General features: G+C 33.1%; 17 protein-coding genes, 4 long non-coding RNA genes and 2 pseudogenes across 44 annotated transcripts; 14 read left to right on the top strand and 9 right to left on the bottom strand.

The window, feature by feature from the left end:
* Nucleotides 1-22,299: 22,299 nt before the first annotated feature.
* Nucleotides 22,300-26,529, bottom strand: LOC123909176 (zinc finger protein SHOOT GRAVITROPISM 5-like). Its single transcript, XM_045959954.1, has 3 exons — nucleotides 25,877-26,529; nucleotides 25,126-25,525; nucleotides 22,300-23,493 (listed from the first exon to the last, which is right to left on the bottom strand). The coding sequence occupies exons 1-3, from the start codon at nucleotides 25,989-25,991 to the stop codon at nucleotides 22,584-22,586; spliced, it is 1,425 nt and encodes a 474-aa protein (XP_045815910.1). The 5' UTR covers nucleotides 25,992-26,529; the 3' UTR covers nucleotides 22,300-22,583.
* Nucleotides 26,530-93,556: 67,027 nt separating this feature from the next.
* Nucleotides 93,557-94,069, bottom strand: LOC123905116 (pentatricopeptide repeat-containing protein At3g22470, mitochondrial-like). The gene has a single exon (XM_045954753.1). It carries the CDS (start codon nucleotides 94,067-94,069, stop codon nucleotides 93,557-93,559), a length of 513 nt encoding a protein of 170 aa, XP_045810709.1.
* Nucleotides 94,070-100,585: 6,516 nt separating this feature from the next.
* LOC123909535 (DNA ligase 1-like) lies at nucleotides 100,586-106,409 on the top strand. 5 transcript variants are annotated; one of them, XM_045960378.1, is made up of 11 exons: nucleotides 100,586-100,740; nucleotides 101,537-101,662; nucleotides 101,736-101,870; nucleotides 102,128-102,262; nucleotides 102,546-102,680; nucleotides 102,823-102,951; nucleotides 103,045-103,137; nucleotides 103,240-103,371; nucleotides 103,853-103,950; nucleotides 104,962-105,172; nucleotides 106,052-106,409. In XM_045960378.1, exons 2-11 carry the CDS (start codon nucleotides 101,551-101,553, stop codon nucleotides 106,135-106,137), a joined length of 1,266 nt encoding a protein of 421 aa, XP_045816334.1. In that variant the 5' UTR covers nucleotides 100,586-100,740; nucleotides 101,537-101,550; the 3' UTR covers nucleotides 106,138-106,409. The 5 variants fall into 5 exon arrangements, with proteins under 5 accessions (XP_045816334.1, XP_045816332.1, XP_045816333.1 ...); XM_045960376.1 differs by having other exon boundaries at nucleotides 100,606-100,740; nucleotides 101,736-101,873; nucleotides 102,122-102,262; XM_045960377.1 differs by having other exon boundaries at nucleotides 100,612-100,730; nucleotides 101,535-101,662; nucleotides 101,736-101,873; nucleotides 102,122-102,262.
* Nucleotides 106,410-107,351: 942 nt separating this feature from the next.
* Nucleotides 107,352-116,937, top strand: LOC123905306 (methylecgonone reductase-like). Of its 2 annotated transcripts, none has more exons than XM_045954916.1 (5): nucleotides 107,352-107,502; nucleotides 114,673-115,027; nucleotides 115,281-115,521; nucleotides 115,828-116,007; nucleotides 116,589-116,937. In XM_045954916.1, exons 2-5 carry the CDS (start codon nucleotides 114,711-114,713, stop codon nucleotides 116,811-116,813), a joined length of 963 nt encoding a protein of 320 aa, XP_045810872.1. In that variant the 5' UTR covers nucleotides 107,352-107,502; nucleotides 114,673-114,710; the 3' UTR covers nucleotides 116,814-116,937. The 2 variants fall into 2 exon arrangements, with proteins under 2 accessions (XP_045810872.1, XP_045810873.1); XM_045954917.1 differs by having other exon boundaries at nucleotides 107,363-107,502; nucleotides 114,682-115,027.
* On the bottom strand, nucleotides 114,872-122,495 carry LOC123905310. Of its 2 annotated transcripts, XR_006808358.1 has the most exons (5): nucleotides 122,315-122,495; nucleotides 120,236-120,376; nucleotides 119,960-120,112; nucleotides 117,302-117,750; nucleotides 114,872-115,005 (listed from the first exon to the last, which is right to left on the bottom strand). It is a non-coding gene; the product is annotated as an uncharacterized LOC123905310 (long non-coding RNA). The 2 variants fall into 2 exon arrangements; XR_006808359.1 differs by lacking the exons at nucleotides 114,872-115,005; nucleotides 117,302-117,750 and adding an exon at nucleotides 118,455-118,586.
* LOC123905313 lies at nucleotides 117,631-118,115 on the top strand. Its single transcript, XR_006808365.1, has 2 exons — nucleotides 117,631-117,768; nucleotides 117,861-118,115. It is a non-coding gene; the product is annotated as an uncharacterized LOC123905313 (long non-coding RNA).
* A 1,912-nt stretch (nucleotides 122,496-124,407) lies between the features above and the next one.
* LOC123905308 (methylecgonone reductase-like) lies at nucleotides 124,408-132,295 on the bottom strand. The gene is made up of 4 exons (XM_045954919.1): nucleotides 131,979-132,295; nucleotides 131,425-131,668; nucleotides 130,673-130,852; nucleotides 124,408-124,669 (listed from the first exon to the last, which is right to left on the bottom strand). Exons 1-4 carry the CDS (start codon nucleotides 132,293-132,295, stop codon nucleotides 124,454-124,456), a joined length of 957 nt encoding a protein of 318 aa, XP_045810875.1. The 3' UTR covers nucleotides 124,408-124,453.
* Nucleotides 132,296-133,585: 1,290 nt separating this feature from the next.
* Nucleotides 133,586-136,029, top strand: LOC123905309. Of its 4 annotated transcripts, XM_045954921.1 has the most exons (5): nucleotides 133,610-133,680; nucleotides 133,783-134,013; nucleotides 134,789-134,836; nucleotides 135,588-135,675; nucleotides 135,795-136,029. In XM_045954921.1, the coding sequence occupies exons 2-5, from the start codon at nucleotides 133,996-133,998 to the stop codon at nucleotides 135,974-135,976; spliced, it is 336 nt and encodes a 111-aa protein (XP_045810877.1). In that variant the 5' UTR covers nucleotides 133,610-133,680; nucleotides 133,783-133,995; the 3' UTR covers nucleotides 135,977-136,029. The 4 variants fall into 4 exon arrangements, 3 of the variants coding, with proteins under 3 accessions (XP_045810877.1, XP_045810878.1, XP_045810876.1); XR_006808357.1 differs by having other exon boundaries at nucleotides 133,586-134,013; nucleotides 134,789-134,946; XM_045954922.1 differs by having other exon boundaries at nucleotides 133,655-133,998.
* A 2,206-nt stretch (nucleotides 136,030-138,235) lies between these two features.
* LOC123905312 lies at nucleotides 138,236-139,650 on the bottom strand. 2 transcript variants are annotated; one of them, XR_006808363.1, is made up of 3 exons: nucleotides 139,563-139,650; nucleotides 139,012-139,423; nucleotides 138,236-138,472 (listed from the first exon to the last, which is right to left on the bottom strand). It is a non-coding gene; the product is annotated as an uncharacterized LOC123905312 (long non-coding RNA). The 2 variants fall into 2 exon arrangements; XR_006808364.1 differs by lacking the exon at nucleotides 138,236-138,472 and having other exon boundaries at nucleotides 138,725-139,423.
* A 3,475-nt stretch (nucleotides 139,651-143,125) lies between these two features.
* LOC123905307 (methylecgonone reductase-like) lies at nucleotides 143,126-145,398 on the top strand. Its single transcript, XM_045954918.1, has 4 exons — nucleotides 143,126-143,442; nucleotides 143,761-144,004; nucleotides 144,577-144,756; nucleotides 145,137-145,398. The coding sequence occupies exons 1-4, from the start codon at nucleotides 143,126-143,128 to the stop codon at nucleotides 145,350-145,352; spliced, it is 957 nt and encodes a 318-aa protein (XP_045810874.1). The 3' UTR covers nucleotides 145,353-145,398.
* Nucleotides 145,399-153,792: 8,394 nt separating this feature from the next.
* Nucleotides 153,793-157,526, top strand: LOC123905115. Its single transcript, XM_045954752.1, has 5 exons — nucleotides 153,793-153,914; nucleotides 154,053-155,410; nucleotides 155,489-155,559; nucleotides 155,634-155,729; nucleotides 155,799-157,526. Exons 1-5 carry the CDS (start codon nucleotides 153,793-153,795, stop codon nucleotides 157,524-157,526), a joined length of 3,375 nt encoding a protein of 1,124 aa, XP_045810708.1.
* Nucleotides 157,527-167,947: 10,421 nt separating this feature from the next.
* LOC123905311 lies at nucleotides 167,948-174,985 on the top strand. 3 transcript variants are annotated; one of them, XR_006808362.1, is made up of 4 exons: nucleotides 167,948-168,150; nucleotides 170,153-170,293; nucleotides 170,420-170,563; nucleotides 171,593-174,985. It is a non-coding gene; the product is annotated as an uncharacterized LOC123905311 (long non-coding RNA). The 3 variants fall into 3 exon arrangements; XR_006808361.1 differs by having other exon boundaries at nucleotides 167,976-168,150; nucleotides 171,583-174,985; XR_006808360.1 differs by having other exon boundaries at nucleotides 167,976-168,150; nucleotides 170,417-170,563; nucleotides 171,593-174,407.
* Nucleotides 174,986-182,245: 7,260 nt separating this feature from the next.
* On the top strand, nucleotides 182,246-185,373 carry LOC123905304 (protein REDOX 2-like). The gene is made up of 4 exons (XM_045954914.1): nucleotides 182,246-182,622; nucleotides 183,410-183,656; nucleotides 184,434-184,613; nucleotides 184,918-185,373. The coding sequence occupies exons 1-4, from the start codon at nucleotides 182,306-182,308 to the stop codon at nucleotides 185,140-185,142; spliced, it is 969 nt and encodes a 322-aa protein (XP_045810870.1). The 5' UTR covers nucleotides 182,246-182,305; the 3' UTR covers nucleotides 185,143-185,373.
* Nucleotides 185,374-185,436: 63 nt separating this feature from the next.
* On the top strand, nucleotides 185,437-188,123 carry LOC123905305 (methylecgonone reductase-like). The gene is made up of 4 exons (XM_045954915.1): nucleotides 185,437-186,065; nucleotides 186,151-186,394; nucleotides 186,614-186,793; nucleotides 187,866-188,123. The coding sequence occupies exons 1-4, from the start codon at nucleotides 185,749-185,751 to the stop codon at nucleotides 188,088-188,090; spliced, it is 966 nt and encodes a 321-aa protein (XP_045810871.1). The 5' UTR covers nucleotides 185,437-185,748; the 3' UTR covers nucleotides 188,091-188,123.
* Nucleotides 188,124-194,527: 6,404 nt separating this feature from the next.
* On the top strand, nucleotides 194,528-197,172 carry LOC123908912 (anthranilate N-methyltransferase-like). 2 transcript variants are annotated; one of them, XM_045959641.1, is made up of 4 exons: nucleotides 194,528-195,004; nucleotides 195,146-195,456; nucleotides 196,652-196,716; nucleotides 196,889-197,172. In XM_045959641.1, the coding sequence occupies exons 1-4, from the start codon at nucleotides 194,571-194,573 to the stop codon at nucleotides 197,135-197,137; spliced, it is 1,059 nt and encodes a 352-aa protein (XP_045815597.1). In that variant the 5' UTR covers nucleotides 194,528-194,570; the 3' UTR covers nucleotides 197,138-197,172. The 2 variants fall into 2 exon arrangements, with proteins under 2 accessions (XP_045815597.1, XP_045815596.1); XM_045959640.1 differs by having other exon boundaries at nucleotides 196,841-197,172.
* LOC123911911 lies at nucleotides 195,707-195,806 on the bottom strand (annotated as a pseudogene).
* Nucleotides 197,173-201,087: 3,915 nt separating the features above from the next.
* On the top strand, nucleotides 201,088-213,424 carry LOC123909021 (anthranilate N-methyltransferase-like). 3 transcript variants are annotated; one of them, XM_045959792.1, is made up of 5 exons: nucleotides 201,088-201,239; nucleotides 201,273-201,663; nucleotides 205,679-205,989; nucleotides 207,024-207,088; nucleotides 213,025-213,424. In XM_045959792.1, exons 1-5 carry the CDS (start codon nucleotides 201,206-201,208, stop codon nucleotides 213,316-213,318), a joined length of 1,095 nt encoding a protein of 364 aa, XP_045815748.1. In that variant the 5' UTR covers nucleotides 201,088-201,205; the 3' UTR covers nucleotides 213,319-213,424. The 3 variants fall into 3 exon arrangements, with proteins under 3 accessions (XP_045815748.1, XP_045815746.1, XP_045815747.1); XM_045959791.1 differs by having other exon boundaries at nucleotides 201,091-201,225; nucleotides 201,259-201,663; XM_045959790.1 differs by having other exon boundaries at nucleotides 201,090-201,663.
* Nucleotides 213,425-216,963: 3,539 nt separating this feature from the next.
* LOC123909020 (caffeic acid 3-O-methyltransferase-like) lies at nucleotides 216,964-221,981 on the top strand. Of its 3 annotated transcripts, none has more exons than XM_045959789.1 (5): nucleotides 216,964-217,114; nucleotides 217,148-217,538; nucleotides 219,035-219,345; nucleotides 221,338-221,402; nucleotides 221,512-221,981. In XM_045959789.1, exons 1-5 carry the CDS (start codon nucleotides 217,081-217,083, stop codon nucleotides 221,806-221,808), a joined length of 1,098 nt encoding a protein of 365 aa, XP_045815745.1. In that variant the 5' UTR covers nucleotides 216,964-217,080; the 3' UTR covers nucleotides 221,809-221,981. The 3 variants fall into 3 exon arrangements, with proteins under 3 accessions (XP_045815745.1, XP_045815744.1, XP_045815742.1); XM_045959788.1 differs by having other exon boundaries at nucleotides 216,970-217,100; nucleotides 217,134-217,538; XM_045959786.1 differs by having other exon boundaries at nucleotides 216,973-217,538.
* Nucleotides 221,982-222,180: 199 nt separating this feature from the next.
* LOC123905448 (TMV resistance protein N-like) lies at nucleotides 222,181-226,463 on the bottom strand. Of its 3 annotated transcripts, none has more exons than XM_045955043.1 (6): nucleotides 225,906-226,463; nucleotides 224,576-225,701; nucleotides 224,177-224,395; nucleotides 223,288-224,070; nucleotides 222,595-223,190; nucleotides 222,181-222,478 (listed from the first exon to the last, which is right to left on the bottom strand). In XM_045955043.1, the coding sequence occupies exons 1-5, from the start codon at nucleotides 226,409-226,411 to the stop codon at nucleotides 222,597-222,599; spliced, it is 3,228 nt and encodes a 1,075-aa protein (XP_045810999.1). In that variant the 5' UTR covers nucleotides 226,412-226,463; the 3' UTR covers nucleotides 222,181-222,478; nucleotides 222,595-222,596. The 3 variants fall into 3 exon arrangements, with proteins under 3 accessions (XP_045810999.1, XP_045811001.1, XP_045811000.1); XM_045955045.1 differs by having other exon boundaries at nucleotides 222,963-223,190; XM_045955044.1 differs by lacking the exon at nucleotides 222,181-222,478 and having other exon boundaries at nucleotides 222,516-223,190.
* A 4,317-nt stretch (nucleotides 226,464-230,780) lies between these two features.
* LOC123905447 (nuclear exosome regulator NRDE2) lies at nucleotides 230,781-240,672 on the bottom strand. 4 transcript variants are annotated; one of them, XM_045955040.1, is made up of 10 exons: nucleotides 240,051-240,672; nucleotides 238,212-238,983; nucleotides 237,054-237,675; nucleotides 236,710-236,881; nucleotides 236,170-236,521; nucleotides 235,238-235,348; nucleotides 234,433-234,784; nucleotides 233,407-233,632; nucleotides 232,649-232,870; nucleotides 230,783-231,656 (listed from the first exon to the last, which is right to left on the bottom strand). In XM_045955040.1, the coding sequence occupies exons 1-10, from the start codon at nucleotides 240,575-240,577 to the stop codon at nucleotides 231,512-231,514; spliced, it is 3,501 nt and encodes a 1,166-aa protein (XP_045810996.1). In that variant the 5' UTR covers nucleotides 240,578-240,672; the 3' UTR covers nucleotides 230,783-231,511. The 4 variants fall into 4 exon arrangements, with proteins under 4 accessions (XP_045810997.1, XP_045810998.1, XP_045810996.1 ...); XM_045955039.1 differs by having other exon boundaries at nucleotides 237,054-237,678; nucleotides 240,051-240,666; XM_045955041.1 differs by lacking the exon at nucleotides 232,649-232,870 and having other exon boundaries at nucleotides 230,781-231,656; nucleotides 237,054-237,678; nucleotides 240,051-240,666.
* Nucleotides 240,673-242,095: 1,423 nt separating this feature from the next.
* On the bottom strand, nucleotides 242,096-251,787 carry LOC123909918. Of its 2 annotated transcripts, XM_045960851.1 has the most exons (9): nucleotides 251,607-251,787; nucleotides 250,980-251,050; nucleotides 249,409-250,615; nucleotides 247,094-248,450; nucleotides 245,954-246,233; nucleotides 245,333-245,440; nucleotides 244,955-245,233; nucleotides 243,661-243,804; nucleotides 242,096-243,197 (listed from the first exon to the last, which is right to left on the bottom strand). In XM_045960851.1, the coding sequence occupies exons 3-9, from the start codon at nucleotides 250,595-250,597 to the stop codon at nucleotides 243,009-243,011; spliced, it is 3,546 nt and encodes a 1,181-aa protein (XP_045816807.1). In that variant the 5' UTR covers nucleotides 250,598-250,615; nucleotides 250,980-251,050; nucleotides 251,607-251,787; the 3' UTR covers nucleotides 242,096-243,008. The 2 variants fall into 2 exon arrangements, with proteins under 2 accessions (XP_045816807.1, XP_045816808.1); XM_045960852.1 differs by lacking the exon at nucleotides 250,980-251,050 and having other exon boundaries at nucleotides 251,607-251,773.
* Nucleotides 251,788-263,774: 11,987 nt separating this feature from the next.
* LOC123905114 lies at nucleotides 263,775-265,071 on the top strand (annotated as a pseudogene).
* A 17,956-nt stretch (nucleotides 265,072-283,027) lies between these two features.
* On the top strand, nucleotides 283,028-287,820 carry LOC123906019 (transmembrane 9 superfamily member 3-like). The gene is made up of 7 exons (XM_045955846.1): nucleotides 283,028-283,509; nucleotides 283,721-283,761; nucleotides 284,685-285,267; nucleotides 285,400-285,537; nucleotides 285,654-285,810; nucleotides 285,895-286,379; nucleotides 287,325-287,820. The coding sequence occupies exons 1-7, from the start codon at nucleotides 283,361-283,363 to the stop codon at nucleotides 287,542-287,544; spliced, it is 1,773 nt and encodes a 590-aa protein (XP_045811802.1). The 5' UTR covers nucleotides 283,028-283,360; the 3' UTR covers nucleotides 287,545-287,820.
* Nucleotides 287,821-288,358: the final 538 nt, after the last annotated feature.

Raw genomic sequence — 288,358 nt, 5'->3', positions numbered from 1 at the left:
GTTATTCCTAACTCTTTAGGAATTCTTGCCTAAGTGTTTCATCAAGAGTTATTTTCTTAGTCATGTCTCACATGTATAAGAAAAATGTCTTGATGATTAATATGATATCAGATATTATCACTCCCACTAAAACTTTGTATGCACAAGATTTATATTTGTCCTTCATTTGTTTTCCACAAAACTTTCAAAAGGAACAAATATTCAAATTTATTCGATCTAATCAAAGTTAGATAGGTTTGTCCTTGTTAATTTGTTTTCATAAAACTTCATAAAAGGAACAAACAATAATTTAATTTTCTGAGAACTCTATCTAATCAAAATTAGATAGCTACAAGTTATATACCTTTCTAGCATCATTTGGATCAACAAAACCCTTACGTATATGTCCAACGCATATATATGAGGTCATTCCAATTAAGGAATGCAACTTTGTTATCCATCTACCAAAACATGTAGTACAACATTTAGCAGAAGCAATCAAATATTATAAGGTATTCTTAATACCATCCATATCAGTGTTCAAAAAGAATACTCACTTTCATCGTATGAGTCTTACTCATCTTGAAGACATAACCATTATCTACATAAGGTTAGTGTATATGGATTCTGTATGAGATTTCATGGCATTTAGCCACTTCTCATAATCTAGATCGTCTTACGACCTTTTAGAAAGTCAAAGACTCATCTTCCATGAGAATCATATCACATTGCTGAGTCATGATAAAACCATACCTTGTAGCCATATGTGATATGTTAGACTTATCTTGGATTTGTGCAACTTTAAAACAATGGTTCTTCAACAACCTTGAGGAACCGGTTTGCATTCCCTTTTAAATAAATATGTTTTGTGGTACTTGAATTTATTCAAGTTCTATATCACTCCCACTGTCTCTTTTAGAGACACACTCCCACTAGAGGAATGTTTCAAACCTAGCAACAACCTTTTGTCCTTAAGAGTGATATAGGACCAATATCCCTTTCTTTAGGATATTTCCACTTATTCATTCATTCATTTGGAATTAGATTTATCTAATAAATTTTAATCCAAAATTCTCATAAAGACAAACTTGGTACTCTTACCTCCATATCGCATATGGTGTCTTTATGATCATTTTAAAAGGGAACTAATTGTGGGTGAAGATTGATTATAAGTAAAGAGATTTATAGAAAGAGTCAATATATAATTAAACTATCCTTAAATCATGTCAAACATGATGTGATAAAATAGTTATTATAGTCTTTTAATTAAGTATTTACTGATATGACTCATTCATATAACTTAAATACTTTTGTCGAGTTCTATTTTCTTCATTGTTGAATTTCTTTGACAAATTCAAAGATTTCTAATTGGTGTCATACACCTACCAACATCTAATGATTTTAATCATCAATGTTAATGAAGTAAAATAAACTCAATATACAAAATATGTTTAGTGGTCGACATACATCTCATGTATATTGTTCAAATAGGTCATGCGTTATTTTATTGACACATCGAATATTTGTACTAAACAACAATGCTCTTGATATATTTAAGGTCCAAATCATATTTGGCTCTTATCACGATTGTTATAGATATCCCTATTAAGACCATGGAACCCTAGTCCATTACTTGACTTGGAGTAATAGTATAGAAAACTTTGCTTAAATGATAGGACCATTACTTGTCTTATCATTTAAGGCTACAATTCATATATTGTCAATACAAGATATACAATTGCTACTTCTATTACTAGATGGAATTCAATAACAATTATTGTGTTCCATTTCAAACTCGATTTTAAGTCATTGCATAAGCTCTCATTATCAATGAAACAATTTTCATTCTAGATATGGGTTGACTTAAAATTATAGCCAATGTTCTAATTCTTTAAGCATCTCTATTTTCGAAAAATTGAGATTCAACATCTTGTATCATATACTTTTGATGTAGAAATAGAAATTTTGACTTTCTATAACAATATGTGCATTATTGAAGTCTCACTTCATACTTTTGGTTTGACTCTTCCAAGAACTATTTACGTCATTTTTATTTAATGGTCTAACCATAGCCGTTCTACTTTGACAACCATTTTGTACTATTCAAATAAGAGGAATATAAATCTTATTTATATTATATCTCAAATCTTTGATAGTGCAAATTAATTCTCATTCAACTCAACAAATTCCGGTAGATATTCAAAACAATTTTGTCTATATCTATTCCATTATAATTTGTTAGATTGATCCTATGACCAACTTTTGATCCATTGAGAAATTTATCATACTCTAAAGTTCTTTCAAAAGGATCTTACTTGAGATTAAATGATCACATCATTTATTATATATTCTATATCTAGACGTCAACTTGATGCTTCTAACAAGTATCCCTTTTCAATCAAGTTATGGTAGGTTGTTCACAGTTTATAGTTCAAGACTTATAGTTTTCTCGCATTTGAGAACAATTCTCAATTTGTACCAATACAGAAACTCCTTTCTGAAAATCTTGTCCTTCATAAGGACAACTTAATATGTATTGTATTTCGAAATTCTAATTACAAAGATATGTAAGATATTATGACTAAATCATATTTAATTTGGTCTTTAATTAAATACGCTCTCTCACTATTTTACTCAAAACAAATGACCCTCGACATTTGATTCGGAAAATCCCGTTGGAAGATTTTCTAGTGAGAATGAGATCCATATTTCACTTCGTTTTAAGTCAGCGTTGGGCTGATTACACAAAACTTAGTTATTTAGGTAGGAAACTCCTTTCCAATTGTATCTCATACAACTCTCATATCCTTTCTATTGGGTGAATAACACTTATTCTAATCCATCACATGGAATGACCCAATACTTGCTTCTAAAGTCATATAATCTTATTATATTTTCTTTAGTTAAGTTAGACCCATTAAATAGCGATCGGATAAATAAATTACCTCACCGCAACTTATCAATATTGACAATGCACTTCGCGTTGGCAAAACCTACATTGATCGATATTGATCTTGAAGGGCGCTATTCGTTGGAAAGCAATAAAACTTAATATTAATTCCTTTGAGGGCTTTTATAATTAATTTGATCTCACCTTACCACGGCTTACATACAATGACGTCACTCCATTCATAACATGCATCAACATACATAATATAATAAAATGAAACAGTTATGGCCCATAGCGCATTTGTTCTCCCAAGCCAATGAGAGAACCTAATCTAACCTAAAACGATCTATACTTCTCCAAGCATGATCTCCAAGGTTGACCTCCATTGTTCTTCTTCTTCATAATATTACATAATAATATAAAAGAATACTCGTTTTACATACGAGGGAGTGGATGAGAAGAGAATATAGAGAATAGAGATAAGGCACGACACGCAGGCCGTATTTAAAAACCAAATGCAATAAAATAAATAAACTAAGGCCATAACCGATCATCAAATATAATAATAACAAACAAACTTTATTATTATTAAAGTCTCATAATTAATTAAATCCGGCGATTGATCAAATCAGGTAAGTTTGATTCAAATATTTAATTCACAATTAAATATTTCGAATCAAAATTTGCTAAAATAAATAACATTATTTTAAAGTAGAATTAAATCTTTTGACAATTCTCCAAATATGGAAAATTATTTAATCAAAACCTTTTTGAATAAAATATTTCCAAAATTGGTAATATTATCTTTTAAAACAATTTTAAAAGATATTTCTAGAGATTTGAAACGATTTCATAATTAAATATATTTGTCAAATATGGAAAATTATTTAATCAAAACCCTTTTGAATAAAATATTTCCAAAATTGATAATATTATCTTTTAAAACAATTTTAAAAGATATTTCTAGAATTTTGAAACGATTTCAAAATTAAATATATTTATCATCTACTTTTCGCATCAACACTTGATACGTTTTGCAAATCCTAATTTTAATGACACAACATTTGTGCAACCCTTTCATGCCGTCAAAATTCCTTATGACCAAATTCAATCCAATTGATCAACATGTCATTGTTTCACCATACAAATGTCGGATTCCGAAACAAATGAACACGGCTCGCTTTAATTGAATAACTTTCATAATAATTTTAACGAAATTACTAACGGTATATCACATACACCATTTTGTATTACGGTTACTTATATCATATATAAGTTTATGGCCGTTCTTGATTGTGTAACCTTAGGACAATTAACATATCGCATGCTTCACCATACAAGTGTCGGATTCCGAAGCCGTTTCAATGTTAATTACCCAATTCATACACAAAACTTACATCACATGTAAGTATTGACCGTTCTTGTTCGTGTAACCTTAGGACAATCAACATATCGCATGCTCCACCATACAAGTGTCGGATTCCGGAGCCGTTTCAATGTTAATCATCCAATTTATACACAAACAACCGTCAAATTTTAATTACTCGATTTTAATCTTTTATTAACTGTTTTAATCATATTAAAACTGAATTCATGAATTTAAACAAACATCAATTCATGGTTTCGTAACCAGGCTCTGATACCACTGAAGGAAAATTGATACGATAAAAGCAGCGGAATTTTAAAATTTTCCTTTTGTGATCCTTACGAATGGTCATGAATTGTGTTTAGAGTTTTACCTTTTGGTTCGAAAACTCCCTTTAAATCACGAACGGCTATCGAACACTTCGAATCACGAACAAGAACCTCGAACCGTCACGAACAAGGTCACCACCAAGTCACCAACGAATTTGATCACAAGCGTTAAAGGTATAACGCCTCTAGCCAGTCCACACGAACAACAACCTTCAATGGAGTGCTAGCTCCAATGGTTTGAAGGGTTAGGAGAAAGGAGGCACAAAATAAGGATTAGGGTTTTTCACAAAAACTCTAGAAAGGTGATTAGGGTTTCTCAAGAGAGGAGAGAACAAAGGCTCATGAGAATGAGTAACAAAAGTGTGTAACTATTTCTCCTTACCACAAGGGTTCTATTTATAGAACCACTTGCCATGGCAAAATTACACTAAAGCCCTTTTAACTAAATGGGCTATAGTGGGCGCCATTCTCATGTAAATATGTCTAGTACATATTTGCACCCCCTTCTTGCTACATCATACCATATGATGTAATGCTCATTTTAATTACCATAATACCCTTATCATATTTCCTTATTTCTCCAAGGTGCACCGTACCTTACGGTGTTCCAATCTCACTAGATTGTTCTTATGTGTGTGACCCTGTAGGTTTCCGTAACATTGACAATTATAATAAATCACTATTTATTACAATAAACAGTGAGCGGTATCTAGCAACACATCACTGCTACTCAAGTTACGAGAAATTAACATGTGATCTAAACATAACCTTTTGTGATAATATCAGTGTGTATAATTACCCCTTTGCCCTTTATGTCTATATTGAACACAAAACATACTTGGTGTCATCTTTGTCCAGTTCAATATTGGGCCCATGACATTTATCCTGTTATGCAGGATTGGCAAATTCCATCTAGGTCACTACTGTCCCTCAGCATGCTTTGTGAAGTACCCATCAACTGCCTTTATGGTTATCCTGTTACGGATAACGTTAGATCAGCAACAAAGTACTTGACTCCACATCTAGGGTACAAAGTGGTTTCAGGTCTAAGGGCGGTTTACACCATTATCACCATGAGAGTAACTTATGACACTTTGCATAACTTTGCATGTAGTACTCTCATAGCGGGTCAATCCAGTATAAATATTACTCCTAATATTTATACCTACGTCAAGACTTGATAACTCCTTATCCCATGATCCATGAGATGTGATCATCAGTCTATCTTCATAATAGTCTTTATGCTTTTAAGGTTATCCCCTTTACCTTAAAGCTCGACTACGGATACTTTAAGAATAGTGTCCTTATGTTTAATATTATCTCATGATTAAGTCACACTTAATTATTAAACGAACTTTCTATTCTAGGGACTTCATTATTTTGCAACCTTACAAATATAATAAAGAAATGCCATATTTATATTCAAACTCCTAAAGCAAATACTATGAAAATAGATTGGCTCTTAGGGCTTACTCCAACATTTTGGTCCCCTTAAACATATGACCAGAGTTCGATTCTTGACTCATGCGTATGGAGAAAATTCATCTGGGAGGGGAGAACCCACCTTATGTTCCCTACAGATTTCACGACGGAGATTAGTCATTTCTAACGATGACGAAAACTTCGTACAAATATCATGATAACAAAAAAAATTCTGTCTTATGCATATGAAAAATTATTCATTTGGTTAAATTAATCTTAATCATCTTAAAAAAAGGTAATCTTCATAGTTGCGTGTAGAAAATATTTTAATTTATCCAAAACAAAATTAGAGTAGACCAAAAAAAAAAAAAATTTAAAATAGAGGGTTTCACAAAGTTAATTTATACCGTCGTGTTCTGCTTTGTTTTTTTTTTAATCATCAATCTACTTTCATCACATTGGGGTTATCAACTCTCTATTAAAATAAAACCCTGATTAATAATTTTTGTTGGTAAAAACTTATTTCAAACATTTTTACAACATTTGAATTTTTTTTTATAAGCAAACAATATATTATAAAGGAGTACAAAGGGGTACTCAATCTCTCACAATATAAAGCAAATTATAGTATGCTTTGAAGACATACAATAGGATCTAAACACCATTCAGAAAAAGAGAAAGAGGACTTACGGCCAAAACGACCCCTAAACCAAAACCAAGAAAAAGTTTTAATATCATCTACAAGTTTGGAAGCATCCGGTAAGGCTCCATTAAAAACAACATTATTTCTAAGCTTCCATAAGCACCATGTAGTGGCCAGCCAAATCAAATGACGAATCCGATTACCTTTTTTTGATTTAACCAAAGAACCAAAGGATAAAAAGTGATTCCAACCTTCCAAGCCTGCCGGTAAACTCTGTCCTAACCATCTATATATAGTTTCCCACACACCTTTAACAAAAGAGCAATTGAAGAATAGATGGGAATAGTCTTCCATATGCATATACCAAAAAATACAAGAAATATCATGCGGATTATTCAATATACCTCTATGATGAAGGGCTGCCCGCGTAGGTAGCTTCTCTAGAAGCAATCTCCAACCAAAAATATTAACTTTAGATGGAACATCGTTTTTCCAAAGCTTTTGGATAGCATCCAAAACATTTGACTCCAAAACAACCATGTTAGAATATTGAAGCAACAAACTATAACACGATTTAACCGTAAAGAGACCAACCGAATCCGGCACCCACCGCCATCTATCCGACCTCCTTGATCAAAAGGACAATCAAGTAAAAGTTGCTTAAGAGCTCGAAGATGATGTGCGTCATTGTCAGAAAGTTCTTCACACCACTGCCAATGCCACTCGGTATCTGTTCCATTTCGACTCAACCTATCTGAGATCAAAACATCCTTAAAAGCTTCTTTTGCATACAGATTAGGATATAATTCACCAAAACTGTTATTTCCAAACCACTTGAATTTCCAAAATCTGATATCATTACCATCACCAACGCAACAACCCACATTCGATTTGAAGCATTCCTCATCAGCCGTTCTGCCTATGCTCAAAATATCCCTCCACCAAATAGAATCCTTAGCCCCGACCTGAGGTGTTGTTCCAGTCAAAATTTTAGCTAAACCCAAAAATGAGACCAACTTTATATATTTATATATATATATATATATATATATATATATATATATATATATATATATATATATATATATATATATATATATATATATATGATAATACAACCACAAACTAAATTCAAAATCAATTCAAGTTAGGGTAGTTACCAGATTGCAAAACCCCGTCCCATTCAAAATCAACAATTCCTCATTTGAAAAATTCCCATCTAATTATTCAACAATTTAAAAATACAAGATTAAACAACTACACATTTATGGTAAAAGTGAACTACAATATTCCCTCTATTCTCAACGGATTCTTTTAGAGTTTTGTACATAGATTAAGAAATAATAAACATTGATAAGTTAATTTTTTTACCCTAACTTTATTTAATGAATGAATACTTTAATTTCTGTAAAGCCACAAATGATAAAACATCATAAACTATACTTTGGTTTCTTAAAGAACCAAATGAAGGATTTTAAATTAGCCTTAGATCATAGATACATGATTATAACATATCTACTTTAATTAACTAGATCAAAGAAAGGAATTGTGTACCTTGAATGACAACGGATGAATCCACCCTTGATTGAAACTGAGGAAAGGTTGAGAAGGTGCTTCTACCTCTCACTGATGAGAGATTATGCGTATTATGTTTTCCAATGTATCTAGCTTAATGGGATGACTAGAATATATACTCATCAGTGGAGGTAGGGACCTCTCAATAGGCTGACTAGAAAGAACGGCCCAACCCATCACGGCCCGTCCAACATTAAGCCTTATATTAAACATGACAAGTAATTGTATTTGATATTATGCACTTTTAATTATATTTTAAATAAATAATTAAAGTAAATCCAAAATATTCAACAATCTCCCACTTGGATTACTTTAATTAGTCTTTAAAATATAACATAAGAATAGTGATAGAAGTATATCAAATATTAATAATAAAACTTGTCTTTAAAATAGTATAAGAAACATAAGATTTAAACATTGCAGAAATTGAATCCGATAGGGCAAACAAAATCATACATGCTAAACCTTAAATTTCACATAGAGTGGTTGATGACGAATCGTCACACTCTCTAATCCATGCCTATTTTAGCAACATTAGATACATTTTAGTAGGTTTTTAGCAATAAATATGAGAGAAATCTAACCATTAGCTTGATTACTTGTTTTGCAAGAAAACAGGAAAAACTGCAGGAAATGAATGATTTTCACTACGCTGGGGGCGTAGCCCATCACGCGCCGCGTGATGGAGCTCACAGGGAGCCAGGATTTTCACTCTGCTCACGCGCGGCGTGATACCTGACCACGCGCGGCGTGAAGCTTTGTTCAGGAACTGGGTTGCTCTCTGACTTGACCACGCGCGGCGTAGCTTTGACCACGCGCGGCGTGAAGCCTTGATTGAAGAAGAAGATTGTTCTCTGACTTGATCACGCGCCGCGTGATTCTGTTACCACGCGCGGCGTAGTTGATGGAATTGCAACCACGCGCGGCGTGATAGATCTGGCGCGCGGCGTGGTTGCCTTCTGTATATATATTTTCTGCATAATTCTGTTTTCGGGTTGGAAAATTCTGCAACTTTTCACTACATTCTGGTTTAGGAACTTGAAGATCGGGATTCAACACTCCAGCGGAGAGCTCCAAGTACATCGAGAGCATGGATTCACAAGCCATGGCGATGAAGCGAGGAAGCGAACGAAGAACGATGAGGAGCTAAACTCCTTTGGAGGTAGGATCTAGGGTAGTTTAGAATGTAGTTCAGCTGAATGTAACCTGCAATTGTTGTAAGATCGTACTCTCTTTATAGTGTTCATTCAATACAATCTGATTTTAATGCTTTATAATCCTGCATTAGTGTTATAATGATTTTGAGTTGAGTCACGTGCGAGAGTATTGATTTAATGTCTGAACTGAATTGTATTGAGCACTCGAGTGTCTCCGGTCGAGAGATTGAGGCATAGAGTGTAGCGAACGAATGACGCGCGTTAATATCATTCGTTGTAGGTAGCTTCCGCCCGAGAGATCGGGGGAGTATCGACAACGAATAGAGTGGATTTTGACAAGAGATTGCGATTCACTAATTTGTCGATCTAGTTGTGAACACTTGAGTAGTTCTTATGACATTGTAGGTTGCATGCGGTTAGCTATAGACTAGATGATTCCGATGATTCTACCTCATTTTTCCATTATTCTCTAAGCATTCGTTTTCTACCAATTGATCACTCAACATACCCCCAATTTATGTGTATTTTCGGTATAATGTCTATGAACACGATTCGACTAGTTTGATCACACAATCCCTGTGGATCGATATTTTTATTACTACGTGGTAATTCGTTCACTTGCGAAATAATCCATCAAGTTTTTGGCGCCGTTGCCGGGGATTGTGATTGATTCAACAAGGCGATAGTGTTCATATTTTCTGTGTTTTCTTTACTTTTCTGTTTTATATTTTTTTTTCTCCCGGAGCGTTCTACTTGTGTGTTTCATTGTGCATGCGGAGAACAGGTCCTCAAGAGCTGCAAATTGATCCGGAGATTGAAAAGACAGCTCGCACAATTCGAAAGGCAACAAGGGAAGCTCAAGCTTCAAGGGGAACAGCGTTACTAAGGGATACACCGGACTGTCAAGGACGGACTGCAGCAACAATGGAAGAAGAACAGGTTCCACCGGTTCCTCAACCGCCAAGGCGTACCCTTGGTGATTATGGGAGGAGAGACAATGACGCGTTGGCAAACCAAGGCTTTCAGCCGGCGAATCCTGTCTCATTCGACATCAAGAACACGGTCCTTTCCGCCCTAAAAGAGAATCCTTATTCAGGTTCGGAAGCTCAATGCCCGAATTTACACTTGTCTCACTTCTATGAAGCCTGCGACTATACCGATCCACCGGGGGTGAGCGAATCGGACAAAAGACTTAGGTTATTCAAGCATTCTCTCACCGGCCGTGCTAAAGATTGGTTAGACACGATACCCGCCGGAACTATTGAGACTTGGAGGCAGCTGGAGCGGAAGTTCTTAGATCGTTACTTCCCTATTCATAAGTTCCTAGAAAGAAGGGCTGAAATTAGCAACTTCGAACAAGCGGATGGTGAAACGTTGTATGATGCTTGGGAGAGGTTCAAAGTTTGTCTTAAAAGGTGTCCGAATCACGGTTTCGATGGCCATAATCAGATGCAAATGTTTACCCAAGGTTTGAGGGCTCAAACGCGAATGATACTTGACGCATCAGCCGGTGGTTCGTTGAAGAACCGTGACGAAACTGAAGCAAGAGAATTGGTGGAAAGCATGGCTCAAAACGAGTATAGAGCTACTAATGATAGAGGAGCCAAAAAGAAAGGCGGAGTGTTGGAATTGGATACTCAAACAGCACTATTGGCACAGCAAAAGCTCATGACTAGCCAAATGGAAGCAATGATGAAGCTGCTGTCCAATCCGCAAGTTCAATCTTCTCCAATAGGTAAAATTGACAATGTGCGCTGTGATTTTTGTTTGCAGGATCACCCAAATGGCGGATGCTTCCCGGAGGGTTCAGAGGAGGCTCGCTACCTAGCCAATTTCCGGAAGCCGTACAACAACAATAACAACGGTTCCGGGTGGGGGAACGGTATGCAAAGTCAAGGTGCACCGCAACAGCAGCAAAGGCCTCCATCAAGGATGGAAGAGACTCTAAATCAGTTCATGCTCATGACCCAAAGCAACTTTGAAGCGATGAAATCGAGTCAAGCAACCTCTAACAAGAATCATGAAGCTTCTATAAAGAATCTTGAGGTGCAAATGGGTCAACTGTCAAGACAGTTTTCTATGTTGCAAAACCAAGGAGGTTTCGGTGGAAACACTCATGATAATCCGAAAAATGAAACTTGCAATGGAATCACTTTGAGGAGTAGAGAGATACCGGAAAGGCCAGCTGTGGAGAAGCCCTTGAAAAAGAAAGTCAATGAGGGAGAAGTTGAAAATAAGCAAGAAGTTGTAATTGAAAATGAGAGACATGAGGGAGAAGTAGAAAATGAAAATCTGTCTAAGGAAGTTGAGATTAGTGAGGATGAAGTAGAAGAAGTTGAAAAACAGAGGGAGATAAAAGAAAAAGAGAGTAAGAAGGTTGAGAAAGGTAAGGGAGTTGATGAATCGCCGTATGCTAGGATGCCTTTTCCTAGGAGAAAGAAAGTTAAGAATCTTGAACGAGAGAAGGAGTTCAAGAAGTTCATGAAGGTGTTGAACAAGCTTGAGATGGCCATACCTTTGGTTGAGGCATTGGAGCAAATGCCGAGTTATGCAAAGTTTTTGAAGGAGCTGCTCACAAAGAAAAGAAAACCATTAGATGATGAAATGGTTAGCATGACGGAAGAATGCAGCGCCCTCATTCAACGGAAGCTACCTCAGAAAAAGAAAGATCCGGGGAGCTTTACAATTACTTGCTCTATTGGAAATCTCATTATTGAAAAGGCGTTGTGTGATTTGGGTGCGAGCATTAATCTGATGCCGTTATCAATGATGAAGAAGATACCGGGAGCGGTAGCAAAACCGACAAAGATGAGTCTCTCTTTGGCGGATAGATCAATAGTGCATCCGGAAGGTATCCTCCATGACGTATTGGTTAGAGTGGGTGAATTTGTGTTTCCCGCAGACTTTGTGGTCCTAGACATAGAAGAAACTAGGGAGTGGGAACCGTTGCTACTTGGTAGACCCTTCCTAGCAACTAGCCGTGCCCTAATCGATGTAGAGATGGGGGAACTCATGCTAAGGACCGATGATCAGCAGGTTACATTCAATGTCTTTGACAAGATGACATGGGATGACGGAGACCCACAGTGTTTTAGAATTCAGGTTTATGATCACACGGTTCAGAATGCTTTTAAGATACCTTGGAATGCACACTACTTGCCACATGGTGGCACTTCTTTTCCTTAACCCTTAAGGGTATGGAACGTCAAGCATCGGGACGTTAAACAAGCGCTGGTTGGGAGGCAACCCAACGGTTTCTAATGTTTTAGTATGTTTGTTTTTGAAGTATGTAGGTAGGTGTGTAGCAGAAGCAAGGACAGGAAGCAAAACAGGGCACAACAGAGTTCTACTACGCCGGGGGCGTGGTACAATCACGCGCGGCGTGACCCTTCAACACAGAGGAAGGAGTTTTCAGAATGTATCACGCGCGGCGTGGGGGATGCATCACGCGCGGCGTGAAGCCTGGAGAAATATGGAGTCTCTGACTAAGTGATTACGCGCCGCGGGATGGTGATTACGCGCGGCGTGGCCTGTTTGAAAGAAGTTCTTGACCGTTACAATTGGTGCTACGCGCGGCGTAGCAAGGATCACGCGCGGCGTGGTTACACAGGAAAGCGTGTCAAATTTGAATTTCTTCATCTGTTCAACCACTCCATCCATCCCATCATCAATTCACACGGTTTCCCACACGAAAAACTCCATTGATAACCCATTTTCACTTTTCAAAACTCTCCAATTTCACTTCTAAGCACCTTTAATCACCCATTTCCTTCACATTGATATACCACCCATATCACCCACTCCTAATTCCACTCCAAATCCCTCATTTCATCACATTTCACCACCTTCCCAAATTAACCCATTTCAATCTTTACATTATCAAGATGTTGACACGGCTAACCGGAAAGGGAAAGAAGAAGAGTGATGCTAATCCAACACAAGAGCCACCCAAGAAACCAAGGACGAAGATGAGTGCAAGTAAGGGCCAATCTTCTCGGTCTGCTCAAGCATCTCCTCCTCGCCGGAGCAATGTGACTCAACCACAGGTCCATCCCCACTTCATCAGTGCAGTTCATGAAAAAAGGTACACAAAAATCCAAACCTTTACTATTAATCAAGAAAAAGGTTTTGGAGAGGACTTGTTGAAGGGTGTGGCTGAGTTAGGAAATGAGGTCAAGTCTAGAAAATGGGGGAAGTTTAATAAGTTGATGATTAAAGATGAAGCTAATCCGGGAAATCAGATGTGGGTAAGGGAGTTTCTCGCGAACGCTTATTTGCCTGATCAGTCATCGGTTTCGGAGTATTATTCGACAGTTAGGGGAATTAGAGTGCACTATTCCGCAGCTCACATTAATACACTGTTGGGTTGTCGTGTGAGAGGTGCTTGTGAGTTGGTATCCGAGAAAGAAAGGATCGCTAATGGTGGCCTTGCGGTGAGAGAGGAGTTAAAGGCGATTGTTTGTAGGCCTGGAGCTAGATGGCTATCACACTCAGCCTCATCCCTTCCTACTAGGTTGAGTTTGACGAGTTTTAACCCTATTCACCGTGCTTGGGGTGAATTTTGGCTTAAGAATGTGAGAGTGGTTGGTAATAACTCTGAAATCCAGATTGACAATGTGGCCGCTGTTCGATTATTAGCTGATGGTCGTTATATCGACCTTGGTCTTTGGTTACAAAGGGATTTACATGAAATGGCAAATAATAATAATCCGACTTTTACTTTGGGGCATTGCAACTTAATTGCTGCTTTGTGTAGAGCAAGCAATGTACCTATGTGTGTGCAAGAAGGTGACTTACATCCCGTCCGTCCACTATCTTTATCATACTTTGAGAAGAGATTTGAGAGAGGTCCTATTGTGCCCCGCGGTGAGGGGAATGCTGCAAGAGAAGAAGTTTTGAGGGAGGAGGAAGAAATTAATCGGTTTGAAGAGGGTAATCATCCGGATCAACAGGGGGATCCGGTACATGAGTATCACGATATACCAGCTCAAGACCCTCCTCGTTACTCTCATGATATTAATCAGCTTGCTTCAATGTTGCATCAAATGGAAATTTCTCAATATTCGGGGCTGCCGAATCTCTACTTTGATACCGCCTCTTCCATGTACACCGAGGCGATGTCTTACCGGTCTACCTTCCCTCCTCCTACTTTTGGGACTTTGTATCCCGTCGATGCTGATTGGGAGGCGCATCAGGCAAGGGAACTGACATCATTCCAGGATAGACAAACTTACAATTCTGGTTTGAGAGCTTCTGAGTTGGCCGAGATCGAGAGGCGACGCCGGGTTGAGCAGGATGAGGCTGCTGCTATGGAGAGGGAAATGCTGGATGTGGATGGGCTGAATTTGAATTTGAATAGCCCGTTCACAAACTACTTCACTGGCCAGCCGGATGACGCGGTTTGACGTTGTTGGTGATGATGTTCTGCTGCTGCTGCTGCTACTTTCCTACTCTACTACTCTATCTTTACTTAATTGTCTTTTACTTTCGTTAGTTTGTAATAATATTTGATGTTGCTTGGATATTGGCTGGATGTTTAATTGTGTACTCTGAATTTGAATCTGCTCTTGTTTAATGGTGGAATGGTTTTTACTTTTAGAGTTTGTTTCAATATTTTGGCATGTTCTTTCTAATTACTTGAGTATCAATTACTTGATTTTCTCCGTGTGTGATTTGTGAAACTTGCAGTGCAATAGCTTGTTGCACTCATGTGATCAAGAGGCAAAGGACGGGAACGCACACTTTTTGACCGGCTCTTTGATTCGACCCAACCGTGAGGTATTGAGCCAAACACTTCTCATCCTTTCCATGTGTGATATCCACTCGTGTATTGTCTCTCGATTTTGCTTGTCGTCTCTTTATTTGATTGGTAATTTTGTCGCACACACGAGGCATGTTGTTTTGGTACCCTTGAGCCTTTCTATCCACCCTTACATATATATCATTTGCTTAACCATTTTGAGCTGAAAGAAAATATGTTATTTTTGCAAAACCTTAAGAAATTTTTGAAGAAAAAAAGGAATGACTTTCTTGGAGGTTAGGCACCTAATTAGTGGTTGACGCGCAATGCTCACCACTAAGTTTGGGGTTGCTCTTTGGAATTAGCAAAAAAATGAAGTTTGGGGTGAGGGTACTAGAGAACTTACAAAAAGTTTTTGGTTGAAAAAATTGATAATTTTTTTCAAAGATTCAAGGCCTTAGAGAAAGATATGTTGAAAAGAAATGAAAAAATGAAAAAAGAGATGCATTTGAAAAAAAAATAGAAAAGAAGTCCGAAAAGAAGTGATAGCCTTGATTTCAAAAAGAATTGCAAAACTTTGTTTGATGTTGTGAAAAAGTTCTCTAGTCCACTATAGTTCAAAAGAAAGGGTTGGTTTATGAATTTTTGACCATAGGGGGATCTAACTCCAAGTTTTTCTACTACTTATCCAAATATGTCACCATCCACCCTAGCCAAGCCACGTTATAACCCTAAAAGACCTCTAATGTGTGTGCACAAAGTGAACCGAATGAATTCTTAGACTACTTGCAAAATTATTGTTGACTTGCATTGATGTGTTGATTTGAGTGATTTGCCAAAACTGAAGAGTGCATGTGAGTAGTGTGATGAAATCATAAGAGCCTTGGTCGGAAAGTGTGAACTACTTGAAAATGTCTTGCGAGAACGGTTGTGCAATTGAGCATTGTTTGCAGGTGGATCATTGATCATCAGGTGAGTCTCACGTATGTATGATTCGAGTGAATTTAAGGAAAATGCCAAGGTCTTGACACAAAAGCTTGAGGTAAAAGTTGTTTCCTTGAGGACAAGGAAAGGTTCAAGTTTGGGGTTGTGATGACGAATCGTCACACTCTCTAATCCATGCCTATTTTAGCAACATTAGATACATTTTAGTAGGTTTTTAGCAATAAATATGAGAGAAATCTAACCATTAGCTTGATTACTTGTTTTGCAAGAAAACAGGAAAAACTGCAGGAAATGAATGATTTTCACTACGCTGGGGGCGTAGCCCATCACGCGCCGCGTGATGGAGCTCACAGGGAGCCAGGATTTTCACTCTGCTCACGCGCGGCGTGATACCTGACCACGCGCGGCGTGAAGCTTTGTTCAGGAACTGGGTTGCTCTCTGACTTGACCACGCGCGGCGTAGCTTTGACCACGCGCGGCGTGAAGCCTTGATTGAAGAAGAAGATTGTTCTCTGACTTGATCACGCGCCGCGTGATTCTGTTACCACGCGCGGCGTAGTTGATGGAATTGCAACCACGCGCGGCGTGATAGATCTGGCGCGCGGCGTGGTTGCCTTCTGTATATATATTTTCTGCATAATTCTGTTTTCGGGTTGGAAAATTCTGCAACTTTTCACTACATTCTGGTTTAGGAACTTGAAGATCGGGATTCAACACTCCAGCGGAGAGCTCCAAGTACATCGAGAGCATGGATTCACAAGCCATGGCGATGAAGCGAGGAAGCGAACGAAGAACGATGAGGAGCTAAACTCCTTTGGAGGTAGGATCTAGGGTAGTTTAGAATGTAGTTCAGCTGAATGTAACCTGCAATTGTTGTAAGATCGTACTCTCTTTATAGTGTTCATTCAATACAATCTGATTTTAATGCTTTATAATCCTGCATTAGTGTTATAATGATTTTGAGTTGAGTCACGTGCGAGAGTATTGATTTAATGTCTGAACTGAATTGTATTGAGCACTCGAGTGTCTCCGGTCGAGAGATTGAGGCATAGAGTGTAGCGAACGATTGACGCGCGTTAATATCATTCGTTGTAGGTAGCTTCCGCCCGAGAGATCGGGGGAGTATCGACAACGAATAGAGTGGATTTTGACAAGAGATTGCGATTCACTAATTTGTCGATCTAGTTGTGAACACTTGAGTAGTTCTTATGACATTGTAGGTTGCATGCGGTTAGCTATAGACTAGATGATTCCGATGATTCTACCTCATTTTTCCATTATTCTCTAAGCATTCATTTTCTACCAATTGATCACTCAACATACCCCCAATTTATGTGTATTTTCGGTATAATGTCTATGAACACGATTCGACTAGTTTGATCACACAATCCCTGTGGATCGATATTTTTATTACTACGTGGTAATTCGTTCACTTGCGAAATAATCCATCAGTGGTAAATATGGATTAACATTATAACATTATGAATTTGTAATCCAATAATGGTCCATGCATCTAAAATGCTACAACAAACTCCCACTAACCCAAAATATAGAAGACTTAATCAAATATATATAAGTCTGTCGTTAGTGGTTCTGCCAATGAGTTTTTTGATTTTATAAAAGTCATAGAATATCCACATAGGTCAAGTAATTACTAGCTTATAGGGATAGCCTATTAAGAGAATAATTACTTTTAGTCGAAATCAATAAATGTTCTACAATGTTTGACATTCAATTAATCCAAATTTTAGCAAAAAAATGTGACTATGAAAATCCATAAAGAAATAGGAGACCAGAGAATCTCCAATTGGATTAACACAAACACTTAGTTTAAAGAAAAATAGGATATGGATTAATGTGGCCACAAGAATGTCAATAATGAGCAAATTATGATTATGAAATTCATAAGTACTTTAAGAACACAATATCATACTCGATAGGAGTATTGATATTATACGTAGTACTTACTATTTATGACCTTATAGAATGTGTAATGTTGGTAAAAGAGAAGCACAATATATTTGCATGCTAAGAGATAATTGTGCATTTTCCAACAAATTGACTTAAGCATCTAATTATAATGCTTACCGAGATTAAAGAGTTGATATATATCTCAGTATAGTAGAATGAGACTGAAATTTAAAGTCTCTTAAGCTATGCCATATTTTATTTAGCGCACAAAAGTATATGGCAAGAGTGAGATTATAACTTTAAGTTTTGTGTTTATATCATTGTGTACATATTTTCATTGATCTCACATATATGAACAAGAGTGAAATTTCTTATTTGAGCTCACAGTATATAATATTATGTACACACTCCCACTGATTCCACATATATAAACAAGAATGAGTGGAATTTTCTTTAGTGTTTTCATTAGTGATCACTGATATACAAATATTATGATATGTAATATTTAACAGTGGGATACTTATTTGCTAGTGCAAAATTTTCTATATATATGTGGTTATATAATTTTATTTTATTTCAATACTAGAGTGTCACAAACTCAACCACATTTTTGCACATGAATATAGCAGAATTACTAACACAAGTGGTAACTCAATAATAATATAAAATCCAATATATACAAAACTTTTCAATGACAGAATTTTATAAGTGTTGGATTTCATGGTTAACCACATATTCTGCATTTAGAATTAAGGAGATTGTTAATTTTCACTTAACAATTTATAATATAAATCTCCCTATAACAAATAAAATTCTCAAAAGAATTTTTATATATAAAGTAGCTATCATATAAAGAGTATGATGATCATATATAAAAGGTTTATCATCATATGAGTGATATTAAGTCTCTAGTATTATAAAATAGGATATGAGACTGTATATATAAAAAGTTTTAATAACTCACTCAAAAAACTCAAATGCTACAATTATAGACACACACATTTGAGAAATAGTTTGGTTACACGCAGCGGAAATACATGAGACTTACATTTTATTATTATTGAGGATATATGAGAAAATAGTCATTAACTTCCATAAGTGTTGAAAAGAACAACGATATGAAATATGTCAAATATAGTGAAAAATTGAAAAAAAAATAAAATTGAATATCTCAAATGTACAATTTAAAACCATTTAAAATAATGACATAAAATAAATAGAATTTTTGTTGATAGAGTTGTTAAGCATTTGAGATTTTGACATATTGCGTTTACAAAATGAGTTTGCAAAAATATATAATGATATGGAAGTATATAATAATTTATGAGAGAAGACTATAATTAATATCCTCAATATAAGTCTCTACGGTAGTTTTATGTCTAGAATTATGAAACAAATATATATGTTTCTTAGCTATAGTTAATTTGCATGTAGAATTTTCCTCACTTGACAAAGAATGATAGTTAAAACTGAGGAAATGTTGAGAAGGTGCTTCTACCTCTCACTGATGAGAGATTATGCGTGTTATGTTTTCCAATGTATCTAGCTTAATGGGATGGCTAGAATATATACTCATCAGTGGAGGCAGGGACCTCTCAATAGGCTGACTAGAAAGAACGGCCCAACCCATCACGGTCCGTTCAACATTAAGCCTTATATTAAACATGACAAGTAATTGTATTTGATATTATACACTTTTAATTATATTTTAAATAAATAATTAAAGTAAATCCAAAATATTCAACACCAAAGTCTTTGGGAGGAAAATAAATAGCTAATAAGGGACCAAAGATTAGGTGATGAGGAAATTACCTAACAAGACCTTAATGAAGCAATCCAAAGTTTGGGAGGTCCAATAACAAGGGCACGAGCTAAGAAGGCTAAGGAAGGTTTAATCAACTTAATAACCAACTTGATGGGAGCAAAAGATCAAAAGGACGAAATAGAGCCAAAGATTGTCAATTTGATCACTTTAAGTGAAGATGACATTGGAATAGGGCATGCTGCCCAAATTTAAAGTTTTTCTTAAATTTTATTTCGTGTGGTAAAAAAGTGTGAGGTCCAAATTATTTATATTAGACCAAAAATACTTAGAATATTTTTAGTTTATATTTTTGCCAATTATAAGCTTTTAAAGCTTTAATTAGGCATCTGGTGTGTTTATTTTCATGCAAATAAAGAGCTGAGCAAGGGAGAGGATAAGGTGTGACTCATTTCTTCCATAATCAGCCACCAAGTGAATCAATAGGCTGATCAATGCTAATTATCAGCACTAATGAGAGAGATTTGGATCAGTTTTTCTGAGTTTTGTAACTAGAAAGCTTTTGTAACTTTCTCTATTTATGGGGGGGGGGGGGGGGGGGGCGAAAATGAATGAAAATCAAAGTATTTTTACAGAATTTTACACTTTGTGTGAATTGAGAGTATTGTCTCTTTTGGTTCTGAATTGGACCAAGCTTTTGATCTTATCAAGAAACCAAGTTTCTTGTGGTGATCCTCATTTTGGCTTATCATCCTTTCTAATCAATAGAAAGAGTGTTGCGCCCCATTTCTAATCTTTTCCACCATTCTTCATTCCATTTCTATGTTTGCATTCTGCCATAAACTAGAATTTTGCAAGTAATTTTCGTGCTCCATTATACCCTTTATAAATCTAAGCTTAAACTTCATCAAAAATTGTGAAAATGGTTAAATTTGCATTTAGTTAACCATCATTAGCTATAGAGGGACTATTAACAAGGACACTTTTGTACAAATAATTCTCACTCTTTTTTTTTGTATATTTTTCTTAATCAATGTAAAATGTGTTGTGGGTCATCATGAGAGGTTAGGCAGTGGATCATCTATATTGGTTCAAGATCAACTATATAAGTGAGTCAACATCACATTTTAATCCAAAACCTTAAGACATTGAGTTTATGAGTTCTATCACTTATAGAGTGTCCAACCTCCATTTTTCTAAGCAATGTGGAACTTAACTCAGACTTACCACAAAAAATTGGTCACCGAGGTCAGCTATTTTAGTAGGAAATGAGTTTTTGATTTTGTTTTTACAAGTTTGTCCTTAAAGAGATGCTTAAGATGTATTAAAAATGAAAATACATTCTGAAAATAATGTGACATCGAATTGCACTTCAGGAACTAAAATGGTTGTTTGTACATTGAATAAACTATTTAACTATAAATTCAAACATTTTGTTTAATTTGATTTTGTTACTAATTAAGTAGTGAGTATATGTATAATGTATGTATATTTAGAACACAAGAGAGGAAATAGGTAGGTTTGAATGGTCTATACATATTAGGAAAGATGCTAGTGTGTATGTTTCTTTTTACTGTCATAATTCTGGGTCCTGTTCTATTGCGCCCACTTCTGCCATGGCCCTGATTCTGATGCAAAAGAAAAAGACCAACGTGAAGGTGTGTGTGTGAAATTTATCATCATCATCATCATAGATTTGTTTGTGTCTGTAAGTAATAAGCCTTTGAAAGTGACGACTGATCTGTCTGCAGTGACAACAGTGGCACTGAAAAACATGCAATTTAATGAATCAATTTGCTTTTTATAAGTCGCCAGATCAATAGCACCCTAAAAGGAACAATTTAATTATTTCTAATATTTATTATTATTTTCAAATTTTATCTTAGTCTTTATTTTTTTTGTCAGTTGTACACTTCTTTAATTAATGCGAATGAAATAGTCCAAACATAAAATCCAAAACAACCATAACTTTAAGGTAGAAAAATTTCAGTGTTTTCCTGTTCACCCATATTCATTGCAATTTTGCATAAAAACCATTATCATGACACATAATCTATATATCTATATACACTAGTAATTTTTTTTAAGTCAAACAAAAAGTATAAAAACAATAATTGAAATTTCAACAATGTTACATCTCAACATTACAATAATCATTTGTCAAAAAAAACTTTCCAATAATCATATTGTCAAAAAAAAAAAAAAAAACACAATAATTTATTTTTAAGTAAAAAAATTATTTTTTTAAGTTACCAAATACATTCAGTTTCTTTGACTCATATTTGTTTATATTTTGGGATGGAGGGAATATATGTACACTCACTTCGTTCCAAAATATAAGCAAAAGTTGATCAACAAAAAGTTCAATGTATTTGGTCCATATTTTGAGCCAAATAGATCATGTTTTTTTCACTCATTTTTACTTATATCTTGGGACGGATGGAATATATATATATATATATATATATATATACATATACATACATGTCATCAAATTATTATTATATTTTTTTTTACAAAGAATCAGCATATATATGAGTATATGACCATAAACATATAATAAAAACCATAAGTGAAACCTTTTAATTTATGATCATAGTTTGCATTTATACCAAATTAAATTAACAAATAACATCTCACAAAGTGCTGCAAGTTACATGAATTAATACACTCTTTTTTCCACCCCCAGCTATTAATTAATCCCAAGTTACATAATCAACATAACTCTTACTTCACCATGGTATACCAATTCACAATGATATTAATTAGCCTTAAAAAAAAAGTGGACATGGAAAAATATAAAGAAGACCATAGATCAAGATAATATAATATGATGAAAATGATGATATCTAAGACTCTAACATTTAGTTAGTTGTTTTGCCTTTTCCATCATCATTTTCTACTTCGCCACCTTCAGTTGTTATAGCTGAAGAAACATAGCTCAACACCAATGAGTTATCTTCATGTTGAAATTGTTGCTTGCATGCTTGACAAGTAATTTGAAGCATAGTTGAATTGATTTGCTTGATTGCATGTTGTTTCAATCCATAAGCTTTATCAAGTTCACCTTGTGCTTGTTGTCTAATTCTCTTTGCATTGTTGAATTCTTGTTCAGCCATTTCAATTTGTTTCTTTGCTTGTTTCCTTGCTTCTTCAGCATAAGCTTTTTCAGCCATAGCTATCCTTAATTGTTCCTTTGCTTGTTCTTGAACCCTCACCAAAGCCATGTTGTTTGTTGTTGTTGATTGAACTTTCTCATTGCTATTGCTACTCTCTTTAGGTGATGAGTTTGACTTGTTTCTATTGTTTGATTCATTTTTCTCACTCATATTTGATGAACCAATTGAGAGATTCAACTGAGTTGACCGATTAACCTTCTGAATAGCCTCTGCAGCACTGATACTTCTTATCGAAGGTGTGTCTGGTGCCAGAGACATGTTGGTGATGTTGGTATTGGTGTTGTTTATGGTTGAGAGTTGAAGTTCCAAGTTTGGATGTAGAAGTTTATTATTCTTGGATGAGGTTTGAGAAGGAGGTGTAATAGTAGTAAGAGGAGTAATAGGGTTCATGAAAATTGTTGATTCATTTGTTGATTTTTGCATGACTTGAAGTCTTGTTTGCCATGGATATGTGGTGAAGTTTGTTTCACTTGATGGACTTGGACTTGAAGCTGTTCTTGATAAGCATGCAGTTGGTGTTTGTAGTGGATGAGATTCTGAATTATGGATCCTTCCCATGTTACAAGCATCTTGGTGCTCAATAAAACTCTCAACCCTACAAAAAAAAAATATTAAATAGAAGAAAAATTAAAAAGCTGAAGAAAAAAAAACCTACAAATTATCCATAACATGCATGATTTTATCAACAGTCTACTCATAATATTTCTTTTTCAAAGAAAAATATATAATATTATTATTTATGGAATATATACGGTATAAGAGATAATTGAACCCTGATACATAAACTTAAATTGCCAAATAACTCGTATATTATTATCATATTATAATCCCTAATTAACTACAAATATTTTAGAACAGTGTTTCATACATTAAACTCCCTTTCGATCTTTAATTTTTTATTTTTTTTTATTTTTTAAATTCATGAATAATAGATGTATTTGATAAAAAAGCAAATTTTTTTTTTGATATATGGAACTAGGGAGTATATAATAATAATAATACACACACTCCTTTTAAAAAAAATAAATAATAATACACACACAAGGATGAAGAAGATGAGGAAGTGTTAGTATTAGTAATTAAGTACTACTACTAGTATTGAGATTTGAAACAAAACATAAAAAAAGGTTTGATTATATATAAAAGGTTAGAGAAAAATGTACAAAGGAAGAAAGGTAGAAAGGAAGAGAGACAATAGAAAAAGTGGATATAAAAGGTGTTTGGAAAAGGTATCTATCCACTGGATTTTTCAAATGGTGGGGTGGTAAGAAGAGGTTCCAGTTTCCACTATAATAAAAAGGACAAAACAAAGTCAAGAACTCTCATGAGTAATGACCATTTTTATGAGTTTCAATGTAGTAGTAGTTGTGATTGAAGAAGAGAATTAAAATGTCAATGAAATATGAGTAATAATAATTATGATAATAATAATTATAATAATGATCTTACACACACACATAAAAAAATGTTTAAGGTATTGTTGTTGGTGTAGAAATTAAGAATGGAATAGAAGAATGATTTTTGAGGAAAACATAAAACGGTTATAAGACCAACGGAAAACGGAGCATTGGAAACTGTGTTCTTCAACTGTCAATGAACAGTGTGATCTTGTTAAAAAAAATAAAAGAATTTTAATTTTATTTTTTTTTATTAAGGTTCCATCAGTCAAATATTTTTCAATATTTTTCTTCTAATCTATTTTTTTCCAATCCTATTTTCTTTACTTTTATATTCCCTTCCAAAAAACATATCTCCCTGTCTTAAAGTCAAATCCAAAGTAAAACAACTGAGCTTCCAAGTTTTCCTCAATTTAAGTACTATAATCATATGACAATGTTAAAAAATGTCTCATGTTTTTCAAAAATAAATTTCAAAAAAAATAAAAAAAATACTTTAATCCCTTCCTATGAAGTATAAAAAGATCAAAAAAAGAAAATTCTCAAATCAAAATTCTATATTTAGCTAGATCTATTTTCTCAAAACCATTTTGTCAATATTCATGAATTAATCATAATTTTTTTTTTCATTATATATATTTTAAATAAAAAACAACTAATACATCGATTCCTTGATTTCCAGATAGCCCAGATGACTCGAAATAATTATTTTTTTATTTACTTTTTGAATGAGAGAATGATATAATATAAGAAGAGAAGAGTTATTATATATTTAGAGAAATATATATGATATTATGAATTAAATAAAAAAAAATGAATTAATTAAATACCTTGAGAAAACACGACCACAATCACAAGAATGACCTCTAGTACCACAAGTTTTGAGATGAGCTTTATAATCAGATTGCACTGCATAACCTTTAGAGCATCTTTCACAAACCCATTGTTTATGATTACTATGTTTCCTTCTAAAATGTTTTTTGATACCAACAAGATCACCTAAAGCATGACAAGGATCATGGTGCAAACAAGTTGGTTCAGGACAAACAAAAACTCTTTTTCTCACAACTGGTGTTTCTCTCTTCAATAACTTCCATGGTACCTTATGCCTTCTTCTATGCATCTGTAAATTTTGGTCCCTTTGGAATCCTTGGTTGCAGATCTCACATACATAACGATCTGATTCCAATAATGTTTTTGGTGAGAGAGACACCACTTCTGCATCTGGATCTATTCCAACCAAAAAATTATCAATTTATTAATTAGCATAAAATCTTCTTTTTTGACTCATTAGCATCAAATCAAACAATTATAAAAAATTAGACATATTTAATTAAATAAATAATATATTACCATTCATACATATAAAAAATCAAAATAATGAAAAAAACATGCTATTAGAAAAATATTTTTTATTTCAGACCAAACTTCAGGATTACGAAGATACTCAACTCAATACAACAAAGAAATAGAATTGCGAATTTTTTATTTTTTTTTGGAGAAAGTATTAGAGTTCCGGAGTATAAAGGATACTCCAACCCAATATAACAGAGAAACAAGATTATGGAGAAGAAGATGGACCTGGTGTTCCGGCGGGTCTTCTTTTCCTTTTATTAGTGGAAGAAGTGCCATTTTCATTGCAAGAAAAAGGTTCAGAAGATGGAAGTGAAGATGGAGATAAGCTATTAGCTAACATGGTAACTAACTCAATATAGCAAAAAATTAAGCAAATTATTTTGATATATAAAGTATATGATGTTGTAGAATAGCCTAAGTATAGTAGCTATGTTTTGAGGCTATAATAGAATTAACTGAAAGAAGAGATTATTGAAAGAGAGAAGAAAAGAAAGAGGAGAAGAAGAAGAAGAAAGAAAAACAAAAGTTCTTTCTTTCTATGTTCCTTTCGGTATCCTCTCAGCTTTCTTTTAACTTGCTTTTAAACTTTCAACTTTATTATTATTTATTTATTTTTTAAAAAAAATCAGCTTTTTATTTTTATTTAATTTTTGTGACACTTTATTTTTTCTCTCTCTCTGGGTGGCTATGTATGTATGTATGATTCCAACTTTCATATTCAGAAGGGATTGTCTGTAATAGCCCTCAGTGATGAAGTTTCAAAAAGAGTGTGTGACCCAATCACAAAGCTTGAAACTTTGATCCCACACAAATGGGCTCCATGAAGAAAAAAGGAAATATCCCCACAAGGAAACAAAAAACTTTCATTATTTCTTTACACAGTAATTTTTTTACTTTGCATGCATAAATACTGGCCAAGCCCCCCCAATACACACGTAAGCTTACTATTCTCTTTCTCTCTCCAATATATTACACTCACTATATATATCATTTTTTTTTCTCCTCAAATAGGTTATAAATTATAATGCACAAATTTTAATCCCGAGGAAATAAAAAATTTGAAATTTTAAACTTTCAATCACTCTAAATCAATGTCCTGTTTTTACCGACTCTAAATGAATCTCCTTAATAGTTATAAACTACAAATTGAGAGTTTAATGTAAGGAGGAAGTACAAATACAAATGAATAGTATGATCAAGTGGTTACTATTCACTTTAAGTTGCATTTTCGGTGTTTAGTCGTTCCACAACTAATGAGGTGATATTTTCTGTATAGGAAGAAAGACCGCTTTTAAAGATGTGGAAAACTTGGGTCCTGTAAAAGTGGCGGTCTTTTCTTGGCAACTTTTGTAAGTTAGGTTGCCGACTCGTAAAAATCTCTTGCATTGAGGCGTATTGGAGATGCAAGTGCTTCTATGTTTGTATTAAGTGGATTAGGGTTGAATATTCAGCTGATCACTTATTCGGTTCTTGCAACGAAATCTCACCAGTTTGGTATATTATTCTTAGATGGTGTGGAGCTGATGACTTCTCGTGGTGTTTTAGAGTTTTTTGAGACATTCTTGGGTCTGACATTAGGTACAAAAGATAGATTGTGGTGATTGTTAATTTGACATACTATTATGTGGACTATTTGGAAATCCCGAAATGACGTATTCTTTTCGGAATGGGCCTTTTCTGTCGAGTGTCTAGCTAGTAGATACGGCGAAACTTTTATCTTAGAAGTGATTCTTAGGTAAAAACTCGATCCGACTCACCTTGTTTCTTTTATTGGCGGGGTATAAACCTAACCAACTTTATCCTGGAACCGATAGAGTTTGATGGGGGTGTCATGTTGGGTCTCGATGGGTTAGGGGGATTGGAGGCCCTCTTATTGCTTTAGTCCTACATGTGGTTGATCTTTATCTCTCTCTTCCTGAGGGATATATTTCTTCTTGTGGTGTATGCCGCAATAATTGTTTCATTGTAGTTTTATTTGTGTGTTTGTTTTTTCATCTTACCTTAAAGATTGTTAGGTTTTGGTGGAATGTATTTCTGGTACCTTCTTATTTTTCTGAACTTTCTCTTGTATTGTTTCACTTTTATATTTATATATAATATATTTGGCATTTTAAAAAAAATGATAGTATTTAGGCACACATATGAATATTCACATTACTTAATGTATTACTAAAAATATAGTTATTATTTCTTTTTATTCAATTATGTGTGTGCTTAGTCTTAGAATTGAGTATTAGGCCTAACTCATCCTTACAAAACCGGCTTATAAGGTGAGGACTGCCACTAGTATATAAACACTTATTCATGCCATCTCGCAACCGATGTGGGACTTCTTAATACACCCCCTCACGCCGCATTACTGGGCTGGTGCGTGGATATAAATGGTGGGTGACCCGATTCCTGAAACCTGATAACAGGTGGTCCAACGGATCATGGAGTAGGCTCTGATACCATCTTAGAATTGAGTATTGGACCAAACTCATCCTTACAAAACCGGCTTATAAGGTGAGGACTGCCTCTAGTATATAAACACTTAGAGGAGTGGCATTATTCAAACAGAGGAGTGCTAGCAACACACTCTTTCACAAACACACTCTAACACACTCTTTTCTATTGGTTAAAATTTATATGGGTCACACAATAGTTATATGGGTCCACATTTTTTTATGGGACCCATGTAAATTTCAACCAATAAAAGAGAGTGTGTTGAAGTGTGTTTGTTAAAGAGTGTGTTGCTAGCATTATTCAAACACTTATTCACTTCATGTCATCTCGCAACTGATGTGGGACTCCTTAACACTTAGACATTATTCATTTGAATTTATAAATTTTGAGTTTAGTGCTGTAGTCTAAGTTGAACATGTTACCAACAATAATTAGTGCAAAAAAATAAAATATGTATGTTTTTAATTATTTTTCATATAATTTAGTAAAGAATCAGATATAGATATACAATTGTTGTAGGAATTTCTCTATATAATATTATTTGTCGATTAAAATAAAAGTTACCTTTTCTTCTTTAATTTTCTCTTGTTAATTTAAATTTTTCAAATAGATTTTTTTTTTTAAAATTAAAGTTTAGCCCTTTAAAAATTTAATACATTAATGAATTACAATAAGGGTACGTTTATTTTATCTTTTTTTTTTTAAAATAAAAATATTTGTAGTGTATTGTTTTTGCATTAAAATATTTTTACAAATTTCTACCAAAAAAATAAATAAATATTTTAACAAATAACTTTTTTATAAAAAGCTTCCAATGAAAATTGGTTTTTAGCTTCTTTAAAAATGTCGTTTTAAGTATTAAATCATTTTTGTTACAAATTTTTTGGATTATAAAATTCCAAAAGACTCTAAAAAAGAAGCTATTTTAAATAGTTTTTCATAAAAATTATTTTTAAAAAATGTTGATTTTTATTAACTTAAAATCTCTAACAAGAATATTTAAGTTATTGAATGTCAAAATTACTCTTTAAATTTATAAAAAGATAAATTTGAAATAAATTTTACTATTTTAATTAACTTATCATAAAATACATTTTTAACAAAACAAAGAAAAATCACTTTAATTTATTTAAAGCTAAAACAAACACAACCCAAGTTGGAATTTTTTTAATCCTATGTCTTTTTTTTAAGATTTTATTTTTATAATGACAATGATACTATGGACTCCTAAAAATTGTCTAAATTATTACCATTTTTAACAAAATAATAAATTTTATTAAAATATATTAATATAGTTTGACATATATATATATATATGTAGCCGTGTATATGAGAAAGAAAGCTAGTCTAATATAGATATGGAATTCCAAACACTCAATACTTGAAACAACATATTGGTTACAAAGATCCTATGCAACATTATGTGAATAAACGAAAAATGGTATTCTAAAAATATATGTATAAATTTCTTCAAAAAATAATATATATATATATATATATATATATATATATATATATATATATATATATATAATACAATTTTTCGTTTATTCACATAATGTTGCATAGGATCTTTGTAACCAATATGTTGTTTCAAGTGTTGAGTGTTTGGAATTCCATATGTATATTAGACTAGCTTTTTTTCTCATATACACGGCTACAAAATTCTAAGTTCAAACTTAAATCAAGATGTCTAGTCTAATAATATTTACATTTTTCAGTTGAGATGTAACTTGTGTGCACCCTTTATCTAAGTGTATAATGTGAATTTTAATAGATAAAAATTTAACATGAATATAAATTTTTTTATAAAGTAAATTCTTAACAGTGCCAACTCATTCTCAATGAAATTATGACTATTTAATATTTTCATAGATGTGTTTTTAAATAGACCATAGTACCCATACTTGTGACTGTGCAGGAACTAATAAATTTCACTTGAAGCAGCTTTTTTATAAAGGTGATAATGAGGATGTAAAGTCACCCTCAAGGGCATTGTAGTCAATGAGGGTCATAATTTTCTTCTGCCAAAGATGCTTTGCTTTTTGGTAAGCTAGTAACATCACACGCTAACAGTTGCGGGTTAAAATTGGTAAAATTGTCTTTACTAGGTGAAGTTCTTATTCACACTATTTACCTTTTATTTTACCATGAGTTCAATAGGAATATTATTAGGCAAGAAAAAGGTGGGAAAAACACATGGTATGGCATGATCGATGTCCCTTAACTTTATTAATTGACAATATATTGTGGTATAAAGTAAAACATTTTTATAATATAGTCATATATAATATCATGCATGGAGTGTTAGCTCGAAGGAAACCGAAAATAAATTTTTAATCATAGCCTATGAACCAAATTCTATAAAAAAAAATTCTATAAAAAAAAAATATTTTTTTTTTTGGATAATTGAATTTGAACTTCAGAGTTTGGAGGTGAATTTGATTTTGCCATATTTGCCTAGTGCTCAAAGTTCATGCAATCAAATTGTTTATAAGCTAGTCAAAATTGAGTCTTTTGAATCATCTTATTTTAAATTTTGAAAATTAAATTTTTACATATAAAAATCAGAACAAAAAAAAAAAAAAAAAACTATGCGACCTGACCATTTTAAGTGGTGGCACCTCTACTTAAAATGATTCAAAAGTGGAGGCACCTCCGAAAGAGCAAGAACAAGACGTCACAAAAGTTACAAACAAATGGTACACTATCTCTTGGTAGCTACTGCAAAACACACAAGTCGATCCGCGAACCTCCTGAATAACCTATATATATGTCGGAAGAGATTTGTTTTGGTTTACAATGAGCTGAGAATCGAACTCAGCACCTATACCCTAACTCCTCACCACTAGACTAAACCTAGTGGCTTATGTCGGAAGAGATTTTGGTGATGAAGAATCTTGCTCTTCCAAATTTGGGAAGCATCATTAACTGATCTCGAGAAAGATCTACCCTAGGAGAACCAGCATAACTTCATAAGTCGAGTTAACAAATAGGTGACTAGTTGAGTTATGCGCAGCCATGACCATCACATACTCCCCAAAAATTTCTATAGATTGATTTCATTTTTTTGTCTCCAATTCTTTTACCATTGAAATTTTCATATTAATTGCAACAATATTAGTTGAATCGTTTATAGATCAACTGTTTTTATTAGAAAACTTGGACAATTTTGAAACGAATTTTAACTATTGCATTCTCCTTTTGTTCGTTGTCTTTCTAAATAATTTTGTTTTCGAGCAAGTTCACACGCAAGTTTCATGTATATGTACAATAGCTTACCAAAAAAATGTACATATACACATATATGTACAATAGTACTCTATACTTCATTCTTTTAATACACTCATCTTTCCACTAGGCATCATTCATCGTATATTCATCCAAATTTTCTCCATCATTTTAAACATTATACAAATGAAGCCAATACATACATTTTGAGAAACTTTTGAAGGTGAACTTTGATTTTACGCCAACGACACATTGGTTAATCGTAATTGACTAGTGTTATTATATTGTATTTATACTTGGTTTGGATATTGTATATAATACTTTTTTTTTATAACAAGTAACTTTAGTATGTTTAGTTGAAATTATACGTTGAGCTTTTGTCAAATACAAAGCAATACCATAAATCGTATATAAGTCGAAACACCAAGCAATGCCATTAGAGATTATATTACCTGAGTAGCCATGTGTATTTGATAAGAAAATATTCAAAATGGAGTTATCTATTTTGTTTTATAGGAGAAAATTCGTTTACATCCCGTATCTCTTTTTTGTCCATTTTCCATTCTTTAACAGCATTAATCTATCTTTTTTTTTTTTTGACAAAGAGCAGCATTAATCTATCTATACTATATATAAAGGGTAAACTTAGTTTTGATGTAGCCTTTCTTTTTAACTAGTTTAAAGATACGTGCATTCGCACGGATTATTGATTTTTATTCGATATTTAAGTTTGTCATTATATTATGGTAGAAAATTTATTATAAAAAATATTTAAATTTTTTTATATAATATTGTTAAAATATAAGTGTGTGCTATTTTTTGTAAAATTTATTAAACGAATAAATTTGATTATAATTATCAATATTAAATCATCCAATATTTATGTATCCGTCACAAATAATAGTCTCATGTATCTTTTTTAATAAAAAATTAGGAATTTGATTAGAAATATTTACGATAATTTAGTAAATTTTATAATAATTAACTTTATTGTATTATTATTATTATATTATTATTATTAGTTAATAGTATACTGTTTATTTATTTTTTGATGAAAAATATTGCTTATTGTAGTTCTTATGAGTTGGCTGCATTATAAAGCTAAAACAACTTGTGCAAGAACAAGATGTGCAGGTGCAATATGTTGAACAAGATGTGTCAGACATCTTATTAAGGGGTAGAATACATGTACGAGCAACATGTTAAACAAGATGTCCCAAACAATGGTGTAGGACATCTTGCCCTAGTACATCAGGCTGAAGAACGTAAAAGATTATTCAAACCGCGATTCTCTCCAAAGTTTGTTACATGCGCGAATTTACGATAGTTAGCTGTTTAATGGTAAGATAATAAAGGTTGTTATCAAGCCTATGTGTTAGATATAATTGAGGATCATAACTAACTTTGATAAAGGATAAGATTAAATCTTTTATCTTATGAATTAAGTTTTGAAACAAAAGTTTGTTTTAAAACAGAATCATATGAGCTTGCATCTCGCGATCTCTAAAATCAAGAGGAGATGCAGAAAGATTGACTCGAATCTTTTATCTTATGAAGCAAGTTTAAATCAAATGTTTGTTTTTAAACTAAAATGGCTATTAGCGTGCAAATCAAGAAATCTATAATCAAGAGGAGAAGCATGGCTATAAATAGAGACTCAAGCATACGTTTTCAAGCACGAGCAATAACTGAAGGTTGTGAGTCCAAGACCTTTTGCCCACTGTACAATGTATACAACCGGTGATTAAGGCTTAAAGGCGTTAGGTACTTAGTTGCTAGGTTGTTGTTGTCGTTGAATGTTTATTCAACTTTATTTGTAAACGACGAAGAAGAAGTTACTATAGTGGTGAGAGGAAGGTGAGTAGTAACTTGTATCTAGGAGAGTAAGCTCTTAGGTAGAAAAACACTAGGATTAAGAAAAGGCATACTGATGACAGTCAATTATATGATGTTTTTAGTAGTAATTTAGGGTAGTTTTAATAGCAATTGAAGCCCAAAAGCAAGCAAATACCTGGAAGAATGAAGTTACTTGGTCCAGAAGCAAGAAAAGTGGAAAAAGCATAAAAAAAGGGCAAAAATGTAATAAATAGCACACATCATCGTACCTGCGATGAGATCCAGCGTGGCGCGATGAGAAGGCAGTTTAAATTGAAGAAAATCTGCAACAAATCTTTCCATCATACCACGATGACATACCAGCATGACACGATGAAAGCAGTTGAAGAAAAACAGAAAATCCTGATAAAATCTTCCATCGTACCACGATATCATCCATCATGGCCACAATGAGGCAAAATTACTCGCCATCGTGGCCACAATGGATACGATGGGTGCGCAGAAAAAGCCTAAATCCAGCTGAAAAACTATAAAAAATATTTAGAGTTATTCAATATTCACTCTAGAGTTTGGAGAACTCTAAGGAGGAGGCAAGGAGGGCCAAGGAACTCCAAGGCCAATAAGGTTCTTTTTTATTTATTGTCTTTGTAATTTATTTTTCCTTGGTTAGGTCGAATAGATGAACTCCCTTATGAATGCTTAAGATATGTAACCCTGGTTCGATAAAGTTTATGTTCAATTGTTATTACGTTATTTTCTATATTTGTCTTAGCTTTAATTATTCATTCTTAATATTGATCACATTAATTGAATGAACCTAGACGGAAATTAACTGATCCCGTGACAATAGAATTAATAGGCTAGACTAAAAAGACATTTCATCCTACCAATATGAGACCATTAAATTCAGTATCTGACGGTATGGGGGCAGGATTAAGAATCGCACGTGTTAAATTCTGCAATGATCTTAGGAAATCGAGTTAGCATAGAGAACTTGTTAAATTTTGAACTTCTAAAGGTTAGGACGCACTCTTTAGAGGTTGAAACCGTTAAAGGTAATGATACGAAATAATGAAGGCTAAACCTATCCACGCTTAATTAGTTCGACCTAAGTCAGATTGCAATAGAAATAAGTATAGTAATACTAGGCTTATTTTAATAGAAATTAATCCGGTAGCTTATAACTAATAAGGAGGTATAGTATAACGCCATTTACCAAGCAAGAGTAAGAGAGGAATTTGAAACACTTAACCACCCCGTGCATCTACTCGCACACCTTTTTATTTATTGCTCTTTACTTTCTTGTTCTTTATTTAATTGTTATTTATTTTATTAAATGCAAAACTCTCTCAAACAAACAATGCGAATGCAAACATATTTACTTTCTAAGTTCCTAAGTGAAATTAGTAATTTTAGCACAATCCTTGTGGAGAACGATAACTTATCACTTGATTAATTGGTTGTGATTCTGTGCACTTGCAGAGCCACCATCACATACATATCAATAGGTTTCGGTATGCGTTGAAAGACTAAGTATTAATTCGTAGTAGTGGGTTTCCTTTCCTGGATTGGTATCTCCTAGAGTAGGTGTGATTTGCACTAAACTGATTTAACAATTGCTTGTGTCGTTTATTCAATCTTTTCAGTATTTACTTCGGTATTATTAAGTTGATCCTGCGATCCAGTTGTCTGAGATATCTGACAATTTACACAGTTGTCGCAGACATTATGTAAGATATCTGTCCTGCCGAGAACATAATTTCACTTATGTTTCTATTTCTATATTCTTGATTTTACGCATATTGTTCTTATTTTTTCTATAATTTTTTTATTGACTATTTTACTTTTTTTTCTTCTTTTAATAGATTATTGAGTTGCTATTTTTATGAGTATACATTTTTCTGTTTTATTCCAATCTATAATCTGTTTTGTTTCTATTTTTAAGCATATCATTATTTTTTTTTTGGTGTATTTTTCTTATATTCTTTCTATATATTTTTTTAGCGAAATTACACCGAAAGATATAAAACTAGCAACTTGGTTAAAGTAATAAGGATAAATTAGTAAGTTTGTGGTGATCGATTTTAATATATTAGTAATAGATTCCCACAATACCTTTAACACTTTTTTTTTAAACTCAATTAAACTTCTACATTTCTTTCGCACTATTCTTAACTTCTATTTTAATAACTTCGTCCATCAAACAAAAAATAACTTCTATATTTTTTTTTTTGTCATCAAACCATTCACATTTTTTAACATATTTTTATTTTCATAAAATCGGATCACAAAGACTGGAGTTTCCGGTTTCGGAGGCTTGATTTGGAACTCGGATGGTGCGTGGGAACAAGGATTTGCTGGTAATATAGGATTCTCGAATATCCTTCACTCGGAATTATTGGCAATTTATCACTGTTTAGCTTTGGCTTGGGAGCTGGACATCAAAGAGCTTTGGTGTTATTCTGATTCTAAGATCGTTATCAAGTTGTTAGTAGACCTTGTTAATGATTGGCACCACTATGCAGCTATTATTTATAATATCAAGGATCTCCTTGCTAAGGACTGGAGGGTTAAAGTTGTTCACACCCTTCGAGAGGGCAACGCCTGTGCGGACTATTTAGCCAAACTTGGAGCACGAAACCCTGAAGTTTATTCTCCTATAGCTATTCCACCTAATGGAATGAGTCTCCTCCTGCTAGCTGATGCTTGTGGGACTTTATTTTCTAGATAATTTATTTGTTGTTTGTTTTCCCTTTTCTTTCCCTCTTGTACCAAAAAAAACAATTGGATATATATATATATATACACGAAATAAAACAAGATAAGTTTTAAATATAAATGGATATGATAAATACACACAACTAGATACCCACCACCTGAATAAAAGGTGAAAACAAAATAAATGAGAGGAAAAAAAACCACCACACCAAAACTCCTCCAACAAAAGCAAACCAGGTAAAACGACGCCAAAATAAAAAGAGCACTGATATGCTCGTAAGTGCATAAGTATATCGTCGTAACAAAAAGAGTATTGAATCCACAAGAACTAATGAGTAATAGAGTATAATTTGATTCAAGGAAATTTATATTGATTTTTATAGAAATGGTAATGATTATGATTGATTGATTTTGAGCACCGATTCATTTTGATTTCTTATGTTATTTGAGACTGATGACATAAATTTATATGATGTTTTTAGTATTATTTTAGATTAGTTTTTAATAGTTTTAGTAGTTATTGAAGATCAAATGCAAGCAAAAACCTGAAGATATGAAGTTGTTTGACAAAGAAGCATGAATAATGGAAAATGCACAAAAAAGAGAAAAACTTTTTGAAATTCATTTATATTTATATTTAATTTTGAAATTTCACGTCATCTATTAATTTTTTTTTATTTTGGTTGGCAAAGAAAACCTAATCCCTTTGCTTTAAATAGAAGAGAGTTAGAAAAGAAATTAGGATTTCAACAAAATTGAAGAAAAAAGAAGTAGAAGTGTGTTTTAATATGAGTTAGGTGGATGGGAGGTTTTTCCTTTACTTTCCTCTTCTTTTTTATTTTTGCAATTAAGCTGTGTTTTGAGTATGTGTGAAGGTTCAAGAAACACAAAAAAGGGGTTTTTTAATTGGGTTTCTAAAAAAATTTAAACTTTTTTTCAAAACTCAAGACATGCTAATCAAAGACAATAATAACAACAACAAAACAAAAAAGTAGTTTTTAATTGGGTTTCTTACGTTGTGAAGAACTAAATAAAGTTCCTCAGGTATCACATCTTAATTGAGACAACCTCTTTACAACCAAAAGTGTGTGCGACTTATAATTTGACTAAAAAAAATTTCAATATTGTTTCTACATAATTGTTTTTTTAAATATAATATATGTTAGGGTTTTTTTTTTATAAATTGTAGATTGTAATTGTAATTAAAAAAGTAGCTTAGCATTAATCCATTATGGAAGAAAAAAAACCCATAAAAAATATAAGACATATAACTAACTTAATTTTATACAACAATCACATTCTCATTTTATTTCCTACTGTTGGAAAAATGTTACACATAGAATTATTTCAATAATAATAAATCAAAGAAATATTAGAACAAATAAATATGACTAATAATAAATTAAATTATAGAAGAAGAAAAGCTTATCGATTTTGACTGAGGCGTGCAAATTGCACTGGGCTTAAGAGTATTTCGCCGCCACAGGTAAGTTACCCGGTGCAGTTGGCCTCATAGCTAATACCCTCCAGGATACAACAGTCACATCTTGCTAGCACTGCACGTGAATTAGCAAGGTCTCAACGAACTCCTTTTGGATGCTCATGGAAACTTATTATTATATTTACTTGTTAATTTTTCACCCTTACTCCGTTTTTCTTTCGTTTATGCATTACAATTTTTCTTATATAGAGGAAGAAGTTGTAGCTCAAGCAACCAACATTAAAATTATTAATGTTGCAATTACCTTTCTATAAAAACAAAACCGAAAGTCCATAATTAAGATAGTTCAATGTACCAAATAAAGTGAACGGCTATATTGACTTGGTAAGAACATAAAACGGTGCCACATAATAAATAATAATAATACTTTAAAATAAATTATTATAATAAAAATTATAACAATCCCCCACAATTTATTTTAAAGTTTTAGTTTTAAAAATGTTCCCAAGAGCGTGAAAAATCAACGCATAAGCACTAGTGTCTTTTGGACTATGAACTAGCACATAGAGCAAATGAAATTTGATCCACTAGAATGTCGGTGAGATTATAACCTCTATGAACCTCATTCCGTATGTGAAACAGTGACTTCATCACTCACATTGATCTCTCATCCAAAGTTGTTCAACGCGGTGTGGTGCATTTTGGCCTTGCACCTATTCCTGGATTTCATGAGTGGCTCTAGAAAGTCTGCCCAAACTTTCATAGAGGCGGCCTCACCTCAACACTCATATAGGTGAATCTATCAAGTGTACACCACAGTCAAGCACACTACTCATTCATGAGCTATAGATTCATTAAGAGAAAAACTCAACCTCCATCGCTGTAGTATACACTATCCTACACCATAGGGATGAACTCAAATAGAAATTGGATAGTGTCCCCTCAAATTGACAAGTGACTTGTTCTTACCCATATGAACATAGCCTTGCGAATTTTCACAATCTATGTTGGGTTACCATCACTCTCAATTTTTGTATTGGACATAAATTCATCCCCCTCGATGTATATATCATCCACTAGTTTCTTGCTCAGTGAGATTATCTCAGGATCCTTTATTTATATCAATCAACAGCTGTTTCACAAATTTAATTTATACATTGACTAAGACGTCTCTTAATCAATATTTCATCATTTATTTTCAAATGTACATCTATGATTTATTATCATAGGCTTACTTAGATAAATTCTAAGCAACAACATCTCCACTAAAAGAGAAATTAAATCTATATTTGATTTATTGGTACAGGTCTACTTGAAGATTTTCAAGTGACAACACCCCCACATTTGGTAGAACTAAGTTTCCAAATAAATTATTTATCCAAGTCTACTTGAAAAAATTCCAAGCGACAAACCCCCACATTGGAAAAACTAATCCACACAAATATTTATTTTCTTATCGAAAGTTTTATTAATCATCATTGTATTATTCTAATACAATGGATAATCCACAATATATCATATTATAGTTTATGGTATCTCTCAAATATTTCATGAATCACAATCATGTACAGGTCTACTTAAAATATTATATTTTTAAGCGACAACATTTTTATCACATAGCATATAGGTATCTCTACGAATACCTCAATGTCATGAAATTTGTCAATAAGATATCTCCTCAATTTGCTTTCAACTTTACAAGTTTTCATGCTTCGGTGACAACAAATATCACTGCATCACTTGAATAATAGTTAGCGGACAATATAAACAATGAACCACCAATTACCATAAAGATTAAAGATATACAAAACTTTTATATAAAAAACCATTTTGCTCAAATTAAAGTGCATATATCAATAAATTTTATACCCACAAATTATTATTTTTCCAGTTATACAAGTCGTAGATCAATTTTACATAATTAATAATTAACTCAATTAATCAAGTTATATTGAGACTAGATAATATTACAAATTCCTACACATGCACTTCTGCTGAGATTCTAAGTCATGGACACCAAAACTCTTTCATTATCATGATCGAATAACAAATAAATTTGAGAACACTATATATTAACATGATATATAAATGTCTCTATATCAATTAGAACAAATGGTAATAAAATAATCTAATAATAATTTTACAAGTGCTAAATAATTTTACATCAATTTCAAAAACTCATCTATATCATCAAAACATATTGAGACTATATATGTATTTCAAATTAACATAATTAAAAAAGTAGCACGCAAACTCAAACAACATTCAAGCCTCAACAAGGTAAAAATTGTTATCAAAATAATGCTCAAAATTACTAGTTCCTCAAAACAATTTTGATAAACGCAATTTTCCCGTATATCTAAGAGAAATATTAAGGTTATAATTTTCATTTAAACTATAAAATCACTACTACATTTTTAGGCTTAACAAATTTAACACAATCACAAACTCAACATAAAATTCAGAACTTACAAAGCTTAAAGGTTTGAATATGTACCTGATCCCTTAAAGACGATTTCAAGGGGATAATGTAAAACTTACAAAGAATTCGATCACCATGCTCCGGTCTCTTTAGTTGGTTGGAAAACCCCCACAACTTTATAATGAACAACATTTTAGAACTATACTCAAACCATATCTCGCTTCAAATTTGCTTTCTATCAGTATCAATCTGGACTTCATTTCATAAATTAAAATTTCTCCTTCTCATCAACAAATAATTCAATTACCAAATCAAAATTAGTAATAACTCTATGCCAAAGAAGTACTCTTAAGATTGTTGGAAAAATGTTACACATAGAATTATTTCAATAATAATAAATCAAAGAAATATTAGAACAAATAAATATGACTAATAATAAATTAAATTATAGAAGAAGAAAAGCTTATCGATTTTGACTGAGGCGTGCAAATTGCACTGGGCTTAAGAGTATTTCGCCGCCACAGGTAAGTTACCCGGTGCAGTTGGCCTCATAGCTAATACCCTCCAGGATACAACAGTCACATCTTGCTAGCACTGCACGTGAATTAGCAAGGTCTCAACGAACTCCTTTTGGATGCTCATGGAAACTTATTATTATATTTACTTGTTAATTTTTCACCCTTACTCCGTTTTTCTTTCGTTTATGCATTACAATTTTTCTTATATAGAGGAAGAAGTTGTAGCTCAAGCAACCAACATTAAAATTATTAATGTTGCAATTACCTTTCTATAAAAACAAAACCGAAAGTCCATAATTAAGATAGTTCAATGTACCAAATAAAGTGAACGGCTATATTGACTTGGTAAGAACATAAAACGGTGCCACATAATAAATAATAATAATACTTTAAAATAAATTATTATAATAAAAATTATAACACCTACTACTTATCATAATCTTAATAATATGCACTAATCATTCATCTTAATCCGAACCATTAGAAGTTATATAGGCTGAGCTACATTGTTTATTGGAATTATTTGTTTTGTTATCTTAATATGTACCGATCGCTCATCCTAATCTAATTATTTGTTTTTTTTTTTGTTTGACAATGCATTGAATAAATAGTAAAAAAATTCAATGTAATCCTATTTGTAATTCAAATTCAAGGCAATCCTAATATCTATATTTTTTTAACAATAGATTCAATAAATGTTAAAAAAAAGGAAAGACAAAAAAGAAAAATTAAGTCAAATTAAAATATTTTGTTGTTAGTGGGAATCGAATATGTACTTTTAGGTTGTAAACAAAGACACATAGATAAATAGATATAGATATAGATTTGGGTGTGACCAAATAGGATGATCAATTTGTTAATTTTTTAAAATTCAAGGATAAATAAATGTTTGTAACTGATGACATGCAGCCAATTATATGACGTTTTTAGTAGTAGATTAAAGTAGTTTTTATAGTAAATAAAGACCAAAAGCAAGCTAATATCGGGAAAAGTCTACACAAGGACCAGAAGCAAGAAAAGTGGAAAAAGCAGCAAAAATGGGCAAAAATGGAATAAAGTAGCACACCATCGTACCCACGATGAGGTTCAACGTGGCATGATGAGAATACAGTGGCTTGAAAATCTTTACCATCGTGGCAAGATGACTTGTCATCGTGGCACGATGATGACTTGAAAAATAAACAGAAAATCCTGAGCAAATCTTCCATCGCACCACGATAGGATCCATCGTGGCCACGATGATGCGAAATTACACGTCATCGTGGCCACGATGGGTGCAATGGATGCGCAGAAAAAGCCAAACTCAGTTGTAAAACTATAAATATAGTCTTCCTCATTCACTATTATTCATTCAGAAATATTGAGAACAATTCAATATTCACAAGAGAGTTAGGAGAACTCTAAGGAGGAGGCAAGAAGGCCAATGAACTCCAAGGCCAACAAAATACTTTTTTTTTTTCTTTGTAATTTATTTTTCCTAGGTTAGGTGGAGTAGAGAATCACAAGTGTACTTTTTACTTTTGAGCAAGACAAATATATATAGTACAGATATATATATAGAGATTTGGAAAAAGATAGATTTTGATAAGTTTGGAAGAAATAAAATGAGAAATTATTTTTGAATCTGATTATTTTTTTATCTTAAAATCAATTCAAACTGCATAACAAATACTCCCAAGTAATTTACCAATAATGAATAAAATTAGTTTGATAAAAATACTTTGAAAATTTTATTCTATTTCATAATATACAATTTTTTTTTACAACATTCATTATAATGGAGAAGTATAAACATACGGATACAATTATACTGTGATAGTTTCCAAGCAATTTCCTAGAGTAGAATTTAGTGTTCATCATTGTCAGTGTCAAGTCAACGTGTATAGAAATAACAAAACCCCTGGCGATTTTGCTATTTCACTTATTAAAAGACATTTATTTGGTAGGTATAATATGCCGTATTTGTAGTATTCCGTATTTATATTTCCGCAAATATATTGATGAAAAAAAAAAGTAAAACGCAAAAAACGTTTAAACTTTTTTAGTAACTAGTTTGGAGTCGCACGGATCCATTAACATTTATCGTTATTTTTTTTATGGCAAATATATAAATATAAAAATGAAAAGAAAGTTTAGGAAAATAAAGAGGTACCAGAGTTAAACTTCACCGGAACATAACAATCTCTAAAGTAAAATACACAAACAAAAAAGGTAAATAAAATTACAAAGAAACAAGGGGGCACACCACGACCAAACTAGAGCCTCTTAAAGGCACCACCACGAGAACAAGAATACTCCTTAGAAAGAGAGAGATGTAACGACCCAATTTTCGTATTATTATTTTTATGTGTTAAAATATTTTATTTAACGTGGCATTTTAATTAAGTTAATAACTTGAGTTATTTATCGAGTACTTTAGTTATTAAGCGAGAGAGAGAGTTAACGTGTTATTGGGCCAAGCCAATTGGGCTTGAGGCCCAATGGGCCTTGTGTGTGTGAGGGGGCGCCATATGGCCATGAAGGAAGGGAGAAACATTTCATTTCTCATGGTTCTTGTGTTCTTGAGAGGAGAAAAGGAGAGCTTGGGAGCTAGAGCAAGGGGAGAGCTAGGGATTCGAGATCTTCGTCGTGTTTTCTTCGAATCCAGGTAAGAGAGTAGATTTCATATTCGTGGGTGACCCGAGGAAGGGGAGAATGTCGATTTCTCCTCACCCGAACTTCCTCCACCCCATTTTCGTTTTAGCTTAGAACGGATTTTCTTGATGGAAATCGTTCATAAGGTTCTTAATATGTTTAACATGCTTTTAACATGATTAATGAACGGATTTAATGATTAAAAAACGAGTTTATGAAAGATTAAACTCAAGAACTTTGTGTTCTTGAGTGTTTTGAGTAAAAGTGATAAATTCTTACTTTTTCGTAGTAAAAATGGTAGATCGGTGAAATGAACCGTCCTTTTGTGTTTAGATATGTTTGTTATGCTTGAATACAAACTCTTTTGGGATTTATAACATGAAAAATGGGATTTTTGGGCGTTTTTGTGTAGAAAACGCAAGTTTTTCCGCCCCAGGCACAATAATTTCCGCCTGAAACGGCAGAACAGTGAGCAGCCAGCCTTTCAGATGTTTTTCCGCCTCAGGCGTAAAAATTTCCGCCTCAAACGTAAACTTCCGCCTCAAACGTAAATATTTCCGCCCCAGGCGGAAATGCTGCAGATTTCACCAATTTTTCATCTGCTATCTTCCTTTGCATGTATTTTCAATCAGTGTCTTATTCTTACATGATTGTTGATGTTTGTTGATGCTTGTTGATGCTTGTTGATGCTTATAATGATTGTTAATCATGTATGAAGTATAAATGAAGTATATTAAGGTGTTAATCAACTTAATAAAGAAGTATATCGAATTATGTTATTCGATAAAGAAGGATATTAAGGTATAGTGTTATCTTAATAAAGAAGTAATGTTGGATAGTGTTCCACATTAGTAAATGAAGAGCTTAATGCTAATTAAAATGATTGTGAGTGAATTCATGAAAAACATATACATGCATTCATGAATATATGTGATATTGGATATTCCAATAAAGAAGGATATCGGATTATATTTATCCGATAAAGAAGGATATTAGAGGTGAGATACTCTAATAAAGAAGATGGTACCACATGCATTAGAGGTGTCTAGAGGACATAGCATGAATGTGAAGCATTAGATTGCATTAGGGATTATGTGTGCATTTTATAATAAATGGTGCTTGACACATACTTGGTAAATGTTGATTGTTAATCCGTATGTGAGGAGCAGAGTCCGTCATGACTATAAAATGAACAACGCAGGGTCCGTCATGACCATAATCTGAACAATGTATTTGTTGATGTTTTGGTATTGTCCGAGACGACGTGAAACTATATGTTTGGTGTATTTTGTGGATGTTTGATTAGGTGATAAATGAAGTATATGCATGATATATGAATATGCATGAATGATGGTGATGTATATGTATAATGTATGATTATGCATGTTTTTATGAAGAAGTGTTTAAGTACAATTTACTTACACTTGTATATTTTGAGTATGTTATCTAACTCTCTTTTATGTGTTATGTGCTGGACCGTTGGGGGTCCAGATTTACAGGTTTTGTGGTATTCGATGTCGAGTCGTCGGTGAAGCTCTGCTCTGATTGTGACACGGGAAAAGGGGTTTTATATGTATATAGAATCTCCTTATCTAGGTTGTTTTGTATAATCAATAAATACATTATTTGATTCAAAGAATTGTATAAACACTGTTTTTACTAATTAATTACATTAGTATTATTTTGATAGAGGAGTGTAATACTCGAACCGATATTCAATAAATTAAATGTGATTTTCCGTTGCGTATTTTGAAAAAGATTTTACTAAAGGTAGAAATATATAAATAATGGGTTTGGGTGTTACAAGAGACAAGGATCAACCATAGGTAGGCAAAAACAACAAGAGGACCTCCCAATCCTCCTGACCCAACGTAACCCAATATGACACCCAACAAACTCTATCGGTTTCAGCATAAAGTAGGGTGAATACCCCACTCATAAAAGGAATAGGAGGAGTCAAAATTTTTACCTAGAAACCACTTCCAAGATAAAAGTTTCACCCTATCTACCAGACACTCGACAGAAAATGTCTCTTCCGAAAAGAAGACATAATTTTGAGATTTCCAAATAGTCCACACAATATTATGTAAAATTAAGAACCATCCCATTCTATCTTTTCTACTCATGCCCAAAAAAACCTCAAAGAACCTAAAACACCACGACTTTTATCGATCTTTAAGTTTATTATTATATTAAGTTAACAAATAAAATATTTAAAATATTGTTAAAACATGAATAAATTTTTTTTCTTGTAAAATTACCAAATCAATAAATTTATTTTTTAATGATTAAACGAATAAATTTGTTTTAGTAAAACTACTGTCTCGTGTATATTTTTAAATAAGTATAATTAATTTGTTCTAATTAATTCAATATTTTTTATTTTTAATTGAATAATTTATTTGATGTTATCATATTTGGTAGATTAGTAGTAGATGTTAAAATCTAATATTTCATCAAAAAAAAAAAAAGATGTTAAATTTCGAAGATGTTCCTATTTTTATGCTTATTAATATTTATTTTATTTATTTTATATTCTTTCTACATATTTTGTATTTATCTTATATTCTTTCAGTTTTTTTTTTTTAAATTTTTATATATTATTTTAGTGAAATTAGTATTAAGGATACAAAACTTTGAATGTGGTTAATCCTACTAAGAATAAATTAGTAAATTTTGTAGTAATCAATTTTGTTATATTAGAAGTAAATTACTCTGAACAAATTAAATTACATATACGAAAAATATTTTATTTTATGCAGTGAGTTATAAACTTAACCTATTTTTTTAGTGATGAGTATTTTCAAAATATCAAGTTTTTATAATTTTTACTAATATAGAATTAAAGATATTAGCGATCAAAATTTTGTGTTGGCATACGTGCATTAATCAAATTAGCTCTTATAGAATGGGACGGAGGAAATATGTAATAATACAAAGCACTTAGCTACGGTTATTTCAACCGTCGGTAAAGAATTCCATTTAATTGCCACAATTTAACCGTGACTAAATTATAATGACTATAAGAAAAGAACCCATTGTGACACACTTTTAGTGATGCCTTAATATTTGTCACTAGATATTACTTGTACCTACGGTTGTATTCAACACACTTTTTCATTTTAGAAAAAAAAAAAAAAAACATGAATAGTTTTTTACTCTTTCCACTAACAAAAAAAAAAAAACAACTTTACTCTTCAAAATTTGGAGAAGAATTGCGTTCCTCTTCAAATCGCTTCCCTCTCCAAACCACTGATAATCATTTCCCATTGATAATCGCTTCCATCTTCAATCACCAAAAATTACTCCCTTCTTCATATATAAGACTTCCCTTATAAGGTGGTTTTTGACTAAAATCACCCCTCAGCATCATTTTTTTGCTTTATTTTAATTTAAATAAGTGATTTTCACATAGATTGAGTTTTTTAATTGCTTTCTTTTGTTGTGATTTTTTCATCTGAGTGCAGCGTTGATTTGTTTGTCGTCTAAGTCTGGCGTTGTGTTGGTCGTCTTGGTACGACGTTTTTTTTATTTCCCGTCTTGTTGAGGTGTTCATTTAGTTCATATTAAAATATCAACTTCAATCAATTTCAGATTCAATCAATGATTTGGGAGTCAACGTTCCAGATCCGGAAGCGTGGACATTCCGGTCACTTTGATTTTATCATATTATTTGTAGGCATGTTGTCGTTATATGGTATTATTCTATTAACAAGAATGATGTGAGTTTGTTTGCAAATTCATCATTTTCATTTTTAGCGAAGTTGAATTTGTATTTACATATGATGTACTCTCTTCATTATTGGAATGAACGAATATCATTATTTTTGGTAAAAAAATATGTATCGACCGTAATGCAAAACAAGTTACACATGTATTAGAGTTTTTGGTATTTTCTCTGTCTCATATATCATTTGCCATTTTAGATTACTAGCAAAGTATTAGTCCCTTAAATTTTTATTTTTTTATTTTATGGCTCGTTTGGTGCGCAGGATATGATGAAGATAGAATAGCATAAGAAGCTGGATAAGGATAGGATATGATAGTGACAGGATAAACACATATTTTGTCATGTGTTTGGTGTACATATAAGATAATAAAGATGTGGACCAGACAGTGGATTAGATGACCAAATAGGTTAGGCCCAATAAGTCCAAAAGTAACAAAGCTCAATCAAAGTGATCCAGGAAGGCGAGATGCTGAGCCTACATGACGTGGCAGGACGAAATGATGTGGCACCAAATATCTTTGTCGTGCCCAAAATATCTTCTTATTCTAGAAGGTCAATTACCTAGCTTCGCAGGAAAGAAATCATCATCCTCTATCTCCTCCATGCTTGGGGACGAAGGAAGGAATAACCACCCCTATCCTTGCGCCGGTTCGCCGGAGAAGGCGGTGGAGGCCGAAACTCCAGGAGATCAATCTTGGGGGAAATTGTAACCTATAAATAGCTCTGTATTTTCATTGTAAAGTATCATGGTATTTTTTATCAGTCCATATTTAACCAGTTCATGTAATATCATTCATATATTATCAATAATATAACCTCCTTTGAGTGTTCACCGGAACAAGATGATATCATTATTTTATCATATCCTGTGTTTGGTGAACACTTGATATTGACATGATATGATTAAATGAAAAAATTATTATCGTAAAACAAATATATTTTTTATTAAAAAAAATATATTTTTAATTAACATAAAATAAAATAAATTAAAAAAAAATTGCAGAAATTGAAATTGTATCAAATTAAAATTGTCATTGTCAAACACATGGAATACAAATGTTATACAAACGTTATACAATTTAGTTCTATAAATTTTTTCGCTTAACTTTTGTCCCTTAAATTATGAATCACTGCAAGAAAACTGCCCTATACCCACGGCCAAATTTAAAAATAGAGAATATATTTAGCTACAGATGTCTAATAACCTACGAAACACCGACACTTCTCAGATTAAGCGTGTCCGTGTCGGACACGTGTTATGATTACACTAAATTATGTCATTTTTTCAAATTATTATCGGGGTCGACGTGTCAGTGTCCGTGTCGTGTTCAGTGTCCGTGTCCGTGCTTCATACTGAAAGTTAAGTTTTACTAAAACAACACAGTCTCACCTCACTGTTCACGTTCTCTCTCACTCTTCCTTCTCCTTCTCTTCACTCAATCTTCTTCATGTTTCACTCTCTAGCTATTGATTGCACACTCATTCATCTTGTAAATCGTTCACTCTGAGAGATATTGGTTTACAAGTTTGGAGATTTGTTTGGCGTAGGGGGCTGTTCGAATGGGAACAAGCCTTGCTCAATGAGTTGATGGAGTCTATTAACATGGTGAGCTTATCGAAAGCTGATGACCGGTGGGGCAATAGGCCTGAAAAAGGAGCTGTTTTTACGGTAAAATCAACTTACCGCAGTGTGTATAGTCTTTCTGCAGCGGTTTTTGAGGTTGAACCATGGCATGCTTCAATTTTTAATGCTATTTGGAAATGCCTGGCACCGTCAAAAGTGAGTGGTTTTGTTTGGCAACTGCTGCATAGTAGAGTTCCAACTAGGAATAATCTTGCTACGAGAAGAATTCTAGATGTCGGCGGAGACAGTTCATGCGCATTTTGCGGCGAAGAGATGGAAACAGAGTTACACTTGTTCGGTTGTTCCTATACTGTGAAACAGAGTTACATTTGTAGAGTTTTGCTGCATTTTTAGTGCTCTTGATGTTTTGTTTGGCTGTTATTTTATCTTGTCTAGGTGCTGCGACTGTTTTGTGAACACTTCTTTTTTCTTGGTGTTCTTTCCATTGTAATCTGTTCTCAGTGGTGTTGCTTAGCATTCCTTATGCCTCACCCTTTCTTATAATAAAATTTGGCAGTATTCAAAAAAAAAATCGTTCACTTTGAATCCTTCATCTTTCAATTTTTCAAATCGTTCACTATTAATCGATCGAATCTCTACACAATTGTTCAAATCCCTAAAATTTTCAAATCTTACAAATCGCTCGGATCTGCTCTCAATTGTTCGGAATAGCTCTGAATCGTCCCAAATCACTATCTAGTTTGTGTTAATTGAATTATATATCTATCATATTATTTTCATGATTGTATTTTTATGTGTAGAGATAGTTGAACTTTATGTTTCTAGGGTTCTAATTGAATTATATCATTTGAAAATGACGATTGATAGGTACCATATATTTTCTCCGTCTCAAAATATAAGCAAAAAATGGTCAACAAAAGTTGATGTATTTGGTTAAAAATTTAGTCCAAATACATCCACTTTGTTTGACCACTTTTTGCTTATATTTTGGGACGGATGGAGTATATTTGCCGAGCTAATATTGTTGACGAAATGAAGCAGCTTATGGATGATGGTGGTGATATGGCTGAAATGTACTTTACAGAGAATTAGGTACTTTACATGAGTGAAGTAGTGAGTGGTAAGTTTGTAACTGGTAAGTTATAGCATATTATTATATTATGGTTTTGGACCCTCTGTTGTGTGATATATGATCATATTATGGAAATGTTGGTCAACCTGAAATTTTTGATAAAAAAAAAACTGAAATTTTTAAGACAATTATATAGAACGATTATATAGTGTTTCAAGTCAAAGTTTATATAGTACTAATCTAGTAAATTCATATTCAGACAAGGTAGAAAGACACTAATTTTCTATAAGACAAGGTCTTTGTATTTGCTTCTTTCAATTTTATAGGATATATATTCCTTGTTGTAATTGTTACATTTTCTTGCATCTTTATCAATTGCTGGTAATAACAACATAAAAGTTTGATGTATGCAGGTCTTCTTCTTTGGAACTAAATGAGGCACCATTGGGTTGGAAAAAAAAGGTCCGAGCGCTCTCGGATGAATGTTTATCAACACATAATCAATCATGGCTTTCTAAATGGTTACATTCGTTGGATCTTTCATGGTGAGAAAGTTATCCCTTCTAAATCTCAAAGTACATCTGAAGTAGAACATGAGATTTATCATGGATGAATTGATTCAGAATTTCCCGAATATCCACATGGATTCTTGCATGAATTTTGGCTTTTACTTCATGACGGTATTCTTTGTTTTTTTCAATTATGAATTATGTGGCTTATTAGAATTCTTTGAATATCCACATGGATTCTTGCATGAATTTTGGCTTTTACTTCATGATGACATGTGTAATCCTATGCTACAGGAGAAGCCACCCTCTAATCAGGTGATTAATGGTTTTTATCACTTTTATTTCTTATCATTAATTTTTTGTGGAATTTGCATGATGTTAAAGGAGGGAGAGTTTTTTAACAGAGAATCTAAACAATTTGTTTTTTTAAATTTAAGTACAATAAAGAGTTGGTGTTATTCAATGTTGTGTAATTAATTATATAGAGTTTCTTAATTGTTATCATCTTTTATTGTAGTATGTGAAGTCCCGATACTCCAAAAATGGTGAAGTATCGTGTCCAATACATACTTGATATCGATACTCGTTCGATACTCTCCGATACACGTATCGAACAAGTATCGGAAATTAATATTATTTTTTTAAAAAAAATATAACTGATACGTGTCGGATACTTCTCCGATACGCGTATGAAAGGAGACTGATAAAGTATTGAATGTTAAAGTATGATGTTACCAACTATGTCTTTTTTTTGTATAGTACGTATTTTTTTTAGAAGTATATTGTTAGTATATTATATTGTTACGTTAGTTTTTCTCACTTGAACCCTGGATCTCCAACTCCTTAACCCTTAGTTCAACTAGCTTAACCAGTTGAGTTACTCATCTCACTCCCCTTTTTGGGTAGTACATAACTTAAGATATGTAATTGTCAATTGTTTGCTCAATTTGAGTAATTTGAATGTTAATTTTTTATCATTATCGATTTTAGTTATGTTTATATATATATATTTAATTTTAAATTTAATTTTTAAATAACGTATCGCGGCCGTATCGTATCGAGAATTTTAAAAAATTTCCTGTATCGCCGTATCGGTGTCATATCGTATGGTATCGTGTCACGTCTTAGCGAGGATGATTTGGTCTTATTGTATAGTGAATGTTGGATACAAAAGTGGATAGGGATTAAAAGCTAACAAGCTTTCCAGATTTACTCATAAAAATTATGGTACTTATAGTGACAGCAAAAACTTTGGGCAGATTTATTTTTTCTTAAACTGTTTTATGGGTTGTACCTACGGATACTACTGTAGCTAATGGTCAAAATTCTTCATTTTGCCAAAACTCCATTGCTAATGGACACGCATAATGAACGGAATCAATGGCCTTAGGTCAAAGTCAGGGCGCGTCTACGACTATATATGTTGCACGGGTACTCCATTTTAGACAGAGTATTAGTACCGGGTATGTATCGGGTACCGGTACGTGTATGGTACTCCCATGATACGTACCCTCAAAGTACCGAGTTTTTTTGTTTGTTTTTTCATGTGGGTACACGCGTGGTACTTCCGGGGTACGCGCGTGGTACTCTCAGGGTACACACGTGGTACATATTTCATCAAAAACTTTTTTTTTTTTTTTGCAACACTTTCCAATCTCATTCTTCTTTTATTTGTTTATTTTTAAATAAAGATTCACTTTAGTTTAAAATTAGAATCAATTCAGTCTCCTTTCCTTTTTATTTATTTTTAAAAGTAGAGCCGCATAGTCTTACTACTACTCCTAATTTCCTAAACGTGTAAACCACAATATAACTACTTTTAAAGTTTGCTATTTTTTATGTTTAATTATTTTTTTAAGAATATAATTTTATTATTTAAAGTATATAACTATATTAAAAAAAATTATACGAGCGTACCCGTAACTTAATTTTTCTAAAAATATCGTACCACGTACCGGTACCGTATCCGCACCCATGCAACATCTATGGATTTTGACATTTGGTGACAGTTTTTGTCCGTATGTACAAGTCAAATTTCTTGTGGTGATGATAGTGACTTTGATTATTTAAGTTATAAACTTTAGTCAATTTAGTCATCTATTAAAGACCAAAATATCGTAATATTTTTAATTCAGAAAACTAATGTGTTCAACATTCATAACTTACATGAAATGAATAGACCTTAAGTGACCAAGTGTATCTATGATTTATAATTTAAATGGCCAAAATGAAACCAAACAATAGTTAAATGAATTATGGCTTACAAATATGGCTTTTTCTAACATGCATGAAACACTTGATCAAGTGGTACACGGTGTATCACTTGTCTATAACTCTATAACAAAGACAAATTTTATAAAATTGATTGTTAGATTGAAAGTTTATATCATTTAGATCATCCATATAAATTTATAAAAAAAATTTAAAATTATTTGATATGTCATTGAGACCCATTAAGATTAACGGTTTATGAATTTTTATTGAATAGTGAATACCGTTAATCTTGGTGGGTCTCAATAACACATCAATTGATTTTCAATTTTTTTAAGAATTTGTATGGATGATCTATATATAAGTTTTCAATCCAACGGTGAATTTTATAAAATTAGTATTCGTTATAGGATTATTGATAAGTGGTGCACCATGCAATTTTGACCCCCTAACATTAGCCCCTTTCGCAAAAGGATGACTCTCAACTGATTTTGACCAAGTCAACGCACAAGTGGCAAGTGACTCAAATATCATGTTTGCATGTCTTGCCACAAGCATGAGAAAGTTAAGGGGCCAAATTGAAATTTTGCCAATTAAATATAAATTTTTTATTAAATGGAGAATGTTCAAGATAAAAGTAACGAAAATTATTATCTAGAAATCAAATTTTGAACTTGTTTTTTATGGAGAAACTTTTTATGATGTTCCAAAGATATTTGTAAAAATATAATTAAAAAATAAACGTTAACTTATCATTAGAGACCAAGACTAAGTCACTACAAAAAAAATAGTCTATTTAGCGGGGGGTTTTTAAGCCTTTTAGTGGAATTTTCAACCTCCGCGGATTGTTTTGCGGGAGTTTCGAAAACTGCCGCTTAATCGATTCCCATAGTATAGCTGCGGGGGTTTTGAGCTACTGCTGGTTTTCGGCTAAAACCCCGCTAATTGCGGCAGTTGTATACAGGAGGTTAAAAAACCCCGCAAAATCGAAAAAATTTATAAAAAAAATTAAATCAAAATACTAAACTTTGATTAAAATATAGTAATATAAGGGAAAATTTATAATAACTAAAATTAAATCTCATTAAATAAATGCAACTAAACTCTTAAAGTAGGGTGAGCTGGAACTTAGTCAAACTAACAATATGCTCACTCTTTAATCATCATAATAAACTAATAATAAAAATCACAACACTATGCCTCTCTTTCTAAAGGAAATAATACACCTAAAACAAATTATATGTTAATGAATTGAGGCCACATTGAACTCATCTAAACTTGACAAATTATGAATCCACTAATTACTCTCTTTACTTCTCACTTCCCCTTGTTCTTGGTTTCACACACTGTTCCAACCCAAAATGCAGAAAAGCAATGTTTATTAGAATTTCTATAAAGTTAATTTTTCACACAATTTTTCGAGGGTTACAATAAACCTCCCTAAACAACCGCCGCTCTTTGGCGCGTTTTTTTGTAGTAGTGTAGAATAATTTTTCATGGACTATAAATATAATAAAATTAAATAAAGACAAAAGTTAGAAGGTCGTCATTTTGTAGGGACAAAAAACATATTTAACCCAGTAAAAAATTATACAACAAAAATGATAACTAAATTCAAAATAATAAAACTTTTAGTGATAGATCAAATAATCAAAATCATCATATATACAAGTTAATAATAAATGTAACATTGATGTTATTTTTAGGCAAAAATTCTATCTTATTTATTTATAACACTTCAGTTTTTTATCTTTTATTTATAACATATACGTCATTTATTTTATTTATTTGTAATATTTTAGTTTTTTATCGTCTTTTTTCCTATATAGGTCCTTATCTTTTATAACTCGCTCATATAACCCATTGTCTTAATTTTTTTTTTAATTAAAAAAATGCTGATATTTATTTTTTAATCCCCAAATTTGTTACAATCCCTAGAAATATGTCTGAGTACAATCTTCAATGAAATTGGAATACTGCATGCCCCAAATACAACTGTTTCATGTAACCATGATTTAAACCAACCCCTTTATACCTTCAGACCTGGAAAAACAACACTACTGCAACATGCATGAAACAGACATGAATCAGGCGAAGATGAGTCCTTCTTCGACTTAGAATTCACCATGAACGATTTCAACAACAAAGAAAACAACACTGGATTTAGATATCTTCTGGTTTTTATGATTTTTGGTTTTTGAGATTTTAGGTTTGAGTTTTGTCGGTAGAAGATGAATATTATTTAGGTTTTTATTTCTTTTATTTTAAAAAATAAATATCAGCATTTTTTTTAATTAAAAAAAAAAATGAGAGAAGGGTTTATATTGAGCGAGTTATTTATACTATATATAAAAGAGAATACATGAGGTTTGATGTGGATTTTTCATAATACTAACAATATCCTTATATTTTTTTTACTAGCAACAAAAATGTTCTATTAACAAACTTACCATAACATAAGATATTTTTTTTTGACATAAGTTAGACACAGGCAGGTGCGGAACGCACTGGCCTGCCCCGCTAGTAAAAGATAAAGGACTTAACTTATCTCTACAAACTATCTTGTAAAGTGAAGATTGCGCACAATTAGAAACATACATTCTGATTATCTCGCAATCGATTTGAGACTCTAAAAGTATAATCAAAATAAATAATCATTTTTAAATTCATTGAAAAAGTAATGTATCCAGTTTATATTATTGACCAGATACATTACTTTTTCAATTAATCTAAAAAAATATTTTGTTTGCTTATAATTGTGTCCGGAGGGACTATATGTGAGTGGTTTTTATGGAAAAAATTAAAAGAGATGAATGTGAATACACGGCTATCATTGGTAAGTGCACACAATATGTTCTGTGTTGTAGCAGCACAGTATAACTGTCTCAGACTATGAAAGAACAAATAAATAAATAATGTCAATAAAGAAGATTGAGAAACCAAAAAATGAGGGTTTCTGTTTGTTTGGTGGCTGCCGGGGACAAAAGTAGTGGGATCCATCTCACATATATATCTTCCATAATTTTCTAAGCTCGTCTCATCCTTATCTTTTTCATTTCTATTTTTTTAATCAGAATTTTTTGTTGAAATTTAAATTAAATACAAAAATAACAACATTTTGTATTTTTCTTTTTAAATAAGTTAAGAGTAGAAAATAAATAATCATTCCAACTATGGCACTCTCAAACATTTCCTTTTTTTATTTTATAAATTAAACATTTATTTTATAGACTTTACTCCAAAAAAACCAACAAAATATAAAAATGAAACAAAAAAAAAACTCTAATCAAAGCAGTAACTAAGAAGATCAAACTTGTCACCTAAGAAAGCGTTCCAAAGGAAATAAGACATATATTAATTCTCACCACGAAGTCCACCACATTGAGTATTTGTAACAAAATATAAAGATGTTAGTTAAAATGAATTTTAAGGCCCTTGCCGATATATATGAAAAAATAATTTTTTGTTTAAAGAGATAAAAATAAATAAATTAGTTTCTATGGTTGTGCTCAGCGACGGAGCCACTTGGTGGCTTGTGTGGGCATGTGCCTTCACGAAATTTTGAAAAATATTTTCTGGATATATATATATATATATATATATATATATATATATATATTTGTTACCTAAAAAATTTAAAGGATATAACTGCTACAAATGCAAAATTTAAAGGACCTCTGGATACATTAAGCCTATGATATATTTTGTTGAGTTTGTATATGTGTTAATAATAGTGGAAAGAGAGAAATATTTTTATCAACGATGAGAATATTATCAACGTTTGAGAATATAGAACATCGTAGAAAATAATTTATGATATATAAACAACGCTTAAAATTTGAAATGTTATTTACATATTTAGTGTGACAAATTTATATAGTTTCTCCACTACTCAAAAGTTTCAGCTCCGTCCCTGGTTGTGCTACCTTGGTTTACCAAAAATAAATAAATTTCACAACTATACTGGGAAGAAAATACTCCCATATTTAAGGTACCAAATGGCAGTTTTAAATGTGGTCTTTTGATGCTGGAAAAATATTACAGGTAGCAAAAACAAAACAAAAAATAAAAAACCCAGGATTCCACATCGGTTTTCATACAAAACCGATATGAAACATAAGGTTTTCACATCGGGGTATTCACATAACTGAAGTGGAATCCCCATTTGTTTTTAATAAAAAAAAAGGGTCATGTTAACATGTACATAAAATGCACATGTTAAGGTTCTAAATATAGAAAATTGCATATATTGTTAGAAAAAAATTTAATACTTAAGAAGTTAAATGCACATATTTCAATATATTATTTCTACTTTTGCTTCCTTAACATGTGCCTTTGGTGCACATGTTAACATTTTCCTAAAAAAAATTATATTTGACATCAGTGGATATGCGATAGCGACATGGAATCCCCATTTTTCACATCAGTTAAAGAATTGATGTGAAATGTGTTCAGGATACTAGATCACATGTGTTTACGTCGTTTACAGAACCAAAGTTAAATCGTCTTTAGGAAAGTTTTCTCATCTTTTAATTGTTAATTCTTAGTAGGCGGCATAACTTAAACCCATTAAAGTTTTTTTCTCTACAAAGTATTTCTTCCCTTCAGCATCTTCCTTCCTAATCTAAACCCTTTCTCTTAAGATGTAGATTTCAGGCTAGGTGATGGTGCAGATTTATCCTCAGCTGCACCACCCTCATTTACCTAGATGTGGTATGAAACAAAAAAACGGCCATTAGCGTCGGTCAAGCCGACGCTATATTATGATGTTGACTTTAAGAAGTTGACTTTAGAGTCGGATAGACCGGAGCTATAGCATTTGGTTGAATTTTCACATGTAAAGCATCGGCCCAAAATAGAATCAGATTTAGACTCGACTTCAGTCGGATGGCTTATATCCGACGCTACTGTTTAGCCTAGAGCATTTGACTCAGCCTGACATCGACGCTAAATGATTGTTAATAAGGAGTAGTAGCGGGTACCTAACTCCAATGCAGCCTAATTATCATTGAGCTAATCCCCGGTAATGGTAACTTTTTAATAAGGAGTAGTAGCGGGTACGTACCTAACTCCAATTTAGCCTACTTTTTTCAAAATTATCCCACCATTTACCCAAGCCAAATTATAACCCTTAAGACCTCAAAAATGTGTGTGATGTATTTATTTTGATTGACGTTAAGAATTTTTTTCAAGCTTATGGTAAAATAGCATTTGTATATTGATAAAGTGAATACCTTGTCAAAAATTGAGTGAATTGGTGAGGAGACATAAGGTTGAACTTTGAACATCGCGTGGAATGGTCATTGGACCAAATTTGATTCAAGTCTTGGAAGCCAAAATGTTGATTGAGCAGGATCACTGAAATTAAGACCGGAGGAAGAGAAAAAATTTATGAGATTTTTATCATTCAAATTAATTTGTTAATTCCCTGACTATTTTGTTTTGACAAACATATCACTTGAGGACAAGTAATAATTCAAGTTTGAGGTTGTGATGACATCCAGTCATATATGTTTTTAGAGTCACTTTAGTGTCAATTCTCAATAGTATCGAGTTATATTAAGTTTTAATTTAATTCCTAGTTATGGGATAATTCATTCTAAAATATGATAATTCGGTATCTATTTCGTGTCGTTCTACCGAAAGGAGTATCCTAACTAATCGAAGTGTCTTTTTCACCCCAAAAAAATAATTAACCAAAGTGTCATAAAATAAAGTCAAATTACCAAAACAAGCATACTCAATAGTTCATGTGTAGCATGATCTAATGAGTGGGAAATTCAAAGGAAACAATTAGTATATAAATGAACTGCACCCTTAATATATTAAAGAAAAAAAATAAGCAAAAGAAAAAGAAAAGATGCTTATTGGAAGATATGAATCTACTTTAGAGGGATGAGGGAGATCTTGTTTTGTTGGTCCTTGTTTTGTTGGTCTAGTGTATTTAATTTGCATTATTATATATATACTACTAGTCTACTAAGCTAAGTAATTATATAAGTATTATGTGATAGAGTACAAATAACTAATGAGTGTTATAATAAATTAGATTAGAAGAAAGTATGCTTGGATTCGGGATCGTGAACACTTGGGAAAGATGATTGCAAAGTACATGCTCTTAAGTAAGTTGCATGTGTTTGAGAATCCTAATCCCATCATGTTGCATACCAAAATCAACTTTAGTAGCTTTGCTTTTTTGTATATTTTTATCATTATTCTATGGACATCATGAACAAGCTGCGCAGACTTATTCTACCTTTCATACGTATGAGTATATGACACTAATTAACCTTCTAAAGGTGTTGATATTATTTTTTTGGTACAAGGTATTGGAATTATTCGACCATGTAAAAAAAATAATCTATTGTGGCATATACATATATATGCTAGATTTTTGTTTTATAAAAAAAAAATCCTAGATTTTTGTTGAATAAGATATAAATTTAAATTTATATTAAAATTACTGTATTATATTCAAAAATTGACATGAAATTAAATACTTGGATTCTTAAATCATATATCATATATATCTAACAAAATTTTAAGATATCTGAGTGTTTGATCATGAGGAGAGTCGGAACATAATTTAGGTCAAAAACAAATATATACATAAGGGAATTGGATATAAAATTTTATACAAAACTTTAAATCATTGAATTTACTAATCTCAATTGTATTGATGCTTCCCTAGTTTCAATCTCATACTTTGCAACATAATAAATCTTCTCTTGATATGTGAGTTCATTCTACATACAGTGGTTGATGCTTCCCCTCAAGAAAAAGTTATTCCTTCCATATACACTTGCACCGACAATTTATTGTATTAATCAACGAGACACGCTGTTAATCAAAAATACTTTTTACACACAAGGAGTTGGTCGAACCATCTCTCTCAAGTGATACTACTAGAGAAGCTGAGGTATAATCTACATTAGGTCAAAAACAATGATACAAGTGAATTAAACACTATTTTTAATCAAAATTTTAACAAATTATATATTTATAAGTCATCTTATTTATATGGTGCTAAAACTTTATTTTTTTTAAATAATGTATATTTAAATAATGTAGAACTTTCAATTACCTCACAGTTGCTCCACAAAACCAAACACACCTAAGAGTTGCAAAGAAATAAAGTGTCGATAATTTGAGAAAATGGTGAGATGGGGTCATGAACTTAAAAGCCTCATTAATTTATCCTGCTGACCAGCCTTAAATGTATTAAATAATTCAAGCTCCGTAATAAAGCTAGGGACTATTTTATGTGAGAAACTTAATTAAAAGGAAAAGACCCACCAAAGCTTTCTTTTTGTTTCAATTATATTCCATATAGTCTTTCTTGTCAAAACATTACTTTTCAATGTTTTATTTATAATAATTGTGAAAGAAGAAACAAATATGGTTCAAGATATTAAATTGACCTCCGAAAGTTGTTTTGTGCTTTGCAGTGACCATTAATATACTATCATGTTGAGCACATTTAGATATGAAATTATTATAATGCATTAATTAAAAATGCAATTTATTGAAGAAACTTAATTAATAGATTTAATTTAATGACCCGCCTATGTCTTGTTTTGTGTTTGAGATTAATAAACTTGTCTACACTCTTCTTTACAACGCTTCTTCATTTTTCAATTGTAGAAATAAGAAAAGGAAAGATAAGTGAAATAATCAAGACAATAAATTGATACTACATGGATTTTGTTTTAGGGTGAGGAGGTTGTGTCTCAATTTTAAGATATTGAATATCTTGAAGCACAAAAAACACTTAGAGGTTCGAATCTGAAAATTTTTAAATTTAAAATTGTCCTTCTACTATTAGACTTAATTCTTGGAGTTTGTTTTGGTATAGTGGTGAGAAATTTGAATTTCATATATAAAGTGGTGGGTTCAATCATCTGCTCTATTGTAAAAAAAAATGTATATTATTTGTAGTTATGTTACTATGGGCTAAGTTATTCTTTTTTTCTTTTAAAGGAGGATATCTTTTTCTTTGGATTTTACTTTCATTTGTTCCACCTTTAGCTCTTTTTTGATGTCCATATTAGACTCCCGCTTTTGTTTTGTTTGTAAAATACAAAGAACTCGTTTGGAATAGCTTATTTTTGTGCTATGTAAAATAGTTTATGTAAAGAAATAAATTTTTATGTATTATCATATGTTTGTCAATGTAATTTATGAAAAAATAAATTTATAAAAATAGAGTTTCTGTTAATGGAAACTTATATATTAGCATAAAAACTTATTTATTTGTATAAGTTGTTTTGTATAAGTTCAAAAATAAGCTATTCCAAACGGACCCTTGGTCTTTGTAGGCAAAATTTTTAAGTGCATATAATCATTAATATGAACCTCCAATAAAATGTTTAACCGTGGAGTCTTCTCGTTTTTAATATATTTTAATCAAATAAATATTTTTTTAAAGAATTAAATAATATATTAAAATATTTTAAGGATAAAGTGTGTTTTAAAAAAAAATACAAGTCACTATAAAAATCAAAAAGTAAAGAATTAAGATAAGTCTAAAGTAGAAGATGAATTTATTACCAAAGATTTTTATTTTTTTTTAAATTAAAACAAAATAGACTCAACCAGCACAACAAACTCAACAATTGCAGTTGGACCACCATGCCATCGGCGGACTCCAAACAAACGAGCTCCTCGTTAACATTATGAACCTTCTTCGGTAACAGACAACGGGACTGAAAAACATATAGCGGAACCGAGAGACTATTCCACATCAAATAGCCACTCAAATCCAACTAAGTCAACACACAACCATTCTTGATGATAACCTCTCCCAGCCATTTCAGGAAGAGCAGAGTCGTCCTCCCCCAAGGGGGAACGATAACAATGGAGGCAATGGCGAACGTGGCACCTACAACGGAGGAAATGGATGTAGATCCCCCTCACATAACTCCGGCAACAACAATAGAAGAAAAACTTCGCCAAGAGGAGGAAGAAGAGGGAGCACGCCACATGGTAACAAGAAAAGGGATCGTCCTCATCGCCATAATGGTTTGTTCTCTAGTAGAATCCCCAGATCTTTGGAGAAGGCCCTAAAGCTGTAAACTTATGACGGAACTGCATATCCCAATGAATATGTGGAATACATTGAGGCCATCCTAGACTATCAGGCGAGATGGGTAGCAATTAAATGCAATCTATTTTTCCTCACCCTCAAGGGATCTACCATGACATTGTTTAAAGTCCTACCAGAAGGGTCCATCATATCTTGGGGCCAATTGTGCGACGAGTTCACATCGCATTTTTTTACTACCAGGAAACGTCAGCCAAAAACTCTTGCTTCTCTTAGTGTCATTGTCCAAGGGAAAGATGAATCCCTTGGTGACTACATTGAACGATTCACCAAATAGGTAGTGGAAGTTAAAGGTGCAGACTAAAATGCTTCATTTTTGTAACAAAGAACCGGAGAGCAATGAGGAGGAAAACGATAGGAAAAGGGACTTTGTGGCATTAGTAAACTGAGGATTCTTCAGGAAAGTTATCTAATCGGCTTAGGAGGACGAAGAATCTAAGAACGAGACCATGAAGATGGGAAAAACTTTAAATGGTCAGTATCTTCCATGATTGGAGGATTACTGATGTGGATGGATTGCTTCCACATACTATGAAGGATCTCACCAAGTGATTCTTCAAAGAAAGAAGCAAATGAAAAGAGAAAAGAAACAAAGAAACTTGGATTTGGGGAAGGATGTGGTAGAAGCAGGCGGAACAATCATGAAGATTGATAAGCGAAGAGGATTCGCCACAATGGTAAGAATGACATTGTTAAGAATCAATTAGGATTCTAGTCCAAGAACCAAAAAGGAGTAAAACATACTTATAATCTCACTAAGAGATATTTCTAGTTCATTTCAAAGTTGTTTAAATGAGGTTACAAATGCCTAGTTATAGCAAAATTTAACCTAAATCTATATGAGCCATAAGTGCACCATTTTAGTCCGTAAGAGACATACATCATATTTACCTTCCTTCACTTACAAATGACATCAACTAAAACTAAATTAAAACTATATATATTACAATCCCAAATTAAAATAAACTTGGAATTATTACATACCAAAGTAAAACAAAGTTCATCCTAATTTATTAAAATGTGCATTCTCTTCATGCTCTTCATTTGTCCTCATCAACGGATCCCATATTCTCATTCATAACGGATCCTCTACATGATGTATCATCTCTGGTATGGATTCAAGGCACAATGGATCCCCATTTCAACGAATCTCAAGTTAACACCAATCAATGTCTGCAAGTAATGACATCCAAAAAGAACAAACCATACATTTCCATGGATCTGACCTACAATGAAGTTCAAACCCTTAATATATTCATAGCAAGGTTTGGAGGACAACTGTTCCGGACTAGACTAAAGCCCACATTACTCAAAGGCCCAATAAATATTGTGGTCCAATATGACTCATTCATATCCGATTAAAGACTCACCATCTCTTATGTTGCACCACTCTTAATTGATAAATAACTCATTGCATGGGATGTATGTGAAGAATATGTTCATCATCTATCTAAAGCCCACATTACTCAAAGGCCCAATAAATATTGTGGTCCAATATGACTCATTAATATCCAATTAAAGACTCACCATCTCTTATGTTGCGCCACTCTTAGCTGATAAATGACCCATTGCGTGGGATGTACTACCCTCAAATATTCCACTAACGTATAACACCTACAACGTTGTTGTGCACATCTTCATGCATTCTCATGCCTAATGTGCCGGTCTTAGTTAGCCAAAAAAAAAGTTTTAAACATAAAGAAATCAACTTAAGAAATATAGGTGATATTACCTACTTATATATGTTACCACTTACCGAAGTAGTTGTTGGAAGGAATGCATGTTTTGAGGAGGCGATGTGTGGATAGAGAAAATAAAAAATGTCGCGAAGTAGGAAATGTCAAGCCAAATGTGGGACAACACATATCCTAGTAATCAGTTTTTTTTTTTCTTTCTATAATCAAGGTTAGTTGTCAGTATTACAATGTTATGTTGGTTTTTTCTCCTTCGCCAGGACTTGAACCCTTAACCTCCTGCTCCTTAACTCTTAGCTCAACTAGTTTAACCAGTTGAGCTACACATCCCACATAATCAGTGTAATCACGTACGACACACGTAATTAACCAAAGTCATGCTATTTATGCATTTTTATTCTTTTATTTTCTATTTTATTACATTTATGCAACTCTTTCTTCGGTAGCTAAAAAACACCAAACTAAAGGTAAGAGTTCCTTTCATCAGCGCAATTGCTTAAAGCAAAGGAAATTCACAGTTATATGATATTTTGACTAATTTTCAAATTTGCCAACACAGATATTAACAAATATATGTATAAATTAAAGAGAAAGAATTAGACTTATATTAAATTACCCTTATCACATGCATTGATGCATTTAGTTTTACCATAATGTAAAGAATAAGTTATTGAATTTGGAGTGATACAATTACTATAAATTATATAACTAGTATTCTCAATTACGATCTGTTATGTTTATATGGGAAATAAATTATAAATATATTTTATGGCAATATATGTTATAAATATATTTTATGGGAATATTGTGATATGATTGTGTATAAATAATAAATATTGTATCAGATATTGGGATATGGAGAGGGTATGAATGTTGGGTGAATAATGGTATCTTTGTCTAGTTAATAATTTCGTCATGGGTACGCAGAGTTGTTGGGTGCCCTTTATCCTTTACCATACCATTCACTATTCCAAGATGCTCTTTTGTCCTTTATGTATTTGTTTGTATTTATATCTGTATCTGTATTTGTCCTTTATATACACTTAAAAACAAAAAAACACACACTGTTTTGTTGCAAATATCAGATGCAATTATTTGGTTACACTCAATTTAAGTGTTTATATAATAATTTTTTTTTTCTTCTCAGCAATTCAACTCGTATTCTTTCAAAAGATTTATCTTTAGAGGAGTTTATTAACAATAATAATTTTCCTTTTGCAATAGTGTACATACTATTAGCGAATTTTGGTGTGTAAGTTGATGTCAATATAATATAGGAAATTATAGGGGTGGTTAACGAGTGTTTCCGGGATATTTTTTAATAAGTATTTTATTTAAAGAAATTTTTTATTCAAAAAATTAAACGTTACAATTTTTAATGTGTTGGCTTTATGTATTCCCATAAAATATTTATAAAAACTTACTATTTAAGATCTTAAAACGTGCTCCGGGAACACTAGTTAACATTTGCCTATATTATATTGTTCATTTTTCTGGAGTCCTTGAATTGTTTAAAAAAAATTAAATTGCTCTCAAAGCCAATAATATAAAGTATAAATGTGTTCATCTTGTCAATAATTTATAAGTATGCAAAATTATTTTACTCCTCTTAATAAAATTTTCTTCCTATACACAAAAGCCATATTAAATCTATGACCATTTAATTATAAAATTTAAGTTATTTACCACTTAAACAAATTTGTATCATGTTGGATCTCGATTGGTCAGGAGGATTGGAAGCCCTCTTGTTGCTTTGTCCTACATGTGGTTGATCCTTATCTCTCATCGTGACGGATATTTTTCTTCTCACGGTGGTGCATTCGAAAATTTCTAATATATTTGCCGTTAAAAAATAATAATATTTACACCTCTATATTGCAGACATGATATTAATTGAGTTTGTTCAACTGTAATAATCAGGTTAATTATGAATGCATGTAGTCAATATAACATCCATGCAAGTATGCAAGATGACATGCATGCAAATGCAAGCTTGCATAATAGTATTAGACAAGCCAAAATTAAGGGCCGTGTCTGTAGGCTCTGCTTATAGAGTCACTGACAACGATTTTGACATGAACTAGTGTCACCATAGATTTGATAAAGATAGTTCAAAGGTTGCATCATTTTACTTTTAATTTTTAGGAAAACTAATTAATTGTTTTAAATAATAAAATATAATAAGTTAATGATAAATTTTTACTCTCCGGTCCTTATTACAAGAAAAGTTTGACTCTCTAGATTCATTATAAAACTAATGTATTTAGACTATAATATTGTTCAGATACATTAATTTTACAATGAATCTAAAAAGGAAAACTTCTCTTATAATAAGAATCAGAGGGAGTAATTGCTCACTGCCCAACAACATTTGGAATGATAGTATTTGAAAAAGGGTCCAGTCTAACATGCACAAGCTATTTATGATCATAATTAAATTTATATGTTACTTTAATTAATGAACCAAAATTCATACAGTATCCACTAATTAAATTTTTTTTTGTTTACAACGAGCTGTGAAACGAACCCATGACCTATATATATATATATATATGAGAATATTAGGGTTTTATAATATAGTGGTATCCCTCATGTGCAGAGGATCACCCACATATAACACTTGGATTTGTCCTTTGCAAGGGAGCACGTTAGGACGTGGTGGGTGTTTGGCCTCTGTCTGTGCCTGTTGCTTCGGATCCGTGGTCGATGCTTCGGCTCCGTGGTCGTTGTGCCACGTGATCAGCTTTATCCCATTTTGACGGGCATTCGTGTATGTTGGGATTTAGCCGATTCATAACACAAATAATTATATATATATATATATATATATATATATATATATATATATATATATATATATATTGAAATCTTTTTATTGGTGAAGTGTTTTGTTATTATTTTATTACATTTTTCTTATGGTGAGTATGATTCAATTTGGATAAGAAAATTGACCCCTTACAATTTTAGGTACTCAAGGAAATAACCATGATTGATGCCTTTGTTTGATGGGTGCACGGGGATTAGAGCTGTCAAAATGGGCCGGCCCGCCAAACCCGGTTTTTTCTCGGGCTTGAGCCTTGAAAATCCTAGCCCGAATTGTTTCTGGGCTTTTTAGCCCGGTCCAATAAAGCCCGTTTAAAATATGGGCTAGCCCGAGTAAATTATAATAATTTTTTCCAAAATAAATACTATAAGTAACTTTTTTTGGATGATTTGAACTTAGATTGTATTATAAGAGTTTCTTTTGCCGTTCTACGAGTGTCACAAATATCATCCGCTACTTAAGTAGCGGACGGTGTTTTTTCCTCAAATTTCTCATTTTTACTACTTTAAGTAGAAGATGAGAAAAAATAGGGCGGGCCAGAAATTCGTACGTAGTGGTTGAGTAAAAATAGAGCGAGCAAGAAACTCGTAAGTAGCGGATTAGTAAAAATAGGACGCACGAGAAACTCATAAATAGTGGATGAATAAAAATAGAGCGTGTGAGAAATCATAGGTAGCAGATGAATAAAAATAGGGCGGGGGAGAAACTCGTAATTATCGGGTGAGTTAAAATAGGGCGCACGAGAAACTTGTACGTAGCGGATGAGTAAAAATAGCGCGCGCGAGAATATTTAATCCTACATAGTATATGTATAATATAAGAGTAATGATTAACATAGTGTAGTAATTTATTTGAATGTCCAATTTTGATATGCACAACACAACGTAATAGTTTTTAGTTATTTATAATGTTGAGTTTGAGCACTAAAAAAAATAAAAAAAAATAAGAAAATCGGGCCGGCCTGAAAGCCCGAAAATCCATACCGGGCTCAGGCGCTAATTTTTATGGCCCGTTTTTATCCGGACTTTTTAGCTCAGCCCGACAAAATCCGAAGTCCGACAGGATCGGTTCGAAACGGGCCACCCGTTTTGACAGCTCTAACAGGGATAAACAAATATAGGTTTCTATTAAAAAAATTTAAAAAAATTAAAAATCATTTGATATGTTATTGAGAATCATCAAGATTTACGGTATTTAATAAACCGTTAATTTTGATGGCCTCAATTACATGTCAAATGAATTTCAATTGTTCTAAATTAATTTTATGGATGATCTGTTTGGTATAAACTTTCAATTCACCGATAAATTTTGTAAAATTCGTATTCGTTATAATGTTATTCATGACTGATCCACCATGAACCACTTAGAATTTGTCGTGTTATCACACATAATTGGTATATGCTGAAGCTTTATGTCGTAGTCCAGAAGTTATTGTTTAAGCCACAAGATTTATGAAACTCTATACAACCTGTAGACTCTATTTTAATCCTAAAGTAGAAAAGAATAATGTTTGTATTCTTATCACACTAATGAGTAAAACTATATATATTTTTCTTCTTCTTCAAAGTCATCAAACAATACTCTTCTTTTGAGTTTTCAAACGAGTGTTCTTCATCGATAGAGTCATGATTTACCTACAAGATAAAAATGCATATCAACTCACTAGTAACCTACAGAATATCTTCTACTCTTTAGCCTAAGATTCCAAAGGCAAAATCTTTCCTATCGCTTGAAAAGCATATATTGAAACACGTATTCTTGCATTGGATATTCATCTCACATATTATAATTTTTAAAAATATTAATTATTGTATTTGTAAATTTAAATAATTTTAATCTAATATACCGTACGAACAAATTTATTTAAAGTCTAATCCGACCAACACTGAATCTTTATGCTACTAAGGTATGCATTTCAAATTCACATTATAGTAATTTTTTTGGTGTTAACTCTGACTCTAGAAGAAGGATGTCCGATAATTGAACTCGAATTCTATATAGTAATTTGAAATACACTTGTGCTATCAATGTCCTCTTTTTGGACCAGTTTTATTGTTTTCTTTTATTTGTCTTATACAGTATAAGAAAGATACGAGTGTACATAGTATGCCAAATTAATGGTACCCATGTGTTGCTATCAAAACTATAACGAATTGAAAAAGATAGAATTCGGTATCGGCTGCAGTATATTATGAGATATACCCTATCAAATGAATGAAATCTATAATTTTTCTATTTTTGACAATAAGGACATGTAAATTTAGAGACGGAATATATAAATTTATATATTTTTGACTAATATATACAAATTTATAATTACACAAATTAAATGTTGTTCTGGACTGGGCCAAGAGCTGAGCCAATTACCTTCCTGCCCGGAAGTTGGGGTACAGCCCAACAAGGGGAGGCCTCCCCGGCCACGTCAGCACATGACGTGGCCTCCACGACATAACAGCTTCACAGCACGATAAGCACGTGCTCAGTTATCCAACCACCTTTTCAGTCAAGGAGCTTATCCATTACCCACATATAGTGGAACGACTCCAACCAAGATACGGGCAGATAATTGCCTCCCCTACGATACAGGGATTATCTTGGCAGTTGAGTCAATTGCCTCCCCAGCGAGAGTACGACACCAATCTGTCACCGGCGCATGACAACAACAAGCCAACGATTCCAGAAACCGATCCTCGCGACGGGCAAGAAGTCTTCGTCTCATCCGAGGAAGACGGCGTTCCAGTACTGACTGAGCGCCAATTGGGCAAGCTTCCCCAATCCACGCAGGAAATATCGGTGGACACCGCCTAGAGGGTCACCACGGTGGCCAACACAAATCTCGCAGCCATAATTGCTGCTTTAAAACAAACTACTGAGGCAATGAAGGCCCAAGGTTGTCGTCACGACGAACAGAATCTCAAGCTCGACGCGTTGCAGAAGAGTCAGCGCCGTAAAAGGACCAACTCTCCCCCACGGAGACATCATGCTACTTCATCCCCTCCTCGTCAAGGGGCTGTCAAACAACGACGCCCTGACCTGGAGAGGGTCGACCAACCGACCAGAAAACGAGAGCGCACTCCTCCGCTATGTGAGGGTAGACTCTCCCCAGGCAAGAGAGGAAAGGCTGTCGACCAGCGTCGTCATTCACCTCAAGGTCTGGCGATGATGGCTAAGCAGGGCACGTCGGGCAGCCATGCCCATCGCGCCAACCACAGGTCTTGCAGCCCTACACCTCTACGTGATGATTATCCTCCCCGGTCTCCTGATGACAATTCTCCAAACGGGAGTGACGAGGGCGATCCCTGGTGCCCTCTTTCCAGAAACATCTTGAGGGCACCTATCCCTAAGGGCTTTGAGAGACCTCCATCACTTCCCGCATATGACGGGCTGACTGATCCCGACGATCACATCGCTAATGTCAACGCTAATCTTGATTTCCGAATGATTAGCGGGGTCATTAGGTGCAGACTTTTCATAACCACGCTGAGGAAGAGAGCGATGGCCTGGTACCAAAGCTTGCCTCCCCAATCTATTTCCTCCTGAAAGGACCTGACAGACCAGTTCTGTAGACACTTTACCACTTCCCGCAAGCATCTCAAGACTGTGCTCGCCTTGGAGGCTATTTACTAGGGAGATGACGAACCTCTTATGAATTTCATCGAGAGGTTCAATAAAGAGGTCGTGCAGGTTGACACGACCGACGACATAAAGAAGTACCTACTGTAGCGGGCCCTTCGCCCAAACAGTGATTTTGCCAAAGCAGTTGAGATTGAGAAGACACGCACTTGGGACGACCTCCTCATCAAGGCTCAAGTGTACATACATTACGAGAAGGTCCAGGCAGCAGACGTTACCCGCCTTGACCGTCCAGGTAGCAGCCATCCTGCTCGGGAGCCATCTCATAAGGGTGGGGACAGAAGGAGGGACGAGAAACCACGAGAGCCTCGTGGTCCCCCGAGCACTTTTAGCAATTACACCCCGCTCACCAAGTCACGCGAGGCAATTTTGGCTGAATGTCATTCTTCTGAATTCTCCAATGCAAGAGTAAAGTGGCCAAAGCAAACCCCCCTTAAATCGGGCCAAGACAAAAGCAAGTATTGTAGGTACCATAAAAGTTATGGTCATTTGACCGACGACTGCATCCAGCTGAAGGATGCTATTGAAATTTTGATCAAAGACGGACAACTTAAGGAGTTCGTCAAAAGAAACAACAACCCTCGACCAGAAGCCGCAGAGACTAGCACGGTCGAGGAGACACTTCCCCCACCAACTGGGCAGAATAACACAAAGAAGATCGCCATGTGCGTATCCCGACCTGAAGACTTGACCATCCCAGTCACTTCGGGGACTCATATACTGCTCCTACACTTAGTGTGTGGGAAACTTTTCAAGAATCATTCGTTATATCCAGTGGTCGAATTGACAAGCACACCATCAGATCAATAAAAAGAAAGTTCGAGGAGCTCATTGATATATCCCCGAACATGAATGCAACACTAGACAAGGCAAAAGGGCGCTTAATGCCCTTATCTTTTTATCTCGAAGAGCTGACCGGCGGGACGGCCAACTTTCAGATCCCTTAGCTCGTCCGAGCAGACAAGGCCAACATGGACGTTCGCCGGGTCCTCATTGATCCGGGGAGCTCTTGTGACATCATGTACGCCAGTCTATTTCAGACCCTGCAGACCAACGAGACCCATTTGACTCCTTACATGGGTTCGGACCTCACAGGGTTCAACGGGGCAACCACAAGGCCATGGGGGTACGTCGACCTCATTGTCACCTTTGGCTCCAAAGAAACTGCTAAGTTCCTGGTCGTAGACTACTCGTCCCTCTATCAGTGCATCTTCAGTAGGACGACCATAGCAGACCTGATCGGTGTCTCTTCCATTGCCCACCTGAAAATGAAATACTACACTCATAAAGGGCAGATTGCTACTTTGTAAGGGGACGTTGAAGCTGCGAGGAGGTGCTTTGACAAGGGGAGGCCTCCACGACATAACAGCTTCACAGCACGATATGCACGTGCTCAGTTATCCAACCACCTTTTCAGTCAAGGAGCTTATCCATTACCCACATATAGTGGAACGACTCCAACCAAGATACGGGCAGATAATTGCCTCCCCTACGATACAGGGATTATCTTGGCAGTTGAGTCAATTGCCTCCCCAGCGAGAGTACGACACCAATCTGTCACCGGCGCATGACAACAACAAGCCAACGATTCCAGAAACTGATCCTCGCGACGGGCAAGAAGTCTTCGTCTCATCCGAGGAAGACGGCGTTCCAGTACTGACTGAGCGCCAATTGGGCAAGCTTCCCCAATCCACGCAGGAAATATCGGTGGACACCGCCTAGAGGGTCACCACGGTGGCCAACACAAATCTCGCAGCCATAATCGCTGCTTTAAAACAAACTACTGAGGCAATGAAGGCCCAAGGTTGTCGTCACGATGAACAGAATCTCAAGCTCGACGCGTTGCAGAAGAGTCAGCGCCGTAAAAGGACCAACTCTCCCCCACGGAGACATCATGCTACTTCATCCCCTCCTCGTCAAGGGGCTGTCAAACAACGACGCCCTGACCTGGAGAGGGTCGACCAACCGACCAGAAAACGAGAGCGCACTCCTCCGCTATGTGAGGGTAGACTCTCCCCAGGCAAGAGAGGAAAGGCTGTCGACCAGCGTCGTCATTCACCTCAAGGTCTGGCGATGATGGCTAAGCAGGGCACGTCGGGCAGCCATGCCCATCGCGCCAACCACAGGTCTTGCAGCCGTACACCTCTACGTGATGATTATCCTCCCCGGTCTCCTGATGACAATTCTCCAAACGGGAGTGACGAGGGCGATCCCTGGTGCCCTCTTTCCAGAAACATCTTGAGGGCACCTATCCCTAAGGGCTTTGAGAGACCTCCATCACTTCCCGCATATGACGGGCTGACTGATCCCGACGATCACATCGCTAATGTCAACGCTAATCTTGATTTCCGAATGATTAGCGGGGTCATTAGGTGCAGACTTTTCATAACCACGCTGAGGAAGAGAGCGATGGCCTGGTACCAAAGCTTGCCTCCCCAATCTATTTCCTCCTGAAAGGACCTGACAGACCAGTTCTGTAGACACTTTACCACTTCCCGCAAGCATCTCAAGACTGTGCTCGCCTTGGAGGCTATTTACTAGGGCGATGACGAACCTCTTATGAATTTCATCGAGAGGTTCAATAAAGAGGTCGTGCAGGTTGACACGATCGACGACATAAAGAAGTACCTACTGTAGCGGGCCCTTCGCCCAAACAGTGATTTTGCCAAAGCAGTTGAGATTGAGAAGACACGCACTTGGGACGACCTCCTCATCAAGGCTCAAGTGTACATACATTACGAGAAGGTCCAGGCAGCAGACGTTACCTGCCTTGACCGTCCAGGTAGCAGCCATCCTGCTCGGGAGCCATCTCATAAGGGTGGGGACAGAAGGAGGGACGAGAAACCACGAGAGCCTCGTGGTCCCCCGAGCACTTTTAGCAATTACACCCCGCTCACCAAGTCACGCGAGGCAATTTTGGCTGAATGTCATTCTTCTGAATTCTCCAATGCAAGAGTAAAGTGGTCAAAGCAAACCCCCCTTAAATCGGGCCAAGACAAAAGCAAGTATTGTAGGTACCATAAAAGTTATGGTCATTTGACCGACGACTGCATCCAGCTGAAGGATGCTATTGAAATTTTGATCAAAGACGGACAACTTAAGGAGTTCGTCAAAAGAAACAACAACCCTCGACCAGAAGCCGCAGAGAATAGCGCGGTCGAGGAGACACTTCCCCCACCAGCCGGGCAGAATAACACAAAGAAGATCGCCATGTGCGTATCCCGGCCTGAAGACTTGACCATCCCAGTCACTTCGGGGACTCATATACTGCTCCTACACTTAGTGTGTGGGAAACTTTTCAAGAATCATTCGTTATATCCAGTGGTCGAATTGACAAGCACACCATCAGATCAATAAAAAGAAAGTTCGAGGAGCTCATTGATATATCCCCGAACATGAATGCAACACTAGACAAGGCAAAAGGGCGCTCAATGCCCTTATCTTTTTATCTCGAAGAGCTGACCGGCGGGACGACCAACTTTCAGATCCCTTAGCTCGTCCGAGCAGACAAGGCCAACATGGACGTTCGCCGGGTCCTCATTGATCCGGGGAGCTCTTGTGACATCATGTACGCCAGTCTATTTCAGACCCTGCAGACCAACGAGACCCATTTGACTCCTTACATGGGTTCGGACCTCACAGGGTTCAACGGGGCAACCACAAGGCCATGGGGGTACGTCGACCTCATTGTCACCTTTGGCTCCAAAGAAACTGCTAAGTTCCTGGTCGTAGACTACTCGTCCCTCTATCAGTGCATCATCAGTAGGACGACCATAGCAGACCTGATCGGTGTCTCTTCCATTGCCCACCTGAAAATGAAATACTACACTCATAAAGGGCAGATTGCTACTTTGTAAGGGGACGTTGAAGCTGCGAGGAGGTGCTTTGACGCAGCGTCCAACAAGAACAATTTTATTGGCAAAGCTCCTGATTCGAAGAAGCCAAAGCCTTCGTTAGAGACACCACCAAAGCTGCCCGCACCTGATGTGAGCTTAGTTGACCTCGACAGCCGCTTCTCCAAGAAAGAAAATAAAGAGGAGAGAAAGTTGCGCAAAGAAAACAAGGAGTCTGATGAGGCGAGCAAAGAGCATTACCTCCCCATTCCTGATGGAGAGTTCAAGCTAGTCCAGTTCGGCGACGATCCGAGCAGAGGAGTGAAAATTGGTACAGTGCTCCCCGACTTGGCTAGGAAGCATCTGAAAGCCTTCCTGAAGGAAAATGTTGATCTGTTTGCCTAGCACGCTACTGAGATGCCCGGACTGGACCCAAACATTGCTTGTCTTCAACTTACTATTGACCCACTTGCTAGTGCTGTAATACAACGTATGCGTAAGCAGTCTCCCGAGAATGCGGAGGCTGCAAAAAAAGCTGTAAAAGACCTCTTAGAGACAAATTTTATTTCTGAGGCTAGATATACTACCTGGTTGTCTAACGTTGTATTGGTTAAAAAATCTAATGGAAAATGGCGCATGTGTGTTGACTATACTGATCTCAATAGGGCTTGCCCTAAAGATTCTTATCCTTTACCTTGCATAGATAAATTAGTTGATAATTCGTCTGACTTTAAATTATTATCTTTTATGGATGCATATTCAGGATATAATCAAATTCCAATGGTCATGGCCGACAGGGAGAAAACAGCTTTCATGACTGAGTCGGACAACTACTACTATAACGTAATGCCCTTCGGTCTGAAGAACGATGGTGCTACATACCAGCGAATGATGAACAAGGTATTCCGAGGAGAAATTGGTGACATGCTCGAAGTCTACGTGGACGACATGATTGTTAAATCCCACGAGGAGATTTATCATACCGCCCACCTACGAAAGGTCTTCGAGCAGGCCAGAAAGCACAACATGAGATTCAACCTAGAGAAGTGCACCTTCGGGGTCCGAGCAGGAAAGTTCCTCGGATACTACTTAACAGAACGAGGAATTGAAGCCAACCCTGATAAGTGTCATGCTTTTACTGAGCTCCCAACTCCGAGCAATAAAAAATCAATACAAACTCTGAACGGAATGCTGACGTCATTATCTCCCTTTGTAGCAAAGTCTGCTCAACATGCACTGCCCCTTTTTCAAATTACTAAGGAAGGAAGTTGTGTTCGAATGGACTGACAAATGCGAGCAAGCCCTCCAACATCTGAAGAAGGCTCTGTCCGAGCCTCCAGTCCTCTCACGCCCGGATGTCGAGGAGGTATTGTATATTTATCTCTCCGTTGCAACTGAAGCCGTCAGTGTAGCCCTCGTCCTCAAAACCACAGAAGGAAAAAAACCAGTGTACTTCACTAGCAAGGCTCTTCAGGGTCCCGAGCTCAGATACCAACAAATTGAAAAAGTGGCCCTTGCCCTAATCAACGCAGCAAGGAGACTACGACACTATTTCCTAGCACACACCGTAGTCCGAACCGACCAACCCATCAAATCACTGCTTGGCCGACCAGACATGGCAGGCAGGGTGCTTAAATGGTCCCTTGAGCTTTCTGAATTCGACATCCACTACGAAAGTAGAAAAGCACTGAAAGCCCAAGTCCTAGCAGACTTTGTGGCAGAAATGATAAGCCCGTCCCCCACGACAAGCGGGGCAGACAAATGGACAATCTTCGTCGACGGAGCTTCAAGCGCCATGGGAGCAGGGGCAGGAATCATCATCGAAAATTAGAACGGTATCATAATTGAGGTGTCCTTGGCATTATCCTTCCGGACATCAAATAACAAGGCAGAATATGAAGCATTCCTTGCAGGACTACAGTTGGCCGAGGACATGCAAGCAAAGGAGATAAAAATTTACACAGATTCACAACTCGTTGCTTCGCAAGTGTTGGGAGAATATCAAGCCAAAAATGATAATCTCTCTTAATATTTAACTTTAGTAAAAGATAAAATTACTAAGATAAAATTACTAAGTTTTCAATTTGGGCAAAAACAAGTTTTGCGTTACCCCCTACAAAAAAAAATATTAAAAAAAGTAATTTCCACGTGTATTACTGAGTTGGCATTTAAAAATAAAAAAATAAAATTATTTCCATGTGTCATGCCACATCAAGATTATGTCCATGTCATATGTCTAGTTGTGTAGTCAGGGGTAATGCAAGGAATCTTCACATTACAGGGGTGAAATCTAAAAACGATAAAAATTGCAGGGGTAATGCAAAACTCGCATATTTTGCTAGGTATAACGTTATTTACCCTATATATATATATATATATATATATATATATATATATATATATATATATATATATATATATATATATATATATAAAATAAGTAAAGAGGCTGAGAATTAATGCTACTAAAAGTGTCAACTTGATTGGAATGTTTATATAATCATTTTCATGTTATGTTTTAATGTTCTTAATTAAAAATAAATAATAAATAAAATAGAGCGTTTATTGGGCTTTGTTTTATTTCAAGTTTAACGTTAAGTGGATTGTCCAAAAAAATTCTAATCAATTAAGCTCTCGAGTCTTCTATGCTTATAAGCACTTCTATTTGTCATTATTTGGCTTTATAGTTCTACGACATATACTCCATATCATAGTAAAATCGAATTGAGAATAAATGTGGGCCTATATCAATTACATGTAGGGAAAAGCTATTTGACTTTGTTTGTGAGGCAAGTCACTATTTCAGGTACATAGTATAACATGCTATTACATATATATTGACATGAAAATTTGTGATTAATTAGTACTAATGTCATCGATTAGAAAAAAAATATATAAAGGGGGAGACAGGGACAATTGAATTTCTTTATATTAACATTTTGATTTATTTATTTATTTTGATTATATGTATCATTATTATTATTTTCTTTTTAGGTGATCTATCAAAATGAGAAATAAGGGTGCAGTGGGGTTCTCAATGAATTTGAGTGCGATGAAATCTTTTCATCAATATGTCTTATGCCTGTACGTTTTTTTATGGTTTTTGTTATAGTTTTTTCTAATTTATCTCGTAATTATTTTGGATATTTACTCATCAATAATAAAAACAAGTAATATGTATGTAAAATAAAAGTTGACTACAAGTTAGCTATGGGTACCACATGCAAATCTAATTACGTGGCTTCTTTTAATTGGTTGTTGGACAAATATCCCAAATTATTAAATGGTAATTGACAAACAAAATAGTCTTTTGAAGAGTTATATTCAGTTTTGTTCATCACAACAACTCTAGTCTTTTGGGTGTATTAATTGGGGATTGGGTTGTGAGCATTGAGAGAAGGATTTGAAATTTTTCCATGCAAAAATTGTAGTGAAGAGGGTTTGCAATTGTGTGAATTTGACAGGTTGCAATTCGCCTTGTAAAAGTTGCATACTTATAGAAATAAATAATTGTAGATTTGGTAGTAAAATATTATTAGATACTTGATTTTGTTTAGTTTTATTTATTATGTGAAGATTCTGCTTATTTTTATTTATCGTATGGAAATTTTTCTGATTGTTTTCCCAACAAGTGGTATGTGAGCAAAGGTCCCAAACAAGAGACAAAGAGAATGCATTTCTCATTATTTGTGTTTTTCTTAAATAGTGAATTTCTCACTATGGCAATGAACAATCCAAGATTATGTAGTCTAACAAGGTCTTGATTGCGCTCTAGAAAAAAGGTGACAATACAATTCGTTTGACACTTGCTTCACAGATTAAGGTAAAAATATTGAAAGAAACTTGTCCAAAAAAATTGTGGGATTTATTGGAATCAAAATTTGCATCAACAACATTAACCATATCATTCTCCGTCCCACCCCTAAATTTGTTCCCTGTCCTCGTTTCTCACCACAAGGAGATTTTTTCCTCATCCCCATTCCAACGGATTTCAACTTAATTCCGAGGAGATCCACAAACATTAGAAAATAACAAAATTATATATTTTTTGATAAAAGATGTACCACTAGTATTTTGATATTAATTCTATTTTGATAAAAGATGTAACTTTCCAATTCTCGATGATCGCACCAATCGTTAGAGATAAAGTCCGAGAGAAAAGCTGTTGTCAATTCGTACCGGAAATCACACAAATAATACTTAGTGTGTGGGACAAATAGATTGAAGCAACCAAATCAAAAATGGATGAGCAATAATTATAAAAGCTAAAACAATAAAGAGCGATAAAGAGACACAAAATTGTTTACCTAGTTCGGTTAAAACCAACCTACTTTAGGGGAGAGAGACTCTCCAATCCACTATCAAACTTTCTTCTTGATTACAAAGATTCAATAAAAAGAGTTACAAGATTTAGAGTTTTCCTAAATCTACCATTTTCCCAAATCTCTTCCTGTGACCAAGAGATTTCAATGATAAGTGATTACAATGTGTTAGAAATAATTCCCCAACCCTAGAATATACCCAAAAGAAACTCATTTTGATCCTAGATTGATGTTGGATGAAGAACCCTAAAAAACCTCACATTTTCTCTCTCTTACGGCTACAAAACGCAGCAATATGAATATATAGCAGGACACCTACGCCTGGCGCAGGCCAGGCTGCCCCCAACTGAGAAGCTGAATTGCGTCATGCGCAATACTCCTGCGCCATGGCACAGGTTTATACCAAAAACTTCCAATCTTGCTTGCACAACACTCCAACTTCAATTTGACCTTTTATCCACCGATTGTGATCAAGTTTCTTACATTATTACCTAGATTTCGCCTTAAATTACTTAAATAACATGTACAAATGAGGATTCATCGGGTCCTCTATTTTTAATTCTGAAGTTTTGGTCTTTCCATATTTTTGAACTAAAAAATGAATGTTGTGATATGTTTTAATGATGTGGTACTACTATATGATATGATATGATTAGAAAAACATCGATACCAATTAAATAATGACCGAATATTTGACGAAAGAATAAAAACTGTTAAATTTTAAAATAGCAACATCAATTTCGTAAAATAGTAAAAATGAAGAGATCAAAACTACAATTATTTCTCTCAAACAATTGCATAATATTATATTTGTTAAATTGTCTTTGTCTCAATAAGGGGAATGGGGCTGTGATAGTTATTATCCATTATACACTTATAATAACTCTGCCATGTGTATTATATCATTGTTTCTTCTTGTAAGGATGTCCTGATTTGAAGCCACTTGTCTTTTCATGTTTCCAAGTTGACAATAATCACAAAGTGCCCATTGCTATCTCTATTTTTTGTTTTATTTTCTTGTTTGTAATAAATGGACAAATATATGACACTTCTCTGAAATCCATATAATGATCTTGGATGTTCTAATCACTCTTGCACAAGACAAACATATGTTGTTGATCATAGTATCATGAATAACATGACAATGTTGTGAAAGGAGGCGTGAGATGTTGGGTACATAGTCATTTAGTTGTTGTCTATGTCTCAATAATGATGATACTAGCCTACTAGTTGTGAATGTGGCATGATATTTGCATTTTCATTGTATATACAGGGAACATAATTAAGCTTTTTGATTGAAACTACACAGTTAAATTTAATCAATCTATTGATAGATGCAACTTAATTAACAGGATGTTAATTTAACCCACAAAACACTCTAATTAGGTAGGCATAAGATAATGCCGGTTCTCTTTTCAAGAAGTATTCCATGATGGGGTCCAGAGAATCTCAATGGTTGAGTATCTGCCTCAATACCAGACATATAAATAATATAAAAATATTCTTAAAAACAACTTTATCTTTTTGTATTAATCCCAATTTTCAGGAAAATAGAGTTATGATTATTTATGGTTCGTTTAGTTGAGTGAAAAGAAAAAGAGAGTAAAAAAAAAGTACGGAAATCAGTTAATAAATTTGGACTTATTTTAGTTCAAGTTTATTCATTAGTTTTCGTAATTTTTTTTTTCTCTCTCTTTATTTCCACTCAACCAAATAGACACTTAAAGTTTGATTATGAAATAAATAAAACTAAATAAAAATTACTTTTTGATCAATTTTAGTCCCTTAAAAACACTGCAAAATCTAACATGGCTTTGAAAAAAATAAAAACATTTTAATTAATTCCCTGAAAGAGATAAACAAGAACACCTAAGTTCATACCTAAACCATCGTTAGAAAACAAACTTTGTTAATAATGACATAATTCTAAAGACATCAATTCAAAAGATACAATTAAATTATGGGTCTTGCTAACGAGTGCCCCCGGGGCACTCTTTAAGCATTCCATTAAAAGAAGCTTTTTATTCAAAAAATTAAACACTCCAATTTCCAATGCGTTGACTTTACGCGTTTCCATAAAAATTCTATAAAAAAACTTACTATTTAAGGGCTTAAAGAGTGCCCCGGGGGCACTATTTAGCATTTGCCTTAAATTATTACCAATAATTAAAAATAGTTGATTAAAGTTCTGTACGGTAAAATTAACTTATACAAACTAATAACAAATAACTTATAGCTGATACTTTATAGTTTACAATTGATAACTTCTGACAGATAGCTAATAATTAATTGCAGTGTTTCCTAAAATTAGTGGTTTAACATACTGACTTATGTAAAATGACATTCTTAATTTAAAATACTAAATATTAGTAATATAAATTTATTAATTTAATATATCTGTTATATATTATATTAAATTATTTATTATTTTAAGAAAACATAACAATTTTGAAGTTAAAAATGGTATTAATTTCTTCAAAAAAAGATCATGGTATTAATTTTCCATCTTCATAAAATTTATATCAAAATAAAAATTAGAGCAAGGCGTAATGTAAAAAGTGAAGATATATGCCTATTAGTTGGTAGTCGAGTCCGTTTACTTGTGTGGATATTTACTATAGCTCTATTTTTGTGATATTTCTCCGTTTGACGTTTTGTAAACTCTTGTAATCTTTTAGCACACCTTGTGCTAAAGTGATTGGTTAATATTTATCTCATTTTTGCTTTTCCAAAAATAAAAGATTTATGCCTATTATTGAAAAAAAAAAAGGTAAAGATATTTGTACAACCAAAATTAAAAATACTTTTATTTTTTTTAGAGACTAAATTGAATCTCTGTTTTTTTCGTGTAGTGATATTTGTACAATCAATAACGGGACAACTTTTTTTTCTTCTTCTTTTAGGATAAAAACAAGAAAGAGAATGAAAGGAGAATAGAGAATAAGAATATCATGAGAATATGAGAGAGAAAGTTTTTCAAAAGTTCTCTAAAATTGGTTGTACAAATATCATTTTTCTTTGCCAATTAACTTTCAATTCCTGGCGTGATGATATATGGTATTAGAGTTTCGACTGAGTTGTGGCTTTAGCACTGACTGATGAGGAAGTTGCAACGGAGCTGTCATTATTATTAGCATATATCAATCCTAAGAAAGACTATGGGGATCATCGTAAATGGCTCACGAACCATGCCAGTTTGTTCACGAAAAATTAAGCATACTATTTTTTGCAAAATCATAACATAAATTTGTCTAATAATAGTAATGTGGATGTGTTGCAAGCCTTATGGGTGAATGATGTTCCCTCTAAAGTAAGCATATTTGGATGGAGATTATTATTATCAAGACTTCTGACCAATATGGCTTTGGTGAGAAGAACGAGACATCGATCAGATCATTAACTAAGTGCTTAGAAGAGAATGTTGTGATGGTAAAGGTAAATCCGTCAGATATGTGTGTGATGATGATTGGTATGATTTCTTGTTATTTGTGGGGAAACGTACCTGTTATGATGTTAGCACTCCAACGCTCAAGTCAGTATATGAATAAGGTGAGAAAAGGTGCTAAATTGGGGTAAGAATAGGCATGCCTTAGGAGTAAGTGCATGAATGCTTATATATATATATAGAGGAATATTAGGGTTTATCCATATAGTGAGGTCCTTCATATGCATGGAATCAGCCATAAATATATCTTGGAGTGTGATGACTCTCAATTATATGATGTTTTAGTAGTAATTTAGGGTAGTTTTAATAGTAATTGAAGCCTAAAAGTAAACAAATACCTGGAAAAGTGAAGTTACTTGGCCCAAGCAAGAAAAGTGGAAAAAGCAGTAAAAAAGGGCAAAAACGTAATAAACACCGCAAGTTATTGTACCCACGATGAGATCCAGTGTGGCGTGATGAGAAGGTGGTTTAAATTGAAGAAAATCTGCAACAAATCTTTACCATCGTACCACGATGACTTGTCATCGTGGCATGATGAAAGGCGTTTGAAGAAAGCAGAAAATCTGGAGAAGATCTTCCATCGTACCACGATATGATCCATCGTGGCCACGATGAGGCAAAATTACACGCCATCATAGCCACGATGGGTGCGATGGACGCGCAGAAAATGCCCAAACCCAGCTGAAAAACTATAAATAGAGTCTTCCTCCTTCACTATTATTCATTCACGTATAAGCAGAGTAAGGTAACCTAAACTAGGCTTTGACCAGTTTGTAATAGAAATAGGCAAAGAGTGCTCCTGAACCTATTTTATAAGACTAATCCTAATAGAGGGGAACAAAGGAAATTAACCACCAGGCAAGAGTAAGGGAGAGATTCGAAAACACTTACCACCCCACGTGGACACACACGCACCATTTTACTTTTACAGTCATTTATTCTTCTGCTATTTATTTTTATCAGCACAACTATTTCTAAACAACAAAGCAAATGCAAAACTATCTAAATTCCTAAGCGAAATTAGTAATTTTGGCACAATCCCTATGGAGAACGATAACTTATCACTTTATTACTTGGTTGCGATTCTGTGCACTTGCAGAGCCACCATCAGAGTGTCATTTATCCTATGTGCTTCAATGGGTAATTGGAGAAGTAGACCTTCAATCTGTGCTCGCTTATTGGTTCAATGGTCATTTTGTATTACGTGTTATTCTTATCCAATGTGTTGGATCTTTAAGTATATTGGACTTTAGCCGGCCCAAAACAGATCATTTATTTTTAATTGCTTCGTCTCAATTCAAGTTTGGAAGAAAGTTTATAATTGGTTGAGATCCACCTTGAGGAAGGGTGGAAGCATTTCATTTCTTTTGGTGATTTGACGAATAGCAAGAGATTTGCTAAAGCTCGTCATGTCATTTGGCTAGCTACTACTTGGAATATATGACGCACTCGTAAGTCGTAACAATAATATAATGTTCCGTGGAGATGTGTTTAACTTGGTTTCTTTAGTAGATAAAATCATCTTAATTTCTTGCTTTTGGTTTATAAGTCGAATAGGAGTTAATTCCTCTTTTGTATTTTCCGATTGATATAACGATTCATTAGCTTGTATTCAAATAATCTAATAACTTTCGTTTGAATTATATGGGTTGAGTACTCCTTATAATTCAATCTTTACTTATAAAAAAAAAAAAAAAATCACTTTTTTTCTTTCTCAAGTAGTAAAATGGAACTTCAGTTCTTGTTTTACATTCCCTGTGCAAATTAAGCGCTTATGTACTCATTCTTTTTTTGTGCAAATTTTGCTAGTTAAATGATTTTTTTGTGCTCCTTCTTCCCAATGAAAATAGCAAAATAAAATATAAAATTAACTTTTTCACTAAATAAAATAATAATTTAGTCAAAAAAAATAAATAATAAATATAACTTTCTAAATATGTAAAATCTTTTGAGATCTTAAAAGATTGGGCCTTAGACAATTGTCTCACACTTACATAAAGAATCTCACAAGCCACATAGGAAATGGAATTATTATGCACCTTTGTGCCAGCCAACATTGGTGAGGGCCGGTTTGTAAGTAGCCATAGATGATAATAACTACACATACACACAAAGAGGGATTGCAAATAGATAAGCATAGGAATAATTTCTCATCCTTAATGGAGATATGTCAAATAGAAAGAGACATATATGCATATCAATAGAATTCCAGTGAATTCCCTTGGAAATATTAATTTGTCAGTTATGTTAACAAAAAGTTAGTTCTACTTGGATTTTTCCTACTATAGTTGGTTTTGGTCTACTTGGTTCCTTTATGCCCTTACATTAATCTCAAGACCCATTTCCATTACCTTTATTTATTTTTTCCTCTCTCTTTCACAATCTATGTCTCTATAACACATACCGGTACACCCAACTAAGGGACATGTAGAGTTTGATACTTTTATTCTTTCCAACAAGGAAAACTAAATGGAATAATTTTGATGCTTTCTCGCGGACAATTTTTTACACTGTCAACTAATCATAAATTCATTTTTCTACTAATTTATAAGTTAGATATCATGAAAAACGAAACATTAATTTTAATGATCGAACGATTATACTTGATTAATTATATAGTGTAAATTGAAAAGTACACATTAATTAAATTCCAAACAAAGTAAATAAGATATTTGATTGATAGTGATCATGAAGAATAGCAATATCAAGTAGGACAGAGGAGAGTGGGTTGTTTTACCATTTTTTTTCTTTTTAATTTATTTAAAAAATTTGTCTTCTTTTTATCCCTTTTTAACTTTATCTTTTTGGTTGTAATGTGTATTATCTTTTGTGGGAAGATGACCTTTTAGTCTCCATGTGCCTCTCTATCACCTTCAACCATGATGGTGGTTGGATCATCTCACATGAAAGACAAAAGCCCTAAAAGTATGGGTTTATGATCACACCATGGATTCATCAAAAACAAATAAGGGTCATTTTACATGAATCATGACATGGCAAACCAAGTGCATGGAGTTTCCATGCTTTCTTGGGGTATGAAAGTATTTTGAGAATGTAAAACAAACAAAAAGTAACCAAAAAGAAGTTATAAGTGGTAACATGTCACTCACAATGGAAAGAATAAAGATAACAAAGATGTTATTTACAACACAAAAGCTTCCGTATGAATTGACATATGCTTTGCAAGGAAGGATCTAAAGGTTCCATGAATTTATTGAGTTGTATAGGGTTTCATAAATTTTTATTTAAATTAATCAATCAAATTTTTTATTAAAAGATAACAAAATTGAAAAGTTGTTACTCCTTTGTTATAGAATTTTTATAAAAAAAAATAAGAATTTAAAAAACCAATCTAAAAAGATAATTACACATGAATAAAAATACTTCAATTGAAAAATTGTTTAGAGTAGTGTTTGTCAATAAATCAATTTTGGTAATTCATTTTTTTTAAAGAAATATACATTCTTTTTTCTTTGGACTAAATATATTCTTTTTTTTTTTAAGAAAAATAAATCTCTAAAATTTTACTTTTAAGTGTTGATTAATTTTGTATAATTGTATTGATATGGTAAAGTTTTCTTTATCATAAGAAAAATGTATGGTAAAGTTTTGTAATCAATGAAGGAAAAGGTTAGCCAACAAACCCTAATCATCAATTTTGGTGTTGGGGGACCCTCCTTAATATTTAGCATCACTTTTTTTGATCCACAACACCCTCCTAAGAATTTTCTCAATAGCAAGTTGAATAGTGATAACTCATGAAACAAACCATGTGAGTGGGGATACCTATCTTTAAATCCAAAAAGAGAGTTTGCTTGTGCTATAGTCCAAAAGTCAAAGCATCAAATCTAACAGATCAAAAAAAGTTACATACTTTTATAAAAGAAAACAATGTTCAAATTATGCATTGCAGCCTTTGTTTTTGTGTTACTAAAATAAATAAGATGAAACTCCACTTTCATGGACAAGTATATCTTTGCAGATAAATACACATCAACTATCATCATTTGGTTTAGTTATTCCTCTGCTGAGTTTGTCCCGTGTAATATTAAATAACTACATAAATAGTAAAGTATGCATATATCATATTCAGAATGGAAATGGAGAATTATGTATGATATCAGTATGTTTCAAGTTGAATAATAATTTAGGAAATGTTATAGAAAGAGGAAGGTGTTAAAAAAATTATAAAAAAAAAATGGTACAAAGAGGAAAGTAATTAATGTATGGTAGAGGATGATAAATTTTTGGAGATGTCAACACATTTAAGATGTTTGAAGATTTTTGATGTTCTCTATTCCTTAATTTATCCAAAAAATTGTGTATGTAAATTATAAATGTATGTTTATAATTTTTTATGATATATATATATATATATATACTTATATTTCAATTTATTTTTAAAAGAGGACCAAAGTTCAGTAATGAGGATCCTACAACTTAATCACATAGGGAGTATACACTCTTATAAAATCAGCTAACCACACTCTTTGGTATATGTTGCTAATTTATAACTTGTGTTTATAAAGATTTTTTTTCTTTCATATATTGCATATTCTCTTAACGCACAACATAGACTAATTTTCTGAGCCTTGTGGAACCTAAATTAGTGTCATAGCTATGAGTTTCTCGTGCGTCCTATTTTTACTCATCCACTACATAAGTAACGGATGTTATGAAATGAAACATTTGAAAAAAATCAACATCCGCCTTAGGTAACAAATGGTGTTTGAGAAATTCATTGGACAAAAAAAATTCCATAATTTTTTTTTAAAAAAATCAGCTCAATCTACACACTTAAAGTGTGTGCTGTACATATGGGCCTATGCTGAAAATATCGAATAGTGTCATAGACCAATGCATAGTATTCTTAACTAAATAGAGCATTTCTCTAAAAAAAGGACAAGGGAGTAATTCTCTCCATCTCCATATATCTATAAAAAAAAAAAAAGAAATAAAAAAAAAAAAAAAGAAGTCAAACATATTCTGGGAAGTGTATTCATAACAATTTTTTTTAACGACACAAAATTCTCATATGTGCGCACATATCAGAGCCATCTAGGGGTGTGAAAAGTTTCGCCCTGAGAAAAAAAAAAGAAGAAACTATGCGTTATGATATGGGCCTGCAACTAAAGAGTAGAAGAAGCCCAACGGTTAAATACATCCCACTAAAAACTAACTGCCCCCCCCCCCCCCCCCCCCCCCCCCCCCCCCCCACACTTTCCTAATTTATCAACTCGCTACTTAGGATATGAATTTGTAAAATGACGAAAAATTGAAAACCACCGTTCGCATCCCATGCAGTCAACACTACAATACAAAGTTGCTGCAAAATGTGTTTTTCCCAGCAAAAAAAATATCGTTGCATGTCGTTGGCATAGGTGCCGTTGCGGAAAGTTTTGCAAGGACAATTAATGTCGCTGGCGTAACTTGTGTTTTTCCAACAACAAAGATTGTTGTCTTATGATAACTATTGTCGCTGCAAAATGTATTTTTGTCAACAACTAAAATCACAGTAAAAATGTATTTTTCTCGTTCAAAAAAAAAAAAAGTAAAAATGTATTTTTCTCAACAACTAAAGTAGCTGCAATAAGTTTTTTTATACAGTATCTTTTATACCTCAACAACAAAATTAGATATTTTTGTTATTTTTTATAAAGAAATTAGCATCATTCACTTAATTTTTAGAAATTTTTTTTATATTATTTATAAGTTATGTTTTTCGTTCAATTTTTTTAATCAACCAATTTCATTTATAAAAAAAATAAAATACAAATATAAACAATCAGAATACAAATCATAAGTATTTTAAATCGTAACAAAATCAAGTACTTACAAAAAAAAAATCAAATGGTCATCCGCGTAATATCAAAGCAGTAAATTAAAAACTAGGCCAACAACAAGAAGCTAGAAAATACAAAAGAGTAGTATTACTTTGAATATCTATGACTTAATCCTATAAGAACACCACAAAAATTACTAAGACACTAATGACTTGATCTCTTTCCCCACTCTCTTTTTCTTCATTATTCATCATCTTCTTTCATAGTATTGACACTTTTCTTCAATTGCGTTAGTATTTATCAAATACTTTCTAATATTAGTTGTCGTCTCGTCGTAGTTTTTTTCTTTTTTTTATTGAAGTTCTACTCAACTTTTAATGAGGTTATATATGTGTGGAATAAAGTGAGATAATATAATCTTTTTCAAACCAAAGTACATGTTTTCAAACCAAATTTCTGCATTGTGGTACGATACACATCCACCGTGACACAGTGTCTCTCATGCTTGTATCGTAGCACGATGTCATCTATCGTGGCACGATATAACTCATCGTGACACTATACTTTTGATCTGATTTTCTTCAATTTTAGCTCGTTTTTGTGTAATTCCTTCCACTCGTTACTTCTTGGACAAGTAACTTCATTTCTAAGGTATTTTGCATGCTTTTGGTCTTGAAAACTTACTAAAATTAACCTAAAAATTATCTAAAAACATCACATAAATTCCAAGTACAATAGATGTTCACTCAACACTTGGCTCAAGAGACGTCGATAATAACAAGTACAATGGATGTTCACGAGAGTGCACGATTCAATTTCTCTCTCTCTCTCTCTCTCTCTCTCTCTCTCTCTCTCACTCTCACTCTCACTCTCACACACACACATACACACACAATTCCGCTCAATATTCAAAGGGTGTTCTCTCAATCAACATGTAACATCCATGTTATTTTACCATAGGCTTAAAAGAATTTAAGCGACTGGTCAAAGTTAAAACAAACACGCATTTTTTGAAATCTTTTAGGGTTAAAACGTGACTTAGGTAAAGGTGGAATATATTTGAAAAAGTCGGCTAAAAATTTGAGTTAGTTATTCGCTACTGAAGTTTGAAATCCTTTTACCCGAGTACCTTTGATAACAAATGATACAAGAGATTTTCCTTCACATTGGTGAAGGAATCAAATATAGATTTTGTGTGGTCTTTTGTCTATCACAAAGTTTTGCTCTTCTCCTCTTTCTATTTTTTTTTAATAGAAATTTGGAATTTTTTGATGAATTTCGTCTCTTTACTTCTTCTTTTTTTCTCTCTCTTTGATTTTGTGATAATTCTCTTGAATATCACCCCAAAGTTAGATGTTGCTAGTCCCATGAACAACCCACAACTTATAATGTTGCCAAGACAAGAGAACCAAAGTTTCCACCTAACTCCAAGGAGGGTAAACAGATTTATTTTTCACGTCTATAGGCTTATAATATAGTTTATCACCGAAAGATAAGAGATATATATTTTTTACGGCTCAAAGTGACTAAGCAAAGGAAAATAATTATAAAGGATGGCTTAAAAAAGACTCTAGGTACCAATAAAATTGTCTCAATGCGAGGAAGTTAAAACCAGTCAGTCAATAGAGAATTAATGCAAGTTCTAGAAAATAAACACATTCACGGATACTCTCATAAGATATAGAAAGAAAATGGTAATATAATAAAAATATTTGGCTCAAATCCTTATTGGCGTCGGTATCTGAAAGTTGAATCATTTATCTCGCAAAACATTATCTTCCTTACTCGTCTCTTTGCCTCTCGAACTTTCGCGTTTCTTTGTATTAAGGCGTGGAATTCAGATCATAGAAATCTAATTGTTACCTACTCACTGGAACTTTGACGAACATAATAATATGTACTCAATAATAAACGAAACAAACGATTAATTAAACGTTCAATGGAGGAGGTTCTCAGGAGATGACATTTATTACATCAAAATAAAATAAAAAAGTACATAAATGAAAATATAAAAAATAAAAGTAAACTACTAAGATAGGATGGGAAGGGAACAGCAGGAATGCTCCATGAATTAGTATCCGTCTTGGGATCCAGATCCGAATGTTCCGGTTGTGAAAATGCTGAATAGACTTCCTATGATGACGTGGATATTTTAATAACATTTCCATTTAAATTTTCATTTTTAAATTAAATTTTCTTTTTTCATAAAAACAAAATTAATTAAAAAATAGTATTAGAGTATATTATTACGCATACACCATATGCTCCATGCCGTCGCCAACCAAATTAGAGACATTATACGTAATATGCAGAGATCGGAATTCGAATCATGGCACTCTCACTAATTCATTAAAAAGTGAAATTTTAATCACTAGATAATTTGACAAAAAACAACATCTAAACAATATGAGGTTAATCATGATAGACTCTTTTTTTTTATAATGAAAATTTATAGCGAGGAGATAGTGTTCCGGATTAAGGCAGGAAATACCTTAGAGCTTTTAAAGCACTTATAAAAGTAATTACATTTATGTCATTCCAAGAACACTAATCAAACTTAAAACCTTTCGTATCTAAGACCTGTCTTTTTATTAATAGACTAGACACAAAGTTCATGATGGAGACTCTTTAGTGAAGGAAACAAATATTTTCTTTGATAAATTTTTTTTTTCAATTAGTCTAGTGGCTAAAAAATTCACCTTAAAGATGAATAAGTGGAGTGTCCCGAGTTCGAACCCGGATTTCTGTACATATAATGTGATGATGTCCCTACCAACTGAGTTAAGCTCCCATAGACTTCTTTGATAGAATCTTATTTTGTTAAAATACAAACTTTCCTAGATAACCGGTAACAAACAATGAAAATGTGCCAAAAAAATTCTTTGTGATTTTCGTCCGAAAATGTCATTCTATGGTAACTAACAATATATATATATTTTACGAAAACTAACAATATATCTTGATCTGTACGTTGAAATGGTCAACAGAGACGAGTAAAGATTTGATTTTAATACATTGACAGCAGGGCACTTGTTTCTTCAATTTATTAAATCCCCCAGATTCCCAGTCAAGAATCTATGTACGTATATGTGGGTTAACTATGCAAGTTAAAAGCTAAACATTGTTAAAACTCAAAAAAAAAAAAAGTCCTACAAGTTAAATCCAAATTGAAGGCATTTAATGACTTAGGCCTCTTGGACCAGCACTGAAAAATGATGATTAGCTGAACATTATATTAACATCGGTATTATAGCTAGCTTAATATTCATCAACAGCCTCATGAGGAATATAAACAACGCGGTTTGTAAATTATAAGACAAAGGCCATTGGAGCTAACGTTGGAGGACAGAGAATAAAACAGAATTTGATTTCTTAATTTTGTCTATAAAAAGGTTTATTTTGGTCACAAGTAATTAACAAGAGACTTAATTAGTGGTAAAAAAATAATCTTTGAAGTAAAAATGGTGTCCAAAGCTGTGATCAACTCAATGCTTGTGTTGAGGATTGTTACACTTGCAGCCTCAATAGCAACGGTAGCTTTGATTGTTACTAATATTGCCAAATTTGATGATGGTACAAAGATGAAGTTTCAAGATTTCATGTCATTCAGGTAAAAAAATTCAAGCTAGTATTGATAATAACCATATTCAATCATTAATAAAAGTTGAATTGTTTGACTAAAATTAGAGATACAAACATAATATATATCTGATGTCACTACCAACTGAGTTAAACTTACAGGGATAAGGGGACGCAGAAGTTATTATGCCTATAAACTATTGGTTGCTACAATAATTTTATGACTTGATGTAAAATCTGCAGGTATGTGGTCGCTGTTGCATCAATTGCTGGTGCATATTGTATAGTGCAGCTACCATTTTCCATATACTATGCTGCACAACAGAAGAGACTGATACGCAATGGATTCTTGCCAGAATTTGACTTCTATGGAGACAAGGTCCTCACTTTTTATATCATTTATCAACTACCTTAAAATGCTTGTGCTTATTTATGCAAAAAAGGTTAATACTATGGGAACACCAAAAGTATAAAGATCGTTAGCATCGCATTAAGATCGTTAATATGTTAATTATTATAAATGAGTGGTCTAGTAGCCAATCACACACGAAAAAGAGAAAGAGTAAACCTGAGATCGAACCTAGGCATCCTCATAAAACGTCTCCATAGTCAACTACTAAGTTGTAGCAAAAAAAACATGAATAATGAGAGGTGTTTGCAATTGCAGGTAATTAGTGGAATTCTGGCCACTGGTATTGGTGCTGGTTTTGCAGTGTCCATCGAATTCAAGAGGTTCTTTGACCAAATATTTGATGCCGCGGGTGTTTCAAAGGAAGATCCTACGAGGAGCACAAATAACAAATTTTATGTCCGTGGAATTGTTGCTTCTGGTGTTCTTTCTGTGGCCTTCATTGCTATCTTTGTGGTCTCAGTCCTTTCCTCCATCAATCGTAGTAAATCCAAAGGCATTTTTGGGTGATGATGCTATTTTTTCAACAATAAATCAATTGAAGTAGAGTTATTAATAAATACTTGTTAGATGAACTTTTTATGTATTTTCTTTGATCTTCACTTTGATTTTTATTTGTTTATTTTTGGCCATATGAATATTAGTATTTTTTTCAATTGTAACCATATCCAATAATATTTTTCCCGATTTAGGTGCTATTTTTTTTGGTACAAGATTTAGCTGCTTTTTATTATCGAAATTCAAGTATTGCATGTCATAATATAGTCAATGATATTTGGAATAAGATTCTAGAAATGGAGACTAACTATTTGCTTATCTCTCAACAAACTCCAAAACAAAGTTTATTAATCGAGTGTTTTAAAAATTGACCCAGTAATCAATTCAGTAAAGGTATTGGGTCATTGGTCGAACCATTAAATTGCCTGAAAGGAAAAATGATCTTGGTGGCAAAATTAAAATTTGTTTAAAAGATTTCCCATTTAATATTTTAAAGCTCATTCAGTGTTCTTACGCGAAACCCTAAACACATTCTAAGTTTTCAATTCCCATTCTTTTTTCCTTTCGATTTATGGATATTTTATTTAAGGTTTCTAAAACTCTGTTCTAAAGTTTATGGATATTTGATTTATGGATATTTTATTTAGCATTAGTCCTTTTGTCAATTTCTTATGGATATGACCTTGTGCATTCTGATTGGGTCTATTTTACCATTCACTAATATTAAAATTCTGATGATATTTTAGAGTAAATTTTAAGCTTAAGAAAAAGTTTAAATCAAAATGACATGAAATTGGTATGTTAAAAAGACTTCACACACTGCTTTTAGCCTTCCTAGTGTGTGGGATCAGTATCATAGGCTTTGGCCATTGTATTTTTTGGGTTGTTCTTGTTAGGTGGTTGGTGTGTGTTCCTGCTAATATTTTGAAGGTCACTTTTTAATGTTCAATTTTCAGTTTGAATTAGGCTTCCTAATGATGTCAGGTCCTAGTGCAACAGATTCGAGAAAAGGAACTACAATAGTAATAATAATAATAATGAATCTTCTATCAAGTATCATGTTCCTCGTGGTCCATCTCTAACAAAGTTCTTATAAACTTTCAATTTTAATACAACTTAGATTATCCAACATGGTGAGAGATTCTCCCTCCCTTTATGAGTTCCCTTCTATTTTCCAACTCTTTCTTTCATTTTCTCACTTGCTCAAACTCAAAATTAGCCAATCGCCTAAAAATTGTTTATAACAGAATATCATCACGCTTGCATTTGCATATATAAAGTTAGAAGTTAGAATTAGAACATGCTTAATCTGGTTCGGGGGTCAGTTCTTCAGAACCAGCACAATTTACATTCAACTCACATCCTACATTCAATGAAATTCAAACCAGAATTAAGACAATAACAGAAATTCAATTAAGACAAATTCGAACGGGAACTAGTATTATCTCATCCCTTTGAGCGTGTAACAAAGGAAGAGTTAGTAAACCAGTCTTAATAACATACCAAAATATGCATACGAGGAGAACCTGAGCTCCCATAATATAACGGCTTTGTGATTACAGATCCTTGAGAAACTTTGCAGTCAGCTAAATAGCACAGAGTTAGGTCCAAAACAATTCAAGCATCATAGAAGACCAAAATACATCATGTCGTAAAGCTATAACAGTCTACTCTACCCCATTTCTTTTTCCCTGCTTAGGTTACACAGAATTTCCACAACCTTATAAACCAGATATTATTGGTCAAGAGTAAAATCAAATCTAATGACAGGTACAAACCAAATTTACAATACAACAAATGTAAGGAAGATAAATTAATTTATTTTCGAAATAAAGAGTCAATGTAGTAACTAATCAAGCCAACAGCAGACTAATATCACAAAAAATAGCATGCCCTGTTGAGAGCAAATTAGTATTTCAAATGAAAAACACAAGATGAAAGATCAATAAGGTAGCAATATCCTCAGCTAACATAACAGTATAAAAAAACTTGTAAGACAGTTATGGTTTTTCTAAAAGAGACTATTATTTAGGAAAAATAAAATAAACAATAAGAGATAAACAATTAAACACATTAGTTATAGCTTGGTTTGTGATTTATAAATGAATAGTAAAGATTGGATCATTGTCATTGAAATTCAAAATAACTTAATAAGTAACAATAAATCGTCTTAATGAATACTTTTCTTACAGTAGACCTCTAGCAACCATTTCAAGTAGAAGTTTCTTTGCCTTATCGTTCTCATCTTCTTTGAAGAAAGCATAGACAATTGTTTCATAAGTTACCGCATCAGGAATGCAACCATTGTCTCCATTTTAAAAAGAAGTGCCTTGGCTTCATCAAATAAGCCCTCTAAACAAAGACCGTTGATCATAATATTATATGTCTGCACTGTTACATTTTAGCCTTTAACCAAAAGATCCTGAAAAATCACTTGTGCTTCCTTAAGTCTTCCTTGTTTGCAAAGTCCATCCATAAGTGTATTGTATGTGACACATCTGGTCGAATGCCTTGGTCTTTAATTTTCTTGACCAATGCAATTGCCTCACCAACATGATGGTTTTTACATGAAGCATGCAATAAGGAATTGTAAGTGATTACATTGGCAAGTTGACCTCTATCATGCATCTGATCAAGAAGCTCCCAAGCATGTGAGATTTTCTCTGATTTGCACAAACCATCAATAAGAGAGTTGTAAGTTACTGTACTAGGAATAAGCTTCGTACTCTGCATTTCTTCAAAGAGGTCCATGGCTTCATCCATCATTTTAATCTTACAAAACCCATTAATCACGACATTATAGCAATGGACATCGGGTATCACTCCTCTTTGGGCCTTGGTGTTGAATATAACATTGGCGTTGTTCACTTCATTAACTAGGCAATATTCATCCATTAATGAAGTATAAGTAACAACATTTAGTTTGATACCTTGTTTGACCATCATAGCTAAAATTTTTAGCTTCTAGCACCTTTCCTTCCTTGCATAAAGCATCAACCAATGTATTAAAAGTATAATCATTTGGGTTAATTTTTCTCGATACCATTTCATTTTAAGAATGCAGTTGTGTCTTTTAATTGACCAACTATGCAAAAGCCATAGATTAGAGCAGTGTATTGTTAACTGTCATATTCTGTATTGTATATTGATTAGGTATATTAATTAGGTGATTTATTGTACCTTTGACCAAGCTATTGTAGGCATAGTTTAAGGAGATAAACTAGGCAATTGTTTAGGAATTCTGATATGAAACAGAAGTTGTACCGTGTACATATTGAGCATTCTGCTACATGAACTAAACACATAATTCTTCTATAATTTATTATGGCATCAAAGCTAGGTTCTGATGGTAAAGGTTCTGATGGAAAAATATCTACGGAAAGAACATAGGTGGTAAGAAAGACATCATCTCTGTATGATCTGAATTCGAATGACAACCCAGGCAGCATAATCACCCAAGTCCAACTTCAGGGTGCAAATTATGACGAATGGGCAAAGGCTATGAGGACCTCGTTACGTGCACGACGTAAATGGGGGTTCGTCGATGGAACCATAAAGAAGCCAAAAGAAGATTCATCAAAAATAGAGGATTGGTGGACAGTCCAATCGATGGTGGTGTCTTGGATCTTAAACACCATTGAAGCTTCTCTTCGTTCTACTATTTCCTATATGGAAAACGCAAAGGAACTTTGGGACAACATTAAAGAGCGATTATCTATTGCAAACGGGCCAAGGATTTAACAACTGAAATCAGAACTTGCTGAATGTAAACAAGAAGGAATGTCCATGGTGAACTACTATGGAAAACTCAAGGCTGTGGGATGAATTGGGAAATTACCAACAGATACCAACATGCACATGTGAAGGGTGCAAATGTTATCAAGGAAAAGTTAGAGAAACAAAGGGAAGAAGAGAAAGTACATCAATTCTTGATGGGACTAGATGATGTATTGTATGGTACGACTCACTCTAGCCTTCTTGCAACGGATCCGCTACCACCGTTGAATCGAGTATATGCCACTTTGGTACAAGAAGAACGCGTAAAGGCCGCTTTAAAATGTTACAAGGTATTGTATGGCTCACTTGTTAGTGAGGATTATAAGAAACTCCTTTAAAGATTTAATTTTCATGAGACATATAATTCAAACTATTGTATGAGTTTGTTATATATAATTGATATTTATGATGATAATATAAATTTGATCAAAATTCCTGAAGAGCTTCTGAAATTTGTTGATTAATGAAAAGTTTGAAATGTTATATGTTGGAGGGTCAAAGTTTGTTTGCAGTTGCAAACTTAATATTTTAACGAGGTTTCAAGAAACTAAAACAATTTGATATGAACAAATATAATAAGGTAAATTTTAATATGGACCACTTCATCAAGTGGTTCATGGTGGACCAGTCACGAATAACATTATAACGAATACAAATTTTACAAAATCTATCGTTGGATTGAAAGTTTAGATCATATAGATCATCCATAGAAAAATTTAGAAAAATTGAAAATCATTTGATATGTTATTGAGACACATCAAAATTAACGGTTTATTAAATAACGTAAATCTTGATGGGTCTCAATAACACATCAAATGATTTTCAAAAAAATTTAAAAAATTTATGGATGATGTATACGATATAAACTTTCAATCCAATAGTAAATTTTGTAAAATTCATATTCGGTAGATCACTTGTCCACGATGGACCACTTGTGAATGTGGTCCACCGTAGCATTAACCATAATATGTAGTATATGTAGTGTATTAGAATGCCACTTGATGGAGCAAAGATAATTACATACCTCAAGAAAATAATGAGTTTTTGAATTGGTCTTGAAGTACAATATATTAGTTCAGTTGAGAACATTATTGCATTTTAATAATTATATATGTTATAGTATTTTATTATTTACAATATCAATAAAATCAAAGATATTGGAACGAAGTCAAGCATGTACTTCATTACTTTAAGAGGTAAAATGAATATGATTTTATTTATTTAAAAGTACCAAAATTAGAATTACACATGTTGTGTAGATGCGGGTTATTTGTCGGATCCTCACAATAATAGATCACAAACAGGTTACATGTTTTCACGTGGAAGGTACAACTATTTCGTGGAGATATGTGAAACAACCATAATAGCAATGTCATCAAATCATGTAGAACTCTTAGCATTACATGAGACGAGTCAAGAATATGTTTGATTGATGTCACTAATTCAACACATACAAGAGAATTATGGTTTATCTGCGAAGAATGATGATATCACTAGTGCAAAAATAAGAATATAATTAGAGATATTACACTTGTTTTATTGAAAATGAGTGTAAAAGAGTTATGTTGTAATATTACACACCACATTTAAAGAAAACAGGTGTAATAGTAAAAGATTAGTCACCTAAAATTTATAATATAATTGTTATATAAAAAAGGTGAGAAAAACTAGATGTAAAAGAGTTATGTTGTAATATTAGACACCATGTTTAAAAAAACAGGTATAATAGTGTGGAAGACAATTTACCTAAAATTTATAATACATTTGTTATATAAAAAAAAGTGAGATAAACTAGACTTTTTTTTTATTGTAGAAGATAAACTAGACTTATATTTAATAATAACTTGCTTAAAAAGAAATTTAATAGTAAGTTACACATTATTCCTTAAAAATAGAAACAAACTTCGTTATATTTGGAATATATCTAACAAACTTCTTTATTTTCATTGAAAAAAAAAAACGAAACAAATTATCTCTCTACCAACCCCTTCTATCTCACTCAAATTATAAACCCTCTCTTCCACCACCACACCCCCACCGACATCGCCAACTCTCTCCGTCTTCCCTCATCCATCCACATCCCCTCTTATCTCTTTGTTTGTTACTCTAATATAAAGGTAAACCTTTTTCTTAATCTCTATCATTATCTTTTCATCCTTGTATCTACATAAGAAGGGTTCTTACCCTAAGATTTCTCTGTGCATTCTTTCTTGTAACAATTGTGTTGTTTTTTTTTTTTTTTTCTTTTTTTCATTGAAGGATTTTGTGTTTGTGTTATGGATTTTGGCATTCTCGACTAATTCTTTTAGGTAATCGAAAAAAGGTAGTAAATTAAAGTTGTATCTATAGTTATTATAAACTATGTGATAAAGTAGTGAATGAAAATTGTATCTGTATTTTGTAAATTTCATAGCTTTGACATTATTTATAAACTAGATAACTCAATTTTTTTCAGGATTTTTAGATGTTGAAGATTCCCACGAATAAAAATTATGAATATCATTATATTGTTGACATTTAAGTTATTTCTTTTAGTGATTCAAAAATGCTATCATGACTTTATCTAATTATGATTGTCGGATTATTTTTTTTTTGTATCTTTAGATTGTCGGATTATTTGTTTTGTTGTCATTGATGTAAGTCAATAAATATTTCTTTTGTTGGTAAAAAGTCAATTAATTATTTATACTAGGTAGTTTCTTAATTTATATTATGTGTTTCAATGTGTAGATATTCAATTGACAAAACTCAACAACTCATGGCTCAATTTGTTTGCACATGGTTAAAGAGTAAAAAACAACAAGAGTGTCAAATACAAGTGGTTGAAAGTTAAAGCAACAAAATCATAAAAAAAAACGAAGAAAAGACGACAATATGAATGGAATTGAAAACAAAATATAAACATAACTTATGTGTAATGTATAATTTTTTTGGTACAAATTATTTAAGAATTTGATTTTTTTTTATTATTTTTTTTTTAAGAATGATTTGTTTAATGAATATCTAGAATTTATATATATAAATAAAGAAAGTATATATTTCAATCAGTTATCTTAAAAAAATAGTGTAAAGTATCGAAATTCAATGTAAATGATACACATTTTACATTCATTCTACATAAATTAGGTGTAAAATCATTAAAAAAAATAGTGTAACCAACACACAATTTACAACTATTATAATTAAAAATAGGTGTAAAATTCTTGTAATTAAGTGTAAATAATACGCATTTTACACCTCTTTTAATTAAAAATCAGTATAATATAACCCTTTTAACACCTTTTTATAACGGGCATAAATTTTTTGCACATATCTCACTAGCTGAGTTCACATCGGACCAAAACCGGTGTAATATCTCCAAAAAAAAGGTGTGAAATCCTCTTTCTACACTAGTGTATAAGCATTCAACAAATTTTTTCCTATGAAAATTTGGTAGCTTTTCACAAAGTCACTCCCAAGTAGAATTTTTGAAACTATTGGTCTTCGTCGTCTTAGAGATGATTGTATGGTTGAGGGGGATAAATTAATACAGATATCATGTAAAATATGTTGTACTCTTTTTCTTTCACTAGATTTTTTCCCACCAGCATTGCTATATATCGCGAAACTAAATTCACGAATATATCACGAGCGTGCTTTTACCGATCAGTTTATCACTACCTCAAATACTAATTACTACTAAGTCATGTTTTATTAGATAATTCACTTGTTCAATTTGATTACTTAAAGCAACTATTTAGTTTTATAATTTTAGTTTTTATTTTAAAATAAAAGATGATGACAATTAACGATTGCCAATTGCCACCACACCACTTGCATGCCATTAAACGTGTCCTCGTGCATGTCTCATATGCTTCCACTTCCAGCCTCACACTAAAAATAAATATTTTTACTACCAAAATTTGGTTTTGAATGTTAATAATTTAATAGAAAATTGGTCTAAGTTAGGGGTGTAGTAGTTTTCAATGTTTATAAGTGATAATTTGGTACATATTTAGTATGTGTTTGGTTTTGCGGTGAACAGAATTGATTTTGACAGAATTGAGTTTGACATAATTGATTTTAATAGAATTGAGTTTGATAGAATTGATTTATGTTTGGATATATTCATACAAAAGTGAGTTGAACAAAGAATTTGAGTGTAAAAATCAATTCTAGAATGAGAAGCTACAATTTCTAGCTTCAAGTAGAATCCATTCTGGAGGCAGAATCAATTCTACTTTTGAGGAACCAAACAAGTCAGAATTCATTCTACATGTCCAGAATCAATTCTACATGTCCAGATATCTAATTTTAATTAATATTTTTTTGTCAAGTAACTTAGTAATTGGATTGTACCAAAAAAAAAACTTAGTAGTTAGAAATTTAACTCATGAGGTGAATAAGTGGGGTGTCCGAAATTTTAACCATAACCCCTGCATATATAATATAATATCCCTACTCAGGACCAGTTCTGACTATTTGAAGGTCATATTTAAATACTAAAAATGGACCCAGTATAAAAACACAAAATTTTAGAGATTAATTTAGGACAAAACTGAAATTTTAAGGGGTGTTAATATAAGAGATCCGTGTATTTCCATGTCATCTTGATTATAATATTAATACTTTCATCATGAAAGAGACTATTTTTATAATTAATCAAGTTATATTGAAGGTATTATGTACTTTATGAGTTGTAGTGGTGATTCAAAAGCATGTTGATCAGTTTATTTCAAGCGCCGCCTTTTTTCGTGAGGCTTTCGTGAAATTTTTTTCGCTATAATAACATTTTCCTTTTTTCACTGTGTTTTTTCTAGTAAAGTTTTAATAAGGCACATTCTCGATGGACATACAATGAGGAGTGTTATGAATAATTAAGTTATAGTGGATGTCCATTCTTGGTCTTCCATGTTCCTAAACTCCCATTAATGGATGACTTGTTAAGTGGCCTTTGATCTTTCACTTGCTCACTTGTATCCTATAAATAAGACTCATGTTATAGTGTAAAAACATACATGCGAAGAGAATAATACAAAGCTTTCATCTTCTCTATTTCTACTCTCTAACTACCTTAGTTTTTTTGTAACAAACAACTATTTTTATAAACTAAAAAATAAGTTAAATCCAAACCGACATTGATTTTATGTATCGTTTGACCTGATTTTTTTTCCTCTTATTTAGAGCTTATGCAAACAACTTATGTATTTTTTATATATTATTATAAGTTTGTCTAAGTAGTTTATTATAAAATTATATAAGTTATTTGCATAAGTTCAAAAAAAGCTAGGCCAAACGGACTTTTGGCTTATTTCCTTTTTTTTTTGTTTAATTTTTTTTTTTTGGCTTATGCAAAACCTCCAACACCCATACCAAACCTCAAAACGACAGTAAATCGGATCCGGATCTCTCCTCCGACGAAGCCGCATTAAACGGATCTACAGAACCGCCATGTAGAAAAGCTGATGAAGACGAAGAGAACGTGTTTCCTTTTCTTGTTTGTTTTTTCTTTTATTAAACAAAAAAATATTGATTATTCAGTTTTAAATCTCAGCCTTTAAAATTTGTTTTGCCACATGTCATCAATCCATAAAGAACGTTAAAAAAAAATCAATCCATAAAGAGAAAATAGTTTGTTTTTTTTTTGAAAAAATAGTTTGAATCAAGGTTATGCACAAAATTACTAAAATATCCCCAACTTTTAGGTTTTTCCACTTACCATTACCACACTTCTTCTGTCACACTCGGTCACTCTTCTTTCCCTGCTTGTTTCATTGAACTCGACCAATCTCTCCCCTGCTTGCAACTCTTCCTTTATCCTTGACCACACTACTCACATCACATTCGCATCCTTTCAGGTTTGTAATTTGTTTGTACTTTACGGTTTAATTAAATATTGTCAATTCAATTTTGGTTAAAAACTATTCGATGTTCCTTGCTTAAAAATTAAGGGGAAATTGAACCCTAGAAAACTAAAATTAGGGGAAACTTGTATTATACGGTGAAAATCAAGAGCTAAATTAGGGAAACTTGAACCCTAGGTTTTGTTTTTCTGTCGTGGTAGCAGTCTGCAACGTTTTGCAGGTTTGGTTTTGGAATAATTGATGTTTTTGGTGCTGTAATAAGTGTGTTAGTCTCATCACTTATAAAGAGGGAGATATTTGAGGATTGAATTACAGCAAGCCATTGGCCAATTTGTGTTTTGGTCATATTCTATGTCATTAGTTTGGTGTTTTACGTTATTAGTAATTGATGTTTATATTGTGCAATTTATAGGAGTGTTTTGTTGCGTGCAAAACCTGCATAATTTTTGCAGAGGCCGATCAGATTATGGTGCTTTATTGATTAAGTGTTTTTGGTCGTGTTGTTTTTGCGGCTCGGTCTTGTATTGACTCTTTGTAATTCTTTCTTATCTAATATTATTTTGTAGTAATATTATTTGCATTTTGAAAACCAAAAAATACTTAGTATTTGTCGTTCCCCCCAATGTTTTGGGCAAGATCCGCCACTGGTTTGAATTTAGTGGATTTGTTGTTATAGATAAGCGCTTATATGATAAACGCTTCTGGCTTATGTTATAAGCACTTAATTAGATTGTTTATCTAAACAAAGCTTGTGTGTATGCAATCTATATTGATATGTTTTGATTCACAGGTTGATTTTTTATCATGCCGAAAGTAAGTAAGGGGAAAAAAGGCATACAAACTGGGGAAATGAAGAAAAACCGTAATATGGAACAAAATGCTGATGTTGAGACACATGTTACAGTAAACAATGATGGTATGTAAATATGTTATGTTTTTGTATGGCTCAACATTGTTGAACTTTTACTGAAATAAATTGGTTGTTTCAGTGGATCATGGAATGCAGCTTGTTAAGGGGAAAAAGGTGAAAGTTGCTACTAGCCGAAAACGGAAGAACAAGGACAAAAATCTTGTTGGAATACAAAAACCAGAAGATGTTGAAGTTGATTTAGAAGAGCAAAATGGTGAGTTGATGATAGTTGTGTGGCTTTTATCAGTATTGCTCTGTCACAAATTATTATTAAGTACATCACGAAGTCGACAAGTGTGTTGAAAAGTCAAACCAATTACATTAAGACATTTGGGTTTCGTGATATTTAGCATGTTTCGGTTTCTCTATTGTGAACAAGATATTTTACATTCTATAAGTATAAGTATATAAATGTGTTATGTTTCTGTACTGCTCACACTTTGTTGGACTTTTTCTAAAATAAATTTTCAGTGGATCATGAAATGCAGTTTACAAAGGGGGAAAAGGTGAAAGTTTCAACCAGCCGAAAAAGGAAGAACAACGACAAAAATCTTGTTGGAAGACAAAGACCAGAAGATGTTGAAGTTGATTTAGAAGAGCAAAATGGTGAGTTGATGATAGTGGCGTGGCTTCTATCGGTGTTATTTTTGTCACAAATTTATTATTCACTACATCACGAAGTCGACGTGTGAGTTGAAAAAGTTAAACCAATTACATTAAGACATTTGGCTTTCGTGAGTTTCGCGATAACAATGTTTTCATGACATATAGCATGTTTTGTTTTCTATATTGTGGAAAAGATATATTACATTCTATAAGTATATAAATATGTTATGTTTCTGTACTGCTCGCACTTTGAACTTTTAATAAAATAAATTGGTTGTTTCAGTGGATCATGGAATGCAGGTTACAGAGGCGAAAAAGGTGAAAGTTTCAACCAGCCGAAAAAGGAAGAATAAGGACAGAAATCTAGTTGGAAAACAAAGACCAGTAGATGTTGAGGTTGATTTAGAAGAGCAAAATGGTGAGTTGATGGTTACTGTATGGGATTTGTACTGTGTTCAAGATAATTTACTGTCTATAAGAGTATAACTATATAAATGTCTTATGTTTTTGTACGGCTTGCATATTGATGAACTTTCACTGAAATAAATTGGTTGTTTCAGTGGATCATGGAATGCAGCTTATAAAGGGAAAAAAGTTGAAAGTTACTCCTAACCGAAAAAGGAAGAACAAGGACAAAAATCTTGTACAAAGAGCAGAAAATGAAGAGGTTGGTTTAGAAGAGCAAAATGGTGAGTTGATGTTTATGGTGTGGCTTCTATACAGTGAACAAAATATTTTGAACTACTCGTGTTGATCTTACCTTGTTTCCTCAATGATATCAGATGGAGTGGTGGAACATTGTGATTCTAAAGAAGAGGATATCAAAGACTCCAAGAAGCTTGGAGATTCTAATATTGAAGCAGCTATCAAACCTTGTAATAAAAAGCACTTTCTGGTTGATTCCATTGCTGTATTGTGAAATATCATGCCTGAAGTCAGACATTCATTTTGCTCTCGGAATTCATTCTGTTTTGTAGGTAGGTCAAAGGAAGCTAAGAAGAAAAGGAGAAAGGAGGTTACAAAATCACCAGAAAATAAAGAACAAAATGACGAAGATGACATTCATATTATTTCCTCTGGAGATGATGACTGCTCAAATGGAATGAAAAGTATGAATTGCTTTTTTTCTTTGGAGAATTACATTTTCTTAAAACTACAAATATCATGCACAAATTGGAAGATGGGCATATATTTTTGTAATGTCAACATAGTTACATATTGTGAGGGTATTTTTACATGTACTTTGGAACAATTTACGGTAGTAGTTGCCATACATATACATACGATACTTGATAAACAGTTCAACATTCTCTATGTTAACTTTCATGTGCACATGTCTTTCAATCTTTTGCCAACATCCACCTTACTGCCTAAGAATGAGCATGTAGTGTAGAGTGTAGACATATCATTTACCATTATTCTTTCAACCTGTTGACTATTGGATTTTGGTGCACCCATGTACTTTCTGCATATTTGTATGCATTGTCTATTTATTGGTATACATAGTATAGTTTCTGCATATTTGTATGCTATTCTCTTTATATTGTCATACATTATATAGTTTCTGACTGGGGAATACTCAAACTACAGAATGGATCATGGAATACCATCGAAGTAGACCAGGGTTGGAGGTGTTGCAAAATCAAATTGATGAATTTATAACTACTTACGAGGAAAAATTGGAAGAGGTAGATGTTTTGAAAAACTTTCTTAAAACAAAACTGAGTTTGCTAGTTTATGTAGATTTCTTCCTTAATTATAGTCGGATAGCCCTTTTACTAGTGGGGTTAATAATCATGCCATCAATTTTATTGCATTGAAATTAAATTGATGTTAGAAAATATTTTATTTTGAGTTTCTTTTGTATACCTAGTAATTCTATGGCCTTGAAAAATAACTTGTAACCCTTTCATTCATAAAGGAGGGCATTAAGTATGAATTATGAGTCCAAGTTATAAGTGCATAAGGTTTAATGTTGCTTTTCCTCCATATACTTATTACTTGATGATGTCTGCTTTTGATAGAGCTTTTCTGTTTTGGGGGTATGGTAGTCAGTTGGGGCTAAATTTGGCATTAGGATGTGGAGGAAAATTCAGTTTGTATTCATAGACTATCGAGATGAATTGGTATATATCTTGCATCTGTACAGATGAGAGCCAATAATAGCCTCTAGACCTAGGGTCCACAGATCTTCAATGCTCATAACAATAGCTAGCTGAATAGTTTTCCAGTGGCATCTATTTTGCCATTGATGTCTCTAAAGAATTATACAAATTTTCTGTGTTTTTCTCTCGGCCCGGCCGTATTTGCAGTCACAGTGGCATATGTTTCAGGAAGAGGAAGAGTGGATTCATTGTAACTGAAATGACATCCAAAATAGGTACCTTAATGAGCCATGGAACAAATATGAAGTGAAACGGCCTAATAGAGATACTGTCTTGTTCCCAAAATTCTTCTCTTCATTAAATTGGGGTTCACTTTTCAAAATTAATTTCCCCCAGTATCCTAGCAGGAAAAAAGGCCTAGTACTCTCCCAAGACAATGCCCTTTACAATCTCTCATCTCACACCACTAACTGACTTACTAACTCACTTTGTGATCCTCAAAGTGTTTAATCTTCCATGTTCAATCTTCAGTCATGAATGATCCTATATTTGTTATTTATTTTGGTTCATGCATTTATTTTTTGGTCAATGCAGGAAAGAAAAGCAAAAGAAGCCCTTGCTGCAGAAGGGGGATGGACAGTAGTTGTGCAGAAGAAGGGTAGGAAGAAAACTACTGACTCTGAAAGTGGGATTGCTGTGGGCTCGGTTGCTCAAGCTGCTGCTGAGAATAATTTGGCCAAAAAGAAACCTAAAGAAGTTGGCCTTGATTTCTACCGCTTTCAAAAAAGAGAAGCTCAGAGAAATGGTATGATGTTTTCAAAATGTTTTGCCATACTTTTATACAATCCTAGATAATATTGAACAATTTTTTTATGTCATAAAAATTTGTTTATTTCTTCTTTCTCTCTTCTTCTCTCTCGAACCGAGTGACCTCTCGGGAAACAGGCAAAACTTGTTTATTTCTGTTACAACAAATAGTCGATAATTAAATATAAACCAACTTTGTTTTTTTAAAATAAAGGAAAATCATAATGTTAATTAGAGGGTTCCATCAAACTTTGCACGAACATGGAAAAGATCTTCTAGCTGATGTTATTTGTGTTCTTTTTAGTTAAGAAATATTAGAGTTAGTCTTGTGTTAGTTGTATACAACAAAATGCTAGGTCTAGTTAATGGTAAAAATATCCTTTAAACAAAAACATTGAGCTCAAGTGGTTAATGGGCTCCCCCTAGGACGAATCGTTCGGAAGGACCCGAGTTTGATTCCTGGTGGGAACAATTTCTGGCCAAGCTTTACTTACTTCGCGGCTGAACTCTGGATTATCGGGTCCCTCTTTCCTTGGGAACGAGAGGGTTAATACAAAAAAAAATAGGTTCTTTATTTTAGGGTATTCCATATCTGTGGTATTTTTCACTTCCCTTTCTAGTCTTATACACTGTTATCTTTTTTGCCAGTAAATTACGATTTTGTGCACAAAAACACTAGCAAATAATGTTTTTGGATGTTCATGAAATGAATGTTATCTTGTTGGTTGGAACACCATAAAATTTTTATTAAGGCACGTGCTTTACCTCATTTTGTCTCAACCATACATGCTGTCTTAGATTAATATACTTGGTAAAATTTAAAATCAATTTTGATTGATGATCAATCTGAGATCAACCATTCATCTTTTACTTGCAGAGCTAATGGAATTGCAGAGCAAATTTCAGGAGGATAAGAAACGGCTGCAACAGTTGAGAGCTGCCAGGAAATTTAGACCTTATTAAATGATGTTGATAGTAGCCAAGCTCCGCCGATCTTTTCTTGGGGGGAGAGGATTATATTTATGAATTCCTGAAGTTGAATTATCCTACAGTCCTCTAAAATTTGGTTCATTTACCTTTCCAATTTTGTCGAAAATGTTTATAAATGTAGTAGAGGAAGTAGTTATTTTCATTTGAGTTATATGATTTTGCAGGGACGGAGATACTGCACATTTATCCTCTATAATTGTGATTGTATAATTATGCTGTTAATCTTCAGCTATACAATTTTGACATGCATGACTTGTAATTTTTTTTTCTTTCTATTATCTGTTATTTATCAATATCCAAATAGTAGCGACCTTCCTCCCTTCACCGATAAATTCATGGTAGGGTTATTGCCAGAATAATCTTACATGATTTCAAGAGAGACTACCGCGAAATGGTAGTTTCTAACAAGATCACCGATTTAGGTGGTTTTTTTATACACCATGAATGTTATCAGTTAAAGTTATCTCATCCTCACTTATAATGTTACTCTTTAATGATGGAGCACTTGAGGTGGTGAAGTGAGATGTGAGATTGGTGGGATTATTGTTACTTGCGGCAGCGGCAACACAGTTAAAGTGAAAGGTAGGTTGGCTCATTTGCCGTTTGAACAGGCTGGAGCTCTATTGTGAACCACTGGGGACTGTTGTGTGCTGCCATGGTAGTTGCAGGTGTCCACTGTGGACCACTGATTGTCCCGCTATTTTATAGATATTTATTTAACAAACCGACTAACTAATGGAAACTCTAACTAATCATCATTATTCTTAACATTTTCTAATCTCAAATCTCAATTGTATGATTTTGTCTCTAGTTTCTCAATTGTATAATTTAGAATCTCCTGATTTTAATTGAGTCAATTTTGCCCCCTTTGTTTACCTCTCCTTTCTAATTTGGCCTATATAAAAATTGCAGGTAGGTCGTCGGTGGTAGTTATATTGTATAGTTATGACATCATGTAAAAATGGACGGAGGGATTAATAAGGAATCAAAGTAGTAATAAATCCATCTACAATTTTGCAAGATCTTATACTTTAGAGTTTAGAGGCAATTATTACGGAGTATTTTTATTTTTTTTTATAGAAGGACTTAAAAAACAGGACTTTATAAAAAAAACAGTGAGAAAATATTAAACAATAAAATAGGAAAACGATCTGCAATTGTACGAGGACTACTTAATAATAAAAGACAGAAACAAAAGACAGAAACAGACTTGTAGACGCTCTCAAATAGTTTGAATAAATTGTCAAGTTGGTTCATAAGTCAGACATTAATTTGAAGTCTTTTGGTGGGGTAAACTTGAGCTCACTCTCTCTTTATCTCTATCATCGATCACAACTGGTATCGTTATCCTATCTTTCTCATTTTTGCTTTTGCCTCAATTTTTCTTCTAAATTTCATTTCTTTTTCTTCAAATCAGAGTAAACATCTCTTGAGGGTAGTTATATAGTTGTGTAGTTATATAGTTTATGGATTATTGGTGTTTTTTTTTGGATATACATATTGTATTAGTAGTAATTTTATATATTGTTTGTTGTTTAACTGAATTATTGGGATGATAATGAATTTTTTATAGTAATGCTAAAAAATTTAGCCACACTAATAATTCATGGCTAGGTCCGCCCCTGGTTAATTACAAGTTAGTTAGGTTGTTGTACATTAATTTAATGATGTATAAGCACATCTTGTATCAGATTTATTTGTGTTTTCAATATGAATTTTTATTATGTGACTTATTTGAGCTTATGTAAGTTTATCTACGTGCATAACCACTTCTAGGCAATTTGAAAGATCTTATGAAAAATAACATATGACATGTTTATAAGTTATTTTTAAGTTTATTTCTGTAAGCACTAGAGGATAACTTATGAAAACAACTTATTTAAAAATTGTTTGATTTTATTTTATCTTTTATTATAGAAATAACTTAATGTTAAGTTTTTTATGGTAGAAGTGCTTATTCATGTTTTTTTTATCCAAACGAGGCCTAGGAATCTAAGAGTGTGTTTGAATGAGGGATTCTAGAAATCCAAGGGATTTTAAATACTAGGCAATTCAATTGATTCAATTGAATTTCCTTGATTTTCAAATTTCAGTATTTGGATAAAGTGTTGAAATTCCATGAATTCTAAAATTCTTTGTTTGGGTAATATAATCGAATTTCCTTCATTTAATTTTATTTATTTTAATAAAATTGACCTTAAACCCAAAAAATTGGCCGAAAAACCCAAAAATCGGTCGAAAAACCCAAAATCGGCGGAAAAAATCCAAAATCGGTCAAAAACCATAAATCGGCTGAAAAACCTAAAATCGACTATAAACCATAAAATCGGCCGAAAAACCTAAAATCAGTCAAAAATCATAAAATTAGTCGGAAAACCGAAAAAATCGGTCGAAAAACCCTAAAATCGACTGTAAACACAAAATCGGCTGAAAACCCTAAAATCGACTATAAACTCTAAAATCGGCCGAAAACCCAAAAAATCAATCGAAAAACCAAAAATCGACCCTAAACCTAAAAAATCGGGTGAAAAACCTAAAATCGGTCAAAACCCCAAAAATTGACTGTAAACCCAAAAATCGACTATAAATCCAAAAATTGACCGAAAAACAAAAAATCATCCGAAAAACTCAAAAATCGACTATAAACCCTAATATCAGCCGAAAAATGGGTTTATATTCTATTTTTGGGTTTTCGGTGGGTTTTAGGTTTTTCGGTCGATTTTGGGGTTTATAGCCGATTTCAGGATTTTGGGTGATTTTAGGTTTTCAGCCGAGTTTTTTGGGTTTAGGGACGATTTTATATTTTTCGGCCGATTTTTTTTGTTTTCAGCCGATTTTAGGGTTTATAGTCAATTTTAGGGTTTTTGGACGATTGTAAGTTTTTCGGTCGATTTTTTGAGTTTTCTGTCGATTTTAGGTTTTTCGGCTGATTTTAGGGTTTATAGTTGATTTTTGGAATTTTGGCCGATTTTAGGTTTTTCTGCCGATTTTTTGGGTTTTCGGTCGATTTTATCGTTTATAGTCGACTTTTGGGCTTTTGGCCGATTTTAGGGTTTTTTTGGCGATTTTTTGGATTTTCGGCCGATTTAGCGTTTATCGTCAATTTTAGATTTTTCGGCTAATTTTAGGTTTTATGATCAATTAGTAATTTTTATAAGTTTACAGAGAAGAAGGAATTTCAAATTCTTTGGTTTTAGGTGTCATTTTGAAATTCTCTAAATTTAACTTGAACAAAATACTTCATAAATTTCCATCATTTTGAAAATTCTTCAAATTTTCATCCAAACAATGAAATTGACCTCAAATCATTTGAATTCCCTCAAAAAATTACTTTACCTCTAAAAATTCCCCCATCCAAACACACTATAAGATATCTTTCCCGGTACTTTCCAACTAACAAAATGCAAATTCTAAGACTACAAGGTATGAAGTGCCGACACAAATGCATACACCACACATGATATTGACACAAAGCGCCGACACAAATGCATACACCACACATGATATTGACACAATTACATACATAAGTAATAATATGAGAAAATAGTATAATTGAATCTAACTATATGTGTTGGTTGGTGTTGCATTGTGCCGGATATCAGACACTGTTGGTGGTATTCTAGAGGTGGTATATATTATAAACTATATTGTTGCATAATTTAGAGTAGGATAGTATTTTTGGGGCTGAATATTCATGTATTTTTCTTATTTCAAATGCATCTCATACACATGAATATATATAGCATGAGTAGTGATGATTACAACTATCAAAAAGTCACCACTACTAGGTGCTTAATCAATGATTAAACACTCCACTAAGCACTAAGTGCTTCCACTAATAACAATGATAATTCACTCATGTAACTCTTCACTTACATTAGATAATTTCCACTACTTTATCATATTCCACTAACATAAAATCAAATCAGCACATTAACTAACATACTCCCCCTTAATGTGCTGCTCTTTAACTGCCATTGCTTCTCTAAGTTGCTGAAATCTTCCTCTTGGTAGTGCTTTAGTAAAGATGTCTGCAAGCTGCTCTTGTGAACTGCAGAAAATCAACTGCACATCTCCTTCTTCAATCACACTTCGAATGAAGTGATGCTTTATGTTAATGTGTCTGGTCCGGCTATGAAAAACAGGATTCTTTGCCATGGCAATAGCTGATTTGTTGTCACAATGAAGCTGGAGACTTCCCTCTTGCTTCTCTCCAATATCTTCCAATATTCTTCTCAACCAAAGTGATTGTTGTGTAGCCAAACCAGCTGCTAAATACTCAGCTTCAGCTGAAGATTGCGCCACAGTATCTTGCTTCTTCGAGCACCAAGAGATCACACCTGAACCAAGGTTGAATACATAACCTGAAGTGCTCTTCATATCATCAACACTTCCAGCCCAATCACTATCACAGTAGCCTTTAGCTTCAAATTTAGAATTCTTCTCAAATCTGATTCCATACTCCATGGTTCCCATGACATACCTTAGAACTCTTTTTGCTGCACCAAGATGTAAATGACTTGGTTTGCTCATGAATCTTGAGAGTAAACTAGCAGCAAACATTAAATCAGGCCTTGAAGCTGTAAGATAAAACAAGCTTCCAACCAAACTTCTATACATGCTTGCATCTATTAATCTTCCACCATCTTCCTTCTTTAATTTTTCATTCACCACTAAAGGAATATCAACAGGTTTGCAGCCATACATGCCAAACTTTTTCAAAATATTTTCAGCATACCTCTTTTGACAAATAAAAACTCCATACTCATCTTGGTAAACCTCAATGCCAAGAAAATGATGCAGCAAGCCAAGATCACTCATCTCATATTTTTTCATCATCTCTATTTTAAAATTTTCAACCATTTTCTTGTTGTTACCAGTATACATCAAATCATCAACATAAAGGGCAACAAGAAGGATATCATCTTTACCTTGATGTTTCACATACAAGGTAGGTTCACTTTGACTTCTTTGAAATCCTTGCTGAACGAAGTAGCTGTCAATTTCACTATACCACGCTCTAGGGGCTTGTTTCAACCCATAGAGTGCTTTCTTCAACCTGTAAACTTTTTTCTCTTGGCCTTTAGACACAAAGCCTTGAGGTTGCTGCACATACACCTCTTCCTTTAATTCTCCATTCAAGAAAGCTGACTTCACATCAAGTTGGTACAAATTCCAACCTTTTTGAGCTGCTAACGTAATGATTGTTCTTACAGTGTCCAATCGTGCAACCGGAGCAAAAGTCTCACTATAATCAATTCCAGGTTGTTGTGCATAGCCTTTGACTACTAATCTAGCCTTGGCTCTTTGGATTGAACCATCAGGATTATGTTTCAATTTGTACACCCACTTTACTCCAATAGCTTCTTTGTCATTTGGCTTTTCAACTAGCTGCCATGTTTTGTTCTTCTCAATTGCATCTATTTCTTCTTGCATCGCATTCCTCCAAACATCTTCTTTGATTGCTTCATCAAAATTTTCTGGTTCCACAACACAATAGTTGCACCTTGCATAAATATCACTCAAGTCTTTCAATTTTATTGGAGTTGAGCTCGGAGATGATGAACTTGAAATTGGTGAACTTGGACATGATGAAGAACTTGGTGTACATGGGGCTGGTTGCTCATTTTCAGCAGCTGAATTTTGTTGTAATAAAATTGCAGGGACTGTTTTCTCCTCCGTTTTGTCTTCTTCCCAATTCCAAGAAGCATTCTCATCAAATACAACATCCCGGCTAATGATCACTTTGTTTGTCTTCATGTTGTAAAGTCTATAGCCCTTTGACATGGAACTATAGCCAATAAAGACACATTTTTCACTTGTTTCTTCCAGCTTTGTCCTCTTTTGTTTAGGAATTTGAGCATAGCAAACACACCCAAAAACTTTAAGGTGGTTCACTGAAGGTGTTCTTCCACTCCAAGCTTCAAATGGAGTCTTATTCCATACAGCCTTTGTTGGACATCTATTCAGCAAATACACAGCAGTATTAACAGCCTCGGGCCAAAAGGTTTTAGGTAAACCTTTCTCAAACAGCATAGACTTCGCCATCTCCATCACGGTTTGATTCTTTCTTTCAGATACACCATTTTGCTGAGGTGTATAGCCAACGGTGAGATGTCTTTCAACACCTTCATCTTCACAAAATTTGTGAAATTCATTTGAGGTGTACTCCTTCCCCCTGTCACTTCTCAACACTTTTACAAACCTACCACTTTGTTTCTCAACAAAAGCTTTAAACTTCTTAAAAATTTCAAAAAATCAGATTTTTGTCTCATAAAATATACCCATGTCATGCGGGTAAAATCATCAATAAACAAGATAAAGTACCTATTTTTGGCATGAGACAAAGTATTCATAGGGCCACACACATCTGTGTGTACAAGTTCCAACACTTGTTTAGCTCTCCATGCTCCTCCCTTTGGAAATGGTTGGCGGTGGTGCTTGCCAAGCATACAGCCTTCACACACACCAGATTTTTCTTCAATTATTGGCAGCCCATACACCATCTTCTTTTGATAAAGCAACTTGAGACTATTGTAGTTCAAGTGCCCAAGTCTTTTGTGCCACAAACAAGAGTCATTATCTTCTCTAGCCATCATGCTGAAATTTTTCTCGTAATTAAGAGAAAGTGAAAAACTTCTATTGCTGGTCATTTTTACAACAGCAACATTTCTTCTCTTTGAATCAAAAATTCTGCACTCTAGATTCTCAAAATTTAGAGAATAGCCATGCTCCAAAAGCTGTCCAATGCTTAGCAAGTTCTCATCTAACTCCGGCACATAAAGAGTGTCATGAATGACTTTGCTTCCTTGCTTTGTTGTAACTCCAATGCTGCCTTTGCCTTTTACTTCAACATGTTCTCCATTGCCCAATTTAACTTTTGAGCCAAATGAAGAATCAATGTTGATAAAAGCTTCTTTCTTTCCGGTCATATGATTGCTACAACCGCTGTCCAAATACCACACATTTTTATCTTCTTGAAATGCCTTTTGACAAGCAAAGAATAAATTACCTTCATCATTTTCTCCTTCTGCAAATGAAGCATGCTGCTGATTGCCAAAACGACAATCTTTTTGAATGTGCCCGAATCTCTTGCAATTGTAACATTGTGATTTGCCCTTGTTCCAACAACCCTTCTCTGCATGAGTGTTACTTTTACAAATATTGCACCATTTATTTGATGCTCCTTCATGCCATCTTCCATCATTCGCACCTCTTCCTCTACCTCGTGAGTTTCTGCCTCTACCTCGGCCTCTTCCAAATCTGCCACATCTAGAAGACTCACCTCTATTTTGTGTTGGAGGCTTATTTTCACCATTGTTGGGCTGAATGTTGAGTTTAGATTGAAAGGCACTCTCAACTGATTTTTCAGAACGTCGTAACAACCTTTGCTCATAAGATCTCAAAGACCCCATCAACCCTTGAACTGACATAGTTGATAGGTCCTTAGTTTCTTCTATAACAGCCACCATAGGATCAAATTTTTCTGTCAAACTAATCAGAATTTTATCAACAATTCTGCGATCATCTATTGTATCTCCATGTGACTTCATTTGATTCACCAATTCAGAGAGTCTGTTGAAGTATTCATTCAAACTCTCATTCTCCTTCATTCTTTCATTTTCATAGTCTCTCTTAAGAGATTGAAGTTTCACAGTTCTCACCTTTGAGTCTCCTTCAAACTCTTGTTGTAGAATAGTCCATGCATCCTTTGATGTTTTTGCTCTCATAATCCTTGGGAAAATGGATAGAGAGACTCCTCTTTGAATCATCCCGAGAACTCCAGCATCTGTGATCTTCTTCTTCTTCAATTCTTCAAGTCGGGTGCTTGATTCTTCATCCTTTTCATTTGCTTTAGGTGCTGGTTCTTCATACCCCTTTTGGATGAACTCCAAGACATCCAAAGAGGTGAATAGAGTCTCCATTTTAACAGCCCAAAAATCATAATTCTCTCCTTCAAACAAAGGAACTTTTAACATTGCTATAAACTGCGGAAGGGTTGGTTGTGGAAGCCATATTTTTTGTTGTTTTTGCTGCAGCTGCAAGGATCTGCAGCTCTGATACCACTCTGTTGGTGGTATTCTAGAGGTGGTATATATTATAAACTATATTGTTGCATAATTTAGAGTAGGATAGTATTTTTGGGGCTGAATATTCATGTATTTTTCTTATTTCAAATGCATCTCATACACATGAATATATATAGCATGAGTAGTGATGGTTACAACTATCAAAGAGTCACCACTACTAGGTGCTTAATCAATGATTAAACACTCCACTAAGCACTAAGTGCTTCCACTAATAACAATGACAATTCACTCATGTAACTCTTCACTTACATTAGATAATTTCCACTACTTTATCATATTCCACTAACATAAAATCAAATCAGCACATTAACTAACAGACACGCCTTCAATATGAAGTGTCAGTGTTACATAACTAACAATTACCAACATAACCTCAAGGGTTTCTTCATCCAATTTTGATAATGTTGTTTCATGGTAGCATATATAGGATAAGAGGAGGATACAAACAATACATTGATGGAGCAAAAGGCAATTCCAGAAGTGATGCTAAACTCTGGCCACACAATGCCTATGTTTGCCTTTGGAACTACAGCACTGCTTCTCCCACCAAATGATGAACTCATTCCAATCATCATTGATGCCATCCAAGCTGGCTACCGCCATTTTGACACTGCAGCTATGTATGGTTCTGAGGAAGCCCTTGGCCTAGCTATAGTACAAGCACAAAACCAAGGTCTTATCAAGAACCGTGGCGATATTTTCATCACCACTAAGCTTTGGTGTACTGATGCACATCCTGACCTTGTCCTTCCTGCACTCAAAAACTCACTGCAGTAATTATATACTATTCATTTTTCTTCGTATGTTTTTCATCAACATTCGACTTTTTCTTATGGATCTATTTCAAATATATTGCTAGTATAATTATTATACCGTCAATCAATTATAATTATAACTGTCAGATCATTAAAAACATTTGTAACATTTGTGGACGAGGTTAATATTTTTAAACTGACACAGTATTAAAATTAGACTCATGTTTTATTACCTTACATTTTGTTAACTTGCTTTTTATCATTTTATAAGGAGGTTGGGACTTGAATATGTGGATCTTTACCTAATCCACTTTCCTGTGAGATTGAGACCAAATGAAGGGATTTTCCCCAAAGGAGAAGGTGTGCTTCCTTTTGACATGAAAGGGACCTGGGAAGCCATGGAAGAGTGCTCTAAATTAGGCTTAACCAAGTCTATTGGTGTCAGCAATTTCGGAGCAAAAAAGCTTTCTGAGCTTCTACAAAATGCTACTATTCCACCAGCTGTTAATCAGGTAAAAATCTTTCGAAATTATTTTCTGTCTCTAAATACAAGATTCGTTGAACAAAATCACGAAAATTACAAAATTCTGATAGCAGCATTAAATTTGTTAAGAATCAACATTATTTTTAGAAGTTTATCCTTCAAGAGAGAGACAAAGAGGGACATGAGTTTTTTCAAGAGGTCTTATATTTAGAGACAGTGGCAGTATGCGATAGTGAGTTTCATCAATTTGCAATAACAACGTCAAATTTGACAAGATTTTGTATTTTTACTCTAATGATGATGATATTGGAGATTTGTTCTTGAAAATTTTCAGGTTGAAATGAATGTAGCATGGCAGCAAGGAAATCTGAGAAAATTTTGCCAAAACAAAGGGATTCACATGAGTGCATGGTCTCCTTTGGGAGCTAATGGTGCTATATGGGGTAGTCTTGCCGTAATGGAAAGTCCAATCCTAAAGGACATTGCAATCACACCAGGCAAGAGTGTGCCACAGGTGAGTTTCTTAGATCATTCTTAAATAGTTTATCTAAACTGCTAAGGGTGGGATGGGTAGCTCAACTGCTGGAGTTTGAGGTTCAAGGTTCAAATTCTGGCAACGAGAAAAACTGTTGAGATCAAGAGGTTAATGAGATCCAGTAAAAATCAAATTTGGTTATTAATCTAGAAAACGTTAATGAGATCCAGTAAGAAAACGTTAATGTGTGTAAATATAGACTAGATACATCTACTATTATTAATCTAATTTTTTCTTATATTTAGGTCTGAATGTAGTATCATACAATGTGACTCTTTCTTAAAATTTGGATTAGGCCTAGTTCAACCCTTACAAAATCAGCTCTAAGATAAGTACTACGCTCACTTATAAACTCATGTTCAGGCTTTATATCACCTAATATGAGACTCCCAACACTCCTCAAGTCCTATACTAATTAATCTAATTTTTGTGTAGTTTTAACATTTTCATGTTTTGTCACATTATGACAACTATATAAAGAAGTCCAAGTTCTGACAAAAAAGGAAAAAAGTCCATGTCCTTGTGATATTGACTCTAATGTGGTTGGTATGGTATTGTAGATTGCATTGAGATGGGTGTTAGAGCAAGGTGTTACTCCAGTGGTGAAGAGCTTCAACAAGATAAGAATGAGAGAAAATCTTCACATATTTAATTGGGAGCTTAGTGCGGATGATTTGGCGAAGATTAAGCAAATTCCACAACGTCGAGCTGGCTTAGTAAGAGAATTTGTATCTGAAAATGGACCTTACAAAACCTTGGAAGATCTTTGGGATGGCGAGCTTTGATTTCCAACTACATTTTGTCTAAATTTCAAGTACTCTGAATTTGATTGAAATAACATTAGTATTGTGTTGTGTTACCACTTAATTTGATCACTATTTTTATAAATGGAAGATTTTTTTTCACTAATCATCATATATATATATATTCACGACACACAAACAAAAGGTGTAGATGGGCAACTAGCTGTGCTGTTAAACCTTAATGTGTAACAAAATTAACACAGCAGTAAAGGAATTAGGCGGGAAGAAAGAGGAAACAGAGATGACCACCACCAGTCATGAGGATAATCCCCACAGAAGCATCTGCGCCAAAGAAGAACCTACAACTCGATAAGAATCCCATTCTCATAACTTTAATGTTAATTAAGTAGTTTAAATTCTTATCTTCCAAGGCAAATTGTTATGCCAACCATAGTACCATTATTCTTCTGTTAGACTCAGTTATATATATCATGTTCCACAAATCCATCATTAATATATGAGATGTTTACCTCAACTTTATTAAATGTGTGAAGCAGGGACATATGAATGAAAATCCAAAGTTAATGCTACACCCAACCAAACCAAGGGAAGGCTAACACCCACTGGCATAGACAATAAAATTAAACTATGACCAGCGTCGGTAACGCGCATAGACAAGTTAGCAAAGCCACTAAACCCTGCACAGACAACGGAAACACACAAGTTAGCAAAGTCACTGTCTGATGTAACGTGCACATCAACGCGATAGACCCCCCCGACTAGCCATTGAGGTGAGGCGCAGTCCAATCGTCCATGGAATCTGCCTCAAACCAATCAACGCTTGGAGGCAGGAATGGGGGGCACCTTTGGCTGGGTAGCCTCCCAGGATATCCAATCAATCATCCTCCAATCCGGGAACAACTTCAACAAACGTAACACTCCTCTACTAAAGAGTGAAGCACAAAACGTTCTGAGTAACCTGAAAAGAGACAACAAGGTATCATAGCAAATACTTTCGAATATCATGCATATAAATTTCAAGAAAGAAAATCGCAAAAGGATAGTTTCTAACATAGATCGCTGTTTTAGGTGATTTTTTTACACCGTGAATGTTAGCAGTTAAAGTTATCTCATCCTCACTTATAATGTTACTCTTTAATGATGGAGCACTTGAGGTGGTGAAGTGAGATGTGAGATTGGTGGGATTATTGTTACTTGCGCGGCAGTGGCAGCACGGTTAAAGGGGAAGGCAGGTTGGCTCATTTGCAGTTTGAAGAGGCATGGAGAATCATTTAATGTGGTGTATCATGGCTCACCTAATTTGGAGTTGAGATAGTCACGTAGGTTGCTTCCCACTACTAGATAAAGAGTCAGGCGCTGGCTAGCATTTCATGAATAAATAAAAAAGGAGTCCTTGAGCTTTGGATTCTCTCCATCATACTTTTCACATTTTTCTTAACATTGTTGCGAACAGTATAGTGCTTATGGGTCCATATAATAAGAAAGGGAAGAAACAGTTCATACTTCTTCAATGCAATTAGATAGAAGTGAGACCGTTGATATAGATGCTGGGAATCCAATTGGATTGTACGATCCTGGCTGTCCATATTGATTCACAGATGATATGAAATCTTTGTAGACAGCGAAAGGTCCATTGAAAACAGAAGCTTCAATAACCCAAGCATTGATGGAAGAACCGAATTTGGACACAATAATTTCAGATAGTTTCTGTAAATCTGATAGCTTCTCAATTACTGGATTACCAGTCCTTTCAACTCGATCACCACAGAAAAAGATGGCATTTGCTATAGGCACCTGTAATAGATCAGAAGAATCTCGTGTAAATATTGCTTGGTAACTAAGTCAATTACGGTAACTATGCTTTCTAGATATAAGTAATTCAAATAGCTTATACTCAATCCACAACATGGATAAATACTCAAAGCTCCAAATCCCACTAATCAAATCAAGTTTTTGATAAATACGAGACATTTTAAAGTGAAATGAAATTGTTATGCAGACAGTAAGCTTTGGAATTCAATTTCAAGGAACAAAAGCTTACACTCAAATTTTTGGTTTCAGAAGAATGGCAAAGAGATGCACCAACTCTATGAAATGTGCCGCTGTTAGAATGTAGCGGTACTCTCAAAACTCCACTCCAACGCTCCATTTTAAAATCTACAGAGAACTTTTGGTGTCAAACATATCGAATGTTGAAAGTTGAGTGTATTGCTATTGCATGAGGGGGCATCAAATGTCCAATATAGACCACAATTGATGTCAATCACGAATTACAGAAAATAGATGTATGTCCAAATTTCACTAGACTACTGTGGTATAGCGCCACAATATTAGACAATACTTAGTAGAAAATAACGTATTGTAGAATAATAGTGATTTGTTCAAATTCTTCTATGCTATAGTGATATAGCACTGCTGCTATACCCTCTATTTGACAACTCTTAGTACTAAATAACGTGTCAAAGAGCAATATCAATTTGTTCAAACTTCGCTACGTTACAATGATATAGCTTAGATAGCTGTTATTTGACCACACTTAGTACTAAATAACGTACTGCATAAAAGTATCGATTTGTTCAAATTCTACTGCACTACATTAACTGATACAGTGCTTCTATTTTACAATACTTGGTACTAAATAGCTTATTGTAAACCAACAAACAGTTAGAACTACATGCGTAGTTAGAAACAGACGTAGCCTAACAGACATTTTTCGGATTAGACATGTTTTGACATTTTTCGGATTAAACAACTATTTTTGCATTGTTTACATTGTTTGTCATTAAGTTTTATCTTTCAAAATATTGGTACCAAACAGGGTCTTAGAACAAAACACCTTTTGCCCAATTAGTAAGGTTATTTTGTTTTAATCAAGCAGAAGATTGAATGTTGTTGAGTTATCAAGAATTAGAATGAGTAACTGAGCATGCATCAATGGAAATATGTGGAATGAAAATAAAAAAATTACCATAGCAAACAAAGTTTATCTTTCAGCAGAGAGCATATATATCAGTTTCTTTTGAAAGTTCTTGAAAAAATTATGTTTAATTTATCTAATAAATTGAAACTCAAACAATTATTATGAAGAAAAAAATATATAAAATAGGAAAATTGATACATCCACTCATGAAATCAAAACATAAGAAACTGAGATAAGAATCATATACCTCTTGATATGACTTTTCATTTTCAAAAGATTGCATGAAGCCGCATCTGAATCAACCTTCCCTCCAAGAACAGTTCCATGAGGTTTTGGTTTCCAAATCACCGTTGAACATTGGGAGTTAACCACCTTATTAGCATGCTGAATCTGAACACTCCTATGCTCAAGCAACAAAAGGTTTGGTATTTATTAAGCAGAAGATTGAATCTTATTGAATGATCAAGAATAATAAAAATGGGTAAGGTTCTACCTTTTTTCAGTTAGTAAATTCAAGACTTACATTAATAATTATCAACACAAATCTAGTGCTATCTGACTGATGCTTAATTATGCCAACACCCACTGAATGTTATCAGATACAACCTCATTATGGTTTCCTCCATTGATCACATTGCAAGCATCCTTATATCTCATAGGTTGTCTGCATAATGTCATACATAACAGATAGATATTATAAGAAATAGTTTATACTCCAAAGAGTTGGTTTCTTTGTACTTTGTTCTTGAGAATTCCTTTGAAACCTTTATCAGTAGGCTAATCAAACACAAGGAAGTACTTCCTTTTGCATTTGAAAAATCACTTCATGTTGTAGTTGGAAAATTGCATCTAGGGACTAGGGTCATCAAAGCACAATAGATATTACTCATGCCTTATATTATGAATCAAATTTTATATTAAAATTGCATTTAATGCAACAACTAGCTTTCACAATATAGCATCATCCAACATTTTTGGGCCACCAAGACAATCCCTTAAAAAAATCATGGAACAAATTATATCCATCATATCGTCGAATTTGGAGTTAGCAATTACCACAATTAGGGTCATCAAAAGACAATAGAGGTCCACGATTTGAATAAAATTTCATATTAAAAAAATTTTCCTTTGAAAGCCACCATCCAACTTTTCCATTATGAATAAAGAATTCATAATGCATTTTTCTCAAAGGTCATTGAGGCATCCATCCCTTACAAAACTTATGAAACATTTGGCACAAGGGTCATTATGTTCATAATGCAAAATCACTTGTAATTGCAGTTGCATAATTGAATTTAGGGACTAAGGGTCATCAAAGCAGACTATATACCCATTCATGCAAAATTCATCATAATTTTTTTAATAGAAAAGCGCACACCGATAGAGAAAATTGCTTGAGTAGCAATTAAGGCAACAACTAGCTTTCACATCAGAACACATTTTGAACAATTAAGTTCTTTTTATTTTTCTCATCAGAAGATTGAATTTTCTTAAATGATCAAGAACCAGAAAATTGGGTAAAGTTGTACCTCTTTTTCAAGCAGAAGATTGAATGTTCTTGACAAAATGAAAAAAATGAAAAAATGGGTTTCTCAACATATATGATTCATGAATGCAAATATATTGAAATGAATGTTCCAAAATTTACCGGACCAAACGAATAAGTTAATCTTTCAAAAATTGGTGTCAAACAAACAAAAGGGTCACGGGACAAAAAGAACGCCTTTGCTCAATTAAGGTTCTTTTGTTTTGTTTTTATGAAGCAGAAGATTGAATGTTGTTCATAATGCAATCACTTTTAATTGTAGTTGCAGAATCAAATTTTAGGGACTAAGAGTCGTCAAAGCTGAATATATACCCATTCATGCATTATGAATAAAAATTCATAATTTTTTTTAATAGAAAAGCGGACACCGATAGTGATAATTGATTGAGTAGCAATTAAGGCAACAACTAGATTTCACATTCAGGGACTAGGGTCATTGAGGCATCTATGATCCATCCGTTACAAAATTTATATAACAAAGTATATATATTCATCAATTCCAATGGTCAAATAGGCAACAACTAGATTTCACATTCAGGGACTAGGGTCATTGATGCATCTATGATCCATTCATTACAAAATTTATATAACAAAGTATATATATTGTCAAATAGGCAACAACTAGATTTCACATTCAGGGACTAGGGTCATTGGGGCATCTATGATCCATCTGTTACAAAATTTACATAACAAAGTATATTCATCGATGACGGTCAAATTTAGGGTTACTAGGGCAATATACTCCACCCCTTTTCATATAAGGAAAAAACAGATTCCTTCGCACAATGAAAATTTAGGGTTAAATGAAACCCACCATTGTTCCCAACAAGTATCAATTATAAAATAAATAGGGCAAATATGTTAGAATGAAAATTCCAAACACGAGTGAAACGAAACTCCTTTATCGTGACAAACAAAAAAAAAACTGTCTTTTAAGGTTTTTTTGGGACAGAACAGAACACCTTTTACACAATTAAAGTTCGTTTGTTTTTCTCAAGCAGAAGATTTAATTTTCTTGAATGATAAAAAATGAGAAAAAAATGGGTAAAGTTGTACCTTTTTTCAAGCAGAAAACTGAATGTTGTTTGTTGATGTTGCAAATAATAAAGATGATTGAGCGAACCACTGAACATCCACACATAGATGTTTTTGTTTCATTCGATTCTTGAAGAACAAAGAATGGATGTGTCGCTCGCACTCCACAATGTGTTCGTTTTTGTTTCATTCGTTTCTTGAATTGAAGAAAGAAAGAAAGAAAGGATGGGTTTTTATATTAGTTTCATTTTCACATATTCAATCCCTTTGCTTAATGGGCCGTTTGATATTTTTTTTTTAAATTGTTTTTTTTTCCACCAATGCTGTTTTTTTTTTAAAAAATTCTTATAGTTAAATTTTTTTTTTTTCCTTATAATTAACAAATTTTATTTTGTGTCTATAAAACCGGATCGGACAAAGGGTGCGGAAATAGCAATAATTAAATGAATAGGCTTATGTTAAGTTCCTATTATTAAGTTAATTATGTGTATTTTTAAATAATTATTTTGGAGTTTTTTTTTTTTGACTTTCACCATCAGTTGAATCTGGTTCGGAGGTCAGTTCTAGCATCAAATGGTTCCAGCCTCCTCCCGATCGCAGTTGCGGGAGATCGAACTGTGGTCCTCCCTACCAAGTTGGGCGCCAATCACCACTGAACCAACTAGCGATTGGTATTTTGGAGATATTTTTATAACATTGTAAAACGTTTTTCGAAAAAAACGAAACTCAATTTATTTTTATGTCGAGATTTTTGTTACATTTATCTTTATCTTTTGAAATTTTAAAATTCATATATAATTCTTCACATTTTAAAAAATTCATATCTTTTGAAAGCTATTTTGCTTTATGCGCAACGCACTCTTTCTTAGCCAATTTTTTTTAAGGTTTTTAGCGGACCAATTATTTATGTCTATTTCTTTTTTGGATTTTGGTCTACTCCTCCATAAAGTACCTGGAATCTTTTTTGAAACATAGACTAGAATCTCATTTTTATTCTATTTTTTTCTTAAACCGTACATATATAAAATAAAAGTCGTTTTTACTTTTTACATTTTTTTTACTTATAGCATTTTGCTTTTTACATTCTTTTTCCCTTTAAAATGTTTGTTCACTATTGTAATTTTTAACAATGTTTTGGGAAGTCTATAAAAAACAGTTGCTCATGTAAGTATATGTGTATCTTTAACACTAATATTTTCTAACTTTAATTATTTTTTAATTTCTTTAATCCTATTGTGATATATGACTTTTTTTTTATTTGACTTGAGAGAAGAGAATAGAAGACTTCTATTCTCACTTTTGTTGTATCCTTACTTATGAAAAATGATTGGTCGTATAAATATTGCCGTCTTTTTGGTTCGGGTAGCTAGGAGAATGTTCCTCTAAAGGCTAATATAAAAATAAAAATTCATGTGAATTCTTATCGTATTGTCTTTTATATATATATGACTTAGGAGAAGAGGATAAACGCTTCTATTTTCACTTTTGTTACATCCTTACTTATGAAAAATGGTAGCTCATTTAAGTATATTTTGTCATCTTTTTAAGTGATTTTAAGATTATTTTATACAAACTTTTGAATATATTATTTTGAGAGATTCATATAAAGATAATGTGAAGTATTTTCATTTTTATTGTGAGCCGCAATTTTATATCTATTTTACTTTAGTAGTTTTCTTTTATTTGGAAATTGGTTTTTAACACTTTAGTTTATCATTTCTTTATGAAGGAATTTTAATGATTTGGTGGATAAGCCGGTGCACATGCCATGTAAAGAAAGGTAAAATTATTTATAAAATTGTTACTATTGTATTTTCCACGTTATAATATAAAACAACGCATCACACTCGTGCATCGCACGGGTAAGGGTCTAGTATAGTACTAGTAGTGAATAATAATATAAGAATTTTTTTTTTTACTCAAAACAAACCCAATTAAACAACAATTTAATATAAACAAGTCGCACTAACAATATAAATTCTACGGCTTACTAATATATAAATTATTTTGTCTTCAAAAAATATATATAAATTATTTAATTATTAAATCTAATCTCATGCTCTCTCAGCATTTCAACATAGACAAGGTACATAATGTTCCCATTTAATTTATTGATGAATGAAATATAAAGAAGGTATTCTTGATCAATTTCATATCTTTTCAATCCCAAAGTTCTTCAGCAGTTTTGTAAGGTCCATTTTCTGAGATAAAACGTTCTCCTTTAAAAGCACGATATTGTGGTATTTGCTTAATCTTCTCCAAATCAATCTCATTTAACTTCCAATCGAAGATTTCAAGATTTGCTTTCATTCTCTCCTTGTTGAAGCTCTTCACAATTGGAGTCGAACCATGCTCTATTAACCATCTCAACGCAATCTGTAATATAATAGTAGTAGAGTAAGTATATGAGGGTGTTTTTACAAGATTTTTCTTAAAAGGTCACGTGGTCAAATAAATTGCATTTCATCACACTCATAAAAATTATTATATCATTTAATAATTTAAAAAATAAATGTTATTTTAATTATATTTTTAAATATTTATTTTATTTTTTATGAGTGTGATCAAATTAGTCACGTGACCATCTAAGAATATATATCGTTTTTACATTTAGCTCCACTCTCTCTCCAAATATTATAGTGCAATAAAACTCTCAGGTGATTTTGTTTTTTTGTTTACAAAAAATTTAGGGTGAGAATATGGTGTTCCAATCCAAGATCGAAGATCTTAGAGTTCAAAGAGTATTTACAAAGTAATCATTAGCTCCACCAAATACACTAGTGGCCACTAGAGCTAGAATTCAGAAACTTTCAAGAATTGTTTTTTTATTTCTAAAAATAACATTTTCACATGATTTGACTCTACTAAAGTGAATGATTTAATCTAAATGTATAGTTTGATCATTTTATCACACTTGTTCTAAATTTGATTAGTAAGAAAATGGCTTAATTAGTAAGATGGTCCCTTAAAGATATTTTTGGTTTTACATTGGTCCCTTAAAGAAAAAAAGGACCGAATAGGTCCCTTAAAGAAAAAAAAGTCTGAATAGGTCCCTTAAAGATATCTCCGTTAATCAGTTTGGTCCTCGACAAAATGGATGGAAAGAACCAAACTGATTAACGGAAATGTCTTTAAGGGACCTATTCGAACCTTTTTTTCTTTAAGGGACTTATTCGAACATTTTTTTCTTTAAGGGACCAATATAAAACCAAAAATATCTTTAAGAGACTATTTTACTAATTAAGCATAAGAAAATTTACCTGTGCCACAGTCTTTCCTGATGCAATTGCAATATCTTTTAGTATTGGATTGTCCATAACAGCAAGTGAACCCCACACAGCTCCATTAGCTCCCAAAGGGGACCATGCACTCACATGAATCCCTTTCTCTTTGCAGAATTTTTTCAGATTTTCTTGATGCCATGCTGCATTCATTTCCACCTGGCAAGGAAATTATGCATATTACTATTAGATTATTGTTTTTTAGAAATTATGCATAACAATTTTTTTGTCATAGCTCTTTGAATTTTGATGAAAGGGGTTTTATTAATTCGGATTTCGATCATGAAGTACAAAACTATGTATAGATGTTAATGTGACAACCAAATTTTGCAACTACTTGTAGTTTTGACTATGTACAATTCAGATAAAGACATTGCTTAGGTATTCTTTTCTTTAATTCTATTTTATGCTTGGAACTTTTAGGATCATTTTATGATTAAATAAAAGGTATCTCTATGCATACATATCTCTCAAAATAATTGAGACTTATTTAAAGAGTTTATAATATAAATGCATTTTACCTGGACAAGAGCAGGAGAAATAGATGCATATTCTAGAATTTTGTGAATTCATATTTCCTTCATATTCATACCTGCATCTGCATGGTGCATCCACTAACCTTAGCAAGGTGAATTTTAATCTTTGTTCTCATAACCTTCTAAGTCCTTCAAAATCCTACAACACCACAAATATTTATTTATTAATAAAGGTAAAAGAAGTAAATATTGAAAAAGAAGGGATGTACCAAATTTAGGAAGAAAAATTAATTAAAGAGGCTACTCTTACCTGCAAGACATGTTCCTTAATTAGATGATTCAAAAGAAAAAAAAAATATTTGAACACAAAGATGAGAAGGGTAAATATTCATGTGGGAGTGTGAATGGTTTTTTTCCCTACATATAATACAAATATATATTACTATATACTATTGAAATACTATTGAATGACAATACAAGTGTTTGATTCAAATAATGATAGAAGTATTGTAATTTGTAAATACAAGTGTGTTATAGATAGTGAAAGTGGAAGACTAGTGTTTGATTAAAATAAATGATTGTATAGTGGTGTGTGAGTTTGATTCCCAATGTCGAGAGGGGTGAAAAAAATAAGCTAAATATACACTTTGTTTGGTTAGAAAGATAGGGGAAAGAAGGATAATAAACAGAAAGAAAGGGTGAATAAATTCAGTTGTTTAAACAAAGGGATGACAATGTTATTTGAACAATGTTTTTAGCCAACTTTGGATTAACTTTTTTTTTCTTTTTTTTTATTGGACAAAAATAATAGAAAGAAAAAAAAAGGAGAGAATAAAAATATAATGTGGGTATGACAGAGAAATTTGTCCAAAAAAGTTGTTCCAATAATATTTCTTTTAATTTATAATATTAGAATTGTGTCTGTGTGAGAACTTTACCATTTCTCATGCATGACAATTTGAACTCTTTTCAGAAAGTTCATAGTCTATTTGATTGTTAAGCATGTTTTCTCATATTTGATCATTTTGTTTGGGACAACTTTGAGGGTTGCCCGTACCACAGTAAAATCTCGAAGCTCCGGTCCCACAAGTGGGACAATTCCAGTCAAGTCTACACATCAAATTTCCCTCTTACCCATCCACATCCATACACTAGAACAGAGTGTAGATCTCATTTCTTATTGGATCAATCAAAAATTTTACCGGCACCTCTTTCTTCATAGAAATTTTCGCACGCATAAATTAAAATTATAAAAATAACACATCCCTAACTGAATCATACTAGAATTTGAAGCCCGAAAATTCTCACACATTAATTATTAAAAATATATCTGTTTATTGTCCCTTTTAGATCATTTATTTTTAAAACATGCACAATATTTTTCATTCAAAAATATAAAATTACAAACCCAAATATTATTAGATTGTGTTCTATTTTATATGTTATATATACATATCTATCTATATATATAATTCCTAGATAGTTCTCCTACTATCCATCTTAACCCTAATCCACATCATCCACTTACATCCAATTAAATCACACAATAATGCCACATCACTTCCTTATATTATATCATTCTCATCTCTATTTTTTTTTATATTATATCAATCTCATAATAAATAATAAAGAATTATGCTTCTCCAATTATCCAAAAATTGATGTAACAAGATGTTACAATTTTCTACATTATTATTGAATTATACCTCTCAAATTATCCAAAAATTGATGTCACAAGATGTTACACTTTTCTACATTATTATAACATTCCTTAGTGACAATGAAGATGAGCATAGTTAGATTCTCTTTCAACATTTATCCCATTTAAATGTCAACCGTTTTCATAGAAACAACAAAGAGTTTATAATTTAGTCACACAAAAAAATACGAAGAGTGTATACATTATTGACTTAATTACATTATAATTGTAGAGAAGAGTGAAGGTTATGCAAAAAGTTAGGTTATGAGATTGAAATATATAACCATTATCATTATCATATTTCATTCAATTTTGATGGTCCCTACTCATTCTCTATACATATAGGTATATATAATTAGTATAACAGTTACTTCTTTATCCATGCATACATTTCTATTGAGTTTAGTTTTTAGTTAAAAAAAATCACTCTTTCAAACCATAGCAGCTCCTATCTACCCTCATGTGTTTGCTATAGTAGCTAGAAAAACAAATCTAAAGTTGAAAGTTCGAATTGTTCATGTGTGGAATGTAACAAACAAATACAAACCAAACTGAGGTTACGTCTATGAATATGTTGTTTGTTGATGAAAAGGTGATGTACTATCTTGATATACTTCTCACATTTTCACAAAATCTCTATTGATATTTTTTTTTTATTATTGACTTTTTCCCTTTTTTTACTTTGATCATCCAGTGTGATAAGATTCTTGCTACTTTGGGAAAAAGTTTGGTTTCAAAGATAAAAAAATTGGTTGAAGAAGGATCAACATATAAAGTTGAAAATATATTGGTTGAAGGAAGTGATAAGTACATCACTTTTATTAATATTATTATTATTATTATTATTATTATTATTATTATTATTATTATTATTATTTTCATTTTCACAACACTTATTGTTACAATTTATACGAATAATTTTTCAACATTATAATATAAAATACCACATAACACCTGTGCATCGCACGGGTGTGGGACTAGTATATATAATTCCTAAATAGTTATCCTAATGTTTATGTAAACCCTAATTCACTTAAACCAATCAAATGTTTTCATTTAGCCATGTCATCCAATACATCCAATTAAATCACTTTATCATGCCACATCACTTCCTATTTCTCTCTAAAACTCAATTTATTAGTTAATTTAATTCTTGCTCCTCTTCCAATGCCCACCAATCAATATGTATCCGTTTTATTTTTCTTTTCATATGCAACATTTACTTTGAAGAAATTATATGCCTAATAATATATTCACCATTTATATGCATTATCTTTTCATATGCTCTTTTCAAGTTTTTTTCCCCTTAAATGTGCATATCCATTACCCCCTATATATATATTACCTTCATTCATGCAACTTTATGCTTCTCTTCATTTCCAAATTATGTGTTGTTACCATTGTTTTGTAATATTTCCTTTTTGCAAATGGGTGACCATCATTCTTCTTCTTCTTAATTTTTGTTTTAATCTCTTTCTTTTAGTGGTTTTGGTATTTTTGTGATGATTACATCCAATTTTTTTTTCAAAACTAAATACTTCGCATTAATCTGTGTCATTTCTTTGTTCATATGATTCATCCTCTTTTACGAATTAGTAGGTCTTTTGTGTGGAGTAATTCAAATTAGCATTCCTATGGTAATTTCAAACCAACATAAATCTATTATCTATGTATCATTTAAATGTGTCATTTTAATTTTCATTTTTTTGTCAATTAACTGATCTTCTATACTAACTTCCAAATAATCCAAGGTGTGATTCAGATGATTGGTCCTATTGTTGTTCCGTTAGCCGATGATTTAATGCAAACACAAAGAATGACTATTGAGAAGTTGTTCGAATCCCCTATTTATAGATTTATAAAACTAGATGCTCTAATTAATTATAAATTTGATATTTTTATTTGTGGACTAATTAAGCGAAAACACTTCAACCATGCTATGATTGGAGTTTGAATCTCGGATTCTCTATTTTATTATTTTAAAAATATTTATTGTTTCAATTTCTCCGATTATAATATAAAACAACGCATCACATCCGTGCATCGCACAGGTAAGGGTCTAGTATAGTACTAGTAGTGAATAATAATATAAGAATTTTCTTTTACTCAAAACAAACCCAATTAAACAACAATTTAATATAAACAAGTCGCACTAACAATATAAATTCTACGGCTTACTAATATATAAATTATTTTGTCTTCAAAATTATTAAATCTAATCTCATGCTCTCTCAGCATTTCAAAATAGACAAGGTACATAATGTTCCCATTTAATTTATTGATGAATGAAATATAAAGAAGGTATTCTTGATCAATTTCATATCTTTTCAATCCCAAAGTTCTTCAGCAGTTTTGTAAGGTTCATTTTCTGAGATAAAACGTTCTCCTTTAAAAGCACGATATTGTGGTATTTGCTTAATCTTCTCCAAATCAATATCATTTAACTTCCAATCGAAGATTTCAAGATTTGCTTTCATTCTCTCCTTGTTGAAGCTCTTCACAATTGGAGTCGAACCTTGCTCTATTAACCATCTCAACGCAATCTGTAATATAATAGTAGTAGAGTAAGTATATGAGGGTGTTTTTACAAGATTTTTCTTAAAAGGTCACGTGGTCAAATAAATTGCATTTGATCACACTCATAAAAATTATTATATCCTTTAATAATTTAAAAAGTAAATGTTATTTTAATTATATTTTAAATATTTATTTTACTTTTGATGATTGTGATCAAACTGGTCACGTGACCATCTAAGAATATTATAGTACAATAAAACTTGTTTTAATTCAAGACTTGTTTTTTTATTACCAAAAATAACATTTCCACATGATTTGACTCTACTAAAGTGAATGATTTAATCTAAATGTATAGTTTGATCATTTTATCACACTTGTTCTGAATTTGATTAGTAAGAAAATTTACCTGTGCCACAGTCTTTCCTGATGCAATTGCAATGTCTTTTAGTATTGGATTGTCCATAACAGCAAGTGAACCCCACACAGCTCCATTAGCTCCCAAAGGGGACCATGCACTAACATGAATCCCTTTCTCTTTGCAGAATTTTTTCAGATTTTCTTGATGCCATGCTGCATTCATTTCCACCTGGCATGGAAATTATGCATATTACTATTAGATTATTGGCAGAACATTAATGATGTCTTTAGAAATTAATTGTTTTTTATTCTAAATGGTGATGATATATTCCCTTAATAGTATAATCTTAGCATAAAATATAAGAATTTTTTTGTCATAGCTCTTTGAATTTTGATGAAAGGGGTTTTATTAATTCGGACTTCAATCATCAAGTACAAAACTACATATAGATATTAACGTGACAACCAAATTTTCCAACTACGTGTAGTTTTGATTATATACAATTCAGATAAAGACATCGCTTAGGCGTTCTTTTCTTTAATTCTATTTTATGCTTGGAATTTTTAGGATCATTTTATGATTAAATAAAAGGTATCTCTATGCATACATATCTCTCAAAATAGTTGAGACTTATTTAAAGAGTTGACAACCGTCAAAATATGTACTTTCGATATACACCAAGTGCAAATAGATTTCGCAACAATACAATTAAGGCAAATTATATCCATAGATCCTTAGAAAAAAATATCCATAGATCCTTAAAAATTTAAATTTACATTTATAATATAAATGCATCTTACCTGGACAAGAGCAGGAGGAATAGATGCATATTCTAGAATTTCGGAAATTTTTTTCACACCAAAGTTGCTGAGACCAATAGACTTAGCCAAGCCCAAATTAGCACACTTTTCCATATCTTCCCATGTCCCTTTCATATCAATTGGAAGAATGTCTCCATGGTTGTAGTTGGTCCCTTTAACCCCTTGTCTCAACCTCACTGGAAAATGAATTAGGTATAAATCCACATATTCTAAGCCCAACCTCCTTATAGAATAAAAAAAAAATCAAATTAGACAATCCTATCCAACACATGCAAAAAAAAAAAAAAACGTTACAACATAATGTTGAGAAATTTGGCAACATGATCTTAAAGAAAAGAAATGTTCGATTTATGGAATTGTCTGTTTAGAAAGTAATTCAATCTTAAAAAAAATCAATTTCAACTCGAAAATTAGTCCTTTCACGGACCTAAAATGTCTAAGCAATGGAGATACCTTGACCAAATAACGGGGAGTTAAATAAGTAAAAAAAGGAAAAAAAAAATTAATTAAATGAGTGAGAGTAATTAATTTACTTCAATGAATTTTTTAGTGCTGGGAGAACAAGGCCAGGGTGAGCCTCAGTACACCATAATTTAGTAGTGATAAAAATTTCACTACGATTTTTAATAAGACCTTGCTCTAATGCTTGTGCTATGGCTTGACCTAGAGGTTCCTCTGAACCATAATAAGCAGCAGTATCAAAATGCCTATAGCCAATTTTAATGGCATTGATAAATGCTGGAATGAGTTCATGATGTGGTGGTAAGGGTACAGTTCCTGTGCCAAATCCTATCATTGGCATTTTGTGACCTGAATTTAGAACAATTTCTGGAATTGATTTTGATTCCATTGCTTCTATGGTTGTAAAGAGATGGAGATTATTGAATTTATTTATAATATGATATGGTTAATGTAAAGTGTACCTTTGTGATTTTTAAGGGCTAATGAGGTACATTGAATTTTTATTTTTTTTACAAGAGTACATTGCATACATTTTTTTTATTTTTTATTTTTGAAATAGTACATTGAATACATTGACTACTCCCGTTCTTCCCTATAATAAATTGTGTAAGATTTGTACAAAACACTTCTTCAAAAAAAAAATTTGCACAAAACATAATTGTTTAAGATTTTTACCATAAACAAAAATTATCACTAAAAATGAATAATATATTTGACCAAAAATATGAGATTGACAATTATATATGAGAATGATAAGAATGAATATGAGCCATCTGACACCAGGAGGGATCCGTTGACTCCGGGAGTAAGTCTCTATTGACTTACTCCGCTTAATAACTCGATATCGGCATTATATTTCTTTAATTCAACCGTTGAATTCAAAGATCTCATTGAGTAGATCAACTCCACAAATTTTTATAAAAATTCAAAACCGTTTAATACTTTTTCTGATAACTTCAATTGAACGTACGACAAACTTTTAAAAAAAAACCGTTGAATTTCAATAGTCTGAATACATAACTACATTTTTTGAATTTTTATAAAAATTTGTGGAGTTGATCTACTCAATAAGATCTTTGAATTCAACGGTTTGATTGAAGAAATATAATGCCGATATCGAGTTATTAAGTTCAATGGAGACTTATTCCTGGAGTCAACGAATCCTTCCTCGTATATATATATATATATATATATATATATGATTGATATTTTATATGATATATAGCTCATTCATGCTCAGCTTTAAAAAAAATTTAAAATCTTATGATCTATGCTTTTGAAATACATTAAAGTTAACGGTGTTAAATAAAAAATGCATAAACTATTAATCTTATTTATATTTAGTGAATTTAGTAGGAGACCAATATATAGTACCTTGTTAAATAGGTTTTTGTTTTACACCTTTACGTATATATACGCACAACATCAACGTTGCATTTGAACATTCTTGGAGGTGGCTTTGACTTGTTATGTAGAAGCTTGTTACTATTTACAGAAAATGTCGCGCAACATTCATAGGAGAAGGAGATGAGGTAACATTCAACTTTCTTATTAAGTTATATTGGCAATGGCATACTCATAGAGGGGTCCGGTTATGGTGCATAAGCTACAGTAAACTGCTTCATACACCCCTACTTCGTTCATACACCCCCATGTCCTTGCTTCATACACCCCCACTTCGTACCAATAGACAAAATCTTTCAGACAAAATATCTCCACTCCAACTCCGCCGTCGCTTCCAACTCCGCCGTCTGCGTTTGTACCAATTCTAAGGTCGATTTGATTTCGTTGTTTTGATTTCGTTCCTTCCTTGTTGAATTTATGAAGATTTGCTTAAGAAAATTGATGATATTGGTTAATTCTTGTTTGTTCTAGTTTCTGTTGCAAGCCTCACAGAACGAGAATAAGAACTTTTGATTTTGAAAGCGGTGAAGAGTAACTCAACAGGATCATCGAAGCTTTGGAAGTTACGTGATCCAAAATTAAGAAGTAACAGTGACGGAAAAGGTTCGTGTTTTTGAATCTAACTCTCGATACTCACTCATCATCACCGTCGCCAACAACAACGTCGCCGGAATCATCCTCAAAATGGTAAAACCAAAAGAGGTTCGAGATATTTTCTTCCTCTAATTTCTTCTGTATTCAAGTAATTGCAGTGTGTTTTGATTTTGGGAATTAGGTTTGGAAAGGGTTTTTGCTGTTGTTGTTGTTCTTGAGGCTTTGGTTTTTGAAAATGATACTTGAAACCATTTCACTAGACTAATGGTTTCAGTGTAAAACATAATGAAACCATTGGTCTAGGTAAATGGTTTCAATTTGTAATGATGTATTTATATCATATGGTGCTAGTGCTTCTTTTGGGCCTGATATATATAAGTGAAGCATATATAATAATTAAGATCCATTGGTTTTGGCATCAGATTAGTCCTTGTGTGATTAAGCATATTGAAACACAGTCAATAAGACGAAAACCAAAATAATCAATGCCAATACTAGTTCAAAACAAAATATAAAATCATTCACCTTTTTATCAGAAGTGAATTTAGATACAAGGTTCTGATTGATAGTCACTATATTGTACATGATTTGAACAAGTAATCCTTCACTTAGCTCAGCAGCTAGTCCAACCGCAGTTTCAACATTTTCCTTTTCAGCGATAACCACCTCGCAGTCAAAACAATCGATTGTTTATATCTTTTATTTCTGCTAAAAGATTCTGATTTTCCTGCTGAGTTAACAATGTGACAGTAAGATTAGTGTGAAATTCAATGGTGTAAGTTCACATACTGCATGAATGCGCGATAACTTGGCAGCATAGAAATTGGTTTTCTTTGCCAATATCATGTTTTAATATTTTTTAAAACATCTGCTTAACTTTCAGGGCATGAAGCGTCCATTCAAGCCGATGAAAGACCTCAACATGGACAAGGTCATCTCTGATATCATTACCGATTTATCAAATTCTAGCTGATTCTGGTTGTTTTACAACTCCGCTCTTGGCTTGACTTGTGTAGTTGAGTTAGATAAATTGATTTAATGGTAAAAATTCTTGAGTTAGATGTTGCCTTTGTGTTTGTTATTTTGAGGTTAGACAACTTATGAACTTAGATAGTTATTTTGGATATTTTAACGGTTTCAGATGAGTATCGTTGATTTTGGTTTTAGGGAAACCATATTCAGGTTTCATATGCATATTCAGATCAAATTCCAAGATACATTTTTTGGTCCATTCCTATTGTTTATATCTCATTAAATGTATGTTTCTTCTATGAATTTTCTGTTGCTTAAATGATCCAATTTTGAGTTGGACCTTAACAAATCTCACCTTTATAAGGCACATGATCCATTTTCTGTTTCTAATCACTGTGTATGTTAGGCTTTTTTTATTGAGGTGTTTAAAATTGATTTTAGAATGGTTTCAGAGAGTTGTACTCTAAAACCATTTAGCTGGTAGAATGGTTTCAGAGAGTTGTACTCTGAAACCATTTTGCTGGTAGAATGGTTTCAGGTAGTTGATGTTTAATTGTTGCTTCCTAAACCATTTTGCTGGTAGAATGGTTTCAAATGATTATGTTCCAGTTACATCCTTAGTTTAGGCCATTTGGAGGAACTACAAAATTAACATCAGTTCATTTATCTTATCAATCAATTATGATTATCTTTTTTTGTAAAACTTATAGATTGTTGGAGATAATATGCAAGGTGCTGTGTTTGGAGAGCTGCTAGATTGCCTCTTGAAACCTACAAACATCAAAGAGAAAATATCAAGTATGTTAACTTCATTTTGTCATGGACAATGCTTCTTAATAATGCACTTCTTCTTAAAGTATGATTTATTTTTGACAATTTTGCGCAAAGGGATTGATATAGGTTGTTTTTACTTGTAGGCTTGATGCTACTTGCATCTCTTGGAAGCGAATGCGAGGAAACTATGTTAAAACAATTGATGTTGTTGGAGTTTGGCAAGAGAACAATGTTGTTGAAACTGAAAAGACCATTGAAGCTCTTAAAAGAGTTGCATAGTAAATTTAGAAAAGTTCTCAGAATTGATGTTATTCTTGTTGTATAAATTGTTGTAGACCTTTGGATGTATTTATATATTTTAAGTTATTTTATGTGTCATCTTGGGTAGAAATTATAATATCACCACATACATATTGTAAAGAATTTAGACCTATATTTGTGTACTATCGATTAATGCAATTAGATTTCTAATGATTTTGCAATATCATTTTTCTGGTTTCAATATCCTTCCCATAGTTTCTACTAGTTATGCAATTCACCAACTACTAGTTAATGAAACCATTTAACTATACTAATGGTTTCAGTGTAAAACATATTGAAACCATTTAGCTATACTAATGGTTTCAGTGTAAAACATATTGAAACCATTTAACTATACTAATGGTTTCACTTATACAAATCCATCATAAACTAAAACTTGGAAATGTGACATGATGATATAGTTGTGGTTTTCATTATTTAGTTCATTTCAATATTAAGGATTTCAAAAATCTATTTTAAAACCATTTAAATACTGGTTATTGAAACCATTTAACTATAATAATGGTTTCAGTGTATAACGCTATGAAACCATTTAACTAGATTAATGGTTTCAGTGTATAACGGTATGAAACCATTTAACTAGACAAATGGTTTCAGTGTATAACGGTATGAAACCATTTAACTAGACAAATGGTTTCAGTGTATAACATCTAGAAACCAAAATAATTGTCTAATGATTTTGTAACAAACTAGTGTCAAAATAATCAAAACCATCTAATCTAAAATCAAACTTATAGCATTTCATTAATCAAAAAAGGTTCAATACAAGAAGGTAGTAATTTAAATAGATAACGACTAGATCAAGAAATGGCCGCCCTAGCAAGCGTATGAGCAATCATATTCGCTTGTCACTTGGTAAAACTCACCTCAAAGTTTAAATGTAAAGACAACAATTGCTTAATTTTACACATTAAAATACTAAAGTCAGAAAGCCCAACATATGAACGGCGTATTGCATCCACTACACTCTTAGAATCTGTTTCAAATGTGACATTAGTGAGACCCTGATGCTCCAACTCCTTCATAGCTTCAAACAAGGCAAGAGCTTCCCCTTCAATTATGGAACATTTCCCTTTAATCCATGATGTACCAGCTAGCACAAACTGACCAAGTAATCTCTAACACACCATCCCGCGCTTGTAATACCTTGCTCGATGTGAAAACCTGCATCAACATTGCACTTGAGCCATCCAAATTCTGGTTGTTTCCACTGTGTATTCTGCTGATGTAACAGCAGACCGCGTCCCATTCATTCCACAAATGCATCGCTTTACCGCATAGTTGTTGCCCCGAATCTTTCACATTATTCCAAACCCAATTGTTTCTATTATTCCACAAGACCCACACTAGCATAGCGAATTTCCCAACTGTATATGTTTGCCCTCATAATGACAAATATTTAAAAAAAGTATATTCTCATAGTTTAAAATATTCAGATTGTAAGTGTTAAGCACTGTTCAAGGATTTAAAAAAGTGGGATTGAGTCCCACATCGTAAAGAAAAATGAACAGTTTTAAAAGCAACTTCCACCAGTGGATGTTATGTTGTTTTTGTGTCAATTTTCGAAATTTAAAGGATCTGCATTTGGTTAGATTTTATTAAGTAATTTATAGATTAGTAAGATATATTAGGATAGATTTTCGAAGTTCTAATTGAATGTCATCTAAGCAATTTTTTAAAAAACTCTAATTGAATGCCACTTAAACAATTTGTACATTGAAACCATTATGCTTGATAAATGGTTTCAGTACGTTATACACTGAAACCATTAGTCTTGTTAAATGATTTCAGTTACATATACACTTTTGACAAAAGGTTCAGGAATTTCCATTAGTTGAAACCTACTTAAGGATGGTCTCCTAACATGAGAAAGATAAGCATGGTCTTCGAATCAACCCATTTGAAGGACGTGCATTTGAATCCAACACATCAAAAAACTCTTGATTTTGGTTTTCATACTTATGATTTTCAATATTATAACCTTGATTTTGAATATTATTAACCCATGATGGATTTGTACACTGAAACCATTACTCTTGTTAAATGGTTTCAATAAGTTATACACTGAAACCATTATGCTTGATAAATGGTTTCAGTACGTTATACACTGAAACCATTAGTCTTGTTAAATGGTTTCAGTTACATATACACTTTTGATAAAAGGTTCATGAACTTCCATTAGTTGAAACTTCCATTAGTCTTCCATCAATCTTGTTAAAAGTGCAAGAGGAAAGTAACAAATGGCTAAATATAATCATAATAATGGACCAAATATAAAAATGTTATTATATTATCAATTTACCAATCAAAGATAATGAATTATCCAAAAATACACAACCATGTCTCACATTCTTTACAAGTTTGATTTTAAAGCTCAAATAGACATACAAATGCAAGCTTAATCTTGACATTTGTAGAGTGAAAACAATCTTTGCTTCACAAAAGGGAATGAGACGATGGCATCAACCTCTGCTTGCAACCCTTATGAAATTCTTATAACCTGGAGATTTCAGTAAAGAAGAACATGAGATAAACCAAATATAAAAGCATCAAATTCAGTGGTAAAGCTGCACTCAATGCAATAAAGCGCATAAAAAAATGGTCAAAAGGAAACTATAACACTTCTAACATAATAAATCACAATGTAGCACAACCAAACATCAAATTGTGTATTAAATCTGAATATTAAAACAAATTATCCAAACAACTGACACATTGTTATGTCCTACTTCTTTCCATTGTGCAGCCATCAAATTGGAATGAAAAAGATGTACTAAATCAGATCAAGCATGTTTCTATGGCCAAATTCTGCATTAATAGAACATACATTGTTCACTACTAACTCATAAGCTTATCAAATGAAACCATATACAAACCAGAAAACCAAAAAACCAAAAAACCATATAATTTATTCCCTTTATCTATTCCAAAAACTGCAATCATTTCACATACAGCTACTAGGAAGATTACAATTCATTAAACAAAGATAAACCCAACTGTATCAAGAAATGAATAGAAGAATGCAAATTGAAGCCGAACCTTGGAAGTCAGGAACATTACTGCTGCTCTTGCATTTCTCCTGCTGCACTTTTTTTCTTTAAAGCTTCCTCATCTTCTCTCTTTTGTTTCTTCCGTTCTATAATGAATTTCTGCCTTTCTCTAACTTTTTCATAATCACTTTTAAGTCGCTTCTTTGACTTAATTGGATTTGGTCTTTCTTTGAACTTTGGTGCAGTGGACTTCCCGAAAGATGGTTCACCAACAACAACAATTGCTTTTGAAGACTTAGACGGCGTCACCAAATTCACATAACACCAGTTCACATAACACCTCTACCATAGTTGAAACCAGATGTGTAGAATCACCAAATTACAAATCTAATGATATTGATAATGATGGTACACCACTTAGTAATGCCTCCGTAGCTCCAATAACAACCCCCGAGTAGAACCTGAAGTATTTTGAACCATGAGATACATACATAGATACACAACTTGAAATAAAATCAACGCATACATAACATTAAAATGTGTCGTACGTAACTCATAAGTCCTATATAACTAATCTCTAACCATAAGTCAGCAACTTACGTATGATTGCCGCAGCTTGATCCCTGATTAATCCCATCAACTTACACAACTAGCTAGCTATGTATAGTAGGGGGATATACAAAACACCTAGAAAAAGAGAAATATAACATTGAAACCATAAGTATGGTTTTATGGTTTCAGCAATTATTCAATTCCTAAATTATTCAATTCAACATAATCTTCTTCTGTCAATGTGAAATCAATGGTGATGAATGATGAAATCAAAATTCAATTTAGTTTAACCTAATTCTCAAAATCAGAATCAAAATCAATGGTGATGAATGATGAAACCTAATTCTCAAATCAAAACAACATTCAGTTCAGACAAAATCAAAATGAATATCAAAATCAGAAGAAGCTTACTCTAGTACTACAATGAACAGACGATGGAGGGAATGGAGAAGACGGCGGAGAAGAAGCTTTGAAACGGAGAAGACGATGGAGAAGAAGCTTTGAAACGACGACGGAGAAGAAACTTACTCTAGTACTACAATGAACAGACGATGGAGAGAACAGAGAAGACGACGAAGAAGAAGCTTTGAAACGGAGAAGACGATGGAGAAGAAGCTTTGAAACGGCGACGGCGTAGACGAGCGATTTCGTAGCTCTGTGATCTGAGTGTGATCGTGTGTGACAAGGCTCACAGTGTCACACATTCAGATCGTAACACGTGGCAAAACAATTCCATGATCAAATGGCTATAATTGACTTATGTACTGTGCATAAAAACACCCTTATGCATATTAACTTTTGCCCTCATAGAGGATAGGATGTTCCTTATTCAAGTTAATCCGGTGGTACATAAGCCCCGTCCATGGGAACTTTAACATGTTGGAAAAATATTATGACATAGAATTATTTCAAATAATAAAATATGAGAAATTAATTTTACAGATAAATAGATTCATAATAAAATAAAATATAAAATGAGAAGAACTTATAGAATTTGACTGAGGCGTGCTAATACACTGTGCTTAAGAGTATTTCGCCCCCACAAGTAAGTTATCCGGTGCAGTTGGTCACATAGCTAATACACTCCAGGATACAACAATCACATCTTGCTAGCACTGCACCTGAATTAGCAAGATGTGCTAGCAATGGTCCCTTAAAGAAAAATAGTTATATGAGATCTCACATAACTATTTTTCTTTACCAAGTATATCAACTCCACAAATTTTTATAAAAATTCAAAAAATGTAGTTATGTATTCAGACTATTGAAATTCAACGGTTTTTTTTTTAAAAGTTTGTCGTACGCTCAATTGAAGTTATCAGAAAAAGTATTAAACGGTTTTGAATTTTTATAAAAATTTGTGGAGTTGATATACTTAATGAGATCTTTGAATTCAACGGTTGAATTAAAGAAATATAATGCCAATAGAGACTTACTCCCGGAGTCAACGGATCCCTCCTGGTGTCAGATGGCTCATATTCATTCTTATCATTCTCATATATAATTGTCAATCTCATATGATATGCCCTATATATATATATATATATAGGGGGCTGCTAACTTAGACCCAGTTGGGTCTAAATTAGCAAAGTGCACCTTTTCAGTTGGACCAAAATACCCATTCTTTTTAATTAATTAACCAAATTACCATCAATGGACGCGGATCCAGTGTCGCGCGCGTACCGCAGGACCATGGTTACAGGCCGTTGATTTCCATCAGACAGCCAAGATCTGATCTCATCAAGACTGTCTGATCAATCAGACAGCCCAGATCATCCTAATCCATCAGATTCCAGCGCGTGCACCACACTGGATTACACCCTGGAGAGAGAAGAATCTACTTTTTAAAAGCAGGACACGTGTCGCTGTCTGATTGGCTGGGCGTGATTTTTTTCCATTTAATACTTTGAACTCAATTATTTCGTTGTAAATTAATTTTTTATTTTTTATTTTTAAACCAAAATTCATAATTTTTTTTCTCTACAAATAGAGACTTGGTTCGTTCGATTTAGACACAGAAAAAAAAACCCAATTTTTCACTACCTTAATCTCATTTTTCACTACCTTACATCAACTCACTGAAACCATTCTACCAGGAAAATGGTTTCAGAGTACAAATCTCTGAAACCATTCTACCAGCTAAATGGTTTCAGAAGCAAACACAATTAATAAATTACTCACTGAAACCATTATACCAGTAAAATAGTTTCAGAGTACAACTATGTGCAACCATTCTACAAGCTAAATGGTTTCAGAAGCAAATAACTAATAATCAACTTACTGAAACCATTCTACCAGCAAAATGGTTTCAGATTACAACTCTCTGAAACCATTGTACCAGATAAATGGTTTCAGAAGCAAACACAATTAATAAATTACTCATTGAAACCATTCTACCAGTAAAATGGTTTCAGAATACAACTATGTGCAACCATTCTACCAGTAAAATGGTTTCAGAAGCAAACATTAGTTTTTAATTACCGTTTTATCTCATTTAATTAACTAAAAATAGTTTAAGGTCTCCAAAAATTTCATAAAATATACCAAAAGTTCCAGAATATTATCTACTATTTTTCTGGTATAATGGTTTCAGTGAGTTGGTTGAGTGGTGCGTGTTAAATTACAACACACAAGTAACGTATTTAGTAGACAAAAAATGAGATTAAGGTAGTGAAAAATTGCATTTTTTTTTCGGTGTCCAAATCAAACGAACCAAGTCTCTATTTGTAGAAAAAAAAAATTATGAATTTTGGTATAAAAAAAAAAAAAATTAATTTACAACGAAATAATTGAGTTCAAAGTATTAAATGAACAAAAATCACGTCCAGCCAACCATTGTGTGACACGTGTCCTACTTTTAAAAAGCAAATTTTTCTCTCTCCAGGGTGTAATCCAGTGTGGCGCACGCGCTGGAATCGGATGGATCAGGATGATCTGGGATGTCGGATTGATCAGACAGTCTTAATGAGATCAGATCTTGGCTGTCTGATGGAAATCAACGGTCTGTAACCATGGTCCTTCGGTACGCGCGTGACACTGGATCCGCGTCTTTTAATGGGTATTTTGGTTAATTAATTAAAAAGAATGGGTATTTTGGTCCAATTGAAAAGGTGCACCTTGCTAACTTAGACCTAACTAGGGTCTAAGTTAAAAAACCCCATATATATATATATATATATATATATATATATATATATATATATATATATATATATATATATATATATATATATATATATATATATATATATATATATATTATATTTTTTAAAAAAAAAAAATTGGTCAAATATATTATTCATTTTTAGATATAATTTTTGTTTATGGTAAAAATCTTAAACAATTATGTTTTGTGCAAATTTTTTTGTTGAAGCAGTGTTTTGTACAAATCTTACACAATTTATTATAGGGAAGAAAGGGAGTAGTCAATGTATTCAATGTACTATTTCAAAAAAAAAAATAAAAAAATGTATGCAATGTACTCTTGTAAAAAAAATAAAAATTCAATGTACCTCATTAGCCCTTAAAAATCACAAAGGTACACTTTACATTAACCATATCATATTATAAATAAATTCAATAATCTCCATCTCTTTACAACCATAGAAGCAATGGAATCAAAATCAATTCCAGAAATTGTTCTAAATTCAGGTCACAAAATGCCAATGATAGGATTTGGCACAGGAACTGTACCCTTACCACCACATCATGAACTCATTCCAGCATTTATCAATGCCATTAAAATTGGCTATAGGCATTTTGATACTGCTGCTTATTATGGTTCTGAGGAACCTCTAGGTCAAGCCATAGCACAAGCATTAGAGCAAGGTCTTATTAAAAATCGTAGTGAAATTTTTATCACTACTAAATTATGGTGTACTGAGGCTCACCCTGGCCTTGTTCTCCCAGCACTAAAAAATTCATTGAAGTAAATTAATTACTCTCACTCATTTAATTAATTTTTTTTTCCTTTTTTTACTTATTTAACTCCCCGTTATTTGGTCAAGGTATCTCCATTGCTTAGACATTTTAGGTCCGTGAAAGGACTAATTTTCGAGTTGAAATTGACTTTTTTTTAAGATTGAATTACTTTCTAAACAGACAATTCCATAAATCGAACATTTCTTTTCTTTAAGATCATGTTGCCAAATTTCTCAACATTATATTGTAACGCTTTTTTTTTTTTTTTTTTTTTTGCATGTGTTGGATAGGATTGTCTAATTTGATTTTTTTTTTATTCTATAAGGAGGTTGGGCTTAGAATATGTGGATTTATACCTAATTCATTTTCCAGTGAGGTTGAGACAAGGGGTTAAAGGGACCAACTACAACCATGGAGACATTCTTCCAATTGATATGAAAGGGACATGGGAAGATATGGAAAAGTGTGCTAATTTGGGCTTGGCTAAGTCTATTGGTCTCAGCAACTTTGGTGTGAAAAAAATTTCCGAAATTCTAGAATATGCATCTATTCCTCCTGCTCTTGTCCAGGTAAGATGCATTTATATTATAAATGTAAATTTAAATTTTTAAGGATCTATGGATATTTTTTTCTAAGGATCTATGGATATAATTTGCCTTAATTGTATTGTTGCGAAATCTATTTGCACTTGGTGTATATCGAAAGTACATATTTTGACGGTTGTCAACTCTTTAAATAAGTCTCAACTATTTTGAGAGATATGTATGCATAGAGATACCTTTTATTTAATCATAAAATGATCCTAAAAATTCCAAGCATAAAATAGAATTAAAGAAAAGAACGCCTAAGCGATGTCTTTATCTGAATTGTATATAATCAAAACTACACGTAGTTGGAAAATTTGGTTGTCACGTTAATATCTATATGTAGTTTTGTACTTGATGATTGAAGTCCGAATTAATAAAACCCCTTTCATCAAAATTCAAAGAGCTATGACAAAAAAATTCTTATATTTTATGCTAAGATTATACTATTAAGGGAATATATCATCACCATTTAGAATAAAAAACAATTAATTTCTAAAGACATCATTAATGTTCTGCCAATAATCTAATAGTAATATGCATAATTTCCATGCCAGGTGGAAATGAATGCAGCATGGCATCAAGAAAATCTGAAAAAATTCTGCAAAGAGAAAGGGATTCATGTTAGTGCATGGTCCCCTTTGGGAGCTAATGGAGCTGTGTGGGGTTCACTTGCTGTTATGGACAATCCAATACTAAAAGACATTGCAATTGCATCAGGAAAGACTGTGGCACAGGTAAATTTTCTTACTAATCAAATTCAGAACAAGTGTGATAAAATGATCAAACTATACATTTAGATTAAATCATTCACTTTAGTAGAGTCAAATCATGTGGAAATGTTATTTTTGGTAATAAAAAAACAAGTCTTGAATTAAAACAAGTTTTATTGTACTATAATATTCTTAGATGGTCACGTGACCAGTTTGATCACAATCATCAAAAGTAAAATAAATATTTAAAATATAATTAAAATAACATTTACTTTTTAAATTATTAAAGGATATAATAATTTTTATGAGTGTGATCAAATGCAATTTATTTGACCACGTGACCTTTTAAGAAAAATCTTGTAAAAACACCCTCATATACTTACTCTACTACTATTATATTACAGATTGCGTTGAGATGGTTAATAGAGCAAGGTTCGACTCCAATTGTGAAGAGCTTCAACAAGGAGAGAATGAAAGCAAATCTTGAAATCTTCGATTGGAAGTTAAATGATATTGATTTGGAGAAGATTAAGCAAATACCACAATATCGTGCTTTTAAAGGAGAACGTTTTATCTCAGAAAATGGACCTTACAAAACTGCTGAAGAACTTTGGGATTGAAAAGATATGAAATTGATCAAGAATACCTTCTTTATATTTCATTCATCAATAAATTAAATGGGAACATTATGTACCTTGTCTATTTTGAAATGCTGAGAGAGCATGAGATTAGATTTAATAATTTTGAAGACAAAATAATTTATATATTAGTAAGCCGTAGAATTTATATTGTTAGTGCGACTTGTTTATATTAAATTGTTGTTTAATTGGGTTTGTTTTGAGTAAAAGAAAATTCTTATATTATTATTCACTACTAGTACTATACTAGACCCTTACCTGTGCGATGCACGGATGTGATGCGTTGTTTTATATTATAATCGGAGAAATTGAAACAATAAATATTTTTAAAATAATAAAATAGAGAATCCGAGATTCAAACTCCAATCATAGCATGGTTGAAGTGTTTTCGCTTAATTAGTCCACAAATAAAAATATCAAATTTATAATTAATTAGAGCATCTAGTTTTATAAATCTATAAATAGGGGATTCGAACAACTTCTCAATAGTCATTCTTTGTGTTTGCATTAAATCATCGGCTAACGGAACAACAATAGGACCAATCATCTGAATCACACCTTGGATTATTTGGAAGTTAGTATAGAAGATCAGTTAATTGACAAAAAAATGAAAATTAAAATGACACATTTAAATGATACATAGATAATAGATTTATGTTGGTTTGAAATTACCATAGGAATGCTAATTTGAATTACTCCACACAAAAGACCTACTAATTCGTAAAAGAGGATGAATCATATGAACAAAGAAATGACACAGATTAATGCGAAGTATTTAGTTTTGAAAAAAAAATTGGATGTAATCATCACAAAAATACCAAAACCACTAAAAGAAAGAGATTAAAACAAAAATTAAGAAGAAGAAGAATGATGGTCACCCATTTGCAAAAAGGAAATATTACAAAACAATGGTAACAACACATAATTTGGAAATGAAGAGAAGCATAAAGTTGCATGAATGAAGGTAATATATATATAGGGGGTAATGGATATGCACATTTAAGGGGAAAAAAACTTGAAAAGAGCATATGAAAAGATAATGCATATAAATGGTGAATATATTATTAGGCATATAATTTCTTCAAAGTAAATGTTGCATATGAAAAGAAAAATAAAACGGATACATATTGATTGGTGGGCATTGGAAGAGGAGCAAGAATTAAATTAACTAATAAATTGAGTTTTAGAGAGAAATAGGAAGTGATGTGGCATGATAAAGTGATTTAATTGGATGTATTGGATGACATGGCTAAATGAAAACATTTGATTGGTTTAAGTGAATTAGGGTTTACATAAACATTAGGATAACTATTTAGGAATTATATATACTAGTCCCACACCCGTGCGATGCACAGGTGTTATGTGGTATTTTATATTATAATGTTGAAAAATTATTCGTATAAATTGTAACAATAAGTGTTGTGAAAATGAAAATAATAATAATAATAATAATAATAATAATAATAATAATAATAATAATATTAATAAAAGTGATGTACTTATCACTTCCTTCAACCAATATATTTTCAACTTTATATGTTGATCCTTCTTCAACCAATTTTTTTATCTTTGAAACCAAACTTTTTCCCAAAGTAGCAAGAATCTTATCACACTGGATGATCAAAGTAAAAAAAGGGAAAAAGTCAATAATAAAAAAAAAATATCAATAGAGATTTTGTGAAAATGTGAGAAGTATATCAAGATAGTACATCACCTTTTCATCAACAAACAACATATTCATAGACGTAACCTCAGTTTGGTTTGTATTTGTTTGTTACATTCCACACATGAACAATTCGAACTTTCAACTTTAGATTTGTTTTTCTAGCTACTATAGCAAACACATGAGGGTAGATAGGAGCTGCTATGGTTTGAAAGAGTGATTTTTTTTAACTAAAAACTAAACTCAATAGAAATGTATGCATGGATAAAGAAGTAACTGTTATACTAATTATATATACCTATATGTATAGAGAATGAGTAGGGACCATCAAAATTGAATGAAATATGATAATGATAATGGTTATATATTTCAATCTCATAACCTAACTTTTTGCATAACCTTCACTCTTCTCTACAATTATAATGTAATTAAGTCAATAATGTATACACTCTTCGTATTTTTTTGTGTGACTAAATTATAAACTCTTTGTTGTTTCTATGAAAACGGTTGACATTTAAATGGGATAAATGTTGAAAGAGAATCTAACTATGCTCATCTTCATTGTCACTAAGGAATGTTATAATAATGTAGAAAAGTGTAACATCTTGTGACATCAATTTTTGGATAATTTGAGAGGTATAATTCAATAATAATGTAGAAAATTGTAACATCTTGTTACATCAATTTTTGGATAATTGGAGAAGCATAATTCTTTATTATTTATTATGAGATTGATATAATATAAAAAAAAATAGAGATGAGAATGATATAATATAAGGAAGTGATGTGGCATTATTGTGTGATTTAATTGGATGTAAGTGGATGATGTGGATTAGGGTTAAGATGGATAGTAGGAGAACTATCTAGGAATTATATATATAGATAGATATGTATATATAACATATAAAATAGAACACAATCTAATAATATTTGGGTTTGTAATTTTATATTTTTGAATGAAAAATATTGTGCATGTTTTAAAAATAAATGATCTAAAAGGGACAATAAACAGATATATTTTTAATAATTAATGTGTGAGAATTTTCGGGCTTCAAATTCTAGTATGATTCAGTTAGGGATGTGTTATTTTTATAATTTTAATTTATGCGTGCGAAAATTTCTATGAAGAAAGAGGTGCCGGTAAAATTTTTGATTGATCCAATAAGAAATGAGATCTACACTCTGTTCTAGTGTATGGATGTGGATGGGTAAGAGGGAAATTTGATGTGTAGACTTGACTGGAATTGTCCCACTTGTGGGACCGGAGCTTCGAGATTTTACTGTGGTACGGGCAACCCTCAAAGTTGTCCCAAACAAAATGATCAAATATGAGAAAACATGCTTAACAATCAAATAGACTATGAACTTTCTGAAAAGAGTTCAAATTGTCATGCATGAGAAATGGTAAAGTTCTCACACAGACACAATTCTAATATTATAAATTAAAAGAAATATTATTGGAACAACTTTTTTGGACAAATTTCTCTGTCATACCCACATTATATTTTTATTCTCTCCTTTTTTTTTCTTTCTATTATTTTTGTCCAATAAAAAAAAAGAAAAAAAAAGTTAATCCAAAGTTGGCTAAAAACATTGTTCAAATAACATTGTCATCCCTTTGTTTAAACAACTGAATTTATTCACCCTTTCTTTCTGTTTATTATCCTTCTTTCCCCTATCTTTCTAACCAAACAAAGTGTATATTTAGCTTATTTTTTTCACCCCTCTCGACATTGGGAATCAAACTCACACACCACTATACAATCATTTATTTTAATCAAACACTAGTCTTCCACTTTCACTATCTATAACACACTTGTATTTACAAATTACAATACTTCTATCATTATTTGAATCAAACACTTGTATTGTCATTCAATAGTATTTCAATAGTATATAGTAATATATATTTGTATTATATGTAGGGAAAAAAACCATTCACACTCCCACATGAATATTTACCCTTCTCATCTTTGTGTTCAAATATTTTTTTTTTCTTTTGAATCATCTAATTAAGGAACATGTCTTGCAGGTAAGAGTAGCCTCTTTAATTAATTTTTCTTCCTAAATTTGGTACATCCCTTCTTTTTCAATATTTACTTCTTTTACCTTTATTAATAAATAAATATTTGTGGTGTTGTAGGATTTTGAAGGACTTAGAAGGTTATGAGAACAAAGATTAAAATTCACCTTGCTAAGGTTAGTGGATGCACCATGCAGATGCAGGTATGAATATGAAGGAAATATGAATTCACAAAATTTTATTGATAAGTTGTACAAATTTTTGTACAACTTATCAATAAAATTACTTCTGAAAGAAACTTATGATATCATGATTGATAGAAGAAGGTAGAATTTGGCAACAACCAACAACTAGAAATCAGGCGTGATAAGCCTTTTTTAATTTGGGACTGCAGCATCTTTTTTTTCTTCACCGTTCTCACATTGAATTTTTTTTTTTACGGTGTTCTATGTTTTTATTTTTGTGAGCTGCGTGTTTATTGAGAAAACGGATTTTTTTTTTTCGTAAAAATAACCGTTACAAATTGATGGATAAATAAATCACAATGATGCAAGTATGTTACACTTTATTGATTTTCTCAAAATACACACTGGTATGCTTTAGTACCCGATATAAGACTCAATTTTATTTTCAATTCTCAACTTTGTTCCAACAGGTGTCATAAAATATATTGTGTTGGAGAGGTTGTGAGAGTTGTATTTGTTGAAAGCTCCTTCTACATAGGGTGCCAATTGAATTGAATATACTTAAAAGACAAATTATATAAGATTTTGAGTTAACGTTTTTCGAACTTTAGAGTGGGAATTGAAAGAACATATTTTTTACAAATGCAATTCTGGAGGTGCGGTATGGTATTAACACCGAAACATTGTTAAAAATTACAATAGTGAACAAACATTTTAAAGGGAAAAAGATGTAAAAAGCAAAATGCTATAAGTAAAAAAAATGTAAAAAGTAAAAACGACTTTTATTTTATATACTACGTTTAAGAAAAAAATAGAATAAAAATGAGATTTTAGTCTATGTTTCAAAAAAGATTCCAGGTACTTTATGGAGGAGTAGACAAAAATCCAAAAAAGAAATAGACATAAATAATTGGTTCGCTAAAAACCTTAAAAAAAAATTGGCGAAGAAAGAGTGTTTTGGGCATAAAGTAAAATAGCTTTCAAAAGATATGAATTTTTTAAAATGTGAAGAATTATATATGAATTTTAAAATTTCAAAAGATAAAGATAAATGTAACAAAAATCGCGACATAAAAATAAATTGAGTTTCGTTTTTTTCAAAGAACTTTTTACAATGTTATAAAAATATCTCCAAAATACCAATCGCTAGTTGGTTCAGTGATGATTGACGTTGAACTTGGTAGGAAGGACCACGGTTCGATTCCCCGCAACTGCGATCGGGAGGGGGCTAGAACCACTTGATGCCAGAAATGACCCTCGAACCAGATTCAACTGGTGGTGAAAGCAAAAAAAAAAAAATTCCAAAATAATTATTTAAAAATACACATAATTAACTTAACCGAAATGCTTTTTTGTGCGAATCACGTGTTGACGAAATACAGGAACCATCACCACCCTTGCATTTATCTCCAACTCCTCCCTGATTTCTGCCACGTCCCACTATCACATGTTTTCAATTTTGATTTTTGTTTCTTAAGTGTATTTCTTGTCTTTCTTATATCTATCTATCTATCTATCGTACTTAATGAGTTGAGATCAGCTCCATTTGCTTATCCTCCTTTTCCTCCAGTGCTTTACTAGATGTCTGCCATGTGGCAAGTAGTGATATTAACAGTCCAGATTTTATTTTTGCTATAGTCCAGATTTTCCCCGCAACTGTCAAGAGAGAGAAACACATTTTAGTGCTTCTATGGTTACTCTTCATCTTCTTCAATGCCAGTGTCTTCTCCCTCCTCTCTATTTCAACAAAACTCCGCCACCGCCGTGACAGCACATCGTTACGCCGTTGCTCCTCCACCAGTGTCTACGTTTTGTCCTCTTTCTTTCAATTTTGGATCTGCAATTTTTCATCCTTTTGGCAAAATAGTTCCCAATTATCCTTGCAAAGTGGTAGAAACAAAAATCCAGATCATTCCCATATATGCTCTGCAACAACCAAACCATCTAAAATCTTTTTACAAAAAATCCCAAATCAATTTCTAACGACATCGGTGACGGCCACAATGGTATTGGGACGAACAGAGCTGTAAATTTAGACTGTAATCTTCCCCTTTTGGTTCTTCTGAATCTTCTGAAATAAATTTTTTGTGCAGAAATAAAATTTTGTACCAAATTTTTGTTATGTTGTAATCTTTCCCCCTTATGGTTTTTTGTAACTAGTCTCACACCCGTGCGATGCACGGGTATTATGCGGTATTTTATATTATAATAATGTTGAATTCACTTCTTTCAATCACATGCGCAATAACATCTAAAACAATTAAAATAGACACATATTATCCAAATTAAAATATCAATCAATATATGAGATTTAAATTAAAACGAAAGCTAATAATCATTACCAACTATTTTTTTTTCTTCAGTTGAATTCAAAATATCTTGGAATGGCATAAAATCAAAATGGTTCATTGGAATGTGTGGAGCATCGATCTTGGTAAATGTAGTAGTGTGCGATGTACGAACATTATGCGTTGTTTTATAATGAAGCGTCAAAAAATTATTTGTATCAATAATAAATTAATAATTGAAACAATAGATATTATCAAAATAATATTAGCAATAAAACTTAATTAAAACTATTAACAATATTGTAATTGCATTTCAAACGATTTATTTGTAGTGTTTCGTAAATATCATGCAAAGTCCCACTACAGAAATATCACAAATTAGACAATAAGAATGCTAAGAAAAAAAATAAATATTGAATATTAAAAGGAAAAGAAATGAAGAAATAAGGATGAGAAAGAGGGTTTGGTAGAAGGGTTATACAATGACTATGATAAAATGTTAAAATAGAATAAAAAGCATCAAAATCTATATATACTTGCAAAATCAACAATATAGACTCACTCGTCAAATACAAAGAAAAAGAAACATACAATAAAATCATAAAATTTCAGAAACATATCATTCTTCTACAACATTAATAATCCTTCCAAATAGAAATTTCACATGCCCATATATGTATGAGGAGGATGTAAGACATATATATTATAAAATAATAAATTCACAAAACTGATTTTATTATAGTGGGAATGTCAATCAAAAGGTTTGACACTAAAAAAACATTAAAAGAGGTTATTATCTAACTCTTGATTTATCCACAAAAAGAAATGATCTAAAGGCTATGATTGATTGATACAATTAGGGTTAGGATTAGTGGTAGGAGAACTATCTAGAATTTATATATATAGATTATCAAAATAATATTAGCAATAAAACTTAATTAAAACTATTAACAATATGAATTATATTTGTAATTGCATTTCAAACGATTTATTTGTAGTTGTTTACGTTGGAATTTGGTAAACAACCGCTAGTTTAAGTGTTTAAACTCGCGAGATCAACTAGTAAATCTCAGGACAATTTTGTGTTTATTCGTTGTAAGAAAACTGTTTGAATGTTCGTTTTAATAAGGAAACAAACACTTAGGAATTAAAATGTTTTAAAGCATACAAGAGAAACTAATTCGAATCGCCTCGAAGTAGCAGTTTCTCAAGCAAGTATCTGAATTTAAACTTGGAGAAGATTACTGGAAACAAATTGTATTGAATGAAAAGCAATTACAAATAAAGATGGTTCACAAAACATACATTTCTCTTCTGAATTCCGTTCGTTCGATCGCTGAGTACTTAGAATTTTAGAGAGAGTGTTTGTATAAAATTTTGTGACCTTTGTTCTGAATGAAAAACTACTATAAATACTACTACAAAGTGGTAACTGTTTCTCGATCATCTGGACGCTCCTCCATTTGCCACGTCGACCACGTTCTCCACTTTCATCTTTCATTCCTTCAGCGCGCGCCAAGACCTCTTGGGCCGTTCGTTGTTCCTTCTTTAGGCTTGGCCCAACTCTCCATCGGTTCGATTTCGCGCTTTCGATAGCTTCCTGGCAAAACCAAAATTGGACGCGTTATCCATATCCCTCGAAGCGCTTTTTGGCTTCGACCTAGCTGGCTTTCGACGCCACCTTTGAAAGTTTTATTTTGACAATATCACCTCCAAATAAATATTGGACCCACCAATTATATTTAATTGATAAATACCAAATTTATATCCAACAAATTGCCCCCCAAAAAAGCCATTTTCGACTGTGTCTATCGAAAGAGGAAGTGGCGTTTTTGAAGGTACTAATGGATAACTTTCTTTTCCATTTATCTCTCCTATCGTTTAAGTTGCCATTCAAAACTTTGGATTGGCTCCAAAACTTGTTTTTTATTCCCACCTATCAAGGGGTTTGGACACTTGTCACCACAGGAAGTTGAAAAATTTGTTATTTTCCTCAATCCGCGTGCCTCTATAAATAGCCAAATTCTCCCTTTATTAAGTTTTTCTCTAACTTTCGCTCTGTCAACTGTTCATCTTCTTCTTTATCTTCTGCGATTTTTCTTGAATTCTTGCTTTCAAAAAGACTTCTTATTCTCACTTTTCTGTTTATCACCAAGTTATTACTTTTCTTTTCACTTGAATTCTCCTCAACTATCGCAAACAACCGGTGATTCCCAAATTTAACCCTAATCCGTTCTCTTACACCATCTTTACCTCTTCATCAATGGCGTCAGGTCCAAATGTTGGAAAAATCCTTCCTTCCGCCGGTAAGTGGACCGCCGCCACTCTTTCTTCTTACGATACGGACGTGGTTCCAGAACCATCGTTGCGTCTAGACTTGCAAAAGTTTTGGGAAAATTAATTGATCTTTCCTTATTCTGTTGATAATCTTGTGCATGCGTTTGGGGGACCCAAACCAAGTGATAAAAGTCGGAATTCCAAGGTTTTGTCTATTTTTCCTGTTTATAAACCTTGTGTTCCTAGGGTTTTCATCAGTGAACCCTATAACTTTAGCTATATCAAGGCGCCTAACAGAGTATTTCGATCGGCTCCTTCTTTGAATGACCAATACCTGGGCTGGTTAGACAGGGTACAACGTGATAAAGCGGATATTTGGCAAGCTTGTGGTATTTATGACCTTATTCAGCTCTCTCGGACAGGCCTTAAATACCAGCAGGAGATGATTATTGCGGCTTTACACTTCTTTGAGTCCTCTACCAACACCTTCCACTTCGAATGTGGCATGATGACTCCTACACTGCTGGATGTTGCTGCCATTACTGGCTTATCGCCTCTTGGCGACACTTATGATCCTTGCAAGGCTTCCGACACCATCAAATTTGATTTTCGAAACAAGTCTTACTCTAAATACATCGTGGAAAATCGAAAGACCAGCGATGAAGTAGGTGACGAAGAACACGTTGCTTTCCTAACCTTATGGTTATCGCAGTATGTCTTCTGCACTCAATCTCTCCAAGTAGCCAAGAAATTCATCCCTATGGCTATTCAATTACATGAATGCCAGCAATTCAACTTCGCTCGGCTTATTCTTGGATGTCTTTATGAATCCATGAGGGATGCTTGTGAACACCTTAAAAGAACAGGCGATGGATCTACCTTTTTAGGTGCTGGCCCTTTTTGGTTGCTGCAATTATGGTTAACTGCCACTTTTCATGCTGAACTTGACCTTTTCTTACCTGAGCCATACTATGAGGAATCGAGAACACGTCGAGTCGAAGGCACAAGGTTGGCGAGGATGGTGCCTAGGGAAAGAGGCCTTGGTTATGATGTAGCTTTCCAACAGTATTTTAATACTTTTCTCAGCCTGAAGAAGTTCAAGCCTAGCTTTGCTCCCTTTGTGGATAGGCCACTTGGTCCTCCTTGGTTTACTCACAGATTTCCTTCTCCACCAGAATTCGAGATGGTAACCAACAACATTTGGACTGCTTACTTGATGCCTACAGTCTTGTCTTGTCGAATTGGCTTGACCTCTGGAGATTTTGGGTTAGTTGGTTACTTCCCAAACCTGGTGTCTCGCCAATTTGGCTTAACTCAAATACTCCCTAAGAGCATATATTTGGAAGAGAGGGAGGTTTGTTTAGGCAAGCATGGCATGACAGAACCACAGTTCCATTCATTCTTGAACCATTTCAATCAGCCTTCTTATGAGCTTACCCCATTCGACTTCGCTCCCTCACATGCCTGCACTAGGGAATTTTTTACCTGGTGGTCTCGACACTATGAAGGACGCCTGGTCGACAAGACTGCCTTGCTTACCGCTATCTCTAATGGGTTCGACTCATCTATTTTGAACAAGATTAAGTCGAAATTGAACGCCAGAGGTATTCTTTTGGTCCTACTTTTACTTGCATAATTTTTACCTTGCGTGCTTTTCTCTTATGCGCACCTCTTCGATGCAGGGAGTAAGTCGAAGGCAGGTTCCAGCAACTCTAGCAAGCCTCTTCCTCCACCATCTAAGGTTGAACTAAAGGTAGGCTTTTACCTTCTTGTGGCTTCTCACACTTCTGTAAGATTTCTATGTTAACTTTGATATGCCCTTTCTAGATTGCTTCACGCAAGAGGCCTCCTTCAACTGAAACTCCTTCTGTTTCAAAGAAACAAAGGCCTATTCCTACCACTTATTCGAGTGCTCCAGATAAGGTACTTATCTAGCAAAAGACTTTTCTTTTCTTTTTCTTACCTGCGAACTTACGAAGCTGTGGCTTGCAGGATATTCCTGTTCTCTCGACCATCCCCGAGCAGACTACCGTTGCTACTACTCAAGATCTTTTTCCTAGTGCTGAACCCATTACTGATGAGAAAAAGAAAAAGAAGAAGAAGAAGAAAGAACACCAACCCACCCAAGAAAGTACTCCTGAGCGCACGTCCTCTGAGATTGAGGCACAACCTGATACTCTGGCATCACCTGAGGACCCTCCTTTGGAACAATCGGAGAGGAAGAAAAAGAAGAAAAAGAAGCAGAAAAAATCTCCTGCTGCAGCTACTGTTGTCGAGGCTTCTGCTACTGCAAAAGAAACAACTTCACAACCTGAAACTTCTGCTACCCCTCAAACCCAAGTAAGCCATTCTTACTTCTTGTTATTTCTCCAGCTTTTGACTGTGTCACTCATTCTTTCATGGTTTTGTTTGTTTCAGCCACAAAACTCTGCTCAAGTTATTCCTCAGGAGGAGCCTGCTCTTAGCAAAGCGGCTGAGGGGGTGGTCGAAGGACCAAGCGATGCGCATCCTGAAGATGTTGCAGAAAAAATCTCATCTCCTCAGCCTCTCGAAACGGCCATTCCTACTGAAACCTCATCACCGCCCAAGGCTCCTAGCTCGCCTCACCGCGCTTTCGAAGATGACAATCTTAAGCCTAACAATGAAGGAGACCAACTCGATCGAAACCTACCACAACCGAACCCTTCGACACATCCTGCCCAAGTATTGGCCAATAATGATCCTCCAACCAACTTTCAAGCTGACCCTATTGCTAATACTGAACAAAGGCCAACAGTTGATGGTGAGCACTCCACTACCAATCAACCACAACCAAGTGGGTCAAACCATGAATCTAGTTCACCCAGTGCTGGCACTTTCGACTCTGAAGATGGGGACTCCTATATTGGTGATTCACTTGGTGAAGAGGGAACTTCCGTGTCGAAGCCACTTCCCACTGTTGTCCTGCCAGCTGAACTTGCTAAAGAGTTAAAAGATTTAACTCCAGTCGACGCACTTAACAAGCTTTTATCAAGCCATGGCACCTCTAGCTCCGCTGTTGAGGACACAGAGGGTAACGGAGATGTACTTGAGCAAGAACAGTTTGAGCATGAAATCAGGTTCAGGCGAGAAATTCTTGATGGGGATATGTTGGGCCTGCTTGAGCGTAATTCTTCCATATATTACAACATCAAAGCCCTTTTTCGCAAGCTGCAAAACCCAAGGACTGACGAAGCAATGTTCCTTCTAGTAACTCAGGCTGAAACCTTTTTAGAACAATTCATTAGTCAAACTCAGCTCCTAACCAGGACTAGCGGCCTTTTAACATCTCTGCTTGCCACCCAGCAACAACATTTCGAGCAAGCTAATAGTTGCAATGCAGAGGTCACAACTATCAAGGCTGCCTCTGATGAAGCCCTTGAGCAACTTGTGGCTTGTGAGAACAATATTGCTCAATGGCAGTCTGAAATTGAAGCGCTAAAGGAAAAGGTTCGACAGGAAGAGGCTAAGATGGAAAAGCTAGCTGCAGTGGCTATCGAAGCACAAAAGGTTAAGCTTGATGAGCTAGCACGTGAAGGTATCCAACACTACAGTGAGGGTTTAGCTGTCCAGAAGCGAGTCGAGCACCTTTCTAGTGATAAGGAAATGCTACAACGTAAACTGGCGTCCATTCGAACTCAGTATTACCAATTTCAAGCGGCCAATCGAAAACCTCCTTCGACATCTCAACCACACCCTTGACTTTGTAGTTTTTCCTTTTAGTTTCGAGCTTTTTCTTTCTTTTTCTTTTGGATGTCGTATTGTAACTCTCTTAACACTAGCAACTGTCAAACAATTTCGTACATGGCTTTTGAATGTATGCCCGTTTTGGCCTTTTTTTTTTTTTAAATGCTGCATGTTCATATATTGGCTGAGTATTTTATTCTTTTGTTATTGTTTGCTTTCCTTCTTTTGGGCCATTCTCCCAAGCCTTATTAATGGCACTTTGTAAGGAATGAAGCGAACATGTTTCCAAAGTAGTCAACACAGTTAACTAGATGGCTTTGAGCATTAATGCAATGGCATTTCCTATGTAAACTGACCTTGGTTAGTTGTAACTGCCTGGTCATTAACGCGTCTTAATTCTTCTATAAATACTCACGCCTTGCAACTCTTTTTGCTCATCACTTTATACAAACTAACGCATCAACACCTCTCCACAAAGAATGGATAACAAGAAAAATCCTCCTTCTTCCATCCCAGGCTCAAGCACGCCACATCCTCCTGGAAGGGGACGAACCAAGGTTCCAGCTTCCAAACCTCCACGCACTAGAATCCTTCGCCCTAGGCCATCATCGGCTAAGGTAGTAGAAACCATCGTTCTCTCTTCTGACTCCTCAGGCTCTAGTTCAGACGACGAAGATGAAGACTACCTCAAGTTCCTCAGTACCCTAGAGCCTGACGAAGAATACCCAGGAACTCCGACTCCTTCTTCTGAGGATGAAGACTCTCAGATCTCAGAACTTTCCAATTCTGATTCAAAGGATGAGGGAACTCGGGTTCAGAGTAAACCTTAAATGGTTATCTTTCAACATTCAACCATTTCTTGTATTTTCTTGAACATTCTTGAATGATTGGTTGTATTGTTGATTTTATATGAAATAAAACTTGATTCTTGGCATTTCCTTTTACCATTTCGCAAATTTTATTCTTGCGTTATTCATTTTTTTATGGTTATTTCTTGCAACATTGGCTTGTATTTCTTTAAATATTTGCCATTCATGTTGACTGAACGTTTCTCAGGAGTTAACTCTTCAATCTCATAAGCTCCATTTGACAAAACTTGAGAAATCTTAAATGGTCCTTCCCAATTGGGTGACCACTTTCCAAAGACTCGATCTCGTCTGTCCATGGGGAGGATGACTTTCCAAACTAAGTCTCCTACGTCAAAGAGTTTGGATTTGACCTTTTTGTTATATGCTCTAGCAGTTCGTTCCTTTTGTCGAATCAAAGCATCTAACGCCTGCAACCTCTCCTCATCCACGTCTGTTAATTCATCTAACATTATGTTCCCATAGTGATCAGGAGGTAGTTCCCATTGCCTTTGCACTCGAATTGACTGCATCATTATTTCAACAGGTAACACAGCATCGTGACCATATGTTAGTCGAAAAGGTGTCGAACCTGTTGACTCTTTAGGAGAGTTCCTGCATGCCCATAGGACTTGGTCCAAGGTCTTATGCCAATTCTTTGGCTTTTGAGCAACGTGCTTCTTAATTAAACTAATTATAACCTTGTTGGCTGCTTCAACTTGGCCATTTGCTTGAGCATAATAAGGCGTCGAAGTCATTAGCTTAAAACCTAATTGTTCAGCAAAATCTTGCATCTTTCGACCAACAAACACCGTTCCTTGGTCCGTAGTGATCGTCTCAGGAAGCCCAAACCTATAAATAATATGGTCTTGGATAAAATTGATCACTGTTTCCTGATCCACGTTTGTTAGGGCAACGGCCTCTATCCATTTGGTAAAATAATCAATCCCAACTAGTATATAACGTTGGTTCTTGGATGACGCGGGCCTAATCTCACCAATTAAATCTAAAGCCCAGCCTCTAAAAGGCCAAGGTTTGATAATCGAATGCAACTCACTGGCAGGGACGTGTTGTATCCCTGCGTGTTTTTGACACTCTTGACAGCCTTTCGCATATTCTATGCAATCCTTAAGCATGGAAGGCCAATACAAACCTTGTCGAAACAAAAGCCATTTCATTTTGTGGCCTGCTTGATGGGCACCACAGGCTCCACTATGGGCATTTGAAACTGCTACATACGCTTCATTTTCATTTAGGCATTTCAACAAAACCCCTTCAGGAGTCTTCTTAAATAGCTCATTTCCCATGATTGTATAATTCAAGGCTCTATACTTAATCTTCCTATCGGCTATACCTGTTGGATTTTCTATGTATTTAACAATGGGTTGTCTCCAATCCTTGTTAGCCAAATTGTCAATCACGAAGACTTCAGTCATTACTTCATCAAAGTGTGCATCAGCCATTTCGGACTCCCTTTCGACATTTAGCTCATTTGCCCCCAGCTGATGGGGTATTACCTCACATGAGATTAGTTTTTCTTTAATTTCAACTATCTCATCTAATTTTTTCCTTGTTACCTTATAACCAGAAGCAATTTGGGCTAAGTCATTTGCTTCTTGGTTTTCGATCCGAGGTACGTGTTGAATGTCACACGAATCAAATCGTTTTAGTAACGAGAAGGCAATGACAAAGTATTTCATCAAATGTTCTTGAATGCATTTGTATTCCTTTGCCAATTGTTTTATTACTAACTCAGAATCTCCTCTGATTTTAACATGTTTTGCCCCTAAGTCTAGAATAATCCTTAGACCTGCAATTAAAGCCTCGTACTCGGCTTCATTATTAGAGCATGTTCCATTAATCTTATACTTAAATTTTGTTGGAATCTTTAAAGGAGAAATGATTAAGATTCCAATTCCTGTACCATGTTTGTGCTTCGAGCCATCAAAGTACAACATCCAAGGTTCATGTTCTACATATGTTATTGGGGTCTCAGCCACCGAGTGGTCAACAAGGAAGTCAGCCACTACTTGACCTTTTACAGCCCTCAGGGGTTGGTAAGTCAATGAATATTCAGTTAAAGCTAAAGCCCATTTCCCAATTCGACTATGCAAAATTGGTTTTAATAACATATGTTTAATGATGTCAAAATGAGAATAAACATAAACATGAACTGGTTTGATATATTGCTTAAGTTTGGTACAAGAGAAATACAAACATAGACAAAGCTTTTCAATTGGACTATATCTAGTTTCAGCATCATTCAGGATTCTACTTAGATAGTAAATAGCCTTTTCTACGCCATTTTCATCCTCTTGTGCGAGCATGCTTCCAATAGTCGAATCTGATGCTGCGATGTACAACTTCATTTCTTTGTTTCGAATAGGAGGCATTAAAGTTGGAGGCTTCGACAAGTATGCCTTGATATCATCAAATGCCTTTTGTTGTTCCGTTCCCCATTCAAATACATCACCTTTCTTGAGCCTTAGCAGTGGAGAAAAAGGTTGAGCTTTGCCACTTAGGTTTGATATAAACCTTCTCAAGAAATTGACCTTTCCTAGCAAAGATTGAAGCTGTTTCTTCGTTCCTGGAGGTTTTGTCTCCATGATAGCCTTTGTCTTATTTTGGTTAATTTCTATGCCCTTCTTATGCACAACAAAGCCAAGGAAATCTCCTGGTTGTTCGAATGAACTTGCATTTGAGCAACCTTTCAATTTCTGCTTTGATCTTTGTCATGATTTCCGGTGCAAACCTCCTTGGAAGCTGCTTTACAGGTTTCTTATCTGGTCGAAGGGGTAGCCTATGCTCCACCAGATTTCTGCTTAACCCAGGCATTTCGTTATAGTCCCATGCAAAGCAGTCTCTGTATTTCTTAAGCAACTCGACCATTTTTTCTTTTAGGGTTGGGTCTATATTGGCACTAATGTAAGTTGGCCTTTTAACAAAGCCATCCCCAATATCAACTTCCTGCAAAGGATCTTGGGCTTGCATTCTCTGAATCGAACTATGTGGATCTTTCTCAAAACCCAAAGGCTCATCATCATAGATGCAATCTAACCTTTGCTTTTTTCCATCATTTACTTCACTAGCCTCCAAGGCCAGTTTGTCCCTTAAGTCATCATTGGCTTCGACAGCCATATTTTCTTGAACATTGATGGCCTCAAGAGCCATTTTGATTCTATTCTCGGCTGCGTAAGCCGTAATTCGATCCCATGCTGGGGATTCAATCATCAAACTCATCATGGTTGACCCATCCAGACACTGGTGGGCATGCATCCTCACACAAGGGTTCCTCTATGTCTTCCCTTTCCCAACAAAAGCCATGGGTTGGATGCAACTTAACTGAATGGTATACATTTTTTGATACCACTTCATTTGGATCGAAGGCAGCATCTTGCTCACCACAAGGAGCAATCAAAGCCAAGTTTTTGTCGAAGTTCTGTAAAGTCACAGTGCCTGTCTCTGAAACATATGAACTTTGGTCTGCTTCTACATTCTCGACTAAACCATCTTCTCTCCATATGATTAATCTTTGGTGCATGGTTGAGGGAACAGCTCCAACACCGTGTATCCATTCTCTGCCTAATAACAGATTGTAATTAGGTTTGGCAGCTATGACCATGAACAAGGTCTTTCGAACTGTACTACCAACACAAACTTCCAATTGCACTGCCCCCAGGGAATGGCCAGTTTTTCCTTCATAGTTGGCCAACACCACATTGTGGGAATGAAGGTCTGTGTCATAGAGACCTAATTTCTTCAACATGAAGTGTGGCATGATATTCACCACAGCTCCTCCATCCACTAAGACTTTATTGATTCCCACATTATTGACTTTTGCCCTAATGAACAAAGCCTTCAAGTGGTTCTGCATTCCCAGATCTGGCTTTTCGAAGACAGCTTTTTGCTCTTCGACACAACCATTTTGCATAACATAATAACACATTGGCTTATGATCAGCCAAATTAAGGGCTTCGAAGTCCTCTTCCAACTCATTGACTTCAGTAGGCACATCATATTCTAGTGGCAGAATAGACACCACATTGACCATGACATCAAAATCAGACCCCTCATCTAGGAGATCATCATCCTCCATGTCATCCTCATCTCCTGCCCCTCCCTGGGCATTTTCAGCTATTGGCTCTTCCAATATTATGGAAAGCCTCTCCTTTACTGGCCTCTTGGCCATTTCAACCTTTTCAGCCTTCTGGGTTGCAATAACCTTGCCCCCAGCCTCAGCCTCTTTGGCTGTCAACTTTTGTTTCCTCTGAAACCTTCGCCACTGAGTGCGGGTCATAGGATTTTTTCCTTTATAGTTATTCCTATAAGAGTATTTGTTGACTTCAGTGGCAGCATTCACTGTTTCCTTCCCAGCTACCACTTTTGAACCCTTGGGTTCAGCTACAATGTTCACGTTAACATTACCAGAGCTTCCATTTTCCATCATCCTTCGATTAAAAGTGACGTACTGTCCACTCACCCATTGGTTAACAGGTGCTCTCCCAGATGGTTTGAAAGTGTTTTGGGGGCCTAGCCTTTGCTGGATCGAAAGGCCTTTGGTAATAGGTTTTCCCCAATTGGCCCCTTTATAAGGCCAAGCTTTTTGATTTGGCCTAGATTTTGGCCATTTTCTCTTGTTTTCAGCATACGGTACAACACTTTGAAGGCCTGCAGTAGCCTCTTTGTCGCACACAGCACTGCATCTAGGGCAAAGCATCACTTCAGCATTCTTCAGCTTGCACCTATTTAGGAAGTCCACCAATTCTTCCTCAGCATTGGGGTACACCTCACGTACCCTCTTTTCATACTCCTCTTCAGGCACAACCTTGATTGGAGCAGCAGCATCTATCACTTCAACCATGTTGCAGTCATAGACTTCGACATAGGTAGCGTCTGCAGGTGGCAAGGGGTCTGAATCTACCTTCATTGGAGGCTTTGCCTTATCAGCATACTTCAGCCTTCCTTCATTCAGCGCTTTTTGCACCAAATCCCTGAAAACAACACATTGATAAGTTTTATGTCCCAAATAATTATGAAACTTACAATAACCTCTTTTCTTTCTTTGTTCTATTGGTGGTATTTTCATATCTTTTGGCACAATAATTTGGCCGTCAGTCACCAATAAATCAAAAATCTCATCACATTTAGTAATGTCGAAAGTATAAGTTTTCGTAACAAACTTATCATTTTTTGGTTCGATAGGATTTTTTCCATTCGACGGCCTCAACAATTTGCAAGTGTAAGGAGGCCCGAGCTTTAATTCCGCCACATTAATATCACTATCATCGAAATCTAAGTATTCATCACTCATTTCATAATCAATTTCATTATCATAGGAATCAACAAAACCTATTTCTTTCTTTTTCTGAAACTTAGAATATCTAACTTTTTCAGCTTTTAACCTTTCGATTTGTCTCACTCTGTCAGCCAACTGTGACATGTCTCGAAGGTATTGGGTATCCAATTTCTTTCGAATTGAATAATCTAACCCACCAGCAGCCATTTCCACTAGCTCGTGTTCAGGCACTTGAGTAAAGCACCTGGACTTCAGCAAACGAAACCTATTTAGATAGTCATCAATTGACTCTTGGTTTTTTCTTTTTACACTGGCTAACTCTTTCAGACTTATCTTGGTTTGGCCCATATAAAATTGCTCATGGAAAGTCCTTTCCAATTGGGCCCAACTATGAATCGAATTGGGAGGCAAAGTTGTAAACCAAGTAAATGCATTCTTGGTAAGCGAATTAGGAAAATATTTCATTCGCAAATTTTCATTATTCGCCAAATTCCCAGACTCAGCTAGATACCTAGCAATATGTTCTACGGTTGACTCATTAGTGTCCCCAGCAAACTTAGTGTATTTTGGGACTTTCCAACCTCTTGGTAACTCGGTTTGCAGCACATATTCAGTGAAGGCAGAGACAAAGTTTGGCCTTCGACAACCCGTGTTTAGGCCGTTTTGGGCCAAAATCGTTTCGACCATGTTAGCCAAATTGTGTTGGCCAAGCAAATTATTGTTTTGCACCTCTCGCACTACCTCGTCAGGATCCTGGTTCCTCCTAACCATTACCACTGGGGGGTTCTGATGTACCACTTGTGGATTTGGGTTCATAACAGGAGGGTTTTGATTTACTACTTGAGGCATTTGATTAACCTCGTGAGGATAATAGGTTTCCTCTTGTACGACTGGCGTAGGTGTTGGGTTAGGAACTGTTTCAGTAGCCACATAAGTTGGCCTTTGCTGCACTGGAGTCGAAGACATTGCAGGTAATATTACTTGTGGAGTAATGGGATTTACTCTAGGAGGTGGTGGAGGTGTCCCAAAAAATTCTGCAATTCGACTCATTTGAAATGCCAACATTTGATAACTCTCGTTAGTATTCTGAATTAATGGATTAAACACAGTACCAATTTGTTGTGTTAAGAGATTAACCATTTCATGGTTGCTCTCGTCCATTTGCTGTCTCAAAGACAACACAGACGCAGTCGTTAAGGGTGTGGCAGTTACCCTTGGCGAAGTATACCTATCAGATTCGAAACTTGGCATCCCTAAGCCAAGTGTAGGGGGAGGCCCATACATAAAACCCTGACCTGATGGTGGTTTCGAACGTCCAAAACCAGCAGTCACGGACGGAATTGCCATAGTTGGTATTGGCAAAGTTGGAATAACATCATGCACAGTCGAAATGGTTGGACTGGAGAATATTGGAACATTCACCAACTCAGATGTTACCAAACTTTGTGGAGGTGGATCGACTCCACCACTCGAACTTGCTTCGCTACTCATCGCACTAGAATTTGGAGTTTTACTAGGATTAGATCTCTGAGTAGTTTTAACCATAACCTAACTTATCATCAGTTATATGCAAGTAACAAGTTTTTATTCCACAACATAAAAATAAACACAACTTTAACAAACACAAAACCGGTCCCACTGGGCGTGCCAATTTGTTTACGTTGGAATTTGGTAAACAACCGCTAGTTTAAGTGTTTAAACTCGCGAGATCAACTAGTAAATCTCAGGACAATTTTGTGTTTATTCGTTGTAAGAAAACTGTTTGAATGTTCGTTTTAATAAGGAAACAAACACTTAGGAATTAAAATGTTTTAAAGCATACAAGAGAAACTAATTCGAATCGCCTCGAAGTAGCAGTTTCTCAAGCAAGTATCTGAATTTAAACTTGGAGAAGATTACTGGAAACAAATTGTATTGAATGAAAAGCAATTACAAATAAAGATGGTTCACAAAACATACATTTCTCTTCTGAATTCCGTTCGTTCGATCGCTGAGTACTTAGAATTTTAGAGAGAGTGTTTGTATAAAATTTTGTGACCTTTGTTCTGAATGAAAAACTACTATAAATACTACTACAAAGTGGTAACTGTTTCTCGATCATCTGGACGCTCCTCCATTTGCCACGTCGACCACGTTCTCCACTTTCATCTTTCATTCCTTCAGCGCGCGCCAAGACCTCTTGGGCCGTTCGTTGTTCCTTCTTTAGGCTTGGCCCAACTCTCCATCGGTTCGATTTCGCGCTTTCGATAGCTTCCTGGCAAAACCAAAATTGGACGCGTTATCCATATCCCTCGAAGCGCTTTTTGGCTTCGACCTAGCTGGCTTTCGACGCCACCTTTGAAAGTTTTATTTTGACAATATCACCTCCAAATAAATATTGGACCCACCAATTATATTTAATTGATAAATACCAAATTTATATCCAACAGTAGTGTTTCGTAAATATCATGCAAAGTCCCACTACAGAAATATCACAAATTAGACAATAAGAATGCTAAGAAAAAAAATAAATATTGAATATTAAAAGGGAAAGAAATGAAGAAATAAGGATGAGAAAGAGGGTTTGGTAGAAGGGTTATACAATGACTATGATAAAGTTTTAAAATAGAATAAAGAGCATCAAAATCTATATATACTTGCAAAATCAACAATATAGACTCACTCGTCAAATACAAAGAAAAAGAAACATACAATAAAATCATAAAATTTCAGAAACATATCATTCTTCTACAACACTAATAACCCTTCCAAATAGAAATTTCACATGCCCATATATGTATGAGGAGGGATGTAAGACATATATATTATAAAATAATAAATTCACAAAACTGTTTTTATTATAGTGGGAATGTCAATCAAAAGGTTTGACACTAAAAAAACATTAAAAGAGGTTATTATCTAACTCTTGATTTATCAACAAAAAGAAATGCTCTAAATGCTATGATTGATTGATACAATTAGGGTTAGGATTAGTGGTAGGAGAACTATCTAGAATTTATATATATAGATTATCAAAATAATATTAGCAATAAAACTTAATTAAAACTATTAACAATATGAATTATATTTGTAATTGCATTTCAAACGATTTATTTGTAGTGTTTCGTAAATATCATGCAAAGTCCCACTACAGAAATATCACAAATTAGACAATAAGAATGCTAAGAAAAAAAATAAATATTGAATATTAAAAGGGAAAGAAATGAAGAAATAAAGATGAGAAAGAGGGTTTGGTAGAAGGGTTATACAATGACTATGATAAAGTGTTAAAATAGAATAAAGAGCATCAAAATCTATATATACTTGCAAAATCAACAATATAGACTCACTCGTCAAATACAAAGAAAAAGAAACATACAATAAAATCATAAAATTTCAGAAACATATCATTCTTCTACAACACTAATAACCCTTCCAAATAGAAATTTCACATGCCCATATATGTATGAGGAGGGATGTAAGACATATATATTATAAAATAATAAATTCACAAAACTGTTTTTATTATAGTGGGAATGTCAATCAAAAGGTTTGACACTAAAAAAACATTAAAAGAGGTTATTATCTAACTCTTGATTTATCCACAAAAAGAAATGATCTAAAGGCTATGATTGATTGATACAATTAGGGTTAGGATTAGTGGTAGGAGAACTATCTAGAATTTATATATATAGATAATGTACAGTTGTACCGTGTCATTTTGATTACGATTAAAGTTGTTTAAAATTCAAACATGATTAAGCCTTCTTATTGTTTTGATCTATATTGGCTCTGCTGTATATTGTTATATCGGTTTTGCTCTATGAGTTTTTTCAATGGAAGAAAGTCAGTTTTGCTATCGTGAGAAGAAGAGGAATAGCTTTTTGAATTCGATGGAGAAGAGGAAGATGGACGGAGAGAAGTAGAATGAGGAATAACTTTTTCAATCTGATTTTCGATTTTCAATTTGAACCATTGATTAATTTTTATTCCATGTGTCATTCATCTAACAAAGAACTGGACAAAATTGGAGGATAAAACACTGGAGCTGATCTCAACTCTAACTTAATAATAGGAACTTAACATGAGCCTATTCATTTAATTATTATTGCTATTTTCTCACCCTTGTCCGATCCGGTTTTATAGACACAAAATAAAATTTGTCAACTATAAGGGGAAAAAAAAAATTAACCATAAGAATTTTTTTAAAAAACAAAACAGTATTGGAGGAAAAAAACACAATTTTAAAAAAAAAATCAAACGGCCCATTAAGCGAAGGGATTAAATAAGTGAAAATGAAAATAATAGTAAAACTCATTCTTTCTTTCTTCTTCAATTCAAGAAACGAATGAAACAAAAAAACGCACACATTGTGGAGTGCGAGCGACACATCCATTCTTTGTTCTTCAATAATCGAATGAAACAAAAACCTCTGTGTGAGGATGTTCGGTGGTTCGCTCAATCATCTTTATTATTTGCAACATCAACAAACAACATTCAATTTTCTGCTTGAAAAAAGGTACAACTTTACCCATTTTTTTCTCATTCTTTATCATTCAAGAAAATTCAATCTTCTGCTTGAGAAAAAGAAAAGAACTTTAATTGTGCAAAATGTGTTCTGTTCTGTCCCAAAAAAACCTTAAAAGACAGTTTTTTTTTGTTTGTCACGATAAAGGAGTTTCGTTTCACTCGTGTTTGGAATTTTCATTCTAACATATTTGCCCCTTTCACTCGTGTTTGGAATTTTCATTATAACATATTTGCCCTATTTGGTTTATAATCCATACTTGTTAGGAACAATGGTGGGTTTCATGTAACCCTAAATTTTCATTTTGTGAAGGAATCTGTTTTCATTATCTGAAAAAGGGGTGGAGTATATTGCCCTAGTAACCCTAAATTTGACCGTCGGAATCGATGAATATATATACTTTGTTATTTAAATTTTGTAACAGATGGATCATAGATGCCCCAATGACCCTAGTCCCTGAATGTGAAATCTAGTTGTTGCCTATTTGAAAATCTATATATACTTTGTTATATAAATTTTGTAACAGATGGATCATCAATGACCGTAGTCCCTGAATGTGAAATCTAGTTGTTGCCTATTTGACCATTGGAATTGATGAATATATATACTTTGTTATATAAATTTTGTAACGGATGGATCATAGATGCCTTAATGACCCAGTCCCTGTATGTGAAATCTCGTTGTTGCCTTAATTGCTACTCAAGCAATTGTCACTATCGGTGTCCGCTTTTCTATTAAAAAAAATTATGAATTTATATTCATAATGCATGAATGGGTATATATTCAGCTTTGAAGACCCTTAGTCCCTAAAATTTGATTCTGCAACTACAATTAGAAGTGATTGCATTATGAACAACATTCAATCTTCTGCTTCATAAAAACAAAACAAAAGAACCTTAATTGAGCAAAGGCGTTCTTTTTGTCCCATGACCCTTTTGTTTGTTTGGCATCAATTTTTGAAAGATTAACTTTTTCGTTTGGTCAGGTAAATTTTGGAACATTCATTTCAATATATTTGTATTCATGAATCATATATGTTGAGATACCCATTTTTTTCATTTTGTCAAGAACATATTCAATCTTTTGCTTGAAAAAGAGGTACAACTTTACCCATTTTTCTGGTTCGTGATCATTGAAGAAAATTCAATCTTTTGATGAGAAAAATAAAAAGAACTTAATTGTTCAAAAAGTGTTATGATGCGAAAGCTATAGTTGTTGCCTTAATTTCTACTCAAGCAATTTTCTCTATCGGTGTACGCTTTTCTATTAAAAAAATTATGATGAATTTTGCATGAATGGGTATATAGTCTGCTTTGATGACCCTTTGTCCTTAAATTCAATTATGCAACTGCAATTAGAAGTGATTTTGCATTATGAACATAATGACCCTTGTCCCAAATGTTTCATAAGTTTTGTAAGGGATGGATGCCTCAATGACCTTTGAGAAAAATGCATTATGAATTCTTTATTCATAATGGAAAAGTTGAATGGTGGCTTTCAAAGGAACATTTTTTTAATATGAAATTTTATTCAAATCGTGGACCTCTATTGTCTTTTGATGACCCTAATTGTGAAACTGTCACTAGTGGTATGCTATACATGAGCTTGCTAACTCCAAATTCGACGATATGATGGAAATAATTTGTTCCATGATTTTTGTAAGGGATCGTCTTGGTGGCCCAAAAATGTTGGATGATGTTATATTGTGAAAGCTAGTTGTTGCATTAAATGCAATTTTAATATAAAATTTGATTCATAATATAAGGCATGAGTAATATCTATTGTGCTTTGATGACCCAAGTCCCTAGATGCAGTTTTCCAACTACAACATGAAGTGATTTTGCAAATGCATAAGGAAGTACTTCCTTGTGTTTGATTAGCCTACTGATAAAGGTTTCAAAGGAATTCTCAAGAACAAAGTACAAAGAAATCAACTCTTTGGAGTATAAACTATTTCTTATAATATCTATCTGTTATGTATGACATTATGCAGACAACCAATGAGATATAAGGATGCTTGCAATGTGATCAATGGAGGAAACCATAATGAGGTTGTATCTGATAACATTCGGTGGGTGTTGGCATAATTAAGCATCAGTCAGATAGCACTAGATTTGTGTTGATATTTAATAATGTAAGTCTTGAATTTACTAACTGAAAAAAGGTAGAACCTTACCCATTTTTATTATTCTTGATCATTCAATAAGATTCAATCTTCTGCTTAATAAATACCAAACCTTTTGTTGCTTGAGCATAGCAGTGTTCATCATGCTAATAATGTGGTTAACTCCCAATGTTCGACGGTGATTTGGAAACCAAAATCTCATGGAACTGTTCTTGGAGGGAAGGCTGATTCAGATGTGGCTTCATGCAACCTTTTGAAAATGAAAAGTCAGATCAAGAGGTATATGATTCTTATCTCAGTTTCTTATGTTTTGATTTCATGAGTGGATGTATCAATTTTCCTATTTTATATATTTTTTTCTTCATAATAATTGTTTGAGTTTCAATTTATTAGATAAATCAAACACAATTTTTTCAAGAACATTCAAAAGAAACTGATATATGCTCTCTGCTGAAAGATAAACTTTGTTTGCTATGGAAATGTTTTATTTTCATTCCACATATTTCCATTGATGCATGCTCAGATACCCATATTCTAATTCTTGATAACTCAACAACATTCAATCTTCTACTTGATTGAAACAAAATAACCTTACTAATTGGGCAAAAGGTGTTTTGTTCTAAGACCCTGTTTAGTACCAATATTTTGAAAGATGAAACTTAATGACAAACAATTTAAACAAGGCATGATATACTTTGTCTTGGTAGCCCAAAAATGTTGGATGATGCCTTAATGTGAAAGCTAGTTGTTGCCTGAAATGCAATTTTAACATAAGGCATGGATATTATCTATTATGCTTTGTGGACCCTAGTCCCTAAATGCAATTTTGCAACTACAATATGAAGTGATTTTGCAAATGTAAAAGGAAGTGCGCCCTTGTGTTTGATTAGCGTACTAATAAGGGTTTCATAGGAATTGTCTAATGAAGAAACGAATCAACTGAAGCAAAGTAGAAAGTAACCAACTCTTTGGAGTCTAAACTATTTCTTATAATATCTATCTAGTATATATGGAATTTTGCAGAGAAAGTATGCCATATAAGGATGATTGCATTGTGATCAATGAGGGAAACCATAACGAGGTTGTATTTGTTAGTCGTTTTTTCTGCAGACCTATTGTGAAATCTGATAAAATTTGGTGGATGTTGGTATAAAAATCATATATCACTAGCTATGTGTTGATAATTATAAATGTAAGTCTTGGATTTAGTAACTTAAAAAAGACAGAACCTTACCCATTTTTATCATTCCTGATCATTTAATAAGATTAAATACAAAATGTTTTATTGCTGAAAATAGTGGTATCCAGGTCCAGCATGCTAATAAGGTGGCAAGTTCCCGAAGGTTCAACGGCGAAACTGAAATCTCATGGAACTGTTAGTGGAGGACTGTAACTGAAGTTTAAAGCATGCTGGTGAAGGGATTGTTGATGGTTCAGGTATTGGTGTTGATGTGGCTTCATCCACGAATCAAAACAACTTTGAAATTGAAAAGTCAGCTCAAGAGGTATATGATTCCAGTCTCATTTTTTTTATGTTTTGATTTCATAAGTGATGGTTATATTATTGAATTTTTTCTTCATAATAATTGTTCGAGTCTCAGACTTATGGGATATTAGACAATCAAACACAATTATTGCAAGAACATTCAAAAGAAATTGATATATGTCCCAAGAACTTTCAATCTTCTGCTTATTGGAAATTTCACTCCAAAATATTTGCCCCGTTTGGTTTATAATCAACACCTATTGGGAACGATGATGGGTTGTTGCTTTTTTCATTCTTGAGTATCCAAGAACTTTCAATCTTCTGTTTCGGAAAAAAATGAACCTTCAATTTTTGTGAGATTATATGTCTTGATGCCCAAAAATATTGGATGAACTTAATGTCCATAGTCCTTGAATGTGAAAACTAGTTGTTGTCTTAATTGCCACTCAAGATGTTATCTCTGTCGATGTTCTCTTTTTTCTCAAAAATAAATTATGAATGGATATCTATTTTGATTTGATGACCCTTAGTACCTAATTTCAATTTTTCAGCTGCAATTATAAGTGCTTTTGTATTATGAACTTAATGACCCTAGTTCCTAATGTTTCAATGACCTTGGAGTAAATGCATTACAAACTCTTTACTCATAAAGGAAAAGTTGGAGGGTGGCCTTTAAAGAAGTTGGACGGTGTATGGTCTCTACTGTCTTATTATGACCCTAATTGTAGAACTGTCATTGAGATTATTAGTTTTTCTTCATTATCTATAAAGGGTGGTATGGTATACATGAGCCCACTAACTCCAAATTCAATAATAAGATGGTTATACTTTTTTCCATGTTTTTTGTAAGAGATTGTCTTGATAACCCAAAAATGTTGGATGATGCCATAATGCGAAAGCTATTTGTTACCTTAAATGCAATTTTAATATAGCTATTGTGCTTTTAAGGCATTAAGGCATAAATATTAGCTATTGTTCTTTTATGACTCTAGTCCCTAAAAGCAATTTTGCAACTACAATATAAAGTGATTTTGCCAATGCAAAATGGAGTGCATGCTTGTGTTGAATTAGCCTATTGATAAAGGTTTCAAAGGAATTCTCTAAGGAAGAAACGATTCAACTAAAGAAAAGTACAAGAAACTAACTCTTTGAAGTTTGAACTATTTCTCACAGTATTTATGTGGTATATATGGAATTAAGCTGACCACCTGTGTCATATAAGGATCCTTGCATTGCAATCAATGGAGGAAAGCATAACAAGTTTGTATGTGTCAATATTTTTTAATGCAGGTGGATGTATAAGAATCATATAGCACTAGATTTTTGTTGATAATTATAAATGCAAATCTTGGATTTAGTAACTGAATACAGGTGGCCTCTCCGGTATGCAGTCTAAAAACTTGTTGTGGTGATTGTTGATAGCTCTTTCAGACAATATTATTATGTAACAGGTATGCTCTGTACCGAGAACCTTGAAAGATATTTTCATTCATGCTTGTTGAGATACCTATTTTTTTTCATTTTAGATTTAGTCAAGAACATTCAATCTTCTACTTAAAAAAACAGAGCCTTACCCATTATTCTTATTCTTGATTATTCAAGAACATTCAATTTTCTGCTTGAGAAAAAAGCGAGCCTTCAATTTTGTTAATCATAATTTAAAAGGGTATAAAAATCCTATAAGACTGTGAATCATCGTGTGATGGAATCTATTTTAATTATCTGAAAAAGGGGTAGAGTATATTGCCCTAGTAACCCCAAATTTGACCGTTGGAATCTTTTTATAAGTTTTGTAATGGATGGATCATAGATGTCTCAATGACCATAGAGTAAAATGTTGGATGAACTTAATGACCCTAGTTCCTTAATGTGAAAGCTAGTTGCTTTAATTGCCACTCAAACAATTGTCTGTAACGGTGTCCTATTTTCTGTCAAAAAGTATACTCGTATATGAACTTTTATTCATAATACATGAATGAATATCTAATATATTGTGCTTTGATAATCCTTAGTCCCTAAATTCAGTTTTGCAACTGCAATTAGAAGTGATTTTGCATCATGATCCTAATGACCCTGTTCTCTAATGTTTCATTAGTTTTGTAAGTAATGAATGCCTCAATAAGACAATAACCTCATAGTAAAATGCATTATGATCCAAATCGTGAAACTGTCACTGAGATAAATGTTTTTAATTATCTATAAAGTGTGGTGTGGTAAACATGAGCCCACTAACTCCAAATTCAATAATAACATAATAAGATGAATATACCTCGTTCCTTTATTTTTGTACGGGATTTTCTTGATGGCCTATGGATGATGCTTTAATGTGAAAGTTAATTGATGCGAAGGATTATCAAGTGATGAGCTATTCATGTTTTTTTTATTGTGATTGGTATTGGCTTTCAGTATGATTGTTGGTTATCTTTTCTATTGTGAGAGCATTATCTTTTTTATTTCATTATGATTGTTTGTATTAGATTTATGATTTCAAACATGGTTGAATAAGAATATAACAACATATTCTTATATATAGAGGAACTTTTGTTCAACAGTGGTACACTGGTGCAGTTCTGTAATAGAAGGCTGTTTATAATCCATTTAGATTCATTATGACACCACTCTGTACCTTGAATGTGAAATCTGTTTGTTGTCTTAATTACTACTTAAGCAATTGTCTTTATCGGTGTCCTCTTTTCTATTAAAAAAATTATGAATTTTTATTCATAATAATGCATGAATGGATATATGTTCTGCTTTGATGACCCTCTTAAAAGACAATTTTTTGTTTGTCACGATAAGTGAATTTCACTCGTTTTCAGAATTTTCATTCTAACATATTTACCCCATCTGGTTTATAATCGATACATGTTAGGAACTATGGTGGGTTTCCAATTTTAAAGGGTATAAAAACCATGTAAGACTGTGAATCATTTTGTGATAGAATCTTTTTCATTATCTGAAAAATGGGTGCAGTATATTGCCCTAATAACCCTATATTTGACCATTGAAATCGATGAATATACTATATTTTATAAATTTTGTAACGGATGAATATAGATGTCTCAATGACCAGAGTAAAATGTTGGATAAACTTAATGACTCTAGTCCCTAAATGTGAAAGCTAGTTGTTCCCTTAATTGCTACTAAAGGCAAGCAATTGTCTCTATCAGTTTCTGCTTTTCTATTAAAAAAAGTATGAATTTTTATTCATAATATCAACAATACCCATGATTTTTTAGTAGCAACAAAAATCTTTTATTAATAAACCCATCATAACATAAGACTTTTTTTTTTTTTACATAAGTTAGACACAGGCAAGCGCGGAACGCACTTGATTTAGGAACTTTCAATTAATTTCCCCTTCATAGTTCTTAAATTGAGTTGATGAAACAAAGGGCTTTGAGAGCAGGAATTGGAGAAGCTGTAACAGTGAGAGAGGAGGAAGAAACGTGTTACAACCATTTTTCAATCTTTGATCTGAGCCATTAGATTCCTTTTTTTCACATGTTAGCCATCTATAAAATAAACTTGACAAAATAGAAGATAACAAAATGGAGGGAATGGATTGTCTCCCGTGGAGACAAAACTGGAGAGATTAATGTGACTTAATCTCAACCCTATATTTCTTTTTAATGACAAATCAATGGATAGAAATAAAACAATTAAAATAAAGTCTGTTTTGGCTATTTCCTTGTCTTTTCACTAAGTTGAGACTCCTTCATCTTCTTCAATAACAACAATCAACCCAGTGAACATCATCTTCCTCACCTTCTGCCTATTAACATCGAGATTAAAGGTTGGTTGACGTTGCAGTCGGCTCAGTTGATCCTCATCATCATCCAAGGTTGCCCCACTGCTCCACCGTTTGAATTCCCCCACCGGCGATAATGTTCCATTTGCGGCGCTGCACTGCACCACCGCGTGACTTCCCCACCCGTCACAATGTTCCCCACATGCAGAGGTTGTCGCTGCTTCAACCACAATTTAACCCACACCGACCGCCACGAATCGCGTTCTTCCACTGACTGTCTAACGGTCTAACAAGGGTTGCCACTACCACGATATCATAAGAAAAGAGTTTGTGAATTTTTGGAGTTGCAGAGATTGAAATGGGTTGAAATGGGTTTGTGAGAAAAAAAATAGACAACTCTCAAAACGACATTTATTTTCAGCGTTTTCACTCTTATCCATTGATCTGTCCACAAACAGAATGAAGGGTGGAGATTAAGTCACATTATTCTCTCCAGTTTTATATCCACGGGAGACAATCTATTCCCCAAAATGGAGGGGATTTGGACCCCACTTTATAATAATGAGACAAACTATCATTCATTACTCTTTAACATGTCTTCTATATGCACAGGTTAACTACGCCCAATCCTTTAATACTAGTAATTGCATTCTTTCCATCACATAGTTGGCACACACGTACCAGTTGATGGATTGAGATCAAACGCTTCACTCTAAGATGCATTTGAAAATCTAGAGCTAGCTTAATCAGTCAAATTAATATCTGCATGAATGCATAACCGAACGATCAATGTGTTGGCACTGTTTAGCTAGCTAATTACCTGGTCCACCGATCAATACAGGCTTAATCTGAATGTAAAGGCTTACACTTATTACTCTTCTCATTATTCACCTGACTTCAATCTCTTTCTTAACTTTAATAATATATTAAAGACCAGTTCAGCTTTTCGGTTCTTGACAAAGGGTTGAAAATTTTTCTGTATCAATATCATCATCGTAATTCAAAAAGAAAGATATATATTTCGACAACCAAATAAATAATCTAACCAATGTGCGGATCAAAAATCAAATTTTACCGGAGTTCCACTTTACCTATTGGCTAAAAATTTCATTCTTAAGATGAATAAGTGGAATGACCAGAATTCGAACCCGGCCCCTACATATATAATGCAATGTCCTTGTCAACTGAGTTAAGCTCAGGCGACATTACTAGTACACTTATTTTTTACCAAAACATTATGTTATACTTTTCATTTATGATAATGATAATTAGATACACATAGATAATTAATAATGGTAATTTAATAAAAATATTGTCTTTTGACTACATTATTTTATTGTATTATTTATTTATTTATTTTGCCTAAATTGAATATCTACTGCAGCCAACTACAAAAACAAATTCTTCAAAGTTTGTGGGACTTGAATGAGTGGTAATTCCTTGAGATTTGTAGAAAATAAATGGACGGTATCGCTAAGAGTTTTAATACTCTTTATAAATAAGTTAAAAATCGAACTCAGAATCTTAATAAGAAAGAAGAAATTTGTATCATCTCAAATGTTCTTGAATTATGTTATGGGTCATGCTAAACGGTGTCTCCGGGGTACTAGTTAAGCATACTAAAAAAGGAAACAAATGATAAAGTTAATGATGAGAGATAATAACTTTTCACATCATTAAAACATTGAATACACAATTTACGAGATAAAACTTCTATATTTGTATCCTTAACTAGTGCCTGGGGGCACTGTTTAGCATTTTCCTTATGTTATTGTATTCTTTAATTTAGATGAGGAAATTCACGTGTGTTTCCCTTTCCAATCATGCCAATGTCTCTTTCTTTATGAATTTATTGCTCATCCATTCCTTTATATTTTATGCCGACCCTTTTTTTGGCAGCACCTTTACTACCTCTTTTGTGGTTTGTATCTTATCAATTCTAGGCCTACATATATGTGAAATGCAACTCACAATTAACAAAAATAAATGTCAAACTTTTTTTTTTTTCTTTGAAAATAAATTAAAAGAATTGTCGACAAGCATAATTCAGTTGATAATAATAATTAGACTGAAGTTTGGATTTAGAAGCGTAAAATATTAACAACTAGACTACTTAACCAAATAAATAAATCAAAAAGAAATCCTAAAATTTTGTATTTCTTTAATTTTTGATTTCATAAGGGCATCTCCAATGCAAGTATCTTATTGAGTTCTTAAGGCTAAGCAACCATGTCTTATTTTTTTTTACCATTGGAGTTGGATGACATGACATTGGAAGTTGCTTAGAAATAGGGGATGGAACTTCATATTGCAACTCTTAACTTGGGTGGCTTAACAATAAAAATCATTATTTTAATAGGTATTAGTGGGTCCCATAGTTATTATTTTTATTGAAAAATTGGAGGATTGGAATTTATGTGTCAAACCAAAAACATTGTTTTACTTTTTAAAAACAATTTAAAGCTTTCCAACGAAAATTAATTTATATAATTTATTGTTATGTATTTTATTTTATTATGTATTTCTTATTGTTGCGTATTTTTCGTCACTTGCTAGTTATTGTCGCTATGTATTTCTCATCGTTTAAAATAAATTTATTATATTTTTATGTATTTATTATATATTTTTAATGTTTTTTAAACATTTATTGGATTTAACCATATATATTAATAAAATAATTGATATAAAAAATTTAAATCAAAATTAAATGAAAATAAAAAATATATATAAATTGGTGGGGTCAAATATGAGTTGCTTATTTTAATGTCATTGGAGTAAAATTGGTGAAAGTTGCTTATCAAATTCTTAAATCCTACATGGCAATTTGGGTCCACAAAAAGTAACTTAAGCCACCCATCTAAGTTCCCCCTTAGAGATGCCCTAATAAAACTATCTTTATTAATTCTTACACTAACCGTGACACATTGATGTGGATAGTAGTTTGAGAAAATAGAATAGTTATATGTAATGACACATGTCATGTCGAAGATCAAATATGCTTTCAATCAAAAGTGTTTATTAGCGCTCCTAATCAGAACACCCAATCTCCTATGTGCTTAAACTGATTCATGTGTTGGTCTGTATGTAATCCTTCCGTAGGTTTGCTGCCCACGATGTTGTGTGAAGTCTACTAAATCTTCCTCTGTCTCAAATTGCTTGTCGTTTTAGAAAGAAAAAAATTGTTTCAAATTACTTGTCGTTTTGATAATTTAAGGTTATATTTTGTCTATTATACCCTAATGTAAATTTCAAATATTTAGGAGTAGTTGTTGAAACCGTAGAAAATTTAATATATATTTGAAAAACTAAAGTTTTTTTTTTTTAAATTTTTTTTTGGTACATAACATATTAATTTTTTTTTTTGTACATGATATATTAAATTTATTGGAAAGAGAAAGTGTATGCAAAAAAATAAAATTATTGGTGAATTAAAATAAGGGTATAATAGGAAGATAATTTGGAAAAATACACTTTCTTAATTTCTTATTTTTATTTTCCTAAAAAAACAAGTAATTTGAAACGGGGGAGTATCATTTAGAGAAAGGAAATGTCGTAACAAGGTTTATGAATCAACGCATGATCTTCATTAACTGAGGACAACAAAACTAATTCATAAAGTAAGAAAACCTCCGGCTAGAAGCTCCAACAGAATAAATTAGAAGAGTTTTCATGAACATGATTCAGTTAGCTGGTAAGAATATTTAGGCCTAAGTTTGAATTCAAAATTCTCTATTTATTCAATTTAAAGGATAAATTTTAGCAACTAAAATACTTAACAAATAAATAAACAAACATCCTAAAATTGAGTATTTCTTTTGTGCTTTCATGAACATGAAGCATAATTGAAATTCCTGGCACACAATAAACAGGTGTTGAGCAAAATGTGTCAACACTCGTCTGTCACGCAGTAGACAGATGTGGAGCAAAGTGTGTCAACACTTGTCTGCACACAGAACACAAATAACAAAGATAGTAAATTAAATAACACAAGAGAATTGTTAACCCAGTTCAGTGCAACTTCACCTACTCTAGGGGATGCCAATCCAGGAATGAATCCACTATAATAGTTCTAGTTCAAAGCCCTCAGCAAACACCTCGGTTTACGACTTATCACTTAGACACTACACGTGCTAATCCTACCTAGGAACTCCTAGATATGAGACCCGGTTTCAATTCCCTCTAACAACACAGATAGCGTTGTTATTAATACAATAAGGACCAATGATGGAGACACCCTCCTATGAAACTAGAAGTCACTCTTGCTTAAAAACTTACGAGCAGATCAAACACAACTTAAGAACTAACTCCGTACTTTAAAGCTTAGGAGAAGTTCACAATTACAACTCAATAAAACTTAGTCCTAAGCTTGCATCAATAAGATACAAGAAAGACTCACAATTAACAATTAATACTCTAAAACCCTAAGACTCACGCTTTGTAATACTAAGGTTTTAGATGCTCAGATCCATATGCTTGTCTTCGTATTTATAGCTGTGAAACAACGTGACCTTCAAGTCAGAATTAGGTTATTTTCTTAATCCACAAGCAAATCTTCAAAAGATTGAATATAAAATAATAACGCTAGCTGGCGCCTAGTCAGATCACACAAGTATATGTGTGTACATCTGTCTCAACACTTGATGTATGCACATATGTCTCAACACTCAGCTAAAAGATGTTTTTGCAAAATGTAGCCAACATACAAAAACTCAACAATAATTACGTCCAAAAAATATAGATATGAATTGCACCCAGTAACTACGTGAAGCCGTAATCAACTATGGCGGTCTGATCTATGTATTTTCAATTTGAATGAATGAATACCTACCTTTAGTCAAAAGAAAAATTGTTCACGACTTTCGATTTAGATTGATTTGAATCGTCGATTCAATTGAATTTTCCTGATCCATTTATACCTCAGCCATAGCTAGCGCGCCAACCTCAAATTTAAAAGTACAATAATTGGTCTATTTGTAGAGAAATACTTCTCTAGACACAAGTATAAATATATAGTGTTAGGCACACTCACATAAAGAAGCAAAAAATTAAAGAGAAATAGTTAAAATAATATTGATTGATGTGACTTAATTATTTTTCCTTTATTTTTTTAGATTTATGTATATGTGCCTAAATAAAATTAATTTAGACTTGTGCTCATAGAAAAATACCTCCTATTTGTAATGTCAATTTCGAATTTTGTTTGATAGTTTAACGTAGCAACATAGCCAGGAACGTGGACCAATAGCATCATACCAATTGTCCTAAGACACAACATAATATCTCAATCGTCTCACAAATGCCATTATCACTTTATGTTTCATTATTTTAAACAAAAGTAGCTTCAATAATGAATAAACATTGTTTTCAAACTTTTTATTTTCGGAACTTTTTTTTTTCCATTATAAAATAATATTTTACACTATAAAAAGTTCGAAAAATATTTTTCTAAACTTTTTATGCATGAGAAAAATATAATTTCAGAATGATAAAAGAAACATGGGGTGGGGCTAAGGGAATTTTTCATGAAAAGATCATAGGATACTTAACCCGCATTATTTATAATTAAGATATCTCATAATTTAACATTTTCTCATAATTTGTAATTAAGATATCTTTAAATTTTTGTTGCCCATAATTTATTATTATTAATGAAATCCATTTTTACTACTAAAAAAAAAAAAAAAACATAATGACATCAAAAAATATAGAAAATATGCCAGAGTTGACATTTCTTTTACACTCTAATCTCTTGCCAAGTACTCATAAACATTTATAAAAAAAAAGGAAAAAATTTGAGTACAAGAGAGGGTGGAACTTAACCCTCTAGAAACAAAATAAAACAAAAAACAACCCTAAGAAAATCTTAAAGTAGGTAACATAAAACGAACAACCCAGATAATAAAGTAGGTAATTCAAATTTTTGTTTGAAGTTAATGGTTGACTCTAACTTTATACGAGAATGTTTCTATTATCTAAATTGTTTAAATATGAAAACTTATCATAGTAGGGAAATAAGCAGAATGAGTTGTATTACTATTGAAGATACGATTTGTTAATTATTAGTTGACGTTATTTTATGTCATTTCTTTAAGGAAGTCATGTTTCATAACACAGTATCAGAGAAAATTTGTTATCACCTTAAAGAAATTTTTCCGCTGCATTAGATCTTATTTTCTCATTCCTCAGTTTCTTTTCTCATTCATTTTTTTTTCTTGAGAAAATAAACTTTTTTCAATTTTGCTTCAATTTCGGATTTTGATCTCGATTCAGTTTCAATTTCTCCGAAATTGATTCAATTCATGAGTTGATTTGATTCAACTCTTTTCTTGATTTTGTTTCGTTTCACTCACATATAAAAATCGAATGAAACATTGCCATTATTGTTCTTTTCTTGATTTTGGAAGAGACGGTACATTATTGATAAATTTAATGTAAAAACAACCTTTTTAATTCTCGTGTCTTTGCCGATAAAATAGCTAAACCACACTTTCAATGTGTTTATAACTGTCAATCATATATACTTAAAATTACTTACCTTTACACAAAAAAGAAAAGAAAAGAAATTACTTACCAATGAATAAATGAAGTGTCCGAGTGTCCGGAGTTCGAATCCCAACTTATGCGTATAAAATTACTTACCTTTATTATGTTATTATTTAAAATAAATTGTTCACTTTTTTCCCACCACACATCACTAACCACTTTATATACATGTAGTGCCACCAAACCAATCATGCATATTTTGTAGCAGAGTTAAGAAAAAAACAGAGAGAAAAAAAAAACCATGGCAGGAAAGAAAATCCCAGAAGTGTTATTGAATTCAGGACACAAAATGCCAGTCATAGGAATGGGAACATCAGTAGACAATCGTCCATCAAATGATGTTCTTGCTTCAATCTTTGTTGATGCAATTGAAGTTGGTTATCGCCATTTCGATTCTGCTTCTGTGTATGGAACAGAGGAAGCTATAGGCATTGCTTTAGCAAAAGCTTTACAAAAAGGGCTTATTAAGAGTAGAGATGAAGTTTTCATCACTTCAAAACCATGGAACACTGATGCAGATTATGATCTTATTGTTCCAGCTCTCAAGACCACATTAAAGTAACTATAAATCTACAAACTACTTCTTTAGTTTTTGTTTATGCTTATATTAAGTTCATTTGAAAATATATCCTATTTATATTTACTGATTTTACTTTTAATTACAAAATTAACACTTAGATTTACTAATTTCGACCGGTTTCCTATTTTAACTGTTTGCATAGGAAAATTCTTTGTATTCGGCATTTCGTGTACAAATCGTTGAAAATGGAAAAAGATTGAAAATTATGTGACAATTTTGTAAATAGAAGTGAAAACATAAAATGTTTTATTATGTCTCAATATTTTAAAACTGGATTAAACCGGATGGTTTAACGGGTTGAACCGGAAATTAGTCAGTTGTTTAATCTCGAATACATCTCGAATTTATTACTTTTTAATTCCTTTTAATTTATTTATCATCTATGGTTTAACTGATTGGACAAGGGATTCATATTCGGTACAATCGGAGAGAGGTGACTGCAGTACTGCATTTATTCATATATAAATGGTTTGATTAAGGTTAGAAGGTCCAGATTTTTAGCTTAAATTTTATATTTAAAAATATTAAAATTTGATCTTAAAATTTGAACCGTTAGATATTGATCCAACGGTTCAGATGTCCTGAATGCATGCCGTGTGATTGCACAAAATTCAATTCCTTGAACAAGTTATACGATGACTCGAGAGGTCTAACTAGTTCGATCTTCGGTCTGATTTTTAAAATATTGATTTGTTTTACACTTTAATTTTCTTATCATTTGATGTTATTAAATACTTGTATGCGCTATGTACAATGTTTTTTTAGAAAGCTGGGCACAGAGTATGTGGATCTTTATCTGATTCATTGGCCAGTGAGACTGAGACATGATCTTGAAAACCCTGTTGTTTTCACCAAAGAAGATTTACTTCCCTTTGACATAGAAGGAACATGGAAAGCTATGGAAGAATGTTATAAGTTAGGCTTAGCAAAGTCTATTGGTATATGCAATTATGGTACAAAAAAACTCACCAAACTCTTGGAAACAGCCACCATTACCCCTGCAGTCAATCAGGTTAGTATGAATCACAAATTCTTTGTGAAGCTGGTTGGTTTTTCTATTTGAACTGTTGTAATAGTACTATTTGCTTCGATTTTTCTCATGAACTGAACCATGAACAATTATGTTAAGAAGTCTCACATGTGTTGCGAAATGGCCTGAATGTGTGTTTATAAATGAAGGCAATCCTCACCTTACAAGCCGGTTTTGTAAGGTTGAGTTAGGCACAATTCTAATATGGTATAGAGTCTCTCCAAGATCCGTTGGACCACCTGCTATCAGGTTTTCTCTATCGGGCCACCCACCGTTTATATCCACCCACCAAGCCCAAAGTTACTGTTAAGAAGTCCCACATCGGTTGAGAGATGGTCTGACTAAGTGTTTATAAACTAGAAGCAATCCTCACCTTACAAGCCGGTTTTGTAAGGATGAGTTAGGCCCAATACTCATTCCTAAGAAGTTGGTATCAGAGCCTCTCCACGATCCGTTGGGCCACCTGTTATCAGGTTTCCGCTATCGGGCCACCCACCGTTTATATCCGCGCACCAAGCCCAATAGTGCTGGGCACGAGGGGGTGTGTTAAGAAGTCTCACATCGGTTGAGAGATGGCTTGACTAAGTGTTTATAAACTAGAGGTAATCCTCACCTTACAAGTCGGTTTTGTAAGAATGAGTTAGACCCAATACTCATTTCTAAGAGTTACAAGCCCGTTTTCTAAGGTTGAACTAGGCCCAATTCAAATAAGTTATGATTACGAATTTAAATTTTGTTTTTTTCTTTTTTCTTTTTCAGGTGGAAATGAATCCATCATGGCAGCAAGGGAAACTGAGGGAATTTTGCAAGGAGAAAGGAATTCATGTTAGTGCTTGGTCAGCTCTTGGAGCTTATAAGGTAACTTGGGGTTCAGGAGCTGTTGTGGAGAATCAAATTCTTCAAGACATAGCAGCTGCAAAAGGGAAGACCACAGCTCAGGTAATGTAAACTAAGTTTTTGTTTAGATAAAGAACTTAATTAAGCACTTATAAACTATTTCCATAAGCTATTTTCGAGAGCCTGTGGAGATAAGTAGAAAAAAATTTATACGGACGTGTCATAAGCTTTTTCCATAGACCCTTGTAAATAGTCTAACAAGTGCTTACGTCGATAGATATGATCATGGAAGTCAATCTAAATAGTCCTTAACCGAATCAAGCACTTATCCATAATCGATGTTTAATAATGTTATTATCTTATACAACCCTTAGACCTTGCTGTCACATTATGATTTCATTTGCAGGTTGCACTTAGATGGGTGTACCAAATAGGTTCAAGTGCAATGGCTAAAAGCTTTAACAATGAGAGGATGAAACAAAATCTTGACATATTTGATTTTGAACTGAGTGAAGATGATTTAGAGAAGATTAAGCAGATTCCACAACGCCGACAATACTTAGGAGATATGTGGCTATCTGAAAATGGATCCTGCAAGACCTTAGAAGAACTCTGGGATGAAGATGTTTGAAAATTTCTTCAATGTCCTATCTATAATGTAGTATATGAATTAGCAAAATAAAGTTCATATGATATGATTTAAATTTCATATGATTATGTATTAGCTTCTCTTATTTCACAATGTTTCCTTGCTTAAGACCTTGAGTTGAACCAGAATATGACTGTGACATTCAAAGATGTAAGGCCTATGTGGCTCTTCATATTTTTTCAAATTCCAAATAAAATGTTTATTATTCTCAAATGACATATGATATGGTGATTTTTTGGAGGAAAAAGAATGCACAATATTTAACAAAATCCACCAACCTTACTAAAAACTTCAGAAACAAACCATACCCTTTTTAAAAGAAACATTCACTACCTTACATTACTCATATTAGGGACATGCATTTATCATTAAGGAACAGATATAGTCCATAATACCATAATAAAAGCTTGCATGCATATTGAATTTTGTTTTATGTAATCTATGGCTTAAAATGTGTCTTGAACATTGATTTATGTAACCTTAACGTGTGGACAAAATATAGCCACAACTCAAAGTCTCAGACACAAAGTTAACATTCATATATAACAGAAATTATGAATTTTCAGCATTGAACTAACATAAGAAAAGATGGAAACAAATAAAGTCCATGAGGTGATACTAAATTCAGGGGAAAAGATGCCATTGATAGGCCTAGGTACTGCAACAAGTCCTCTTCCATCAAATGAAACTCTAACCTCAATTTTGGTTGATGCCATTGACATTGGCTATAGACATTTTGATACAGCTTCTATCTATGGAACCGAAGAACCTCTCGGCCAAGCTGTGTCAAAGGCTTTAGAGGTCGGCCTTATAAAAAATCGCGATGAAGTTTTCATAACTTCCAAGTTATGGTGTACTGATACTCACCATGACCTTGTTCTCAAGGCTCTCAAAACCACTCTCAAGTAAGCATTGTTTTCGATACCCTATTTCTCTTTTCGAGTTTCTGTTTTTTCCTTCTCTAATTTTTTTCATGTTGGAATTGTTTAGAAAGTTGAGGTTGGAGTATGTGGATCTCTATTTGATTCACTGGCCAGTGAGGTTGAAACAAGATGTTGAAGGCTTTAACTTTACAGGTGAGGATGTGATTCCATTTGACATAAAAGGAACATGGAAAGCTATGGAAGATTGCTATAGATTAGGCTTAGCCAAGTCTATTGGTGTTAGCAACTTCGGCATCAAAAAGCTTTCCCTACTCTTGGAAAATGCTACCGTCTCTCCTGCGGTTAATCAGGTATAAGAAATAATGAACTGAATTAACCGAATTTTTATACGTTATTAACCATTAAGTATTACATGTACAATGACATATTGTGTCGCTATCCAGCGTTTATACACACGGGTAAAAAAATTCAATTTTCTATAAAGTTAGTACTGTTAATTTAATTATTCTTGCTGAGAAAATAAATCTACTCAACTGGTTGCACTTGCATGTTATCTTATTTGGATTTAGGTAGAAATGAATCCATCATGGCAACAAGGGAAACTCAGGGAATTTTGCATGCAGAAAGGAATTCATGTGTGTGCATGGTCACCACTAGGAGCATACAAAGTATTTTGGGGTTCTAATGCTGTCATGGAGAATCCTATTCTACAAGAAATTGCTGCGGCTAGAAAGAAGAGTGTAGCTCAGGTGAAGCTAATTTTATGTTTCAAACTATTTTCAATGTCAACTTTTAACTACCTTTTCTTGAACAAACTGTTCTAAAAGCTTAAAATGTTAGATAAAAGGTTGCATTCACTTATTTGAACTTATCTACCGAATACTGATATAAAAACATGTTTGACTTAATTCTATCATTTGGAGAGTTTATGGAAATAACTTATCACATGTTCGTAAGCTCTTTTCAGCTTTCTTTTTTTAAGCTCTACAAAATAGTTTATGCAAATAGCTTATATAAAAACAATTTGACTATTCTATCATTTGTTATAAAGATAGCTTATACTTAAGCACTTCTAAGATACATGCTATAAATGATTAATAAAACTACTCCCTCCGGTCCTTTTTATAAGAAACATTTTGGAATTTTTATTTGGTCCTTTTTATAAGAAACACTTTGACACAATTCCATTTGTACCCTTATTAAATACAATCAAATAATTCATTATAATGCTAGTGTATTAATTAGAGAAGTCTATTTTCCATGTTAGTCAAAGGTTAGTTTTGGAATATAACATAAAATGTTAGAATCATTAATGAGAAAATTTACCTTCCTTGGTCTGTGTGATTTTGTCAAAGTGTTTCTTATAATAAGGACCGGAGGGAGTATTTAGCAAAACAGGACCAAAGATACATTAATAATTTTGTAAAACATCTCTCTAACATATGTCCCCACATGTAAAATTGTTTGATGTTGAAGTGAGTAAAATTTAGACTTGTTCATGGAAGTAACAATGCCAAATTTTGAATTGACTTATTTTTCAGCTTATGTAAAATAGCTTATGTAAATAAATAAGTTTTATATATTAGTATAAATCTTTCAAGGTAGTTTATGAGAAAATAACTTATAAAGATATACTTTTTATTAGTAAAAATTTATGAAGTACATAAAAATTTATTTATTTGCATGAGCTATTTTCATATGCTATAAAATAAGACAAATCCAAATTGTCTGTTTAACTGTCAAACACTTGCTTGCATGCATAGTAATACATAGAAATGACAGCTATGGTGAAATTTTGTATCTAACTTTGATATCATGCAGATAGCACTAAGATGGATACAAGAGCAAGGGACAAGTGTAATTGTGAAAACCTTCAATAAGGAGAGGATGACACAAAATCTTGAAATATTTGATTGGAAATTAAACCAAGAAGAATTGGACAAAATCAATAAGATTCCACAATGCAGGCTTTATAAGGGAGAAATGTTTGTATCTAAGAATGGTCCTTACAAATCTTTGGAAGAGCTGTGGGATGGTGACCCTTGAGAAAATTTGATTTAAATAATCAAGTTATATTTATTTTCATTTTTTCCTTTTTTACTTTGCACAAAAACATTCTTAATTTTCTTTATCTCATTTAAAAAATTGTGAAGAAGCTTATGAAAATAATAAGTGTGAAGGATATTTTTTGTGAGCCTATGAAAATAGTCTGGGGAAATATAATAGTTAACATTCCCATATAGTAAATTAGAAATTAGGTTGCTGAGTTTTATTTTAGTCAATCACTCCATCAGGTCGACACATAGTACAAGTCTCATAGAAGTTTGAAAGATGATCGCATGCAGAGACGGAACTGGAATTTTTTTTCCGGGGGGCCACTAAAAAAATTATAGTATAGAAGAAATTAAATACGAAAATTATATTGTGTATAAAAATTTTTGATTATCATTAAATCAAATTACATATATACTTTAAAAATAATACACTATGTGCGTCAAATGACTTGAAATAATCAATAATTGATTTTGAACTAATACTCACACAAAATTAATCATCGGACAATCATGTGTTTTATTATTATATTACACATAAACTAAAAAAAAATCATGTTTTTAATTAAAAATAGTTGTGTCTTTTAAGAACAAAAATAGAAATTGTACAATTTTTTGTATTAATATATAAGAATGAAAATTAACTTTTTTTCGGAAAATGTCCTTGTTAATAGCTTGAAACAAAGTTTAGTTACCAAATAATTTATTTTCTTTTTAAAAATAAAAAACAAAAACAAAAACAAAAAACACTACCACCAAGAGTTGTACCCATGATCTCTTGGTGTTGGGCGTCACAATAAACAACTCGGCCAGTCTGCTGTCTTGAAATTTTTACTCCAAAATCTATATATATAATATACACTCGTAATTTTAGAAAACTCCATAGGGCAACGGTGATTACAGGAATTTATATGATGTTTTTAGGTAGTTTTTAGACTAGTTGTTAGTAAGATTCAAGACCAAATGCATGTCAAATACCTAAGGAACGATGTTATTTGACCAAGAAGCAAAGAATTGAGAAAATTGCATCAAAAGTGGCAAAAAATGAAGAAATTTGCTAAAGCTATCGTGCCACAATGAGCACCATCGTCCCACGATGGACATATTATTTATTTGAAGAAAATCAGTAAAAAAAATGAAGAAAATTTGTCCCATCGCGCAATGGACCTGTGAGACATCATAGCACGATGGGATTCATCATGGCACAATGCAGAATACCCAAATGCAAGAAAAAGCTATAAATAGAGCCTCCCCAATTATTCATTCATCTCATTCCACACAAAACAACTCTCAAAGGGGGAATCACTTCAAGAGGAGAGCAAGGAGATCGCAAGGGAAGACAACTCCACACCATAGGGAGTCCTTACTCTAGCGCTTCAACGAGGTTATTTTGTCTGTATAATTCTCTAACTCTTTTGTTGTAATTAATTATGCTGACGAGTAACTAATTCATCAGGTTATGTCAAGTAGATGAACTCCCCTAAGATTATTTGATACATGTAATTGGTTTGAAAAAGTTTATATTATTTGCAATTCAGTTTATTATCTTTTATATTTACTACTTTGCTGCTTAATTCAAAATACTGATCACATTATAGAATAATTCTTAGTGTCCCTAACAGAACGGTTTTAACTGAGGACAGAGAAAAACCGTTGTGGTTGGGAACTTTAAGTTCACACTTAACAACTTTTCTTCAAAACCCTAAACATTAAAACTCATATAAATTGGGGCTTTTGTTTTACTATCTTTTCTTTCGAAAATTGAACTAATTAAACCAAGTAGTGCTAGCTTCAATTGCAAGAAAATCATATCATAAATTAATTTCAAACATTTCACAATTTTCTTCAAAATCCCTAAAATTTTAAAGGGCTCAAAATCAAAATTTTCTTTTAGATCTATTAACAAAATGACTCACATAACAAGTTGTTTTTAGATCGTGACCCTCTACTTTACCCATGAACCGGTCTGGGCACCCCCAGCTTCTTTTTAGATTGAGATTTTGCGTGCATCACGACGACTTTGGAGGCTTGTTTCTAGCTCCTTGTTTTTATATGTATCATGTTCCCTCGCTTGACATATTTCATGCTTTGTTTGAGGCTTACTAATAAAATTTGCTGTTTCAAAAAAAAAAAAAAAAACTATAATCAAAGAGTCACCTTACAAGAAATTCCCAATTGGGTTACAAGAATTAGCAAACCCTAACTCTACCCAAATCCCGAATCTCTTTCCGTGGCCAAGACACTCATTTTGACCTAGTCTAGGTGAAGCAATAACCTTTGCCTTTGTTGTTGGGAAACCCCTATTCCCTCAATCTCAATATTTTTATTTTTTTTTATGAATAAAGTAAAATATATGCCAAAAAAACTAGTAACAAATCTGTTTTAAAATATATGCCAAGAAAATATATTTTCACAAAAAATATGCAAAACAGTAACACTGCATAACACGCCTGCGCCTCGCACAACCCTTCCTGTGCCTCGATGAAACAAACCTGCGCCTCGCGCGGCTTTCCTGCGCCTCGTGCAGCATGCAGATTTCCACCAGAATTTTCTCTAACTTTTTGTTATTGAGATTTTAAGGCATACTACGACTACCACTGTACAGATTTGGATCCTCTAAATTAACTCTTGTCTCAATCTCTTTTAACAATAAATCATAGCCTTTCAATTTAATCTAATGGTCAGAATATAAAATACAACTATTAAAAAGAAACACATTAAGATAAACCCTAAAAGGAAAAAATCTTTTACCATAAATTTGTGTGATTCAATTTATTTTATGAAGTTTACCGTATTTTGTTATGACAAAAATGTGAGAAAATTTGACATTTTATTTAATCGTGGTTCCCCTTCCCAATTTGTTATAGGATTTCTTACCCCACCTCTATTTGTTTTTACTGGACCTCTAAAAACATTGATTTTGCTATGTATCTTTTTTTTACTAAATATAACAATAATATTCATTCATCTCAATACACTACTAGAAAACTGGCGATTTCAGACGGATCTAAGACGCAATTCACATGGTTTTGGGACGGAATATCACGTTGACACGGATTTCAGACGAAATGGCTCCTGTCCGAAAAAGCCTCGTGGCTAATTAACATATTCCGTTGGAAATTCCGTCCCAAATTATTTCAGACGTATTTCGCACACAATTTCGACAAAATATCATAAACCATATTTGTTTTGTATTGAACTTATTTCAGACGAATTTGAGACAGATTTTAAATACGTTTCACACAGATTTCACACGGAACAAAAATTATTTTCAGACGGGTTACTTATTTGTTTCATACAAAATTCGGACGGACTATGTGTATTTTTATATTATTATTAATCAACTTTTCACACAAATTTGTGACAGAATATTAAAACTTTTTTAGTCAAAAAATAGACATAATTAGACCATCATATGCAAATTAAGTGTCTATTAGGACTAAAAGGAAATAAAAAACAACCTGCATAAAACAGGAATTGGCTATACTCCAGCCAAGAAGGCTAACAATATGTCTTAACAAAAACACCAAGCCTGCAAAGCACTACAAATCCATCTACAGACTTGGGAAAAGAACAAAAAACATCTTTTTTGTGCTACCAAATCACAAACAACAGAGTATTAAAACAAAATCTACATACAAAGTAACACAAAGTAGATAATAATAACATTAAATTAGAAGCAAATGGATTCATACATAAAGTTCAAAGAGTCATGGTACTCATCAATCTATACCAAAAAAAAAAAAAAACAAACTAGAGTCACTTAATCATGTAGATCATATAGTCAATCTACATTTTCAATCTTCACCAAAATACTCACATCTCATCAAACATAAACCTGACTAAAGTCATAAAGGTACTCATCATTGTATCAAAACAAAATAACTTATATAGTTACTTAATCATGTAGATCAAATATAGTCATCCAAATCAACATCAAAATCATCACCGTTGTTGCTATTAGAAGGATCGCCAATCTCATTTGATCCATCTTGCACAGGACTTGCAGAGGCAAAGTTTGGAGGTAGCGGCATGTTTAGTTTTCCAAATAAGGCAGCCAGCATGCTTTCGTTTGATTCAATTCTTTTCTGTTGGTTCTGCAACTGAAGTTTTTGTTCTTCATTTACAGACGGAACTGACATTAGAATAAGCCATGAACAAAACAACATATTCTGTCCAAATTCTGTCTCAATTTTTCGGACGGATTTCCAATGAAGACTAAAAATATATTATTAAGAAAATTATATAATAAACTTCCGTCTGAAATCTGTGTGAACTTGTTTTATGTGTTTTTTATCAATATTGGCGCCAAACGTTTTGTACTAATTAGGGACGGAATTGGGACGGAATGAACTCTATATAAATTTGGTCACAAATTCGTCTGAAATTATATTCAATTTCAAACGAAAATCAATCCGTCTGAAATGACTAATTTTCTAAGTAGTGATAATTGATAGAATAAATCAGAATATGGTTGTCAAACTCGCAGGTAGACTACGAGTTTACGAGTCTAGGAAGCAAAAACGAGTGGATTCATGTATAGAATCAGTTTTCGATAGACTCGTATAGACTCGCGAGTTTATGCCGAGTTTACGAGTCTAATTATTAAATTATACTATGCTTAAATATGAAAAAGGTCCTTACAACTACGCATTGTTTTGATTTTAGTCCCTGCAAAATCTCAAATTTTTTAAAAAAATCCCTGAGGTGGATTTTTTTAAGACATGTCAAATTGTTGATGATTTGACAAATGCTGAATAAGATTTGTTGATGACGTGGATATTTACATGTAATTTTCATTTACTTTTAAATTGAAAATTACATTTATCATTTTCCAGGAAAAACAAAATAAATTGAAGAAAAAAAAGTTGAAAGGGATGGAAATCAGAACACGCAAAGAATCGCATAACATAGGTGGTCTTCAATCCCCCGTCGGAAGAATCGGATGTTACTTGAAGAAAGGTCGATATGCTTAGTGTGGTGGTCTTCAATGCCCTCTAATTTTGAATTTTGGAACCCTAATTTTGAATCTGAAACCCTAATTTCTTTGATTAGTTGCTTGAATTGTCTGGAAATGTTGCACATGATAACAAGAAGAATAGGATTATCCCTAGGCATGTGTTGTTGGGTATGAGGAGTGCTGAAGAGCTTGGAAAATTGCTTGCTGGTGTTAAAATTGTTCATGGTGGTATTCTTCTTAATATCAACCATGTGATTTTCCCTAATAAGAATGAAAGAGTTGCTCCTAAGAACAGCGTAAACCTCCATCTAAGGCTGGAAATTCTCCTAAGAAAGCTTATGAAATATGAATTTTGTGCATATCCCTGTTTAACTTTTTATTTTTAAATTTATTTTATTTTTTGAAAAATGATAAATGTAATTTTTAATTTAAAAATCAAATGAAAATTATATGTAAATATTCACTTCATCAACAAATCCTACTCAGCATTTGCCAAATCATCAACAATTTGACATGTCACCAAAAAAACCATCTCAGGGACCTTTTTAAATAAAATAAGATTTTGCAGGGACTAAAATCAAAATTTTATTTTTCCGGGACCAAAATCAAAATAAGGCGTAATTGCAGGGACCGTTTTCATATTTAAGCCATTATACTACCTCTATCCCTAATTATTAGACTCTATTGAGAAAATTGCGGAGATTAATATTGTAGATAATTGTTATTATTTTGACAATTTTATCCTTTAAAAAAGACAATGAATTATATTTTTTCTAAAGTATTTATTACATATATTTGGGTAAAAAATAACTAATCCTCTTAAAAATAGGACAAGAAAAGTCAAAAGGGAGTCTAATACTCCCTCTAGTCCTATATACTTCATCTGATCCTTAATACTCTCTCTAGTCATATATATAAGAGAAAGTTTATTTTTTAGATTCATTATAAAAGTAATGTATCTAGACAATAATATAATCTAGATATATCAATTTTATGATGAATCTAAAAAGCCAATTTTCTTTTATACTCCTTCTGGTCCTACATATAAGAAAAAGATTGCTATTTAGATTCATTGTAAAGTGGATGTATCTAGACAATAATATTGACTAATACATCAATTTTATGATGAATCTAAAATTTATACTCTCTGATCCTAAATATAAGAAAAAAATTGTTTTTTTAGATTCATTGTATAGTATAAGAAAAAGTTAACTTTTTAGATACATTGAAAGATTAATGTATCTAGACCAAATCATAAACTAGATACACTAATCTTTCAATGTATTTAAAAAGTAAACACTTTCTTATAAGAATGTAATGTATTTTGTCTACATTATATCCTAAATATATTTGATTCTCAATTAATCTAAAAAGTAAATTTCCTTTTATATTTAGGACCGGAGGAAATAATTATTGACGATTGTTAGTATTTAAGGACCAGAGGGAGTAAAAGAGAGTAGAGAAGAGCAAGAAACATTAGAAGAGAAAAGCGTAAGAAACTATTTTCAAGTGAATATGGGCAGCCTTGAGTGTGAGAGTAAGAGCATAGAGAAGAGAGAAGAGCAAGAAATTTTAGAGGATGAAGAAGAAAGCTTCTCATATGCTATGCAGCTTGCAGTCTCTGTTGCACTTCCCATGGCACTTCAAGCTGCAATTGAACTTGGTGTATTTGAAGTGTTACAAAATGCTGGTAAAGGTGCTCGACTCTCTGCGGATGACATTGTTTCCTGTCTTTCCAAAATTAACAATCCCGAAGCTTCCAAAATGCTAGATCGCATTCTTGCTTTTCTATCATCTCACTCAGTGCTTAAGTGTTTTATTGCTCCCAATTCCTCTCAGAGATACTACTGCTTGACGCGTGTTGCCGAATTTTTTGCTCCTAATTTCGATGGGTTTTCATTAGGACCCTTGACTGCCTTGAGTACTGATAAGATCATATTAGCTAGCTGGTCAGTCATTACTCCTTCCAAACTAAGATCATATTGTTAACCCCGCCCCTGGTTCAAACTAATTTGTTTTATAATACAATTTTTATAAAGTGTTTATGATAGATTTTTAGGAAAAAAATTAATGTATTCATCCTTAATTAGGTCCCATCTTAAAGATGCAATTCAGGATGGAGATACACCATTCAACAGGGCTCATGGCAGCCATTTCTTTGATCTTCCCAACTTAGACTCGAGGTTCAATCAAGTTTTTAATAAAGCAATGAGCAATCATACAACTATAGTCATGAAGAAGGTTCTTGAATGCTACAAAGGTTTTAGAGACATAAAAAGACTTGTGGATGTTGGTGGAGGCCTTGGAATAAACATTAATATGATCACTTCAAAATACACTCACATTCAGGGAATCAATTACGACTTGCCTCATGTCATACAACATGCTCCTTCCTATCCTGGTTTGTCCTTCACACATACAAAGTCCTTCCAAAAAATGTTTAAATATGTATTTAAGCAAATATATCACTTTTTTAAAGTCTATATATAATTTTTTATTTTTATTTTTTATCACTATATGTATAGAACTAGTTTAGAGACCCGTGCGGGGTCAATTAATTTTTATTCGATATTTAAATTAAATAATTTTGAAATTCTTTTTTTCTAAATCATTAGAAACTAGATTTGGGAGGGGCCGCGCAAACGCAGATGTAGGCTCCACCACTAGGGTAGACCTTGGGATAGCACCCCTCCTAAGTGCAATGGAGGTCACTTGCCTAGGCCATGGGCCTTCTTGATCACCCATTTTTGAAATTCGATTTTAAATAAAATATTCAAAAAAAATTTATAAATATTATTAAAATATTTTTGTGTTTTTTTACTAAAAGTGAAATTATTATGTCGCTTTTTGTAAAATTTAATAAATTAATAAATTGTTTTATTAAATCTATTGTCTCGTATATATTTTTAAATAAATTATAATTAATGTTTTCTAATTATTCAAATATAATCTTTTATTTAAACAAAATATAATATATTGTTTTAATTGTTTATGTTTTTTTAATAACTTTTTTTTACTAAATAAATTTCAATAATTTTTTTATTATTCCTATTTTTATGCATAGATTCGTATTTTTAGTTTGTTTCTATCTTTCAAATAACTTTTTTATTAATAGAAAGATACAAAATTTGGAATATTATTAAAACTGATAGAACAAATTAGTAAATTTGGTAGTAATGAATTTTATTATATTATTAGAAGTAGCTTTTTTACTTTTGTTTTAGTGCTCGTTTGGCCCAAATTTTTTTAGAGCTTATGCAAACAGTTTATGCAATTTTTATATACTATTATAAGTTTGTCAAAGGTAGTCTATCATAAAATATCTTATAAAATTACAATTTTGACTAGTGTGAACTTATAAAATAACATAAAACTTAATTTATATTACACTAGCTGTTTGCATAAGCTCTAAAAAAAGTTGGGTCAAACGAACCCTTAGTCTGTCTAACATTGTATAATATTCAATTTAATCCTAATGCATCCTATAATAGAGGGACTAATCAAAGAACTTACTTACATATTGCATGAACTAATTTTTCAAGCACGAACATTATTTAGTAATTTTTTCAAAAGTAAAAGATATTTAATGTGAGCAGGAGTGGAGCATATTGGCGGAGATATGTTTGAAAGCGTGCCCAATGGTGATGCCATTTTTATGAAGGTGAGTGGATGTGTATTGTTGTTCATGGTTGTTGCCTTGTTGGCATATGTGCTAGGAGAACAATGAACATCTATATATAAATATGTATAACTATATAGATTAATAGCTTGACTAAATTTTACAGTGGATACTTCATGATTGGAATGATGAACGTTGCTTGAAACTTCTGAAGAATTGTTATGATGCTATTCCTGATGATGGGAAGGTGATAGTTTTGGATGCACTTCTACCTATTATGCCTAAGAATGAAGTGGCTTGGAAATCTATCTCCCAAATGGATATTGCCATGATGAATCTTTTTCCAGAAGGCAAAGAGCGAACTAAGCAAGAATTCATGGATTTGGCAACTAAAGCTGGATTTCGTTGCATCAAATATGAATGTTGTACTTATAATTTATGGGTTATGGAGTTCTTCAAGTAAATCTATAATCGGGATTTGAAATTGTAATTGTCTACTGTGAGATCCTCATCGGTTGTTATTTTAGAGTGTTTTTAATAAATTTTAATATCATTTTATTAGTTTAATGTTTAATTAGAGTGATTTTAAATAAATTGCAATTTTTGATTTATTGAGTCAATTGAGTGTTTTTCTCTATTAAAATAATATGTTGTGTAGTTTTTATTTTATTGGTTCAACTTAATAGGTTTAGGATTGAGTGTGATGTGAATAGTAAAAGATTAAAAAGACATTTTACCAAACTAGCCCAATGAAAAGAGGACAACTTGGCCTTATGTTAGAGTCATGACCCGAACAAAGAGAAAATGAAAAGGAGGTTTCTTTGCAAATGAAAAGAAAAAAAACTGTGCAGGAGAAAAAGGGCAGAAGAACAGCGCTACAGGTTTATGCCTGAAAGTCACGCTGACACCATTGAAGCTCCTTGGTTTTATTTTCTGTCTCCATTGTTTTATTTTTATTTTACTATGACTGCTAAACTTTAGATTAGGTCTTTTAGATGAATTTAATTCTATGTTGCTTGACTCCATGAAGTATTTGAATATTGTTTTAATTAATTATGAAGTTAGTATCATTTAATCATGCTTGCTCTTAATGTTTTTCATGTCTTGATCACATGTGAAATGATTCTGAATAGAGATTCACTACTAGCACTAGGTTTTGATAATTGATCTAGCATGATTATTCAATTAGCAATTGTTTTAGAGATGTCGGGTTGTTAATTGTGATTTTAGGAATTAACATTCAATCAAACCTTTTTCAATTATGATTTTGCCTAAGAGATTCGAGGATTATAATTAAGGAAGAGGGTTATGAGCCAAGAGATTGATCATAATGGCGGCAACCCTTATAAAAGTCAATTGCGGCGGTTATTTTAACCACCACAATTAATTAAATAATTGCGGCGGTTGTAATGGCAGCTATAAACTGCCGCAAAAACCGCCGCAAAATGTTCTTCTAGCGCCTATTCCAGCAATTGGTTCTAACCGCCGCGAAATGCTTACGACATTTAAAATTGCGGCAGCAAAAACAAAAGGCTTTTAATGGCGGTTTTAACCGCCGCAATTTACTCTATTTGTTATAGTGAATTAAACCAATTTTAATTTCAAATATTAACTCAATTGCAATACAAACTCCCCAACTGGTTTTATATTTTCACCTAAGTAATTGTTTAGTTGTTTTGTTACAACTTAATCTCTAAGGATCGATATCTCTTTTATTACTTAACGATAATTGGTGCACTTGCCAATAATCTATTACTATCCCGTGCTTCACAAATTAAAAGTGTCTAGGTACAGACAATAATGAGAAAAAAAAAAAGATCACATTATTATTTATTTATGCGAGTGTACCTAAATCTCTTTTATTTAGATTTGTGTCTATGTAAGACTTCCTCTCCAATAATAATTATATATGTTCGAAAAAATAATTCGAAAAATAATTAAAATTCAAAATTTAATTTAAAATAATATTGTCAAATTTTAAGAATTACATAATTAAAAAATAATTTAAAATAACATTACATATTTTTAAAAACAACTAATTTTGTTGATCATCATGCCCAAGGTGTTGAATGGGTTCAAAACAAATAATTTAAAATATCTATTAATTCAAATTGAAGTATAAAATAATTAGAGTCCAATGAAAAGAATATTTTAATGAAAAATAAGGTGGGTTCAAGAGGAGAGATAAAGTTCTTATTTGAGAAGTGGTAGCTAATAGATACTCAAATGGATAGTGCTCCAATGGTAGTACCTAATAAGTATCATAAGTACCTAATAGGTACTACACCATTGGAGATGATCTTATATGACTTGTTCTTATTGGTTGTTAGACAAATACCCCAAATTATTAGGGGTAGAGTAGGTCTCACCCAAGTTATTTCTTTATATTGAATCTTTATCAAGTTAACTTCTTTCACTTTTTGAATGCATGCTCTTGATTTTATTAAGGAGAGCATGTTGAACAATAAATTAGGTCTCCCGAGTTTTAGAATGTGTAATTGATGGAGTTTTGTTTTTTATCCCCTCCATAGTGTTTCCTTATTTCTTTTTTTAATATATTTGGTGTTGGTTAAAAAAAAAGTATTTCAGAATTCGTCAAAAAAAAAAAGTTGAATACTTAAGTTATACATTTACATCTTTAAGAACACATATTAACGTAACTCTATTTTTAAATGTTAACCTTAGATTTATACAGAATAGGATCCTCTCCTGTTTATGAGTGTGAGAAAAAGAAAAATTAAAAATTAAAAAAATTAAAAGATGATGATGAGAGAGAAAAATGATAGTAAAAGAGATAGAGACATAGATTTTTTTTTGGGTCATGTTAACATGTGCATCAAGGGCACATGTTAAGTATCTAAAAATAGAAATTTACATTTAATAACATAAAAGAATTTAATGTTTAAAAAATATAATGCACAAGTTACAAGAGAATATTACTACATTTGTATTCTTAACATGTGCCTTTGGTGCACATGTTAAGAATAGAGACATAGATGTACGTGGTAGAGAGTGCAGCAGAGAAAGAGCCGCAAATGATCCATATTCACAAAGAGAAAAAAGATTCCGTCCAATATTTTTTATTGAAAGGCCGTCCAATCATATTTTATCATGCGTTGATCGCGACTCGGGTGTTTGTTTCATGGATTATAAATTTATTTTCAGGAATGTGACTTTGGGAATCTTTAATTCCTATGTTTGTTTCAAGTTTTAAAAAATTATGCCTAGGAACTTTTTATTCCTTGGAATATAAATTACATATGACTTTTTCCCACTTTTTATTCTCATGTTAAATGGTGGGAATCTTACATTCCCATGGGAATAAGAGGTAACCACCCATAACTCCCCACTCTCCCATTATTTTTAACTCATTTATTTTTTTATTTTAATATTTTAAAATATTAATTGAATTTGTTTTAAAAATGTTCCAAGGAACTTTATTTATTTACCAAACATATTGATAGGAATAATATTTCCAGCAATAATATTCCAAGAAATAATAATCCTAGGATTATAATTTTAATCCCCGAAACAAACACACTCTTAAAACATGCATGATCTCTCCTCTTTTAAATATAAAAATTAAAAAAAATATTATTTTGAATAATTAGAATCTCTTTGAACCTCACACTGAATGCATCAATCATTCAATAGTGGGAAAAATAAAATAAAAAAATCTTGCAAGCTAGTACATAAAAGAAAAAAGAATATGCATTGAGAAAGCCAAGTAAATTTGTACTCTTGACTAGTGTCTCAATAAATTTTTTTTAGGTAAACTAAGAGCATTATAAGACATCATAGTGACAAGTAGACATCATCTAGTAGCATCTAGTAGCATTAATCATATGCCTCTTTGTTCATATGTAATATATATATATAAAAAAAAAATATATATATATATATATACAAAGTGGGGGACCAAACCTTACCCAAAAAAAAAAACAAAAGAAAGAAAAATAAAAAGAACAATAACAAAAAACAAATCGAAAATTAGGGAGATATCCCAAAACTAATCCTCAATGAAAACATGAGACAAAGTTTGCCACCAAAGAAAACTTTTGAAAAGTACCCAAAAGAAGTCGACTTGTCAACACTTCCTTATTCCACTGTAATACTCCCATAAAGGAATAATTGAGTGTCTCAATAAATTAGTTAGTATTTACAAATAAAAATTATACTACCTATGTCTTTAATTATAAAACTCTATTGAGAAAATTGCGAAAATTAAGAAAGTAGATTAATATTGTAGTATTAAATTTGTTGAAAATTGATATTGTTTTTGTAATTTTATCCTTCAAGAAAGAGAATGAGTTATTGTTTTTTCTAAAATATTTATTCCAGATTTTGATAAAAAAATAATTAATACTCTTTAAAATTTTGACAATAAATAGTCTTATAAAAAAGGACAAAAAAAGTTTAAAGCGGAATCTTATATTCATGGACGAAGGTAGTATTTAATAACTAGATGGAGTAAAAGAGAGCAAGAAACATTAGAAGAGAAAAGCACAAGAAACTATATTTTCAAGTGAATATGGAAAGCCTTTCTAATTCCATAGAGAATAGTGTTGAATGTGAGAGTAAGAGCATAGAGAATAGAGAAGAGGAAGAAATTTTAGAGGATGAAGAAGAAAGCTTCTCATATGCTATGCAGCTTGCAGTCTCTGTTGCACTTCCCATGGCACTTCAAGCTGCAATTGAACTTGGTGTATTTGAAGTGTTGCAAAATGCTGGTAAAGGTGCTCGACTCACTGCTGATGACATTGTTTCCCGTCTTTCCAAAATTAACAATCCCGAAGCTTCCAAAATGCTAGATCGCATTCTTGCTCTTCTTTCCTCTCACTCAGTGCTTAAGTGTTTTATTGCTCCCAATTCCTCTCAGAGACACTACTGCATGACGGGTGTTGCCAAATTTTTTGCTCCTAATTTCGATGGGTTTTCATTAGCACCCTTGACTTCCTTGAATAATGATAAGATCATATTAGCTAGCTGGTCAGTCATTACTCCTTCCAAAATGTTATTTGTTTTTTTGTAATTTTTTTTTTTATAATTTATTTGTCATTTTTAAAGTTTAATCCAACATTGATTATAATATATCATCTATTCAAAATATTATATTTTAGCTTCTTAAAAAAGATAAAATATCATCTGTTGAATATATATAGCCACATATTTAGATTGTTATTGTTATAACACACAGAGTCACAGACACACACCTCCCAATTTAATTTGTGTTTTAAATATCAAACTTGTAATAGACCCGTGCAAAATTTGTGTTTTAAATATCAGACTAGTAATAGACTCGTGCTATCGCAAGGGTCGTAACGTTACGCCGATATTTTTTTAAGTTATACTTTGCTAATTAAAATTAAAAAATAAAATATTGCACTAAGACAGTCATTTGAAAAAAAACAGAAGACTTTCATTAATATTTAATGATTTATTTAGTATATATAATAGCAATTTTGAAATTTTTATAACTTATAATTTATCCCGTATATGAAAGCATATTTTTTACCATTGTCTATATTTTGTAATTATAAATAAAAAATTTTGTATTTGAATCTGTATCGTATTTTGTCTTGGGTATGATTTAATTAGTATATATGATAATTATTTTGAATTTTTTATCAGTTATAATTTGTCCCGTATCTGATAGCATATTTTATCCTTTTTTTTTTGTACAACAATGTTTGATTTATTATTTAGTACATTATAATTATTTAAGTATAGATTAATGTAAATTTTGATATTAAAGTTATCCCATATGTTGTGAATTCGGATTGAATCACACCAATACCTTGATGTGTGTGGAGCAAATGGATTAAAGCAATCAACAAGCGAGAATGACAATAATAACAATAACAAAAGATAAACCGCGAAAACGTAAAGAACACGAGATATTGTTTACCCAGTTCGGTTATAACAACCTAGTCTGGGGGAGAGAGACTCTTCGTTCCACTATCAATGAAAAACTTGATTACAAAGATTCAATACAAGAGTTGCAAGAATTTAGCCTTGATCCTAAATTCTACCCTTTTCCCGAATCTCTCCCCGTGACCAAGAGATTCAATCAATAAGTGTTTACAAGGTGATGAATCAATCCCCAACCCTAGAGTATGCCCAAGAGAAGTTCTCTAATAAACCCTAGTATTTTGTTGGCTTTAGAAACCCTAAAATCACCTTTAAAAAGTCAGAAAACGCATAACATATATATAGGCCCGCAGGCACTACGCCTGGGCGCAGCCTCCCACGCCTGGGCGTGAGCAGGCAGAATCTACCAAAACATGATTTTCTGATTTTTACATTATTTCAAGGCAATATTCAACAATTCTCCACCTTGCCTTTAAATCAATGGTGATGCCGACTTCTCATCAACCACCGTGCTGCTCTCTCCAAGTTTACACCACCCTATTCGGCCCCCGGAGTCTACCTCTCCGTACTCCCGAAAAATGCTTGCCTCCAATTGCCCTTGGATTTTTAGGACAACCCACAAGCTACACCGTACCATCTTCAAACCCCGGATTGTATCTTTCCGTACTCTTGAAGATTTGCTTGCCTCCAACCAACCTTGGAATTTTTAGGTGGTTTCACAAGCTGCAACCTCAAACTCTCCTTGTGTCCAACTACCTCCCGCAGTCTAACAAGTTACCAAGCTTGATCACCGTTGCTTCCACACAAGGTCTCCATAGCCATACCACTTTGATGTACCTCCACCTCAAACCGAGTTTCCTCCACCAAAGCCTCAAACCGGTATATCCACTATGTCCTCCACCTTGTAACGTAACACTTTTCAACTACTCCGAAACACACATCAAGTCATTGTTAGTCTCCAACACTTCCCGGTTTAGTTCCACCACCTAGTAAACTTCATTTCACTAGTACAACTAAAACCAACCAATGTCACTAACAACCAACCGAAGTTTCACAACTTATCCACACCATGAGAATCACAACTAGTAACAAAGTTCAAGAACAATACCTCGCATTGTGTGAAAGAAATTCAACCATACCTTGAACCTTATAAGCTTTCCCGTCTCCAAGATGAACAAACTCCACCTTCAACTAGCTCTAGGGCTTCAAAGTACTCCTTCCTCAAAACACATGTGATCGGAGCATCCAAAATCCATGACTTCAACTCCTTTGATTCCCAACTTCACCACACTAGCACATCCGCATTCTCACAATAATAAAGTTGTTGTTTCAAACGTAATCCCGAGTATTATTCCACCGCCTCTCCAGGCTGATGTTGAGTATTATTACCACCGCCTCTCCAGGCTGATGTTGAGTATTATTACCACCGCCTCTCCAGGCTGAGCCTGACTAATCTTATTACCGCCTCTCCAGGCTGATGTTGAGTATTACTCCACCGCCTCTCCAGGCCGAGCCTGAGTATTCTTATCACCGCCTCTCCAGGCTGATGTTGAGTATTATTCCACCACCTCTCCAGGCCGAACAATCATCTATGGTTCCCAGCTTGTGACTATGAGTGCTCCCGCACTCTCATAGCCTTCCTCATAAGCTTCATCGCACTTTTGTTGAGTTAATAAAATTGCCCTAACCTTCACCTTCCACAACCCGAAGTCGTTACTCCCGGTGAACTTCTCAATTTCCCACTTAGAACCCATGATACCTTAATCCTTTGATCCTTGCCCCACGGTGGGCGCCAATTGTTGTGAATTCGGATTGAATCACACCAATACCTTGATGTGTGTGGAGCAAATGGATTAAAGCAATCAACAAGCGAGAATGACAATAATAACAATAACAAAAGATAAACCGCGAAAACGTAAAGAACACGAGATATTGTTTACCCAGTTCGGTTATAACAACCTAGTCTGGGGGAGAGAGACTCTTCGTTCCACTATCAATGAAAAACTTGATTACAAAGATTCAATACAAGAGTTGCAAGAATTTAGCCTTGATCCTAAATTCTACCCTTTTCCCGAATCTCTCCCCGTGACCAAGAGATTCAATCAATAAGTGTTTACAAGGTGATGAATCAATCCCCAACCCTAGAGTATGCCCAAGAGAAGTTCTCTAATAAACCCTAGTATTTTGTTGGCTTTAGAAACCCTAAAATCACCTTTAAAAAGTCAGAAAACGCATAACATATATATATAGGCCCGCAGGCACTACGCCTGGGCGCAGCCTCCCACGCCTGGGCGTGAGCAGGCAGTGTTCAGCCCAGTTTTTCACGCCTGGGCGTGAGCAGGCAGAATCTACCAAAACATGATTTTCTGATTTTTACATTATTTCAAGGCAATATTCAACACCATATATGGTAATTAAAATTTATGTGAGTTATAACTTATCCCATGTAAAATAATTTTGTTGAAAAAAAAAATAGTTAAAATTTGTCTCACATATGATAATTTTTTTGAAATATTTATCAGTGACAGTGATAGTTTAAACCTTATAAGATAGTTAAAATTTATGTAAGTTATAACAAATAGTTGAATATGAGTATGACACATTGGGAAAACAAATAGTTGAATATGAGTATGACACATTGTTCTTTGGTGGGAAAACAAATATATATAATTCATGAAATTTTTTATTCAAATTTCAAATTGTTCTTTGGCGCGGGAAAACAAATAGTTGAATATGAGTATGACACATTGGGTAAGTGTATGATAAAGTTGAAAAGATGACAATGACATGTGACAATTGCATTTAATATTTGGCATAAAAATGGCTTGGTTAGCTTGGTTTCAAAAGCAACCAGATTAGTTTCCATGTAACCATGGCTTGCCAAAAAGCAACTTTTTCTCTCACAAGATTACAAAATGGTTTGGTTGACTCACAATATGGCTCGGTTTGCAGCAATAATAGTTTGGTTACATAATATGGCTCGGTTTGCAGCAATATTAGTTTATTTGTGAGTTTTCCAGAACAATCAACTTTCTTATATAGATTAGATAATGCGTCAAAATAATACAATTTTTTAAAGTATTTATGATATATTTTTTTTTGAAAAAACATTAATGTATTCATCCTTAATTAGGTCCCATCTTAAAGATGCAATTCAGGATGGAGATACACCATTCAACAGGGCTCATGGCAGCCATTTCTTTGATCTTCCCAACTTAGACTCGAGGTTCAATCAAGTTTTCAATAAAGCAATGAGCAATCATACAACTATAGTCATGAAGAAGGTTCTTGAATGCTACAAAGGTTTTAGAGACATAAAAAGACTTGTGGATGTTGGTGGAGGCCTTGGAATAAACATTAATATGATCACTTCAAAACACACTCACATTCATGGAATCAATTACGACTTGCCTCATGTCATACAACATGCTCCTTCCTATCCTGGTTTGTCCTTCACACATACAAAGTCCTTCCAAAAAATGTTTAAATATGTATTTAAGCAAATATATCACTTTTTTAAAGTCTATATATAATTTTTTATTTTTATATTTTATCACTATATGTATAGAACTAGTTTAGAGACACGTGCGGGGTCAATTAATTTTTATTCGATATTTAAATTAAACAATTTTGAAATTTGATTTTAAATAAAATATTCAAAATTTTGTTATAAATATTATTAAAATATTTTTGTGTTTTTTTTTACTAAAAGTGAAATTATTATGTTGCTTTTTGTAAAATTTATTAAATTAATAAATTGTTTTATTAAATCTATTTCTTGTATATATTTTTAAATAAAATTATAATTAATTTTTTCTAATTATTCAAATATAATCTTTTATTTAAACAAAATATAATATATTGTTTTAATTGTTTATGTTTTTTTAATAACTTTTTTTTTACTAAATAACTTTCAATAATTTTTTTATTGTTCCTATTTTTATGCATAGATTCATATTTTTAGTGTGTTTCTATCTTTCAAATAACTTTTTTATTAATAGAAAGATACAAAATTTGGAATATTATTAAAACTGATAGGACAAATTAGTAAATTTGGTAGTAATGAATTTAATTATATTATTAAGTAGCTTTTTTACTTTTGTTTTATGGCTCATTTGGCCCAAATTTTTTTAGAGCTTATGGAAACAGCTTATACAATTTTTATATACTATTATAAGTTTGTCAAGGTAGTTTACATAAAATATCTTATAAAATTACAATTTTGACTAGTGTGAACTTATAAAATAACATAAAACCTAATTTATATTACATTAGCTGTTTGCATAAGCTCTAACAAAAGTTGGGCCAAACGAACCCTTAGTCTGTCTAACATTGTATAATATTCAATTTAATCCTAATGCATCCTATAATAGAGGGACTAATCAAAGAACTTACTTACATATTGCATGAACTAATTTTTCAAGCACGAACATTATTTAGTAATTTTTTCAAAAGTAAAAGATATTTAATGTGGGCAGGAGTGGAGCATATTGGCGGAGATATGTTTGAAAGCGTGCCCAATGTTGATGCCATTTTTATGAAGGTGAGTGGATGTGTATTGTTGTTCATGGTTGTTGCCTTGTTGGCACAGGTGCTAGGAGAACAATGAACATCTATATATAAATATGTATAACTATATAGATTAATAGTTTGACTAAATTTTACAGTGGATACTGTTAGAATTCAATTGATTCATAAACCCTAGAGTCGATCATGTTAATCATCAAGAAAATACTTTAGCCATAAGCGGAAGCGTACCTGAGTTTGAGTTCGCCATATGTGATGATCAAAAGTCACGGGTATGTGTGATCTTCCAACCGCAGAATTTCTTATTGGCTCCTGAAACCTCTTCTGATGGGGATGAAGAGAGAACTTTTTGACTGAGCGCCGTTTTCACGTTATTCTGCAATTGGGGACCATAACCCCTATAAATAACCTTAGGGTTATTTCCTATTTTTTTCAAATTTCTAATTTGGCCCCTCATCAAATTAGATATTGACTTATGGTATCTACACAATAAATTGTCTTTCATGATATTTATGCTTTTAGCCATAGACTTATATATTATTAATTAGACCACTGATGCTTTGGCTAATTACATAATGGCCCTAACACATGTAATATTACAATTGTGGCCCAAAAATCCTAACAATCTCCCACTGGTCACATATGTAATTATACACATGTGTTAGACTTTATGAGCTCAAAATTCGCCATTATATTCCTTAAGCATATCCAAATTATCTCGTCCATTAGTCATGCCAATATATAGAACCAAGGTGATTTTCGTTACATTAATCATAACTAAACCCATCAATGATCACCAATAGTGACACAACTAAATGACATAGATCCATCATGAAATGTGTAGCATGAAAATCACATGAAATTGGTCTGTATATGTCGATTTTCAACTGGTCCTCTTTAATCCTTAGTGAGATCAAACCTTAACCAAAGTCAGAGTGTAAAAATACCAAAACTTTATTTCTGCAGAAAATATTCTTAAGCCTTATTTGAACTGAAGTGTGTCTATATTATAAAAGCATTAAAAATAACAAACTCCCACTAAAACTTAATATCACTTAATGACTTGACACCCATACGAGCAATATGCTCATGGAGCCTTTTGGGTGAAAAACTTTAGTAAGCGGATCCGCAAATATGGAGTTTGTACCGATATGCTTTATAGACAACCGTTCACTCTGAACTTAATCTTTAATAACAAGAACTTGATCTCTATATTCTTGAATTTGTCGAGTTCCTTGTTATTGAAAATAGAACTAATAATTTATTGTCACAAATAACTTTAGTGGTGTTTCAATTCCTTATCCACTATGTGCAGCCCCGTGACAAAGTTCTATAATCAGATGCCTCATGATATGTTATCTTTGCATCCAACAAAATCGGAGTCAGTACACCAAATGATCTCAAAAAAAGATATGACCTCCAATACATGAGCTTGTAGTCTTTTGTTCTCTTTAAATACTGTATGACCCATTTGGCTGCTTCAAATGGTCTAATCTTAAATTTCTTAAATACCCAAAAATTATACGCAATACCTGAATGCATACAAAACTGAATATACATTAGACTCCCTACTACTTATCATAAGGAATCTTCTGCATTTACTTTTCTTTAAAGTTATTCATAGGGCACTGTTTGAGACTAAACTTGTCTCCCTTAGCCACATGGTTTACCGTCTTGTCATCGACAAACAAAACCAAGAAAATATATTTGCTCCCACACAACTCATGATATATACAATCATCAACCAAATTCACCTCAAAACCGAATGAGATGATTACTTGATGAATTTTGAAATACCATAATTGAGATGCTTGCTTGAGTTCATATATGGATTTCTTAAATTTGCAAACCATATATTTTGAAACAAAATTTTCCGGCTGCACCATATACATTGTTTCATTAATGTTACCATTTAGAAACGTTGTCTTTATATCCACCAGATGTAACTCAAGTTCTAAATGTGTCACCAATGTCATTATGGTCCTAAAAGAGTCTTTCGAAAAAAAAAAAAACCGAAAAGAAAGACTCTTTATAATCAATGTCTTCTTTATGTGTAAATCCTTTTGTGACAAGACGAGCTTTTTACCTCTCCACATCGCCTATCGAATCCCTCTTGGTCTTAAATTTTTATTTAAGACCAATGAGTTTCGCACCTTATGGCAATGAGAAAATCCCAAATGTCATTGTCATTTATGGAATTTATCACTTTATTTAGGGCATCGATCCACCTTTGAGAGTTAGAACTTTCCATTGCTTGATGAAATCTGATTAGATCATCATCCATCATTCCAATGTTAACCTTATGTCCCTGGATAAATACAATAAAATCATCTGATATTGTATTTCTATTTTCTCTCGTGGGTCTCCTGAATGACATATGTTCTTGAGGTGTAAGAGTTTGTTCATCTGAAACAATTTCTTGTATGGGGAGTTAGACAATTGTGGGAATATCAAAGTCTCTAACCATATCTCCCCCTGCAAACTCGACATCCTCAAAGAACTCCTGATAGAAAAATGAAATTTAATTGTGGGATCATAAAACATGTACCTTCTTCTCATTTGTATTATAAGGTCTTGCTGTAACCGGACATTAAGGGCATATGCTGCAGTTTTAATTGAAAAATAGAAATAAAAATTATTGGACGTTGTTCACTTGAATTGTTAAATTTACCATAGTATTCACTACCACGGTTAAACTTAACTCCTTTGATTCTTTAGTCGAGTTGATTCTCAACATCAGTCTGGATAAAAATTGAACACGTCCAATGACTTTCTTGTTTCATGAATGAGATAAATGAAGCCATATAGAAAATCGTCTTTGAACATTATGAATATTGTTTACCATTCCAAACAGCCGGAAAGAATGACACACAAATATCAATGTTTATAAGTTCAAAGACATCCAAAGTCTCATTGGCCTCATATCTCCTTTATTGGTTTATTTTCTCTTTTCTGTAAAACCTGAGTCTGAAATTTCATTTGACATAAGTCTCTTTATTCTCCATTTGGAGATGTCACCCAATATCTTGTGTCAAATGTACCTGAATTCTCATTGGTTAATTAAATGAAGCAATTATGTTAAATTGAATAGAGATTATTGTAACCTGACAAAGAACCAAAACCAACTAATTTTAAATTTTGAAATAATTTAAGTTTTCATTCCCAAATAAACAAGAAAAACCAAATAGGTTCAAAATAAAAATAGAACTTAATTTTTGTTTGAAAGACAGTGCAAAAATAGTTTCATCAAAATTCAAAAAAAATTTAGTCTATATCAATAATCTAAATTTTTCAATTGCCTCAACTTGAACTGTTTTGTCGTCAACCACATATAGATGTATCTTTCACCATCACTTAGTTGCCGACAATTCATAAAATCTTACATAGGCACACTGTTGTTAGTTGTGACACCGGAATCTATCCAACATGTGTGTCTACATACCAAAGTTAAATCAACCTTAAAACAAACCAGATTAAGAAATGTATCTTCCCTTAACATGTCATGTTTAACAGTTAAAGTAATATTTTTTTTTTCCCTTTAGTTCCACAAAAGAAACAACTATCGTTACCTGATTTAAGTTATTTATGTTGTTGTTCCTTTTGAGACACTGTATCCGCAGCTTATCCTTATGCTTTATTGAATTAAGGTTTCCTAAAAGCGTAGGTATATAAGACTTTTCGTTCTTGAGAAACCTCTTTTCAAATTTCCTTAATGAAAAATGTTACCGTATTTATCTTTTCAGATAGTCTGCCCTAGAATGTTCCCATAGTGGCATTTCTTATGATCATCGAACATATGCAATTTGACCTCTCCCACCTTCCAATTTCCCTCTTTTGTTTAGAGGTACTCTCATCCGTACGAGGTGAGGGAGAATCAATCCTTAACGCAACGTCGAGATCCATAATCAAGAACTATCAAAAGATTTACTTTCTAGAACTTGAAGTTTGAGCCATTTAACTAAATTGACGTTGGAAGTAACTTCAACATGTCATTCATAACAGAAGAGAGAACAAAAATCAAGCAAACACATGCTCAAGTAAACCTCAAAATAAAAGTAACTTTAAATTCAAATAAAGGTAAACCCCATTACAAGATATCGGGAATCCATTAACATTCTATCTTTGGACAAAATATTAACTTTTCAGTGATACCTTGGCGCAGTAATCAAACACTGATAATAAGAACATGTCAAATAACAAATTTTCCTTTGGGCCAATTTATTATTCACACGTAAAACCGAATAATTATCACACGTTTATCACCACAGGTGTATTTATAATTCTGTAAAATAGTTACCTTCCTTTGGGCCGGTTAAATATCCACATAAGTTACAAGCACACAACCTTTTGTATTTCAAAATAAATTAATCTCCACAAAAGAGGTTACTTTGGCAACGTTATGTTTCAATCAACTTATTTTAAAATACATATCCTTAAACTGTCCAATATTTGAATTTAAAATACTTACCAAAATCGTAACCAAGTTTGCATAAATTGCAATTTTCTAGAACTGTAAATATAATCTTTATTGGAATTCCTCATGAATAGCACTGGGGTATGATTTTCTTGACCCGAGAATGAAATATCCAGGGACACAATTCATTCATGAAGTAACAAATTCTTAAGCTATTTTCTTAATACTTGATACACATATATATGAGACAAAACATATATCACATGCAAATAATTAAGAACAAATGATATGCACAAGTTTTATCTTATACAAAAGTAACATATCAAGTGATGCAGGTCTGTATAATTCCAATAAACCTTAAATTAGTCAAAACTGAAATTCATCGAAACCAAACAAGTCCACAAATAAAATTGAGACTAAAAATTAAGCCAAACCTTAAATCTTGAACCAAAAGAAACCGAACCATAACAAAGAAATCATCTCATCATGAAACAATAAGCAGCTAGCAAAATTGGCACCGCAATAAGTATCAAATTAGCCATTAGAAAGGACCGAAGCATACAATGCAAATACCAAACCGAATCCAAACAGCACAAGAAAGCTATTTGACAACCAAAATAAATTAAAGCTTAATCACAATTTGAATGAGGAATTTATATTGCATAAAAACAATCAGGAACCGAAACCGAAAGGTAAAACTGTATTGCAAAGAGCAATCAACCGAAAAGCATAGTGCATATAAATAATCATGAAACGAAAACCATACAAAATACCTTAATATAAAATACCTTAATTTCAAGAAGAAAAAAAGAATGCCATAATTTTACCAATGAACTTGAATAATATAAGTAAACCCTTATTCTGAATAAACCAATATGCAAGCATATCAGCGCAACTCACAAACCAAGATCCATTATAGGATGTATAATTAAAAGTAGTAACCGTACATCTTAAAGCAGTAATCGAAAACTTAAGCAATTTGTTGAAAAACAAATTAAAGCCGATAACATTAAAAATCTTATTTTCTTAATGATCAAACATGACTGGCTCTGATACCACTTGTTAGAATTCAATTGATTCATAAACCCTAGAGTCGATCATGTTAATCATCAAGAAAATACTTTAGCCATAAGCGGAAGCGTACCTGAGTTTGAGTTCGCCATATGTGATGATCAAAAGTCACGGGTATGTGTGATCTTCCAACCGCAGAATTTCTTATTGGCTCCTGAAACCTCTTCTGATGGGGATGAAGAGAGAACTTTTTGACTGAGCGCCGTTTTCACGTTATTCTGCAATTGGGGACCATAACCCCTATAAATAACCTTAGGGTTATTTCCTATTTTTTTCAAATTTCTAATTTGGCCCCTCATCAAATTAGATATTGACTTATGGTATCTACACAATAAATTGTCTTTCATGATATTTATGCTTTTAGCCATAGACTTATATATTATTAATTAGACCACTGATGCTTTGGCTAATTACATAATGGCCCTAACACATGTAATATTACAATTGTGGCCCAAAAATCCTAACAGATACTTCATGATTGGAATGATGAACGTTGCTTGAAACTTCTGAAGAATTGTTATGATGCTATTCCTGATGATGGGAAGGTGATAGTTTTGGATGCACTTCTACCTATTATGCCTAAGAATGAAGTGGCTTGGAAATCTATCTCCCAAATGGATATTGCCATGATGAATCTTTTTCCAGAAGGCAAAGAGCGAACTAAGCAAGAATTCATGGATTTGGCAACTAAAGCTGGATTTCGTGGCATCAAATATGAATGTTGTACTTATAATTTATGGGTTATGGAGTTCTTCAAGTAAATCTATAACCGGGATTTGAAATTGTAATTGTCTACTGTGAGATCCTCATCGGTTGTTATTTTAGAGTATTTTTAATAAATTTTAATATCATTTTATTAGTTTAGTGTTTAATTTAGAGTTATTTAAATAAATTGCAATTTTTGGTTTATTGAGTCAATTGAGTGTTTTTCTCTATTAAAATAATATGTTGTGTAGTTTTTATTTTCTTGGTTCAACTTAATAGGTTTATGGTTGAGTGTGATGTGAATAGTAAAAGATTAAAAAGACATTTTACCAAACTAGCCCAATGAAAAGAGGACAACTTGGCCTTATGTTAGAGACATGTGAAATGATTAGAGATTCACTACTAGCACTAGGTTTTGATAATTGATCTAGCATGATTATTCAATTAGCAATTGTTTTAGAGATGTCGGGTTGTTAATTGTGATTTTAGGAATTAACATTCAATCAAACCTTTTTCAATTATGATTTTGCCTAAGAGATTCGGGGATTATAATTAAGGAAGAGGGTTATGAGCCAAGAGATTGATCATAATGGCGGCAACCCTTATAAAAGTCGATTGCGGCGGTTATTTTAACCACCACAATTAATTAAATAATTGCGGCGGTTGTAATGGCAGCTATAAACTGCCGCAAAAGCCGCCGCAAAATGTTCTTCTAGCGCCTATTCAAGCAATTGGTTCTAACCGCCGCGAAATGCTTACGACATTTAAAATTGCGGCAGCAAAAACAAAAGGCTTTTAATGGCGGTTTTAACCGCCGCAATTTACTCTATTTGTTATAGTGAATTAAACCAGTTTTAATTTCAAATATTAACTCAATTGCAATACAAACTCCCCAACTGGTTTTATATTTTCACCTAAGTAATTGTTTAGTTGTTTTGTTACAACTTAATCTCTAAGGATCGATATCTCTTTTATTACTTAACGATAATTGGTGCACTTGCCAATAATCTATTACTATCCCGTGCTTCACAAATTAAAAGTGTCTAGGTACAGACAATAATGAGAAGAAAAAAAAGTATCACATTATTATTTATTTATGCGAGTGTACCTAAATCTCTTTTATTTAGATTTGTGTCTATGTAAGACTTCCTCTCCAATAATAATTATATATGTTCGAAAAAATAATTCGAAAAATAATTAAAATTTAAAATTTAATTTAAAATAATATTGTCAAATTTTAAGAATTACATAATTAAAAAATAATTTAAAATAACATTACATATTTTTAAAAACGACTAATTTTGTTGATCATCATGCCCAAGGTGTTGAATGGGTTCAAAACAAATAATTTAAAATATCTATTAATTCAAATTGAAGTATAAAATAATTAGAGTCCAATGAAAAGAATATTTTAATGAAAAATAAGGTGGGTTCAAGAGGAGAGATAAAGTTCTTATTTGAGAAGTGGTAGCTAATAGATACTCAAATGGATAGTGCTCCAATGGTAGTACCTAATAAGTATCATAAGTACCTAATAGGTACTACACCATTGGAGATGATCTTATATGACTTGTTCTTATTGGTTGTTAGACAAATACCCCAAATTATTAGGGGTAGAGTAGGTCTCACCCAAGTTATTTCTTTATATTGAATCTTTATCAAGTTAACTTCTTTCACTTTTTGAATGCATGCTCTTGATTTTATTAAGGAGAGCATGTTGAACAATAAATTAGGTCTCCCGAGTTTTAGAATGTGTAATTGATGGAGTTTTGTTTTTTATCCCCTCCATAGTGTTTCCTTATTTCTTTTTTTAATATATTTGGTGTTGGTTAAAAAAAAAGTATTTCAGAATTCGTCAAAAAAAAAAAGTTGAATACTTAAGTTATACATTTACATCTTTAAGAACACATATTAACGTAACTCTATTTTTAAATGTTAACCTTAGATTTATACAGAATAGGATCCTCTCCTGTTTATGAGTGTGAGAAAAAGAAAAATTAAAAATTAAAAAAATTAAAAGATGATGATGAGAGAGAAAAATGATAGTAAAAGAGATAGAGACATAGATTTTTTTTTGGGTCATGTTAACATGTGCATCAAGGGCACATGTTAAGTATCTAAAAATAGAAATTTACATTTAATAACATAAAAGAATTTAATGTTTAAAAAATATAATGCACAAGTTACAAGAGAATATTACTACATTTGTATTCTTAACATGTGCCTTTGGTGCACATGTTAACATTTTCCTTTTTTTTTTATTGAAGGAAGATAGAGACATAGATGTACGTGGTAGAGAGTGCAGCAGAGAAAGAGCCGCAAATGATCCATATTCACAAAGAGAAAAAAGATTCCGTCCAATATTTTTTATTGAAAGGCCGTCCAATCATATTTTATCATGCGTTGATCGCGACTCGGGTGTTTGTTTCATGGATTATAAATTTATTTTCAGGAATGTGACTTTGGGAATCTTTAATTCCTATGTTTGTTTCAAGTTTTAAAAAATTATGCCTAGGAACTTTTTATTCCTTGGAATATAAATTACATATGACTTTTTCCCACTTTTTATTCTCATGTTAAATGGTGGGAATCTTACATTCCTATGGGAATAAGAGGTAACCACCCATAACTCCCCACTCTCCCATTATTTTTAACTCATTTATTTTTTTATTTTAATATTTTAAAATATTAATTGAATTTGTTTTAAAAATGTTCCAAGGAACTTTATTTATTTACCAAACATATTGATAGGAATAATATTTCCAGCAATAATATTCCAAGAAATAATAATCCTAGGATTATAATTTTAATCCCCGAAACAAACACACTCTTAAAACATGCATGATCTCTCCTCTTTTAAATATAAAAATTAAAAAAAATATTATTTTGAATAATTAGAATCTCTTTGAACCTCACACTGAATGCATCAATCATTCAATAGTGGGAAAAATAAAATAAAAAAATCTTGCAAGCTAGTACATAAAAGAAAAAAGAATATGCATTGAGAAAGCCAAGTAAATTTGTACTCTTGACTAGTGTCTCAATAAATTTTTTTTAGGTAAACTAAGAGCATTATAAGACATCATAGTGACAAGTAGACATCATCTAGTAGCATCTAGTAGCATTAATCATATGCCTCTTTGTTCATATGTAATATATATATATAAAAAAAAAATATATATATATATATATACAAAGTGGGGGACCAAACCTTACCCAAAAAAAAAAACAAAAGAAAGAAAAATAAAAAGAACAATAACAAAAAACAAATCGAAAATTAGGGAGATATCCCAAAACTAATCCTCAATGAAAACATGAGACAAAGTTTGCCACCAAAGAAAACTTTTGAAAAGTACCCAAAAGAAGTCGACTTGTCAACACTTCCTTATTCCACTGTAATACTCCCATAAAGGAATAATTGAGTGTCTCAATAAATTAGTTAGTATTTACAAATAAAAATTATACTACCTATGTCTTTAATTATAAAACTCTATTGAGAAAATTGCGAAAATTAAGAAAGTAGATTAATATTGTAGTATTAAATTTGTTGAAAATTGATATTGTTTTTGTAATTTTATCCTTCAAGAAAGAGAATGAGTTATTGTTTTTTCTAAAATATTTATTCCAGATTTTGATAAAAAAATAATTAATACTCTTTAAAATTTTGACAATAAATAGTCTTATAAAAAAGGACAAAAAAAGTTTAAAGCGGAATCTTATATTCATGGACGAAGGTAGTATTTAATAACTAGATGGAGTAAAAGAGAGCAAGAAACATTAGAAGAGAAAAGCACAAGAAACTATATTTTCAAGTGAATATGGAAAGCCTTTCTAATTCCATAGAGAATAGTGTTGAATGTGAGAGTAAGAGCATAGAGAATAGAGAAGAGGAAGAAATTTTAGAGGATGAAGAAGAAAGCTTCTCATATGCTATGCAGCTTGCAGTCTCTGTTGCACTTCCCATGGCACTTCAAGCTGCAATTGAACTTGGTGTATTTGAAGTGTTGCAAAATGCTGGTAAAGGTGCTCGACTCACTGCTGATGACATTGTTTCCCGTCTTTCCAAAATTAACAATCCCGAAGCTTCCAAAATGCTAGATCGCATTCTTGCTCTTCTTTCCTCTCACTCAGTGCTTAAGTGTTTTATTGCTCCCAATTCCTCTCAGAGACACTACTGCATGACGGGTGTTGCCAAATTTTTTGCTCCTAATTTCGATGGGTTTTCATTAGCACCCTTGACTTCCTTGAATAATGATAAGATCATATTAGCTAGCTGGTCAGTCATTACTCCTTCCAAAATGTTATTTGTTTTTTTGTAATTTTTTTTTTATAATTTATTTGTCATTTTTAAAGTTTAATCCAACATTGATTATAATATATCATCTATTCAAAATATTATATTTTAGCTTCTTAAAAGAGATAAAATATCATCTGTTGAATATATATAGCCACATATTTAGATTGTTATTGTTATAACACACAGAGTCACAGACACACACCTCCCAATTTAATTTGTGTTTTAAATATCAAACTTGTAATAGACCCGTGCGAAATTTGTGTTTTAAATATCAGACTAGTAATAGACTCGTGCTATCGCAAGGGTCGTAACGTTACGCCGATATTTTTTTAAGTTATACTTTGCTAATTAAAATTAAAAAATAAAATATTGCACTAAGACAGTCATTTGAAAAAAAACAGAAGACTTTCATTAATATTTAATGATTTATTTAGTATATATAATAGCAATTTTGAAATTTTTATAACTTATAATTTATCCCGTATATGAAAGCATATTTTTTACCAATGTCTATATTTTGTAATTATAAATAAAAAATTTTGTATTTGAATCTGTATCGTATTTTGTCTTGGGTATGATTTAATTAGTATATATGATAATTATTTTGAATTTTTTATCAGTTATAATTTGTCCCGTATCTGATAGCATATTTTATCCTTTTTTTTTTGTACAACAATGTTTGATTTATTTAGTACATTATAATTATTTAAGTATAGATTAATGTAAATTTTGATATTAAAGTTATCCCATATATGGTAATTAAAATTTATGTGAGTTATAACTTATCCCATGTAAAATAATTTTTTTGAAAAAAAAAATAGTTAAAATTTGTCTCACATATGATAATTTTTTTGAAATATTTATCAGTGACAGTGATAGTTTAAACCTTATAAGATAGTTAAAATTTATGTAAGTTATAACAAATAGTTGAATATGAGTATGACATATTTGGAAAACAAATAGTTGAATATGAGTATGACACATTGTTCTTTGGTGGGAAAACAAATATATATAATTCATGAAATTTTTTATTCAAATTTCAAATTGTTCTTTGGCGGGAAAACAAATAGTTGAATATGAGTATGACACATTGGGTAAGTGTATGATAAAGTTGAAAAGATGACAATGACATGTGACAATTGCATTTAATATTTGGCATAAAAATGGCTTGGTTAGCTTGGTTTCAAAAGCAACCAGATTAGTTTCCATGTAACCATGGCTTGCCAAAAAGCAACTTTTTCTCTCACAAGATTACAAAATGGTTTGGTTGACTCACAATATGGCTCGGTTTGCAGCAATAATAGTTTGGTTACATAATATGGCTCAGTTTGCAGCAATATTAGTTTATTTGTGAGTTTTCCAGAACAATCAACTTTCTTATATAGATTAGATAATGCGTCAAAATAATACAATTTTTTAAAGTATTTATGATATATTTTTTTTGAAAAAACATTAATGTATTCATCCTTAATTAGGTCCCATCTTAAAGATTCAATTCAGGAAGGAGATACTCCAATCAACAGGGCTCATGGCAGCCATTTCTTTGATCTTCCCAGCTTAGACTCGAGGTTCAATCAAGTTATTAATAAAGCAATGAGCAATCATACAACTATAGTCATGAAGAAGGTTCTTGAATGCTACAAAGGTTTTAGAGACATAAAAAGTCTTGTGGATGTTGGTGGTGGCCTTGGAATAAACATTAACATGATCACTTCAAAATACACTCACATTCAGGGAACCAATTTCGACTTGCCTCATGTCATACAACATGCTCCTTCCTATCCTGGTTTGTCCTTCACACATAAAAGACGCACGTGCGGCGGCCACACACTTGTGTGTGTAGTTTCATGCATATAAAAATAAAAATTATGGAAAAAATTGTATAATTTCTTATTTTTTATCACTATATATATATATATATAGAGTTAGGATCCGTTGACACCAGGTGTCAAACTTTAATTTGACACCAAATCTCAACCGTCTATTTCTTTTAATCAAAGGCTAATAATAGTTTCCTATATTAACTTATGTGTGTATCTATTTAGGATATTCCTTATTTTTAGGTTGCATATAAATTTGATTTGTTGTTCTACCAAAAAAAAAAATTTGATAAACGTTCTACCAAAAAAAAATTAATTTTTTTTGTTCTACAAAAAAAAAATTAATTTGCTGATCTACAATAGTAAATTGTTGTTATCCCCATCATTACTATTCTCCTTGTGTTTTCATTTTCCTTTGCTTAACTGTCAATGTCAATTGCAAACTATGCACATAAACAACCTACTACCAAACTCAATTTAATTAAAATGGTTTTCTATACTAAAACCGATAAAATTGAATTTTTATACCCATATATACCATGATTGATGATTCATATATGTACTTACTTTCAATGATTTATAACCTATATGGCCAATAGATTCCTAAACTCAATTCATACACCATGGGAATGAAAACGCAAAGGGGAATAGTAATGTTTGGGGAGATTGAATAACAATAAATCAATTTTTTTTCTAGAGCAACAAATTTTATTTTTTTTTATTTGAACAATTTTTTTTTTGGTAGAACAACAAATCAAATTTTTATGCAACCTAAAAATAAGGAATCTCCTAAATAGATACACACATAAGTTAATATAGGAAACTATTATTAACCTTTGATTAAAAGAAATAGATGGTTGAGATTTGGTGTCAAATTAAAGTTTGACACCTGGTGTCAACGGATCCTAACTCATATATATATATATATATATGAGTCAGGATCCGTTGACACCAACTAGTTTGACACCAAATGTTACACCTCTCAATAACGTTTTAACCGATATAAATTTTATAAAATCCACCGTTTGATTGAAATTTTATATCATATAGATCATTTGTGTAAAATTTCAGACAAATCCAAAATCATTTGATATGCTATTGAGACACATAAAGATTAACGGCATTTAAAAAAATACAAAAACCGTTAATTTTGATGTATCTCAATAACATATCAAATGATTTTGGATTTATTTGAAATTTTACACAAATGATCTATATGATGTAAACTTTCAATCCAACGGTGGATTTTATAAAATTTATATCGGTTAAAACGTTATTGAGAGGTGTAACATTTGGTGTCAAACTAGTTGGTGTCAACGGATCCTGACTCTATATATATATATATATATATATATATATATATATATATATATATATATATATACAACTAGTTTAGAGATTCATGCATTTGCACAGGTCTATTAATTTTTATTCGATACTTTTTTTTTGAACCAATTTTTTATTCGATACTTAAATTAAATGTGAAATTTGGTTTTAAATAAATTAATTATTTGAAAAAAATTTAAAAAATATTATTAAAATATAAGTGAAATTATTGTGTTGTAAAATTTATTAAATCAATTTTTTTTCATTAAATATATTGTTCCGTATATATTTTTAAATAAATCATAATTAATACTGTATGTTCTAATAATTTAAATATAATTTTTTTATACAAAATATAATATAATGTTTTTATTGTTTATGTTTTTTTATAATTTTTTTTACTAAACTTTCTATTGTTTTTTATTTGTTCTTATTTTTATACATAGATTCATATTTTTAGTTTGTTCCTATCTCTATGCAAATAAGATTAATAGAGTAAAATTGATAAAGACAAATTAGTAAATTTGGTAGTAATCAATTTTATCATATTATAACTTATAAGCAGGTTAGAAGAAGATTTTTTTACTTTTGTAGTAATTTTTGCAAAAGTAAAAGATATTTAATGTGGGCAGGAGTGGAGCATATTGGCGGAGATATGTTTGAAAGCGTGCCCAATGGTGATGCCATTTTTATGAAGGTGAGTGGATGTGTATTGTTGTTAATGGCACATGTGCTAGGAGAACAATGAACATCTATATATAAATATGTATAACTATATAGATTAATAGCTTGACTAAATTTTACAGTGGATGCTTCATGATTGGAATGATGAACGTTGCTTGAAACTTCTGAAGAATTGTTATGATGCTATTCCTGATAATGGGAAGGTGATAGTTTTGGAGGCACTTCTACCTATTATGCCTAAGAATGAAGTGGTTTGGAAATCTATCTCCCAAATGGATATTCTCATGATGAATCTTTTTTCAGAAGGCAAAGAGCGAACTGAGCAAGAATTCATGGATTTGGCAACTAAAGCTGGATTTCGTGGTATCAAATATGAATGTTGTACCTATAACTTTTGGGTTATGGAGTTCTTCAAGTAAATTTACAACCGGGATTTGAAATTGTAATTGTTTACCGATGAGATCTTCATCGGTTGCTATTTTTAGAGTGTTTTTAATAAGTATTAATACATTTTATTAGTTTAGTATTTAATTTAGAGTCATTTTAAATAAATTGCAATTTTTGGTTTATTGAGTCAATCTGAGTGTTTTTCTCTATTAAAATAATATGTTATGTAGTTTTTATTTTCTTGGTTCAACTTAATAGGTTTATGATTGAGTGTCGTGTGAGTAGTAAAAGATTAAAAAGACATATGACCAAACTAGCCCAATGAAAAGAAGACAACTTGGGCCATAACAAAAATAAGCTAATTGTGTTAAGAGTTCCACATCGGTTGCGAGATGGTCTGAGTAATTGTTTATAAACTAGAGGCAATCCTCACTTTACAAGCTGGTTTTGTAAGAATGAGTTAGGCCCAAAAATGAATTCTAAGAAATTGCATATATCATATGATTTTACAGCCACAAATCCTATCAGATTTTGAGTTTGGTATGTCGATCAGATTTAAAAAAACTCCATCGTGATCATGTAAAACAAAAATTGCTAATTGCATATCATGATGTTGCAGCCACAAAGCCCTGCTATGATCTATCCATATTTCATTCGTGATTTGTTGCCTTCAAGACTTCCGTGAAGAAGTTGTAAACATCTCTGTAAACAAAATAATCAGAATTAATTAGTGAATAAGTGACAATGTGCTAAAATAAGTATATCTTTAATCGAATGAATTTATATCAAGTTGAAACAATAGGGGGAAGCAATCTCACCGCTAGTAAAAAAGCGATGCTAAATCACTGAGATATTCATCTAAATTTCTCTCACTGTATAAGGAAGAATCAGTGAATTGAAAATCATCCATGCTAGGTAAATGTTTGACTACATGGATTCCACAATATACAACATACTCATCATCCAAATCTACAACATCCTCATCATCCCCATATTCATTCTTATCCACAAACCCAAACCTAACTTCAGCATGAATCCATTCATTTTTCATAAGTGATTCGTCCAGTTGATGGTCGTTTAGGGATTGCGATTTAAACCAGTATTGCATATCAAAAGATAATAGATATGTATGATAAGGTTTCATGTCGAAATTGAAACCATAGTTAGAGTCAAAAAGAGAATACACATTATCATTGATGTATAAGTTGGCTCTTAATACAGGATCAACATCTCCTTTGTGGAGACCCCATTCGTGCATTTGTTTCGAAGAAAAGATGAAAACTAAGGAAGGGAGGTTGTTACGGAATGAAAAAGAAAATGACGGCTCTCTGCTTTGGTGCTCAAACCATGTCGGAATCTTATCACTTCTTGATGATGGAAAATAAAACTTTGTGCCTCCAGTCTCATGCAGTTCCTGTAAGTTTTTTAGCATCAGATTCAGATACATTACACTACATATGATGAATCATGAAATATTAAATCATATGGTTATGTAAGAAAATTAACAATACCTTACTCACTAGCATGCTTTTACTTGACGAAGTCAATGAATAGCACCCAAATGCAGACAATGTTTTAAGATTTGGCGGAATCCCTCTGATTTCCTCAAGATATTTGCAACCATCCAAATCAATGCTCTTTAGAAAGTGGCATTCTTTTAGGCATTCAGGAAGAATTTTTATATTACTACGCGATAGAAATAAAAATTCCACATTAGAAAACCATGTGAGAGCTATGTTTAGAAATCCATGCTTGCTTGTTTCAAGGAAAATAGCTTTGACATTTGATATCGGCAACATGGAACCCGGTTTATCATTCAGTTTTGGTAATAATTGACTAAAACCGTTAATGTTAACATACAACAAATTTGACATCATGAGAATGCTACTTGGCAACCCGAGTTTTCCATGTCCGTTTATAAATAAGGCATAAAGTTCGGTAAGATTTTGAAATGAAAATGGAAATTCTTTTATGCCAGTATTTATCAAAGTAATCTCTTTGATGTTTTCCATCTTGTCCAATATTTCTGGAAATTTATTGAGATTTGTACAACCTGAAAGTTCCAACTCTAAAAGAGAAATCAACTTTAAGGGTGGAAAACTCAGTAGCTTGTCACAATTCTCTGCATTCAAGATTTGAAGGTGGGTAAGGAACCCAATAGAATCATGAACTGTAGTTAAATTCTTGCAATTTTTGAAAGAAAAAATTTCTAAATTTGGTAGGCACGAGACGTTGGGTATATTTGTTAAGTATTTAGAATTGTCAAATTTCAAAATTGTCATATTCTTGAACTCCTGCATAAATAAATAAAAAATAAAAAAAAAAATCAAATGAATAATATCTCATGGTAGATTTATAAATATGGCAAGATAAAAAAAATTGAATTTTTATTTCACTTACCTTGTTCAAAGCACTAGAAGGTGGAGACTTGGAAGGATATCTATTCCATTTCAATACTCTCAAAGTACATGGAAGATACTTGGGACCTTGAGAAAAATGACCATTTTCAATGATAAGTGTTTTGAGTTTTGTCATCTTCTTAAAGGCCTCTCCATTCCAGTCTATTTTGAATTTCTTGGAGGGGCAATTCAGATATATCATTTCAATTTTATTAGTTCCCTATACAAAAATTAAAAAAAATGAATCAACCAAAATAGAAATAAGATATAGAGAAATTTACATGTAATAAAGTGAAAAAAAAAACCAGTATGAGACGATCACATGATATAAGTCCATGAAGAGCAAAGTCATGGTAAAATCTAAAATAACAAATTGTTCATCGATGTGAATCTTACTCACCGTGTTTCCTTTCAAAACATTGACTATATCGTCATGAAACCATAACCTACTGCATTTGCCAGGCTCTTTGGGAGATTCTTGTCGGACAATTTCTTTACCCATATCTTCTATTAAGTCATGTAATGTCACTTTAACCTTATCAACCCACCAAGGCACACTAATAATCTTAATGAGAGATTTATCAACCAACACTCCAATGTGGCTTTGTATGCAATGACCATAATGACCATGAAGTATCTCTTCAACTTCTGCCAATCCACACCCTTTGAAGCAACAAGCAATATCCAAAAAGACACTTTGTTGTTCTTCGTCCAAAGCATCATAGCTTACTTTAAGTATCTTTTGGATATCTTCATGTGGAATCCTTTCATACTTATCTAATGTAGATTTCCATTCTACTACACTCTTTCCAAACAAGTTGGAACCCACTACTTCTAAAGCTAATGGAAGGCCAGAAGCATATTTAACTACACGGTTTAAAATATGATCATAACTTGAATCATTCTTGTTATTTTTAAAAGCCATCCACCTAAACAATTCAAGAGCTTCTTCCTCATTTAATGCATCTACTTCATATATTCTTTTAATCCCATGACATTGTAGCAAATATTTGTCTCGAGTGGTAATGATGACTTTACTTCCAGGTCCGAGCCAACTAGGCTCCCCGACCAAAACCTGCAACTGCTTTAGTTTGTCAACGTCATCGAGAATCAACAAAACTTTCTTTTGGTGTAACCTTTGCTTTATGATTGGAATTCCTTCATTAACATGTCCTAGGTGAATGTTCAATCCAATTGATTTGGAGAGTAATTGCTCTTGGAGATATTCTAAGCCATATTTAATTGAATTTTGTCTAACATTGTGAAGGAAACACAAACTTTCAAATTGATCAGCAATCAAATTATAAACAGCTCGAGTAAGTGTTGTTTTACCCAATCCTCCACTTCCATATATCCCAATCACACATGTTCCATTATCAGAAGCAAGATCTAGAAGCGACTCTACCTGCAGTAGTCGAGACTCCAGCCCAACAGGGTGATCGGCAACATGTAAAAGGACGCGATTGATCTTGTTGGAAATCTCTGCAACTATCTTGTTAATAAACACATATTCATATTCTTCATTCCTACGCCCAAACATACAAGTTTGAATAAGTGAATCAGAATTACAATCAAATCCATGTATTGATAATGATGATATTACAATTTTAAGAAAAAAATAAAGGAAACTTTCCCCTTCAACATATAGGGATGAAATGAATTGTCAATTTAAAATGAATAAAAACAATATACAAATGAAGGCAAAATAAGAGTTAATTGAAGATGGGTACCTAAGATTGAAATGGTAACCTGAGAGGTTAGCAGCTTGGTTGAGAGCCATCTTCCATTCCTCCAACCTGTTCATGTTTTCCTTGTTATGTTGGAACTTCTTTTCATGCTTAGCAAGTGCTTCACCATAGCTGTGATTCGTATGTCGCACATGAGAAGGTTTTGTGCCATAGAAAATTGGCAAAACAAGGCGATTCTTTTTCTTGAAGTGGTGAATAATGTGGACAAGTTCGTCTAAACAAAATGAAGAAGTAGCATAGTTCTTAGAAAAGACGATTACGGCAATCCGCGAGTCTTCGATGTTCTTGAGGAGTGAAGCTGTGATTTCTTCACCTCCTTGAAGCTCCTTGTCATCAATGAAAGTTCGGATTCCATTGTCAGAAAGAGCTTTATAGAGATTGCCAGTAAAACCAAAGCGAGTGTCAGGGCCTCTAAAACTAATGAAGACATCGTAGGTGTAATCATAAGAGAAGGAGGACGAAGAAGAGGAATACGATTGTATAGCCATGAGAAGAAATGGTAGGCAAATGTGTTGAAATGTTGTGTTATTGTTGCAAGATATTGGCACCCGTGTAAGGGTCTGTTTGGTTCAAAATAGGGGGAGGGGAGGTGAGGTATTTTTATAGAGGGGAGGGGAGGGAAGGGGAGGGGAGTGAAATTTTTTAATTACATATGTGTTTGGTTCAAAAGAGGGGAGAGGAGGGGAGGTGAGGTATTTTAATTAAATATATGTTTGGTTCACAATAGGAGGGGAGGTTTTTTAAAAGCAATTTACTTTTTTATCCTTAAAATCTTATAATACTCGTATTGTAAACATACGTATAAACATATATAATAAGATCAATACACACGTATAAACATATATAATAAGATCAATATACAAACAACACACATGAAGAAGAGTGAAAACGTGATGTTCCAGACATAAGGCATATGATGATATGAATATATATAATCGTGATGATGTTCCAGCAAGAATAAAAAATTGAAAACACGGTGTTCCAGAAGTAAGCAAAATTGAAAACGTGATGTTCAACAAGCAGCATTAGAAGAATAGAGAACACAGTATCAATGTTCAATAGTTAGAAAAAACATACACCGGGTACAAGCAAGCAGCGGCAATGATGATGAGCAAGCATCGACAATGATGAGCAAATAGTGGCAGACAAGGAGTATAGGTAATACAGACAACAAAGACCTAAAAATAAAAATGGTAATAAGGATAATATTGGAATTTTAAAATATATTAAGGATAATTTTGTCAGTTTAATAAACTTTGAAAAAGCTTCCCTCCCCTCACCTCCAAATCCCCCCGATTTGGGGGGAAGCAAAAATTGAGTTTAGGAGGGATTCTGCTTACCTCCCCTCCCCTCCTATCCCCTTCTAAAAATTGAACCAAACACAAAAAATTTAAAATATTACCTCCCCTCCCCTCACCTCCCCTCCAAAATCCCCGAACCAAACAGACACTAAGAGTCTCATATATATGAGTTGACTTATGAGTAGATCCACTTATTTTGCAAAAACGAAACTTCCTTCTGATTTCTATATGTTTCGCGTGTGGCAACAATGTAGTAAATTATAACAGCTGTGTTATCTCAACATCTCTAGATTTAACAAAACTACAACATCAGGGACATTTTTGGTATTCCAAACCTTAAATTGAGGGCATTTTGGTAAGAACACAATTCTTTTCTCCACCACTACCTCGTCCCAGGGACGGCCTATGTTGTGGTGTGTGGGCTAGAGCTAGGGTTGGGAATAGGCCAGACGGCCTCCAGGGGCCTTCGGCCTGGCCTGTATAAGCTTGGTCTGGCCTGACCTGGTTATTAAAAATGTCAGGCTTAGGCTTTGAAAACGGCCTGTTTACATAAATAGGTCTGGCTTAGGCTTCTAAAAATGCCTACGAAGCCTGATAGGCCGGCCTGTTTATAATAATTATTATTTATATCTTATAAAAAAATATTATTTATATAAATATTATTAGCTTTTAATTATTGCGACTTTTCGTAATCGTATTTGTTATTTTATTAGTTTTTAATTATTGTGTTAATCATATTATTAGTTTTTTCTTAATGTTGTAGAAATTATAAAAATTTAAATGTGAACTTTTTAAGGCCTGTTTAGCCGATTTAAAAAAACTATATAGAGAAGCTTTAATGTAACACAGACTTTTAAACAGGCTACAAGGCCAGGCCAGAGTTTTAAAAGGCTCAGGCCAGGCCAAAAAAAATAACATTTGATAGGCCACAGGCCAGGCTCAGGCCTGAAAAAAATCGTAGGCCAGGCTCAGGCCTGTCAAGGCCTGGCCTGGCCTGTTCCCAACCCTAGCTAGAGCCCCCACTATCATTTGGAGAGAAAATATATACTACCATATACTCTAAAAGAAAATTCACATATATTGAGATAATTGTATAACAGACATCTGCAAAATAACTATAGAATTTCAGAGAATAAAAGATTTTTGTATTCTCATTGATATCAAAATAATAGGGTTACAATAGTTTAATAGAGAAAGCAGCCTCTTAATCAACCTTATCCTAGAAGCAGAAAAAGAAATAAATAATTCATATTAACTCCTAATAATTTCACAATAAAACAGAAAATCAATGAGGAGATATGGTAATATCATTACCAAGTTCCGCTTATTTTAGGAAACTAAATAAAGCATAGTAAACAGTATTAATGCATCATATTTCTACACTCCCCCTCAAGCTAGGTTGTAGATGTTGAGCAATCCTAGCTTGGATGTGAGATTTTCAAATGTTTTCCTTGGTAGTGTGAGAATATTTGCTGTTTGTTGACTTGTAGGAGTATACTGGAGGGATATAGTCCCATTTTCAATATTTTCCTTGATGAAATGACGGTCAATCTCTACATGTTTTGTTCTATCGTGAGGAACATTGTATGATCTGTCTGACACTGAATGTAGCCAAACTTCTTTACCACTTTTGTGACTGTTTTAATCCATACAAAGATTTTTTAAGTTTACAGACTTTGTTTGCATTTTCTGATGTCTCAAAACCTGGGAGAATATCCATGTAAACTTCCTCTTCAAGGTCGCCATTGAGGAAAGCATTTTTCACATCCATCTGATAAAGAGGCCGATCAAGATTTGAGGCAAGTGAGAGTAGAATCCGAACTGTGTTGAGCTTTGCCACAGGTGCAAATGTCTCTTGATAATCAATCCCATAGGATTGTGTAAAACCCTTAGCCACCAATCGTGCTTTGAATCGGTTGATGCTGTCATCCGAGTTTTGTTTGATAGTGAAAATCAACTTGTAACCCACTGGATGTTTTCCAGATGGTAGGTTTGATAATTCCCAAGTTCCATTCTTTTCAAGTGCATGAATTTCTTCAAATATAGCTTCCTTCCATTCTGGTTTGAGAAGAGCTTCATGGACAGAATTTGGAACCTGAATTTTATCAAGATTGCTAACAAAAGCCAAGTAATGAGAAGATAATTTGTCATAAGAGATAAATTTGCAAATAGGATGGTTGGTGCAAGTTTAGTCATTCTCTCCGAAGATATAGAATTAAAGTTTGTTCTACATGTTCCCAATTTGGACTGCAATTTGGTATATTTTAATTCTAGAACAGACCAGTTATATTTTTAATTCTAGAACAGATCCAGTTATATTTGCTAGTGGCAGATCAGTCTCATATTCAGCCAGACCAGTATAACACTCCTACTGTTCAGCCCTCTACTTCAACACATTCTGCTGAAATACGTGAGTTACGTGTCTATACTAGGAAAAACAAGAATCAGGAAGGTAAAGAACAACAGCAAATCCAGCACTGCCTTGAAACCAATCCAAGTTTAGGGATTGAAAACACACAAGGTAATGAAAATTATGATTCCATTTCTACTGTCAGATATGATGATAGACCTATTGCTTCAAGAAAAGACAAGCGTACTTTTTTTTAGCAATGCTGATAGCAGACTGGTTATCACACAATACCTTTATGTGCTAGTGATGCAACTTTGGGACCTTATTGGGAGGACATCAGCGAGAACATCTTTTGAAGAGCTTCAAGTTGTTCTTGATTAAAAGGACTGGATTGAGAAGCATGACTTCCCTCTTCACTTGAGACATGATTTCCCCGACTTTCCTTGTCCCTAGTATGTTTTGAGGGCTTCCAATCAGTTGGTTTTCCATGTATTTTCCAACATGTGTCTCGTGTGTGACCAGATCTTTGACAATAGTCACACCATAGCCTTTTCGTATTTTTCAAACGATTGTCACCAGCATGATTATGGATTCCACGGGCTGCTAGTGCTGACTATTCGGCTACAGGCAGAACAAAGGATTCTCCTAGCATCACTTTCTTCCTGCTTTTTTCCCTACGCACTTCAGAAAATACCTCTCTAATACTTGGTAGAGGTTTGGTTCCAAGTATTCTTCCTCTCACTTCATCCAAGTTCTTGTTGAGTCCCATCAAGAACTTAAAAATTCTTTTCTTTTCCACGATCTCCTTGTATTTCTTGCAATCAGTTGTGCAGGTCCATTTATGCTCTTCAAACACATCAAGTTGTTGCCACTGACGTGTAAGGGTGTTATAGAATTGTGTGACTGAGAGATTTCCTTGCCTTAGATCTTGCAGCGTTGTCTCAATCTCAAAGATGGTTGATGTGTTGTCTTTGCTTGAATAGAACTATTTTTGGTGCAACAGTTTCACCAATGAGGTATTCATCTTTTCCTTTGCCACTGACAAACATCAAGACTGATTGTGACCATTGGAGGTAGTTGTTCCCATTCAGTTTGTGTCCGGTAATGGGAAGACGAGTAGTTGTCTCCAAAGCCACACTGGGATTAGTTTTGATTTGTCATTTGTGATGAGGATGCATTTTCATCCTCTTTGGGCATGGTGATATCTCTTTCTATAGCCATGCCGTATTTGGTCATGGGAAGGATCGGTTTGCTACTGATACCATATAGAATTTCAGAGAATAAAAGGTTTTTGTATTCTCATTGATATCAAAATAATAGGGTTACAATAGTTTAAGTAGAGGAAGCAGCCTCTTGGTCAACCTTATCCTAGAAGCAGAAAAAGAAATAAATAATTCCTATTAACTCCTAATAACTTCACAATAAAACAGAAAATCAATGAGGAGATATGGTAATATCATTACCAAGTTCCTCTTATTTTAGGAAACTAAATAAATCATAGTAAACAGTATTAATGCATCATATTTCTACACTCCCCCTCAAGCTAGGTTGTAGATGTTGAGCAATCCTAGCTTGGATGTGAGATTTTCAAATGTTTTCCTTGGTAGTGTGAGAATATTTGTTGTTTGTTGACTTGTAGGAGTATACTGGAGGGATATAGTCCCATTTTCAATATTTTCCTTGATGAATACAAGATTGTATAAGACACATAAGATTCAAATACATCATCCAAGGATGGCCTCCTGAATTTACAAGTACTTCTACAATGATATTTCTTTTTACAAGCTATAAGCATGATTGTAAACTTAAGCAAATAAAATCAGCAAATTCCAACAACATTTTAGACTGCATAAAAACATCTTTGATAGAATCTTACATCAGACCACATCATATCAGGTCAAGAGCAGTACATTAAGTTGGACTCTGGAGAACAAAGGTCATGACTCTTGCAAAAGGATCTCATAAATGTCAGTTCTTAGATTTAGTTCTTTATCCCGCATTACTTCCTGCAGATCAGAAAGCTCTTTCCCAGTAAGGACAGAATTTAGTTTGAGAAATCCATCCAACCATAGCCGTTTTGACCTGGTATACACATTTACATATATAAATCAAATAATAATAACTGACAATATACTGAATATAGCAACAAAAAAGTTAACATGTTTCGTTATGAAAATTTTGGTATAGAACAACTCTGCCCATTTAGCAAAAAGAGGACTGCAGGGTCAGTTGCTCTGTCACTCTCCAAATGACACTCGCTCAACAATTAGAACATGTCACCTATTTTTTAAAGCAATGTACCGGGTTACTGGTTCTACCGGTTTCCAAAATTTTGACAATTAAATTATTACTAATTTTTAGTTTTTTACTATTACTATTGGAAGTTAGAAACCAAAAACCACCATCCCTCAAACATTTTCTTATAAGTCTTTTGTCTTCTAATAACAACAATGACTATGTGGAGCAAATCCAGACTTTGGAATGTGAGGATAGGACTGCTAACATTCTGCCGGTGGTTTTATTGTTATGAAGTCTAGAAAATGGATATTTAATCTTTGATGGTTGATGATAAAGAGACAGTCATTGGTGTGGGAATTGATAGTTTCTACTTCTTGCCCATGTTTCATGGGCATTGTGGCTAAAATGAAGTGAGAAAAAAAAATTAGACCAGGAAATTAAAGAAGGGGAAAAGGGTGAGGTTAGTGAGACACATGGCACTGGGTGTGTGATGAATCATCGTGAGTGACAGATGATTGCAGTTTGAGAGAGATGAGGAGCAAAGGTTGTTTGCAATGGGGTCCATGAACAAAGAGAGCCGGTTGCCAAGAACAAGATTTAAGAAAGAAGGGCGACGTGTCCTAATTGTTTGAGTGAATGTCATTGAGAGTAACAGAGCGACTAACCCTAGCAGTCCTCTAGCAAAAAACACTGTGTTTATTCTTATAGCGTAGAAGCCATGGAGAGATATCTCAATAGTCCTTTCTAGCTCTATCAAATATCTTGTCAGAAGAACACCTAGTAAATAGCGATTGTTTTTACAACATATTGAAGTAATCGTAAACACAGGTCCTCACCAGGGGCAGGCATGGATTGCACGAAAGAAAATACGTCGAGCTGCAGAAGGATCATGTGCAATGTTCAATTCATAGCCAATGTAGCAACGCCACAGTACAACTGAGCTGCAAAGCATATCATTACTCACTGCCCTTTCGAACAAGCCACGGATTCTGTGGTGTGAACCACCTTTAGACATCTCGTACGACAATGCAAAAAGCCAGGTGACGACGGATGGTTTTCTGACAAATGTAGACACATTTTAACTTGTAATTGAGGCCGAAGAGAGTATTGTAATTTAAATTTGGCTTAAATATCACATCCGTCCCTGTATGTACGTGCTTTTTTGGTTTTAGTCCCTGTATTGTTTTTTCTTTTAAAAACGTCCCTGAATGTTCAAATCGTGTTGATTTCCGTCCCTCCCGGTTGCGTTTGTAGCTAATTGGTAGCTAAACACAGTTTTTTTTCACGGGAGGGACACAAATCAACAAGATTTTCACATTCAGGGACGTTTTTAAAAGAAAAAACAATGCAGGGACTAAAACCAAAAGAGTGCATAAATACAGGGACGAAAGTGATATTTAAGCCTTTAAATTTTTTCAATGTGATAAAAATCATTACTCTCCATATATAATTACCCCATGCATCACACGGGTATACATGTTAGTTTAGCAATATATTACTTTGGAATAATAATCTTTTTCTTTTTTTTTTCAAAAGAACTTTCACAAAGCCTGTGATTAAAAGCATTTACACTTCCAAAGAATAAGGATCTTACTTGTAACAACATTCATCTAGGACCCGCCGCAATTTATTAGACGTTGTATGAAAGTGGCCAACCTCCACTACACCTTTTAAAAGTTCTGGACTAAAGGGATACATCTGGAGCCCCTGGGAGAAGGATTCCCAAACGTTCATTAGACTTGATTGCTTCTGATGTCTCTGAAGCATCCTTGTGTAAAAGTTGAACAAAAATTCAAGTTGATAGCTATGGCTTCTCCTTTCTGCAGATCAAAAGCATTCAGATAGACGTGATAAGTAACACAACAATATATACTTATGCTGCAATAGAAAAAATGGACTGATGGACACGATTATTCAACAAAATGATTCTATAATACATGTCAAAACAAAGCATTTAGCTCACTGTAAGCAATTTTTTCAATTATGTATCATGTTTCAATTGCAATCACATTAAATTTCATTCATAAAAGTTAAAAAAATGCAGGTACTTAGTAAATTATTCATATGTTTATATGTCGGACTGATATCATGTGACATTAGTCAGGAGAGATACAAGATTTAGTACATTAAGATAAGACACAATAGATGTCGCTCCCTACCAGCAATCCCTGTGATAGATGACTAAATAATTCCAATTTGAATCATAATAGATCAATACAAGTTTATGTAACGTAAACACTTATTGATAGTAAAGGAACTAAACTTCATCAACAATATATATATATATATATATATATATATATATATATATATATATATATATATATATATATATATATATATATATATATATATATATATATATATAAACGTCTTCATAAACCATTAATACTCTGAATTTAGACACTAACTAGTAGCAATCTGTGTGATAAGTGACTAAAAAAATTACATAATAGAAGGGGCAAACAATCCTAAATTTTCTTAATACTTACAATAACTCATGAAGACTTCAACACATTCAGATGACAAATTTATTTAGACGCTTATGGTGGTTAAAAATTAGACTATCTAATGGTGTTAAGTTTTCTAAAATGAAGACAACAAATGAAGATGCAATAACCTGGAAGCACCATTGTAAAAGCTTGATCCAAAACTTCAATGCCCGCATCACATCCGGTGGTTAGCTCCTCAAACAATGAAGCAGAACATACCAGAGCAACAGATTGGTCATTTATTATACCACGAACCCAAGATGATAAAATTGTTCTCAGTTTTTCTTTAAATCCTTGACGCGCTCTAAGCAATTGCATACTTGATGCTTGACCTTTAAATGGGGTGTATTTTGTACCATTTCCTAAGCAAGACAATATATGTATAGCACGATATGAAGACTCGTGACCATCATCGTTGTTATTGGCAAGCTCCACCTCAGCATACCAGAAATAAAGAAGAGGTGCACTGGACTGTATCTCCTACTCCATAAAGTTAATGAATGCAATTAAGAAAAAGAATAAAAGGAGGAGGTCACTTATATATAAGGAATGCCATAAATTTGAATACACATAAATAGATATGTGTGTGTACATAGGACATGCTAACTTACCTTTAAGTGGAGATCAATATCCTCTTCGACTTAAATTCAAAGGAATCATTGATGCATTTTTTATTAAAAATAAATAAATTTCACATGGAGAGGAAACAATTAAAGATTTGAAGGCGAATATGGGATCCTCCTATAAAATAACAACCCAAAAAAAGAGAAATTCAATTGAATAAAGCTGCCCAATCCCTCAGTAAAATTGTTAGTTTGACTTCCAAATTGTTAAACTCTTCACAACAGATTAATTTTGTAGCTATATGAAAGAAAACTTCGGAAAAGTATGAAAGGGGTGATTCAAACAAGTTGCAGAGAATACAGTATATACCTCAGGGATCCCTTCCACAGATAACAATGCCATGTCAAACACCTTTCTTGCAAGATCAATGTTGCCATAATTAGCCTCTCTTTGTGCATATACACCACACAACAAAACATCCTACAATAAGCAAAATACAAAACCAAAAGTTAAAAAACTGAGAAAGGTTACCAATTACAACGAATGAAGCATAATAATAATTGCATCATATGCAAATATCTTATGAAAAATAGTTGTTTGATGATTTCCTCAAAATTGAGAAAATCGCAACAAGTAAACTTCCCTCTTTGAGAAACTTCATTTCAATATGTTAACCGTTAGATTTAGACAGAGAAAAACATAACATATAGTAAGCTATATGCGTAAAAATGTTTTTGTTTGTCATTTCATAAATTCCAATCAAACAACAAGTAGGAAAGAATACTTCAGCTAACAGAAAGATTGAAGTATTCATTATTTTCGTTTCTGAATTTTATATGGTTCAAGTATGTTTTTAAATTTTAAAAATTAAAATATCACTTTAGTTGTATTACAATATTTCAATGGAAATAGCTGTAGATGCTATATTCTTGTTAATATATACTCCCTCCGTCCCTTAATATAAGCCCCCTTTGAAGTTTTTCACACATATTAAGAAAAGTTTATAGTGTAATAAATGTGTATTTTTTGGGTATTACAATTACTAAATTGTCCTTTGTGAAAAGATGTATTTATAGTTGGCTTTTCGTATTCCAATGTAAAGTAGGGTTATGTTTGGAAAAGTAATAATAAATGTGTCTAGGAAATTGAAAAAGGGCTTATATTTAGGGACAAATTCAATCTTTGAAAGAGTACTTATAATAAGGGACGGAGGGAGTATATGCTACAGAAGTTGAAAGGCTCGACATGGTGTAACCAAACAGTTAGTAGAAGAATTCATTTAGAGAGAGGGGAATGAGTACCTTTCTATCACTTTTTAAGAGAGACTTTGCTAAAGCTCGACATGGTGTAACCAAACAGTTAGAAGAATTCATTTTCGTAACATAAAGCTCTTCGCATATAAGGACTGCTTCTTCCAAAATGTGATTACGCCGAAAAACAGTTAAACACAGTAAGACTGCATTCCGTACAAATTTCAACATATCAGCGTTCCTCATGAAACTTCCTAATAGGAAATCTAAAGTGAAACCAGTAGGAATGTTCTGTGCTTTTGTCAAAACGTTATGGATGCATTTCAACTTCTCTAAAATAGAATCTGGTAGATCCTCCAAGCTAAGTATGTTCTCTATCCATGTTGGACTGTTTGTGCAAACCCTGCAAAAGAAAAAAGAAGCAAAACAAAAGACATCAGCAGTGGTGCTTTCTAGCAATTCACATGCATATTTGACAAATATATGGAAGGTAAAAAATCTAATACTTCACACCAGTGGCACGTCAGACTCTTGACTCAGAATAATACTAATTCTAGCTTTTGACATTTATACCTAATTCTAAACACTTACAATTGAGACATCTTGCCACCATAGAAGCCGATGAATTGAGACACCAAATATAGTTTAGCCTCTTTTGTGTTCAAGGTGAATAGGTATTCATTTACATCTTCATACAATATGATTCTCGAGAGTTGCTCCTCTTCCTCTGTTTTGAGTGCTTCACTAGTAGAAGAGGTTGTATCTGTTCATGGTTAATCAACACATTTAAATAAACATGATGTTTGAAATGAAACTGGACCACATTCAGAAGCAAATAAGCAAAAAAAAAAAAAAAAACGGCTTATAGCATACACGCCACGCACAAATACATATCAAGAAAGTATAGCCATGAACTCTAAGAGAGAAAATCCTACCTGACTTCCTTCGAACCGGCATCCACTGATCACAATCTCTAGAAGACTCTTCTTCTGACCATTTGATCCAGGTCAAAGTGTCATTAACTTCGCCACCGTCCCCAGCATTAATATCAATTCCCAGTAGCTTTAGCAAATTCTCGGTATCATCTTCGGGCACAGCATCCTTATATTCATCTTCATCTTGATTATCCTCCATAACCAAATCATTATTAGATTCATTTTCAAAATTGGTTATACCCTCCTTATCTTTAGAAAATGGTTCTGACCAACCAGTCCAACCTCCGCCTTCATTTTCATGTGAGAGCTCCTCTTTGATGACTCGTTGCCTAGTTTCCTCCTCTTTCTCCAACCATGTGGACCAACCGAGAGCCCCTTCTTCTCCAACTCTAGCACCATCACTATTCCAAAAATGTTCAAACAGTCTTTGCTTACTCTGCTCTGTGAGTAGCAAAGGTGGACAAAATAAACTAAACTCAATTTCAGCCTGAAATAAAGCAGTGGCAACTTCTCTATAACCAGCTTGCCACTCAAATCTGCAAAGACTGAGAAATATGTCCACAAGACGAAGTTCTTGCTGAACAATTGCAGGATCCAGTGAAGAATCATCAGCTTGATGAGCCTGCTAAAAACAAATTTTTCCATTTAAAACCTATTTGAGGATCTTCTGAAATATTTACATGAAAAAAGACATTACTAAGTGAAAAGTGAAAACAATCATGGAAATGATGTGAAGTTGTTAACTTCATGACCTCCGACAAGAAAGTAACTAGTTTATACACCACCAAAATGCAAGCAAAAAATAGAAGGTTAGTTCAACTTTGTTGTTCCTGTAGATAAAAATGACAGTAAACAAGATCTCGTTATCAGCCAAATAAATCTATCACCTTTTGTTAGGAACCTTTCTTTATGTCCTAACCACTTTAAAGGGGAAGAAAATAAATTAAATAAAAGCAGTTGTTCAGTGACTAATATTCCTCCCATTGTTTTTTTTTCCCTATTATATCATCATGCATGAATGTTAGTGATCTGATCATTCATTTTATGGAAAATATCACCACCTGCGCAAACAAGATAATAAATTGAAAAAATATTGACAATAATCGCTTTCACAAACAACAAGAAGAGGGGGAGGGTAAGCATAAAAAAGCTGAGAACCTGCCTAGAGTGCTTGCTGCATGAAGCAGACAGAGCTTCAATAGCATGGGCATACATCTTCCTAACCACTGAAACCTTGAATTTGGAGAAATTTCTCTGAACAACATGCAAGAACTCACTCCATAACTTGTAACTTCCAGAATGCTGCAAAAGTATCTTCTCCCATCTCCCAATTAGCACATCTGAACTGTCTCTTGTTTGATAAGATTTTAAAAGGCAAAGTAATAGATTTTCATTCTCTGGGTTAAGCTCAACTGCCTTCTCCAGAAGGCTAATTTTCTTTTCAAGTCTTTGCAAGCGAGCACCTTTCTGTCGTTGCATTCCTGCAACCCTATCTTGGAACTCTGCAAAAGCTAACCAAACGTTTTCATCATGGGGGTGCTCCCTTGTTAGTTTGTTAAACTCCCTAGTTTTATTTAACATTTCGTCTTCCCATGACTCTTCAAGTGGTGATGAAATTTTAGAGTCGGATTCACTGTCAACAGCTCCATGAGATGAACCAATGTCTGATAAAGGTATAAACTCATCTTGTGCTGTATGAGGAGACAATTTTGGAGCAACAAGACGAATGCGCTTGAAGCTTTTATGTCGTTCTAAAGCCATATACTTTCCAGACCAGTATCGCCCAGCAGATTTCATTTTATCATCTAAAGCATCAATATCGCCATCTTTTTCTCCAAGTGAACCACTTTGATTCCACCAATACAAACCTTTAGAATGTCGCCCAGATAAATTCAAGGGATTATACGGCTTGTGCCGGGCAATATCCATTCTGCGCGGAATTTAAAAAAAAATATCAACACACATCACTAACAATACAAATAAAATAGTCAGCAAAAAATAATTGATTGTGTGGATAGAAGCGGGGGAGGAGAGAAAATCTTGAATATAAATAAGAAATCAAAGGTTCATTGGAAACTAGATATAAATAAGTCAAAGGTTCAATATAAGAGTACATGTACAACAATAAAATTTTAATCAACTTTCCCATCTCTTTCAGTCTTTCCTATTTCTGAACTCCCAAAATAAGCAACTTTGTTTCAATTTTCTGAGAACATTAACTCGGAACCTCTCTCCAAATTTGAAATCCCCATTGAACTTCTGCCTAGGTGATTAACAGTAATGAGAAGATCAATTCTTCACTAATACACATAAATGATCTTATACCAATAATTGATTCAGGAGAAACATTAATAAAACACCATAAAACCAGCCTAACAAAACCAAATACTCATTATTATATGGTTTATAATTATAAACCTTAACCTGCAAAACTATAAAGAAGCCTAGCTCTATCATCATTATATTAGCCAATAAAGCCAACAAAGAGACATTAAATCATGGTTCCTAGTCCAGTGCATTATGAACATAAGAAGCTGTTTGGGTAAACAACTTAATTAAGTGCCTATAGCATAAATGCTTATTATATAACTGCTTCTGTAACAAAGATAAAATAAAGTTAGGTTCTTTTCACATAAACTATAAGTGGTATTCATATAAGATGTAAGCTTCTTCCTGAGCTACCCTGGAGAGCTTATGTAACTAAGCTAAAAACAGCTTATGAACATGCCATATCTTGTTTCCATGAACTCACTTAAAGAGTCTCATAAGTACTTATGTCCCGATAAAATCAAATAAAGTGAGTCCAAACGGGTCCTAAACACTTAATTTTGATTAAAATCCAGTTACACGCATTAGCCCTAACAACACAAAATTCAACCATCATTCAAACCCTCACCAAAAGAAACACTAATAATTCAAAATTTTAAACAAAACCACTTGCAAATTGAAACAAACAATTCAATTCAAATTCCAATCGAATATTTCCATAAAATATACCTGTAAATACACCCAAACGCGAGATTATCACGATCGCCATGAGAATCAAAGTAATACTCTTTGGCAGTGTTAGCCTCAGAATCAGCCCAAGCTCTAATGCGCGACTTCCTCGAACCGTAACCGTCAAATCCACTTCTCTCAGAGGACCGATCACGCTTCCTCTTCTTCTTCCTCCTCTTGCTTCTCTTCTTCTCCTCTCTCCCAATTCCTTCTCCATCAGATTCCGAAGATTCAAGAATCGCATAGGTAGGAGGCAAAGACTTCTCCTGAGGTCGATTTTCTTCGCTGTCGTCGTCTGGTGACGGCGAGTGGGCGGTTTCGCGGTTGAGCAGCGAAGCAACGTCGTCTTTGATAACGGAGATGTCGGTGGTGAAGCTCGAATTACTGAGCCATTGTGGAACCGAAGAAGTAGTGATTTGAAGAGAAGAGTTTGTGACAGGGAAGACAGGGAATAGTGAAGATTTTGCTGCGTCAGAGGACGGTGGCGCCGTCGTTTCTTCCGCCGGAAGCGGTTGCGAAGGGTCCATTTTGAAAATCTTTGAAAACCCGGCTATGATCGTAAGAGAGATAGAGAGGCTTTGTTAAAAAATGGGAACCGGTTAGGAATATTGGGCTTGGACCTAACTAGACCGGGTTCACGTGATTTTAGAAAGAGATTTACTTTTCGCTCCCCGAATCTCGCATGCATCCACTTACATTTCAAATTTACCCCTCAAAATAGCAAAAATTTGGGAAAAAAGAGTTTGCATTCTACGATGCAAACTATGAACTGAGTTCGCTTTCTAAAATATGAACCTTATAAAAATCAATTTTGTTTGTCCTCTTCACCTTTTTCTCATCTCCCATGAAAAAAATTTAATTGAAACATAGTTCGCAAGTTAAAGTGTGAACCCTTCATTCACCCCCAAGAAAATATTTTGAATGAAACACTGTAATAACTGCTCAAGTGGCCAATTGAAATATGGTATCGGATGGTGGTCAAATTTTTATAAGGTTCAATAGTTAAAGTGCAAACTGATCACACTCTAAGTAGCGAGTCACAATATTTTTTACTCAAACACTCATGTGTGGTTTCTGTTTGCCACGTATCCAAATTTAACGATAATAGTGAGAGAAAAAAATTGACGTAGAGACCAACTTGAAACTTGCAGAAAAGATAAGGGACCAACTTGAAAATTTTAAAAGATAAGGGACCAACTTGAAACCTAAAATAAAGATAAAGGACTTTTATTGTGGTTTACTCTTTTCACATTTTCATATTGATATATGAATGATCTCTTGTCTCTACTAGAGGACCTCCAATTTTCATCTCATTTAATAAAATTCAGAATGTAAATACACATTTCATTCATCTTTTTACCGATTTTAATGTGCAAAGAGGACTATCTTTTTACCGATTTTTATGTGCAGAGGGACTCAATCGTCCAATTTCGAGTGTCGCATCAGGTGTTATATACCTAGAGTGAAGGCTTATATAGGATTTGACGGTCCTCACTTTTGAGCTATGGTTTAGAGGTGTAGTTAAGTTCAAAGTTTCTTTGATTTGTCTTGTTTCTGGTTCCTGAAAAACACACTTGTATTCCATGATTTGATCAAGCTCAATCTGACAGCATGACGATTCCAAGTTCCAACATATCATTCAAAATACCCAACTTCCAACTCAATATGCACCCCACCTAGCGACACACATTTGACTAATATTTATGTTGCAATTGTATTGCAGTCCAAAGTAGAACAAATAACTTGGTATGTGACATGATTAATTCCTTCACAAAAAAAAATGTGACATGGTTAATATATTTTTTTAAATCATCTAAAATAGTTGAAAGTAGAACAAATAACTCAATATGTGACATGATCAATATTATTTTTTTCAATCAACCAAAAATATGACTAATTTTGATGCATCTCGTTAACATATCAAATAATTTCAAATTATTGTCAAACTTAATGACATGGTCTATGTTATAATAACTTTCAATCTAACATGGATTTGAGTCACACACAAAAAAAAAAAATCTAACATGGATTTCGTAATACGGATATCCTATAAAGGAAGATAGCATAAGAACATACAAAACTCAGAAATTCAAATAACCTGTAACCAACCACATGCCAAACACCCCATCCACACATACCACATTTTTTTAAAGCCATTTGCTACCATATCCATACCAAAATAAACTAAATGAAGCCCCATTACACCATCAAGATACACTTTGGTTACTTCTAGCCAAAGGGAAAAAAAATATAATCCAAATTTGCATCTCAAGTACCGTCAAATAACGTGTTAACATGTTTCAGTTGTCCTCAGCTTTGCCTTAACTTGCTTCCAACAATTGTTGTCAATCGGAGATCACAAAAGATAGCAGTTTGTTGAGATTTTGCTATGCAACAGTGCAATAGCGCCATTGTTTGACAACATTTTGTACTGAATAGCATATCATCAAACAATAGTGATTTGTTCAACTATGCCATTGCGCACTAAAGCACAGCTATTTAACAACACTGTGTCCCACAATAGTAGTACCAACCCCATGCAAAATCTTAAAATAGTAGCTACTACCTAAGAAAACACTAATAAGTAGACTAAAAGAATTATCCCACATCATGTACAACCAAAGATTCCAAGGACTTCCCTTTCCATCACACATCAAAACAAAGAAACCAAAAGCCTAACATTACATCATATGTTGTTCTAAAATTACATCCTTGACCATGGTTAACAATTTGGCGAGGGAAGGGAAAAGACAAGAATAACCCACAAAATAAAAACTTCTCAATTCATTATGCAGGAATGGGAAAGTGCACAACTCTTTCCATATCATCTTTAAAATTTTGATAATGAAAAGCAGCATGGATGCAAAGGTGGCGCCTTTCCTTTTTCAATGATTTTAGTAACTAACCAACTTAGGGTAGTATTGACATTATCACCAAGTGAAAAAACCGATGAATACTTCAAGATGATATCGGTTCATAAGGGTATGATAACCACGGGTGCTTTAGAGCCTCGGATGCAGAAGGTCGCTTCTTTGGGTTAACCTCGAGCAAATGAGCAACAAAGTCAATGAAGCCTTGATCTCCCATCGGTAATCTATGCCTCAGGGATGTCTTTTTCGGAATCAGGTATTCTAACCTGTTGCTTTCCTGCATTTCAATATACAGTACCTTCACTGAACCATATTTCCAAGGTAATAAATCACAGCTATATATACATGGGATACAAAGTTTTTGTGTAGCTTTTTTCTTCCAACTGTATCCGATATTTAGGCTCTTTTATTACAGTTTTATTCTTGTAAAATATTTGAATTTAATTTTGGATTAAAAATATAGGAATTAAAATAAAAATGGATAGAATTTCATCTAAAAACTTAATTTTCATCACGATGAAAGCCAGTGTTGCTCTTCATGGAGAAAAGTGGACAAATTAGCACGTCAGTGCCCATCTGCATGCCGGTAACCATGAATGAAAATAATAAATTTTAGAAATTTTAAGGAGCTATCTCTCGTTTTTCTTTTTGAAGACAACGCAAATGAAAAGATCCCAAAATTTATTGATTGTTCACTAATTTATTTCATATGCAAAGAAACTTGGAAATAAAATTCTTACCTGATTCCTCTCATATAGCATGTGATTTTTTGTGAAGTACTTGTATGTATCCCGTCCTTTTGCTAGCATAGTTTGACCAATTGGACCGATGATCCCAATTACCCTAGCAAGTAATGTTGCCGGGGAATCATTTTGGAATAAGACCTACAACATGCACAGTTGAGTATCAATAAGGATAAGGAAAAGAAGATTTGTGAGTTTATTTAACACAGAATAAATATAGCACTTTACTAGAACAGATTCAATATCTCCTTTCACCAAATATGTCATACACATCTATAGGTTACTTCGTCAAGTTATTTAAGGCAGCGTTGGACACAGATAGAATGGAACAGAACGACTTGTTCTGTTCTATTCTCTATACAGTTCCACTAAAACTACAAAGAAATTCACTAGTGTTATCAATCGCCGATCACAGAAAATAGCTGTTTATTCAGCCGCTGCACAGCAGTTTTATAGCGCCGCTACAGCCACTATTTGAGAACATTCTGTACTAAATAACATACTGTAGATTAGAACAATAGCGATTTCAAATTTCGCTGCACTATAGCCACTAACGGAAACTACGCGGGAAACAGAGTAGTATTTCATATGAGAAAAAGGGGCTGCTAGAGCTCTTACAACCAGAGTGCCAAAGCTCCTATTTCAAAGAATAATCTTCCAACCAAATTAATGTATAAAACGTGAATGAAATCCCCAATACCCTTACTGCCTAATAGCGGCTGAATCACCAGGATTCCCCTCTCCGCAAATATGGTAACCATATGCTAGCTCACTAACTAATACCCCCTTGATCCCCGCTATCTTCCTTCCAGAATAAACACTCCAACTCCAAGTAATGTGCCTCTTGGACCCACGGTTCCTATCAAAGTTCCACTAAAACTACAAAGAAACTCACTAGTGTTGTCAACCGCAGATCGCGGTTTGTTCAAATTCTGCTACACATCAGTTTTATACTGCCGCTATTTGGCAACATTTTGTACTAAATAGTGTACTGCAGAACAGTTGCTATTTAACAATTGAGTCATTTTCACATCTAAAATATATTTTCAGTTTATTTAAGGCAATATTTGACACACGGACAGAATGAAATGGGACAGCTTGTTCTGTTATGTTTTCTTTGCTTCAAGTTTTTATTTTATTTTATATCATTTTCTGCACCTCCAACAGGAAATTCAATACGAATCCTTGCATGCTTAACTTTGAAAAAAATTATGGCATTATGAAATTAGTTTAAAAAGTTATTCCTCATAATTACTATATTTTAAAGCGAAAATTAAACTATTATACTTACATTGCCAGTACAAAGTTCTGCCAAGATGCATCCAAGGGACCAGATATCAATCTTCTTGTCATATGAAAGCCCTAGAATAACCTCAGGAGCACGATAGGACCTGGACTGAACATATGAGCAAAGGTGATCTGTCTCAAAACAACTACTTCCAAGATCAATGACCTTCACCTCACATCGGCTATAGCTTTTAACCAAAATATTCTCCGGCTTCAAGTCACAATGTATTAGTCCCAGGCCATGTAAATACTGAAGTGCTTCCAAACATTGAATGGTAATTGACTGCACAAACAAATCAAGAAAATTTTGTAACAATAGTAATAGAATTGTAAATAAAAATGAAAACAAAATCTCAGAATTTTAGCAGAGAACCCTACAAACCTGCAATCTCGGCATTGTGAAGTAGACTTCCCCTCCTGATTCTCTGTTGAATTTATGAAACTCGTATAAGTTGGCTTTGAGTAGTTCACATACTATTAACAAATGTTCCTGCAGTGCAACAGAAAGGAATGAAAAGTGGTAAAGTCAGATGTTTAAGTTAATAGATATTTCTCAACATCACTTTGAAAATAGTTTAAAAAGTTATTCCTCATAATGTAATTCAAATCTTTCCAAAATATGACACAAGTGCGAATAGTAATACTTTATAACGAAGCCTGGAGTGTATTAAAAATTGCCATAGCCACAAACACATCAAGTGGCTGTAGCTAAAAAAACACAAAAATAACAAATGCAATATAATTGCGGCACATATTAATATAGAAGTGATAAATGAACAAATACCAGCAGCACAACAATAAACAATATTTACTCAGTTATTATATTAAGATGAAAGTTAAAGTCAAGTGAAAACAAATAAATATTTATTTAGTCATCCATATCGTTATAAAATTAATGTTAAAATTTCCTAGGGATGACAATATCAAATGTTGCACTACAATTGATTGAAAGTAAAATGCAATAAATAGTATTAACAAGATTAGCGCATCCAGAATCACTTACTCTATAATAGAAATAATCATATAATCGCAAAATGTGATACTTGTCTCCAGGATCATGCTTATTGACATACTTGAGAAGTTTGATCTCATCAAGACTTTGATCAAAGAAATCCTTGTTGTTCTTTATAATTTTAATACAAACATCGACACCTGTGTGCAGATCATGGGCTTGTATAGCTTTACTAAATGCAGCAGATCCCAGATACTCGGTGACATGATAGCGGCCAGCTATTACAGAATTTAAAACAACATGGAAATTCTTGTCCTCCTCAAATCCAGTTCTGAACAACAAAACATGGTTTTAGATAGCATCTTGAGGCCATATTTATAAAGAGCATGAAATAATGACTAGAATGTCTAATGTGCATCATAGCATGAATACAATGACAAGCTCATTCAGGCCTTCAAACACGGAAAACAGATGAATATACATAAATATTGTATTGTCTCAAGTACAGTAGCGTCTTCATTATTTCTCGTAAGAATAAAATCAATTGAAGAATATAAGACTTTTAAGAATTTTAAAGTAATTATCAACCATTCCAGAGCCTAGGATCACTCTCAACTCAATCAAAAGATCTAGCATATAATTATCAACTAAGAAGCCAGGATCGCTTTACAGTCTTTTTAGGTGAATTGGGTCTTGGGGCTTCACCGGTGTCAGGGTTGTACAGTCATTTTGATAGTGTTGATTTCATGACTACGATATGAAGGCACAAATGCATGCTCACAATATTGCTAATGACAAATAAAGCATTTTATTTATCATAAGTCATTAATATACTCGGTTCTATAATTTAACAAAGCAATGGAAATTTTACAGGCTGAAATCAAAAGGAAATAGAAACTCTGTAGCCATCCTAGTTTCATCTAATTTTCCATTGTTAACAGGACCAGAAGTTTCAGAAAATATTGTTTGCACTTGCTAGTGTGGACATCGAAGTGTCTGAAGATTAAAAAAGACAGTTAAGAATTGATTAATGCAACAGATTCTCAATATAAAGTTAACATTATAATGTAGGGATGCACAAAGCTGATACCATATTAGTTCGATTAAAAAAGGTTTTATCCAGTACTAATATCCTCAAATACTTTGCAAATCAACGAAAATAGTAACCATGTTTATTTATTGAAGACATGCCTGTTTTTCCTGTGCACAATCTTTAGATTGAAGGTTTCAAATTCCTCCTCCTGAGCCTTTATTTGCCTTACCTGCTCTTGCACAGCAGCAATTTCTTCATCCTCTTGTGATACACCTAAATCATCTTCCCTTGTAATGTCAACTTCTTCATCATCCTTTTCATGCTTGACATGCTCTTTATCAGCGTACCCGTAATTATCGACAGTAGTTGGAGAAGAGTTTGAGGATCTAACCGCATGAGCATTATTCTCATCCCTAGAACTTCTCTCGGGTGAAGAATCGCTACTCTTCTGCCTCCAAGAAGAAAGCATTTCGTCAGATCCCTCAAAAGCATTAATGCAGTCATCGGTTTCATCCGCATTACAATTATTTAACCATGGCGACTTACTGGAACCACCCTGAATCGTCTGGCTATCTTTAAGAGATTGAGGAAATGAAAAGTTGCCATCAGTATGTGTTTTTATTTGTGACTGTGCATCTTTATGGCCTCCAATGACATATTTATTTGACTCAATCTCGTCATTTTTCTTCTTATTTTTGAATGATTTGTCCATAGAATTCTTACCGTAATCACGATGAGAGTGTTTGGATCCCCCAAGTCCGCTATCGCGATCACGGAAATATTCTAAATCCCCTTCACTACTACCACCAATAAAACTTCCATGCACGTCACTGCCGACATCAGCAGCATCACTGTTGAAACCCACCCCGATTGACCTAACTGAACCGTGCTGATCATCTTCCATTTCCTCAATTCGTGATCTTCCACTGTGATTCAGAACTTTTCCATCTCCCAACATGATTAGGTCATTCGTCTGAGGAACAAAGCCCTGCCAGACAGGTTCTGCATGCATCAGATTCAGTTCTTCTACATCCATCAATTCTCCATCATATTGAGCCATTAAATCATTACCATTAGCCCTTCCATACATATTAGTAACCGTTATGCCGATAGGATCATCTGAACCTGTGACCGGCTCAACACTCTTTGCTTGAAGATATTGCTCTCCAGAGAAATAAGAATCCTCTTCAGCGAAAGACTGATCATCATCGTCATCTTTGGCAGGACCTCTTTCCTGAGGATCTGGGACGCTTCCATGCCCGGTCCCCTTTTCATTGTCACTGGGGTAATCGATTTCGTGCGCCAAAAACCAGGCCTCATCCTCAATAGGTTGTCTCATGTAGCCAACATCGTCGTCGTCATCATATTCATCAGAGTCCCAATATTCATTTGGATAATCAACAGATTCACTCAACCCATCACCGACTGTAGCAAAACCTGATACAAGATCAGAGGTATCCTCCGATATTCCTTGACTAACTGACAGCCAACTGCCCCCTGTAGCCTTCCTCAAACCTAAAACGTATACAAAAAGGTCTAAGTCATGGTCATTGTAACAAAGCATGCACAATCAAAGACAACAATCAGAAATAATCTATGGATAATTGGATATGTACAAATGGCTGAGATTAGTTAATGTGGGAAAACGGGCCAACCAAATGCATATACCTTGGTAACCTTAATTTTCTGTGGTCCATTGGCATTAGCACAGAGGGGAACTAACTAATATTTAAATCATTTTGATTCAAGACATTGTTTATGAACTAAGAAATACAAAATGTCACATTAAGGAAACTAATTCTACCGACAAAATATCATTGAAAAGTAATCACATTAGCATCCACATAAAAGTTACAGAGAAAATAGGACGAATCACCCATTCTAGTCAAGTCTTCATAATGATTATAGCCATATACCCACCGTAAATTTCACCATTCTTAAGTCAAACTACAAGTAGGCAACAAGATGAAAGAGATTCAGGTGCTAAAGCTGGTAAGTAGAATACTATTTTATCTAACAATGTCAAAATTAAATCCAATTGGCATCAAAGGGAATGAGTATGTCAAATTGTCATGCACTCATTCATACAAACTTAATACCAGAAAGATGCCTAATGAATGAAGCATCACTTAAAACATCATCTAGTGTACAAAGGATTATGAATCCGGGCAAGAACAATCCTTGGCCAGGTTTTACTTACCTCTGGCCAAACTCCGGATTGTCGAGGGGGGGGGGGGGGGGGGGGGGGTCATTTCCCTGAGAACCAGAGGATTGAGACCATAAAAGAAGTAACACACTAAATCAAAATCCTACGCCCAGAAAGAGGGAAATCACACTGAGAATAAGCAACTATCATGGCAAACCAACAAATCAGACAGTAATTTGAGCCCACAAAGGTGAAACAGCTTCAAGGACATTTGAAAGCATATCCATATATTTTAATAAATTAATAATATCATGTGTAAAAGCATACCTGCATTTTTTATCTCTTGTCCAATAGGGACATCCAGATATGATCCGATAAGCAAGTTGCTGTCAGCACTAGCGAGCTTCGCAGCCAATCCATCAGATTCAAACTTCTCGCTCCAATTAATAGTCAACGGCTTGTCTTCTGACTTAATTTTGACAGGAGGAAGCCTTGGATACTCTTCCTTCTGCTTCTCCAATGCAAGAGGAAAACTTACGCTCCCGATGTTATTCTGTTCAGAACTGCCTTGCAACTTCCCCAAGTAAAAAGCTCTCCCCACTTCATCCACCTGCTCTTTTATATAAGCCCTCGCATCACTGATTTCTGGCTTTCTCTTTTCATCTACTTTTTCTGAATAATTTGAGCTAGTATAGCTCGTAGACACATCCCCCTTCGAGAAAGGGAAAACAGTTTTGATGGAACAATCTTTCCATACGTCAGAAGATGAATTTGCATTCTCGTCAGCTCTTGACAAGACGTTATCTGCCAAGTTCTCTTTAAGTGATGAACTACTAAATTTAAGCTGCTGCCGATCAATTTCCTTAGATTCTTTGTTTTGCACAACGTTAAATTTTGGTTCCATAGAGGCTTTACCACTAGTTCCAAGCCACGAGGGTTTTTTGTCGGCGGGAACATTATTTTCCTCCGTGCTTTTTACATTACTGTTGACTGCATCAAAGGCTTCGGTCGTTTGAGTTTTTGATTGCTGAGATACTGAGACCTTTGAAGTATTATTAACCTTGCTTCCACCATCAATTTGGTAAGGCTCCGCAGGACCATTGATCTTCCATGAATGTAAATCAAACACACTGTCCTCTGAACTCTTCAAGAAAGTGAAATTTGTTCCACTCGTTCCAACAACTTCATTAGATTTATTCCTTTCCTCAGCCGGAGTGGCATTTTTCCACTTGCTCTCGGTAGTATTTCTACCAGTCCCACACTCAATTTCCTTCACAATCAGTTCTTTAGAAACTTCACTATCACGAGAATCTGACCCTCGATTTTCTACCACGAGCTTCCCCTTATCATTCTGCGACACATCACACAAGTTCTTTTCTTCCAAGGTAAGCTTCTGAAGGAATCCGTTTACATCAGAACTGTTATTGAGCTCACTCCGCAAAGCTGCTTCAGCTCGTGTGAACCGGTTCCTCTTCAAAAAATCCAAAATCCCTTCAACTGAATTTGTTTCTGCCATTGTCAAATCTATACCAACCTAAACTCAATCCACAAAACAGAAACCAGACTTCAGGAAAAATGGAAAACACCAAAGAACAGTTTTCATTCCAAAATAAAACAAAGAAAAACACAAATGGAAACAAGTACACTAAGGATCTTACCCTTAAGTAATTTAAAATAGAAAGTGTAGTTTCTAAGTCAACAATGCATTAAATGTTTCACTTTTCACTCTTTCATAAATTCTTACCATTTCTTAACCAGTGTCCTTAGTCAATCATTGGCATAATCCAAAATCTCAAAAAACCAAATTCATATATCACATTTCCATGGAAACCATTATTTCCACATACGAAAAAACAAAACTTTGTCCAAGTTAGAGGAAAACTAAAGAACTTACTTACCTAGTATCAAGCATAATCAAATTTGTGTAACATGCCTCCTTTGTATTTGTAAATTACAATCAGTACTGAACCTGAATAAAACAAAAAACCTCAAAACCCAAACATACCCTGAAGCATAAATGGTTGTTTCATAAAAAACATTAAAACCTCAGCAACCAAACACAACCAATTTGACAACAAAAACAACAACAACAAAAACAAAAAATGTTTCTTGAAAACAACGAAACCTAGGTAATGGTTCCAAACTTCAAAAAACAACAAAAACAAGGTGAGATTTTCACAATCACCGATCCAACACCAGAGGAGAAAATCACAGGCACCCAGATAAAATCAAACAAAGGGGTACCCGCAGAATTTCACTAACAACAAAAAAACAGAAAATTTCAAAAAAAAAAATTGAAAAATTGCGAGGTTTTTGTAAAATGAAGATTTTTGGGAACAAAATCAAACTATCATCAAGATCTGACATTTACATTAGAGAATGATTTTCTAGGTTTGTGTTTGAAGAATAAGAAAAATGGGGTCTCTAAAAAATAGGAAAGAACAATAATTTGAAAATGATAACAGTAATAATAATAAAATACAAAAATGAAAGATTAAAAAAGAAGAAGCATAGAGAAAAAGTACCTGAGAGAAGCTTGTGTTGTTAAAAGGGTGTTAGAGAGAGAAAGAGAAAGAGAGAGAGATATGGGATGGTCTTTCGTACGTTGCTGGTTTGGCCGTCTCTCTGGTGATGAATTGAGGTGGTGGTGGTGATGGTGGTGGACCAAGCCTTTTGTTTTTTGATTTTCTATATAAGATACTATATATGCCTTCTATTATAATTTTATTTTATTTTTTTTAGAAAATTATAATTTTATTATTATTGTGCATATTTTTATTCTTTGATGATAATTTTTGGATTTTTATTTGATTAAAAGAAAATATTCTATGTTCTCTTTGACTCTGCGCGTGTGCTTGGTTGTGAAGAGAAAGTGAGAAGAGAAAAATAGGTGAGAGAGAGTATGAGAAGAGAGAAATACGTGAGAAATAAAGGTGATTTGATGTATTGATCGGTATAAGAGAAAGATAGAAGAAATATAAAATATAGTAGTATTGATTAATTTGAAAAGTACTAAACTACCCCTACTTCAAATCTTGAATCAAAATTAAATAGCTTGATTATATTTTCAATTTAAGTTGCTGACATTATTATTATTATTATTTTTTTTTTTTTGTTACAATTATTATTATTATTATTATTATTATTATTATTATTATTATTATTAATATTCAACTAGTTAATTAATTTTTTCGTAAAAAAAAAATACTAATTAAAAGGTAGCAAGAGTGTCTCATCTTAAAAAAAAGTAATAAAAATAAAATAAATGACTCTTAAATCTTAATTATATGCGAATCCCACCTCTTTTAAAAGAAACAATGATGCCTTCATGCAACACAGCGACAGTACTTTCCTGCATTTTTTTCAAAGAGAATATGAGATTTTAACACAAGGGTAGAAATGGAATAACACACTACTAGAAAAAAATCAATCTGGGACGGAATTTTTCGTCGCACAACAGTAGAAATTTCCGTCACGATTATAATTTGGGACGGAATCTGGGACAAAATATTTTCGTCGCAATTCGCTCGTCGCAATTTGTTGGGGACGGAATTTTAACTTTCGTCACACATTTGGGACGGATTTAGGGACGGAATATAATCATTTGATTAAACTCATATTTCATTCCGTCCCAATATTGTGACAGATTTCTTAAATTCTGTCCCAATTTGGGGACAGATTACTTACATTTCGTCCCAAAGTTTACTTATTTTTTAAATGTTGGGACAAAGTTATATAAAATATTCCGTCACAAATAAATTGTGGGTGACAGATTTTATTTATAATATTTGCACAAATTTGTTTAAAAAATGCATCCCTAACTACAAATTTGTTTGCAAACTTCAATCATACTATAATAAATATACGCATCTTACGTATCAAAATTGTATTTATCAATAAATCCAAAAGGTTAAAGTTTTAATAACTAAGTGTTTACTCATACTTTAAATAATTATTATGTTCTACATTCCAAAATCGTCAAATAGTTCTCATCAACATATGTACCATCATTTGCATTACTTCCATGAGTAGTATAACTAACAAAAGGATTATCTTGCGTCAAAAAAAAAAGGATTATCTTCATTCAAATTCATTGATTCCATATCTATATTTGCATGTTTAGCTTGCGGCAATCATTTTATTTTGACGAGCAAGGATGGAATTGATTGTTTGTTGTTGGTCTGTAATCAGCTGCCTTAACCGTAGATAAATGCAGGCCAAAAAATACAGCAGACGAAAGGCCCCAAGCATTGAAACAGATCAGCCAAACAATCCCAAAAACCACCAGCACAAAACAGTCAAACCTGCAGAGAAGAAAAAAAATAGGCAGCATTGCATCTCAGAAATCCAAAACCAAGGTCAGGCTCTAAAAAATTTAGCAAAACAAACCCAAAAGATACACTAATTATCTAGCTAGACAAAGAATTTTAAAAACAAAACACATTTTACTATAAACTAGAGAGTAGTAAAAACAAAACAAAAGTAACTAATTGAACAAAAGAGAGTAGCAATACCCAACCCCTGATCCTCACACTGTACTATAAACTAGCTTGTGGTATCCAACATATTATACCACCAATACTCCAATTCTAATCAATGCACACCAGACCCTTGATCTATTAAATGATAAGCACACCTAGAAACAAACTAAAGACAAACAAACCACCAGTAAGAAACAGAAACCAACAAGACACCCATCATCAACACCTTTGATATACATGTAGCCTAACTTTTAAGCCACATTTCAGCATAAAATGTATAAGAATAAGGAGAAACCAGTGCAATTAACTTCATTTTCAAAACCAGTGCAATTATTTTGTTGTTTTTGTTACGGTTTCAGTTCCGATTCAGAAATATAGTTTCTTTTTGTTATGCTTTTTGTTAATAATTTCTTTAATTGAATCTGCATTTAGGGTTTATGATTTTGTTTTGTATGAAAAAATTGGGGTAAAGATGTGTAAGCCGGAGAGTAACAATAACAGGTGGCAAGATTTGGGTTGGATGGGTTTGAAGGTACAAAAGGATAAACTTGGTTCTGGTTCGGGTTCAGGTAAGGGTAGAATGAAACTATGGATGATTCGTGCTACTACATCGGTGATATTGTGGACTTGTATTGTTCAATTAACAGCTATAAGTGATTTATGGGGTCCTCGAGTTCTTAAGGGTTGGCCTTCATGTTTCACTCATGATTCTGTTTCTAATTCTAGAACTATGGATGTTCAGCTTCAATCTTTACGTCCACCGTCCCAACTTTGTGACAGAAATGTCAATCCGTCTCGAATTGGAGACAGAATATAAATTCCGTCCCGAACTATTAAAAAGTTTTTAAAAAAATACTCGTGACAGAAAATCGTCGCAAATTTCGTCCCGATTTAATTATTTTGGGACGGAAAAAATTTCCGTCACAAAATTCCGTCTTAATTGAATTATTTTCTAGTAGTGACACAATTAAGAAAGTACTATCGCTGTGTACTTTCCTTTTTCTCTCCATTCCAAACAAAAGAAAGTTACCAACTTTTCTCTATTTTTATCTTCTCTATTTCTCTCTTTCTTATTTCTCTTCAACCAAACAGACCCTACGAGCATAACTCAATTATTAGATATATTGTATTTTATATGTAAGGTTGAGGTTCCAATTCTCATTTTTCTATTTATTCCTCTTAATAAAATTAACGATATTCATTCATTCAAACTGTTATAGTATATTAATCAAAATCATTACATATTTAAGTTTGTTAAAAAATAAAAAGAATGAATATGCAAAATTTAAATATAGCATAAATGAGCCCGATGTCTAAGGTTAATATGACAAAATTTAAATGTCTTAAATTGAACATGTAAATAAAATGGCAAATATGACTCAAACTCACACATATATGTCTCAGTTTTGAACATATGTGAAGTCCTCCAACTTGACAATATCAAGTTTCGGTTTTATTTTAATTTGAGTTTATTTCTGTTACATTGTGGGTGCAAAATATTTTACATAATCAATAAATCTTTTTTTTTTATAATAATCAATAAATCATATTATTTTAAAATTAGTTATGATTACAATTATATACGAGTAATTTTTTTATTACCAAAATATGATTAATGATTGAACGATTATAATCAATGGTGTATCACAATTGAGATGTACTCAAACTTATTACATATAATTCATTGATGGTTAGTTGATCCAATGGTGATTGACGCTGAATTTGGTAGGGAATTACAGTTCGATCATCCGCAACTGAAATTGGAAGGAGGTTAGAACCACTCGTTGCCAGAATTAACCCCAAACCAAATTAGACGATATAGTGGGCCGGATACTGATGGTGAAAACCAAAAAAAAAAAATTATTATGTTTGGATTGATGGTATGAAATGGAATGGAGCGGAATGGAATATAATGGAATGGAGTGGAACGGAGCGGAATGGAACAAAAATGCCATTCTACTGTTTGGATATTTTATGACGGAGTGAAATAATGTTTCCATTCCATTGTTTGGAAATTAGACGGAATGAAACAAGTTATAACTTTTTTATACCAACTATACCCTCATTTAAAAATATTATTATTTAAATATATTTGTATATCTATTGTTACTAGAAACTATCTCCTTCAAAAATAAAATAAAAATTTAAATATGTGAGTGGGAAAAACATTGTACTAGACTACTAGCAAGAACAGTGACAAAAAAAAATACTCCAATTGAAACACAAATTCTATTAGTGGTAATAATAGATGTGACGAAGAAACATTTCTTTTGATTACTAGTCCTACATTTGCATCGGGGGTCCATATACAAAGGCTAACAAACACGCACTACAAGCAACGAAACTACAATATAAGAAACAAACTTTCTTTTATATATCTATTTGAAACCTTGAAAAATACACAGATCCAGCCAGAAACACGAATGAAAAGATAACGAAAACTATCACGTACACAGGCAAGAAAAAAGAAGATGCATAAGAAAAGAGATACACTGAGCAGAGGAAAAAAAAAAGTGAAAGAACAAATTTACGAGGAATAGAAAACATAAAATATAAATAGGGATAAAATAGTAATATTTTAATTGTGAAGCTTCATTCCATTTCATACACACCAAATTGGGGGGAATGAAAACTTGAAGGATTGAATGGAATGAGATGGAATGAGTTTCATTGTGTTCCATTCCACTCCATTCATTTTTTACAAATCCAAACAATGGAATCTAATTACTTACCACTTCATTCCATTCCACTCCATCACATTCCATCAATCCAAACATATTGGTTTAGGCTATTAAAATTGTTGGTTGTAAAAATAAAACTATTAAATTAAAGAGTAAAATATGTTTTCAATCCTTACTTTTATAGTGAGTTTTTTTTTTTTTATATAGCAAAGAGGGCCTAAGTCCAAAAAGGGGAGATTACGACGATATTACACGAGGGGTGGTGTACCCTAACAAATCAAAAAACAACAAATTATTAATACTACTAGGACAAACATCAAAGAAAGAAAATCCTGATGTCAACAAGCATCCATAATTAGCTAAAGCATTTGCACAACAGTTTGCTTCACGGTAGTAGGGGTGCTCAAATCCAAACCAATCCAAATAAAAATCGAAAACCGATCCAAAAAAACCGAAAACTGCAAAAAACCGAAGTTTTTTGGATGTGTTTGGATGTTCTTTTGTGAAAACCGCTGGATCGGATTGATTTCTTAAAACCGATTCAAACCGCATACATATATTTTAATATTTATTTATCTTTTTATTAGTATAAATATATATATTGCATTAACCTTTTTTTTCATTTTAAATTTTGTTAATACTATATGTTAGTTTAATCAAATCTATTTTAAATTTTGTTAATACTATATGTTAGTTTAATTTAATCTATTTTTTTTTTTACTTTTTACATGTTTCGAATATAATTGGTAATTGTCATTCGAAAATATTAATTTTCAATATATTATATGTTATGTTTTACATCAAATTTAATATTTATTTTGTCAAAAATGTCAAACTATTATTTTGTAGCGTTTTTTATAATATTTATATTTATTAAAAAAAATTATAATTTATAATTTGGATATCCAAAAACCGATCCAAATTAAACCGCGTAATATTGGATCGGATTTTTTTTTATTTGTCATTCAAAACCGAACCAAACCGCAAATAAATTTATTTTTGGATCGGATAAGTTTTTGTCTCAAAACCAATCCAAACCGAACCGCGAGCACCCTACACGGTAGGAGTGATGAACAACAACTTCCCAATCAAGCGCTAGCAAACGATCGTATCTTCTCAACTAGAGTCCTCCCTTTCCAACTACCATTTTCATGGGAGGAGACAACTTGCATAACCGCTAGAGAATCAACATGCACCTCAATAAATTTAAATCGCAAACTTCGAGCATACATAAGCCCTTCCAACAGTCCCCAAAGTTCCGCCACATGCACTCTCTATATCAATATATTTGGAGGAACCTCCTAGCCACTCACCATCACTTCCTCTAATAATTCCACCAAAACCAATATGACCATCTTCTCTACAAGATTCATCTGCATCCAATAGCACCCAGCCCACCAGTGGAGGCTTCCAACGAACTAACACTACACAAGGTCTATACACATTCTGTGTTGTTGTTGTTGCATTCATTGCCATGGTGTAATTTTTCAAACTTCTCAAAACCACACCAGCTTGATTGTAAGGTCTGCTGTAGTTATCATTGTATTTCTCTTTGTTCCTCCAACTTCAAATATAGTGACAAGCATAAGCCCAATAATTCCCCCAATCTTCTTTAATATTCCACCCCACTTCCATACATAAATTCATTGTAATCCATTGTTGCACCGTACAGGAAAAAAATTGCTTCTAGCATTGCTATTAACCACACTCAATCACAATGGCATTACTAAAGGACAATCACTTGTTTTCTTCCCTATAAAATAAAATGACTTGTTTTCATCCCTATAAAAAAATCTATTTTGTTTTTAGTCCTTAATGAGCAAAATACTAACATGTTAATGTCAATATTATGACATTTTTATGTTCAAAATGATCTATATTATGTGTGTGTGTGTGTGTATATATATATATATATATATATATATATATATATATATATATATATATATATATATATATATATATATATATATATCATGTTAAACCTATATAAGTCCATATTATGTAAAAAAATGACAAATTTACCCAATAGGGACTAAAATTAAAAGAAATTAATTTTATTTTACATGATCGAAAACCAAAATTCATTACGAAAATAAGGACTGAAAAATAGTTCAATTTGCTAAACCACCCAAATTTCCCCAATTTAGAGTTGAAAGGCAAAATGCACATTTAAAATTGTGTTTGATGCTGCTTGTACACATACTACAGCTGACCTTAGTTAGTAAGTCACATACTTATTTAAATATATTTAACTAATATACCCTACATAAAAACATGTCAATGTTATTGTGACATTGGTCATCAATTTGGTTTTCATGTCTTATTATTTGTATTTTTGTTGAGATTAATTATTTGAAATAACTAACATTTATTTAAAGAGTTGAATTATAGATTATATGGTTAAACGATTTAAGTATTTATCCCTTGTGATATATTATATTGATATTTTTTTGCGTTATTTTTCATGTAGTGTTCATTTGGTGTAGAAAATGTAAGTAATAAACAAAACAATATAAGACAGAACAACGCATAATAAACTTTTAAGGTATTGCATAATTTGTTGCTTTGTGCGATGTTTGGTGATAAAATTTGGTATTTTAGACAACTTGTACTTAGAACAAAATGTTGTCATGTGATCTAATAGACTGGAGCTTATGATTTTGTAATAATATTAATAATAATAATAATAATAATAATAATAATAATAATAATAGAAAACTAGAGGTTATGATCCAAAAAATACAAGAGAGAGTAAATTTGTCAAGTGGATCGGCACGGTGGACAAACACATATAAAGTGGTTTTGGTGGGTTGGCCCGTTCGTTTTCAAGGGCTGCAAAACTAAGTTCGACCCAATTAGTAATGGGTTATGTCGCCAGATGAGCCGACCTGACTTATTCCATATTTTTTTAAAAAAAGAGATGCAATGGAAAATAAAACTACACATCACATAAATTATGATCCATCAAATAAGTGAGTGTAATGATTTCATAATAGATTCGTCAAAAAAATGATTTCATAATAGATAAATTCAACAAAACAATCCAGGCAAAAGTAGAGAGTATTTATGGATAATATATCACAAAATGCAACCTTAGAGAGCAAATAAAATTCAGTTTTACGTCACAAACTAAATTTTCAACCTAACAATTCAAAATACATAAACTAAATTATAAATTAGATATGCTCTGAAGAGAACAACTCCTTTGATGAGGCTAAAATATTGCTTATGGTGGTGATGTGCTTCAGCACGAAGGGGATAGATTATATGCAATAATGTTATGACTTCAACCCTCAAGTCAGTATTTGATAAAAAAATGTGTATAAATTGAGTGAAATGTTTGTACCTTCATGAAAAATACCTATTATATCTCATATTATTTTAATATTGTGGGGGTAAATTTGTCACAAGATCTTAGCGGGCATCAAAATTTATCCTATTTATCAAGGACAAATTCATGTTCATGTAATTGGGGTCAACTGATCCCACTCCTTCAATATTTGTTTAACCAGCTTTGTTTATCCCATACTTGTCCATTTTAATTTATTTGCTCTTTTGTATGGATATTATAACTCTTATTTAATAAGCCATCAAAATGAATAAAGAAATGTTTTAAATTAATATTTTTTAAAAAAAAAAGTTTGCGACGGTTTTATAACTGTTGCAACCTCCTGCCAAATTCAGTGTTATCTAGGAAAAATATATGGACGATTTGAAACCGTTGCAACAACAATTGCAACAGTTGTAATGACGGTTTTCAGAACTGTCGCTAAGTTCTCTTGTGACGCACAAATCATCAACGGTTTGCCAACCGTCGCAAATGCACAATTGCAACAGTTTCAACCGTCGCAAAATGCTTATTTTCTTGTAGTGATTAACCAAACAATTATCTATGTTGACCCCACTTTAAATTGTCATCACATTACACCCCTAAATCTCTAAAGAGAGACTAGTAGCATACTAATATAATATTGTACTAGGTCTGCAATATACCGAAAAGTAGATGGAGATTGGGGACTTTTGCCTAGATCATGAATAACAATTTAACATTAAACAAATGTTTTGTTTTATTGGAAAAATTATATAAACAGGAGGGTGGGTGGGAAGTTTGAGAAGCTTAATACAGTAAGTTTATAGTGCATTAAATATTGTTGGGTTTTTGTATGTTGGCTACATTTTGTAAAAACATCTTTTAGCCAAGTGTTGAAACATATGTACATACATAAAGTGTTGAGACAGATGTGCGTACACATTGGAACAACACCTGTATGTCTGACTGTGCGCGCCAGCTAGCGTTTTATTTTCTACTCAATCTTTCGAAGATTTGATTGAAGAATTGTTTCAAGGTTTCTTACAGAACAAGGCGCACGTGATCAATGTGTTTCTGAAGGCAGCTGAACCCTAGTTTTATTTTCTAAAGGAATTATATTTTTAGAAAATATATTTTTGTGATTCAAAAATATAACTATTATTTTCGAAATTATATCTGCTGCTGCCGCAATTCTAGAAGCCCTAATTTTGTCTTGAAGCCAAAGCCATTCTACTACTATAAATATGAAGGCAAACATATGGTTTCAAGCATCTAAAACCGAGTTATTACAAAGCGTGTGTCTTAGGGGTTTTAGAGTGTTAATTGTGAGCCTTTCTTGTATCTCATTGATGCAAGCTTAGGACCTGTGTTTTATTGAGTTGTAATTGTGAACTTCTCCTAAGCTTTGAAGTACGAAGATTGTTCTAGTGTTATGTGTGATTTGCTCGTAAGCTTTTAAGCAAGAGTGAATCTTAGTTTCATAGGAGTGTGTCTCCATCATTCGTGTTCATTGAGTTGATAACAACGCTGAGTGTGTTGTTAAGGTGGGAATTGGGACGGAGTCTCATATCTAGGAGTTCCTAGGTAGAAGTGTCATTGGGTAGTGATTAAGTGAGGAGTTGTAAACGAGTGAGTTTAGCTTCGAAGTAATACTGCTGATAGTGGACTTCATTCCTGGATTGGTATCCCCAAGAGTAGGCTGTTAGGCTGAACTGAGTTAACAACTCTTGTGTGTTATTTACATTATTGTCTTTATTATTTTGTGTTCTGTGTTCTGTATAGACAAGTGTTGGCGCACCTTGGTCAACATCTGTCTACTACGTAACGGACAAATGTTGACACACTTTGATCAACACATGTATACTGTGTGCCAGGAATTTCAAATATTTTTTATTTTTGATTTCTCACCTCTCCTTCACACAACCCATAACCACACACTACACGGTATAAAAACTTAAACCTTTTCAAATATGTTACTTTCTCTATATCTTTGTATTTCATTTATTTTTTAATCTCTGAAATCAAACCTACTTTAAAGGACACTTGAACAATTTATTAATTTTTGTTTTTGACAACAAATTTTTAATTAAGATCATGGAAACGGAAAAACATATGGAAAAATCTATTTGATATTCTTAACTATATTTTATTTATCTCTTGTCAAATTTAAAATTATTAGGGGTTCCTTCCCCTAGAAACCGGAGGAAACAAAAAATAAATTATTATTTATTAATGTTTTTAGAAATACTTATAATATAGTATGATTTTGCTCCCGCATGTCGAAATTTCTGGATCCGTCCGTGATATTTATGATGTTGGGCCATTTAAAGCCAATGAAGTAGGGCCACTTAATAGGATATTGCATTTACTATAAAAAAAAAAGGATAAATATGTTTTAGTCTTTACAAAATTAACAAATTTTGTTTTTGGTCTCTATAAAAAAAGTGACGTGTTTTGATCCCTGCAAAACTTTTATGCACATAATTTTAGTCTCTACAATTTTTCAAAATTTTAAAAAATGTTTTATTATAATTAAACTTTTAAAGTTTTGAATAATTTTTTCAGTCATGTTTAGAATACTATAAAAAGTTTATTTACAAAAGTTTATAATTTTTTAAAATGAGAAAAATTAAATATTAATATTTTAAATTTCTAACAATAAAGATAAAGTACCAAAAATCTCGACTTATAAATCAAATTTTGAGTTCAATTTTTTCCGAGAAATTTTTTATAATGTTCTAAACATGTCTCCAAAATAATCATTAAAAAATACTACACTAGATAACTCTAATATGCACCAAAGGTGGATTTTTACAAGTGTCACATTTTAAAGCTATCCACATAGGAATTCACTTTTTCACAAGAGTTCAAATTTTTAGCCACGTAGACTACTTACAATGGGATTGTTGGAAAAAATATTAAATAGTTGTCTAGTGTAGGTTTATTTGTTTTAATAATGATTATCCTTATATCTCGTCTTTATTACTTGCAAGAAAAAAATTAATTAAGAATATAAAATTTTAAAAATGAAATTCAAATAATTTATTAAATTAGAAAAAAAATTATTTAACTCTTAATTATTTTAATTTAATTTCAATCGATAATTATTATTAATATATAATCACAAAAACAAAAACATAAAAGAAAATAAGAATATGAAATAAAAGTGGTGGGGTAGGGTGTTGAATTTGATTAAACAAAACCATTGTAGTGAGTAAAAGTTGAATGATTGTTGAATTATTAGATGGAAGAGAGAAAAAATGATGTGGAGTTTAAAAAGTGAAAAAGGAGGGTGATGAGAAACAAAACCATTGTACATAGTCTTATAGCAAACATCATGTGCAAAGGAAGAGGAAGAAATGCAAGCTCGGTTTTGTTTTGGGCCAACTTCAACAAGGCCCTATCAGAACGGCCCGATCCAAACCAAGGGAAGGCCAAGATTCGTTCTTCACACTTGGTCAACACAAATATGCATATGTCTCTCTCACAAACAACACACAGTAGCCCAAAAATAAGTCAACTTTCACCAAAATTGGATTCAAATTAGAAAACATCTTATCCTACAATCTCAAAACAATCCTAAGTTTACAAAAGGTTGAATCCTAACTACATTTCTCCATTACCCTTTGTTCTCCTTTTTCAGAAATTGATATTTGATTCATGATTTCATCTCTGAGTTGTTTCCCTTCGCAACAATGGCTAACCAGATGGAAGAAATTCTTTAGTATTTTATGTCAATGTATGTTTGAATAAGTATAGTTTTCTATTTCAATTTCAAATTGAAATTTTCAAATTCCTGAATATTTTAATACCGTATATACCATCTCTAAATAGGGGATTTTGTTGAAGAGCTACTCACATCACAATCTAATATCTTCTTCTTCTTCTTCTTCCACTTTTCAAAATCGTTTTTCAAAATGGCTGTCAACACTGGGGAAAACCTTTGACAAATTTTCTGATGTAACTCTTCAAAATCTTCCTAGAACATCAAAGGAAAAGTCATTAGATTGTGGGTTGTGAAAGACTTTAACAGAAATGTTATACCCTTCTCAGTTGAAATGATTCTAATGGATTTTTTAGATTGATTTATGTTGATGAATATTTCTCTAAGTTTTTTTTTATTATTATTTCTTATTTTAAATGAGATTTTGTTATTTTTGAAATTATTAAATTAGTCATTTATAAATAAATCATCCAAATTTGATTTGTCTAAAATATATGCAGGATCAAAGAATTCATTGTTCCATTTGTTTAGTTTTTTCTTTCTCTCATGCTCTAAACCATGGTTTTAGTGTTGAACTTATTCATCGTGACTCTCCAAAATCACCACTTTACAAGCCCACACAAAATAAGTATGAACATATTATCAATGCTGCACGTCGTTCCATCAACCGTGCATATCATTTGAACAAAGTTTCCCTCACAACAAGTACACCTGAATCAACTGTAATCCCCGATGCTGGTGAGTATCTCATGACCTATTCAGTTGGTACCCCTCCATTTAAGTTATACGGTGTTGCTGATACCGGTAGTGACATTGTTTGGCTTCAATGTGAACCTTGTGACTCATGTTTCAACCAAACATCTCCGAAATTTAATCCATCAAAATCATTAACTTACAAAAACATTTCCTTGTTCGTCTGACCTATGTCAATCCGTAAGAGATTCCTCTTGTAATAGCAATAATTGTCAATATACTATTAATTACGGTGATCGATCACATTCTGAAGGAGCTCTTAGTCTTGAAACTCTTACATTGGAATCCACTACTGGTCGTCCTATTTCGTTTCCTAAAACTGTGATAGGATGTGGAACAGACAATATAATGTCGTTTCGAGGTCAAAGCTCTGGGATAGTTGGCCTTGGTGGTGGACCAGTGTCTCTTATAACACAATTGGGATCTTCAATTGGTGGAAAATTTTCTTATTGCTTGTTGCCATCATCCTTTCGTGGGTCAAACACGACCACAAAACTCAATTTTGGAGATGCCGCTGTGGTTTCAGGAGATGGTGTTTTGTCAACTCCTATAGTGAAAAAGAATCCACCAGTTTTCTACTATTTGACATTGGAATCATTCACCGTTGGAAACAAAAGAGTCAAATACGGAACATCATTTTTAGGTGATTCCGAGGAGGGTAATATCATAATTGATTCAGGTACAACTTTGACGCTTTTACCACCTGACGTTTATAGCAATTTGGAATCAGCCGTTTTAGAAGTGGTGAAACTAGATCGTGCTGACAGTCCTATTCAAGAATTAAAACTTTGTTTTACTCTTACATCAGACAAATATGATTTTCCCATAATCACAGCACACTTTCAAGGCGCGGATGTTAAGTTGCTTCCTATTAATACTTTTGTTGCTGTTAGTGATGGTGTTGTTTGTTTAGCTTTTGCATCAACTCAGCAGACCTTACCCATCTTTGGAAATATAGCTCAACAAAATTTCTTGGTTGGTTATGACATTCAACAAAAAACTGTGTCCTTTAAGCCTACTGATTGTAGCAAAGTGTAACTAGTATATTAGACTTTGTTTACTTTCCTCCTTGCATGTATAATAAATAAAATAATTTGCTTTTTATTTCATCTATTTTAATATATATAAAATTTAATTCAAATTATGTATTAGTATATCCAGCTATTGTTGTCAATTAATCACCAGAAAAATCCTATGAAATATATGTTGCGAGAAATTAACTTCACAAAACTCACGAATGCTATGTTGTTGTAATGGCGGTGGTAAAGAAAAAATAAAAGGGGTCCATATGAATTGGCCCGATGATCCAACAATATTACTTATCTCATTTCTTTCAAAATAACACCAAAAATACATTTTCGAATATCGATAAAATTATAAAAACTAGTTAGAGATGTCACCATCGGAACAAGTCTATGAGCTACTTCGTTCGCTCGTCTCCTAATAAATTTGTTTAAAAACTTATAGCTAAAATAATCCCACAATCTTTTAGAATATAGGCCTTTGTTGTTCATAATAAAAACTAGTCGTATTATTTTCTTTTGATACCGATGACTTTTTTTTCCCTTCTTCTGAGTTTGTGTCTGTTAAGGAATTAGTTTATGAAAAATTGTTTTGATGTCTTCTTGGATAACAAAAAGTTTTATAAAATGTCCTAACGATGTTGGAATTTTAAAATTGATTTTATATATTAATTTTCAAAAAAAAAAAAGCAACACATAGTTGTCTATAATGAGAATTTAAACTCATTATATTTTTCATGTTGAGTAATGACAATTCCTAAAAGAGTATATTTTTAGTTAAAACCTTTTATTCTATTATCAGGAAAGAGTATTTTTGCATTAAAACATTTTATTGTATGGAACTTATTGACCCAGTAAATTTTGGATTTAAAAATATTGTTGATATGTTTTTGTTCAAGCATGATAAAATATGTGATTGAATATGTTTTATGGTTTGCTATGCTAAGTTATTTTATGTTTAGAAAATATTAAAGTTGAAAGGATACTTTGGTTTCAACTTTCAACAAAGTATTTGCGTGCGGAATTTTTTTGTTTTTGTAAGGATATTTTGATTTATCCATCTTTTACAAAATTTATATCTTTATTAGAGGGAGTATTGAAGCGCAAATGTGATAGTAAAGGTAGACGATATGGTTGTATGTTAGCATCAATACTCTCTCAAGATTAGTAGCAATAAATATGCTAGAAGCCATACTTACATTTCATTAATTAGCACAAAACCATGTCCCATCACTCTTAAATCCCAAACTATACTAATGCAAGAACATGACACAATTTTGATAGAGGAGACCCAAAGTATCAATGCTTGCATGTTGATAAGACTATTGCATGTGACCTTCATTAGTAAGTAGTATTAAATTACATGTTCATGAGAAATATACTCCTTGTTGTTGTATATAGTTAGCTGGTAAGCTTTGAGTTAGTATTAAAGAGTAACATTAATGCTTTGTTTGGATGTGAAAAGAAAGTCAAAGGAAATAATGTTGGAGGAATGAAAATGAGTAGAAAATGAATGAAAAGTGAGATGAATTTATAGTTGTTTGTTATAAGAGAAAGTGGAAAGAAAGTAAGAGCAAAAAAGATAAGTGAATTTAAAATGACAAAGATACCCTCAAATAAAAATAGAATGTAATTGGACAAAAAATTATAATTTTTTTATTGATATTAAAATAAGTATTTAATTATAATGTATGAAAAACATAAAAATTATTGAATTGAAAAAAAATATATCACTTTAGTAGTGTAAGTTAAAAAATCAATTTTGTGCCACGGTTTTTTATTTTTATTTTTTTTAAATAAATAAACAAGTAAAATGAAGATTGTTGTGGGTATTTGTGTCATTTCATGCAAAATGCATGCTTCCTTCCCTTTTCCGTTCAGTTTTGGGTGGATTGTTTTTTTAGTGGATCCCACCAAAATATTTTATTTCCTTCACTTTTTTATGACGAACCAAACAAAGGAAAATGAAATATTCTTCAACCTTTCTATCCTCCCTCTTTCTATCTTTTCAGTTGCTCTCAAACCAAACATAGTGTAAATGATATATCTTGCTAAAGTATAATTCCTTTGGTCTTATTTATAAGCAAAATCTATTTTTTTAGATTAATTGAACAATTCATGTATCTAATAAAGCATATTTTTACATATTTTTTTTTATAAGGTGAAGAGCATCTAGACATCATGGACAAAACAGTTTTTGTATATATATATATATATATATATATATATATATATATATATATATATATACAAAAACTGGGGGGACATAGACCTAACCCAGTGAGTCCACACATATGCGCGCATGACAATGAAACAAACCAACTTCAACACGGAACCCACTACTCCCTGCTATTATCAGCAAGCGATGGCGGCTTTTTCAAGCGCTAAACAGTCCGAAATCAAGGAATGATACATATATTGAGATAGACCCAGCACCATAGAGGTATGTATCAATCTCTGAAGAATTACGTCTTGTTGTTGAAAGCACCAAAACCATAATCAAAAGCTAGATCGTCAATCGACGAGGCTGAGCACCACAAATACAAGAAACACCAAAACCAACAAACCCATTAGCACGATGAACGACCACTACCGTCAACACGGAGTATCTACGCACTAAGCTCTTTCAAACAATATCAGGCAACTCAAGTCTCGATGAATCCAGCGCGTGACAAGCTTCCAACAAATGAATTCGTGAACAGTACTAATTCTTCCAACTTCGTTGAAACCGAGCGCAATCTCAACACAAAGGCAACCCTCTGACTCCGGCACGGGCGCACCAGAAAGGGCAATCACCGGAAAGGACCAAACCAGCGCCTGTAACCATGGTGGCATCGCGACTCCAATAAAGTCGGTCGTACCACCACAAACTCCGTCTACATCGTGACGGCAGCTGATAAGAACGGGAGGAGAGGCGGCGCGACTGGAGACGGGGGCTGTGTTTCAAGGGTGAACGGCGCCGGTGGTGGTCGGGTGGTGAGGAAGATGAAACGAGGGTTTGGTTGGTAAGCAAAATTTGTCATACATAGTGTTATAAGTTTCTGGTAGCTAGGGTAAAAAATTAAAGGTTCCTATATCTAAGGTATGTTAGCCAAAGTATTTTTATATAATAATTTATATTTTATGGTGAAGTTTTGAATAAATTAGAAATTGCGGTAAAAATTTAAATATCTCAGTTATGGATAAATTTACGGCAAATTTTTGAAGAAATTAGTAGATGCGGTAAAAAATCAAATGTTCGTTATAAATTAACTGCGAAGTTGTGAATAAATTAGTAGATGCGGTAAAAAATCAAATGCATGTTATAAATTATTGCTAAAGTAAAATTTGATATACACATTAAGGTACCCAATAAATTAAAAGCGACCATTATTAGATTGGTTAACATATTTTTATATAATTGGTTGATAACCAAAATTTGTGAAACATAGTGTTATAAGTTACTGGTAGAAGAGTTTGGTGGGGTGAAAGCAATGGGGACTATTCTGTTAAAAATGTCTATCATATTCGTGTTAATGAATTAATTGACACTTCTCATCTTAGTGTTAATGGGAGTTGGAATTTGATTTGGGCATTACAAACCCCATCGAAGGTCAAAAACTTCATTTGGCGTAGTTGCCGACGTTGTGTTCCAACTCGTGTTCGGTTACAGGATAAAGGGGTTGCTTGCCCGCAAAATTGTGCTCTATGCAATGTTGAAGAGGATGATATGCATATCTTTTTTAATTGTCCAAGTAGTCATAATGTGTGGAGCATGACTTTGTTCTCTCATGTGGTTTTTACTACGGTTGGTAATAATGATGAAGCTCATATAGCCATATTCCAAATATTGCAGCAACTGTCAAAGGACGATAAAGCTATTTTTGCATGTATTCTATAGAGTATTTGGAAAAAAAAGGAACAACCAAATATGGAATAGTATTATTGATGCTCAATTTTTTCCCCGTGCTATTAACATATGTTGCAGGATTGGAAAGCTATTCTTTTGCTGCTGTAAAACCAAACTCACCTCAGCAAACTATTGCAAGAAGTTCTTGGTGCAAACCGATGGCTGGGAAGGTTAAATGCAATATAGATGCATCTTTTCCGTCCGGATCAAATAGAGTTGGTATTTGCATATGAATTAGAGATGATCAAGGTGCATTTATGCTAGTTAAGAATGAATGGTTTACTCCTAAATGTGAGGTGCATCTGGGTGAAGCAGTTGGCTTTCTCTCAGCACTTAACTGGGTCCATGGGCTTAATTTAGGACCGGTGGAGTTCGAGCTGGATTCGAAGAGAGTGGTTGATAGTTTCCACTCCTCGCATCGAGACATTACAGAGTTTGGTGTTTATTATGGACCAATATAAAATATTGTTTTCAAATTATTTTAGAAACTCTAGTGTAGAGTTTGTGCGGAGAGAAACAAATGAGGTTGCCCATAATCTAGTTAAGGCGACCACTTTATCAGCCAATTTCCACATCCTGGTTGATATACCAGATTGTATTGCACACATTTTAATTAATGAAATGCTATAAACACCTTTCCGTAAAAAAAAAAGTTACCGGTGTATTAAAAAATTAAAGGTTCCTAAAACTAAGGTATTGTTAGCCAAAGTATTTTTATATAATAATTTGGGTAAATAGGGTTTTACCCCCTGCAAAATAGGCCAGTTTTGCGTTACCCCCCCTGCAATTTTTTTTTTTGTGATTAACCCCCTGTAAAATGAAGATTCCATCATTTACCCCCCTCAGTCGATAACATGGATGCTGACTGGACAAAAATGATGACGTGGCATGTACAAGTGGAATTAATTTATTTTATATTTATTTTATTATTGTCAATTCATTAATGAATGTATAATTATTATTTTTTAATTAAAAAAAACTGAAAAAAAAAAGAAAAAAACTATAGTAATTGGGGTTGAAGGTTCATCTTCTTCAATATTGCTATAATTTCATCATTCTCTCTAAAAAAATCAACAACAATAAAAGTTATCCCCTCTCTAGGAAAAGAAAATCAATCAACACACCAATATACTCAACACCTAAATCTTCATCACTTACTTATTCATCATCTTCAAACCCAAATCTTCATCACTCAAACCCAAATCATCTAAAAAAGTTCCGGAAAATATTCCTTGTTAACACAAAAAAGTTCATCAAACTGTAGATCTGGAAAATATTCATTAAACTTAAATTAATAACTCAAACCTTTATCCAAGAATTGAAGAGTTTTGGAAAGTTTAAATTTTTTGTTACTTTGTCTTAGTTTTGTATCATATTGTTATGATTATAGAAGATAAATAATTTAGGGTTGTTAAGATGTGAAATTTGAGAGAAATTTGGGTAAGAAGATTTTGTTGATTGTGTGGGATTTGATTTGTGATTACACCGAGAAGAAGAACAAGAATGTTTATAAATAAATTCTATTAACAATTTTTTTTAATTTCTTTTTCCTTTTGAAAAATTAATAATTATATTAAGTTATTTATCTACGTGACACAAAAACTTTAATAAAAAATGAATGAAAAACCACACATGCATCCCACGTCATCAATTTTGTCCAGTCAACATCCATGTTGTCGACTGAGGGGGGTAAATGATGGAATCTTCATTTTACAGGGGGGTAATCACAAAAAAATATTTTGCAGGGGGGGTAACGCAAAACTGGCCAATTTTGCAGGGGGTAAAACCTTACGGCGAAGTTCTGAATAAATTAGAAGTTGCGTTAAAAAATCAAATATCTCAGTTATGGAATAAATTTACGGTGAAATTGTGAATAAATTAGAAGACATGGTAAAAAAAATCAAATGTGTCCCCATGAGCTTAGCTCAATTGGTTGGGACATCAGCATTTTATATGCAGGAGCCAGGGTTCGAACCCTGGACACTCCACTTATCCATCTTTAAAGGTGGAATTTCAAGCCACTAGGCTACCTGACCAAAAAAAAAAAAAAAAATCAAATGTATGTTATAAATTATTGCTAAAGTAAAATTTGGTATACACATTAGAATTCTGGAATAAATTTACGGCGAAGTTGTGAATAAATTAGTAGATGCGGTAAAAAAAATCAAATATCAATTATAAATTATTGCTAAAGTAAAATTTGGTATACATATTAAAGTTACCAAACAAATTAAAGGCGACCATTATTAGATTGCACATATTTAGTATTCTTATTTTAGGGCGAATGAATATTTCATATAGACATTATCGTAATCATATCATAACCACATTATAATCCACATTAGATGCTTCATGTATATGACCACATCGTAATCACGTCATTAGCGCATTATAAGCTGCATCATATTTAGTATGCTTGATATACACATTGAAGATAGTATGTTTGAATGAATTAGAAGGTGTCTGAAAAAGCAAATATGGCATCCAAAATATTTGTACAGTATAGCTCCTATTTATATATAGCATGCCTATTTTCTAAATGTTTTATAGGTTGTTTAGGAAGTCTCTTATGACACGTTTTTGGAAGGGAAGAGTTGAAGACTAAATGTTGATGGAACAAATATTGTTTCGGCTGTATATAGTTAGCAGGCAAGTTTTGGGTTAGAATTAATGGATGAAAGTAAATGCAATGTAGCTATTAGAGCATAATACATATCTAAAAAAAAAATTAGGCCTTTTTAGCAAGCTTCTTACAAACGAATTTTTGAGGCATTTTTAGCAAGTATAAATGCATTTCTGGCATTGGCTATACGATTTTCTTTGTTAAACAGATACATGACAATTACTTAATTAACGGATGTTTAGTAGCATCAAATAAATTGGAACATGTGTAAAAAATCAAGGATGTTATACAAAACACTCGTATAAATTGGACTAGTCTCACACCCGTGCGATGCACGGGTGTTATGCGGTATTTTATATTATAATAATGTTGAATTTACTTCTTTCAATCATATGCGCAATAACATCTAAAATAATTAAAATAAAGACATATTATTTAGATTAAAGTATCAATCAATATATGAGATTTAAATTAAAACGAAAGCTAATAAACATTACCAACTATTTTTTCTTCTTCATTTTGAATTCAAAATATCTTGGAATGACATAAAATCAAAATGGTTCAATGGAATGTGTGGAGCATCGATCTTGGTAAATGTAGTAGTGTGCGATGCACGGACATTATGCATTGTTTTATAATGAAGCGTCAAAAAATTATTTGTATAAATAGTAAATTAATAATTGAAACAATAGATGTTATCAAAATAATATTAGCAATAAAACTTAATTAAAAATATTAACAATATGAATTATATTTGTAATTGCATTTCAAACAATTTATTTGTAGTGTTTCGTAAATATCATGCAAAATCCCACTACAGAAATATCACAAATTAGACAATAAGAATGCTAAGAAAAAAAATAAATATTGAATATTAAAAGGGAAAGAAATGAAGAAATAAGGATGAGAATGGGGGTTGGGTAGAAGGGTTATACAATGACTATGATAAAGTGTTAATTAAAATAGAATAAAGAGCATCAAAATCTATACATACTTGCAAAATCAACAATATTGTTCCACTCGCTAAATACAAAGAAAAAGAAAGATACAATAAAATCATAAAATTTCAGAAACATATCATTCTTCTACAACACTAATAACCCTTCCAAATAGAAATTTCACATGCCCATATATGAATGAGGAGGGATATAAGACATATATATTATAAAATAATTAATTCACAAAACCGTTTTTATTATAGTGGGAATGTCAATCAAAAGGCTTGACACTAAAAAGACATTAAAAAAGGTGATTGTTTCACTTATTATCTAACTCTTGATTTATCCACAAATGATAAATATACAAATAAAAGTAACATGCAAGCGTTGTTGGAGACAATTTGAAAATAAACAGACGATGAGTATGATGGTGGTGGTGGTCATCTCGTGAGAAGCTATAGAGAGAATTAGTATTGTTTGTTGAAAGATGAAGAAAACATAAAAGACAAATAGTTTGATAGATAACAAACAGTTTGATAGATGCATATATATTTGATGAAGTTTTTTTAGTAGGATGACACTTGTTGCATAACCATACAAATACACTCGTCACAAAATCATAACATAACTCCATCTCTTTGTCACTTATATGTTGGATGAATTGGTTAAGTGTAGCATGTAGATATTGGCCAACCATGACGTCTGACATCATAAGTGACATAAGCCATTAGGTTTTACGACCATTAACTTTCAGTATACTATAGAGATATAGAGATAACATACAACACATTACTTAAAATCAAATTAAAATAGGACTTAATTACCCTTTTTGTCCCTTATATTTATTTTAGGTTTTAAGTTGGTCCCTTATGTTTTAAAAGTTTCAAGTTGGTCTCTTATCTTTTCTTCCATTGCATTAGTTAGTCCCTCTCGTCAAATTTTAGGTTTCAAATTGGTCTCTTATGTTTATTTTAGGTTTCAAGTTGGTCCCTTATATGTTTTAATTTTGTTTTTTTTTTAATTAAAAGAAAATGGCATGGAACATCACTGGGTTAAAAAGGCCATGTGTCTATCCACAGGGACTAACTAGTGCAACGAAAGAAAAGATAAATGACCAACTTGAAATTTTTAAAACATAAGAGACCAACTTAAAACCTAAAATAAACATAAGAGACCAAAAGTATAATTAAGTATTAAAATAACTATTTTATTCAAATTTTTTTTATAAAGCGAAGATCATCTAGTCATCAGGGGACTAAGCAGACTTCGCCCCCATCCTTCGCCCCCACTCACTTTTTTTTTAGAAGCAACACCACACACGGTGATGTAAACGTTGCCAACATAAATCAACTAATAAGCGACACTGGTGAACCGAGCCACAACGCTGGAGAAGCGTTGACCGACCTCTGCTAGAATCAAACGCTCTGGTTCAACTAGTGGAGTCGATTTGGTTCAACCACCGTTGGAGAAAGCAGCCCAGTAGAGAACTCTGCCGGAAACAAAAACAGTGAACCCCCTCTGTCGGAAACTGCGATGCTCTCCCCGGTAACACCATCAACCGCCAACATCAACCACGAAAAACGAAGTCTGGTTGACGGAAGACACGGGAAGCGGTGGTGCTAAGTGCCAATTCCGCTCGTCGCACCACCACCAGTAGGTCTACATCAGAACGACAGAGAGGAAACGAAGAATAGAGGAGAGAGAAGTGGTTTCTGTGAGGCGGCTAGGTTTTTGTCATATTATTCAATTGTTACCATTTGATTAGAGGCCAAGTCTAACATGCACAAGTGACTTATGTGGTGCATGATGCACAAGTCTCGAATAACATTATAACGAATACGAATTTTACAAAATTGACCATTGGATTGAAAAATTATATCATATAGATCATCTATAGAAATATTTAGAAAAATTGAAAATCATTTCATATGTTATTGAGACCCATCAAAATTAACGGTATTTAATAAAAACTCATAAACCGTTAATTTTGATGGGTCTCAATAACATATCAAATTATTTTCGATTTTTCTAAAAATTTCTATGGATGATCTATATGATATAATCTTTCAATCCAACGGTCGATTTTGTAAAATTCGTATTCATTATAATGTTATTCGAAACTTGTGCACCATGCACCATATGAGTTGCTTGTGCATGTTAGAAAAAGCCTTGATTAGATGTTTTTAACAAAATGAGGAGTTTATAATAACTAAATGGGTCGGTATGGATTTTTGGTTCTTAGGCCCAAGTTTAACAAATTTGCCGACCCATCAGCAAACTGAAACAATAATAGGAATCTTCAAGGGATCTTACTGCATCACACCGACCAAATATTGTTTGTAGAGTATTTAAAATGAAATTGGACAAAATAATGTCTGATATCAAAAAACAATAAATATTTGGGAAAGTCATTGCACGCAAGTATCTAAATTATAAGGTAGAAAAAATCATTATTCTACCATTCTTAAAAAAAAAAATCATGATTCTACCGATTCATGATATTTTTTTCTTAATGCATAAACAAAACTTAATATGCAAGATAGTCAAAGTACAAACTATATAACTTGCAACTTAAATAAATTTTTCACTCATTTTTATTGAAATTCTGCCTTGTGATACAAGTTAAAAGTACACATTATATTCTAAAATTCTCTTACGTGAATTAAAATTACTTATGTGTCACTGTGTTTATAAATACAATATTCGTCAAGAAATTTCAGCGACGTCCTCTGTTGATTTTAGTCAAACCACTACAAAAAAAAGCGCATTTTTGCGGCGGTTTTGTACCTATTTAGTGGGGGTTTCCAACCTCCGCAATATGTTTTCTGGGATTTTTTCAAACTGCCGCGTAATAGGTTGCCATAGCATAGTTGCGGCGGTTATTTACTTACTTGCGGCAGTTCGCGAAAACCCCCACAGTTTAGTTTCTTTAATTTCTGGGAATTCTTAACCTCCAGAAAATCTTTGTTGGTTGAATTTAAAATATTTATTTTCTAGGAGATTTTAACCTCCGTAAAACCAATACTGGATTTTGTTTTTATATTTAATTTTTTATACTTTCATGAACATTTATTTTTAGTTTTTAATATATATATTGTAAGCATATAATAAGTTATTTCACTCATATTCCAAATAAATATATAATATATAACCATAATGACATAAACTTGGTTCAAAACAACATAAATATATAAATATTGTCTAATATCAAATGTAACTTAACAATTCATAATATCATAAAATTCATCCTCACAAAATATAGATTTAATATAACTCTTGACCACCCTTTCAAATCAAAAACAAATGTTAAAATAACCCAACAAAATGTTGTTTGATAAAACTATAATATGTAATAATTCTAATTATAATCTTGCATCAGATATTGCTTCCACCACTTGATCCTCTTGCATTAAACGGTGAATCAGGCTCACTTGCAACGTCAGGCTGAAAATAAAAATAACAATTTAATTAGTTAAAATATTTGACAAAGCTTCACTAGTGCAGAAAGGGGATTCCACTACCGGCCAAATAGGGATTCCACTACTGGCCGCGGCCGGTAGTAAACACACTCGTCGTTGTAAGTCAATACTTTCCACGACGGGTCTTTTTATACCCGTCGTGGTATGTCAGGTTTCTACTGTATTATTAATTAAATTTATGAGGATTCCACGACGGTTTTTACAAATACCGGTAGTGGTATGTATGAGATTCCACTACGGGTATTTTCAATATCCGTAGTGGTATGTATGGTTTTCATTTTTTTTTTTAGAGTCTGGGATTCCACTACCGGTATTTGTAAATACCGGTAGTGGTATGTATAGTTTTCATTTTTTTTTTTTTTAGAGTCTGGGATTCCACTACCGGTATTTACAAATACCGGTAGTGGTATGTATGGTTTTCATTTTTTTAGAATCTGGGATTCCACTACCGGTATTTGTAAATACCGGTAGTGGTATGTATGCTATTCCATTTTTTTTTTTAGAATTGAGGATTCCACTACGGGTAATTACAAATACCCGTAGTGGTATGTTAGTTTTCACTACTGATTGTTATAAATATCAGTAGTGGTATGTTAGTTTTTTTTTTTTTTTTTTTCGTTTTTTTGTAGCTTCCTGTGCCTGCATATTAATATGAAAAATCAAAACTCTAGAACAGTATGCACATCCTAAAATACCAATTCCATCACCTGATAAACAGTCCTAAAATACCAATTCCTAAAATACCAATCCTAAAATACCAATTCCTAAAATACCAATTGTAAAATACCAATCCTTCATAAAATACCAATTCCATCACAAAAATACCAATTCTAATACCAAAGTTCAAATAATTAACTATTCTATAACTCACCAGATAAATCTTAACCCTCCAATAACTCCAAAAAATATGTTGACCAACGTAATCGCAATTCATACATCTCCTCAGCTGTTAACTCTTTTGGGTCATTAAATACCTACAATAAGTAAATAATAATATAAAACTATTCTTGACTCGGTTATAAAAAATTATTGATGTATAAAAAATAAAAATTATTACCTCCATCCAAGAATCAGTTATCTTAGCAGTGACAATGTCCAACATATTTTTCATTACATAGTATCCACAGTCATTTGAATTATATTGTTTCCTCGCCTACAAATTATATATAGTAACATTTGATCAAAAAATACCACACTTACTTATCAAAAAAGTAAATATATATAAAGTTAGAATACCACACTTACTTGTGGATAAAGCCATACGGTATTGTTCTTTCTATTGCCATTCGCCATTTGATCAACCGTAAAAACACTAATTCATAAGAAAAAAAAGCCGCATAAAATCATATAAAATTTGTAATAATTTATGTTTATAGTATATAACCAAAACCCCTAAAGTATAAACTTAATTACCTTGAAACAATTTTCTCCATTATTGGATTAAGTTTCCAATGTAGTGAACAAATAACAACCACGGTATTTATCTTTGGACAAAGTATTATCAACTGCCAATGTCCTCTGTACGCGTGCGTGGAAGAACAGTATTATATTGTTAATAACTATGAGTTATAAAAAATAAATAAGTATTAAAAAAATACACAAATTCATACAAACTTACACATGGTTAAATGGTAATAATTGACACTCTTTCTTTTCATTTTGTAACTTATGCTGGATGTATTTCTTGCATTTACTTTGAGATATTCTCTGATCACTTTTTTTCCCAGCATCACCAACAATGTTCAGAAAATAAGAAAGTACACTTACGAGCACCAAACACTTAGAGTACTCATGTCGAGCCAAATAGAACCCACCAACAACTCTCTTATACACTTGCAAGACATGAGAAAATTAGTACACATTGAACAATGAATTAATTCTACATCCAAATGATCATCACCCCTTTTCAGAACCATGATTAACAATTTCTGAACATCGTCCATGTTATCTTGAGCCTCTGCTACCGGTGCAGGAGAACGACTTCCTTTTGCATAGAAAAAGTGGAGGAAATTCAGGAGGAGGACGTTCTAGTTCAGCATTACTTTCCGCAAACTGTAGAAATTCCATCACTCCATGTCTGTACTCAGTACTTAATCGATTAGCTCTCATCCAACTACGGTCCATACCTACGTTTCGAAATTTATGCATTCTAAGTTAAAGGAATGACTAGGTTGTTACTATTGCGAAACATTCTCTCGCCCTATTTTAATAAAAATTCATAGCCTATAACAGAATGACTAGATTATGCATTCTATTTTAATAAAAATTCATAGCCTATAGCTTCTATGTTTTGAAATAGAATCGGTACCTGTCGATGAGACCGTGATTGAACCTTCTAACTTCAAACAAAGATGACAACACCAAAAAAGAGCAACACCAGCCCCTGCACAGCACAAGCAACACGCAGGAGCAGCAATCACCGCCTAACGCAGGAGCAGCAATCACCGCCTAACACAGCAACCCCTGCACAGCACAAGCATTGATAATTTTATAAATATGTTTATACAACTTAGTTAATATCAAAACAAGTTGTATGTTTATACAATTGGCCATAAATATTGACCCCTGCCCATGGCCAAGTTGTATGTTTTCTTGAAGCCGGAGCTGAAGGGTATTTGCAAGAAAAAAGATCCCATCTTATAAGGCTATGTGGTGAAGCTGAAGGGTATTTGGAGAGACACTACTCAGCTATCTTAGGCTCATACCAAAACCCTCTTGACCATCTCCATATTTTCCCTTACTATTCTAACTACATCAAACTTGGTCACCTTGAGTAAGTATATTATATGGCAGAGATATTAAGCACTATTCTAACTCCATATTTTCACTCCTTAGCCAACCTTGAATATATTAAGCACTATAACTTGAGTGACTTCTATATACCTTGAATATATTAAGCACAAGGTTAACATGAGTGACTTCTATATACTTGCTTATACCTAACACCCTCATGTGCAGCAACATAACGAATTTTGAATCACACTTTGACATTAAAACATGGCTTGGTTATTTGAATTTTCTTGCCTATTTGGAGTTTAGCTTCAACAATAAAATCTGATATAATAGCAGCAAAATAGCAGCAAAACATGGCTTGGTTTAAAACATTACATATCATCTATGAAGTAAAAAATAATCAAAATAGCAGCAAAATAAATATCATAAACAGAAATGACCATATATCTTTTTACTTTTCATTAAATCTCATGCTAAAGTGACCTACACAGACCTACACAGACTTCCAAATCTCATGCAAATTTGTATTTTTATATTGACATTCTCATCATCAAGCCATCAAGCAGAAGAAGAATGAAAACCCACACAAAAAAACACAGACCCACACAGAAATGAACATCACAGACCCACGAAAACGACGTGAATGAAAACGAATGAAAACCCAAGCGAATGAAAACGAATGAACAAGAATGAAAATGAATGAAAACGAAAACGAATGAAATTTGGAGGAAGTTTGATTTATTCATACCTTTACCGAATAAAAACGAAGAAATTTGGAGGCGATTCAAGCATTCTAGGGTTTGGAGAATGAAACCGAATGAAATTGGAGAGATTGGAGAATGGAGAATGGAGAATGGAGAATGGAGAGATTGGAGAATGATTGGGAAATTGGAGTGTTTGATTTGAAGAACTTGGGACGATTTGGAAGAACTTGGGACGATTGAGAATGGAGAGTTTGCAGTGGGAGGGAGATTGAACGCGTATGAAAATTGGGAATGAAAATGACAATATGAAAAATATAATAACACTATTAGGATTCCACTACCGGTGAATCCTAGATCGGTAGTGAAAAGTGGGAATATGAAAAAAATAATAACACTATTAGGATTCCACTACCGGTAAATCCTAGATCGGTAGTGGAAGATAATTAAAACAAATTTGTACGTAATTACGACATTGCCACCGTGTCTACTTTCCACTACGGATTTAGCAAAGCCGGTAGTGAAATCCCTTGTCTCTGAACTTTCCACTACCGTTTTAAAAATATCAGTAGTGGAATCCTTTGGTCAAATGTATTTCACTACTGGTATTCACATACCGGTAGTGGTATCTCCAAACCAAAAGTCATTTTTCTACTAGTGCTTCCACAAACAAACACAGTTACAACAAACCAAAATGAAATTCAATGTTGCATCTGCCATTTTTTCTAGGATTATAAACAACAGGCCAACACACCAAAAGAACACTACAAAAAGCTCCCTAGCCACTTACATGCAAAAAGAAGATAACTAGGCACATTTGCATGTTACACACCAGAATAATATATACAACTAGACACACTTACATGCAGATGAACTCATGAACCCAAAGCTATTCAACTAACTTAAATATAGTCACATATATATAACTAGACACACTTACATGAACCCAAAGCTACAACTAATTTAAATATAGTCACATTATCCATAACATAGTGAGGCTTGTCTATGGCAACCCAAAGCTACAACTAATTTAAATATAGTCACATATATATACCTAATATAGTCACATATATATAACTAGACACACTTACATGAACCCAAAGCTATAACTAGACATTCTTCAGCTCACTGGATTCAGTGACCCTGTTTATGCTGAAGCAATAACCCAATTTAGACCTGTCTTAATGTCTTAATGTGAATGGTGTTTGCTTAAAATATGTTTATTTGTTGATTTTGATATCTTGTATGTTCTGTTTTAAAACAATGACACTAAAATAGAAGATTCTTTGTAGGTTAAACTCACATGATAAGTGTTAAAGTCTTTGTTAGAGAGAATTGATAACATCATTTCTTAGACAAATTGTTGATAGCAATATAATTGATGTTGTTAACGATGTTTCAAATTTTAGATTCATAATTCATAGATGTAAGAAATTCATTTTGATCTCTCATTTCAAGTTTTCAACTCTCATGTAGAGTTTACAATAATAATGTTCATTACTTAGCCAAACCGACCAACGTCATATACAAATCTTCAACCATCTATTGATACTTCAACATATATAAGTTTGTTTATAGAGATTAGTCCAGTTGATAAGTAGACGACTCATCATTTAAAGATGTGAGGTCAACTCCCACTATGAGTATACGAGAATAGATCCTCTCAATTTTTTTCTCTCAATTTTCACATCACAACCATCAATCAATTTTTTTTCATTTATTTTAAATATAAATATTGTTCTACATTTATAATCTAAGGCAACATTATTTCCTCAATTTTTTTTTCAACTTGAGAGAATCATCTCTCTCATGAGTATACAAACTTTGTGTCCTAATTCTAATGACATCAACAACCCAATTCACTTAAATTGTTTTGCATAAAAAAGACACATTAAGGGTCCATTTGTCTTATATATTTTTTAAGAAAAGATCTATTTATTTCTTAAAAAAATTTATTTTATCATTTTAATAGTGTTTGTTATAGATTTTTAGAAAATCATTTTTAAAAAAAAAAATTAGTTTAACCTCAAAATGAAAAGCTTATCCTAATAGGTAATCATTTTCTAGAATCTATTTTTATAAAAACTTTGGAACCTGACTGTAGGAGCTTCACATTTAATTTAATTTCTTTTATGATAGTAAACAAACAAAAAATAGTTTTAGATTTTTTTTTTAAAAATCTCTTAAAAAGAATCATTAAATATTTTCAAAACAAAATCATCATTTTTTTTAAATCTTAAACAAACACACCATTACCTTTCGTAAAAAAAAATCTATATTTAAAACGTTAATATCATTTCTTGATTGTTTTTTATTTTTTATTTTTAATTTAATAAGTGATTTACACATAATTTTAGGTTTCATTTGAGTTTTTCCATTATGATTTCTTCGTCTGGTGTTGTTTTATTCCCGTCTTAGTGCGAAGTTGTTTGTTATCTCGTCTTCAATGATTTTAGAGTCGTCAACATTGCAGATCCGGATGCATGACTATTCCGGACACTTGGATTTTATTATATCAATTGTAGGCGCTTTGTCATATTTGTAGACATTTGAGCCGTTTAATGCTAATAACTCGAATGCTGTGGGTTTGTTCGCAAGTTCATCCTTTTTAGATTTTAGCGAATTTGAATATGTAATGGTTTTGATTGATGTACTCTGCATATTTGAATGAATGAATATCGTTGTTTTTTCGTAAAAAAAAATCATTTTCACTGAAGGATCTCACAATTATTTGCATAAGTTTTATATAGTATTTACCACTTAGAAAAAATTGTATAACTAAAGAGTTTAATTTTTGTGTACCTATAATTATTTTACACACACTGAACTACAACATCATTTAATAAATATAACACATCATTTATTTATAAACAAAACATACGATGGCAAGTCTGTCTTTATGTTTTTAGCTGCAGTTTGGTGGTTATAACGCGTCAGGAATCTCTTGTGCTTAGCAAATGGGTTAGTGTCTCCGATTTCTCTTAGGATGTGGACGGAAAATTATGCGCATTTGTTGTTTAAATGCTTCTTTAAGCAAGCTACAGTTCCAGAAACTAAGTGGGTAACGTGGAAATCCTGGCATCTCAGGTTTTGGGGGCTTAATTCGAAACAATGATGGCGTGTGGATTCATGGTTTTGCTAGAAACATAGGTTTCTCTAACATACTTCACGCAGAGCTTTTGGCTATCTACTATGGCTTAGTCATGGCATGGGAGTTTGGGATCACAGAATTGTGGTGTTACTCAGACTCCAAGGTGGCAATCAAGTTGATATCAGAACCTGTTAATGCTTGACATTACTATGCAGCTATTCTTTATAACATATATAAAAGAGTATCTTGCTAGAGATTGGAGGATCCATATAGTTCACACTTTTCAAGAGGACAATGCATGCGCTGACTACCTTGCAAAATTTGGAGCTGCCAATCCTGAGATATTTTCTCCTATATTTGATCCCCAGATGAAATGAATCTTCCCCTGCTATCTAATGCTTGTGGGACTTTCTTTTTTAGATAGTTTGTTTTTCGTTTTCTTTTTTTTTTTTTTTTTACAATAACGTCAAATATATTATTAGACGTATGTATGTCATTATATTATTAAACACACCTATAAACTAATTTTACACTATTTATTTCATAAATAAATTAATTAATGGTCAATCTTAATAAGTACAAGCAAATAATGGGTGAAGCATACACATAAGAGTGAGGCGGTGAGTCTACGTCACTTCACTAAAACTCATCTTCACCTTCTTCTTTTCTTTTCCCATCTCCTCTTTATTATCAACACACTCCATTCTCATATTTCTTCCTATATACACCCCCCCCCCCCCCCTCGCTCTCTCTTTGACCTTTCTTCTTTCTTCACTTTCACTTGACTCATTTCATTTCCATCATCATTCATTATCTTCAATTTCTCCTTTGAACTAATTTTGCAACCATTAATGGCGAAGATGAATCCACTATTCATCATCGCCTTCATAATTTCTTCTCTCTTTTCCACCGTCAGATCTGATTCATCAGATCATCGTTACAAAGAAGGAGATCTTGTTCCTCTTTTCGCTAACAAAGTTGGTCCTTTTCATAATCCGAGGTAGTTACAGTTTGTTACTCTTCCGATCCGTTGTTCACGCGCATTGCACGTGCTGGATCTGTTTTCAATTTTCTTAATTATTTCTAGATTCATTGAATTCATAATTTTCATCATTGTTATATTTTTTGTTTGATAATTAATTAGTAATGTACTATTTGATTTGTTGTTAATGTGTTGATGTATTGATTTTGTTTTTTTTAATTTTCTTCAGTGAGACGTATCGTTATTTTGATCTACCATTCTGTGTACCAGGTTGGTTTTTTCTTCAATTCTCTTATTAGTAATGTTATGTTAATTTGAGGTTTTAATTTTGAATCGTGGTTATTCAAGGTTTTAATTTTAAGTTATAGTTATGTTACTATTGTTTTATTGCGGAAAATTGCGGTTAAATACGGTTGATCTGGTGCAATTGCGGTTAAATACAGTTGAGATTGTAGTTGTGGAGACATAAAGGTTTGATTTTGCTGCCAAAACATCGAAAACCTTGATTTGTCGAGCTAAATCGAGGTCAATGATGGTTTCTTAAATCCTTGATGTGATGCTCGAAATTGCTTTCAATGACAGGTTTTTTTTAAATCTCAATATTAATGTAAGGATAAGCAAAATTAAAGGATAGTATTAGGTGCAAATGTTTTAAAATATTGAACATTGATGTTATGGCTATAATCGAGGTAAAAGGTAGTTTTTAAACCTTGATGGTGATGCTCAAAATTGAGGTCAATGGCAGTTTTTTAAAACATGTGATGACCAAAATCGAGGTCAATGAAGGTTTTTTAAAACTTCGATATTAATGATAAGAAATCAAAGGTTGATAATATTCGATGCAAATGATTTAAAATATCGGACCCGGATTCCCTTTGGTTAGAAAAATGCTGCATTTACAGTCACATGACTTTAGAATCGGAGAGCTTGTATTCCAACTTTGCAAAATAGATTAGAATCACGAAGTTAAAACATGGACCATTTGATTAAGATTGGATGGTCCAGATATGCAACATGATTGCGCGACTGCAGCCAGTATACTTGCCAAAATACCACAACTGATTTTCTTATCAATAGTTAAGAAATGACTCGATTTTTATCTCTCTAACTTTGGAAGAGCAAAATTTCGATTGTGTTCGTATTTTGAGACATTTTGTTAGGGGGATTTGAATTTGTGCGGGTTTGATTTGTAGATCATTTGAAAGAGAAGAAGGAAGCACTAGGTGAAGTGTTGAATGGGGATCGTTTGGTTAGTGCTCCTTATCAGCTTGAGTTCCAACGGGACAAGGACTCTCTGTCTGTTTGCAAGAAGACCCTTACGAAGGAAGATGTGGGCAAGTTTCGGTCTGCTGTGCGTAAGGACTACTACTTTCAGATGTATTATGATGATTTGCCTATTTGGGGTTTCATAGGGAAGGTTGATAAGGAAGGGAAGGATCCTAGTGATTATAGATACTATCTTTACAAACACATCCATTTTGATATATTTTATAACAAGGATCGTGTTATTGAGATCAATGTGAGAACGGATCAGAATGCCCTTGTGGATGTTACAGAAGATAATGAAGTTGAAGCGGAGTTTTTCTATACTGTGAAATGGAAGGAGACTAACACTCCCTTTGAGAAGAGGATGGACAAGTACTCTCAGTCGTCATCACTGCCCCATCATTTAGAAATCCACTGGTTCTCAATTATCAATTCCTGCGTCACAGTCCTCCTATTGACTGGTTTCCTTGCAACTATTTTGATGCGGGTCCTTAAGAACGACTTTGTCAAGTAAGAAGCTTTTGTGCTATCTGTGTTTTTCACATTTCATTGAATCATTGAATGTGATAAAGCTAGGCAATTTTCTAAATGTTTATTCTTTTGCTGAGCTATAAATATTGTCCCTGTTTGGCTTCTAAATAGGTATGCACATGATGAGGAGACTGCAGAGGATCAGGAAGAGACTGGTTGGAAATACATCCACGGTGATGTTTTTAGGTTCCCCAAGTTCAAGTCTGTTTTTGCAGCTGCCCTTGGATCCGGTACCCAACTGTTTACTCTGTGAGTTTCTCTAGCCCATCGAAATTTCTCAATTATGGAGCTCATTTCAGGAAGACTAAGTTGTGATATTTTTAGCATTAATTAATCTCAATAAAATGTATTTATTTGCTATGCAGTACCGTGTTCATATTCATATTAGCACTTGTTGGTGTATTTTATCCGTACAACCGAGGTGCTCTATTCACTGCACTAGTTGTCATATATGCACTCACTTCAGGAATTGCTGGCTATACTGCTACCTCATTCTATTGTCAACTGGAAGGATCAAACTGGGTATTTATTTGCGAATCTTCTCTGCAATTAACATGAATCTGTTTTCAGTCATTAATGGTTTCATTGTTGTGCTTTTCATGACAGGTTCGGAATCTGATATTGACCGGATGTCTTTTCTGCGGACCTCTATTTCTTACATTTTGCTTTTTGAACACTGTTGCAATTGTCTACAATGCTACTGCTGCTCTCCCATTCGGAACAATTGTCGTTATTGTTCTCATATGGACACTTGTTACGTCTCCTCTACTTGTATTGGGAGGAATTGCTGGGAAGAACAGCAAGGCTGAATTCCAAGCTCCCGTGCGCACAACTAAATATCCAAGAGAGATTCCACCTTTGCCATGGTACCGGGGAACAATTCCTCAAATGGCAATGGCAGGATTTTTGCCTTTCAGTGCTATATACATCGAACTTTATTATATATTTGCCAGTGTTTGGGGTCACAGAATATACACAATCTACAGTATTCTGTTTATTGTCTTCATCATTCTCTTGATTGTTACTGCTTTCATTACTGTGGCATTGACATACTTCCAGCTTGCTGCTGAAGATCATGAATGGTGGTGGAGGTATGAAATCACTATGTATCATTAATTTTTTTCTTGCACCAGTTCATATGGTTTATGTTTATAGTCCTCATGGCTAGGATTAGCATTTAACAGTGAACTGATTTTTCTATTAGGAATCTCTTTGATGATATACCTAGTGTAGTTGATCAATGTTCGATTAAGTAGTAAATATGAAATATGAAGATACTTGTTTTTTACCTCTTTCATATAACACTTTCCCACTTAAAATGAGTTGCGATGATAAATCAAAATTCATGAACTTGAAAATGACAATATTGTGTACATTTTCATGAACTTGTGAAAACATTTTCTATTTTTCATTTTTTTTAAATGTGTACATTTTAACTTGCTAATTAGAAGATGCGAGACTCGTGGTGAGAATCATTTGATGGAGAGGAGATGAAATGCTAGCTAGGAGTGATGCTTTTTTGAAATAATGAAAACAATTTTTTGACATTTTCATAAAATACATACAGTTGTTCACTTCAAGAGTCTATTATCTCCATGTTAGCAATTAAAATTAAATAAAATTTTAGAAAATAAAAATAGAAAATGTTTTCACAAAGTAAATGAAGTCTAATGTTTTGACAAGTTATTTCAAACTTTCGGACTTCATAACTGTGTTGGCCGATTCTTCATTAATAGTTTTTAGTGTGTATGACTGTGACTCATGAACAAGAAGGATAAATCATCTTGCTTTCATGGTTCCATTCCCATTTAGGTTTTCTATATCTGGAACTTGGTGCCACCATTCCTTAAGAAAAAATGGTTCTCTATAGTGCAAGCATTCCTGCTTTTATGCATTTCTTTATTCATTATTATCATATTCTTTTGACCTTTTGATTTTTGTGATGTGCATTTTCAAAATGAATCACATGAGACTTTGAGTTAAAGTAAAATTTTATGATCTGCACACTTAATCACTGTTTTCTTATTTCCTTACAGATCATTCCTTTGCGGTGGTTCAACTGGATTATTTATCTATGCCTATTGTCTGTATTACTACTATGCACGCTCCGATATGTCTGGATTCATGCAGACCTCATTTTTCTTTGGATACATGGCCTGCATATGCTATGGTTTCTTCTTGATGCTTGGAACTGTTGGATTCCGTGCTGCATTGTTCTTTGTCCGTCACATATACCGATCCATCAAGTGCGAGTAGACATTTTCCTCTCAAGTCCTCTAGAGTTATTGTCTTCATTTCATAGGCATTCTGTAGAAAATTATAGTAATTTTGCAGTTCTGTGTACTATAAGGGAAGCTGGGTTGGGTGGGTTTGTAGCTTCCGGAGCAACTTGTTAGATCACAAAGGGTACTTTTTGGAGATAACGTCTGTACTACCATATCTTTAACGAAACTCTCAAATATTTTATTTTTTTGGTCTATTTGAATGTAACTCTTGTCAGTTTTCAAGTTTATGTTAAAAGTTCCACAGAAATTACAGTGGTGAGATTAGATGAATAATAGTTAGCTACGGTCAGTGGCGGAGCCAGAATTATTATAGAGCTTGCAAAATTTCACATGTGACATAATATATAAATAGTCAAACAAAAATTTTAGTTTTGTCATAAACTAACCCCTAAAAATGCCAACAATTTTGGTCAGTATCTGGGCAACCCTCCAGCCTTGCTGGGCCTTAGAACCGCCCCAGGCTACTGTGATCATTTTGACAGAAACTATATGTTACAGTTCTATAAAACCATGTAGTCACCGTGATGGCCAAATTCACTGCCATGGTCAAATTCACTGCCAATCCAAATGTGCACAAAATGGTGTTGGTTGGATATCTATGTTGAGATGTTGAAGTGCTTCAGAAATTCAACATTCAAGTATCATGCAACTTTACTAGCACAAAATCATGAAGATGAAGAAATATTTAATTTCTATATACAAATTTGTGCTAGGAACAAATCTAAGTAGCTAAGGCAACATAAGGCTTAGATCTTTAGGCCAGGTTTCTTGGTCATATCTGTCAC

This window comes from Trifolium pratense, linkage group LG2 (genome assembly GCF_020283565.1).
Source record: "Trifolium pratense cultivar HEN17-A07 linkage group LG2, ARS_RC_1.1, whole genome shotgun sequence".
Lineage (NCBI taxonomy): Eukaryota > Viridiplantae > Streptophyta > Magnoliopsida > Fabales > Fabaceae > Trifolium > Trifolium pratense.
The sequence above is the reverse complement of the archived record's forward strand: the minus strand, read 5'-3'. Positions and strand labels throughout refer to the sequence as shown.

What these genes read in the sequence shown, in the direction of transcription:
- LOC123909176 (XM_045959954.1), bottom strand. Translation starts at nt 25,991, where the DNA reads ATGTTAGCTAATAGCTTATCTCCATCTTCACTTCCATCTTCTGAACCT. An exon ending in AAGACCCGCCGGAACACCAG is followed by an intron (nt 25,526 to 25,876) that starts GTCCATCTTCTT and finishes TGGTTGGAATAG; the next exon opens with ATCCAGATGCAGAAGTGGTG. An exon ending in TGTGGTCGTGTTTTCTCAAG is followed by an intron (nt 23,494 to 25,125) that starts GTATTTAATTAA and finishes TTTTTTTTGTAG; the next exon opens with GGTTGAGAGTTTTATTGAGC.
- LOC123905116 (XM_045954753.1), bottom strand. Translation starts at nt 94,069, where the DNA reads ATGGTCAAACAAGGTATCAAACTAAATGTTGTTACTTATACTTCATTA.
- LOC123909535 (XM_045960376.1), top strand. Translation starts at nt 101,551, where the DNA reads ATGCCGAAAGTAAGTAAGGGGAAAAAAGGCATACAAACTGGGGAAATG. An exon ending in TGATTTAGAAGAGCAAAATG is followed by an intron (nt 102,263 to 102,545) that starts GTGAGTTGATGA and finishes TGGTTGTTTCAG; the next exon opens with TGGATCATGGAATGCAGGTT. An exon ending in AAGAGAAGCTCAGAGAAATG is followed by an intron (nt 105,173 to 106,051) that starts GTATGATGTTTT and finishes TTTTACTTGCAG; the next exon opens with AGCTAATGGAATTGCAGAGC.
- LOC123905306 (XM_045954916.1), top strand. Translation starts at nt 114,711, where the DNA reads ATGGAGCAAAAGGCAATTCCAGAAGTGATGCTAAACTCTGGCCACACA. An exon ending in TTCCACCAGCTGTTAATCAG is followed by an intron (nt 115,522 to 115,827) that starts GTAAAAATCTTT and finishes GAAAATTTTCAG; the next exon opens with GTTGAAATGAATGTAGCATG. An exon ending in CAGGCAAGAGTGTGCCACAG is followed by an intron (nt 116,008 to 116,588) that starts GTGAGTTTCTTA and finishes ATGGTATTGTAG; the next exon opens with ATTGCATTGAGATGGGTGTT.
- LOC123905308 (XM_045954919.1), bottom strand. Translation starts at nt 132,295, where the DNA reads ATGGAATCAAAATCAATTCCAGAAATTGTTCTAAATTCAGGTCACAAA. An exon ending in GCACTAAAAAATTCATTGAA is followed by an intron (nt 131,669 to 131,978) that starts GTAAATTAATTA and finishes TTATTCTATAAG; the next exon opens with GAGGTTGGGCTTAGAATATG. An exon ending in CAGGAAAGACTGTGGCACAG is followed by an intron (nt 124,670 to 130,672) that starts GTAAATTTTCTT and finishes ATTATATTACAG; the next exon opens with ATTGCGTTGAGATGGTTAAT.
- LOC123905309 (XM_045954921.1), top strand. An exon ending in AAGACCTCAACATGGACAAG is followed by an intron (nt 134,837 to 135,587) that starts GTCATCTCTGAT and finishes TAAAACTTATAG; the next exon opens with ATTGTTGGAGATAATATGCA. An exon ending in CATCAAAGAGAAAATATCAA is followed by an intron (nt 135,676 to 135,794) that starts GTATGTTAACTT and finishes TTTTACTTGTAG; the next exon opens with GCTTGATGCTACTTGCATCT.
- LOC123905307 (XM_045954918.1), top strand. Translation starts at nt 143,126, where the DNA reads ATGGAATCAAAATCAATTCCAGAAATTGTTCTAAATTCAGGTCACAAA. An exon ending in GCACTAAAAAATTCATTGAA is followed by an intron (nt 143,443 to 143,760) that starts GTAAATTAATTA and finishes TTATTCTATAAG; the next exon opens with GAGGTTGGGCTTAGAATATG. An exon ending in TTCCTCCTGCTCTTGTCCAG is followed by an intron (nt 144,005 to 144,576) that starts GTAAGATGCATT and finishes TTTCCATGCCAG; the next exon opens with GTGGAAATGAATGCAGCATG.
- LOC123905115 (XM_045954752.1), top strand. Translation starts at nt 153,793, where the DNA reads ATGGCGTCAGGTCCAAATGTTGGAAAAATCCTTCCTTCCGCCGGTAAG. An exon ending in TTGCGTCTAGACTTGCAAAA is followed by an intron (nt 153,915 to 154,052) that starts GTTTTGGGAAAA and finishes TTGTGTTCCTAG; the next exon opens with GGTTTTCATCAGTGAACCCT. An exon ending in ATTCGAGTGCTCCAGATAAG is followed by an intron (nt 155,730 to 155,798) that starts GTACTTATCTAG and finishes TGTGGCTTGCAG; the next exon opens with GATATTCCTGTTCTCTCGAC.
- LOC123905304 (XM_045954914.1), top strand. Translation starts at nt 182,306, where the DNA reads ATGGCAGGAAAGAAAATCCCAGAAGTGTTATTGAATTCAGGACACAAA. An exon ending in GCTCTCAAGACCACATTAAA is followed by an intron (nt 182,623 to 183,409) that starts GTAACTATAAAT and finishes ATGTTTTTTTAG; the next exon opens with AAAGCTGGGCACAGAGTATG. An exon ending in AAGGGAAGACCACAGCTCAG is followed by an intron (nt 184,614 to 184,917) that starts GTAATGTAAACT and finishes TTTCATTTGCAG; the next exon opens with GTTGCACTTAGATGGGTGTA.
- LOC123905305 (XM_045954915.1), top strand. Translation starts at nt 185,749, where the DNA reads ATGGAAACAAATAAAGTCCATGAGGTGATACTAAATTCAGGGGAAAAG. An exon ending in GCTCTCAAAACCACTCTCAA is followed by an intron (nt 186,066 to 186,150) that starts GTAAGCATTGTT and finishes GGAATTGTTTAG; the next exon opens with AAAGTTGAGGTTGGAGTATG. An exon ending in GAAAGAAGAGTGTAGCTCAG is followed by an intron (nt 186,794 to 187,865) that starts GTGAAGCTAATT and finishes GATATCATGCAG; the next exon opens with ATAGCACTAAGATGGATACA.
- LOC123908912 (XM_045959640.1), top strand. Translation starts at nt 194,571, where the DNA reads ATGGGCAGCCTTGAGTGTGAGAGTAAGAGCATAGAGAAGAGAGAAGAG. An exon ending in AAGATCATATTAGCTAGCTG is followed by an intron (nt 195,005 to 195,145) that starts GTCAGTCATTAC and finishes ATCCTTAATTAG; the next exon opens with GTCCCATCTTAAAGATGCAA. An exon ending in ACATGCTCCTTCCTATCCTG is followed by an intron (nt 195,457 to 196,651) that starts GTTTGTCCTTCA and finishes TAATGTGAGCAG; the next exon opens with GAGTGGAGCATATTGGCGGA.
- LOC123909021 (XM_045959790.1), top strand. Translation starts at nt 201,206, where the DNA reads ATGGAAAGCCTTTCTAATTCCATAGAGAATAGTGTTGAATGTGAGAGT. An exon ending in ACATGCTCCTTCCTATCCTG is followed by an intron (nt 205,990 to 207,023) that starts GTTTGTCCTTCA and finishes TAATGTGGGCAG; the next exon opens with GAGTGGAGCATATTGGCGGA. An exon ending in TTGATGCCATTTTTATGAAG is followed by an intron (nt 207,089 to 213,024) that starts GTGAGTGGATGT and finishes AAATCCTAACAG; the next exon opens with ATACTTCATGATTGGAATGA.
- LOC123909020 (XM_045959786.1), top strand. Translation starts at nt 217,081, where the DNA reads ATGGAAAGCCTTTCTAATTCCATAGAGAATAGTGTTGAATGTGAGAGT. An exon ending in AAGATCATATTAGCTAGCTG is followed by an intron (nt 217,539 to 219,034) that starts GTCAGTCATTAC and finishes ATCCTTAATTAG; the next exon opens with GTCCCATCTTAAAGATTCAA. An exon ending in GTGATGCCATTTTTATGAAG is followed by an intron (nt 221,403 to 221,511) that starts GTGAGTGGATGT and finishes TAAATTTTACAG; the next exon opens with TGGATGCTTCATGATTGGAA.
- LOC123905448 (XM_045955043.1), bottom strand. Translation starts at nt 226,411, where the DNA reads ATGGCTATACAATCGTATTCCTCTTCTTCGTCCTCCTTCTCTTATGAT. An exon ending in GGTTACCATTTCAATCTTAG is followed by an intron (nt 225,702 to 225,905) that starts GTACCCATCTTC and finishes GTTTGGGCGTAG; the next exon opens with GAATGAAGAATATGAATATG. An exon ending in AAAGCATGCTAGTGAGTAAG is followed by an intron (nt 223,191 to 223,287) that starts GTATTGTTAATT and finishes AAAAACTTACAG; the next exon opens with GAACTGCATGAGACTGGAGG.
- LOC123905447 (XM_045955039.1), bottom strand. Translation starts at nt 240,577, where the DNA reads ATGGACCCTTCGCAACCGCTTCCGGCGGAAGAAACGACGGCGCCACCG. An exon ending in GCAGCAAGCACTCTAGGCAG is followed by an intron (nt 237,679 to 238,211) that starts GTTCTCAGCTTT and finishes ATTTGTTTTTAG; the next exon opens with CAGGCTCATCAAGCTGATGA. An exon ending in TCTTAAAAAGTGATAGAAAG is followed by an intron (nt 235,349 to 236,169) that starts GTACTCATTCCC and finishes TGCTTATTGTAG; the next exon opens with GATGTTTTGTTGTGTGGTGT.
- LOC123909918 (XM_045960851.1), bottom strand. Translation starts at nt 250,597, where the DNA reads ATGGCAGAAACAAATTCAGTTGAAGGGATTTTGGATTTTTTGAAGAGG. An exon ending in ACAAGAGATAAAAAATGCAG is followed by an intron (nt 248,451 to 249,408) that starts GTATGCTTTTAC and finishes TATACGTTTTAG; the next exon opens with GTTTGAGGAAGGCTACAGGG. An exon ending in ATGATTATTTCTATTATAGA is followed by an intron (nt 245,441 to 245,953) that starts GTAAGTGATTCT and finishes GTTGCACTGCAG; the next exon opens with GAACATTTGTTAATAGTATG.
- LOC123906019 (XM_045955846.1), top strand. Translation starts at nt 283,361, where the DNA reads ATGGCGAAGATGAATCCACTATTCATCATCGCCTTCATAATTTCTTCT. An exon ending in GGTCCTTTTCATAATCCGAG is followed by an intron (nt 283,510 to 283,720) that starts GTAGTTACAGTT and finishes AATTTTCTTCAG; the next exon opens with TGAGACGTATCGTTATTTTG. An exon ending in GATCATGAATGGTGGTGGAG is followed by an intron (nt 286,380 to 287,324) that starts GTATGAAATCAC and finishes ATTTCCTTACAG; the next exon opens with ATCATTCCTTTGCGGTGGTT.